Genomic DNA, 288,358 nt, shown 5'->3' with positions numbered 1-288,358 from the left:
AGGGTACGATGATGATGACTCAGTGTATTAGAGGGTAAGATGATGACTCAGTGTATTAGAGGGTACGATGATGACTACGTGTATTAGAGGGTACGATGATGACTACGTGTATTAGAGGTTACGATGATGACTAACTGTATTAGAGGGTAATATTATGACTCAGTGTATTAGAGGGTACGATGATGACTCGGTGTATTAGAGGGTACGATGATGATGACTCAGTGTATTAGAGGGTAAGATGATGACTCAGTGTATTAGAGGGTAAGATGAAGACTAAGTGTATTAGAGAGTACGATGATGACTCAGTGTATAAGAGGGTACGATGATGACTCGGTGTATTAGAGGGTAAGATGAGGACTCAGTCTATAAGGGTACGATGATGATTCAGTGTATTAGATGGTAGGATTATGACTCAGTGTATTAGAGGGTAAGATGATGACTAAATGTATTAGAGGGTACGATGATGACCCAATGTATTAGAGGGTACGATGATGACTCAGTGTATTAGTGGGTACGATGATGACTCAGTGTATTAGAGGGTACGATGATGACTCAGTGTATTAGAGGGTAAGATGATGACTCAGTGTATTAGAGGGTACGATGATGACCCAGTGTGTTGGAGGGTAAGATGATGACTCAGTCTATTAGATGGTACGATGATGACTAAGTGTATTAGAGGGTAAGATGATGACTCAGTGTATTAGAGGGTAAGATGATGACTAAGTGTATTAGAGGGTACGATGATGACTCGGTGTATTAGAGGGCAAGATGATGACTCAGTGTATTAGAGGGTACGATGATGACTCAGTGTATTAGAGGGTAAGATGATGACTCAGTGTATTAGAGGGTACGATGATGACTCAGTGTATTAGAGGGTACGATGATGACTCAGTGTATTAGAGGTTATGATGATGACTAAGTGTATTAGAGGGTACGATGATGACTCAGTGTATTAGAGGTTACGATGATGACTAAGTGTATTAGAGGGTACGATGATGACTAAGTGTATTAGAGGGTACGATGATGACTAAGTGTATTAGAGGGTACGATGATGACTCAGTGTATAAGAGGTTACGATGATGACTAAGTGTATTAGAGGGTACGATGATGACCCAGTGTATTAGAGGGTACGATGATGACCCAGTGTATTAGAGGGTACGATGATGACTTAGTGTATTGGAGGGTATGATGATGACTCAGTGTATTGAAGGATACGATGATGATGCAATGTATTGGTGTGTACGATGATGACTAAGTGTATTAGAGGGTATGATGATGACTCAGTGTAGTCGAGAGTACGATGATGACTACGTGTATTAGAGGATAAGATGATGACTCAGTGTATTAGAGAGTACGATGATGACTAAGTGTATTAGAGGGTACGATGATGATTCAGTGTATTGGTGGGTACGATGATGACTCAGTGTATTAGAGGGTACGATGATGATTCAGTGTATTGGTGGGTACGATGATGACTCAGTGTATTAGTGGGTACGATGATGACTAAGTGTATTAGAGGGTACGATGATGACTAAGTGTATTAGAAGTTACGATGGTGACTTAGTGTATTAGTGGGTACGATGATGACTACGTGTATTTGAGGGTACGATGATGAGTCAGTGTATTGGAGGGTAAGATTAGGAATCAGTGTATTAGAAGTTACGATGATGATGACTCAGTGTGTTAGAGAGGAGGATGATGACTCAGTGTATTAGAGGGTAAGATGATGAATCAGTGTATTAGAGGGTACGATGATGATTCAGTGTATTAGAGGGTACGATGATGACTCAGTATATTAGAGGGTACGATGATGACAGTGTATTCGAAGGTATGGTGATGAATCAGTGTATTAGAGGGTACGATGATGACACAGTGTATTAGAGGGTACCATGATGACTCAGTGTATTAGTGGGTACGATGGTGACTCAGTGTATTAGTTGGGACGATGATGATTCAGTGTATTAGAGGGTACGATGATGACTCAGTGTATTAGAGGGTACGATGATGACAGTGTATTCGAAGGTATGGTGATGAATCAGTGTATTAGAGGGTACGATGGTGACTCAGTGTATTAGAGGGTACGATGATGACTAAGTTTATTAGAGGGTACGATGATGACTCAGTGTATTAGAGGGTACCATGATGACTCAGTGTATCAGATGGTTAGATGAGGAATCAGTGTATTAGAGGTTACAATGATGACTCAGTGTATTAGAGGGTACGATGATGATGACTCAGTGTGTTAGAGGGTACGATGATGACTCAGTGTGTTAGAGGGGAGGATGATTACTCAGTGTATTAGAGGGTAAGATGATGAATCAGTGTTTTAGAGGATACGATGATGATTCAGTGTATTAGAGGGTACGATGATGACTCAGTATATTAGAGGGTACGATGATGACAGTGTATTCGAAGGTATGGTGATGAATCAGTGTATTAGAGGGTACGATGATGACACAGTGTATTAGAGGGTACGATGATGACACACTGTATTAGAGGGTACGATGATGAAGTGTATTAGAGGGTACGATGATGACTAAGTGTATTAGAGGTTACGATGATGACTAAGTGTATTAGAGGGTACGATGATGACACAGTGTATTAGAGGTTACAATGATGACTCAGTGTATTAGAGGTTACGATGATGACTAAGTGTATTAGAGGGTACGATGATGACACAGTGTATTAGAGGGTACGATGATGACACAGTGTATTAGAGGTTACGATGATGACACAGTGTATTAGAGGGTAAGATGATGACTCAGTGTATTAGAGGGTACGATGATGACTAAGTGTATTAGAGGTTACGAGGATGACTAAGTGTTTTAGAGGGTACGATGATGAGTAAGTGTATTGGAGGGTACGGTGATGACTCAGTGTATTAGAGGGTAAGATGATGACTCAGTGTATTAGAGGGTAAGATGATGATTCAGTGTATTAGTGGGTACGATGATGACTACGTGTATTAGAGGGTATGATGATGACTCAGTGTATTAGAGAGTACGATGATGACTACGTGTATTAGAGGATAAGATGATGACTTAGTGTATTGCAGGGTACGATGATGACTCAGTGTATTGAAGGATACGATGATGATTCAGTGTATTGGTGGGTACGATGATGACTCAGTGCATTAGAGGGCATGATGATGACTCAGTGTATTAGAGAGTACGATAATGACTCGGTGTATTAGAGGGTACGATGATGACTCAGTGTTTTAGAGGGTACGATGATGACTCAGTGTATTAGAGGGTACGATGATGACTAAGTGTATTAGAGGGTACGATGATGACTCAGTGTATTAGTGGGTACGATGATGCCTAAGTGTATTAGAGGGTACGATTATGACTCAGTGTATTAGTGGGTACGATGATGACTCAGTGTATTAGTGGGTACGATGATGACTAAGTGTATTAGAGGGTACGATGATGACTAAGTGTATTAGAGGGTACGATGGTGACTCAGTGTATTAGTGGGTACGATGATGACTAAATGTATTAGAGGGTACCATGATGACTCAGTGTATTGGAGGGTAAGATGAGGAATCAGTGTATTAGAGGTTACAATTATGACTCAGTGTATTAGAGGGTACGATGATGATGACTCAGTGTGTTAGAGGGTAAGATGATGACTCATTGTATTAGAGGGTACGATGATGACTAAGTGTATTAGAGGGTACGATGATGACTCAGTCTATTAGAGGGTACGATGATGACTCAGTGTATTAGAGGTTACGATGATGACTAAGTGTATTAGAGGGTACGATGATGACCCAGTGTATTAGAGGGTACGATGATTACTAAGTGTATTAGAGGGTAAGATGATGACTCAGTGTGTTGGAGGGTAAGATGATGACTCAGTGTATTAGATGGTACGATGATTACTCAATGTATTAGAGGGTAAGATGATGACTAAGTGTATTAGAGGGTACGATGATGACTCAGTGTATTAGAGGGTAAGATGATGACTCAGTGTATTAGAGGGTACGATGATGACTCATTGTATTAGAGCGTACGATGATGACTAAGTTTATTAGAGCGTACGATGATGACTAAGTGTATTAGAGGGTATGATGATGACTCAGTGTATTAGAGGGTACGATGATGACTCAGTGTATTAGAGGGTACGATGATGACTCAGTGTATTAGAGGGTACGATGATGACTCAGTGTATTAGAGGTTACGATGATGACTAAGTGTATTAGAGGGTACGATGATGACTCAGTGTATTAGAGGTTACGATGATGACTAGTGTATTAGAGGGTACGATGATGACTCAGTGTATTAGAGGGTACGATGATGACTAAGTGTATTAGAGGGTACGATGATGACTCAGTGTATTAGAGGTTACGATGATGACTAAGTGTATTAGAGGGTACGATGATGACTCAGTGTATTAGAGGGTACGATGATGACTCAGTGTATTAGAGGGTACGATGATGACTCAGTGTATTAGAGGGTATGATGATGACTCAGTGTATTAGAGGGTACGATGATGACTCAGTGTATTAGAGGGTACGATGATGACTAAGTGTATTAGAGGGTAAGATGATGACTCAGTGTATTAGAGGGTACGATGATGACTACGTGTATTAGAGGTAAGATGATGACTCAGTGTATTAGAGGTACGATGATGACTCAGTGTATTAGAGGGTACGATGATGATTCAGTGTATTAGAGGGTACGATGATGACTCAGTGTATTAGAGGGTACGATGATGACTTAGTGTATTGGAGGGTACGATGATGACTCAGTGTATTAGAGGGTACGATGATGACTCAGTGTATTAGAGGGTACGATGATGACTAAGTGTATTAGAGGTTACGATGATGACTTAGTGTATTAGAGGGTACGATGATGACTACGTGTATTAGAGGGTACGATGATGAGTCAGTGTATTGGAGGGTACGATGATGAATCAGTGTATTAGAGGGTACGATGATGACTCAGTGTATTAGAGGGTACGATGATGACTCAGTGTATTAGAGGGTAAGATGATGACTCAGTGTATTAGAGGGTACGATGATGATTCAGTGTATTAGAGGGTACGATGATGACTCAGTGTATTAGAGGGTACGATGATGACAGTGTATTCGAAGGTATGGTGATGAATCAGTGTATTAGAGGGTACGATGATGACACAGTGTATTAGAGGGTACCATGATGACTCAGTGTATTAGTGGGTACGATGATGACTCAGTGTATTAGAGGGTACGATGATGACTCAGTGTATTAGAGGGTACGATGATGACTACGTGTATTAGAGGGTACGATGATGACTCAGTGTATTAGAGGGTACGATGATGATTCAGTGTATTAGAGGGTACGATGATGACTCAGTGTATTGGAGGGTACGATGATGACTAAGTGTATTAGAGGGTACGATTATGACTCAGTGTATTAGAGGGTACGATGATGACTCAGTGTATTAGAGGGTACGATGATGACTAAGTGTATTAGAGGGTACGGTGATGACTCAGTGTATTAGAGGGTACGATGATGACTAACTGTATTAGAGGGTAATATTATGACTCAGTGTATTAGAGGGTACGATGATGACTCAGTGTATTAGAGGGTAAGATGATGACTAAGTGTATTAGAGGGTACGATGATGACTCGGTGTATTAGAGGGTACGATGATGACTCAGTGTATTAGAGGGTAAGATGATGACTCAGTGTATTAGAGGGTACGATGATGACTACGTGTATTAGAGGGTACGATGATGACTACGTGTATTAGAGGGTACGATGATGACTAAGTGTATTAGAGGGTACGATGATGACTCAGTGTATTAGAGGGTACGATGATGACTCAGTGTATTAGAGGGTACGATGATGACTCAGTGTATTAGAGGGTAAGATGATGACTCAGTGTATTAGAGGGTAAGATGAAGACTAAGTGTATTAGAGAGTACGATGATGACTCAGTGTATAAGAGGGTACGATGATGACTCGGTGTATTAGAGGGTAAGATGAGGACTCAGTCTATAAGGGTACGATGATGATTCAGTGTATTAGATGGTAGGATTATGACTCAGTGTATTAGAGGGTAAGATGATGACTAAATGTATTAGAGGGTACGATGATGACCCAGTGTATTAGAGGGTACGATGATGACTCAGTGTATTAGTGGGTACGATGATGACTCAGTGTATTAGAGGGTACGATGATGACTCAGTGTATTAGAGGGTAAGATGATGACTCAGTGTATTAGAGGGTACGATGATGACCCAGTGTGTTGGAGGGTAAGATGATGACTCAGTCTATTAGATGGTACGATGATGACTAAGTGTATTAGAGGGTAAGATGATGACTCAGTGTATTAGAGGGTAAGATGATGACTAAGTGTATTAGAGGGTACGATGATGACTCGGTGTATTAGAGGGCAAGATGATGACTCAGTGTATTAGAGGGTACGGTGATGACTCAGTGTATTAGAGGGTAAGATGATGACTCAGTGTATTAGAGGGTACGATGATGACTCAGTGTATTAGAGGGTACGATGATGACTCAGTGTATTAGAGGTTATGATGATGACTAAGTGTATTAGAGGGTACGATGATGACTCAGTGTATTAGAGGTTACGATGATGACTAAGTGTATTAGAGGATACGATGATGACTAAGTGTATTAGAGGGTACGATGATGACTCAGTGTATAAGAGGTTACGATGATGACTAAGTGTATTAGAGGGTACGATGATGACCCAGTGTATTAGAGGGTACGATGATGACCCAGTGTATTAGAGGGTACGATGATGACTTAGTGTATTGGAGGGTATGATGATGACTCAGTGTATTGAAGGATACGATGATGATGCAATGTATTGGTGGGTACGATGATGACTAAGTGTATTAGAGGGTATGATGATGACTCAGTGTAGTCGAGAGTACGATGATGACTACGTGTATTAGAGGATAAGATGATGACTCAGTGTATTAGAGAGTACGATGATGACTAAGTGTATTAGAGGGTACGATGATGATTCAGTGTATTGGTGGGTACGATGATGACTCAGTGTATTAGAGGGTACGATGATGATTCAGTGTATTGGTGGGTACGATGATGACTCAGTGTATTAGTGGGTACGATGATGACTAAGTGTATTAGAGGGTACGATGATGACTAAGTGTATTAGAAGTTACGATGGTGACTTAGTGTATTAGTGGGTACGATGATGACTACGTGTATTTGAGGGTACGATGATGAGTCAGTGTATTGGAGGGTAAGATTAGGAATCAGTGTATTAGAAGTTACGATGATGATGACTCAGTGTGTTAGAGAGGAGGATGATGACTCAGTGTATTAGAGGGTAAGATGATGAATCAGTGTATTAGAGGGTACGATGATGATTCAGTGTATTAGAGGGTACGATGATGACTCAGTATATTAGAGGGTACGATGATGACAGTGTATTCGAAGGTATGGTGATGAATCAGTGTATTAGAGGGTACGATGATGACACAGTGTATTAGAGGGTACCATGATGACTCAGTGTATTAGTGGGTACGATGGTGACTCAGTGTATTAGTTGGGACGATGATGATTCAGTGTATTAGAGGGTACGATGATGACTCAGTGTATTAGAGGGTACGATGATGACAGTGTATTCGAAGGTATGGTGATGAATCAGTGTATTAGAGGGTACGATGGTGACTCAGTGTATTAGAGGGTACGATGATGACTAAGTTTATTAGAGGGTACGATGATGACTCAGTGTATTAGAGGGTACCATGATGACTCAGTGTATCAGATGGTTAGATGAGGAATCAGTGTATTAGAGGTTACAATGATGACTCAGTGTATTAGAGGGTACGATGATGATGACTCAGTGTGTTAGAGGGTACGATGATGACTCAGTGTGATAGAGGGGAGGATGATTACTCAGTGTATTAGAGGGTAAGATGATGAATCAGTGTATTAGAGGGTACGATGATGACTCAGTGTATTAGAGGTTACGATGATGACTCAGTGTATTAGAGGGTTACGATGGATGACTCAGTGTATTAGAGGGTACGATGATGACTAGTGTATTGAGGGTACGATGATGACTCAGTGTATTAGGGGGTACGATGATGACTCAGTGTATTAGAGGGTACGATGATGACTAGTGTATTAGAGGGTACGATGATGATTCAGTGTATTAGAGGGTACGATGATGACTCAGTGTATTAGAGGGTACGATGATGACTAAGTGTATTAGAGGGTACGATGATGACTCAGTGTATTAGAGGGTACGATGATGACTCAGTGTATTAGAGGGTACGATGATGACTCAGTGTATTAGAGGGTACGATGATGACTTCGTGTATTAGAGGGTACGATGATGACTCAGTGTATTAGAGGTACGATGATGACTCAGTGTTATTAGAGGTTACGATGATGACTAAGTGTCTAGAGGGTCGATGATGAGCTAAGTGTCATTATTTGAGGGTAAGATATGATTTAGGGTATTGGGTAAAGATGATACGTGTATTAAGGGGTAGATGAATCAGGGTTTTAAGGGGCATTGACACGTGTTTAAAGGAAAATGATGACCTTGTGTATTGAGGGTACGATGATGATCGTGTATTGAGGAAAGATTGATTATGTATTGGGGTCCCCATGTGACCAGTGCTTAGGAGATGAGATCAGTGTATTAGAGGTAATAAAGATGGGGTATTAGAGGGAGATGATACTCAGGTTTTAAAAGGGGGAGTGATATAGGATTAGAGGGTAGAGATGATAAATGATTGGGGTTCGATGATGACCGTGTATTTGGGGGGCGTGATCAAATGTATTTGAGGGTACGATTATGATCATGTATTGGGGTACGATGATTTCCCGTGTTTAGGGGTACGATGATGACTAAGTGTATTAGAGGGTACTTTTAAAAAAGGGGCTGTGTATTAGAGGGAAGGGGATCGGTATTAGGGGTTACGATGATGACTAAGTGTATTAGATGGTACGATGATGAGTAAGTGTATTAGAGGGTACGATGATGACTAAGTGTATTAGAGGGTACGATGATGACTCAGTGTATAAGAGGTTACGATGATGACTAAGTGTTTTAGAGGGTACGATGATGAGTAAGTGTATTAGAGGGTACGGTGATGACTCAGTGTATTAGAGGGTAAGATGATGAATCAGTGTATTAGAGGGTACGATGATGACTAAGTGTATTAGAGGTTACGATGATGACTCAGTGTTTTAGAGGGTACGATGATGACTTAGTGTATTGGAGGGTACGATGATGACTCAGTGTATTGAAGGATACGATGATGATTCAGTGTATTGGTGGGTACGATGATGACTACGTGTATTAGAGGGTATGATGATGACTCAGTGTATTAGAGAGTACGATGATGACTACGTGTATTAGAGGGTACGATGATGACTCAGTGTTTTAGAGGGTACGATGATGACTCAGTGTATTAGAGGGTACGATGATGACTAAGTGTATTAGAGGTAGATTATGACTCAGTGTTGATAAAAAGGGGGTGTGATAAGTGTATTAGGGGTAGATGATTCTCTGATTAGAGGGTCGGGTGATCTTTATTAAGGTACATATGACTAATTTTTTTGAGGACGATGATGCTCAGTTATAAAAGGGTTTTGATGATAATTTTAAGGGGTATTCGGGGTAAGGGGGAGATGATGATGGGATTAGAGGGTAGATGATGACTATGTATTAGGGGGTACATGAGATCAGTGTATTGAGGGTACGGATGATAGTGTTTGAGGGTAGTAGACTAAAGGGGATAGAGGGTAGATGTGGGCCCCTGTTTAGAGGGTACGATGATGAGTAAAATTTTTGTTTAAGGGAGAATGACTCAGGATTAGAGGGGTTTTTTAATGAGATCGGGATATTAAAGGGGGGATGTGATAAGGTATAGAGGGTCAGATGACTTATTTTGGGGGTTTCGATGATACCGTTATTAGATAGAGATGACTGTGATTGGTGGGTACGATGATGATTCATTGTATTGGTGGGTACGATGATGAATAAGTGTATTAGAGGGTACGATGTTGATTCGGTGTATTGGTGGGTACGATGATTACTACGTGTATTAGTGGGTACGATGATGACACAGTGTATTAGAGGGTACGATGATGACTCAGTATATTAGAGGGTACGATGATGACTCAGTGTATTAGAGGGTACGATGATGACTACGTGTATTAGGAGGGTACGATGATGACTCAGTGTATTAGAGGGTACGATGATGACTCAGTATATTAGAGGGTACGATGATGACTCAGTGTATTAGAGGGTACGATGATGACTACGTGTATTGGAGGGTACGATGATGACTCAGTGTATTGGAGGGTACGATGATGACTCAGTGTATTAGAGGGTACGATGATGACTAAGTGTATTAGAGGGTACGATGATGACTCAGTGTATTGGAGGGTACGATGATGACTCAGTGTATTAGAGGGTACGATGATGACTCAGTGTATTAGAGGGTACGATGATGACTCAGTGTATTAGAGGGTACGATGATGACTCAGTGTATTAGAGGGTACGATGATGACTCAGTGTATTAGAGGGTACGATGATGACTCAGTGTATTGGAGGGTACGATGATGACTCAGTGTATTGGAGGGTACGATGATGACTCAGTGTATTAGAGGGTACGATGATGACTCAGTGTATTAGAGGGTACGATGATGACTAAGTGTATTGGAGGGTACGATGATGACTCAGTGTATTAGTGGGTACGATGATGACTCAGTGTATTAGAGGGTACGATGATGACTAAGTGTATTGGAGGGTACGATGATGACTTAGTGTATTAGAGGGTACGATGATGACTCAGTGTATTAGAGGGTACGATGATGACTAAGTGTATTGGAGGGTACGATGATGACTAAGTGTGTTAGAGGGTACGATGATGACTCAGTGTATTAGAGGGTACGATGATGACTCAGTGTATTGGAGGGTAAGATGATGACTCAGTGTATTAGAGGGTACGATGATGACTCAGTGTATTAGTGGGTACGATGATGACTAAGTGTATTGGAGGGTACGATGATGACTCAGTGTATTGGAGGGTAAGATGATGACTTAGTGTATTAGAGGGTACGATGATGACTCAGTGTATTAGTGGGTACGATGATGACTAAGTGTATTAGAGGGTACGATGATGACTAAGTGTATTAGAGGTTACGATGATGACTAAGTGTATTGGAGGGTACGATGATGACTAAGTGTATTAGAGGGTACGATGATGACTACGTGTATTAGTGGGTACGATGATGACTACGTGTATTGGAGGGTACGATGATGACTTAGTGTATTGGAGGGTACGATGATGACTAAGTGTATTAGAGGGTACGATGATGACTCAGTGTATTAGAGGGTACGATGATGACTCAGTGTATTGGAGGGTACGATGATGACTAAGTGTTCCGAAGAGTACGATGATGACATGAACTCCAGTGTTGCAAAATTCTTAACTGCTTTGTTGGCGTACATGGCGACAATGTAAAAAAAGTGAAGGTATCTTTTTAAAAGTAACAGTGTATGATAAAAGCACAGACAACATGAAGATTGACACGACCTACATGGAATACACAGCTGGAAATCCCGCTTGGTAGAGGTACTGTGGAGTAGTAGTGGCGTCACTGGAATTAATGCTCCCAGTACAAACAGGCCCGGACACCATTCCTTGCAAAGCAAATGATATATTGGAAACATCAGAATAATATACCTACACTACTTGATAGAAAATGATAAAACAACAACGGTAAATATTAGTAAACTTTTAACATGAAAGCATTTGTCCGTAAAACGCTACACAACAGGCAAACACTTGTCCGTAAAACGTCACACAACAGGTAAACACTTGTCCGTAAAACGTCACACAACAGGTAAACACTTGTCCGTAAAACGTCACACAACAGGTAAACACTCCTCAGTAAAACGTCACACAACAGGTAAACACTCGTCAGTAGACCGTCACACAACAGGTAAACACTTGTCCGTAAAACGTCACACAACAGGTAAACACTTGTCCGTACAAGACTACATAAAGGTACAAACTTGTCCGTGAAACGTACCAGTGTAAACACTGTGGTCCGTAAACACGTATCAACGGGTAACATTGTCGAACGTACGAGACGTATCACTTGTCCGTGAGGTACCATCATGAACCTTGTCGTATAAACGGGTACCACTGTACTCAGTTGTCCGTAAACGGCTACAAGCAGACACACTTGTCTTGAGACGTCACGAAACTAAACTCGTCAGTAAGACGTACAAAACAGGTAACCTTGTCTGTAAAACTCTACACACAGTAGCTTGTCCGTAACGCTAAACAACGGCAAACACATTGTCTAAAACGTCAAAACAGTAAAACTCTCAGTTAAAACGTACACAACAGTGTAAACTGTCATAGACCGTCACACAACAGTAAACTGTCGTAACCGTCACCACAATACATCGTCGTAGACCGTCACACAACGGTAAACCTCGCGTAGAGTCACAAGGTAACCTCGTAGTAGTAAGTGCAGCAACATGGTAAACACTCGTCAGTAGAACGTCACACAACAGGTAAACACTCGTCAGTAGAACGTCACACAACAGGTTAACACTCGTCAGTAGACCGTCACACAACAGGTAAACACTCGTCAGTAAAACGTCACACAACAGGTAAACACTCGTCAGTAGAACGTCACACAACAGGTAAACACTCGTCAGTAGAACGTCACACAACAGGTAAACACTCCTCAGTAAAACGTCACACAACAGGTAAACACTTGTCCGTAAAACGTCACACAACAGGTAAACACTTGTCCGTAAAACGTCACACAACAGGTAAACACTTGTCCGTAAAACGTCACACAACAGGTAATCACTTGTCCGTAAAACGCTACACAACAGGCAAACACTTGTCCGTAAAACGTCACACAACAAGTAAACACTCGTCAGTAGACCGTCACACAACAGGTAAACACTCGTCAGTAGAACGTCACACAACAGGTAAACACTCGTCAGTAGAACGTCACACAACAGGTAAACACTCGTCAGTAGAACGTCACACAACAGGTAAACACTCGTCAGTAGAACGTCACACAACAGGTTAACACTCGTCAGTAGACCGTCACACAACAGGTAAACACTCGTCAGTAAAACGTCACACAACAGGTAAACACTTGTCCGTAAAACGTCACACAACAGGTAAACACTTGTCCGTAAAACGTCACACAACAGGTAAACACTTGTCCGTAAAACGTCACACAACAGGTAAACACTTGTCCGTAAAACGCTACACAACAGGTAAACACTTGTCCGTAAAACGTCACACAACAGGTAAACACTTGTCCGTAAAACGCTAAACAACAGGCAAACACTTGTCCGTAAAACGTCACACAACAGGTAAACACTCCTCAGTAAAACGTCACACAACAGGTAAACACTCGTCAGTAGACCGTCACACAACAGGTAAACACTTGTCCGTAGACCGTCACACAACAAGTAAACACTCGTCAGTAGACCGTCACACAACAGGTAAACACTCGTCAGTAGAACGTCACACAACAGGTAAACACTCGTCAGTAGAACGTCACACAACAGGTAAACACTCGTCAGTAGAACGTCACACAACAGGTTAACACTCGTCAGTAGACCGTCACACAACAGGTAAACACTCGTCAGTAAAACGTCACACAACAGGTAAACACTCGTCAGTAGAACGTCACACAACAGGTAAACACTCGTCAGTAGAACGTCACACAACAGGTAAACACTCCTCAGTAAAACGTCACACAACAGGTAAACACTCGTCAGTAGACCGTCACACAACAGGTAAACACTTGTCCGTAGACCGTCACACAACAAGTAAACACTCGTCAGTAGAACGTCACACAACAGGTAAACACTCGTCAGTAGAACGTCACACAACAGGTAAACACTCGTCAGTAGAACGTCACACAACAGGTAAACACTCGTCAGTAGAACGTCACACAACAGGTTAACACTCGTCAGTAGACCGTCACACAACAGGTAAACACTCGTCAGTAAAACGTCACACAACAGGTAAACACTCGTCAGTAGAACGTCACACAACAGGTAAACACTCGTCAGTAGAACGTCACACAACAGGTAAACACTCCTCAGTAAAACGTCACACAACAGGTAAACACTCGTCAGTAGAACGTCACACAACAGGTAAACACTCGTCAGTAGAACGTCACACAACAGGCAAACACAGCCTCAGTATAATGTCACACAGCAGGTATATAAACACTCGTCAGTAGAACGTCACACAACAGGTAAACACTCCTCAGTATAATGTCACACAATAGGTAAACACTCGTCAGTAGACCGTCACACAACAGGTAAACACTCGTCAGTAGACCGTCACACAACAGGTAAACACTCGTCAGTAGACCGTCACACAACAGGTAAACACTCGTCAGTAGACCGTCACACAACAGGTAAACACTCGTCAGTAGAACGTCACACAACAGGTAAACACTCGTCAGTAGAACGTCACATTACAGGTAAACACTCGTCAGTAGAACGTCACACAGCAGGTAAACACTCGTCAGTAGAACGTCACACAACAGGTAAACACTCGTCAGTAGAACGTCACACAACAGGCAAACACAGCCTCAGTATAATGTCACACAGCAGGTATATAAACACTCGTCAGTAGAACGTCACACAACAGGTAAACACTCCTCAGTATAATGTCACACAACAGGTAAACACTCGTCAGTAGACCGTCACACAACAGGTAAACACTCGTCAGTAGACCGTCACACAACAGGTAAACACTCGTCAGTAGACCGTCACACAACAGGTAAACACTCGTCAGTAGACCGTCACACAACAGGTAAACACTCGTCAGTAGAACGTCACACAACAGGTAAACACTCGTCAGTAGAACGTCACATTACAGGTAAACACTCGTCAGTAGAACGTCACACAGCAGGTAAACACTCGTCAGTAGAACGTCACACAACAGGTAAACACTCGTCAGTAGAACGTCACACAACAGGTAAACACTCGTCAGTAGAACGTCACATTACAGGTAAACACTTGTCGGTAGAACGTCACACAACAGGTAAACACTCGTTAGTAGAACGTCAGACAACAGGTAAACACTCGTCAGTGGAACGTCACACAACAGGTAAACACTCGTCAGTAGAACGTCACACAACAGGTAAACACTCGTCAGTAGAACGTCACACAACAGGTTAACACTCCTCAGTAAAACGTCACACAACAGGTAAACACTCGTCAGTAAAACGTCACACAACAGGTAAACACTCGTCAGTAGAACGTCACACAACAGGTAAACACTCGTCAGTAGAACGTCACATTACAGGTAAACACTCGTCAGTAGAACGTCACACAGCAGGTAAACACTCGTCAGTAGAACGTCACATTACAGGTAAACACTCGTCAGTAGAACGTCACACAACAGGTAAACACTCGTCAGTAGAACGTCACACAACAGGTAAACACTCCTCAGTAAAACGTCACACATGTAAACACATGGTATTTTTCATTAATCCTTCCTAATACAAATTTATACAAACAGAAACATGACTTACGTGGATATGCGATGATAAGTTCCTGGAATCCGGAATTACTAACCCCAGATGTTACAGTAAATCGAACACACGTCGGACTTGTGTAATTGCTTTCAAATAATTTGTCTGATGTTGTTGAGTCATGAATCACCGTATTTGAGGACGCATAATCGCAGTCTGTCAACAGATAAGACGCCAAAACAAAATTGTAATAAAAAGTCGTATATATTGTATGGTATCATATACAAGATATGAAGCATTTGTTCTAACCCACCTTTACGGTGTACATCATGTGTGTCATATTGTCTAGATAATAATCAGCAGTGCGACACAAAACTCCATCAACCCCTCATATATATCAAATTTTAATTAGAGTATATTAATTTTCAATTGATCAAATTAATCATTTATGAATTGTTATTGTTCTTTAAGACAACAGCAAGAATTAGTTTTGTTGATTGCAAATGTATGTGAGAACTATCTTGCAAAATGAAAGATTAATATGTAAGAGTGGGTGCATCTGTCCTTGTATATACTATGTTATCCAATAAGTTGTAAAATTTACGAATAAATAGTTAAATTGAATTGACATAGATATTCACACTAATAAATCATTTAACACATTACCTGGGAAAATTTCCACTTTGTCACCTGGGCTGAGCTTCTTCACGTTGTGGACCATCAATATACCTGTATAGTTGACCTCTGTTGTCAGTCGCCATTCACACACCCTATTGTCACTGTGAAAATCCATGATACATTGGTTATGGCACTAACACTACAACTTATGTCATCAACACTACGACTTATGTCATCAACACTATAACTTATGTCATCAACACTACAACTTATGACATCAACACTACAACTTATGTCATCAACACTACGACTTATGTCATCAACACTACGACTTATGTCATCAACACTATAACTTATGTCATCAACACTACAACTTATGACATCAACACTACAACTTATGTCATCAACACTACGACTTATGTCATCAACACTATAACTTATGTCATCAACACTACAACTTATGACATCAACACTACAACTTATGATATCATCACTATAACTTATGACATCAACACTATAACTTATGACATCAACACTACAACTTATGATATCATCACTATAACTTATGACATCAACACTATAACTTATGATATCAACACTACCAGTTATGACATCAGCACTACAACTTATGACACCAACACTACAAATTATGACATCAAAACTAAAACTGATGACACCCACTGTTACTGATGACATCAACACCACAACACAAAAAAAGTGTTTACGGTATAAAATCAATTATTTACAGTGTGACCACAGTGTGCACGGTAACAAGACTAATAATTACACCTTTACTGTAAATCACAAGACGTATAACGTGTATTTATAATTACACATTTACGGTAAATCACAAGACGTATAACGTGTATTTATAATTACACATTTACGGTAAATCACAAGACGTATAACGTGTATTTATAATTACACATTTACGGTAAATCACAAGACGTATAACGTGTATTTATAATTACACCTTTACCGTAAACCACAAGACGTATAACGTGTACTTACTTAGGATATAGATTGGGGAAATTTCTAGATGAAATGTATTGCTTTGTTTCACCGACGGTAACGTTGTTCACATTACCATCGCACTGACAATCCACAGGCCGGTAAACTAAAACAAACAATTATTTTTGTTAGTCTCCAGTGAAACTGACAAGACAATAAAGGAGCATTTGACAACAGAGTCAACAAGTTTAAATTTTACATACATTTGTGTACTTTGTTCGTTTGCTTGCTGGATTTATCGCCCCGTGAACAGCACGGGTCATTTCGAGGCGCGGCCTCCTTGTATAGTTGGTGACTACTTCACTGAACAACATACGCGAGGCACGTCGCATCCATCCAGAATAAGGGCAAAGCGTCTTGCCCCAGACATAAAGCAATAACAAACCGACACAGGCAGTGAACGTCGAACTAGGCACCTCGGATCTTCACCTGAGGTTACGTGGCCGGCGCTCTAACCGACGGATCTATCGCGGCCTATTTACAATAATGTACATACATTATCAAATATGGTACATCAAACTGTTAGCTTAATGTCATTTCAAACACATGCATTTTGTTTTGTAGAGAAAGGTCCATAACCATTACATACGTATGTGAACTAAACTCAGCGTGGTCAGTAAGATAAGAACTCGTCCGGAAACCATCATGTAGAACTGTCGATTCCAACCACGGATGTCACTTCATAGTTACCTGCATAAAACAATAAGCCAGAGTTACTGCCTGTTTACAGTATGGTTTGTGTACTACATGTATATGGCTGCATGACCGATCTTGTTAGGTGTTATATCAATTTATTTATTCCAAATGCAACACAGCATATAGGATAACACAATATTCATATAATATGTATACATATTGCAACTTGAATGACAAGATGGCGGAGGGCCCAACACAGGCAATATACTTACGACACATAATAATGAATAACATATTGCTTTTGAAAACTTGTAACTGATGCATAACAATTACAGCGTCTACGTATTGCATGCCTATGACGTCATGACAGTATGACGACATAATTTAAACATGTACTATTCAATATAAATAACATACTTTCTACATACATATATAATGTATATACAAGAATACTACATATGAAAACTGTGATCATAATTTCCAAAACGCATTTAATTTAGTTACTTACAAGGAGAGTTTTTCTTTCTGCAGTGGCATGTAACAAAAATTTACCCAATCTATTCAAGGTTTTAACACTTTTACTGGAAAATAATTCTATCAATTTATAAACACTTGGACGAGAATAATAATACTTTTTGATGTATGTTTTTCTTAGTTCAGAATATGCAGGACAAAGAAGCACAAAATGTACTTCGTCCTCGACGTCATTTTTGTCACAAACTGTGCAAACTCTTTGACTTCTAGGTATTTTATTGTAGCGCCCAGATTCAATATTTAGACTGTGTCCTTGCATACGGAATTGACTCAATAACTTTTTAAATTTATAATTAATTGGCTTAATAAGATAAAATTGAGTATTGAAGGTATCCACAATATGTTTGTATAAATAACATTTCGACGATATATCAAACGCACTGCGTAATTCTTGAATAAATACATCATGAACACGCTGGACATATACTTGCATAAAATGACTTTCATTTAAAACGTATTGGCTGTTCCAAATATAACCAAAACCTAAACTACAAAGCTCATTTTTAATATGATAAACCCAATTACTTTTACAATTAGGTTTTTTATTATTCAATTCGACAAGTGCGTCATAACATGATTTTAAAACACAATTATTGGTTTTTAGTAATTTCAGCCAATATTTCATTACTGCTATTTTACGTTGCACATACAATGAATATCTACCAGTTTCGAAGAAGACCATAGAAGAATTTACCGATTTCTTAACATTAAGTAAATCTTTGAGAAAAAGAAGATGAACTTTTTCAATTTGTGGTGAAACAGATACACAGATACAACGATCTTGTTAGGTGTTATATAGAGGTTCCCCAAAATTGACGGTTGTTTATCATGTTTATCTAACTCGAGTAAGTTAACTTTCAAGTTTTCAAAAAAAATTAAATTGAAAATTAACTAGCCAGAGTTAGATAAACATGATAAGCAACTTCACTTGTTAGGGAACATCTTTATCACATAACTTCTTTAATTACAAATGTAAGACTGTCGAATTCAAAGTCTTCCGACGTAACAACTAATAGCTGTGAACCGAATCATTACGCGACAAAACATAGTTCGTAATGAAGGAAATTTATAATTTATTTTAGGTGCACAACTAATAATATTTGTACTAAATTTGTAAATGATCTAGTTTTTTTACAAAATGAAGTAGTTTAACAATCATTGTGTCCGCGTGATTTATAAATAGAACACCTGTTTGCGTTCAAAGACGACATCGCGAAGTCGGACGTCACAGCGAATAATTTAACAGTACTTATACCGCCAGATGTAATTATCGGTTCTTTACTGGATTTCGTAGTTATGCTATGATTGCTTATGGTGGCGTTAACTGTCATCCTGAGATTTATTCATTCATGACACCATGTCTTTCAACTATTTTTTTGGAAACCGAGGTAGAGTGCTGTCCAGCAATGTATGCATTTCACGTTTGTCAGTGCTTACACGAAATTTCAAATCAGTCTACGGACACGAAACAAGTATCCCAAAACTGCATTTTACATTTAACGTAAGAAATTTTGCCGGATATTTGTTATTTGTTTTGATGTTTTATTCGTGGCTATCGGGGTCCAACGCATATCGAGAATAACGGGTGAGGTAGCGGGTCGCCATGATCAATACAATACCTCGCTTCCGAGGTGCGTCTATTTTACAGTCTTCAAATTCTAGCAATTTTTGTACGTTCTATCAAGACACCTCTCTCATTCAGTGGTGACAATATTGACCCGGTAAATCTTTTGAAGACAGACCACATAAAGAGTAAGTGAGATTAGTAAAAGTAGTCCGTGATTAAAGGCCAGAGGTAAGCCAATCAGAATTTTTGGAGATCACAGATGACCAATCAGAGTCTTTGAAAGAGGTTACGCATTGTGGCTTATACAGACTGTTACGGATTTTGCACGTTACCATCAAATTGTATAAAAAAAATGCTCCCATATATCTCAAACCAACAAGAAAAAAACAACAACGAATATCGACAAAATCTAAAATAGAACAAACGAGGGCAAACAAACCAACAAAAGACATTTGTTTGTATGTAACCCATTAAAAAGGAAACAAGACCATGTGTTCCTGTGAAGTAAGCGCTTTCTGCTTCATCGACAACACCCGCCATTTAAATCTAGGTCATGACAACACCCGCCATTTAAATCTAGGTCAAGGACGTGTTAAGTCACAACCTAAAAATTAGAAGTATAGTTGACAACGAAGCACTAAGCGCATCGTATCACACAATGAAATAAACATTTCTAAATGAGACAATGATGTGGATCATAAAACTTCTACATCTGTCATTAATATCGTCCTTGAATATGGTCGATAGTAAATTTAGAAATAGAAAACAAATGGGATTTCCCTCCTGAGTACGTTTTAAGTTATGGTCAAGTTAAGCCGCTGATGTTGAAGAGTCTGTAGGGCCTCCAATTAGCCCGCCAATGACATTACAGCTAGAGCTCATGCATATCAACCGTGCCACCATGGGTCGGATTTTCCCAAATAACGGAAATGGCGTGATTTTTGGACGGAACGGAGGTGCATGCGTCGAAACGAGAATACATTTTACGTGTATATGGGATGTTATTCAAAGAAAAATTATCCACCTTTTCAACGATCATAAGCATATTTCTCTACACTCAGCAGAACCATGGGTTTTTTTCATCGAGAAACGTAGGCAGTGTCGATTTTTAACTCACAGAGAGCTTTCCTCCCTTTCCGTATACATGTATATGATCACCGGGGGGGTCTTTGTTACCGAATTTTAATCTAGCCCCCAATAACGTCTCAAAATGTGCTATACACTAGGGGAGATCCAAATACATGTAGATTGTAACTAATTCTCAAGTCCCTGTGGTACACACTAGGGGACGTCCAAATACATGTAGACTGTAACAAATTCTCAAGTCCCTGTGGTACACACTAAGGGACGTCCAAATACATGTAGATTGTAACTAATCCTCAAGTCCCTGTAGTACACACTAGGGGACGTCCAAATACATGTAGATTGTAACAAATTCTCAAGTCCCTGTGACTATAACCACAAACCGAACAACTCAAACGTATATCAGGCCCGATAAACACATGTAACTTATATCTGTACCTGGAGCCTCATAGGGTTATACGATTAGACAGAACTCAATGAGTAATTACGTCTGACCAACACGTCAATGTTTTATCGAGATACTAATACACTTGGTCATTCCGTTCCTGTATTCAATCATTAATAACATACACAATCAGAGAGGCGCTATAAAATTATATCTAAATACCTCCACAGGTGTCGTGTCCGATATATGGTAAGTGTTAGACAGTCGGGGGTAAAAACACAATTACCGAATGTTAATAGAGAGGTGATAACCATCTCAAACTGGTTAAATGGGACGGAGAGTCACCCGTCACGCCTACCTGGAATGTAGAGAAATGTTAAAAATGAATAGAGGGAGAGGTTACGGACAAACATTGCCACAGCCCTAAAAGTGAAGAACGGAAAAAATACATTCCTGCCGCGCCCTGGCAGATCATCGATAATCCCCGACAACACCAACTGAGCCAAAGAAACTATAAATAATATATTGTGTACAAGTCACATCGACCCGTACCATTTTACTATTCTACATAAAAATGAGATACACCACAACATCAACAGGCAAGAGAGAGGATTGAAATTTATAACGCACAAGGATGACGTTTAAAACACGGTACCATACAGCATCAGATATCTTACATCAAGAGGATGCCGGGTCAAAATTACAGATAAACACCAAAATAATGTAACACCTTTATTATTATTACCTCTGTGGTGGTTTTACAGGCATGATCACAGGTAGATTGGATATTAAACTAGACATTACACTCTTCTATTGGACGTTTTACATGGATACTTACACATGTCGATGATAGCAGGTATACCTAATGCCCTAATGGTATATGAAAAGTTAATTAAGTACGATTTTTTTTGTAAATAATACGTGATGTATTGGTTTGAACATAAAAATATGACGAGTTGAGGGATCGTCTCAAACAATTTATACACATAGATGACTATTACATTTAAATGTATACATGAATATATGGAATTTTCTGATAGTATTTAATTACCTAATGCATAGTCTGTGACATACACATTTCATCATTCCTAGCACCTTACGCCATTGAATTTTAGATTTGATAGTGTTTTCATATTTGACCACACGCTTTCATGCTCCGACCACAGGGACCTCAATTCCACACGACCGCGGGTCACCACACAATTCGGGTTGGTGTCCCTGTCCCTGTGCTAAAGACGTCACAGCGACCCTGATTGCATAAAAATGGCTGCTTCCAAGTATAGTAGTTTGATGAAATCATTGATGTCCGGAGTCAAAATGTGCTTTACTAAGTAAAATGTGTGATTTCAGAAAACATGATCACTCTCGTGTACCCGTGAATCACCATGAGTTTTTGATCATACTGAATGTTCGAGAACACCATTATGTTAAAAAAAAACGACCCAATGACACCTGCTCCAACTTTTAAGACATCTTATCATAGTAAGAAGGACCTTTTTAAGACATATTGTTAAAATATGGAGTTTGTGGCCTTCTTCAGAAATAGGCATATTTTATCCCAAACTCAAAGGTTGAACAGGTGCTTTAGACACTTGTGAGCAAAACGACATGGATGTTTTGTGCAATATATGCGATACAAATGACCTAATTATGTCCTCGTGAACGTGCATTTTTCGTATGTTTTGTTAAGATTTACAAACAGCTTATCAAATTACATGTCAACAGCAAGTCTCGCGGATTGTCATGGTACATACTTAAAGTTCATCAAGTCATTTCTGTTAAAATGCATCCTATTAGGAATGTATAGGCTTGTAAAGTAGCACTGTCTTGACTTAATAAGCTGTTTAGATGTCCGTTAAGGGCGGGATGATCTTGATACCGAGGTTCACCACATTAACCTTTGACCATCAATAACCTTAACTCTGTATGGTACCAGTAGCGTAAACGTGCACCACTTGTGACATCCTGAAATCAACATTATTTACATATATGACTGAACTTCAATAAGAAATCCACACTACGTCATCTCTATCGTGTGACTTGATCACGACTCAAACAATCAACTACATGCACTTCAATTATAAAAAATAAGCTTGTTTACCAAGATAATATTCTACGTAGGTGGCTTTACCTGAAATATGCAATGTGAACCCGGATTACATACTAAACTACACACACACATATATATATATATATATATATATATACGTAGTAGGGCATTGTGGGCGACACTAACATAAACAGCTCGCCCCTATCGGATTAGGGCTCACACAACTAAATATGTTATTATATGTTATTACTAATGACTCCATCCCTTCATTAGCTCAATTGAAGTTCAAATGATGATCAATTTATATCGAATTAAAGTATGAAGTTTTCGCTACCTAATAAATGATGTTATTGTATAGATTTATTGGCATATAAGAGCACACGGGTACTCGAAAGACAGTAACCCTGACATTTACAGTGCACTAAGGAAAATTCCCCTGTAATCCTACGTCATTCTATTTTCAGTGTATATTTTTGACTTTTCCAATTTATAAGCCCCTATACTCTTTATTCTCGTATATAGAAAGTACTCATTTCATATGTTATTTACTCAGGAAAATAGCTACAAACCGAAGAAACATATTTTCTTCGGGGACTTGGTTCAGGTAAAACACCAGCTGATTGGCTGATTTAGTTGTACGAGTCCTTAAAAGCACAGGGACCTGTGAATTAGTTACAGTCTTTATGTATTCAATAATTTCTCAAATACATATTTAGTGTTTAACAATGCCATCAAATACACAGGAACCTATACCACACATTAAATCAATACGTTTTAGCATCTTGAAAATAAGACAGGTTTAAAGTCGAAGGGTGGAGGGCAAACTTTCACAAATGTCGCCGTTTTGTAGCGACATTTTCAATTCATAACTTAACATCACTGTCCATATAATGACACTATAAGTGGTTTCTGACTGGCACAGCCAATACAAACACGCACCAGGGAATACTATACTAAAATAGACCACAACCACATTCCGTGAGGCGTACACTCCACCGGGGTTATATAGAGTTCCGTGAGGCGAACACTCCACCGGGCTTATCATATAGAGCTCCGTGAGGCGTACACTCCACCGAGGTTATCATATAGAACTCAGTGAGGCGTACAATCCACCGGGGTTATCATATAGAGCTCCGTGAGGCGAACACTCCACCGGGGTTATATAGAGCTCCGTGAGGCGAACACTCCACCGGGGTTATCATATAGAGCTCCGTGAGGCGAACACTCCACCGAGGTTATCATATAGAACTCAGTGAGGCGTACAATCCACCGGGCTTATCATATAGAGCTCCGTGAGGCGAAGACTCCACCGGGGTTATATAGAGCTCCGTGAGGCGTACACTCCGCCGGGGTTATCATATAGAGCTCCGTGAGGCGAACACTCCACCGGGGTTATATAGAGCTACGTGAGGCGTACACACCACCGGGGTTATCATATAGAGCTCCGTGAGGCGTACACTCCACCGAGGTTATCATATAGAACTCAGTGAGGCGTACAATCCACCGGGGCTATCATATAGAGCTCCGTGAGGCGTACACTCCACCGAGGTATCATATAGAGCTCCGTGAGGCGTGCACTCCACCGGGGTTATTATATAGAGTTCCGTGAGGCGTACACTCCACCGAGGTATCATATAGAGCTCCGTGAGGCGTACACTCCACCGGGGTATCATATAGAGCTCCGTGAGGCGTACACTCCACCGGGGTATCATATAGAGCTCCGTGAGGCGTACACTCCACCTGGGTATCATATAGAGCTCCGTGAGGCGTACACTCCATCCCCTATCATATAGAGCTCCGTGAGGCGTACACTCCACCGGGGTTATCATATAGAGCTCCGTGAGGCGTACACTCCACCGGGGTATCATATAGAGCTCCGTGAGGCGTACACTCCACCGGGGTATCATATCGAGCTCCGTGACGCGTACACTCCACCGGGGTATCATATAGAGCTCCGTGAGGCGTACACTCCACCGGGGTATCATATAGAGCTCCGTGAGGCGTACACTCAACCGGGGTATCATATAGAGCTCCGTGAGGCGTACACTCCACCGGGGTTATCATATAGAGCTCCGTGAGGCGTACACTCCACCGGGATTATCATATAGAGCTCCGTGAGGCGTACATTCCACCGGGGTATCATATCGAGCTCCGTGACGCGTACACTCCGCCGGGGGTATCATATCGAGCTCCGTGAGGCGTACACTCCACCGGGGTATCATATAGAGCTCCGTGAGGCGTACACTCCACCGGGGTATCATATAGAGCTCCGTGAAGCGTACACTCCACCGGGGTATCATATAGAGCTCCGTGAGGCGTACACTCCACCGGGGTATCATATAGAGCTCCGTGAGGCGTACACTCCACCGGGGTATCATATAGAGCTCCGTGAAGCGTACACTCCACCAGGGTATCATATAGAGCTCCGCGAGGCGTACACTCCACCGGGGGTATCATATAGAGCTATCTGACACCTTCTACTTGCAGGTGCTCGTCACCGATAAAATATTCACTATAACAAGAGATCCCAGAGGGATCTTGGCGCCCACCATTGAATGATCTACATAGGTTCCATGTCAGATTGATCTTTTCTCTACTTTTCCCTTCATTTTACTCTAATCTGTGCAAATTGAGACATAATCCCTCCAGTACTTTTCAAACAAGGGAATCCTAGCTATATAAGAAATTTGAGATTCAACGATAATGGCTGTTTGTTTGTCAGGTTGTTTTCAGGACAGACTGGTCCAAAAATGCAATACAAGGGATCAAGGGGAACCTACTTATGAAATTTGAGAAAGATCCCTTCAGCACTTTCTCAGAAATAGCGATAACAAACTTCAACTGTCAAAATCCAAGATGGCTGCCTGTCGGCCATGTTGTTTTCAGATTGGTCTCAAAACGCAATATGCATAACTAAGCACCAAGGAAAACTTACATATGCAATTTGAGAAAGATCCCTTAAATGCTTTCTCAGAAATAGTGATAACAAACTTCAATTGTCAAAATCCAAGATGGCTGCCTGTCGGCCATGTTGTTTTCAGATCTGTCTCAAAACGCAATATGCATAACTAGGCACCAAAGGAAACCTACATATGAAATTTGAGAAAGATCCATTCAGTACTTTCTCAGAAATAGTGATAACAAACTTCAATTGTCAAAATCCAAGATGGCTGCCTGTCGGCCATGTTGTTTTCAGATTGGTCTCAAATCGCAATATGCATATCTAGGCACCAAGGGGAGTCTACATATGAAATTTGAGAAAGATCCCTTCAGTACTTTCTCAGAAATAACGATAACAAACTTCAATTGTCAAAATCCAAGATGGCTGCCTGTCGGCCATGTTGTTTTCCGATTGGTCTCAAAACACAATATGCATAACTAGGCACCAAAGGAAACCTACATATGAAATTTGAGAAAGATCCATTCAGTACTTTCTCAGAAATAGTGATAACAAACTTCAATTGTCAAAATCCAAGATGGCTGCCTGTCGGCCATGTTGTTTTCAGATTGGTCTCAAATCGCAATATGCATATCTAGGCACCAAGGGGAGTCTACATATGAAATTTGAGAAAGATCCCTTCAGTACTTTCTCATAAATAACGATAACAAACTTCAATTGTCAAAATCCAAGATGGCTGCCTGTCGGCCATGTTGTTTTCCGATTGGTCTCAAAACACAATATGCATAACTAGGGACCAAGGGGAACCTACATATGAAATTTGAGAAAGATCCCTTCAGTTCTTATTCAGAAATAGCGATAACAAACTTCAACTGTCAAAATCCAAGATGGCTGCCTGTCGGCCATGTTGTTTTCAGATTGGTCTCAAATCGCAATATGCATAACTAGGCACCAAGGGGAGCCTACATATGAAATTTGAGAAAGATCCCTTCAGTACTTTCTCAGAAATAGCGATAACAAACTTCAATTGTCAAAATCCAAGATGGCTGCCTGTCGGCCATATTGTTTTCCGATTAGTCTCAAATCGCAATATGCATAACTAGGCACCAAGGGGAGCCTACATATGAAATTTGAGAAAGATCCCTTCAGTACTTTCTCAGAAATAACGATAACAAACTTCAATTGTCAAAATCCAAGATGGCTGCCTGTCGGCCATGTTGTTATCCGATTGGTCTCAAAATGCAATATGCATAACTAGGCATCAAGGGGAACCTTCATATGAAATTTGAGAAAGATCCCTTCAGTACTTTCTCAGAAATAGCGATAACAAATTCAACTGTCGAAATCCAAGATGGCTGCCTGTCGGCCATATTGTTTTCAGATTAGTCTCAAATCGCAATATGCATAACTAGGCACCAAGTGAAACCTACATATGAAATTTGAGAAAGATCCCTCCAGTACTTTCTCAGAAATAGCGATAACAAACTTCAATTGTCAAAATCCAAGATGGCTGCCTGTCGGCCATGTTGTTATCCGATTGGTCTCAAAATGCAATATGCATAACTAGGCACCAAGGGGAACCTTCATATGAAATTTGAGAAAGATCCCTCCAGTACTTTCTCAGAAATAGCGATAACAAACTTCAACAGTCAAAATCCAAGATGGCTGCCTGTCGGCCATGTTGTTTTTCGATTGGTCTCAAAACGCAATATGCATAACTAGGGACCAAGGGGAACCTACATATGAAATTTGAGAAAGATCCCTTCAGTACTTTCTGAGAAATAGTGATAACAAGAATTGTTTACGGACGGAGGGACGGACGGACGGACGGACGGAGGGACGGACGGACGGACGGACCACGGACCACGGACGCAGGGCGATTTGAATAGCCCACCATCTGATGATGGTGGGCTAAAAAAGCTTTCCCTGACATACGCAGCAAGGGAAACGCAAGGGAGAAATTGTCACGAACAAGTTCTAGTGAATTATTTATCCAGAAATCGTGGAAGTCTTAGTCAGCCTATATTCTAAAGCTTAAAAAACAAACGACTTGTACACGTCTACGGAAATAAACCCATTACGAAATCGCATGTGTTCGCATGTTTTCTGAGGGATTGTGTCCATCATCATGTGATCATGTCGGGACGTTGTACTGGTAACACTGACATACAGTACATAACTATCACGTCGGGATATTGTACTGGTAACACTGACATACATTCTATAACTATGTCGGGACGTAGTACTGGTAACACGGACATACAGTCTATAACTATGTCGGGACGTAATACTGGTAACACTGACATACAGTCTATAACTATGTCGGGACGTAGTACTGGTAACACTGACATACAGTATATAACTATGTCGGGACGTAGTACTGGTAACACTGACATACAGTCTATAACTATCATGTCGGGACGTAGTACTGGTAACACTGACATACAGTCTATAACTATGTCGGGACGTAGTACTGGTAACACTGACATACAGTCTATAACTATGTCGGGACGTAGTACTGGTAACACTGACATACAGTCTATAACTATGTCGGGACGTAGTACTGGTAACACTGACATACAGTCTATAACTATGTCGGGACGTTGTACTGGTAACACTGACATACAGTCTATAACTATGTCGGGACGTAGTACTGGTAGCACTGACATACAGTCTATAACTATGTCGGGACGTTGTACTGGTAACAATGACATACAGTCTATAACTATGTCGGGACGTAGTACTGGTAGCACTGACATACAGTCTATAACTATGTCGGGACGTTGTACTGGTAACACTGACACACAGTCTATAACTATGTCGGGACGTAGTACTGGTAACACTGACATACAGTCTATAACTATGTCGGGACGTTGTACTGGTAACACTGACATATAGTCTATAACTATGTCGGGACGTAGTACTGGTAACACTGACATACAGTCTATAACTATGTCGGGACGTTGTACTGGTAACACTGACATACAGTCTATAACTATGTCGGGACGTAGTACTGGTAACAATGACATACAGTCTATAACTATGTCGGGACGTAGTACTGGTAACACTGACATACAGTCTATAACTATGTCGGGACGTAGTACTGGTAACACTGACATACAGTCTATAACTATGTCGGGACGTTGTACTGGTAACAATGACATACAGTCTATAACTATGTCGGGACGTAGTACTGGTAGCACTGACATACAGTCTATAACTATGTCGGGACGTAGTACTGGTAACACTGACACACAGTCTATAACTATGTCGGGACGTAGTACTGGTAACACTGACATACAGTCTATAACTATGTCGGGACGTAGTACTGGTAACACTGACATAGAGTCTATAACTATGTCGGGACGTAGTACTGGTAACACTGACATACAGTCTATAACTATGTCGGGACGTTGTACTGGTAACACTGACATACAGTCTATAACTATGTCGGGACGTAGTACTGGTAACACTGACATACAGTCTATAACTATGTCGGGACGTAGTACTGGTAACACTGACATACAGTCTATAACTATGTCGGGACGTTGTACTGGTAACACTGACATACAGTCTATAACTATGTCGGGACGTAGTACTGGTAACACTGACATACAGTATGCGGACGTAGTACGGTAACCTACTACAGTCTAACTATGTCGGGACGTAGTACTGGTAACACTGACATACAGTCTATAACTATGTCGGGACGTAGTACTGGTAACACTGACATACAGTCTATAACTATGTCGGGACGTAGTACTGGTAACACTGACATACAGTCTATAACTATCATGTCGGGACGTAGTACTGGTAACACTGACATACAGTCTATAACTATGTCGGGACGTAGTACTGGTAACACTGACATACAGTCTATAACTATGTCGGGACGTAGTACTGGTAACACTGACATACAGTCTATAACTATCATGTCGGGACGTAATACTGGTAACACTGACATACAGTCTATAACTATGTCGGGACGTAGTACTGGTAACACTGACATACAGTATATAACTATGTCGGGACGTTGTACTGGTAACACTGACATACAGTCTATAACTATGTCGGGACGTTGTACTGGTAACACTGACATACAGTCTATAACTATGTCGGGACGTAATACTGGTAACACTGACATACAGTCTATAACTATGTCGGGACGTAATACTGGTAACACTGACATACAGTCTATAACTATGTCGGGACGTTGTACTGGTAACACTGACATACAGTCTATAACTATGTCGGGACGTAATACTGGTAACACTGACATACAGTCTATAACTATGTCGGGACGTAGTACTGGTAACACTGACATACAGTCTATAACTATGTCGGGACGTAGTACTGGTAATACTGACATACAGTCTATAACTATGTCGGGACGTAGTACTGGTAACACTGACATACAGTCTATAACTATGTCGGGACGTAGTACTGGTAACACTGACATACAGTCTATAACTATGTCGGGACGTAATACTGGTAACACTGACATACAGTCTATAACTATGTCGGGACGTTGTACTGGTAACACGGACATACAGTCTATAACTATGTCGGGACGTAGTACTGGTAACACTGACATACAGTCTATAACTATCATGTCGGGAGGTAGTACTGGTAACACTGACATACAGTCTATAACTATCATGTCGGGACGTAGTACTGGTAACACTGACATACAGTCTATAACTATGTCGGGACGTAATACTGGTAACACTGACATACAGTCTATAACTATGTCGGGACGTAGTACTGGTAACACTGACATACAGTCTATAACTATGTCGGGACGTTGTACTGGTACCACTGACATACAGTCTATAACTATGTCGGGACGTAGTACTGGTAACACTGACATACAGTCTATAACTATGTCGGGACCTAATACTGGTAATACTGACATACAGTCTATAACTATCATGTCGGGACGTAGTACTGGTAACACTGACATACAGTCTATAACTATGTCGGGACCTAATACTGGTAATACTGACATACAGTCTATAACTATGTCGGGACGTTGTACTGGTAACACTGACACACAGTCTATAACTATCATGTCGGAACGTAGTACTGGTAACACTGACATACAATATATAACTATGTCGGGACGTAGTACTGGTAACACTGACATACAGTCTATAACTATGTCGGGACGTAGTACTGGTAACACTGACATACAGTCTATAACTATGTCGGGACGTAGTACTGGTAACACTGACATACAGTATATAACTATGTCGGGACGTAGTGCTGGTAACACGGACATACAGTCTATAACTATGTCGGGACGTAGTACTGGTAACACTGACATACAGTCTATAACTATCATGTACGGACGTAATACTGGTAACACTGACATACAGTCTATAACTATGTCGGGACGTAGTACTGGTAACACTGGCATACAGTCTATAACTATCATGTCGGGACGTAATACTGGTAACACTGACATACAGTCTATAACTATGTCGGGACGTAGTACTGGTAACACTGACATACAGTCTATAACTATCATGTCGGGACGTAGTACTGGTAACACTGACATACAGTATATAACTATGTCGGGACGTAGTACTGGTAATACTGACATGCAGTCTATAACTATGTCGGGACGTAGTACTGGTAACACTGATATACAGTCTATAACTATGTCGGGACGTTGTACTGGTAACACTGACATACAGTATATAACTATGTCGGGACGTAGTACTGGTAACACTGACATACAGTCTATAACTATGTCGGGACGTAGTACTGGTAACACTGACATACAATCCATAACTATGTCGGGACGTAGTACTGGTAACACTGACATACAGTCTATAACTATGTCGGGACGTAGTACTGGTAACACTGACATACAGTCTATAACTATGTCGGGACGTTGTACTGGTAACACTGACATACAGTCTATAACTATGTCGGGACGTAGTACTGGTAACACTGATATACAGTATATAACTATGTCGGGACGTAGTACTGGTAACACTGACATACAGTCTATAACTATGTCGGGACGTAGTACTGGTAACACGGACATACAGTCTATAACTATGTCGGGACGTTCTACTGGTAACACTGACATACAGTTTATAACTATCATGTCGGGACGTAATACTGGTAACACTGACATACAGTCTATAACTATGTCGGGACGTAGTACTGGTAACACTGACATACAGTCTATAACTATGTCGGGACGTAGTACTGGTAACACTGACATACAGTCTATAACTATGTCGGGACGTTGTACTGGTAACACTGACATACAGTCTATAACTATGTCGGGACGTAGTACTGGTAACACTGACATACAGTCTATAACTATGTCGGGACGTAGCACTGGTAACACTGACATACAGTCTATAACTATGTCGGGACGTAGTACTGGTAACACTGACATACAGTCTATAACTATGTCGGGACGTAGTTCTGGTAACACTGACATACAGTCTATAACTATCATGTCGGGAGGTAGTACTGGTAACACTGACATACAGTCCATAACTATGTCGGGACGTAGTACTGGTAACACTGACATACAGTCTATAACTATGTCGGGACGTAGTACTGGTAACACTGACAAACAGTCTATAACTATGTCGGGACGTAGTACTGGTAACACTGACATACAGTCTATAACTATGTCGGGACGTAATACTGGTAACACTGACATACAGTCTTTACCTATCATGTCGGGACGTTGTACTGGTAACACTGACATACAGTCTATAACTATGTCGGGACGTAGTACTGGTACCACTGACATACAATATATAACTATGTCGGGACGTAGTACTGGTATCACTGACATACAGTCTATAACTATCATGACGGGACGTAGTACTGGTAACACTGACATACAGTCTATAACTATGTCGGGACGTAGTACTGGTAACACTGACATACAGTCTATAACTATCATGTCGGGACGTAGTACTGGTAACACTGACATACAGTCTATAACTATGTCGGGACGTAGTACTGGTACCACTGACATACAGTCTATAACTATGTCGGGACGTAGTACTGGTAACACTGACATACAGTATATAACTATGTCGGGACGTAGTACTGGTAACACTGACATAAAGTCTATAACTATGTCGGGACGTAGTACTGGTAACACGGACATACAGTCTATAACTATGTCGGGACGTTGTACTGGTAACACTGACATACAGTATATAACTATGTCGGGACGTAGTACTGGTAACACTGACATACAGTCTATAACTATGTCGGGACGTAGTACTGGTAACACTGACATACAGTCTATAACAACTATGTCGGGACGTAGTACTGGTAACACTGACATACAGTATATAACTATGTCGGGACGTAATACTGGTAACACTGACATACAGTCTATAACTATGTCGGGACGTTTTACTGGTAACACTGACATACAGTCTATAACTATGTCGTGACGTTGTACTGGTAACACTGACATACAGTCTATAACTATGTCGGGACGTAGTACTGGTAACACTGACATACAGTCTATAACTATGTCGGGACGTTGTACTGGTAACACTGACATACAGTCTATAACTATGTCGGGACGTAGTACTGGTAACACTGACATACAGTCTATAACTATCATGTCGGGACGTAGTACTGGTAACACTGATATACCGTATAATTACTATGTCGGGACGTAGTACTGGTAACACTGACATACAGTCTATAACTATGTCGGGACGTAATACTGGTAACACCGACATACAGTCTATAACTATCATGTCGGGACGTAGTACTGGTAACACTGACATACAGTCTATAACTATCATGTCGGGAGGTAGTACTGGTAACACTGACATACAGTCTATAACTATGTCGGGACGTAGTACTGGTAACACTGACATACAGTCTATAACTATGTCGGGACGTAGTACTGGTAACACTGACATACAGTCTATAACTATGTCGGGACGTAGTACTGGTAACACTGACATACAGTCTATAACTATGTCGGGACGTAATACTGGTAACACTGACATACAGTCTTTACCTATCATGTCGGGACGTTGTACTGGTAACACTGACATACAGTCTATAACTATGTCGGGACGTAGTACTGGTACCACTGACATACAATATATAACTATGTCGGGACGTAGTACTGGTAACACTGACATACAGTCTATAACTATCATGACGGGACGTAGTACTGGTAACACTGACATACAGTCTATAACTATGTCGGGACGAATACTGGTAACACTGACATACAGTCTATAACTATCATGTCGGGACGTAGTACTGGTAACACTGACATACAGTCTATAACTATGTCGGGACGTAGTACTGGTACCACTGACATACAGTCTATAACTATGTCGGGACGTAGTACTGGTAACACTGACATACAGTATATAACTATGTCGGGACGTAGTACTGGTAACACTGACATAAAGTCTATAACTATGTCGGGACGTAGTACTGGTAACACGGACATACAGTCTATAACTATGTCGGGACGTTGTACTGGTAACACTGACATACAGTATATAACTATGTCGGGACGTAGTACTGGTAACACTGACATACAGTCTATAACTATGTCGGGACGTAGTACTGGTAACACTGACATACAGTCTATAACAACTATGTCGGGACGTAGTACTGGTAACACTGACATACAGTCTATAACTATGTCGGGACGTTTAACTGGTAACACTGACATACAGTATATAACTATGTCGGGACGTAGCACTGGTAACACTGACATACAGTCTATAACTATGTCGGGACGTAGTTACTGGTAACACTGACATACAGTCTATAACTATCATGTCGGGACGTAATACTGGTAACACTGACATACAGTCTATAACTATGTCGGGACGTAGTACTGGTAACACTGACATACAGTCTATAAATATGTCGGGACGTAATACTGGTAACACTGACATACAGTCAATAACTATGTCGGGACGTAGTACTGGTAACACTGACATAAAGTCTACAACTATGTCGGGACGTAGTACTGGTAACACTGACATAAAGTCTACAACTATGTCGGGACGTAGTACTGGTACCACTGACATACAGTCTATAACTATGTCGGGACGTTGTACTGGTAACACTAACATACAGTCTATACCTATCATGTCGGGACGTAGTACTGGTAACACTGACATACAGTATATAACTATGTCGGGACGTAGTTACTGGTAACACTGACATACAGTCTTTAACTATCATGTCGGGACGTAGTACTGGTAACACTGATGTATACAGTCTATACATCTGTACCTATCATGTCTTGAGTTGGTATATAATACAGAGAGACATGTGTTGGTATATGATACAGAGATACAGGTGTTGGTATATGATACAGAGACAGGTGTTGGTGTATGATACAGAGAGACAGTTGTTGGTGTATGATACAGAGAGACAGTTGTTGGTGTATGATACAGAGAGACAGTTGTTGGTGTATGATACAGAGAGAAAGATGGTGGTGTATGATACAGAGAGATAGGTGTTGGTATATGATACAGAGACAGGTGTTGGTATATGATACAGAAACAGGTGTTGGTGTGTGATACAGAGAGACAGATGTTGGTATATGATACAGAGAGACAGATGGTGGTGTATGATACAGAGAGACAGGTGTTGGTGTGTGATACAGAGAGACAGGTGTTGGTATATGATACAGAGAGACAGGTGTTTGTATATAATACAGAGACAGTTGTCGGTATATGATACAGAGAGACAGATGGTGGTATATGATACAGAGAGACAGGTGTTAATATATAATACAGATAGACAGATGGTTGTATATGATACAGAGAGACAGGTGTTGGTATATGATACAGAGAGACAGGTGTTGGTATATAATACAGAGAGACAGATGGTTGTATATGATACAGAGAGACAGGTGTTGGTATATGATACAGAGAGACAGGTGTTGGTATATAATACAGAGAGACAGATGTTGGTATATGATACAGAGAGACAGGTGTTAATATATAATACAGATAGACAGATGGTGGTATATGATACAGAGAGACAGGTGTTGGTATATGATACAGAGACACGGGTGTTGGTATATGATACAGAGAGACAGATGTTGGTATATGATACAGAGACACGGGTGTTGGTATATGATACAGAGACAGGTGTTGGTATATAATACAGAGAGACAGGTGTTGGTATATAATACAGAGAGACAGGTGTTAATATATAATACAGATAGACAGATGGTGGTTTATGATACAGGGAGACAGGTGTTGGTATATGATACAGAGACACGGGTGTTGGTATATGATACAGAGAGACAGACGTTGGTATATGATACAGAGAGACAGATGTTGGTATATGATACAGAGACACGGGTGCTGGTATATGATACAGAGACAGGTGTTGGTATATAATACAGAGAGACAGATGTTGGTATATAATACAGAGAGACAGATGTTGGTATATGATACAGAGACACGGGTGTTGGTATATGATACAGAGACAGGTGTTGGTATATAATACAGAGAGACAGGTGTTGGTATATAATACAGAGAGACAGGTGTTAATATATGATACAGATAGACAGATGGTGGTATATGATACAGGGAGACAGATGGTGGTGTATGATACAGAGACAGGTGTTGGTATATGTGATACAGAGAGACATGTGTTGGTATATAATACAGAGACAGGTGTTGGTATATGATACAGAGACAGGTGTTGGTATATAATACAGGGAGACAGGTGTTGGTATATGATACAGAGAGACAGGTGTTGGTATATGATACAGAGAGACAGTTGTTGGTGTAGGATACAGAGAGACAGTTGTTGGTGTAGGATACAGAGAGACAGATGGTGGTGTAGGATACAGAGAGACAGTTGTTGGTGTAGGATACAGAGAGACAGGTGTTGGTATATGATACAGAGAGACAGGTGTTGGTGTATGATACAGAGAGAGAGTTTTTGGTATATGATACAGAGAGACAGGTGTTAATATATAATACAGAGAGACAGTTGTTGGTATATGATACAGAGACAGGTGTTGGTATATGTGATACAGAGAGACATGTGTTGGTATATAATACAGAGACAGGTGTTGGTATATGATACAGAGACAGGTGTTGGTATATAATACAGGGAGACAGGTGTTGGTATATGATACAGAGAGACAGGTGTTGGTATATGATACAGAGAGACAGTTGTTGGTGTAGGATACAGAGAGACAGTTGTTGGTGTAGGATACAGAGAGACAGATGGTGGTGTAGGATACAGAGAGACAGTTGTTGGTGTATGATACAGAGAGAGAGTTGTTGGTATATGATACAGAGACAGGTGTTGGTATATGATACAGAGACAGGTGTTGGTATACGATACAGAGAGACAGGTGTTGGTATATAATACAGAGAGACAGATTATGGTTTATGTTACAGAGAGACAGGTGTTGGTTTATGATACAGAGAGTTGTTGGTTTATGATGCAGAGAGACAGGTGTTGGTTTACGAGATGGTCAAGGTAAACCCCAACCCCACCCAACCCCCACTCCCACCCCACCCCACCCTTTTCCGTACTCTTATCCCTCGTCGCCTTTTGAAGAGCCATTTACAACTTGTAAAGTTCAGGTTGAGATGCAATTCGATCAAAATTCAATTATTGTTTCGCATTTGGTGAAATGATAGATAATAAATGCATGGAATGGCCTATTGTCTAGGGGATTTTACATACACTTAATATATGTTTGCATTAATTAATTTTGATCAAACATGTCATCAACTGGAAGAGAAGGTTAGTGTTAAGCTGTAACTTTTTACAGATTATTCATGTTGCATTTTAAATGACACGAAATATGTACGAGAAAATCTATATCGGTCTATCCGAAAGGCGCGACGTGATTATATAATGAAATATCAAAGATTTGCAGCTATGTACCTGTAGGTCTCAATGTCTCACTAAGTTGACCAACCTTATCGACACTAATAAAGCTAAACGTAAATAATACGTACATCAAAAATGAGTCAATGTAAGAAATACAGACAATGCATATAGACAGGTAAGACCAACCGGCCTGGCGTGTTTACAGTTTAAATAACTTTGAAGAAGTGACTTTTTAATAATTAGTTCATGCCGTTGCATGTGTATTACACATTGTGTAGTTACAAGCGTTACCACAATATATAAATAACACGGGTAGTGGAAGTTAATGGTGGATAGACCACACACCTGAGAGAGGTACATACACTCGACTGACAGTGAGGCGAAATATACGAATATGGCTTTTATTAAAAAACAGTTGTATTGGGCGGTGAGATCTGAGGGTAAACATTCGACAAGTGATGGAATTTGAATGTTAGCATTCGAATGGTTTGGTTTGGAGTATAGATTTGACGTATCTAGGGGAAATTAAGGTTAAACATTCGACGACTAGTGGTGCTAAGGGTAAATAGATGAGATATCCGGGATATGTGATCACATTCGATGGGCTGTGGAATGTTATTGGAGGTACTAATACTCCAAGTGAACTAAATAAATAATTTAAAACAGTCTACCGTCCTAAAGGACGTAGTCTGAACAGAATAGTTTTCGCCTTTTGACAAAATGTTTTGTTAGATGTACAATAGTCCCTTATCAGTCGTGTGGCTGCACGGGACCAGACACATCGAAGGTTAAGTGTTAATTAATCTGTGCACCATACACTGTAGCACACGACGAACAGCAAGCGAAAGAAGATCACCGCTTTATGGTTTTTTGAATAGTTACGGTCACAAAATGTCAGTCAAAATATAGGCACATTTATAGGTAAAACGTAGTAATGATGTTAATGGTTTCATACTTACAACAACAGAATGAGTCCTAATGCTGTAATATCCAGAGAAATTGTCCAACTCAACCATACACTGTACACCACCAGACAGGTGTATGAACTACGTGTGGTTATTTATGTCTACCCTGGGTGGAGTACACACGAGCACGCCATGCTTCATTGACAACATAAAAGGGAAGAAAATACATAAATACTCTTCATGTTGTCAGGTATACAAAACATTCATCAACCATATTAAGTCGGTCTCGAGCTCACAGGTACACGCAACGAATACATACACGTTAGACAGGCTGTACAGTGTAAACGCGTGTTCGTTTGAATTTGTATCAAAATTATCTACGGGGCGTAGTACAATCCTTCCTTGTACACACCCTTGGTTTGACGTTATACTTAAAGTTGGTTTCCTTTGACGTCATACTTATGGTTGGTTTGGTTTGACGAATTATTTAATGTTTGGTTTAGTTTGACGAGTTATTTAAGGTTTGGTTTGACGTCATACTTAAGGTTTGGTTTGGTTTGACGTCATACCTATTGAGTTTGGTTTGATTCGACGTCATACTTAAGGTTTGGTTTGATGTCATACTTAAGGTTTGGTTTGGTTTGATGTCATACTTAAGGTTTGGTTTGGTTTGATTCGACGTCATACTTAAGGTTTGGTTTGGTTTGATGTCATACTTAAGGTTTGGTTTGGTTTGATTCGACGTCATACTTAAGGTTTGGTTTGATTTCATACTTATGGTTTGGTTTGGTTTGACGTCATATTTAAGGTTTGGTTTCATGGGTTGACGTCATACTTAGGTTTGGTTTGGTTTGGTTTGACGTCATACTTAGGTTTGGTTTGGTTTGGTTTGACGTCATACTTAAGGTTTGGTTTGGTTTGGTTTGACGTCATACTTAAGGTTTGGTTTGGTTTGGTTTGACGTCATACTTAAGGTTTGGTTTGACGTCATACTTAAGGTTTGGTTTGATGTCATACTTATGGTTTGGTTTGACGTCATACTTAAGGTTTGGTTTGACGTCATACTTAAGGTTTGGTTTGGTTTGGTTTGACGTCATACTTAAGGTTTGGTTTGACGTCATACTTAAGGTTTGGTTTGGTTTGGTTTGACGTCATACTTAAGGTTTGGTTTGGTTTGACGTCATACTTAAGGTTTGGTTTGGTTTGACGTCATACTTAAGGTTTGGTTTGATTCGACGTCATATTTAAGGTTTGGTTTGGTCTGGTTTGGTTTGACGTCATATGGTGTCGCCTTGCATATTCGATAGTTACATGTTTTCGATAGGCTTCGTAAACCCGGAAGTACTAATCACGCGAGCACGCGCTGCGCTGATCTGCATATGTCAATAAACCGAGAGGTTCTTGTTGCTCCATCTCCGGTTCCAAAACTCTGCAATCATACGTCAGAAGCAGGCAAGATATGCAATTTATGTTTTTCGTGTAGAAAAATCATTTTTCTGATAAGCCTTTTTATAGAAAATGTTAAAAATTATGATTTTCATAAAAAAAAACATCATCAAAATCAAGACTTGCTGCATCGTCTGCAAGCTCTGCATTCCCAGCATCCCCCGAGGTTATTTTTGGGTTGACAAGGTGAAGGTCAAATTAAAAATAGTGAGGCTAAATATGGGTGGTCTCTTAGCTTGTGTATTGAAAAAACATGTACTTTTAAAATTCACTTCATAAAAAAAATTAGGACTTCTCATAGAATCGTGGGTATTTAGCATATAAATATATGGAGGAATAATACAATATTTATGAAAACATGTAATTATTTCTAAAAAAAGAAATCTTAAGAGGTTTTTTTATGCTTTTTTAAAATTTGATTTCCAAATAAGAATTTGTGAGAAGTGATTTGCCTTTTTTTTAACTAAAACGTGTAGAAATAACTAAAAAAATATTTTAGTTTAATTAATTTTAAAATGCTTCTGCCCAGCGATCAGAAATATTCCAAATTATTTTTAACACACCCATGTGGAGCCCCAGCTGGCCAGCATTCGGAAAACTTCGTACCCTAGTATTGCCTATCGGAAACACAAAACCCTCATTACACTGGGACGATTATGACATCAGTTTTGAAAGCTAACCGGTTACACAAACACGTAAGCTGAAATTGTGGAATTGAATGTTCTATTATCTAAACTATCAATTCTAAAATATGCAGTCGTCAAATGAATGAAAATACCACAATTAAAAAAGTAATCCACAGTTCAGTCACTAGCCTATCGAAAACATGCAACACCAGGCTACCTATTAAGGTTTGGTTTGATTCGACGTCATATTTAAGGTTTGGTTTTGGTTTGGTTTTGGGTTTTGGTTTGGTTTTGGTTTGGTTTTGGTTTGGTTTGACGTCATACGTATGGTTTGGTTTGGTTTGGTTTGACGTCATACTTATGGTTTGGTTTGGTTTGACGTCATACTTATGGTTTGGTTTGGTTTGACGTCATACTTATGGTTTGGTTTGGTTTGACGCCGTACTTATGGTTTGGTTTGGTTTGACGTCATACTTATGGTTTGGTTTGGTTTGACGTCATACTTATGGTTTGGTTTGGTTTGGTTTGACGTCATACTTATGGTTTGGTTTGGTTTGGTTTGACGTCATACTTATGGTTTGGTTTGGTTTGACGTCATACTTATGGTTTGGTTTGGTTTGACGTCATATTTATGGTTTGGTTTGGTTTGGTTTTACGTCATACTTATGGTTTGGTTTGGTTTGGTTTTACGTCATACTTATGGTTTGGTTTGACGTCATACTTATGGTTTGGTTTGGTTTGGTTTGGTTTGACGTCATACTTATGGTTTGGTTTGGTTTGGTTTGGTTTGGTTTTACGTCATACTTATGGTTTGGTTTGACGTCATACTTATGGTTTGGTTTGGTTTGGTTTGGTTTGACGTCATACTTATGGTTTGGTTTGGTTTGACGTCATACTTATGGTTTGGTTTGGTTTGGTTTGGTTTGACGTCATACTTATGGTTTGGTTTGGTTTGGTTTGGTTTGACGTCATACTTATGGTTTGGTTTTGGTTTGACGCCATACGTCTGGTTTGGTTTGGTTTGACGCCGTACGTCTGGTTTGGTTTGGTTTGACGCCATACGTCTGGTTTGGTTTCATGGGTTGATGTCATACTTCGGTTTGGTTTGGTTTGGTTTTACGTCATACTTACGGTTTGAAAAATTTCACTCTTTCTTTTTTTCTAATTTGACCAATCATAACACTGCTTACAAACGACAATGGGGAAAATTAAAAGTAGACCCGGTATACTTTGCTATAAAAATGTAATAAAAAGAATCAGCACTCGTGAAAAATATCAAAATTTTAACCGACTCGTGAAATATATTTGGTATTACAGAAGACACTATTAGATATCCTCTCTATATTTTCATACATATGTATATATATATACACACAGAGAATCGTGACCTTATGTATTCTATCTTGCATTATGACGTCATACTACATGACGGAGAGCTATATGTAAATCTTAATTTTTCCCATTGTCGTTTGTAAGTAGTGTTCTGATTGGTCAAATCAGAAAAAAAGAGATATTTTTCACTAGAAAGTGATATAGTGAAAAATAACACTTTTATAGATTGAATCAGTTTCGATCTTTCACTCGTAAAAATTTATGATAAACCTATTCCTCAATTTGTTTCGATCTAAGCATTGCACAGCTTTGTGGCCAAAAGGACATAAATATCAAAATGTTATGTTTAAGATGTTCATTTACTTGTAGGCTATACCTATAAAATACACTTACAAAAGCATAAGGTTATGCTTCAGTGTAAGTTTAGGTAAGCCAGAGGAACTGTTTATCAGACGTCCTTTATTACCCAGTAGATACACTGTACGGCCGTTACGATACACCTCCCCCACCCGACCTACCTCGTGTAATTGAATGTAAATACAGGTGTCATACACCAAGATTTTAAAATGCCACTCTCATCAAGCTCATTGGTGTCTTAGAGTGTTTGATTATATATTGTGCTCTTTTCAACACGAGGTTGACTACCTATTCATTCCGCGGGGCTGTGATAGCTCAGTCGGTTGTAACGAGCGTTGAGCCCTTTTTAGCGGCATGTTGTTTCTCGGGAGGCTAAGAAGCGGAACGGTCTCAGCGGTAGGAATGTACGTCATCAGGTAGTTCACACATACACTTTGGGGGATTTTTTCCCCTGTTACAATGGAATAACCGTATTTTGGAGTGCGGGCGTGAACAATTAATGTAAATGCCACAAAACAATTGTAAAACGCCAGATTATTGGGCAATATTTATTTATACAAACCTGTTTCATGACAGCCATTTAATATAATATGAATGAAGCTTCATCTGCATTTCAATTTAACGAATGTGTTCGAAACAGACTGAAAATAGGAACGACTGGACGTAAGTTTGAGTGTGAACCACCGTTTATATCAAGTTTGTCCGGAGTGTTTGAAAAAAAAAACTAAAGCTGGAGAAAACTGGACCTATTTGGTCAAAGAGCAATGCAGATACAACGTGTTGTTTTGTTAAAGACACAATCCAATATTTGTCTAATCTTTGCAGATCGCCCCAGAATATGCCATCATACGAAAGCCTTCAACAGTCGTCACGGCAACTACTTTAGTAAAAAGAAGTTGTGCATGTTTGTTGGGTAATTGACATGGCATCTGTTTTAGTAAACAACACTTGCCAAGATAAAATGTCATTTTGCTTCTCTGGCAACCGTTTTAGTAAAGCAGTTGCTTTGTCATGTACCTGTAAGTCCCAAATCAGCCATTACGAATCATGGACTAGGATTATGCCGCACACAACAAAACGCCAGTTCATTATTTGGAAGAAAAAAAACTTACTTGAAAACTTAATTACAATTTTTTTTTTTAAGCCATAATGCATGTCATAGAATATGATAAAATTGTATCATGGTTGATGGAAATGTTTCACACAGAAAGTCATAGCTTATGAGTTTACAATTTTGAAATAAAATCTTTAATTTTTGAAAGCTTAGTTATTGTATCTACTGTTTTCGACAAGACCCTTTGTTGACAAAAAGGTGAAATTACTTTTTGATGGCACACTATAAAACATGGTTTGGTCTGGTTTGGTCTGGTTTGGTCTGGACTTGTCTGCTCTCTTTGGTCTGGTCTTAAATTTCGGTCAGCTCTGGTCTCAGTCAGAGACCAAATTTCTTTATGTTCGTTGATACAATATCGATAAAAATAACATCTTGTTCAAGTAATAAATAGATAAGTCAATGTCTTTTGTAGCAGTTGTCCGTTGTCGGATTCAGATTACTAAATACCTCATGGGAAGGTTGGGGCAGGGGCAGGTACGGGGGGGGGGGGGGGGGGGGGGGGGGGGGGGGGGGGGTGGGGTAGTAACTGTCTACATTATTGTGTCACAAATACCAGATGAGCTCACAGTTTGTAAGGAGACGTGATTATATTTTATCATTTTACATACAAATATGAACGATAGTTATTGTTATGAAGTGTTGTTGCGATATTTCATTAAGCCCCTTAAGCTGACCATGATGTAGCAATATTATGTAGCTAGCCTTTTTGTGCCATAAGTCTCTTCTAACCAGACATGTAAAAAAAAACAATTAAATTGAACCGATCACGATTCAGTTATGTTTGCAAACAAAGAAAAAATGGTACCTGATATTATTACTCCTCTAAATGAGCATTATGAACAACATGATACAGTTTTACTATGATATCAACAATGGATGAATATAACTGCTGATTTATGTTCACCCCTTATATATAAATATATCATGATTGGAAAAATAAAACTCTCTTATGGAACGCCAAATTAGCATATATTCAATTAATTGAACCTATCTTCAATCATTTGAAGATAGGTTCAATTTAATTGAAGATAGGTCCAATTATTTGTACCTATCTTTAATTATTCAAAGATAGGTACAATTGAATTGAACCTATCTTTAATTAAATTGAACCTATCTTTAATTAAATTGAACCTATCTCTAATTTAATTGAACCTGTCTCTAATTGAATTAAACCTATCTTCAAATACAACATATCCTTAATTAAATTAAACTTTATCTTCAATTGAATTGAACCTATCTTTGATTGAATTTTACCTATCTCTTATCGAATTGAACCTATCTCTAATTCAATTGAACATATCTCTAATTGAATTAAGCCTATCTTTAATTGAATTGGACCTATCTTCAATTATTTGAAGATAGGTTCAATTAATTGAATATATGTTAATTTGGCGTTCCATACTCTCTTCCCCAATACTCGACTGTCACATTGGAAATGTGATGGAGCGGTTGAGCTCACCCAGTTTTGTAACATAATATGCATCCCATTATTAACATCTAAAAAATGGGAGTAATCTAAATTCCAACCTTTCCATGAGGCATAAACAGTTTATATAAAAATATTGAACAACATATTGACTTAAACTAGCCGACACAGACCAGACCCAGACCAGACCAGACCAGACCAGACCAGATCAGACCTTTTAATCGCCGCTGATGTCGGAGTTCATCGACAGGGTCATTTAAGGCCCAGAAACGCCCTCCTCCATATTCCCGTCTCCCCCATCTCAAGCGACAATGGGGTAATTGCAAATGTTATACTTTATATCTGAAACATGATACATGGAATGGGAGCCAGTCTGATCGAACGTACCTTGTAAGACGCGTTATCGGTTATGGAATATAAACTGTCTCAAAAGCCAGACGTCCGTCGTAATAGCTGATATGGGCCATACAGGTACATGACAAGACAACTGCTTAAATAAAGCAGTTGCCGGAGAAGCAAAATGACATTTTATCTTTGCAAGTGCTTTTTACTAAATTAGTTGCTATGGCAATTACCTACAAAATACTGACAACTTCTTTTAACTAAAGCAGTTGCCTCTTAAATGACGGCTGCTGTGGGCCATCGTACCATCATGAGGTTACCTTCCCTGTATAATTACTGACTGGCATAATTGTATTGATAAAGCTATCAGTGGCTACATTTTTTGAGTGTAAAAAGGCAGATCATTTTTTGATGTTTAAAAAAATGACCAGATAAAGATTGAGTCGGGTACCTTTTTCTGCCGCTTATGTCTTTGATAGAATTGATGAGATATAATTGTCACAAGAGTGAGAGAAACGGAAAAAAAACTTCTATGTCAACAGTACGTCAGATAATCGATTTATAAGAAAAAAACGCCCTTACAAATCATAAATGGAAATTAGGCATACAGGTTGCAAAGAAACTTGGTTGTCAGGATTAAACGATAATTTATACGAAACTGTTCTCTTGAAAGAGATACGGGTGCCAAATTCTTAAGACTTTTGCCGATTGTAAAGCGCTTCCTTTCCATTACGTGAAAAGATGATCAGAGCACAGAGGGAAATGACGTCGTTACTGTAACCAAGAAAAATATGGCTGTGTGAAGTTAGCTCAACATACGACATACGACATTCAAAACTTCATATCTTGTGTTTTTACCAGCCAACGAGGTAACTTTTGAATGTTCAGCGGCTGAACATACGACATACGACATTCAGATCTTGAATGTTCAGCCGCTCAACATACGACATACGACATTCAAAACTTCATATCTTGTGTTTTTACCAGCCAACGAGGTAACTTTTGAATGTTCAGCGGCTGAACATACGACATACGACATTCAGATTTTGAATGTTCAGCCGCTCAACATACGACATACGACATTCAAAACTTCATATCTTGTGTTTTTACCAGCCAACGAGGTAACTTTTGAATGTTCAGCGGCTGAACATACGACATACGACATTCAGATTTTGAATGTTCAGCCGCTCAACATACGACATACGACATTCAAAACTTCATATCTTGTGTTTTTACTAGCCAACGAGGTAACTTTTGAATGTTCAGCGGCTGAACATACGACAAACGACATTCAGATTTTGAATGTTCAGCCGCTCAACATACGACATACGACATTCAAAACTTCATATCTTGTGTTTTTACCAGCCAACGAGGTAACTTTTGAATGTTCAGCGGCTGAACATACGACATACGACATTCAGATTTTGAATGTTCAGCCGCTCAACATACGACATACGACATTCAAAACTTCATATCTTGTGTTTTTACCAGCCAACGAGGTAACTTTTGAATGTTCAGCGACTGAACATACGACATACGACATTCAGATTTTGAATGTTCAGCCGCTCAACATACGACATACGACATTCAAAACTTCATATCTTGTGTTTTTACCAGCCAACGAGGTAACTTTTGAATGTTCAGCGGCTGAACATACGACATTCAGATATTGAATGTTCAGCCGCTCAACATACGACATACGACATTCAAAACTTCATATCTTGTGTTTTTACCAGCCAACGAGGTAACTTTTGAATGTTCAGCGGCTGAACATACGACATACGACATTCAGATTTTGAATGTTGAGCCGCTCAACATACGACATACGACATTCAAAACTTCGTATCTTGTGTTTTTACCAGCCAACGAGGTAACTTTTGAATGTTCAGCGGCTGAACATACGACATTCAGATATTGAATGTTCAGCTGCTCAACATACGACATACGACATTCAAAACTTCATATCTTGTGTTTTTACCAGCCAACGAGGTAACTTTTGAATGTTCAGCGGCTGAACATACGACATACGACATTCAGATTTTGAATGTTCAGCCGCTCAACATACGACATACGACATTCAAAACTTCATATCTTGTGTTTTTACCAGCCAACGAGGTAACTTTTGAATGTTCAGCGGCTGAACATACGACATACGACATTCAGATTTTGAATGTTCAGCCGCTCAACATACGACATACGACATTCAAAACTTCATATCTTGTGTTTTTACCAGCCAACGAGGTAACTTTTGAATGTTCAGCGGCTGAACATACGACATTCAGATTTTGAATGTTCAGCCGCTCAACATACGACATACGACATTCAAAACTTCATATCTTGTGTTTTTACCAGCCAACGAGGTAACTTTTGAATGTTCAGCGGCTGAACATACGACATACGACATTCAGATTTTGAATGTTGAGCCGCTCAACATACGACATACGACATTCAAAACTTCGTATCTTGTGTTTTTACCAGCCAACGAGGTAACTTTTGAATGTTCAGCGGCTGAACATACGACATTCAGATATTGAATGTTCAGCCGCTCAACATACGACATACGACATTCAAAACTTCATATCTTGTGTTTTTACCAGCCAACGAGGTAACTTTTGAATGTTCAGCGGCTGAACATACGACATACGACATTCAGATTTTGAATGTTCAGCCGCTCAACATACGACATACGACATTCAAAACTTCATATCTTGTGTTTTACCAGCCAACGAGGTAACTTTTGAATGTTCAGCCGCTGAACATTCAAAATTTGAATGTCGTATGTCGTATGTCGAGCCGCTGAACATTCAAAATCAAAATCTGAATGTCGTATGTCGTATGTTGAGCGGCTGAACATTCAAAATCTGAATGTCGTATGTCGTATGTTCAGCCGCTGAACATTCAAAAGTTACCTCGTTGGCTGGTAAAAACACAAGATATGAAGTTTTGAATGTCGTATGTCGTATGTCGTATGTTGAGCTAACTTCACACAGCCGAAAAATATTTGTATATGTTTCGTGATTATTTTTGTAATGTTCTGAGCGACATAGGTTAACTGGATGGTGTTAGTGACCATTCTTCTCATCCAAGTATCCAGGCAATCCCTAGTTAATATTATAATATAATGTATTATGTATATTAATATATTACATTACAAAATAGTTAGTACTGTTTACAGGGCTGTCGACCAATCATATTACCCGTTGGAAAACAACTTTAAAATAGGGATTTTTAGTTGAACACTTCTTAATATTTTTTTCAAATGATATCTTTACTTCATAGTCCGTAGTTCGTAACGTCGTTGTTAACATATTTAAAAGATTTGGGTTTTGAACACTTGCATGTTGTGCATAATTCCAGGTAGTTCAATTGGTAGAGCATCCGGCTAGTGTTCGGAGGTCCCGGGTTCGAACCCTGGTCTGGCCGTGCATTTTTCCTCTCCTATTACACATACACGGGTATTATCGATTAATGTGACACAAAGGATAGAACTTGTGGTTGACTCCTTACCAATGTATGTCGATCCTACGTTTAAGGGTGTTGATTGTAGCGGGTTTACTACATCTATTTGATTTGGAAGGCCAATGCATGACCTCTTAATCTGGACTTGAATCTCCTCTCTAAAATATTTTGAACTGTGTCAATATTGTTCAGTTTATACTTTAGGGTGAAACTAGCTTGGTTGCTCTTCTCATGGCGTTTTCTATTGCTATTTGGTTATATTTTTTAACACTGGGGCTCATATTCAACCATGTTTCAAACTTATGTAGAAAGGCTTCAAAACAGCTATGTATCTTAAAAAGATTAAGGAAAAACATTAAAAAGAGGCGAAGTTACTGTATTTTAATCTTATGCATTATTTATTTAAATTGCTGTCCTCTAGCTTGGCACTCTTGTAATTCAGCAAATGTAACACTAAAGCGGGGGGTGGGACCCTAGCTGTGCTTTGTTGAAATGATTTTATTTCCTGTGTCGGAGATATTTGCAAGTCGGCAGACCAAACTCAATTCAACGGCATAATTTGTCTTCTTCTTTTTTTTTTTTTTGGAAACAGATAACGTCCCAATACCTAGGATAAAATAAAACAGGTATGGCAAAAATAACAACTTTGATTTGAAACTGTCCAAGTGAAGAAAATCCTACCTAATGAAATACGTCAAGCTGAACATTACAGTTTTTTCTTTATGCTACTGCGCAGCCAGGATGTTAAACTCTGTAACTTCAATTTACAAACAAAATTTTGCTTCTGCTGAGCTTTAACTGTCATGCCTATTCTCATTTTTGAATTTTTCACTTCTCTGCCATGCTTTTAAATTTTGTATCATATGTCTTAGTTCTGTTCCAACCATATATAATACACCAATCTATAAAAGGATCATTTGCTATGCGTGATTGTAGCCACGGTTGTAGTTAAAGAGAGTGGACGTATAGAGGTGTGGGTTGATGTACAGATGAGGGGGTAGATGGATATAGGAGAGAGTGGATGAATAGAGGAGAGGGTAAATAGATAGAAGAGAATGTGGGTGGATAGAGGAGAGGGTGGGTGGATAGAGGAGAGGGTGGGTGTATAGAGGAGAGGGTGGGTGGATAGAGGAGATGTCGGGTGGATAGAGGAGAGGGTGGGTGTACAGAGGAGCGGGTGGGTGTATAGAGTAGAGGGTGGGTGTATAGAGGAGAGGGTGGATGGATAGAGGAGAGGGTGGGTGGATTGAGGAGAGGGGTGGGTGTACAGAGGAGCGGGTGGGTGTATAGAGTAGAGGGTGGGTGTATAGAGGAGAGGGTGGATGGATAGAGGAGAGGGTGGGTGGATTGAGGAGAGGGTGGGTGGATAGAGGAGAGGGTGGGTGTACAGAGGAGAGTGTGGGTGGATAGAGGAGATGGTGGGTGGATAGAGGAGAGGGTGGGTGTACAGAGGAGAGGGTGGGGTGGATAGAGGAGAGGGTGGATGGATAGAGGAGAGGGTGGGTGGATTGAGGAGAGGGTGGGTGGATAGAGGAGAGGGTGGGTGTACAGAGGAGAGTGTGGGTGGATAGAGGAGATGGTGGGTGGATAGAGGAGAGGGTGGGTGTACAGAGGAGAGTGTGGGTGGATAGAGGAGAGGGTGGGTGTACAGAGGAGGGTGGGTGTACAGAGGAGAGGGTGGGTGGATAGAGGAGAGGGTGGGTGGATAGAGGAGAGGGTGGGTGTACAGAGGAGCGGGTGGGTGTATAGAGTAGAGGGTGGGTGTATAGAGGAGAGGGTGGATGGATAGAGGAGAGGGTGGGTGGATTGAGGAGAGGGTGGGTGTACAGAGGAGCGGGTGGGTGTATAGAGTAGAGGGTGGGTGTATAGAGGAGAGGGTGGGTGGATAGAGGAGAGGGTGGGTGGATTGAGGAGAGGGTGGGTGGATAGAGGAGAGGGTGGGTGTACAGAGGAGAGGGTGGATGGATAGAGGAGATGGTGGGTGGATAGAGGAGAGTGTGGGTGTATAGAGGAGAGGGTGGATGGATAGAGGAGAGGATGGGTGGATAGAGGAGATGGTGGGTGTACAGAGGAGCGGGTGGGTGTATAGAGTAGAGGGTGGGTGTATAGAGGAGAGGGTGGGTGGATTGAGGAGAGGGTGGGTGTACAGAGGAGAGGGTGGGTGGATAGAGGAGAGGGTGGATGGATAGAGGAGAGTGTGGGTGGATAGAGGAGAGGGTGGGTGGATAGAGGAGAGGGTGGATGGATAGAGGAGAGGGTGGGTGGATAGAGGAGAGGGTGGGTGGATAGAGGAGAGGGTGGATGGATAGAGGAGAGGGTGGGTGGATAGAGGAGAGGGTGGATGGATAGAGGAGAGGGTGGGTGGATAGAGGAGAGTGTGGGTGGATAGAGGAGAGGGTGGGTGCATGTACGGAGGAAAGGGTAGGTACATGTATAGAATAGAGGTACGTGGGTCTATAGGGGAAATGATGGGTGTATAGAGGAGAGGGTGGATGTATAAAGGAGAGGGTGGATATATAGAGGAGAGGATGGGTGCATAGAAAAGGAATAATGTGGATGAGGTGGAATGTTGTCCTGTGTCGTTGGAGTATTACATGAAATGTTGTCCTGTATCTGAGGAGTATCTCGTGGAATGTTGTCCTGTGTCTGGGGAGTATCACATGGAATGTTGTCCTGTGTCTGAGGAGTATCACATGGAATGTTGTCCTGTGTCTGAAGAGTATCTCGTTGAATGTTGTCCTGTATCTGAGGAATATCACATGGAATGTTGTCCTGTGTCTGGGGAGTATCACATGGAATGTTGTCCTGTGTCTGAGGAGTATCACATGGAATGTTGTCCTGTGTCTGAAGAGTATCTCGTTGAATGTTGTCCTGTATCTGAGGAATATCACATGGAATGTTGTCCTGTGTCTGGGGAGTATCACATGGAATGTTGTCCTGTGTCTGAGGAGTATCACATGGAATGTTGTCCTGTATCTGAGGAATATCACATGGAATGTTGTCCTGTATCTGAAGAGTATCTCGTTGAATGTTGTCCTGTATCTGAGGAGTATCACATGGAATGTTGTCCTGTGTCTGGGGAGTATCACATGGAATGTTGTCCTGTATCTGAGGAATATCACATGGAATGTTGTCCTGTATCTGAGGAGCATCACATGGAATGTTGTCCTGTATCTGAGGAGTATCACATGGAATGTTGTCCTGTGTCTGGGGAGTATCACATGGAATGTTGTCCTGTGTCTGAGGAGTATCACATGGAATGTTGTCCTGTGTCTGAGGAGTATCACATGGAATGTTGTCCTGTGTCGTTAGAGTATCACATGGAATGTTGCCCTGTATCTGAGGAGTATCACATGGAATGTTGTCCTGTATCTGAGGAGTATCACATGGAATGTTGTCCTGTATCTGAGGAGTATCACATGGAATGTTGTCCTGTGTCTGAGGAGTATCACATGGAATGTTGTCCTGTATCTGAGGAGCATCACATGGAATGTTGTCCTGTATCTGAGGAGTATCACATGGAATGTTGTCCTGTGTCTGGGGAGTATCACATGGAATGTTGTCCTGTATCTGAGGAGTATCACATGGAATGTTGTCCTGTATCTGAGGAGTATCACATGGAATGTTGTCCTGTGTCGTTAGAGTATCACATGGAATGTTGTCCTGTGTCTGAGGAGTATCACATGGAATGTTGTCCTGTGTCTGGGGAGTATCACATGGAATGTTGTCCTGTATCTGAGGAATATCACATGGAATGTTGTCCTGTATCTGAGGAGCATCACATGGAATGTTGTCCTGTATCTGAGGAGTATCACATGGAATGTTGTCCTGTGTCTGGGGAGTATCACATGGAATGTTGTCCTGTGTCTGAGGAGTATCACATGGAATGTTGTCCTGTGTCTGAGGAGTATCACATGGAATGTTGTCCTGTGTCGTTAGAGTATCACATGGAATGTTGCCCTGTATCTGAGGAGTATCACATGGAATGTTGTCCTGTATCTGAGGAGTATCACATGGAATGTTGTCCTGTATCTGAGGAGCATCACATGGAATGTTGTCCTGTGTCTGAGGAGTATCACATGGAATGTTGTCCTGTATCTGAGGAGCATCACATGGAATGTTGTCCTGTATCTGAGGAGTATCACATGGAATGTTGTCCTGTGTCTGGGGAGTATCACATGGAATGTTGTCCTGTATCTGAGGAGTATCACATGGAATGTTGTCCTGTATCTGAGGAGTATCACATGGAATGTTGTCCTGTGTCGTTAGAGTATCACATGGAATGTTGTCCTGTGTCTGAGGAGTATCACATGGAATGTTGTCCTGTGTCTGGGGAGTATCACATGGAATGTTGTCCTGTGTCTGAGGAGTATTCGTTGAATGGTGTTCTGTGTGTACTCTGGATTAGATTTCCTTCATGATAATACAGGAACATGCTTTATTTGATCATAGGTGGCCGTAGATCTTGTGAAATTGGTACACTTTAATTGTTTCCTAAAGCATATATTCTGTTACTAGAAAAAGAAATTAAGTGAAAGATTACAATTATATTCTGATACTTGTGGGGAACAACATAGAAACCAGTTCATGGCTACTGGCTTATTGTCACTGAAGAACAAATCTAGAAAGATAAACCAAAAGGTGTTTGACTCTGGAATCAGATCCATTCAGTATCATATAGATAACGCAAAAAAAACTCTCTTGACCAGTTCATGTTCCAAATCAGTTGACAAATTTCAATGTCATGCCAATTAGAAACAAAGCCTTAGTTCCAATACATTGCCTAAAAGATCTAAGGGAAACTAAAATCTCAAATATGGAAATGAGTGTTGTTGGAGTCAGAGATTCCAATTTAAGTAGCAAAACAGAATGGTTTGCTGTCCTTTAATGCTGATCAGGAAAAATAACACAAGTACACCATAATCATTATGCACCGCTAATCCCCCCACATAGGCGGTACAGACAGCATTTCTGATGAGACAGAACCGAGGATGGAGGGTGCTAAATGATAATAATGACCTGAACAGATATACATTTTATATCAGGTGACGTGCTTGTGACAGAAGTTCCCAATACATGATTGTGTAAGCTTTACTCATATCCAATGTTTGGCATATAGCGAGAGTACTGTGGGATGGAAGAACACAAGTACATCCCATGCTAAAGGGAGACAAAATAAAGTATCAAAACTAATAAAATATGAAAAAGAAACATGTCAAATCAGAATGCCCTTTAAAAAGTACGATTTCATGTTTGAAAGAAAATGGCTGTAAGCATAGGAAAATGATCTTAAGGGAATACATTGTATCAACAAGAATCAAATACTGCAATTAAAAATGCCAATAACTTTTGCAACAATTGTTAAATGAAAATGTTGTCGAAAAAAGGCAACTTTATATCATAATGATAAAGCCTACTAAGATTTAAAGAGATCGGTTGAAAACTGTTGAAGCAGATATCAAGATTCAAATACTGAAATAATCAAAGGGCAATAACTTTTCTAAATATAGTCAAATCAAAACGCAATTTAAGGAAATACAACTACGTATCATAATTATAAAGGCTCTTAGGTTTGAAGGAAATCGTCTGAAAGATTCAAATACTGAAACATAAAGGGCAATAACTGTTAATGAAATAAACAAATATAAATTCAGTTCAGTGAAACACAACTACATTCCATAATGGTAAATCCTACAAAAATGGTCATAAAATGTAGAACACCTCTGGAAAAACAAAAGTAAATGTCGGACTGATAGACGGGTAATGCTATACCACGATACCCTCGTCAAATACTGACATACCCATAACTATATAAGTGTACATTCGGTTTTACCTAGCAGATAAAAGTAATGTATATGTTCAATCTAAATCCAACTCCTGAATCAAAGGTAAGTTTAGTCATACTATCAGTGAATACCTGTGACTTTGACAATGCTGCAAGGTTCTATCTCACAAGAACACACCTTGTTGCTTTAAACTTAAGTTATTCAACATGGTTCTATCTCACAAATGACCTTGATTGACAGATTTTATTGTGACTTATGTTCTAAATTCTTATCATAATATTGACCTAGCACATGGATTTATAGAATAATTATAAGTAAATAATTGAACAATAAAGATCTTTTCATTTTTTTTGCCATAATGATTTAAAACTTTCAATTGCTATTTTCTCATAACTATCAAAAATCTAGATAGCACCTTGTTGCTCTATAAACCTTGTGATAAATCGGCCTCACAGATATCCCGATACTTTCATATCGAGTAACATTGCTTATTCAGGGTAGCTAATACAGATACGCAGGCTTAATATCTCAGTCGGTTCAGTTATATAAATAAAAACAGCTAGTATTAAAGTAATCAAATGGTTTTCGACAATGAATATATTACAAATTTTATCGTAATATATTTAACAATATAACATGAACATTAGTAACACAATATCCCGAGTAGCGTCGTATCTCATGAATGATATCAGCAGGACGAGGAAAATAATGGACACCAGTCAGTGTACATGTTAGAAGATATAGGTCCCGATAGTGTGACTAACAATATCCATAGGTTTCGGATGGCCGGTCAGTAAACACCAGTCTACTGAGCTCGCGGGCGTCATGCTCGCTTCTTCCGAGCACCTTGCAAAAGTTAAACAGCCCTTGTCGGTAATTGTGGGTACGCACCTGTGTACCGTTTAATTATGTGTCGTGGATGTTTATATGAATAAAAGACAACTTCGGACGGATTGTGTATCGCTGGACACCTACCCGTCTATAACATTATTGGATCACCATCCGTCTCAACCAGGCCAGGTTACAACATCCCTTTAACCGACATCAAGTCCCTGGCTACAGCCCTATAACCCTAAACACCACCTCTCAAACCGACCTCGTTACACCATCCCTTTAACCGACATCACGTTAATGTCTACAGCCTTATAACCTTAAGACACCACTCTTACTCCGGCCACGTTACACCATCCCTTTAACCGACATCACGTTCCTGTCTACAGCCTTATAACCTTAAGACACCACTCTTACTCAGGCCACGTTACACCATCCCTTTAACCGACAACACGTTCCTGTCTACAGCCTTATAACTTTAAGACACCTCTCTTACTCCGGCCACGTTACACCATCCCTTAACCGACATCACGTTCCTGTCTACAGCCTTATAACCTTAAGACACAACTCTTACTCCGGCCACGTTACACCATCCCTTTAACCGACATCACGTTCCTGTCTACAGCCTTATAACCTTAAGACACCACTCTTACTCAGGCCACGTTACACCATCCCTTAACCGACATCACGTTCCTGTCAACAGCCTTATAACCTTAGACACATCTCTTACTCCAGCCACGTTACACCATCCCTGTAACCGACAACACGTTCCTGTCTACAGCCTTATAACCTTAAGACACCACTCTTACTCCGGCCACGTTACACTATCCCTGTAACCGACATCACGTTCCTGTCTACAGCCTTATAACCCGGCCACGTTACACCATCCCTTTAACCGACATCACGTTCCTGTCTACAGCCTTATAACCTTAGACACCACTCTTACTCCGGCCACGTTACACCGTCCCTTTAACCGACATCACGTTCCTGTCTACAGCCTTATAACCTTAAGACATAACCCTTACTCCGGCCACGTTACACCATCCCTTTAACCGACATCACGTTCCTGTCTACAGCCTTGTAACCTTAAGACACCACTCTTACTCCGGCCTCGTTACACCATCCCTTTAACCGACATCACGTTCCTGTCTACAGCCTTATAACCTTAGACACCACTCTTACTCCTGCCACGTTTCACCATCCCTTTAACCGACATCACGTTCCTGTCTACAGCCTTATAACCTTAAGACACCACTCTTACTCAGGCCACGTTACACCATCCCTTTAACCGACAACACGTTCCTGTCTACAGCCTTATAACTTTAAGACACCTCTCTTACTCCGGCCACGTTACACCATCCCTTAACCGACATCACGTTCCTGTCTACAGCCTTATAACCTTAAGACACAACTCTTACTCCGGCCACGTTACACCATCCCTTTAACCGACATCACGTTCCTGTCTACAGCCTTATAACCTTAAGACACCACTCTTACTCAGGCCACGTTACACCATCCCTTAACCGACATCACGTTCCTGTCAACAGCCTTATAACCTTAGACACATCTCTTACTCCAGCCACGTTACACCATCCCTGTAACCGACAACACGTTCCTGTCTACAGCCTTATAACCTTAAGACACCACTCTTACTCCGGCCACGTTACACCATCCCTGTAACCGACATCACGTTCCTGTCTACAGCCTTATAACCCGGCCACGTTACACCATCCCTTTAACCGACATCACGTTCCTGTCTACAGCCTTATAACCTTAGACACCACTCTTACTCCGGCCACGTTACACCGTCCCTTTAACCGACATCACGTTCCTGTCTACAGCCTTATAACCTTAAGACATAACCCTTACTCCGGCCACGTTACACCATCCCTTTAACCGACATCACGTTCCTGTCTACAGCCTTATAACCTTAAGACACCACTCTTACTCCGGCCTCGTTACACCATCCCTTTAACCGACATCACGTTCCTGTCTACAGCCTTATAACCTTAGACACCACTCTTACTCCTGCCACGTTTCACCATCCCTTTAACCGACATCACGTTCCTGTCTACAGCCTTATAACCTTAAGACATCACTCTTACTCCGGCCACGTTACACCATCCCTTTAACCGACATCACATTCCTGTTTACAGCCTTATAACCCTGAAACTTTCCGTATACACCAGCGCGATTCCATTCCCATTTACCTCACGATTTTACTTTAATTAAATCTTACAGAATCACTGTAGAGGGCGTTTACCTTATATAAATCACACCCGTCTCGAGTTCACATTCAGTCAAAGTTTATTCGAGGACAACAGTCACACACTACAACAGGATCCGTCATGATTGTGGCCTTCCACTCGTGGTTAACTGTCAATGGCGACCCGAGATCTGGTCCAAATCATCTGATTACATCAGTTGAATGGTGTTTTTTCATGTCGAACATTATATTTTTTTACAGATCGCCCAAGCAATCCCCTTGAGCTGTATGCCACAAAATAAGAGTGATTGTGACACGAAGCGCAGGATTGGTTTGCTGTACTATAAATAATCGCTGTCGGTATTTGGTTATATCGTACACAGATCGTTCACTGCATGGCCAAGGGAAGAGGACAAAATATATATCCGCCTCAGTTAGTTCCTACTTTCATTTTGGTTTTATTTGGCACATATCCAGCGGCAGTCTAAGTTTTACAAAAATGTCTCTCTCAGAGTGTTTCGGAAGACTGAAAAGAGCGAAAAAAAAGTAAATGGCTGAATGTTACCTACGAATTAAGTTGGACCAATAGTTTAAATGAGGAACTGCTACAGTCAACCTTCTAGGATATGGGCGAGGGGTGAGGGTCAACCTTCTAGGATATGGGTGAGGGGTGAGGGTCAACCTTCTAGGATATGGGTGAGGGGTAAGGGTCAACCTTCTAGGATATGGGTGAGGGGTAAAGGTCAACTTTCTAGGATATGGGTGAGGGGTAAAGGTCAACCTTCTAGGATATGGGTGAGGGGTAATGGTCAACCTTCTAGGATATGGGTGAGGGGTAATGGTCAACCTTCTAGGATATGGGTGAGGGGTAATGGTCAACCTTCTAGGATATGGGCGAGGGTAAGGATCAACCTTCTAGGATATGGGCGAGGGGTGAGGGTCAACCTTCTAGGATATTGGTGAGGGGTAATGGTCAACCTTCCAAGATATGGGTGAGGGGTAAAGGTCAACCTTCTAGGATATGGGCGAGGGTAAGGGTCAACCTTCTAGGATATGGGCGAGGGGTGAGGGTCAACCTTCTAGGATATGGGTGAGGGGTAATGGTCAACCTTCTAGGATATGGGCGAGGGTAAGGGTCAACCTTCTAGGATATGGGCGAGGGGTGAGGGTCAACCTTCAAGGATATGGGTGAGGGGTAATGGTCAACCTTCTAGGATATGGGTGAGGGGTAATGGTCAACCTTCTAGGATATGGGTGAGGGGTAATGGTCAACCTTCTAAGATATGGGTGAGGGGAAATGGTCAACATTCCAAGATATGGGTGAGGGGTAAAGGTCAACCTTCTAGGATATGGGCGAGGGTAAGGGTCAACCTTCTAGGATATGGGCGAGGGGTGAGGGTCAACCTTCTAGGATATGGGTGAGGGGTAATGGTCAACCTTCCAAGATATGGGTGAGGGGTAAAGGTCAACCTTCTAGGATATGGGCGAGGGTAAGGGTCAACCTTCTAGGATGTGGGCGAGGGTGAGGGTCAACCTTCTAGGATATGGGTGAGGGGTAATGGTCAACCTTCTAGGATATGGGCGAGGGTAAGGGTCAACCTTCTAGGATATGGGTGAGGGTCAACCTTCTAGGATATGGGTGAGGGGTGAGGGTCAACCTTCTAGGATATGGGTGAGGGTCAACCTTCTAGGATATGGGTGAGGGGTAAGGGTCAACCTTCTAGGATATGGGTGAGGGGTAAAGGGTCAACCTTCTAGGATATGGGTGAGGGGTAAGGGTCAACCTTCTAGGATATGGGTGAGGGGTAATGGTCAACCTTCTAGGATATGGGTGAGGGGTAATGGTCAACCTTCTAGGATATGGGTGAGGGGTAATGGTCAACCTTCCAAGATATGGGTGAGGGGTGAGGGTCAACCTTCTAGGATATGGGCGAGGGTAAGGGTCAACCTTCTAGGATATGGGCGAGGGGTGAGGGTCAACCTTCTAGGATATTGGTGAGGGGTAATGGTCAACCTTCCAAGATATGGGTGAGGGGTAAAGGTCAACCTTCTAGGATATGGGCGAGATTAAGGGTCAACCTTCTAGGATATGGGCGAGGGGTGAGGGTCAACCTTCTAGGATATGGGTGAGGGGTAATGGTCAACCTTCTAGGATATGGGCGAGGGTAAGGGTCAACCTTCTAGGATATGGGTGAGGGGTGAGGGTCAACCTTCTAGGATATGGGTGAGGGGTAATGGTCAACCTTCTAGGATATGGGTGAGGGGCAATGGTCAACCTTCTAGGATATGGGTGAGGGGTAATGGTCAACCTTCCAAGATATGGGTGAGGGGTAATGGTCAACCTTCCAAGATATGGGTGAGGGGTAAAGGTCAACCTTCTAGGATATGGGCGAGGGGTAAGGGTCAACCTTCTAGGATATGGGCGAGGGGTGAGGGTCAACCTTCTAGGATATGGGTGAGGGGTAATGGTCAACCTTCCAAGATATGGGTGAGGGGTAAAGGTCAACCTTCTAGGATATGGGCGAGGGTAAGGGTCAACCTTCTAGGATATGGGCGAGGGGTGAGGGTCAACCTTCTAGGATATGGGTGAGGGGTAATGGTCAACCTTCTAGGATATGGGTGAGGGTAAGGGTCAACCTTCTAGGATATGGGTGAGGGTCAACCTTCTAGGATATGGGTGAGGGGTGAGGGTCAACCTTCTAGGATATGGGTGAGGGTCAACCTTCTAGGATATGGGTGAGGGGTAATGGTCAACCTTCTAGGATATGGGTGAGGGGTGAGGGTCAACCTTCCAAGATATGGGTGAGGGGTGAGGGTCAACCTTCTAGGATATGGGTGAGGGGTGAGGGTCAACCTTCCAAGATATGGGTGAGGGGTGAGGGTCAACCTTCTAGGATATGGGTGAGGGGTGAGGGTCAACCTTCCAAGATATGGGTGAGGGGTGAGGGTCAACCTTCCAAGATATGGGTGAGGGGTAAGGGTCAACCTTCTAGGACATGGGTGAGGGGTAATGGTCAACCTTCCAAGATATGGGTGAGGGGTAATGGTCAACCTTCCAAGATATGGGTGAGGGGTAAAGGTCAACCTTCTAGGATATGGGCGAGGGTAAGGGTCAACCTTCTAGGATATGGGCGAGGGGTGAGGGTCAACCTTCTAGGATATGGGTGAGGGGTAATGGTCAACCTTCCAAGATATGGGTGAGGGGTAAAGGTCAACCTTCTAGGATATGGGCGAGGGTAAGGGTCAACCTTCTAGGATATGGGCGAGGGGTGAGGGTCAACCTTCTAGGATATGGGTGAGGGGTAATGGTCAACCTTCTAGGATATGGGCGAGGGTAAGGGTCAACCTTCTAGGATATGGGTGAGGGTCAACCTTCTAGGATATGGGTGAGGGGTGAGGGTCAACCTTCTAGGATATGGGTGAGGGTCAACCTTCTAGGATATGGGTGAGGGGTGAGGGTCAACCTTCTAGGATATGGGTGAGGGGTAAGGGTCAACCTTCTAGGATATGGGTGAGGGGTAAAGGTCAACTTTCTAGGATATGGGTGAGGGGTAAAGGTCAACCTTCTAGGATATGGGTGAGGGGTAATGGTCAACCTTCTAGGATATGGGTGAGGGGTAATGGTCAACCTTCTAGGATATGGGTGAGGGGTAATGGTCAACCTTCTAGGATATGGGCGAGGGTAAGGATCAACCTTCTAGGATATGGGCGAGGGGTGAGGGTCAACCTTCTAGGATATTGGTGAGGGGTAAAGGTCAACCTTCCAAGATATGGGTGAGGGGTAAAGGTCAACCTTCTAGGATATGGGCGAGGGTAAGGGTCAACCTTCTAGGATATGGGCGAGGGGTGAGGGTCAACCTTCTAGGATATGGGTGAGGGGTAATGGTCAACCTTCTAGGATATGGGCGAGGGTAAGGGTCAACCTTCTAGGATATGGGCGAGGGGTGAGGGTCAACCTTCTAGGATATGGGTGAGGGGTAATGGTCAACCTTCTAGGATATGGGTGAGGGGTAATGGTCAACCTTCTAGGATATGGGTGAGGGGTAATGGTCAACCTTCTAAGATATGGGTGAGGGGAAATGGTCAACATTCCAAGATATGGGTGAGGGGTAAAGGTCAACCTTCTAGGATATGGGCGAGGGTAAGGGTCAACCTTCTAGGATATGGGCGAGGGGTGAGGGTCAACCTTCTAGGATATGGGTGAGGGGTAATGGTCAACCTTCCAAGATATGGGTGAGGGGTAAAGGTCAACCTTCTAGGATATGGGCGAGGGTAAGGGTCAACCTTCTAGGATGTGGGCGAGGGGTGAGGGTCAACCTTCTAGGATATGGGTGAGGGGTAATGGTCAACCTTCTAGGATATGGGCGAGGGTAAGGGTCAACCTTCTAGGATATGGGTGAGGGTCAACCTTCTAGGATATGGGTGAGGGGTGAGGGTCAACCTTCTAGGATATGGGTGAGGGGTAAGGGTCAACCTTCTAGGATATGGGTGAGGGGTAAGGGTCAACCTTCTAGGATATGGGTGAGGGGTAAGGGTCAACCTTCTAGGATATGGGTGAGGGGTAAAGGTCAACCTTCTAGGATATGGGTGAGGGGTAAAGGTCAACCTTCTAGGATATGGGTGAGGGGTAATGGTCAACCTTCCAAGATATGGGTGAGGGGTGAGGGTCAACCTTCTAGGATATGGGCGAGGGTAAGGGTCAACCTTCTAGGATATGGGCGAGGGGTGAGGGTCAACCTTCTAGGATATTGGTGAGGGGTAATGGTCAACCTTCCAAGATATGGGTGAGGGGTAAAGGTCAACCTTCTAGGATATGGGCGAGATTAAGGGTCAACCTTCTAGGATATGGGCGAGGGGTGAGGGTCAACCTTCTAGGATATGGGTGAGGGGTAATGGTCAACCTTCTAGGATATGGGCGAGGGTAAGGGTCAACCTTCTAGGATATGGGTGAGGGGTGAGGGTCAACCTTCTAGGATATGGGTGAGGGGTAAGGATCAACCTTCTAGGATATGGGTGAGGGGCAATGGTCAACCTTCTAGGATATGGGTGAGGGGTAATGGTCAACCTTCCAAGATATGGGTGAGGGGTAATGGTCAACCTTCCAAGATATGGGTGAGGGGTAAAGGTCAACCTTCTAGGATATGGGCGAGGGTAAGGGTCAACCTTCTAGGATATGGGCGAGGGGTGAGGGTCAACCTTCTAGGATATGGGTGAGGGGTAATGGTCAACCTTCCAAGATATGGGTGAGGGGTAAAGGTCAACCTTCTAGGATATGGGTGAGGGGTAAGGGTCAACCTTCTAGGATATGGGTGAGGGGTAAAGGTCAACCTTCTAGGATATGGGTGAGGGGTAAAGGTCAACCTTCTAGGATATGGGTGAGGGGTAATGGTCAACCTTCTAGGATATGGGTGAGGGGTAATGGTCAACCTTCCAAGATATGGGTGAGGGGTGAGGGTCAACCTTCTAGGATATGGGCGAGGGTAATGGTCAACCTTCTAGGATATGGGAGGGTTATGGGATCAATTCTAGGATTTGATGAGGGTTTAAGGTCAACCTTACAGTATGTGAGGTTAAAAGGTACTTTCTGGTATGGGTCAGTTAGAGGTAATTTTAGTGTATGGGTAGTAGAGTAACATTCTAGGAATGGGAGGTAAAATGGTTAACTCTAGGATATGGCAGGAAGTAACCTTCTAGGAATGGGCGAGGGTGAGGTAAATTCTAGGTATGTAGGTTAAATGGTAACCTAGTTCTAGGGTTAACAATGTAACTAGGTATGGTAGGTTAAATGTAATCCAAGTTGTAGGGTTAAATGTACCTTCAGTTCTGAGGGTAAAGGTAACTATTCTAGGTTAAATGTATCAGGTCAAGGTTCAAATGTAGACTAGGTCAGGTTAATGGTAACAAGTTCTAGGTTGTAGAATGTAAACTAGATTTAGGTAAAAGTAACCTTTCTAGGATAGGCAGGTGGGGACCTCTAGGTTGGCGAGGTAGGGTAACATTCTAGGATATGGGCGAGGGTAAGGGTCAACCTTCTAGGATATGGGTGAGGGTCAACCTTCTAGGATATGGGTGAGGGGTGAGGGTCAACCTTCTAGGATATGGGTGAGGGGTAATGGTCAACCTTCTAGGATATGGGTGAGGGGTGAGGGTCAACCTTCCAAGATATGGGTGAGGGTCAACCTTCCAAGATATGGGTGAGGGTCAACCTTCTAGGATATGGGTGAGGGGTGAGGGTCAACCTTCCAAGATATGGGTGAGGGGTGAGGGTCAACCTTCCAAGATATGGGTGAGGGGTGAGGGTCAACCTTCCAAGATATGGGTGAGGGGTGAGTGTAACGAGTAATTGTTAAACGGGTAAGCCATGTTCACAGGAAGTATCACAAGGAGCAGGTTGTAATCGTACACAAACAGACACCCTGGAAGCTTGTTATATATAGCATCGCGTTTTTATACAACATCCCTATTCTGATTGGTCTGTATTGAGCATCATTTGCATATGTAAATAATATTATACTGATACATGACATTTATCTGTCGCCGAAATTGTTATTTATATCGACTGTATACTAGGATCTTGTAACAGTTCAATGCTATATCTACATCATTGACATGTTTCTGTGAGAGGATTTGGGATAGTTAGTTTATATTTGAGGAAACCTATTACATGTATTTGTAATTATTAAAAAAGGACTTGTCGTCTGGTCGTTATGATGGTGATATTTTTGTGTGGTAGTAGAGAAAATAAAAAACAACAATCGAATTAACTCAATCTGCACAGAATATAAATGGAAATTAAATATACCTAGTTCTAGGTTAAAATGTACCTAGTTCTAGGTTAAAATGTAACTAGTTCTAGGTTAAAATGTATCTAGTTCTAGGTTAAAATGTACCTAGTTCTAGGTTAAAATGTATCTAGTTCTAGGTTAAAATGTACCTAGGTCTAGGTTAAAATGTAACAAGTTCTAGGTTAAAATGTATCTAGTTCTAGGTTAAAATGTACCTAGTTCTAGGTTAAAATGTATCTAGTTCTAGGTTAAAATGTAACTAGTTCTAGGTTAAAATGTATCTAGTTCTAGGTTAAAATATACCTAGTTCTAGGTTAAAATGTATCTAGTTCTAGGTTAAAATATACCTAGTTCTAGGTTAAAATGTATCTAGTTCTAGGTTAAAATGTAACTAGTTCTAGGTTAAAATGTATCTAGTTCTAGGTTAAAATATACCTAGTTCTAGGTTAAAATGTATCTAGTTCGTTCTAGGTTAAAATGTATCTAGTTCTAGGTTAAAATGTACCTAGTTCTAGGTTAAAATATACCTAGTTCTAGGTTAAAATGTATCTAGTTCTAGGTTAAAATGTACCTAGTTCTAGGTTAAAATGTAACTAAAGGTTTGTTTAGATGTTTGGATGTCATAGATACCCGACCCAGTTCCCCCCTGTGGAGTGTACACGATATCGTTGTATCCTCGTGTATCAGGGGATACTCCGTCCGATAAGACTTAAAAAGTTCACATCCACAAAAACCTAAACTGTCAATATTGCATCCCGTAAGTGGAATGCCCGCAGAGAAATGAATTAAAACTATGTTTTTGTACGTAAATTGTTAATTCAACATTTCCATACTCTCCTGTCAACTGGTTCTGAAGAGGCTCTGACACGTATGTGCATATTGTAACAAAAACAGGGATGTTGCCTATGGGGACTTACTCGTTCAGGATATCCAGTTTTGTTTACGTTTTGTTATTTGACGATTTAGGAATAAATAGCGCTCCTGTACTAGAGTGGCTACGTTATGGACATCGAAATATAAACGCTGTGACGAATGAGACTTAGCAGAAACACGAGTTATTGTATCGGTATGTATTGTCGGGTACGGTTAGTAAGGCCTGGAGAGCCAGTTGCTATTTTTACCGCGAGACTAACATGCTCATCCTGAAATTCTGGATTAACATTAAGTATATTTGATCCAGAGAACGACATAACTCAGTTCCGATTTCTTTGCTCCAGATACATCTGCAAAACATCGACATTGCTTGTAGCACTCTTTGACACACGTGACCAAGTTGAATGAAATATCTCCGGAAACCTGCCGGAAATTACCTGAATGGGGTCTTGTTGAATATATTGGGATTTGTTTTGCATGTTTCGGTATGTTAAGGTAAAATACTCACCACGGTCACCTCGGCACCAATACCATGTATCATCAACATCGAAAATTTAACTTGCATAACTTCTGAAAAGACGTTTCATTGTTTAAAACTATCAATTAAAAACGATAAAACGAATGTTTCATTTCAAATTTACATAGCTGTATCATGCAACCTGCAATGATGTGGTGGAAAATAAGTGTTGTGTCAATAGTAAATCTCTCTAAAATGAGTGTTGTACCAAAGGCGAATCTGTCGAAAATGAGCGCTGTGTCAATAGTGAATCTGTCGAAAATGAGTGGTGTCAATAGTGAATCTTTCGAAAACATTTTTAATCTCTCATTTGCAGTAAATATCAGAACTGGAGTACTAGATATGTGTTGCTTTAAAATTTGAGGGCATTTCACCTGTGTTAAAGTTATATCACGTGTGGAAATAATTTTAAAAAACCATCCAAGCATGCTTTTCGCCATTTTTACCTTAAGGTCCAATGCATTTACCAATAAAAGGATAACAAAAAACACAGGATAGGAATAAGGATAAGTTTGTTTTCCGTTTAATATCAATGAAAGTATTGAAAGTACTAATAAATAATTAAAAATAATTGAAATAAATACACATCTGATTCCTGTGACCTTGAAATGGGGGTAAAGTTCAACCATTTTCACAAACTTGGTAGCCAATCACCTAACCACAAATAACACGACTCTAGGCCTTGTAGATTTGGTAGGATTTTTGACCCCTAACGAAAACTGGAAGTTAAATTTAGACACATTTTATTACAATCGATAGCAATTGATGCAGCATATTACTGACCAACTACTGTTTCACTGGGCCTCTTCGTTATTGTCGCAGAAGTCGTTTAAAGGTGTTGACATATATGACCCCTATGACATTGAATGTAGGTCAAGGACAACCATTACACAAACTGGATAGCCAATCACCTGATCACCTAATATAGTATATATCAAGATTATACATTGTAGACCTTAGAGAGGTCATTCAAGGTCAACTTATTTGACAAAATTGATAGCCAATTACCTGAACACCTTATATCTAAAATTTCAGAAATGAAGACCAGGTAAAAATTAAGATATTTAAAGTTGTTACCCAAATTAGCATTTTTTAACCTTAACCTCTACCAAAAACTTGACCTTTAACAAGAAAATATCAAATACACAAATATATCACAAGATGAATCAATTTGACATTAGATAATTATTATGATTAAGGACTCACGCAACTTAATGTTTTACTACATGTAATTACTAGTGACTCCATCCCCTCATTCCCTCATTTGAAGTTCAAATGATGTGTGAAATTTACACCAAATTAAAATTTGTGCTACCTGAAAAGTGATGTTATTGTAAAGGTTTAATGGCAAGTAGGATCACAAAGGTACTCGAAAGACAGTAACCCTGACATTTACAGTGCACGGGGGAGTGTATATTTTTGTTTTCAAGTCTTAAGACATTACTCCTTATTCTCGTATATAGAAAGTGCCTATTCCATATTTTAGTTAGTCAAGAACATAGCTAAAACCCTTAGAAATACATTTTCTTTAGGGACTTGGTTCAGGCGAAACAGCAGCTGATTGGCTGATTTAGTCATGCGAGTCCTTAAAGTTAAAAATGGGTGTGCCTTAACTGCGACAAAATTATCACTAAATTCGGAAGGACATCTGAGCCAAATTGTGTACCATTTTTAGATGAAAAAAACATGACATATAGGAGAAAATAACTTATGACGTATTGGCGATATTTCAAAAGTCAAAGAAAATATTACAAATGGCGTACAGTACAAATGGGGAAAGTTATAGAAAAAGTAAAGACATCAAATTCATCAAGTATACAAAGTTTTTTTTTAAATGTTGATAAAAAAAATGAAAAATCGATGATCTTCACCCATCAGCGGAGATTTTTATCTGACCTTTTTGAAAAAGGGAGATTATCTTCAAATGACACAATTTTAAGAATACTGTGCATTTGAAGACTTTGAGACATGTTGTCATGGCGGCCATACATGCGAAAGATTTTTGACCTACTTAAAAAAACATGATCTAGATTACACTGCAGGCGTCTGCTTCTGATAAGTTTTTATAGAAAAACATTAGCCCCTACTCGTACTATATCAACAAGGTGTAACAATTGAAAAACCGGAAGTGGCGGCGAGCTTCGATTCACTTTGAATTCAAGTTCGATCCGACTGATATATCTAATATAGACAAACTTCAGTAACTTACCTTGGTTAAGAATCATTAAATATCAATGCATGTATTTTTTTCTTTTGGATCAAAAGCGGTCATGATAGCCGACTATGCCTCGACTGTGGAACGGAAGTAGTCTGTATATTTTAGAGCAAGGGGCAATGTGATTGGTCGACAGGTCTGTAATCAATACTAACTGTAGTTGTCGACCAATCAATAACCTACTTCCGTTCCACAGTCGCTGCATCTTCTGATCTTCGAGTGTTACACCTTGTTGATATACATTGTAGTAGGAGTAGGGGCTTATAGTTTTTTTTCAATTAATACTAACCAGAAACAGACGCCTGTGATCACACTTTGAAGAATATTGACATTTATTACATTCAGTTGACTCTAAAGCTTAGGAAGCCAAAAAACTACCCCAGAATGATAAGTTAAAAAAAAAACATGAAAATTCCAACAGACTCTTTTACCTGATGTTAAAATCACCCAAAACAAATATTAAGATACATGTTATTATGACGGGTTTCTGTATTTCCAGTATGGCACACGACAAACACGATAACTGACAGTATAGGAAGGGGGATAACTCTCACATTTTTGGGTTAAGGCACCTCTCTCCCAGATAATGTTACATATCGTTAACGTAACCAGCTACATTAAAAACCTTTATTCTTCCCCGGTCCCCTACCCAGATGGTTCTGTCTGAGCCACAACCAATCAAAAATGGATGCCCGAATCCTCCTTCCGCACCAGTCACTAGAATACCAATGAAACCCGCACTGTTGTCCAACATCAATACAGACGCACTGGCTTGGTCCACAACCAGGATGTTACCGTCAGGGTCAAAACAAATGCCTGCTGGACTAAAACCCCTGGATTCACCCTGCTGAAACATGGGAAGGAATCGGAACAAATCCATGACTCTTCCGTCTAAGTTAAACTCTCCAATGACATCACCGCTCTGTAAGAACACCGACACCAGTTTCCGCTCAGTATCGCTCATACAGATGGTGTCGTTGATCTGGTTTACTGCAACAACACTAGGACTACAGTTGTCTCTACTCAGGTCAGCTAGGATGGTTTTACCGTCCCTCGACAGAATCACAATTTTGCCTTTTGTTGACAGTTCTGGCTGTTCTTTCTCTAGGTCCAAACTACTAGCGTCTTTCGTTTTAAACCTCTTCTCCACAGAAAGAGCAGTACCAACGGTGACAACGCGCTCATCTGAAAACATTGCCATAGCCACGCCTTCAAAATTATTTAGGATACGAAAGAGTTTCACCCCAGCTTCATTCACAACATATATTTCATTTTTGGTTTGAAACAATACACTATTATCTTTACGATAAACCATATCTATTATCTGAGTATCAGGAGTTATGGTTGTCTCTCCGATACACTTGCCAGAGGAATCGTGTTTCTGATATGTCGACATGCAGTTAACGACGGTGTAGCACTTGTTTTCTGGAGTAATATGTAAACACGTGATTAACGCGTCATCGCAGTCCCCCGTGACTACTGGGTACGCGGAGTGTAAGTCCACTTTGTACTTTGTTCTCATTTTAAGCAATGGAAAATGAAGAATAAACCCCAGAGAAGTATCATTATAATCATAATCACTGTCATCACTTTCGTCCGATGATAATTCAGAGGACATCTTACAGCGATGATCCCGCACATCATCAGATAACAACGTCACTTTGCAGAAATTACACTTTGGATAGTGTTTGTAGGTGAGATTGGAGCGGTCACTGGTCAGACTGTCGGGGACAAAGTAGTTATTGATAAAGCCTCCTACTCCACAAGATGGCAGTACGCAATGAGTCCGGCAAAGGGGGCAAACCAGGAACTCGTATAGGTCTTGAGGACAAGTGTTTTCCCCATAGTCCCTCAGACATGGTTCACAGAAGGTGTGGCGGCAGGGTAGCAACTTAGGGCACCTGTAGCTCTCAAAGCAAATGTCGCAACCATCCTCTTCGTCATCCGCCATCTTCTCTCCAACCCTTAGATAAACAGGCAATGAAAAGGTTATTGGTGTCAATGATTTAACCATTATCGGTGGAAGCGGGATTCAATTGATTTACCAAAGTATGTTATAGAGAGAGAAAAACACATGTTTTAATAATACAAATAAACTGTATGTTGCATATCTCAATGTTAAAAATTAAAAACACTTGTTACTAAATGTTGAAGGGATAAACCTTCATTTCCCAGTGCGTCAGGATACGAGTTTCATGTAGTACTGTACAATAAGTAGGATATTTGTGTATGACGTTTGGGTGTAAATATAACCAGTATTGTCAATATTTCAGATTTTCAGTTTGTTACATGTATCGGTCTCCTAACAATGTCCTTGATTTTATCAATTCGAACGCGTATTATATCCGTAAATTAGAGCATTCATACATTTTCTTCCGCTTAAAATGTCCTCTATTTAGTATATAGTCTTAAAACTGTTTGTTAGCCTTAATATGACCTACATTTTTAAGACTGATCTCAAGAGAATATTGCAGTTGAAGTTTACTAGCAAGAGTCTTTCCTTCCTCTCACAGATTTGTAATAGAAATACTAAACGTTACTGGTAGAATTATATCATTATGGTCTTACCAGAATAAGATCTGCCAGAAGCAATTAGTACAACAGAAACTGACCAGTTTATACAAGAATGGTATGCTGACATTTAAACTGTATTCGTGGTGTGTTCAATTTCAGCTCACCTGGTCGGAAGCACAGGTATTTATTATACCATTTTTAAATTAAGCTTGTAATGCATGTGCCTCTGATATAAATGACTGGCGACCTACTGCAGTTCAAGTTTTCCTCAAATCGCTACTTGTCATGAACAACTAAATGGATGTTGACGAAATTTGGTCAGAAGCATTTTGGGGGGATTGGAAACATTTAAGAAGAAAAAGTAGCTCTGATACACCTTGAGGGGGCTACTATTCATAAAGGACATCATGGATTCTCGTCTTGTGGGAAAGGGAATAGACCATATTTTGCATAAATGGTGATTCTGTAAACCCACCGGCACCTCACCTCAATCCCATGCCGGAGAGGCGGGGCCAATGGAGCAAACTAGAGATGCATGTATGTTCTAAAGAAAAATATATCTAAGTGTGTATACGAGTAACCAAATGTTATTAAATTTTCAGAAATAATGAACACAAAAAATGTCAAAAAGCTAAGAAAATGTAAATTTATAAAAATTATGTTTCAAAAAGTCTCAATATCTGTCTTCCACATGCATCAAATTTGCTGTGTTTGTACATTGTTGTAAATATGTTTTTCTCTGTACATCTTATTTTGTGATGAGAAATGAAATAAAGTTAGAAAGTTAGAGGACGGAAAAGATTTGGTCAGAAGCATCATTTGGGGCAGTGAAAATGTTGGGGCTTTATATGGGGTAAATACTTTAAATCCCTACTAGTCATAAAGGACTGAATTAATTTTGGCCAAATTTCCTCGGGGTAAGTGGAACAAATCGTGACCGAAGTTGGTTAGAAGCATCCTTAGGTGACTGGGAACTTAACTAAACCGTAAATACAGAAACATTATGTGTACATCCAATCTTCATATACGAGTTTCGAAACCGGTAAATGGTCAGGAATTCAAGAGGACGGAATTATTTATCTAGTAAACAGGAGATGAGATCCATTTTCTGTTCAAATGAAGGTGCATGTCAATACAACATACAATTATTCTGGAAACTTCTACATTAATACAGTATACAGAACATAAAATGGTGCATATATGTATATGTTTACCCTGTGCAACGTTCGATTCCTAAATAATGTTATTTTCTGTCTTTATTTAATTAGTTAAATCACAGAAAGTATCTAAAAATCAACACATATCACTTACTTTTTACCTTTTATTTCTGAGCAAATGACCTGTACTTCAACCACGTTACTACTAATCTGTGTCAATACACGCTGTGCTTGACAACCATTGTTAATCCGAGACGGAAACTGTGGTTGTGAATACTGTATATCAGTTAATTAAAAACGCAAAAGGTATTAAACAAAAATGATGAGTTGTTTCTTTTAACTTTGTTACCAATACTGGTGTATTATCTTAGCAACCACAGCTGCCGTAGTTACCAACGTCGCAACACATCCCAACATTAAGCTTCTTCCTACGGTAATTCAACGATTTGTTTGATAAAAATATATGCATTAAATGGCGTTTTTATTGCGTTTACGGTGGTGTGAACGCACACGGAAACATACATATTTAATATATAGCGCTATACACGATATGCCTGTATGGCATTGCGTTCATACAACCGTAAACGCAATAAAAACACCGTTTAATCACTGTACAATAAAATTCTTAATCTACCATTCTCGAGCAGACGATACCTTTCAAGCATCAAATATGGCTGTATTTAGCTCATTGGCGAGTTTGGTCAAAACTAACAATGGATCTTTGATCCAGATTTGGAACAAATATTATTAAACTGTTCTTAAAACTAAAATATTCAATGTAGAAATTTCTAATATCTACTATGAACGTTCCAGATTTGGAACTTTGAAATCATTGCACTATAATGAGAAATTGTTAAGTTGTACTGGTATAAAATAATTCTGAGTGTGTTTGTAAACTTTTATTTGGTCCAAATTAAATATTGAACTTTTATTCAAATCTTTGTTCTTTATTCTTTTCGTAAGATTGGTCCAACGGCGAGCTCAAAAATGTAACACACTCCCACATAACTGTGGAGGTCGAAACATTACAGAGTCAACCAAAGAAACTCTTTATTATCTAACGACGACACCATATTTTGTAGTAGCTCAAAACCATACCCGATCTTGTGGTATCTTACGGCCCCACCTGATTTTGTGGTGTCTTACAACTAAACCTCATTTTCGGGTCCCACTACCACACCTGATTTTGTGGTGTCTTACAACTAAACCTCATTTTCGGGTCCCACTACCACACCTGGTGCGTTGTTTCTCACATACTTCACAGGGTTACCCCGCGGTTACCTAGTAAAAGATTAATAGAATCTAACAGCCCCATGTTAGATTCTATTGACTCACTACGACACCTGATTTTGTGGTATCTCACTATCATATCTGCCTTTGTCGTATCTCACTACCACACCTGACTGTGGTACATCACTACCACATCTGACTGTGGTATCTCACTACCACACCTCACTGTGGTGTCTCACTACCACACCTGACTGTGGTATATCACTACCACACCTGACTGTGGTGTCTCACTACCACACCTGACTGTGGTATCTCACTACCACACCTGACTGTGGTACATCACTACCACACCTGACTGTGGTATATCACTACCACACCTGACTGTGGTATCTCACTATCACGCCTGACTGTGGTATATCACTACCACACCTGACTGTGGTATCTCACTACCACACCTGACTGTGATATCTCACTACCACATCTGACTGTGGTATATCACTACCACACCTGACTGTGGTATATCACTACCACACCTGACTGTGATATCTCACTACCACACCTGACTGTGGTATATCACTACCACACCTGATTTTGTGGTATCTCACTATCATATCTGCCTTTGTCGTATCTCACTACCACACCTGACTGTGGTACATCACTACCACATCTGACTGTGATATCTCACTACCACATCTGACTGTGGTATATCACTACCACACCTGACTGTGGTATCTCACTACCACACCTGACTGTGGTATATCACTACCACACCTGACTGTGGTATCTCACTACCACACCTGACTGTGATATCTCACTACCACATCTGACTGTGGTATATCACTACCACACCTGACTGTGGTATATCACTACCACACCTGACTGTGATATCTCACTACCACACCTGACTGTGGTATATCACTACCACACCTGATTTTGTGGTATCTCACTATCATATCTGCCTTTGTCGTATCTCACTACCACACCTGACTGTGGTATCTCACTACCACACCTGACTGTGGTATCTCACTACCACACCTGACTGTCGTATCTCACTACCACACCTGACTGTGGTACATCACTACCACATCTGACTGTGGTATCTCACTACCACACCTGACTGTGGTACATCACTACCACATCTGACTGTGGTATCTCACTACCACACCTCACTGTGGTGTCTCACTACCACACCTGACTGTGGTATATCACTACCACACCTGACTGGTATCTCACTACCACACCTGACTGTGGTATATCACTACCACACCTGACTGTGATATCTCACTACCACATCTGACTGTGGTATCTCACTACCACACCTGACTGTGATATCTCACTACCACACCTGACTGTGATATCTCACTACCACATCTGACTGTGGTATATCACTACCACACCTGACTGTGATATCTCACTACCACATCTGACTGTGGTATCTCACTACCACACCTGACTGTGGTATATCACTACCACACCTGACTGTGGTATCTCACTACCACACCTGACTGTGGTATCTCACTACCACACCTGACTGTGGTACATCACTACCACACCTGACTTTGGTATATCACTACCACACCTGACTGTGGTATCTCACTACCACACCTCACTGTGGTATCTCACTACCACACCTGACTGTGGTGTCTCACTACCACACCTGACTGTGGTGTCTCACTACCACACCTGACTGTGGTATATCACTACCACACCTGACTGTGGTATATCACTACCACACCTGACTGTGGTATCTCACTACCACATCTGACTGTGGTATCTCACTACCACACCTGACTGTGGTACATCACTACCACACCTGACTGTGGTACATCACTACCACACCTGACTGTGGCACATCACTACCACACCTGACTGTGGTATCTCACTACCACACCTGACTGTGGTGTCTCACTACCACACCTGACTGTGGTGTCTCACTACCACACCTGACTGTGGTATATCACTACCACACCTGACTGTGGTATATCACTATCACACCTGACTGTGATATCTCACTACCACACCTGACTGTGGTATATCACTACCACACCTGACTGTGGTATATCACTATCACACCTGACTGTGATATCTCACTACCACACCTGACTGTGGTGTCTCACTACCACACCTGACTGTGGTATATCACTACCACACCTGACTGTGGTATCTCACTACCACACCTGACTGTGGTACATCACTACCACACCTGACTGTGGTATCTCACTACCACACCTGACTGTGGTATCTCACTACCACACCTGACTGTGATATCTCACTACCACACCTGACTGTGGTATATCACTACCACACCTGACTGTGGTATCTCACTACCACACCTGACTGTGGTATCTCACTACCACACCTGACTGTGATATCTCACTACCACACCTGACTGTGGTATCTCACTACCACACCTGACTGTGGTATATCACTACCACACCTGACTGTGGTGTCTCACGACCACACCTGACTGTGGTATATCACTACCACACCTGACTGTGGTATATCACTATCACACCTGACTGTGATATCTCACTACCACACCTGACTGTGGTGTCTCACTACCACACCTGACTGTGGTATATCACTACCACACCTGACTGTGGTATCTCACTACCACACCTGACTGTGGTGTCTCACTACCACACCTGACTGTGGTATATCACTACCACACCTGACTGTGGTATCTCACTACCACACCTGACTGTGGTATCTCACTACCACACCTGACTGTGGTATATCACTACCACACCTGACTGTGGTGTCTCACTACCACACCTGACTGTGGTATATCACTACCACACCTGACTGTGGTACATCACTACCACACCTGACTGTGGTATCTCACTACCACACCTGACTGTGGTATCTCACTACCACACCTGACTGTGGTATCTCACTACCACACCCGATTGTGCGGTACCTCTATGTTAACTTCATATTAAAAAAAATATGTTTTCGACTTCTCCATTTTCGTACATATCGTGCTACAGACAATGATCTTACTTACCTTCACCTCTGCTTTAATAACACACAGGCTTTATTCTGACAGGGAAGTAAATATCCGCCATGATCCGGCCTCTACTTTCGGTTTACGCTTGTGACACATTGATCGGCAGGGTCACTGAGCGAGACGGATACGTATGCGTGTACATATGTACAGACTTGTACCATTGAATCGATGTGACGTGTGTATCTATCTCTATATATAGAACCGGGTGGTGTAGTTATACACCCACCCCACACTCTCCATTTACGCCATACCTTAATACCCCTTCTACTCATTTTCCTCTCTTTTGTCGTCAGCTGACGGACCGTGAAATAAATAAATAAATAAAGCAATTGTACTGTGTAGCAATCGATAAACTAATATACATGTCACGATAAGTTCATAGCATTGCTACTGCAATATGATTGTTTATCCCTCTAGTCTACTATATCGTCGTTAGTTATTAAAGTCTACATGACTTCGTTCGTCTCGTGTTATGTTGGCGTTCCAATTGCAAGCCAAAAAATGTGAAAAATGTTGACGGATATTTGCAAGTGTTATAGAACATTGGAAAGGTCACCAACTGTGGGGTCATAGGCACCTTCAGCGCCACCAGACGTATTGTTCCTAAACCTGGCATTTTTTTAACACTTTCACGCAATCTCGAATTTTATGTGCCCGTTAAATTCGACGGAAATATTATGGCATGGCATAGAAATAATGGCCCGAATTATGAAGCTTTGTCTCCGTAAAAAGAATTGCGATTCAATTGTTTTTGCAAAAGTTATTGCCCTTTGTTTATTTCGATATTTTATTTTTGTCCGGCAATCTCCTTCTACATTTTACTACCGATCTCTTTGGAATTTGGAAGTCATTATGATGATGATATGAAGGTGTGTCTCCCTGAAAAGAATTCTGATTCAACCGGGTTTTAAAGTTATTACCCTTTATTTATTTGAGAATTCATTTTTTTTTTAAATTTTGTCCGAAGATCTACATTTCCCGACCGATTTCGTTAAGGATTGGTGGGCTTTATAATATGTTGGTGTGTTTCCCCGAAAAGAATTTTGATTCCTGCAACGATTTTTGCAAAAGTTAATGCCCTTTGTTTATTTCAGTATTTGATTTTTGAAATTTCTGTGGTTCAAATTTTCCAAAAGTTATCGGTGTCAATATCTGATGTTGAAGACTTGAGAATTTCTTTTCCTCAAACTGTCAGAAAACCAAATATTGACTTCTTTACTTTCTTCAGTATCCAGACAATGTTCTTTCCTCTGTTCTTCCCTCTGTACCCAGACCCTGTACATGTACTTACCTCTGTACCCAGACACTGTACATGTACTTACCTCTGTACCCAGACCCTGTACATGTTACTCTGTACCCAGATCCTGTACATGTTACTCTGTACCCAGACCCTGTACATGTACTTTCCTCTGTACCCAGACCCTGTACATGTACTTACCTCTGTACCCAGACCCTGTACATGTTACTCTGTACCCAGACCCTGTACATGTACTTCCCTCTGTACCCAGACCCTGTACATGTTACTCTGTACCCAGACCCTGTACATGTTACTCTGTACCCAGACCCTGTACATGTACTTTCCTCTGTACCCAGATCCTGTACATGTACTTTCCTCTGTACCCAGACCCTGTACATGTACTTTCCTTTGTACCCAGACCCTGTACATGTTACTCTGTACCCAGACCCTGTACATGTACTTTCCTCAGTACCCAGACACTGTACATGTACTTTCCTCAGTACCCAGACCCTGTACATGTTACTATGTACCCAGACCCTGTACATGTACTTCCCTCTGTACCCAGACAGTGTATATATACTCTCCTCTGTACCCAGACCCTGTACATGTACTTTCCTCTGTACCCAGATCCTGTACATGTACTTTCCTCTGTACCCAGACACTGTACATGTACTTTCCTCTGTATCCAGACACTGTACATGTACCTCCCTCAGTATGTATTTTCCCCTGTACCCAGACCCTGTACATGTACTTTCCTCAGTACCCAGACCCTGTACATGTACTTTCCTCTGTACCCTGACACTGTACATGTACTTTCCTCAGTACCCGGATCCTGTACATGTTACTCTGTACACAGACCCTTTACATGTACTTCCCTCTGTACCCAGACCCTGTACATGTACTTTCCTCTGTACCCAGATCCTGTACATGTTACTCTGTACCCAGACCCTGTACATGTACTTTCCTCAGTACTCAGACCCTTTACATGTACGTTCCCCTGTACCCAGATCCTGTACATGTACTTTCCTCAGTATCCAGACACTGTACACGTATTTTCCCCTGTACCCAGACCCTGTACATGTACTTTCCTCAGTACTCAGACCCTGTACATATACTTTCCTCTGTACCCAGACACTGTACATGTACTTTCCTCAGTACCCAGATCCTTTACATGTTACTCTGTACACAGACCCTGTACATGTACTTTCCTCAGTACCCAGACCCTGTACATGTACTTTCCTCAGTACACAGACCCTGTACATGTACTTTCCTCAGTACCCAGACCCTGTACATGTACTTTCCTCAGTACCCAGACCCTGTACATGTTACTTTTTACCCAGATCCTGTACATGTACTTTCCTCAGTACCCAGACCCTGTACATGTTACTCTGTACCCAGACCCTGTACATATACTTTCCTCTGTACACAGACCCTGTACATGTTACCCTGTATCCAGACCCTGTACATGTACTTTCCTCAGTACCCAGACCCTGTACATATACTTTCCTCTGTACCCAGACCCTGTACATGTACTCTCCTCTGTACCCAGATCGTGTACATGTAATTCCCTCTGTACCCAGACACTGTACATGTACTTTCCTCTGTACCCAGATCCTGTACATTTTACTCTGTACCCAGACCCTGTACATATACTTTCCTCTGTACCCAGATCCTGTACATGTTATTCTGTACCCAGACCCTGTACATGTACTTTCCTCAGTACTCAGACCCTTTACATGTACTTTCCTCTGTACCCAGATCCTGTACATGTACTTTCCTCAGTATCCAGACACTGTACATGTACTTTCCTCAGTACCCACACCCTGTACATGTACTTTCCTCTGTACCCAGACACTGTACATGTACTTTCCTCAGTACCCAGACCCTGTACATGTTACTCTGTACACAGATCCTGTACATGTTACTCTGTACCCAGACCCTGTACATGTACTCTCCTCTGTACCCAGACCCTGTACATGTACTCTCCTCTGTACCCAGACCCTGTACATGTTACTCTGTACCCAGACCCTGTACATGTACTTTCCTCTGTACCCAGATCCTGTACATGTTACTCTGTACACAGACCATGTACATGTTACTCTGTACCCAGACCCTGTACATGTACTTTCCTCTGTACCCAGATCCTGTACATGTTACTCTGTACCCAGACCCTGTACATGTTACTCTGTACCCAGACCCTGTACATGTACTTACCTCTGTACCCAGACCCTGTACATGTACTTCCACTCTGTACCCAGACCCTGTACATGTACTTTCCTCTGTACCCAGACCCTGTACATGTACTTACCTCTGTACCCAGACCCTGTACATGTACTTACCTCTGTACCCAGACCCTGTACATGTACTTTCCTCTGTACCCAGACCCTGTACATGTACTTTCCTCGGTACCCAGACCCTGTACATGTACTTTCCTCTGTACCCAGACACTGTACATGTACTCTCCTCAGTACCCAGATCCTGTACATGTTACTTTGTACACAGATCCTGTACATGTTACTCTGTACCCAGATCCTGTACATGTACTTTCCTCTGTACCCAGACCCTGTACATGTACTTTCCTCAGTACCCAGACCCTGTACATGTACTCTCCTCTGTACCCAGACCCTGTACATGTACTCTCCTCTGTACCCAGACCCTGTACATGTTACTCTGTACCCAGACACTGTACATGTACTTTCCCCTGTACCCAGATCCTGTACATGTTACTCTCCTCTGTACCCAGACACTGTACATGTACTTTCCTCAGTACCCAGACCCTGTACATGTACTTTCCTCAGTACCCAGACCCTGTACAGGTTACTCTGTACCCAGACACTGTACATGTACTTTCCTCAGTACCCAGACCCTGTACATGTACGTTCCCCTGTACCCAGACCCTGTACATGTACTTCCCTCTGTACCCAGACACTGTACATGTACTTTCCCCTGTACCCAGATCCTGTACATGTTACTCTGTACCCAGACACTGTACATGTACTTTTCTCAGTATCCAGACCCTGTACATGTACTCTCCTCTGTACCCAGACACTGTGCATGTACTCTCCTCTGTACCCAGACACTGTACATGTACTTTCCCCTGTACCCAGACCCTGTACATGTACTTCCCTCTGTACCCAGACCCTGTACATGTACTTTCCTCAGTACCCAGACACTGTACATGTACTCTCCTCTGTACCCAGATCTTGTATATGTATATGTACTTTTCTCTTACCCAGACCATGTTTAGACCCCTAGCTGCTATATCATACAGAGGATAGGTCAAGGGAAAAGAGAGAAAAAGTGACATTCCTGGGGAAATTAAAGTCACAATAAATTCGTATGTTGACACAAAAGTGTGTGTCCAATAAAGGAAATGATATCTAGGTGTCCAAGATGGCTGCCGTCTCTACAAAATACGCACTTCAAACAAAAAATCTACTTTATTTTAACTATCGAAAAACTTTGAAACGCATTTATAATTAATGTCAGAAAAAAAATCCATAATACTTTCATAGTATTTGTACAATTCCATTATACATTTATATTATTTGTACCTTATACTTTTATATTATATGTACAAGTCCATTATACATTTATATTATGTGTACATTATACATAATTACTCTCTTTAATCTAACCCGACCTATTTACGCCTATTCATCCAGAAACCGTGCAACTGAGTTCGACCACTGTGATTAGGAGCAGAGAAAATTCATACAAACGAAATCAATACGGAAACACGTGGTACTTCTGCGTGTATTGTGACGTCATACCTATAATGACGTAAACACGTCAGATGAAGTCTCATTTCAAATTCTACTATTTGCATCTAGACAATAGTGAGAATGGGTTGCAAAATGTCTTGTCATATGACACCAACTTGTGAATTATTCCAAATGGACGCCTCAGAACGATCCTTAGGCGGCCTGCCCGTTGGAGAAAGATTACATGCCGCCATCCTCTCCAATGACTTAGAGCTTTGCCGACATATATTGAAAAAACATTCAGATGGGAGATTTCCTAAATTACAAGAATTTCCTTGTGGCCATGTTTCGCGGTCGCCGCCTTTGCATGTTGCATGTATGTATCGAAGACCTGAAATTGTGAGATTGTTTGTAGAAAACGGAGCCGACGTCAGCGCACTCGACATATACGGAAGAACGCCGTGTAATATTTGTTTGCAGTACTGGCCACGTATTTGGCCAAATGAAGATACTCTGTTTTTTGACAATCTGGATATTGAAGACGATTTTTGGAATTCCATGAAAGATCAGATCTGCAAAGCGTCACTTATATTGGAAATACTTTTAAAGCATGGAGCGAATGAAGAGGAAAAACTTTGTTCTCAGAACCAGTCCCTTCTCCATTTTGCAGCTAAAAAGGAACTGCATGGTGCTATGAAGATTTTGATTGAAGCTGGTGCTAATATGAATATTGGTGATGTTCAGTTTTGTACGCCTCTGGCCGTGGCAGCTAAGCATGGCAGGTTGAGAAGCATCAGGTACCTTATCAATCAAGGTGCTGACGTCACACTAGCAGACATAAATGGCTGTACATATTTGCATCATTTATGCTCTTGTGAAAGACTGACTTTATCTGAACTGCACCATGCTTTGAGTCACGCCCTTCCTCTAGACTTCAATCAAACCAATTATGAAGGGCAAACAATCTTACACATCATTTCCTCTCGGGGAAATGGTGACAAGATTTCCTGTCTGTTACAGGGAGGCTGCGATGCTAACGTGAGGGACAGCATGGGCCGTACGCCCTTATTTTGCCTCTTAGATTCGTGTGAGCCCGGTCGTTGTCTCCATGGGATTGAGTGTCTACTTATGGAAACGACTCAAGTAAACATTCGAGACACGCAAGGTAATCACCCGATGTGTTTCCATAGATACCGTAAAGAATTACCCGGTATCCTGAAAGACTTGCTGGCAATGTCAGCGTCTCCGTCTCGTCTGTTTTATCTGTGCGTCCAGAGTGCCCGACATGCGCTGGGAAGAGACAGACAGGATATCCGCAATTTGTCACAACTCCAACTTCCGGGTGTTATAACATCTGAAATTATTCTCGTTAGCAATTTCACGAATATGCCTCTTTTACTTAATGGAGTTCAGAGAGACAGCCAAGATAGCCAAGATATTTAATGATTCAGGCATAGTATCAAAAGACACAAAAACAACAACGGGGACAATAAAAAAGGAAACAACACCAAATGACATCAAAGCAAATAACAAAACAACAAAGGATTCAGTAACAATGGATAAAACGTCAACGAAATTAGTAACAAATGGCAGTAAAAAAGGCCAAAGTAACCAATGGGGTAACAGCAAGTACAAAGAACGGATGAACACCCTTAAGGGCACAGTAAAAACGGACACATTGGCAAAGGATATAGTAACGAACGATGCATTGACAAATGACAGAGTAACCAATGACGCATAGACAAACGACACAGTAACCAATGCCACATTGACAAATGACACAGTAACCAATGCCACATTGACAAATGACACAGTAATGAATGACGCATTGACAAACGACACAGTAATGAATGACGCATTGACAAACGACACAGTAATGAATGACGCATTGACAAACGACACAGTAATGAATGACGCATTGACAAACGACACAATAATGAATGCCACATTGACAAACGACACAATAATAACGCATTGACAAACGACACAATAATGAATGACGCATTGACAAACGACACAATAATAAATGACGCATTGACAAACGACACATTAAAGTATGACGCATTGACAAACGACACAGTAACCAATGACGCATTAACAAATGACACATTAAAGTATGACGCATAGACAAACGACACATTAAAGTATGACGCATTGACAAACGACACAGTAACCAATGACGCATTGACAAATGACACATTAAAGTATGACGCAGAGACAAACGACACAGTAACCAATGCCGCATAGACAAACGACACAGTAACCAATGACGCATTGACAAACTACACAGTAACCAATGACGCATTGACAAAGGCACAGTAACCAATGACGCATTCACAAACGACACAATAACCAATGACGCATAGACATGCGACACAGTAACCAATGACGCATTCACAAATGACACAATAACCAATGGCGCATTGACAAACGACACAGTAACGAACGACGCATAGACAAACGACACAGTGACAAATAACACACTAACAAAGGACGCATTGACAAAGGTTATGGTAACAATGGGCACAACAAAAGACGAATTGTCGAAGGAAATAGTACCACAGAACACTGTTACAAAGGACTTCATTTGTAGCGGATATAGATGTCAGACAAAAGACAACACCGTAGGGTTCGTTGTTGAATTCTCACATTTATTGAAGATGATTTCAATAAATAAAGCATTAATAGGTATCGTGTATTAATTAATGTTGACTAGTGCAACGGCACACATTCTATATGGCGTCACATATAAACGATGATGAACTAATATAGCGGGCAAACCAAGACAAACCAGTAAACCACCGTCTACCAGGGCAAATTCAAAACATAACAAGGAGCAGTATCAAACATGACAAATCACGTTATAACTCATACACACGGTATTACCCCTACATACGTTATTATCCCTACATACGTTATTACCCGTACATACGTTATTACCCCTACATACGTTATTATCCCTACATACGTTATTACCCCTACATACGTTATTACCCCTAAACACGTTATTACCCCTACACACGTTATTACCCTACATACGTTATTACCCTACACATGTTATTACCCTACATACGTTATTACCCCTACCTACGTTATTATCCCTACACACGTTATTACCCCTACATACGTTATTACCCCTACACACGTTATTACCCTACATACGTTATTACCCCTACACTCGTTATTACCCTACATACGTTATTATCCCTACACACGTTATTACCCCTACATACGTTATTACCCCTACACACGTTATTACCCCTACCTACGTTATTATCCCTACACACGTTATTACCCCTACATACGTTATTACCCCTACACACGTTATTACCCCTACACACGTTATTACCCCTACATACGTTATTACCCCTACACACGTTATTACCCTACATACGTTATTACCCCTACCTACGTTATTATCCCTACACACGTTATTACCCCTACATACGTTATTACACTATATACGTTATTACCCCTACATACGTTATTACCCCTACATACGTTATTACCCTACACACGTTATTACCCCTACATACGTTATTACCCCTACATACGTTATTACCCCTACATACGTTATTACCCTACACACGTTATTACCCCTACACACGTTATTACCCCTACATACGTTATTACCCCTACATACGTTATTACCCTACACACGTTATTACCCTACACACGTTATTACCCCTACACACGTTATTACCCCTACATACGTTATTACCCCTACATACGTTATTACCCTACACACGTTATTACCCCTACACACGTTATTACCCCTACATACGTTATTACCCCTACATACGTTATTACCCTACACACGTTATTACCCTACACACGTTATTACCCCTACACACGTTATTACCCTACACACGTTATTACCCCTACACACGTTATTACCCTACACACGTTATTACCCCTACATACGTTATTACCCTACACACGTTATTACCCCTACACACGTTATTACCCCTACACTCGTTATTACCCCTACACACGTTATTACCCCTACACACGTTATTATCCCTACACACGTTATTACCCCTACACACGTTATTACCCCTACACACGTTATTACCCCTACACACGTTATTACCCCTACACACGTTATTACCCCTACACACGTTATTACCCTACACACGTTATTACCCCTACATACGTTATTACCCTACACACGTTATTACCCCTACACACGTTATTACCCCTACACTCGTTATTACCCCTACACACGTTATTACCCCTACACACGTTATTATCCCTACACACGTTATTACCCCTACACACGTTATTACCCCTACACACGTTATTACCCCTACACACGTTATTACCCCTACACACGTTATTACCCCTACATACGTTATTACCCTACATAGTTATTACCCCTACACGCGTTATTACCCTACACACGTTATTACCCTACACACGTTATTACCCCTACACACGTTATTACCCCTACACACGTTATTACCCCTACACACGTTATTACCCTACACACGTTATTACCCTACATACGTTATTACCCTACACACGTTATTACCCTACACACGTTATTACCCTACACACGTTATTACCACTCACACGTTATTACCCCTACACACGTTATTACCCTACACACGTTATTACCTCTACATACGTTATTACCCCTACACACGTTATTACCCTACATACGTTATTACCCTACACACGTTATTACCCCTACATACGTTATTACCCTACACACGTTATTACCCTACACACGTTATTACCCTACATACGTTATTACCCCTACACACGTTATTACCCCTACACACGTTATTACCCTACACACGTTATTACCCCTACACACGTTATTACCCCTACACACGTTATTACACTACATACGTTATTACCCCTACATACGTTATTACCCCTACATACGTTATTACCCCTACACACGTTATTACCCCTACACACGTTATTATCCCTACACACGTTATTACCCCTACACACGTTATTACCCCTACACACGTTATTATCCCTACACACGTTATTACCCCTACATACGTTATTACCCCTACACACGTTATTACCCCTACACACGTTATTACCCCTACACACGTTATTACCATACACACGTTATGACCCCTACATACGTTATAACCCCTACACACGTTATTACCCTACATACGTTATTACCCCTACATACGTTATTACCCTACATACGTTATTACACTACATACGTTATCACCCCTACACACGTTATTACCCCTACACACGTTATTACCCTACACACGTTATTACCCCTACATACGTTATTACCCTACACACGTTATTGCCTTACATACGTTATTACTCCTACATACGTTATTACCCCTACATACGTTATTACCCCTACATACTTTATTACCCCTACATAAGTTATTACCCTACATATGTTATTACCCTACACACGTTATTACCCCTACACACGTTATTACCCTACACACGTTATTACCCTACACACGTTATTACCCTATACACGTTATTACCCCTACACACGTTATTACCCTACATACGTTATTACCCTACATACGTTATTACCCCTACATACGTTATGACCCCTACATACTTTATTACCCCTACATACTTTATTACCCCTACATAAGTTATTACCCTACATATGTTATTACCCTACACACGTTATTACCCCTACACACGTTATTACCCTACACACGTTATTACCCCTACATACGTTATTACCCTACACACGTTATTACCCTACACACGTTATTACCCCTACATACGTTATTACCCCTACACACGTTATTACCCCTACATACGTTATTACCCCTACACACGTTATTACCCTACATACGTTATTACCCTACACACGTTATTACCCCTACACACGTTATTACCCTACACACGTTATTACCCTACACACGTTATTACCCCTACATATGTTATTACCCCTACACACGTTATTACCCCTACACACGTTATTACCCTACACACATTATTACCCCTACATACGTTATTACCCCTACACACGTTATTACCCCTACACACGTTATTACCCCTACACACGTTATTACCCTACATACGTTATTACCCCTACCTACGTTATTATCCCTACACACGTTATTACCCCTACATACGTTATTACACTATATACGTTATTACCCCTACATACGTTATTACCCCTACATACGTTATTACCCTACACACGTTATTACCCTACACACGTTATTACCCTACACACGTTATTACCCTACACACGTTATTACCCTACACACGTTATTACCACTCACACGTTATTACCCCTACACACGTTATTACCCTACACACGTTATTACCTCTACATACGTTATTACCCCTACACACGTTATTACCCTACATACGTTATTACCCTACACACGTTATTACCCCTACATACGTTATTACCCCTACACACGTTATTACCCTACACACGTTATTACCCTACATACGTTATTACCCCTACACACGTTATTACCCCTACACACGTTATTACCCTACACACGTTATTACCCCTACACACGTTATTACCCCTACACACGTTATTACACTACATACGTTATTACCCCTACATACGTTATTACCCCTACATACGTTATTACCCCTACACACGTTATTACCCCTACACACGTTATTATCCCTACACACGTTATTACCCCTACACACGTTAATACCCCTACACACGTTATTATCCCTACACACGTTATTACCCCTACATACGTTATTACCCCTACACACGTTATTACCCCTACACACGTTATTACCCCTACACACGTTATTACCATACACACGTTATGACCCCTACATACGTTATAACCCCTACACACGTTATTACCCTACATACGTTATTACCCCTACATACGTTATTACCCTACATACGTTATTACACTACATACGTTATCACCCCTACATACGTTATTACCCCTACATACGTTATTACCCTACATACGTTATTACACTACATACGTTATCACCCCTACACACGTTATTACCCTACACACGTTATTACCCCTACATACGTTATTACCCTACACACGTTATTGCCTTACATACGTTATTACCCCTACATACGTTATTACCCCTACATACGTTATTACCCCTACATACGTTATTACCCCTACATACTTTATTACCCCTACATAAGTTATTACCCTACATATGTTATTACCCTACACACGTTATTACCCCTACACACGTTATTATCCTACACACGTTATTACCCTACACACGTTATTACCCTACACACGTTATTACCCTACACACGTTATTACCCTACACACGTTATTACCCTACATACGTTATTACCCCTACATACGTTATGACCCCTACATACTTTATTACCCCTACATAAGTTATTACCCTACATATGTTATTACCCTACACACGTTATTACCCCTACACACGTTATTACCCTACACACGTTATTACCCCTACACACGTTATTACCCTACACACGTTATTACCCTACATACGTTATTACCTCTACATACGTTATTACCCCTACACACGTTATTACCCTACACACGTTATTACTCCTACACACGTTATTACCCCTACATAAGTTATTACCTTACATATGTAATTACCCTACACACGTTATTACCCTACACACGTTATTACCCTACACACGTTATTACCCCTACACACGTTATTACCCTACACACGTTATTACCCCTACACACGTTATTACCCTACACACGTTATTACCCCTACACACGTTATTACCCCTACACACGTTATTACCCTACACACGTTATTACCCCTACACACGTTATTACCCTACACACGTTATTACCCCTACACACGTTATTACCCTACACACGTTATTACCCCTACATACACGTTATTTCCCTATACATAGAGGATATTGAATGGTTTCCCGTTTAATATAACATATATTTCACGAGTATGACAGAATATCAAGGGCATATTCTGTCATACGGGTGAAATATATGTTATATTTAACGGGAAATCATTCAATTTTCTTTGTATTGTATTAAGATGTGTGGGGTATTATGTGTCAATGTAGGGTAGTAGATGTGTGGGTTATTTAAGGATTGAATCTTGATTTGGTCGATTTCATGGGGTCATGAATTGAGTTGCTCTTGAGACAAATTTAATGAACTGCGAATAGAAAAGGCGGTCTAGATATTAATGTCTCAAAGCTTGTGCAAGTCCAAATGCGGAAAAGCCCGAGGAGTTCCGGATTGTGCATGTCTAGTCGGTCGAGTAAAATAGTCCGCAATTTTAGGATTAAAAACAACATTATTTTGTCAAAATAGAAGTATCTAGCATATCTGGTCTTTCATGAAATACATGAATACATTATAAATTTGATAATTTTAATAATTAATCCATGTTTATAACAACAATGTAGAAAAAGTGAAATCGTTCCGCGGAAGGATTTTAACCATGTATTCATACGCACTGATCAGTGTTAATCTGGTCAAGTTCATGAGCAAATGAAACAGATTAAGTTTGGTAGTTTCATCGAGTCCAACTTGAGTAGAAATTGAAATATTATGTGTCAAAATAGGGTAGTAGATGTGTGGGGTATTATGTGTCAATGTAGGGCAGTAGATGTGTGGGGTATTATGTGTGAATGTAGGGTAGTAGATGTGTGGGCTATTATGTGTGAATGTAGGGTAGTAGATGTGTGGGTTATTATGTGTCAATGTAGGGTAGTAGATGTGTGGGGTATTATGTGTGAATGTAGGGTAGTAGATGTGTGGGGTATTATGTGTGAATGTAGGGTAGTAGATGTGTGGGTTATTATGTGTGAATGTAGGGTAGTAGATGTGTGGGTTATTATGTGTCAATGTAGGGTAGTATATGTGTGGGGTATTATGTGTCAATGTAGGGAAGTAGATGTGTGGGTTATTATGTGTCAATGTAGGGCAGTAGATGTGTGGGTTATTATGTTTCAATGTAGGGCAGTAGATGTGTGGGTTATTATGTGTCAATGTAGGGTAGTAGATGTGTGGGTTATTATGTGTCAATGTAGGGTAGTAGATGTGTGGGTTATTATGTGTCAATGTAGGGTAGTAGATGTGTGGGGTATTATGTGTCAATGTAGGGTAGTAGATGTGTGGGGTATTATGTGTCAATGTAGGGTAGTAGATGTGTGGTATTATGTGTCAATGTAGGGTAGTAGTTGTGGGTTATTATGTGTCAATGTAGGGAAGTAGATGTGTGGGTTATTATGTGTCAATGTAGGGTAGTAGATGTGTGGGTTATTATGTGTCAATGTAGGGAAGTAGATGTGTGGGTTATTATGTGTCAATGTAGGGTAGTAGATGTGTGGGTTATTATGTGTCAATGTAGGGTAGTAGATGTGTGGGTTATTATGTGTCAATGTACGGTAGTAGATGCATCATTAATGGCTTCATGTGTATCAACAGTGAAATGTCTATGTTTGCACAGGTATTTTTATTATTGTTTTTATATTATTTCTATGATTTAATCCTTCCTTAAATTAAAATAATTACAACACAGAGCAACATGTTTGGTTAGGCACTCATTATATTATAATTTAAGACACAGATACTGAAAAAGGAGATGATCTAGGAACCTGCTGGCACCATGTAATCGACGTTTATTGATAAAATACTACTTGTATTATAACATAACTATTTACTATTAAAAAATACAGATTTATATAAAGTATAGCAACTAAATTTATATAGAAGGGGTTTTTGACCAGGGGGGTTAATGTCTGGAGGGGGCGGGGGTTCGTCCGGAGGGGGGATTTTGTCCTAGGGGCTAATGTCCGAGGAGGCTAATTAATGTCCTACACTCTATAGAGATATGTAGGTGTATACTTGATTGTATACATGAGTGTAAGTTTTTTTGTGATTGTGTCTTCTGGTTTGTAATGTATCTGTATTTCTGAGTAAAGCATAATATGGTGAGATTTTCTTAGTCCTGTTATCCGCATCGCTTCTAATCGGCAGTAATAGTTATCCCAAGCTATATATAAATACTTTAATATTTGTCGAATGTATATTAAAGAGTATTTCTGTCAACTATGTTTTAGAATTCTAAGTTAAATTTAGTCTTGATAAACCTTTTCATCCACTAAGGAAAGTGGTTTAAGCATATATACAAAATCTACTGCGAAAACATATAATACCCATTCATGTCCTTAAACGATCCGCAATTTGTAATACCCCCCCCCCCCCCCCCCTTCCCCCCTTCCCCTAATTATGAGCAGGGACATAATTGTTTTATATTTTTTTATGTCCTCGTTTCAGTAATACACTGATTCCGGTAAAGATGTAAGGGAGATAAACCCAGCCTCAGCAGATGTTACAGAGAATGTTCAAGAGGACGGATTGACGTTTTAAGGAAATGAAAGATATAGAGGATATTTAATGGTTTCTCGTTGGATATAACATATATTTCACCCGTATGACAAGAATGTTGATATTTTCACGAGTGTGAAAAATGACTTCAATTTTAAAATCAATATAAAGCAGTATTCACATTAACAGTTTAACTATACAATTTGTATGACTTATATTATGTAAATTTGACTTACATGATTCTGTATTATAAAGAAACCATACCGAGAATCAATAGATATACCGCGGACTTAATACTGACATGTTAATGTAGATCAAAGTCCTACATAGCTTCGTTATTTGAATTGTTACGGGCGTGACGATTACCACTAGTCGATGATACTCTGGGCACGCTGTCACTCAAGTATGCCAGTCCAACTCACAACGCTGACAGTTTAATTAGTGTCAGTTGAAATCACACAGGTAAAACGTATAAAGGATATTACTCGTCAGCTTAAAGGCCGCAAGGCCGTAATACCGGACGTTTTATGATTGTGTCAATTTTAATTCGACCCCCTCAAGGGAGATTGGTGCCTGGGTAATATAACAATTAACTCGACAAAGCTTTCTGTTAGGGGAAACACTACCCAGTAATTAAAGACATTATGATTGATATCAACTTTTTAGAGCAGCATCGGAATTTGAACTAGGTTTTATGAATTTTAACTCTAATATGAAAATGAACTTTTTAATGAATTGTTAAAACCTTCAGTGTTTACTTGGTTCCACAATATGTAAAATGTTTAGCCGTAGGCAATCCATAAGGGTATTATAGATCAATACGAGTTATCTTATTTTTACAATGTATCATAATGTATTATACAATTATTTGTTTGATTTTACACCAGCAGTGTCTCATAAGCCAATATTGGCTTGGTATCAGTTTGTAACTTGTACCTATTTTACTGTACTCTTTTATAAATATTATTTCCATGATGTAAACTAGTACAGTTTTATATAATATGCCATGAACTGTGACACGTGACACTATAATAAAATAAATTGTATTGTATTGTTGTTCGATACTGTACTTCATATCTTATTTTTTTTATACATCACGAAGGATTTAATTTAGATTTATCACATTGCATGTAAATGATAAACTCAAAACATCGCCTATATAAAAATATATCGCAGACTGACAGCCTAGCTGCGTGTTGTTGATTTGAGATTAAATTATTATTTTTGTGTGTAAAGTGTGCACCAATTTGCATTAAAAGCCTCTCCATTTCTAGTTTTGTCGGAGAATGTTTGTTGTAGAAGAATATCTCGGTCTTTTCGGTTGAATATAGTAGAGATTAAGGTCTTTGCGATGCAAGACAGCTAGGTCAGTAGGCCTACACGTGTCGGTACCTCCCAAACTATAGTCAAAGCTTATTATAACAGAGACATGTATAGATCTCTGTTATATATAATTGTAAATTTAGAACAGGTAATACAAAAATACCAATCGAAAGTGGTAGATGGTATGATATTTATATACCACGTGGAAATAGAATATGCACTCAGCTATCTAATTTAATTTTCATTAATTATTTAACCGTGATCAACAACTTATACTCAGTAGCAGACGGACATATATATATATGTCTAGATATTATTACGATAGACCAAATAAATTTCATTCGTTATTCAATTACGTAACTCAAAATGAAATTTATGCATTGGCTAAATGCATTATTGATATAAATGAGATCATTAATCCACAATACTGATGTCCATCCTTTTTCACCATATATCATTGTTATCAATTTGTTAATCCAATGTATATATTCTGCACTGTGTCATTGTCATTGTCGGAAATGGTTTTGGTGTAAAAATGATGTTCAGTGTTAAACTAAATAAGCCAGACCTATGCTTGACCATGCACATTATCAAAGCCATAAAAACGCTATCGTCTAACTGATTTTAAAAACGAATTTTAACCAACCGGTATTAGATCTAGTCTATCAAGTTCTGAGCGAGTCGAGACAATGACAATCCCATTAGGCCTGGATTATATTATTGTTATCATCATAATGCATAGCCCCCCCCCCCCCCCCCCCCCCCCCCAATATTTTAAAGAAATAAAAAGTATACTTCCGAGATTGAACAACTTTGTCTAATGTTATGTATCGCGTCATAGATTATATTAAAATAGTCCGTGGGCGTTAGCGTCTCGTGTGCCGCATTCCAGCGTGCGTCATCGAACCGCTGTATTCCATAATCCTTCCGCTATTTGTGGACTATCAAATAAATAAATGTCATTTTACCTTCTGAAAATACATGTAAACAAACGTAACGGTATCACGGTAATTACATAAGTAGTGAGTGACTGTAAATACTCCAAAAAGACCGATTTTGAAACACTGATTTCAAAGAACTATTTGATCGCGGATGAATATATCATGTTTGATATATATAGCAACGAACCAAACCTTGCGTGCATTCCAGGCAGACTACTCAGAAGGTGGAGGATGTATGAAGATCGAAACATGAAATGACGGCTTGAAATGAACATTTTAGTGTGAAATAATGTGAATTTGTTCATAGTTGACTGTATAAATGTACCAAGCGTGTTATAGGAAGTGAAAATTTATTTTGGGGAGAAGTCTTATAGAAGAAAATTTGGAAAATGGGAGCAGTTTTGAAAATCCAATATGGCGTCGGGTTGGATCGATGACGATGGACGTGGCGTCTGTTGTAGAATGGGGACCTTACCGAAGTTATCGCTGTATTTTCAAAGAAATTATGAATGGTTTGGAAAATAATGCTGTTATTTTGGAAAGTCTTTTGTCGTTGTGGTAAAGTATCGAGAACAAAGTATGAAATAGATTTATACTTTGGTGTTTGGGGCCAATTTTTCTCGAAAGATCGGGGGTTCGTTCTTGAAATGTTGAATACTTTTATTTCACAAATTTACATAGCGAGTAAATCGGAGACGTTTTGCATTCGTAATTGTCTGTGTGAAAACTTGAAAGCGAGAAGGTCGATTTAGCTGTAAGATTTTTGTTCAAATAAAAAAAATAGGTTTAAGCAATTTTATATATTTGTGTGGTTATTGTTGATTACAAATTAAGACAATGTTTAAATGTTTGTCTTGCTTTCTATTCCATATTAGCTATCCTTGTGACCGAAACAAGTCGCCTGCATTTTACGATCTCCCAGGTGTCTATGATCATAGGACTACACAAGTCTGTTATGAGTCGTTCTTTCAAGTGGCCGACGAGCATATTATCGTTTCCCGACCAAGAGTAGCGTCACCCCTTTGCTGATCTGGCGAATCGATAGATTGGTTTGTCCCGCCGGACAGAATTTGTGCATATCCGAAGTCCATCAGTAATCCTGTTGCCATGTCCCGATGAACTGCAATGTTGCCAGTTTCTGCTACAAGTTATTTGCATCAAGATTTACAGTCCGACCTCTCCACAGTCGATGTCCCCACGATTCCGCAGTTCCAGTATTAGTCGATACTTCTATGAAAATTGTGGTTTGGTTTTTTCAAAATATCGAGAAATTTGATATTAATTGACCATGCCTAAAGGAAAAATAATTTAAATGTGCTAAAAGCATCTACATTTATCTAATATTTTTTTTAAAAAAGTAACAATGATCACTGATCTGAATTTTTTCACTTTGTTACATGTACAGTAGTATATCTTGCATGTTCAGTATGCAACGTTTTCTCGTTTCTAGATGTTGAAAATGAGCAGGCTAAGTGGATAATTGGCACAATACCCGAGTTGGGAGGTCTTGAGTAACAAAATGAAACATCCACATTTTAGTAGACCTTGATCGTGGAGCACACATCTCTTCCCATTTGCCGAAATGCAGAAACCCTAAACTGGTCCTGAAAAAAGCATGTCCTACCTAAAGCTCCACTGCTGTATTGCCATACGTCATTTTACCAGCCTGACTAATCCATGCAACCACAGTAAAATTTACGTCGACATAGTTTCCTGCAGATTCTGCACTGGTGAAAATTTCCTGTTCGTCCTGTCCCAACAAAATTTGGTGGTTTGGTGTTTTTGTTTTGTATTTTATGAAATGTGCTGGATAATTTTGTCGAGTAGATTTATTAAACAATTTGGTTCAGAATAAGGTAAAAACTTGTTGGTTAAACCAAAATCATTGGCCTTATACATATATAATTGTCTAGACTGAAGTTAGCATTGTACATGTATTTTCTTGTTTATAGCAAGTGCATTTGAAAGGAACATTAAAAGTTTACATAGGTTGCAGTTGAGAGATGACTGTCAATATTTTGGAGGTCTTCAGAAACTTCAACTGACCATATTTCAAACCAGTCTCCATTGACACAAGTTTGTTGAAAACGAGGCCATTCTCCGCTATTCCGCGGTTGTTGCAGGATTGTCCAGGAACCATACTTGTGGTATTTGTTGAATGTTGTATACATAGTTTATAACAAGTTGAGCATGCAATGTTGATTTTGAGCGAAATTAACCCAAAAAAAATTTCTAAAATGCATTGTGCATTCATTTTACTTCATAAAATAATGCCTGTTATACTGTGACATTTTGGTATATTTTGTAAATTTTACTCTGCAGTAAAATTCCTGTGACGAGGGGAAAAATTGAGATATTGGCAAGTAAATGTCTCCCCTTTGCTGCCATTTATCGGGCATGTTATCGGGCACAGAAAATGGACAAACATAACGTACCACTTGACTTCCTTCCTTGGCTTCTGATCGACTACATTAGCTATGCTGTTGTTGGGAGATCTATCTATACACCATTGATTTCGATTAAAACACCAACCGACTGGTAAAAAAAGGATGAAGTTTCAGAAGGTAGTTGCTTGTTACAGGTATAACCAAAGTTATCCAGAGAAGGCGATTTGAGGTAATACTTACCTTTTAAATAAGTATCTTTGGAAAGTTTGTGTTTTAAGTGCAATAGATTATTTTTACAACAATATATATGTATGAGAAATAACTTGTGTGCGAGAACGAAGTTGTTGGATGTCCTAATATGTAGCTATACATATATATACAGGTAATCGGTTCTCAGATTTGTACAGGCAGTCTTGTTGGTGAATGTTTTTGGTTTTGGACAGAGCTGTTAAAATTCTATTCCAATTTCTCCTGTAAAAACACTTGACAAATTGGAATTTGATAATTTTGGCATCAAAATCTTTGACGATACAATACTAGTGTTCTAGTGAACCTGTACAAACCTTGATAATTAAATATTTGGGAGTATTGCGGAATATTATAAAGACATTGATGCATATTTTTTTTTATCTTTTGTAAAGTGCAGTGAATGGTTACACAATGGTGGATGATCATGCAACAAATCTTTTTGACTATTTTTGCCCCCTCTTCCATCCATTTTATAGCAAATTTTGACTGATCGAATCCAGATGGCTGTGCATACGGTGACTGAAATGCTTTCCTTGGCTAGACACCATCTGCACTAATAAAACTAGATAAAAGGCTGTTGGGAAGACAATTCTGGCCAGTGATGGACCTTTCTTGGAAAACTGTTTGAATCATATATCTTTATCAAAATTCAAATGGCGACTACAACTCTTACATGTCCGATGCCAGTCAAGTGACTTCAGAATTTCAGACTAGCTCCTAATGGTGGGTACATATTTGTAATTGTGTGGTTGTCAAAAGGTAGTGTATAGTTTGAAGAAACCAAAATTTCCGATTAGAATGAGCTGAATAGCATGATGAAGCGAATTTCCAACCTTGCCATTTGTAAATGTCGGTAGCACTGCTGTTCTCGGTGCTTAACAGTACTATCCATTTAAAAAATTCCAGCTTAAATGGTGCGTGAAAGTATGTTGTAATTTGTCACCAGAATTGCAAATTGCGTAATTTGTGAAATTACATACGAAGAGTGTTTTAAGAAGTTCACACATTTTTTTATTGACCATGATGCCCCAGTAAAATTCTAGCATTACAAGGGCACATTCCATTGTATACCACACTGGCGACAACTAATGATTCAATACCCCTGAAAAAAGGCGGTGTTTCCTCCAATTTTGACATAGAAACGAATTGAAATAAGATAAGTGAAGTATGTTAATGAGAAAAGATTTTTATAATGAAATGCACAATTACCTTGACCCCAGTTTGAATGCTTAAATATAAAATTACATTTTTTTCGTGGATGCATGGTTTCCATTTTTGTGAAGCTTCTAGTTTTAGATCATCTGGGAACCTGTATGAAGCTGCAGATCTTGCACAAACATGCAAATATTGAATTAGGAAAAAAAAACTGAAAACCAATCGCCTGCCATGAAATCTGGTGAGCAAAAACCTGGTGCAATGAATGACGAGAGGTAACGGGGAAAAACTCCCAGTCCAGTTTCACAAAAGATCTAAGCCATTTTGATGATAACCATAATTTTCACAAAAGCGCTACAAACCAAACATGATATAGGAATAAGGTGGGGGTTCTGAAAATGTCTAACCAGTGAAAACATGCACAATTCTATTCGGTGAGTTTTATGAAGTCGATTTTAGATTTTTTGTGAAACTGACTGGAAACTTTTTGGAATGAATTGCTTTTTCAATATCCAAAATTTCTGAAAGATATTTGTATACTAATTAATTGATTTTCTGTTGAAATTGTTTTACCTGAATTGTTGAGAAATTTACGTAAACCTATATAAAAAGCTAAAAAATGAAGACTGTATACTTACCTTATTCACGTTGCCTTGGGGAAAATGTACAATCAATTCATAACAGGTCCAACTTGAAGGATGAATTACAAACCTTCACAATTGATATGAACCTTCCAATCCACAAGCCAGAGTTTGAGGTTTGAACCTTGTCAAGCAAGAGTTTTGAAGTTTGAAAGTCATCTCGAGTTTGAAGTTTGAAAACTCCCAACCCATCCAGCAAGAGTTTGAGGTTTGAACCTAGTCAAGCAAGAGTTTGAGGTTTGAACACTCCTAACCAATCGAGGAAGAGTTTCTGGTATGAACAACATTTGCTATCAAGTAAGAGTTTGAGGTAAGACCAAAGAGCTATTAAAAAAAAGATCTGTTGATTTAATCTAAAAATACCCAGATTTGAACTTGTATAGCAATACATTGTACTTAATGTGTAAGTTTGAAAGCCATCTAGAGTTTGAAGTTTGAAAACTCCCAACCCATCCAGCAAGAGTTTGAGGTTTAAACCTAGTCAAGCAAGAGTTTTGAGGTTTGAACACTCCTAACCAATCGAGCAAGAGTTTCTGGTATGAACAACCTTTACTATCAAGTAAGAGTTTGAGGTAAGACCAAAGAGCTATTAAAAAGATCTTGATTTAATGTAAAAATACCCAGATTTAATCTTGTATAGCAATACATTGTACTTAATGAAGTGCTATTTAATTTCATACATCCAGTTGCATGTATGTCATCAAAAAGTGTAAAATCTAACAATGATACAAAATTACAACCAAACAAGAGACAAGTGTTAATTAGTGAATCAGATTTTCAGTAAGTTGATAATCTGACTGTAACCAACACGGCTAAATACATTTGAACGGAGAGTAATGGTACATCAGTAAAGACGATACTTATCTATGAAATACAACACCAGCGTGTGCCAGTGTAAACAACACTACTGTGAATCGATTTAACAATGCTGTTGAAGGTATTTGCACGACAGTACCAATGGTGCTGAAGGTAATAATAGTAAAACAAATTAACATTGCCAAAGTAACTGGGAAAACTCGCAACACGATGGATGCTCATTATTACGATAATGGTGAAACTGGGCCGACTAATTATAATTGTTCAACTGGACAATATTAAAACTGAGAGCAGACACTACATTGGGAAATTGTACAAGAGGGTAGACAACCAAGGGCAATGGTACAAGAGGTCGGGCATCGCTGAGCACAATGGTACAACTGGTCGGGCATCACTGAGCGCAATGGTACAACAGGAGAGACGACTTGGGGCAATGGTACAACAGCATAGATGCAACTGAGTTATGGTACAACAGCACGGACACTACCGAGCTATCGGTAAGACATGGAGACACAACCGTCGGTAATCTTTCCACCTGACTGATGAAACTGAGGTTTATGGTACTACAGGACAGACACTACTGAGGTTTACGACATAACACGACCGGCACTACTGAGGGTAATGGTACAACATGACAAACCCTATTGAGGGTAATGGTACAACAGGACACACTACTGGGTGTTTGGTCCAACAAGACCGACACTACTGAGGTTTTTGGTACAACAGGACGGACACTACTGAGGTCTTGGTACAACAGCACGAACACTACTGAGGGTATTGGTACAACAGGACAGACACTACTGAGGGTAATGGTACAACAGGACAGACACTACTGAGGGTATTGGTACAACAGGACAGACACTACGGAGGGAAATTGGTACAACAGGACACTACTGAAAGTAATTGTACAACTAGGCATGCACTATTCAAGTTATTGGTAAGTCATCGGATACACCACCAAAGGTAATCTTTCCAAGTGACAGATGAGGCCAGAGGGGGAGATGATACAACAGGAAAGACAACTGAGAGTAACTACATCTGGGGAGACACCACTAAGGTAATGGTCTTTCCACAGGACAGATGAAACTGAGGTTTATAGTAATACAGACCCTACTGAGGGAAATGGTACAACAGGACAGACACTACTGAGGTATTCGTCGGACAGGGGAGAAACTACCGAAGGTAATCTTTTCGCAGGACAGATGAAACTGAGATTTATGACACAACAGGACAGACACTACTGAGGGTAATGGTACAACAGGACAGACACTACTGAGGGAAATGGTACAACAGAACAGACACTACTGAGGGTAATGGTACAACAGGACAGACACTTCTGAGGGTAATGGTACAACAGAACAGGCTACTGAAGGTAATGGTACAACTGGACAGATACTTCTGAGGGTAATGGTACAACCAGACCGGCACTACTGAGGGAAATGGTACAACAGGACGGACACTACTGTGGGTTATGGTACAACAGAACAGACACTACTGAGGTTTATGGTACAACTGGACAGACACTACTGAGGGTTATGGTACAACAGGACAGACACTTCTGAGGCTGATGCTACAACAGAACAGACATTACTGAGGTTTATGGTACAACTGGACAGACACTAGCGAGGACAATGGTACAACAGGACAGACACTTCTGAGGGTAATGGTACAACTGGACAGATACTTCTGAGGGTTATGGTACTACAGGACAGGCTACTGAAGGAAATGGTACAGCTGGGCAGAAACTACTGAGGTATTCATCAGACAGGGAAGACACCACCGAAGGTAATCTTTTCACAGGACAGATGAAACTGAGGTCTATGACACAATAGGACAGACACTACTGAGGGAAATGATACAACCTGAAAGGCAACTGAGGGTAATGGTACAACAGGACAGACATTACTGAGGAAATGGTACATGACCGGCACTACTGAGGTTATGGTACAACAGGACAGGCACTACTGAAGGGAATGGTACAACAGGATAGACACTACTGAGGTATTCGTCGGACAGGGGAGACACCACCGAAGGTAATCTTTTCACAGGACAGATGAAACTGAGATTTATGACACAACAGGACAGACACTACTGAGGGTAATGGTACAACAGGACAGACACTACTGAAGGAAATGGTACAACAGGACAGACACTACTGAGGGTAATTGTACAACAGGACAGACACTACTGAGGGAAATGGTACAACTGGACAGGCACTACTGAGGGTAATGGTACAACAGGACAGGCACTACTGAGGGTAATGGTACAACAGGACAGACACTACTGAGGGTAATGGTACACACGGTTTGAAGGATAGACAAAAATACCTCTGAGGGTAATGTACAACAGGACAGGCATTTAAAGGAAATTGTTTCAACAGGACACACTCTGGGGAATGGGTTACAACAGGCAGAAACGGAAAAATGGTACAACAGGACAGACACTACTTGTGGAGATGGTATGACAGGACACAACTGAGGGTAATGGTACAACCGGAGAGACACTACTGAAGGAAATGGTACAACATGAAAGGCACTACTGAGGGAATGGTAAAGGAAACAAGGGACCAGAAGCACTACTGAGGGAATTGGTACAAAAGGACAGGAACTACTGATATTATGGAAAGAGGGAAAACACACGAAGGTAATTTACAACAGGACAGACACTATGAGGAAACGATATGTACAAACAGGATAAACACTACTGAGGGTAATGGTACAAGAGGAAAGGCATTTGTAAAGGAAATTGTACAACATGACACACTCCTTGGGGAAATGTAACAACAGGTCAGAATCTACTGCGAAAATGGTACAACAGGACAGACACTACTGAAGGAAATTGTACAACTGGACAGACACTACTGATGGTAATGGTACAACAGGACAGACACTACTGACGGTAATGGTACAACAGGACAGACACTACTGAGGGAATTTGTACAACAAGAAAGGCACTACTGAGGGAATTGGTACAACTGGGCAGAAACTACCGAGTTATTTGAAAGAAAGGGGAGACACCACCGAAGGTAATCTTTTCACAGGACAGATGAAACCGAGGTCTATGACACAATAGGACAGACACTACTGAGGGAAATGGTACAACAGGACAAACACTACTGAGGTTATGGTACAACAGGACAGGCACTACTGAAGGAAATGGTACAACAGGATAGACACTACTGAGGGTTATTGTACAACAGGACAGACACTTCTGAGGGAAATGGTACAACAGCCTGAACAGGAAAGGCACTATTTAAGGTAATGGTACAACAGAACAGACACTACTGAGGGTTATGGTACAACTGGACATACACTACTGAAGGAAATGGTACAACAGGACAAACACTTCTGAGGGAAATGGTACAACTGGACAGACACTTCTGAGGCTGATGCTACAACAGAACAGACACTACTGAGGGTAATGTTACAACAGAACAGACACTTCTGAGGGTAATGGTACAACTGGACAGACACTTCTGAGGGTAATGGTACAACAGAACAGACACTACTGAGGGTAATGGTACTACAGGACAGGCACTTCTGTGGGTTATGGTACAACAGGACAGGCACAACTGATGGTAATTGTACAACAGGACAGGCACTACTGAAGGAAATGGTACAGCTGGGCAGAAACTACTGAGGTATTCATCAGACATGGAAGACACCACCGAAGGTAATCTTTTCACAGGACAGATGAAACCGAGGTCTATGACACAATAGGACAGACACTACTGAGGGAAATGGTACAACAGGACAAACACTACTGAGGTTATGGTACAACAGGACAGGCACTACTGAAGGAAATGGTACAACAGGATAGACACTACTGAGGGTTATGGTACAACAGGACAAACACTTCTGAGGGCAATGGTACAACAGCCTGAACAGGAAAGGCACTTCTAAGGGTAATGGTACAACTGGACAGGCACTTGGAGGGTAATGGTACAACAGAACAGACACTACTGAGGGTTATGGTACAACTGGACAGACACTACTGAGGGTTATCGTACAACTGGACAGACACTACTGATGGTTATGGTACAACTGGACAGACACTACTGAGGGTTATGGTACAACTGGACAGACACTTCTGAGGCTGATGCTACAACAGAACAGACACTAGCGAGGACAATGGTACAACTAGACAGACACTTCTGAGGGTAATGGTACAATAGAACAGACACTTCTGAGGGTAATGGTACAACAGAACAGACACTACTGAAGGTAATGGTACAACTGGACAGACACTTCTGATGGTAATGGTACCACAGGACAGACATTTCTGAGGGAAATGGTACAACTGGACAGATACTTCTGAGGGTAATGGTACAAGAGGACAGACACTACTGAGGGAAATTGTACAACAAGAAAGGCACTACTGAGGGAATTGGTACAACTGGGCAGAAACTACCGAAGTATTTGAAAGAAAGGGGAGACACCACCAAAGGTAATCTTTTCACAGGACAGATGAAACCGAGGTCTGACACAACAGGACAGACACTTCTGAGGGAAATGGTACAACAGAACAGACACTACTGAGGGTTATGGTACAACAGGACAGACACTACTGAGGGTTATGGTACAACAGGACAGACACTTCTGAGGCTGATGCTACAACAGAACAGACTACTGAAGGTAATGGTACAACAGAACAGACACTACTGAGGGTAATGTTACAACAGGACAGACACTTCTGAAGGTAATGGTACAACAGGACAGACACTTCTGAGGGTAATGGTACAACAGAACAGGCTACTGAAGGTAATGGTACAACTGGACAGATACTTCTGAGGGTAATGGTACTACAGGACAGGCACTTCTGTGGGTTATGGTACAACAGGACAGGCACAACTGATGGTAATGGTACAACAGGACAGGCACTACTGAAGGAAATGGTACAACAGGACAAACACTTCTGAGGGAAATGGTACAACTGGACAGACACTTCTGAGGCTGATGCTACAACAGAACAGACACTACTGAGGGTAATGGTACAACAGAACAGACTACTGAATGTAATGGTACAACTGGACAGACACTTCTGAGGGTAATGGTACAACTGGACAGACACTTCTGAGGGTAATGGTACAACAGAACAGACACTACTGAGGGTAATGTTACAACAGGACAGACACTTCTGAGGGAAATGGTACAACAGAACAGACACTACTGAGGGTTATGGTACAACAGGACAGACACTACTGAGGGTTATGGTACAACAGGACAGACACTTCTGAGGCTGATGCTACAACAGAACAGACACTAGCGAGGACAATGGTACAACAGGACAGACACTTCTGAGGCTGATGCTACAACAGAACAGACACTAGCGAGGACAATGGTACAACAGGACAGACACTTCTGAGGGTAATGGTACAACAGAACAGACTACTGAAGGTAATGGTACAACTGGACAGATACTTCTGAGGGTAATGGTACTACAGGACAGACACTACTGAGGGTAATGTTACAACAGGACAGACACTTCTGAGGGAAATGGTACAACAGAACAGACACTACTGAGGGTTATGGTACAACAGGACAGACACTTCTGAGGCTGATGCTACAACAGAACAGACACTAGCGAGGACAATGGTACAACTAGACAGACACTTCTGAGGGTAATGGTACAATAGAACAGACACTTCTGAGGGTAATGGTACAACAGAACAGACACTACTGAAGGTAATGGTACAACTGGACAGACACTTCTGATGGTAATGGTACCACAGGACAGACATTTCTGAGGGAAATTGTACAACTGGACAGATACTTCTGAGGGTAATAGTACAAGAGGACAGACACTACTGAGGGAAATTGTACAACAAGAAAGGCACTACTGAGGGAATTGGTACAACTGGGCAGAAACTACCGAAGTATTTGAAAGAAAGGGGAGACACCACCAAAGGTAATCTTTTCACAGGACAGACACTTCTGAGGGAAATGGTACAACAGGACAGACACTTCTGAGGGAAATGGTACAACAGAACAGACACTACTGAGGGTTATGGTACAACAGGACAGACACTACTGAGGGTTACGGTACTACAGGACAGGCACTTCTGTGGGTTATGGTACAACAGGACAGGCACAACTGATGGTAATGGTACAACAGGACAGGCACTACTGAAGGAAATGGTACAACAGGACAAACACTTCTGAGGGAAATGGTACAACTGGACAGACACTTCTGAGGCTGATGCTACAACAGAACAGACACTACTGAGGGTAATGGTACAACAGAACAGACTACTGAATGTAATGGTACAACTGGACAGACACTTCTGAGGGTAATGGTACAACTGGACAGACACTTCTGAGGGTAATGGTACAACAGAACAGACACTACTGAGGGTAATGTTACAACAGGACAGACACTTCTGAGGGTAATGGTACAACAGAACAGGCTACTGAAGGTAATGGTACAACTGGACAGATACTTCTGAGGGTAATGGTACTACAGGACAGGCACTACTGAGGGTAATGTTACAACAGGACAGACACTTCTGAGGGTAATGGTACAACTGGACAGACACTTCTGAGGGTAATGGTACAACAGAACAGACACTACTGAGGGTAATGGTACAACAGGACAGACACTTCTGAGGGTAATGGTACAACGGAACAGGCTACTGAAGGTAATGGTACAACTGGACAGATACTTCTGAGGGTAATGGTACTACAGGACAGGCACTTCTGTGGGTTATGGTACAACAGGACAGGCACAACTGATGGTAATGGTACAACAGGACAGGCACTACTGAAGGAAATGGTACAGCTGGGCAGAAACTACTGAGGTATTCATCAGACATGGAAGACACCACCGAAGGTAATCTTTTCACAGGACAGATGAAACCGAGGTCTATGACACAATAGGACAGACACTACTGAGGGAAATGGTACAACAGGACAAACACTACTGAGGTTATGGTACAACAGGACAAACACTACTGAGGGCAATGGTACAACAGGATAGACACTACTGAGGGTTATGGTACAACAGGACAAACACTTCTGAGGGCAATGGTACAACAGCCTGAACAGGAAAGGCACTTCTGAGGGTAATGGTACAACTGGACAGGCACTTGGAGGGTAATGGTACAACAGAACAGACACTACTGAGGGTTATGGTACAACTGGACAGACACTACTGAGGGTTATGGTACAACTGGACAGACACTACTGAGGGTTATGGTACAACTGGACAGACACTACTGAGGGTTATGGTACAACTGGACAGACACTTCTGAGGCTGATGCTACAACAGAACAGACACTAGCGAGGACAATGGTACAACTAGACAGACACTTCTGAGGGTAATGGTACAATAGAACAGACACTTCTGAGGGTAATGGTACAACAGAACAGACACTACTGAAGGTAATGGTACAACTGGACAGACACTTCTGATGGTAATGGTACCACAGGACAGACATTTCTGAGGGAAATGGTACAACTGGACAGATACTTCTGAGGGTAATGGTACAAGAGGACAGACACTACTGAGGGAAATTGTACAACAAGAAAGGCACTACTGAGGGAATGGTACAACAGGACAGACACTACTGAGGGTAATGGTACAACAGGACAGACACTACTGAGGGAAATGGTACAACTGGACAGACACTACTGAGGGAAATGGTACAACAGGACAGACACTACTGAGGGAAATGGTACAACTGGACAGACACTACTGAGGGAAATGGTACAACAGGACAGACACTACTGAGGGAAATGGTACAACAGGACAAACACTTCTGAGGGAAATGGTACAACAGGACAGACACTTCTGAGGCTGATGCTACAACAGAACAGACACTACTGAGGTTTATGGTACAACTGGACAGACACTAGCGAGGACAATGGTACAACAGGACAGATACTTCTGAGGGTAATGGTACTACAGGACAGGCACTTCTGTGGGTTATGGTACAACAGAACAGGCTACTGAGGGTAATGGTACAACAGGACAGACACTTCTGAGGGTAATGGTACAACAGAACAGGCTACTGAAGGTAATGGTACAACTGGACAGATACTTCTGAGGGTAATGGTACTACAGGACAGGCACTTCTGTGGGTTATGGTACAACAGGACAGGCACAACTGATGGTAATGGTACAACAGGACAGGCACTACTGAAGGAAATGGTACAACAGGACAAACACTTCTGAGGGAAATGGTACAACTGGACAGACACTTCTGAGGCTGATGCTACAACAGAACAGACACTACTGAGGGTAATGGTACAACAGAACAGACTACTGAATGTAATGGTACAACTGGACAGACACTTCTGAGGGTAATGGTACAACTGGACAGACACTTCTGAGGGTAATGGTACAACAAAACAGACACTACTGAGGGTAATGTTACAACAGGACAGACACTTCTGAGGGAAATGGTACAACAGAACAGACACTACTGAGGGTTATGGTACAACAGGACAGACACTACTGAGGGTTATGGTACAACAGGACAGACACTTCTGAGGCTGATGCTACAACAGAACAGACACTAGCGAGGACAATGGTACAACAGGACAGACACTTCTGAGGCTGATGCTACAACAGAACAGACACTAGCGAGGACAATGGTACAACAGGACAGACACTTCTGAGGGTAATGGTACAACAGAACAGACTACTGAAGGTAATGGTACAACTGGACAGATACTTCTGAGGGTAATGGTACTACAGGACAGACACTACTGAGGGTAATGTTACAACAGGACAGACACTTCTGAGGGTAATGGTACAACAGAACAGACTACTGAAGGTAATGGTACAACAGAACAGACACTACTGAGGGTAATGTTACAACAGGACAGACACTTCTGAAGGTAATGGTACAACAGGACAGACACTTCTGAGGGTAATGGTACAACAGAACAGGCTACTGAAGGTAATGGTACAACTGGACAGATACTTCTGAGGGTAATGGTACTACAGGACAGGCACTTCTGTGGGTTATGGTACAACAGGACAGGCACAACTGATGGTAATGGTACAACAGACAGGCACTACTGAAGGAAATGGTACAACAGGACAAACACTTCTGAGGGAAATGGTACAACTGGACAGACACTTCTGAGGCTGATGCTACAACAGAACAGACACTACTGAGGGTAATGGTACAACAGAACAGACTACTGAATGTAATGGTACAACTGGACAGACACTTCTGAGGTAATGGTACCAACTGGACAGACACTTCTGAGGGTAATGGTACAACAGAACAGACACTACTGAGGGTAAGTTACAACAGGACAGACACTTCTGAGGGTAATGGTACAACAGAACAGGCTACTGAAGGTAATGGTACAACTGGACAGATACTTCTGAGGGTAATGGTACTACAGGACAGGCACTACTGAGGGTAATGTTACAACAGGACAGGACACTTCTGAGGGTAATGGTACAACTGGACAGACACTTTACTGAGGGTAATGGTACAACAGAACAGACACTACTGAGGGTGAATGGTACAACAGGACAGACACTTCTGAGGGTAATGGTACAACAGACAGGCATTGCTGAGGTTAATGGTACAACAGGACAGACACTACTTAGGGTAATGTTGCAACAGGATAGACACTACTGAGGGTAATGGTACAACAGGACAGATACTTCGGAGGGTAATGGTACAAGAGGACAGAACTTCTGAGGTAATGGTACAACAGGAGCAGACACTACTGAGGAATGTACAACAGGACAGACACTCAGGGAATGGTACAAAGACAGCATCTTGGGAATGGTACACAGGACAACCTAGTGAGCGTAATGGTACAACAGGACAGACACTCCTTGGGGAAATGGTAACAACAGGACAGATACTACTGAGGGTAATGGTACAACAGGACAGGCACTACTGAAGGAAATGGTACAACAGGACAGACACTACTGAGGGTAATGGTACAACAGGACAGACACTTCTGAAGGTAATGGTACAACAGGACAGACACACTTGGGTGTGTACAACAGGAAAGGCACTATGGGGTATGGTACAACAGGAAAGGCACTAATGAGGGAAATGGTACAACTGGGCAAAACTACTGAGGTATTCGTCAGACAGGGGAGACACCACTGAAGGTAATCTGTTGACAGGACAAATGAAACTGAGGTTGATGACAGAACAGGACAGACGCTCCTTGGGGTAATTATACAACAGGACAGACAGTTCTGAGGGAAATGGTACAACAGAAAAGGCACTACTGACATAGTACTGTGGGTAATGGTTCAACAGGACAGACACTACTGAGGGTAATGGTACAACAGGACAGACACTCCTGAGGGTAATGGTACAACCAGACAGGCATTGCTGAGGTCAATGGTACAACAGGACAGACACTACTTAGGGTAATGTTGCAACAGGATACACACTACTGAGGGTATTGGTACAACAGGAAAGGCACTCCTTGGGGAAATGGTACAACAGGACAGACACTACTGAAGAAATGGTACTACAGGACAGACACTACTGAGAGAAATGGTACAACTACAACAGGATAGACACTACTGAGGGTATTGGTACAACAGGACAGACACTCCTTGGGGAAATGGTACAACAGGACAGACTCTGCTGAGGGAAATGGTACAACAGGACAGGCACTACTGTTGGCAATGTTACAACAGGACAGACACTACTGAGGGTAATGGTACAACAGGTCTAACACTACTGAGGGTGATGTTACAACAGGAAAGACACTATTGAGGTGAGGGTATTGGAACTACAGGAAAAGCACTAATGAGGGAAATGGTACAACTGGGCAGACACTACTGAGGTATTCGTAAGACAGGGGAGACACCACCAAAGGTAATGATCTTCCCACAGGAAAGGCACTACTGAGAGTAATGGTACTTCAGGACAGACACTACTGAGGGTAATGGTACTACAGGAAAGGCACTACTGAGGGTAATGGTACTACAGGAAAGGTACTACTGAGGGTAATGGTACAACAGGACAGGCACTACTGAAGGAAATGGTCAACAGGACAGGCACTACTGAGGGTACAACAGGACAGGCACTTCTGAGGGAAATGGTACAACAGGACAGGCACTACTGAGGGTAATTGTAAAACAGGACAGACACTACTGAAGGAAATGGTACAACAGGACAGTCACTACTGAAGGAAATGGTACAACAGGACTGACACTACTGAAGGAAATGGTACAACAGGACAGACACTACTGAGGGTAATGGTACAACAGGACAAACACTACTGACGGTAATATGGTACAACTGGACAGATACTTCGAAGGGTAATGTTACAAGAGGACAGATACTTCTGAGGGTAATGGTACAACAGGACAGACACTACGGACGGAAATGGTACAACTGGGCAGAAACTACTGAGGTTTATGACGCAACGGGACAGACACAACTGTGGGTAATTGTACAACAGGACAGACACCACTGAAGGAAATGGTACAACAGGACAGACACTACTGAAGGAAATGGTACAACAGGACAGGCACTACTGAGGGTACAACAGGACAGGCACTACTGAGGGAAATGGTACAACAGGACAGGCACTACTGAGGGAAATGGTACAACCAGACAAACACTACTGTTGGTGCTGGTACTACAGGAAAAGCACTACTGTGGGTTATGGTACAAAAGGACAGGCACTAATGAGGGAAATGGTACAACTGGGCAAAACTACTGAGGTATTCGTCAGACAGGGGAGACACCACTGAAGGTAATCTGTTGACAGGACAAATGAAACTGAGGTTGATGACAGAACAGGACAGACGCTCCTTGGGGTAATTATACAACAGGACAGACAGTTCTGAGGGAAATGGTTCAACAGGACAGACACTACTGAGGGTAATGGTTCAACAGGACAGACACTACTGAGGGTAATGGTACAACAGATCAGACACTACTGAGGGTAATGGTACAACAGGACAGACACTCCTGAGGGTAATGGTACAACCAGACAGGCATTGCTGAGGTTAATGGTACAACAGGACAGACACTACTTAGGGTAATGTTACAACAGGATAGACACTACTGAAGGTAATGGTACAACTGGACAGATACTTCGGAGGGTAATGTTACAAGAGGACAGATACTTCTGAGGGTAATGGTACAACAGGACAGACACTACTGATGGAAATGGTACAACAGGACAGACACTCCTTGGGGGAAATGGTACAACAGGACAGACAGTCCTTGGGGAAATTGTACAACAGGACAGACTCTGCTGAGCGAAATGGTCCAACAGGACAGACAGTCCTTGGGGAAATTGTACAACAGGACAGGCACTGCTGAGGGAAATGCGTACAAACAGGACAGCACTACTGAAGGAAATGGTACAACAGACCGGCACTACTGAGGAATGCGTACAACAGGACAGACACTACTGAGGGTAATGGTAACAACAGGACAAACACTACTGACGGGTAATATTGGTTACAACTGACAGATACTTCGAAGGGATGTTACAAGAGGACAGATACTTCTGAGGGTAATGGTACAACAGGAAAGACACTACGGACGGAAATGGTTACAACTGGGCAGAAACTACTGAGGTTATGACGCAACGGGACAGACACAACTGTGGGTAATTGTACAACATGACCAGACACCACTGAAGGAAATGGTACAACAGGACAGACACTTACTGAAATGGTAACAGGCAGGCACTACTGAGGTACAACAGGACAGGCACTACTGAGGGAAATGGTACAACAGGACAGGCACTACTGAGGGAAATGGTACAACCAGACAAACACTACTGTTGGTGCTGGTACTACAGGAAAAGCACTACTGTGGGTTATGGTACAAAAGGACAGGCACTAATGAGGGAAATGGTACAACTGGGCAAAACTACTGAGGTATTCGTCAGACAGGGGAGACACCACTGAAGGTAATCTGTTGACAGGACAAATGAAACTGAGGTTGATGACAGAACAGGACAGACGCTCCTTGGGGTAATTATACAACAGGACAGACAGTTCTGAGGGAAATGGTTCAACAGGACAGACACTACTGAGGGTAATAGTTCAACAGGACAGACACTACTGAGGGTAATGGTACAACAGATCAGACACTACTGAGGGTAATGGTACAACAGGACAGACACTCCTGAGGGTAATGGTACAACCAGACAGGCATTGCTGAGGTTAATGGTACAACAGGACAGACACTACTTAGGGTAATGTTACAACAGGATAGACACTACTGAAGGTAATGGTACAACTGGACAGATACTTCGGAGGGTAATGTTACAAGAGGACAGATACTTCTGAGGGTAATGGTACAACAGGACAGACACTACTGATGGAAATGGTACAACAGGACAGACACTCCTTGGGGAAATGGTACAACAGGACAGACAGTCCTTGGGGAAATTGTACAACAGGACAGACTCTGCTGAGCGAAATGGTACAACAGGACAGACAGTCCTTGGGGAAATTGTACAACAGGACAGGCACTGCTGAGGGAAATGGTACAACAGGACAGGCACTACTGAAGGAAATGGTACAACAGGACAGGCACTACTGAGGGAAATGGTACAACAGGACAGACACTACTGAGGGTAATGGTACAACAGGACAAACACTACTGACGGTAATATGGTACAACTGGACAGATACTTCGAAGGGTAATGTTACAAGAGGACAGATACTTCTGAGGGTAATGGTACAACAGGACAGACACTACGGACGGAAATGGTACAACTGGGCAGAAACTACTGAGGTTTATGACGCAACGGGACAGACACAACTGTGGGTAATTGTACAACAGGACAGACACCACTGAAGGAAATGGTACAACAGGACAGACACTACTGAAGGAAATGGTACAACAGGACAGGCACTACTGAGGGTACAACAGGACAGGCACTACTGAGGGAAATGGTACAACAGGACAGGCACTACTGAGGGAAATGGTACAACCAGACAAACACTACTGTTGGTGCTGGTACTACAGGAAAAGCACTACTGTGGGTTATGGTACAAAAGGACAGGCACTAATGAGGGAAATGGTACAACTGGGCAAAACTACTGAGGTATTCGTCAGACAGGGGAGACACCACTGAAGGTAATCTGTTGACAGGACAAATGAAACTGAGGTTGATGACAGAACAGGACAGACGCTCCTTGGGGTAATTATACAACAGGACAGACAGTTCTGAGGGAAATGGTTCAACAGGACAGACACTACTGAGGGTAATGGTTCAACAGGACAGACACTACTGAGGGTAATGGTACAACAGATCAGACACTACTGAGGGTAATGGTACAACAGGACAGACACTCCTGAGGGTAATGGTACAACCAGACAGGCATTGCTGAGGTTAATGGTACAACAGGACAGACACTACTTAGGGTAATGTTACAACAGGATAGACACTACTGAAGGTAATGGTACAACTGGACAGATACTTCGGAGGGTAATGTTACAAGAGGACAGATACTTCTGAGGGTAATGGTACAACAGGACAGACACTACTGATGGAAATGGTACAACAGGACAGACACTCCTTGGGGAAATGGTACAACAGGACAGACAGTCCTTGGGGAAATTGTACAACAGGACAGACTCTGCTGAGCGAAATGGTACAACAGGACAGACAGTCCTTGGGGAAATTGTACAACAGGACAGGCACTGCTGAGGGAAATGGTACAACAGGACAGGCACTACTGAAGGAAATGGTACAACAGGACAGGCACTACTGAGGGAAATGGTACAACAGGACAGGCACTACTGAGGGAAATGGTACAACCAGACAAACACTACTGTTGGTGCTGGTACTACAGGAAAGGCACTACTGTGGGTTATGGTACAACAGGAAAGGCACTAATGAGGGAAATGGTACAACTGGGCAAAACTACTGAGGTATTCGTCAGACAGGGGAGACACCACTGAAGGTAATCTGTTGACAGGACAAATGAAACTGAGGTTGATGACAGAACAGGACAGACGCTCCTTGGGGTAATTATACAACAGGACAGACAGTTCTGAGGGAAATGGTACAACAGAAAAGGCACTACTGACATAGTACTGTGGGTAATGGTTCAACAGGACAGACACTACTGAGGGTAATGGTACAACAGGACAGACACTACTGAGGGTAATGGTACAACAGGACAGACACTACTGAGGGTAATGGTACAACCAGACAGGCATTGCTGAGGTCAATGGTACAACAGGACAGACACTACTTAGGGTAATGTTGCAACAGGATACACACTACTGAGGGTATTGGTACAACAGGAAAGGCACTCCTTGGGGAAATGGTACAACAGGACAGACACTACTGAAGAAATGGTACTACAGGACAGACACTACTGAGAGAAATGGTACAACTACAACAGGATAGACACTACTGAGGGTATTGGTACAACAGGACAGACACTCCTTGGGGAAATGGTACAACAGGACAGACTCTGCTGAGGGAAATGGTACAACAGGACAGGCACTACTGTTGGCAATGTTACAACAGGACAGACACTACTGAGGGTAATGGTACAACAGGTCTAACACTACTGAGGGTGATGTTACAACAGGAAAGACACTATTGAGGTGAGGGTATTGGAACTACAGGAAAAGCACTAATGAGGGAAATGGTACAACTGGGCAGACACTACTGAGGTATTCGTAAGACAGGGGAGACACCACCAAAGGTAATGATCTTCCCACAGGAAAGGCACTACTGAGAGTAATGGTACTTCAGGACAGACACTACTGAGGGTAATGGTACTACAGGAAAGGCACTACTGAGGGTAATGGTACTACAGGAAAGGTACTACTGAGGGTAATGGTACAACAGGACAGACACTACTGAGAGTAATGGTACAACAGGACAGATACTTCTGAGGGTAATGGTACAACAGGACAGACACTACTGAGGGTAATGGTACAACAGGACAGATACTTCTGAGGGTAATGGTACAACAGGACAGATACTTCTGAGGGTAATGGTACAACAAGACAGGCACTACTGAGGGAAATGGTACAACAGGACGGACACTACTGTGGGTTATGGTACAACAGGAAAGGCACTAATGAGGGAAATGGTACAACTGGGCAGAAACTACTGAGGTATTCATCAGACAGGGAAGACACCACCGAAGGTAATCTTTTCACAGGACAAATGAAACTGAGGTCTACGACACACCAGGACAGACACTTCTGAGGGTAATGGTACAACAGGACAGATACTACTGAGGGTAATGGTACAACAGGACAAAACACTACTGAAGGTAATGGTACAACTGGACAGATACTTCGGAGGGTAATTTTACAAGAGGACAGATACTTCTGAGGGTAATGGTACAACAGGACAGACACTACTGACGGAAATGGTACAACAGGACAGACACTCCTTGGGGAAATGGTACAACAGGACAGACAGTCCTTGGGGAAATTGTACAACAGGACAGACTCTGCTGAGCGAAATGGTACAACAGGACAGACAGTCCTTGGGGAAATTGTACAACAGGACAGACTCTGCTGAGGGAAATGGTACAACAGGACAGGCACTACTGTTGGCAATGTTACAACAGGACAGACACTACTGAAGGTAATGGTACAACAGGTCTAACACTACTGAGGGTGATGTTACAACAGGAAAGACACTATTGAGGTGAGGGTATTGGAACTACAGGAAAAGCACTAATGAGGAAAATGGTACAACAGGATAGACACTATTGAGGGTAATGGTACAACAGGAAAGGCATTTCTAAAGGAATTTGTACAACATGACAGACACTCTTTGGGCAACCGTTACAACAGGTCAGAATCTACTGCAAAAATGGTACAACATGACTGACACTACTTGTGGAGAAACTACTGAAGTATTTGTAAGACAGGGGAGACACCACCAAAGGTAATCTTTTCACAGGACAGATGAAACTGAGGTTTTTGACACAACAGGACAGACACTACTGAGGGTAATGGTACAACAGGACAAACACTACTGAGGGTAATGGTACAACAGGACAGATACTTCTGAGGGTAATGGTAGAACAGGACAGAGACACTACTGAGGGTAATGATACAACAGGACAGGCACTACTGAGGGTAATGGCACAACAGGACAGGCACTACTGAGGGAAATGGTACAACAGGACAAACACTACTGAGGGAAATGGTACAACAGGACAAACACTACTGAGGGTAATGGTACAACAGGACAGATACTTCTGAGGGTTATGGTACAACAGGACAGACACTACTGAGGGTAATGATACAACAGGACAGGCACTACTGAGGGTAATGGCACAACAGGACAGGCACTACTGAGGGTAATGGCACAACAGGATCATATATACTGAGCATAATGGTGCAACAGGAGAGACATTACATTGGGAAATGGTACAACAGGTCAGAATCTACTGAGGATAATGCTATAACATGACTTGTACACGAAGCAAAGGACCCAAAAACCACCAATACCAATACAACGAAAGAGAACCAGTGACTGCCAATCAAGGATGACAGATAATGGTACAACTAGCTAACAACAACCCAGGATCAAGGAACAGCATTTGAGGATGATGGGTAATTGTACAATGACCGAGGACCACAAATAAGGATGGTACAACGCTAGATAGTACCACGACGTTGGACCAGTGACCACCAGTTGAGGATGACGGGGAGTGGTACAACATTGGATGACCAATGACCACTAGTATATAATGAAGGGTAATTTTACGATGACAGTGGACCAAGGATCACCAAGATGAAAGGTAAGACAGGCTTTGGACTGGTGACACCAGTTGAGGCTGATAGAAATGGTAAACAACAGAGAACAAGGGACCACCAAGGTAAATGGTACGACGGAGGTCCAAGGACCACCAAGATGAATGATACAACAACTTTCAATCAGCGACCACAAGCTGAGGCTGACAGGAAATTGTACAAAGACGGAGGACCAGCGACCACCAACATGACTTGTAGAAAGACGGAGGACCAATGACCACAAATATGAATGGTACAACGATGGAGGACCAACGACCACAAAGATGAATGGTACAACAAGGTAGGATGAAGAACAACCAGTTGAGGATGACGGGTCATGGTACAACGACGGAAGACCAAGGACCACCAAGATGAATGGTACAACGACAGAGGACCAAGGACCACCTAGATGAATGGTACAACAACAGAGGATCAACGACCACAAAGATTAATGGTACAACGACGGAGGACCAACGACCACAAAGATGAATGGTACAACGACGGAGGACCAACGACAACAAAAATGACTGGTACAACAACGGAGGATCAACGACAACAAAAATTACTGGTACAACAACGGAGGACCAAGGACCACGAAGATGAATGGTACAACGACCGAGGACCAACGACCACAAAGATAACTGATACAACGACGCAGGACCAAGGACCACTAAAGATGAATGGAACAACGACAGAGGACCAAGGACCACAAAGATGAATGGTACAACGACGGAGGACCAACGACCACAAAGATGAATGGTACAACGACGGAGGACCAACGACAACAAAAATGACTGGTACAACAACGGAGGATCAACGACAACAAAAATTACTGGTGCAACAATGGAGGACCAACGACCACAATGATGAATGGTACAAGGACGGAGGATCAACGACAACAAAGATGAATGGTACGACGGTGGACCAAGGACCACTAAAGATGAATGGAACAACGACAGAGGACCAAGGACCACAAAGATGAATGGTACAACGACGGAGAACCAAGGACCACCAAGATGAATGGTACAACAACAGAGGACCAAGGCCACCCAGATGAATGGTACAACAATGGAGGACCAATGCCCAGCAGTTGAGGCCGAGATGAATGGTACAACGACGGAGGACCAACGACCAAAAAGATGAATGGTACAACGATGGAGGACCAACGACCACCAAGATGAATGGTACAACGACGGAGGACCAAGAACCAAGATGAATGGTACAACGACCGAGGACCAACGACCAGAAGATGAACGGTGCAATGACGGAGGACCAACGACCACCAAGATGAATGGTGCAACAACGGAGGACCAACGACCACAAAGATGAATTCATGGTACAACGAGGGGTGACCAAGGACCACCAAGATGAATGGTACAACGACTGAGGACCAACGACCACCAACATGAATGGAACAAAGACGAAGAACCAAGGACACCCAAGGACCACCAAGATGAATGGTACAACGACCGAGGACCAACGACCAAAAAGATGAATGGTGCAACGACGGAGGACCAAGGACCACCAAGATCAATGATACGATGGAGAACCAAAGACCACCAAGATGAATGGTGCAATGACGGAGGACCAACGACCACCAAGATGAATGGTACGACGACGGAGGACCAAAGACCACAAAGATGAATGGTACGACGACGGAGAACCAAGGACTACCAAGATGAATGGAACAACGACGGAGGACCAAGGCCCACTAAGATGAATGGTACAACGATCGAGGACCAACGACCACCAAGATGAATGGAACAACGATGGAGAACCAAGGACCAGTAAGATGAATGGTACAACGACGGAGGACCAACGACCACAAAGATGAATGGTACAACGACGGAGGACCAACGACAACAAAAATGACTGGTACAACAACGGAGGATCAACGACAACAAAAATTACTGGTACAACAACGGAGGACCAAGGACCACGAAGATGAATGGTACAACGACCGAGGACCAACGACCACAAAGATAACTGATACAACGACGCAGGACCAAGGACCACCAAGATGTATGGAACGACTATGACGGAGGACATAGGACCACCAGTTGAGGCTGACAGGAAATGGTACAACGACAGAGGACCAAGGACCACTAAGATGAATGGTACAACGACGGAGGACCAACGACCACAAAGGTTAATGGTACAACGACGGAGGACCAATGACAACAAAAATGACTGGTACAACAACGGAGGACCAAGGACCACGAAGATGAATGGGACAACGACCGAGGACCAACGACCACGAAGATGAATGGAACAACGACGGAGAACCAAGGACCACCAAGATGAATGGTACAACGACCGAGGACCAACGACCAAAAACTTGAATGGTGCAACGACGGAGGACCAGCGACCACCAAGATGAATGGTACAACGACGGAGGACCAAGGACCACCAAGATGAATGGTACAACGAGCGAGGACCAACGACCACCAAGATGAATGGTACAACGACAGAGGACCAAGGCCAGCAGTTGAGGATGACGGGTAATGGTACTACGACAGAGGACCGAGGACCTCCAAGATGAATGGTGCAACGACGGAGGACCAACGACCAAAAAGATGAATGGTACAACGATGGAGGACCAACGACCACCAAGATGAATGGTACAACGACGGAGGACCAACGACCACCAACATGAATGGAACAAAGACGGAGAACCAAGGACACCCAAGGACCACCAAGATGAATGGTACAACGACCGAGGACCAACTACCAAAAAGATGAATGGTGCAACGACGGAGGACCAAGGACCACCAAGATCAATGATACGATGGAGAACCAACGACCACCAAGATGAATGGTGCAATGACGGAGGACCAACGACCACCAAGATGAATGGTACGACGACGGAGGACCAAAGACCACAAAGATGAATGGTACGACGACGGAGAACCAAGGACTACCAAGATGAATGGAACAACGACGGAGGACCAAGGCCCACTAAGATGAATGGTACAACGATCGAGGACCAACGACCACCAAGATGAATGGAACAACGACGGAGAACCAAGGACCAGTAAGATGAATGGTACAACGACGGAGGACCAACGACCACAAAGATGAATGGTACAACGACGGAGGACCAACGACAACAAAAATGACTGGTACAACAACGGAGGATCAACGACAACAAATATTACTGGTACAACAACGGAGGACCAAGGACCACGAAGATGAATGGTACAACGACCGAGGACCAATGACCACAAAGATAACTGATACAACGACGCAGGACCAAGGACCACCAAGATGTATGGAACGACTATGACGGAGGACATAGGACCACCAGTTGAGGCTGACAGGAAATGGTACAACGACAGAGGACCAAGGACCACTAAGATGAATGGTACAACGACGGAGGACCAACGACCACAAAGATTAATGGTACAACGAAGGAGGACCAACGACAACAAAAATGACTGGTACAACAACGGAGGACCAAGGACCACGAAGATGAATGGGACAACGACCGAGGACCAACGACCACGAAGATGAATGGAACAACGACGGAGAACCAAGGACCACCAAGATGAATGGTACAACGACAGAGGACCAAGGCCAGCAGTTGAGGATGACGGGTAATGGTACTACGACAGAGGACCGAGGACCTCCAAGATGAATGGTGCAACGACAGAGGACCAAGGACCACTAAGATGAATGGTACAACGACGGAGGACCAACGACCACAAAGATTAATGGTACAACGACGGAGGACCAAGAACCACCAAGATGAATGGTACAACGACCGAGGACCAACGACCAAAAGATGCAACGACGGAGGACCAAGAACCACCAAGATGAATGGTGCAACAACGGAGGACCAACGACCACAAATATGAATGGTACAACGACGGGTGACCAAGGACACCAAGATGAATGGTACAACGACGGAGGGCCAAGGACCACCAAGATGTATGGAACGACTATGACGGAGGAAATCGGACCACCAGTTGAGGCTGACAGGAAATGGTACAACGACGGAGGACCAAGGACCACCAAGATGAATGGTACAACGACGGAGGACCACGAAGATGAATGGTACAACGACAGAGGACCAAGGACCACCAAGATGAATGGGACAACGATGACGGAGGACCAAGGACCACCAAGATGAATGGTACGACGACGACGGAGGACCAGTGACCTCCCAAGATGAATGGTACAACGACGAAGATGAAGGACCAAGGACCACCAAGATGAATGGAACGACGAAGACGAAGGACCAAGGACCACCAAGATGAATGGAACGACGAAGACGAAGGACCACCAAGATGAATGGAACGACGAAGATGAAGGACCAAGGACCACCAAGATGAATGGAACGACGAAGACGAAGGACCAAGGACCACCAAGATGAATGGAACGACGAAGACGAAGGACCAAGGACCACCAAGATGAATGGTACAACGACAGAGGTCCAACGACCACCAGTTTAGGATGATCGGGAATGGAACAACTACTTTGTTTTTTGTTTTTTTAATCGTGAAGATGGACAACAAATCTTGGCGAATGATCTGCAAGCAATGTGATTCTTTTCCAAACGTTGGGAGTGTTTAATGACATGTGCAATTACAAGAAACAATTTAAATGACAGAACATTGTTCCTAAATAATTTATGTTCCGATATATCCTGATACGTAATGTATTATTACTGTTCAATAACAGTGTTTTGGGTGTTTCCCCCCCTCCCAGATGGTTGAGAATAAAAAAATCATTGTACATGAATTTGCTGTTCTGGAATATTTTGTCTATTGTTAAGCTCGCATGAGTAAAGGGCAAATGATCTTGGGTAATGGTGTGCCATCCGTTTTCAATCCGTCTGATGTCATTTAAACTTTTCAAACAAATTCTTTGATAAACCAGAGTCGCTGTATCTATTGTATGAGTACATGTATTGGGGCTTAGTTTGTATACATACGGCTGGTTTCTATCAGTTTCTTTGAAACTTGGTAGGCTTTAATCATAATATGTAGTTGTGTTTGATGAGATGAAGATTGACTCCGCTTATTAAGCATGATCACGATACAGCTATTGGCGTATTAGTCATGATAGAGAGCCTACACCAGAATTGGCATATATATGTCCGTGGCACTTTGGCAGTAATGCAATTGCAGTCTACATTGTAAACACTCCCATGAGGAAATACTGTTATGAATCTGCACATGGGCTGATCCAAGTTCGATACACACTTACCTGAACAACTGCTCCTAATGCATAATGTAGTAGGAGAATTTAACGTGAACTTAAATTCTGTTTCTTTGAATATCCACACTAAGACCACACAGAGACAGCCAAGTAGCATTCTACTTCAACTTCCAATCACAATTCAATCTGGAAACGATCCGAATACTACTAGTTACACCAACTCTTTGATGGTTGCATCCAGTCATATCTTATAATAATTCAAATTAAATTTAGTCGTCTTGTCCTGACTTGTATGATGAGCAGGAGATATTGACAACAGTACCTTGTTCGCCTCACTTCAGGGTAGTACTTATGTTGCCATGATCCTATTGGAAATTCATTCAATAATTATAAACCAGTTGCATGTTACACAAGAAAAAAAAAAGTTTTTCAGGACACTTGTCCTCTGCATCAATCAGTTTTGAAGATCGTGTTTATATATAGCAGTGATTGAAAAACTGTTAGGAATAACATGTCTGATGGTTCTACACTTGCACTTACTGGTAATGCTAGTCTGTGCACCTGTTTAATTCTAGTTTATCAATATTATTTTTTCAACCAATGTCTACTTTCCTGTCGAGAGAAAGATTTGGATCTTGCAAGATCTCAATTGGATATTCTTGTAACAAAATGTAGAAAATTTGGAAATGCAGCAACTGAATTCCGAGAAGAATTGTTAAAGTCTACTTAAAGAAAAAGAAAAGAAAGATTTACAATCCGTAGTAACTCCTTTAATCAATGACTTAGTACACTGTATGTCTAGTTGTAATTTTATTAAACGATAAAGATAATTAAAACCTTTGATTTTAGTTTTCAAAGAAATCGGAAAAAAGACTAAAAGTAGATACTGTATATCCTTCAAACAAAATTAAAATACCAAAATAAAAGAACAGCAACTAACTAAAAATATGTTAATCAGAATGGCACATAATCATAGTTATGAAACGTACCACATTTCAAATACATTTATAGATTGGATTAAAACTGAACTACCTGGACAAACACCAAGATAGATGAGTTTTACCATGTAAGTTGACAAAAGGAAGAACAAATCTGAAGTGTTGACTCCTTTACTAAATTACTTGCTACATAGTACAGGTAAAATGAAACTTTACCAATATGGACTATCACTTAAAATTACCAATCACTAGCAACACATGTTGCTACATGTATTATATATCAATGGAGTGTGACAATTTGTTCACTCCTACCTGGTTTTGGAACCAGAACTGACATTTTTATAACATGTTCGCATCAGTCTTTTGCCTGGAATACATTTCAAAACATTCCTGCAAGAAGAAACGAGTCCATAAATTTGCCTTGTAAACCATCCAAGTCCAATTTCTTCCATGTACATTACTGTAAATGCAGTTTTTTTTTCTTTCTTTTTCTTTCTTTCTTTCTTTCTTAAATTTGTGCATATTTGCTGCATAAACTTAAAAATAATGTTTCCATATTCTGCACATTGATGCAACGTACAAGTATTCAATATTTTCTTCGCTACTCTGGAATATATAAAACTAGTAAGACCACCAATTAAAACATTTCTCTTTCCAGCCTTTACCTACGCCTTTTAAATCTATCCACAATCTATAACACATAACACAAAATAACAGGACATGCTCATTTAATTTTGATAAGGTTGGTTGGTTTGTTCTTTATTTCTAAAATTAATGATATTTTTTAAAGGTTGATTAAACCATTTATCAACAGAAATCAAAAGGCTGTAAGTTTTATTAGAAAAAATAGCTACATTTTGTATTTTGATTTTAAGAAATCAATGAATGCATGTAAAACTTAATGAAACTATAGAGAATACAATAGAGACTACTTTATGAAACATAGGCCTACTTTGAGTGTCAACTATTTGCTATAGTGAGGCTGTTTCATTTAATGTGATTACACATGCATATAATCAACAACCAATCCCTGCTGTGCTTCCACATGGAGACCATGTGCAAACGAAGTCCAGTTGCTGTAGACCGACCAAAGGAAATCGGCTGTTGATCCGTAGTCTACTGGACATGCACATCAAAACTTGTTTCTCTATACATGCGCATTACATGTAATTCATAGTAGTTCATATTATAATCAGTATAGTTGATGCTCGAAGTAGGCCATAATTAAATCTTTAAACCCCATACAATATAAACAGTAAACTTGTGCAATAGAATAGTTTCAATAATTCATAAATATCATACAAAAAATGAACATGTAATAAGTGTTAAAAAAATTATTTTTCCTTTGGACAATATCAAAAGGAAGTAATTCACAATCTATTTCTTTTTAGAGACATAACGTATGTTTAGGCTGGATTGCAAAGGCTATAAGTTGGTTGAAGCTATCTTAGTTCGAGGCTATTGGAAGGACAGATTTTGGGCCCTGCAAACAGAAATTGACTCAGCTGAAGCAATCCTGGTCTCCGACACTTCAGAAAAGGAACTTGTCAACCAACTCATAGCCTCTGCTGTATCTGCTGTTTAAACAACCTAAAAAAAACCCCAGAAATAACTCCACTATAACTGGAATGAAAAAAAACAGACATTTCTTCCAAAGAAGATAATTATACAACTCTCCAACTCTAACCTTTCCGAATTCACTCTTAACACACATAAACTCGCCATAATATTCTCTCAAGGTCGAGGTAGTTCACATCGCCTTTATGGATACAATGGAACCATCCCACCTAAGCATTAATTAGCTATTATAGACATATTAGTCTAGAATAAATTGGCTATTATAGACATAATAGCCTGGAATAAATTAGCTATTATGGACATATTAGTCTGGAACTTTTTGCTATTTTTTTCCCTATAATGGATAACTAACTATATCTGTATATAACTCAAAAGATTAATCAAGCACCTGTCAACTTCATCTACACATAATTTATTTCTCCGCCAAATTGCTCTTTGGCAGTGTTTTTTTTGTGTATACTCACTCATGGCGTCATCAATTTCTGATGCTTACATACGTATGAGACATCACAATAAATGATTGTTGTTGTGATGATGGCCGAAACATGTAAACAATGCTTTCCAATAAATTGGACAATTGAATGAATCTCTGTGTTTGGCTCACCGTTTTTACGCACACCATTTCTTAATCAGTTACTACCAATATATATATATCCAACATCCTTATAACACAGGGTTACACTGTACAATGGTGGTGATATAACAAATTTTACAGACGAATGATGACAATATATTAAGGTTTTGTATTGTGGTAGTATAAAAATCTTTTTACAAATGCGTGGTGACAGTATAATCTGATTTAAATGACAAATTATTGCAGTATAACCAGGTTTTACAGACATGGTGACAGTATATTAAAGGTTTTACAAATAATGGCAGTATAACCAGGTTTTAACGACAAATGATGGCAGTATACCCAGACAAAAGGATGACAGTATGAACACACACATTTAAATACTTCCGAACCTGATGGAATATGTATGAATAAGAGTTACAGTAAAATTGTTATTGTGATTATAGTACCTATAGAAACAAAAAGTTTCATGGAATTTATAAATACCATTGAAATAATTTGAAGAATGCTTAGAAAATATAAGAATATGGTACCTATATTAGCCCAAGTTTATCTGGCCCGACAACATGTCTACACCATACATCTATCTGTCAGAATGTATAGGTCATGTGTCAGGGCCAGAGGAAACTTAGGCTAGGTACTTTATATACCACATAGTTAGTGTAATAACGGCTAAGTTACATCAGTTATAAGATAAAGGAATATTTTGGGAATGGACTGACTAAGTAGTAAGTGTAGGGACTATACTATGGTTGGATTGAAGTGACTGGTTTGGGTACAGCTTCACTCCCAATGGCTGGCTGTGGGTGATTGGACAAAATGTTGCTTCTAGACCTGACCGATTTCGTCTGTTACAGATAAGACTCATCAGAGGTGCTTGGTTGAGTCAGTTTATCACTGCATATATCAAATCAACTCGGACCCTGACTCCCCCTCCTCTAACAAGTTAGGAGGAACTGGAAATATCACTGGATCTCCCAACTCCACATACTAAACCCTGTCAGGATTAATGTATTTGGATAACCTGGACTCCCCAGTCACTTCAATTCATATGATATGGATGGACATTGCACAAGAAAAATTCACCACCTGTTGATAACTTCACATTATCTAAATCAAATATAGAGTAAAGGACAAATACTGTGATACATGGCATTTGTCTACTCTATAATATTGTACAGAAATATGTCAACATGATCCGCATGATATAGAACACTAGTCAGTCTTGAATACTGGCTTTGAGCCAAAGGTTCAGACCAGCACTAATACACTGACACAGCTATGGCCAGCCCTCAGGTCTGTTCATTTATGTTGACAAACTGGTTCATCTATTTCCACGTTGATGCAGACCTAGAAGGTTCAACAGACTTGTCCCAAAGCAACATAAAATCACTTGGACTGTCATTGTTTCGTAACGAACAACTATGGTCAACCGTTTTGACCTCGATAAACAAAAAGGCCCTTGTCTGCCACAAAGCTGATGTCTAGAATATGTCTGATGACCTAACAATGGGTAAAGAGACTTTGTCAGATCTACCCTTCTCTCTTGGACCAGGAGTCCAGAATAATAAGGCATATATAGGAAAGAAATCTGTTGAGATAGGTCAGCCCTCAAATTTTCAGCCTTGAGTAATTTCCAGAAAGATGACAATGCATTATCCTTAGGAAACTGGGCGATCTTTTAAATCTCCAGTCCTAAGTCAGATGTCCAGAAAGATGACAAATACTCTCAGATTGGCATAGGAAATTGGTCAGCATAGACAAGCCTCTCTCCTTTTTCCTCTTCACATGTCTCCTTACTGCCAAATAAAAAAAAGTATATCCTTGTAAATTGAAATTTTCCTTATGACTACAAACAGAACAAAAAATCACAAATTTGAGAAATGTGCTAGTTGGCCATCTTTAACTTAATATATAGTAGACAGTATGAAAGAGAACCAGATTCTAATTCTAGAATTTACTACAGTCCAGGCATTCTTTCAGGAAGTATACAGTTATTAAGTTGTTTTTTCCCTTCTTTCTTCATATGTACAATGTACTTTTAGTTTTCTACTGAAAATTAATGATCAGCTCAGGGGTTTTGCCTCCTGCCATTAGAAATTGTTATAAATAGTTAAATAATTATGTATGATGAAAACATATTCTAATTTCAATTACAGTGAAATGCATATTGTTTTATGAAATGTTGGAATTCAAAACAAATCTTTTCAGAACCACTCATCTGACAATCATGAAAACTTCTCAAGAGTTAGCACAGGACGTGTGTATAAAAATAACACTGATTGTCAGAAGTTTGATTAATAGTTAACAAAGAATAAAACAAAGGGCTTGAACATTCTCTCAGTTTCAGATGGCAATGTGAACACTAATGGTCTAATGAGGCTTCACTATTTGGTAATTTGATATTTTTACTTGATTGATAACAGTATTCTCAGTCCAGTTTGGAGTGTAATACCTGCAGTGCTGGATTGTCTCCCCTGTAACATTCTCCAGCTGTATGGTATCGGTGAGGAGCTCTACATTACGCACACTGCCAAAAAAGTCGGTGAGAAGAACTTTGTCAGGGTCCCTTGGAAATAGGTCTTTACGTGTACTCACAGTTGATGAACACTGGGAAGGTTGACATACCTTTAGCTGTACACACAAAACATATCATTACACACTAAATAGTTCAAACCGGAATTATGCATTAGTCTGACCATAACTGAGCGTTCTGAAAGTTTCTATGTTGTGCAGTAACAAAACATTCCAGAATGTTTTACTACATTTACAAAATTTGTAAGTCGTTAACTTGCACTTAATGTAACTTGCATTTAATTAGATCAGGTGATATTCATACAGCTATGGGGATGACCTACAGGTATTGGAGATTATCTACCACATTTTACCAAAAATAAGACCCCCCCCCACCCCCACCCCCCACCCCACCCACTAGTTAGTCTGGTGCACAAGTTAGAGAAGGGTCTTAGTTGTGAGCACCTCCAGTATTTGCAGCAGAATATTTCAAGATCAATCAATATGATACATTGTTGATATTGTCTTTAATTTATAACGCAATACACATGATGTGCATCACTATGATTCTATGTGTATGAATTGGGTTAGACTTACAAACTGTCCCATTGTCTTCTTGCTATCAGGTTTGGCAGACTCAAGAAACTCTAGTGCATAGTAAGTATATCTATCAATCACAAACACACCAATGGTCGGGTCTACATGGTGCTGTAAACAAAAGTTAACACTCATATCATACAAGCATCAGTAGAAGACTGTATCAATTCTTATTGCACTAAAACAGTTCAAACTCATGATACAACATTTATCCAATTGATATATTACTGAAGACTCTAGCATTACCTCAAAATAACCAATCATCACATGTATTTAATGTATAAGTACAGTTGACTCCATTAACAAATTTGTGCAAATTACATTTTTACAATTTTTTTCCACTGTGTGTATGTTCGGTTGATTCCATATTATGATTACAAGTTTTAAACCACCCTGAATATATCTGAAATTGTCAGGCTCCAAGAACACTGATAACTTACTGACAGTGAGTCCTCGCCAATCTTACTGCTGGCCACAGCCAAGATGTTAGGTGAGTAAAACTTTTGAAACATAGACTCCGCCTGGCAGGTGTCAATCATGTAGAAGAGCTCATGGTACCTATGTCACACAAACACAGTCAGCATTATCTATCAACTAGATTACTGTACACATACATACTTCTGTAGTCATCTTATTTTAGTGCTTTTGCCATTGAAAGTCTTCCTCCAATTGTTGTGTATATCAAAATGTAAGCTTTATTTATTTTACAGTAATTGCAAATAAGTTTCATTAAATTCTATTAATCATACTTGTTGGCCCAGATGGAGGCTCTCAAGATGTTTTACTGTGAGAGGAAACTAGAGTACCCAGAGAAAACACCGGTGGTTGGGCAGGTTACCCAATTCCTTATTACATCAAATAAGGGAAATTGAACCATGCCACCCGACCACCCACTACTGTGAGCGTTACCCGACCACCACTACTGTGAGCATGCCACCCAACCACCACTACTGTGAGCATGCCACCTGACCACCCACTACTGTGAGAATGCCACCCAACCACCACTACTGTGAGCATGCCACCCAACTATCTGACCACCACTACTGTGAGAATGCCACCCAACCACCACTACTGTGAGCATTACTCGACCACCCACTACTGTGAGCATGCCACCCGACCACCACTACTGTGAGCATGCCACCCGACCACCACTACTGTGAGCATTACTCGACCACCCACTACTGTGAGCATGCCACCCGACCACCACTACTGTGAGCATGCCACCCAATCATCCACTACTGTGAGCGTTACCCGACCACCACTACTGTGAGCATGCCACCCAATCATCCACTACTGTGAGCATGCCACCCGACCACCCACTACTGTTAGCGTTACCCGACCACCACTACTGTGAGCATGCCACCCAACCACCCACTACTGTGAGCATGCCACCCAACCACCACTACTGTGAGCATGCCACCCAATCATCCACTACTGTGAGCGTTACCCGACCACCACTACTGTGAGCATGCCACCCGACCACCACTACTGTGAGCATGCCACCCAATCATCCACTACTGTGAGCATTACTCGACCACCACTACTGTGAGCATGCCACCCAATCATCCACTACTGTGAGCATTACTCGACCACCACTACTGTGAGCATGCCACCCAATCATCCACTACTGTGAGCATGCCACCCAATCATCCACTACTGTGAGCATGCCACCCAACCACCCACTACTGTGAGCGTTACCCGACCACCACTACTGTGAGCATGCCACCCAACCACCACTACTGTGAGCATGCCACCCAATCATCCACTACTGTGAGCGTTACCCGACCACCACTACTGTGAGCATGCCACCCAACCACCCACTACTGTGAACATGCCACCCAGCTATCTGACCACCACTACTGTGAGCATTACCCGACCACCACTACTGTGAGCATTACTCGACCACCACTACTGTGAGCATACCACCCAATCATCCACTACTGTGCGTGTGCCACCCAGCCACCCAACAACCCATCCACTCACTAATATGAGCATGCCACCTGACCACCACTACTGTAAGCGTGCCACCCGACCACCACAGCTGTGAGGGTGCCACCCAGCCACCCAACAACCCGTCCACCAACTAATGTGAAGATACCACCCAGCCACCCACTACTGTGAGCGTTACCCGACCACCACTACTGTGAGCATGCCACCCGACCACCACTACTGAGAGCATGCCACCCGACCATCCCCTACTGTGAGCATGCCACCCGACCACCACTACTGTGAGCATGCCACCCGACCATCCCCTACTGTGAGCATGCCACCCGACCATCCCCTACTGTGAGCGTTACCCCACCACCACTACCGTGAGCATACCTCCTAGCCACCTTATCACCAACTTCTGGTGGTCGGATGGCACAGTGTTAACACACTTGCCTTTCACCTAGGCGGCTGGGGTTTGATTCCCCAATTTGACGTGAAAAGGTATGGGGTCACCTGCCCGACCACATGGGTTTTCCCCAGGTACTCCGGTTTCCTCCCACAGCAAGACCCCTCACGCGTTCCCATCTGGGCCAACAAGCGTGATTAATATAAGTTGATATAACTTGTTTCGCAATTGTTGTAAAATAAATAATGTTAACATTTACATGTATCCACTACTGTGAGCGTGCTAATTCTTCATTGCACTAACCTACTTACGTTCAGTTATGCGCTAAAATTTGAGAGTTTAAAAATTAATATGTTTAAGTATTAATATTTATATCATCTGATAATTACACTTCAAACTGCTCATGATTTTTACAACGGTGTTAAGACTTGGTTTTGCCTCAAATATTTCTTAAGAGATGAAATAAATGGGCAGCATTATCAAACATGGACAGCAAAATTAGATTCAATATTGCTGACAAGAAATAACCTTTTGTTCAGTTCTTGTTTTACCATGACCATACTTCACAAATTTTTTCTAATGTCATTTTCCTTTACAAATGTCATCAAATGAAATTCTACTTTTAACTTCTTACAGTATACACTGAACATATCCATGTATCAATATATAATTATGTATCTGTAACTATGTGTAGAATGCTGATATCAGGTTTAAACATCTGTTTCATGCCTAACCTCCTTTTCTGCCACATCTGCTCAAAAGCGTCAGCCAACTCTACATTGGAAATTTCCTCAGCATCCTGAAACTTCAGGAACCCATCTCCGCCATGACCTACAAGTAAACATAAGACTTTAGGCAGAGTTAACAGACACAGGTCAAATCTAGGATAGATATGTAGTCTCTCTTACCAGTCATATAAACAAGAACGTTACTCCTCTCGTCTGTTAACAGTCGTTTGGACCGCGGTGTACTTGGTGGCAGCCGACCTGTCAGGACTCGGATGAAGTTCTCAACTGTTACCTGGTAAGTGCAACAGAAGCATAAAATCATTCTCACTAACCAACTTCTATGGTACTATAAAATGTACATGACATTGTTTTGTTGCATCTGACTAATGTCTATATATCTGTTGTAAGACACACATCAGACACCTACCTCGTACCCCCTATAGTCCACCTCTACATCATCCCCGTACACATTGATCTGTTGGTTTGCATTATTGAAGACAGTTGCTACAAAACAAGAGAAATAGCTTATGAGATAGTGAAAATCTCAAACATTAACAAAGTATCAATCTAAGAGATTAGAATACAAATTTTAATCAAGAGTCATTTTCCAACTAATTCACCTGTACTCTGTTAGCCCTCTGTTAGTTCAACGAGCACTGGGGTTACCCATAATTGGAAGCATTATTCAAGAAATAGTGGGGAAGGGGAATTAATAGAATCTAACATTGGTCTGTTCTGTGGACAGGGATATCTCAACGAGAGTGTAAGATTTTGACCAGTTAAACTCTTACACAAGGGTTGAGATATCATTGTTTGTGGAACAGATCTATTATTTTTCTCGCCTACTTGCAAGGAAAGTTTTTAGGAAAGTTTTTCATTGTGCCATCTACAATGCTCCTAGCAATGTGCATCAAAATTGATGACGTCATCATTAACGACGGTTACTCAACGTAAAATGATGATGTTACATTATTGTGAGCAGCATCATATAGCGCATAATACCTGTCTTTACCCCCGTGTGAGATCAATTTTTCTCTTACCCTGGACAGGGATATCCGCAGTTTTACCAGGGTGAGATTTTCTTATCTCACCCTAGGGAAAAGACAAGCTACATGTGCTCTTTGAACGTGCTCTTGTTCTGGATAGGGTGACGTCACTATAACCTGACCCGAACTACTTTTAAGGGGCTACACATGTATGTGTTCGTCTGCTTGTTTACCTATTTGCCTACTACCGTATTTGACCTAATAAGGGCGCCCCAACCTTTTTTCAAGGAAATAAATCTTTGACCGAGTGTCAAAATGGGGTTCAAAAGTAATAATTCCTGTGAAAAGTTTTGCTACTTTATGTGTTCAATTTTCTTCAGCAAATTAGGTAACTCGAACACAAGTTTTCGCCACATTTTGTCTATTCTACAGATGACATGTCAGTGCAAAGAGCACCCGAAACTAAACACACATACAAATAATAACTTACCATCTTTATTTAAAGATAAAGTAAAAGACTTCATTCTTGTTGATAAATAACTTTTGTTCAGAACAGAAAGCTAGTAAAAGACATTGTAAATCAATTATTAGGTCAAAGAAAACGATGTCTGATATGATCTGGGAAATCACCTGTGTCTATAAATAGAACACAAAAGCATTCCATTTGAACATAAATGGTGGAACACACGTTCTCTGGTCTAAAGATCAGCTGGCATGGTTTAAAAGTTTACAGGAATATTCAAGTGACGTTTAAGCTTGATATATGATAATGAATAGATATCTTCATCTGGAATATTTTTATGACTGAATATTTTACCGTTTCCACAGCCTTGGGTATTCTGCTATAAGGTATAGTCTGTTTCAGAATAACTAATCTTAATAAGGGCGCCCCCACTGCCAATTACCCGCGCCCTTATTAGGTCAAATACGGTATTTGAGGAAGATTTAAAACGAAGTGAAAATGTTCAATTTAAAATAAGTATTAATCATCAGAGTTAACTGAGTGTTTGGTGTTCATTTTGACAAGCTTATCCGTACTATATTTTGTATGAAATCAACATTGTAAGATGTAAAACGTCTGCTGCAGCCTTATCACAACAGTTATCTGCCATCCACGTGTTGTTGTTTACATACGTTTCGATTTGATTCACACTACGATTGGAAAACAGGGTAAGAGAAAAATAATCATTCACCCCTTATTGGGATGAGATAGGGGGATCTCAACCCTCGGGGAGAGATTGTTAAGTTCCCAAATACTCGGAAGCCTCGTGTTTAGGAATTTTACAATTTCCACCCTCGGGTTGAGATCCCCCTATCTCATCCCAAAAGGGGTGAAAGATTCTATTAACCTTTTCCTACCAACCACAGGATAACCCTGTGAATTATGTGAGAAAATGCTAATAACAGCAGCATGAGCATCAATTTGGTTTGGTTTTGTATTGTTTAACATCCTATCAACAACTAAGGTCATTTAAGGATGGCCTCCCCTGAATGTGAGATGCCTGCGTGCATTGTATATGGCCTCCCTTGCGTGTGGGATGCCTGCGTGTATTGTATAGGCCTCCGTTGTGTGTGGAATGCCTGCGTGTATTGTATATGGCCTCCGTTGTGTGTGGGATGCCTGCGTGTATTGTATAGGCCTCCTTTGTGTGTGGGATGCCTGCGTGTATTGTATACGGCCTCCCTTGTGAGCGAGATGCCTGCATGTATTGTATACGGCCTCCCTTGTGAGTGAGATGCATGCGTGTATTGTATACGGTCTTCCTTGTGTGTGGGATGCCTGCGTGTAGTGTATACGGTCTCCCTTGTGTGTGGGATGCCTGCGTGTATTGTATAGGCCTCCCTTGTGTGTGGGATGCCTGCGTGTAGTGTATATGGCCTCCCTTGTATGTGGGATGTCTGCATGTATTGTATACCGCCTCCCTTGTGAGTGAGATGCCTGCGTGTATTGTATATGGCCTCCCTTGTGAGTGAGATGCCTGTGTGTAGTGTATACGGCCTCCGTTGTGTGTGGGATGCCTGCGTGTATTGTATACGGCCTCCCTTGTGAGTGAGATGCCTGTGTGTAGTGTATACAGCCTCCGTTGTGTGTGGGATGCCTGCGTGTATTGTATACGGCCTCCCTTGTGAGTGAGATGCCTGTGTGTAGTGTATACAGCCTCCCTTGTGAGTGAGATGCCTGTGTGTATTGTATACGGCCTCCCTTGTGAGTGAGATGCATGCGTGTAGTGTATACAGCCTCCCTTGTAAGTGAGATGCATGCATGTAGTGTATGTGTGTGTTTTTTGAGGCTGCGGTATGTTCGTGTTTGTCCCCTTTTGATCGCATGAATCTGATGTCAACTTTATAGTGCTACCTGACTGAAACATACTGCCAAAGACATCCAGCTTGACACCTCGTCCAGCCACATTATTCTGACAATGGACACTCTGTCATCACACTCCCTAAAACGCTGAGCATTAAGCAGGAGTAGCAACTACCATGTTTATAAGACTCTTGTATGTCTCGGCCCAGGGGACAGAGCCTAAAGTCTTCCTCACAGGGGCAAATGCTCAACCAAAGGTCAAAAGTGTGGAAGTGCAGAATGCCTGTTAGATTGTGCTGGAAGGAGTACCACTGGGTGGAACAATAGCAATATATTTTATGTGTTATACACCTGTTAGATGCAAAGTCATATCAATTTTTGTATCAAAATCCACAAAATATGGATATGTACGAAGGAAAGATGTTCAATCAAAATAATGCTTAAAGACGCTACAGCACTAACAGTCAATACAATGCATTAATTTGCATCCACATTTAAACCCTTGGGAATACCTACCTGGGCGAGGACTGTGAGGATTAAACCCCTTGGAGTATCTACCTAGTCGAGGATTGTGAGGATTAAACCCCTGGTAGTACCTATCTGGACAAGGATTGTGAGGATTAAACCCCTGGTAGTACCTATCTGGACATGGATTGCAAGAATTAAACCCCTGGTAGTACCTATCTGGACAAGGATTGTGAGGATTAAACCCCTGGTAGTACCTATCTGGACATGGATTGCAAGAATTAAACCCCTGGGAGTACCTATCTGGACAAGGATTGCAAGGATTAAACCTCTTTGAGTATCTTCCTGGTTGAGGACTGTGAGGATTAAACTCCTAGAAGTACCTACCTGGTCGAGGATTGCGAGGATTACAAGCCATGTCATCAGCCACCATCAGGATAATTTGGCTACAGAAAAAGAATGGATTTCATATCTAGTGTTAAGTTTTTTCTACTGCTTTTATGGTTGTCAGATTACAAGTTTTATAGATAAAAAGTCACCCAGACTAAGAAAAGCCACTAGTACAAGAGAGAAATGTAATAAGATCATTTATAGATATCAAATACAGTATGGTAGAATGTGTAATGCAACAATATAATGCTACAGGTGCTAATTAATTTCTGAAAGCTTCATAAATAGTGATGTCATTTTTTTTCTCACTTTTTTCACTTCCAACAGTCCAACACCATATGATAGTCTTATACCCGATTGAGCAATTTCTGCTTTAGAACCCATTAATAGCAGTATTTATGAATACAGATAGTTAGGTACCTGTCTGGGATGCCCAGGCGTTTGACACTCCTGTATATAGACAACACATTAGCCACATGGCGGTAGTTGAACCAGAACCTAGACGTGTCCACAAGTACCGCCCAATTGTTAGTATGACCACTTGTAAAAAATTCTTCTGGATTTACCTGAAATACAGAATATAGTAACAGAGAAGCAAATATTATTAGAACAAGCAATTTGCAATGTGTTTAAAAACAGTAAAACATAGTCTGAAATTAACACAAACCAGTTCATTACCTGTGTGACATGGTACATGTATATTGAAGCCTGGTGAAATGAACCAAGGTCAAAATACCATTATGGTGAAATGCCCCCCCCCCCCCCCCCCCCCCCCCTTCCCTCCCTCATGGTAAAGTGAAGCCACCTTATAATTTGTTTTCAAGCGACTTTTCTTCACTTAATTTTTTATTGGTAAGCTTTATTATCTCTCTACCTAATAAAACAAAAATTTAGGGTGTTGCGGGGCACTTCACTTTACCATGGCATTGTAAAGTGAAGCATTTCACTATTTTCTTACTACCAGTAACCTAATTAACTTTTTTTCACCAAATCTTTTTATATTTTCTTCATTCATTCCTCTAAACACAATAACATACCCATGGACATGGTAAAGTGAAGCATTTTACTATTTTCTTACTAATTTTTTTTTTTTTCACCAAATTTGTTTTAGATTACCTTCATTCATTCAAATCCCTATAAAAGGACCTAACCCAATTGTATATGATATGAACATGTGGAACTGTTAGCATCAGAAGATATAAGTTAATAATGAATACAGGCAAAAACAATGCCTCTATAATCATATCTAAAATTACATTGTCAGGAGATTGTTCAACATTATATTTCATATTATTATCATTATTATGTATCACAGTTCAGATGCTAATTTGTAGACCTTCCTATACTACCTAAGATTAAGAAATGACATCTGTTTCTTCTCCTTTTATATACAGTGTTTCTTGTTTTCAGAAGGTGCACAATTTTTCTACTGCAAGGAGGTCCACAGATGTGATATATATAGGGCTCCCTTTTGTTGTGTTCTTTCTGCCTTGCTTCCTCCTGTAATGACTTCTCTGTTTCTCTTTCACATCTTGTTAACTTGTTTCTGATTTATATTAAGAAAATTCATGATGACTTTTACTTCTTCTAATATTTCAAAATATTCCTTTCTTTGCTTGTCATTTCAAAGCAAACTAGAATAAGCCAGTTCCTTTTGGCTGTGTCCCTTTGAGATGTCCCTGGATATAAGAACATGGACTAGATGATGGGATTTATTAAAGCTTGTAAATCACATATGACTGTACATATGACCTGTGGACAATAGATCTAGCAGGTTGGAGACTTCCTTTGATTTGATAGGATGTGCTTGAACTCCAATATGTCATCTCACTACCAAACTCGGATACATTCAGTGATACCATGCTATTGAAAATAACAGACTACGAAATTTATATGATTATACACATGTTTGTAAACAAACAAACATTTTAAAAGTATGTTGCCCATTTTGTTTACATTTTAATTTTAGCCATGCACTGCACAATGTAATTCAATGGACTAGCTACTGTTGTAGAGGAAAGACATTTGACACTTTTCTAAAAGTAGACAAGCGTCAATTGCTTTTGCTTTAAAACAGTAGCATAACTATCCATTTGGACAAGCAACAGTAAAAGAATGTCTTCAACTGTGTTCAATGGCAATATTGAATAGTATAGTTTATAAATTATGTAAAAGTAGACGAGTTTTTGAATTTTTTGTTTGCAAATGTGATTTATCTGTTCTCATATATGGATATTTTAGCATGTGAGAAAGTTACCACACGGAACCAAGTACAGATACAGATAGAGCTTCGATCTGGTCTAGAAATGAAAAGAAACTCGAAGGCGAACGATTGATATAACAGCATATACATAACAAGTATTTTGACTTATGTTGAACAAATAAGTGTGCCGAATCACAGGGCCACGTCACTATCGCATCGTTTGGTAAACACTTAATATATATCTACCCTTCGAGTCACAGGTTATGAGTCGTAGGGTAGACATTATTAAGTGTTTACAAAACGATGCGATAGTGACGTGGCCGAATCCGGGAAATAGTCGATCCGTCAAAATTGGTTACTAATATACCCTATGTTGCAGTGATATCGTGAAAGAGTATAAAAGAAAAAAAAGAAGAAACATAATACATGTCTATAGATTTGAAAAAAAAATCTTACCGATTCAGAATATGAACAGAAAACCAGCAGCGTCAAAATGACAGTTAATTGTAAATGCCGACAGCACCCCGGAACACGTATGGGGGCTGCCATTTTGAATTATATTTATATATATTCCTCCGCGTATTAACTTCTAGTCGTCGTGTATATTTTTAAAATTCTTATTCATAAGAAAGTTATTTTCGCTTTGATTACAACCTATGATAGAAATAACATATCTTGACATGAGAGATTAGTCTTGTAAATATATTAAATATTTCAAATAATCTATATAATCCTTGCACTTTATTTCGATATCTGCGGTTAACCGGAAGAAGATAAGTCCGCCTATTTTTGTTGTCCTTGGATACAGGCTGTTCTGTGCAGGTGCCCCATGAGAGTCTACGTTGGAAAGTGATTTCCGACTACTAATTTTATAAAATCGAAGAAACCAACTGACAAGATACCACGAAAAAAGGACTCGTACATTCGTGTCCGTAGTGGCAAGATGACTACGGATGATGCGAAGTCATATCTGTCGGCAAGGAATATCCCTCGACTTTTTGAGGTGAGTTTTCAAAACCTCGTTTTTTGTTGACAAATTGTTGTTTTCTTTTGACTCCATGGAGCGAGATGTCCATGCTTGACATGGCGATCATTTAGTGACAGTTGTCTTCAGATTAACATTTAACTTTGATTCTAGTATTCCGCTTTCCATGAAAATAATACATATTCTGCAAAATTGTACAAATAGCTGTTGGTTTATCAAAATGATACTGCTTTACACTTGTGAGCAGATTACGATTTAATCTCATTTATAAAAGCTCTAATGTGACCTTTGGGTGTTGTATAACAATGATGATAAACACCTTCGGCATGACTTATCCTAAGATATCAAAAGACTTATAAATTGACAATATAAGGAGCACAGCATTAACAACCGGCGTTTTTGACTGCATACATTCTCTGTACTGTATATTCTCAACATCATTATATATTCAGTAAAATTGTTCTGTCACTCGACCCATCAGTATGATATTTTTCTATGAATAAGTATATATTTATACTGAAGGCATGGCCCATTTTGTATGACTTCTATTTGTCAGACTAGTTCATTAAATCATGCTTTTTACTTTTTGATTTGTAGTCTTTGATGACTGGTTTGATGTACCATAGACCGACAAACCACATTAAATACCTGATAGATTGTCTACAGAAGGTAGAGGATAAGGGGTCCGACAACATCACTTGGAGTGCCTTTGTGGACATACGGCGAACTAAGACACCACTGCCCCCTATCACCCCTCCACAAGGCAAGACAAGGCGATCCAGGCCATCATCTAGACAAAAGGATCCATCAAAAATAGGTATTTTTCATTCAAGTTCATCTATTGTATGCTTTTTAAAAACAAGTACTATTTCTCATTACCATACTGAAGTTGTTTCAAATTGTAAATTATGTTTTATATATAAATGATTACAGTAATTTAAAGATTTCATGTAATCATATAAACAGGTCGAGAGTACTTTTGGTTGGATGATGGAACAGGTATAGTTGGATGAGGAAATCTACCTGTGTGGTGTTACATCTTTGTAACTGTCTCACTGACCTGTGTGTCGTATACACAAAACGTCTGTTCCAATGTACTTATTTAACAAGTCACTCGTGTATAATATTTTGTGGTGTCACAACTGCAGATGTACTAGATTTATAATATCTAGGACACTGTTTGACCAAAATTCAATTAATCAATGTCAGATTATTGTTGATTTGAGTACATTGTATTCTTAAGTCATTAAAATTGTTTCTTTATTAAAGAGTATTTAAATAGATAAGATTGTAAATGACATTGCTGCATATTTATGGATATATTAGCATAAAGATCGAACCACATAAGTAAATTAAGCTTCTATCAGATGAAAATGTGAAAAACTCAGTGTGATTGATGGATTATTAATGTTTCAATGTCATTTATTCAGAAAGACAATTAGTCAGTATGAAAGTTGTTATATATATCTTCTAAGAAAAACAAGGCACAGAGTACGTTAAGTGTGATATTGAGCTTAAAGATCATGATCTACGTTTAATTTTCAAATAATGTGTCAGATGTACTAATTTTTAAATTTCAAAAGATTATGTTGTTTTATATTGAACATAATATTGTACTGGAAATAACAAAATTGATTAAGTATACTACTGTTTGTTTTAGCTAGATCAGGTAGTATACGTGACATTTAACCCTCCTCCTCCCCCCCCCCCCCCCCCCCCCCACACACCACACACACCACACCCCTCCTCCCCCCCCCCCCCCCCCCCCCCCCCCCCCCACACACACACACACACACACACACACACACACACACACACACACATCACATACACAAATAAAAAAAAAAAAAACAGAAATCAGTCAGAAATTTTCATATTAACCAAAAATTGGATATTGATTTCCTTTCTTGCACAGAGTGCAACATATATATATTTATAACATTTTTACCAGTGAAATATCAAAAATTATTCATTCTATAAAAGTGATATTTTTCACTAGTGAAAAATATCACTTTTGTTGATTTGACCAATCAAATTAATGATTAGAAAATACCAAAATAATTGACCAATCAGAAAGCCCGACATATATGTCAGCACCTGGACAGGGGAAACTACTTTTTTTGTTTACAAATTATCACTGTAGGCCTAGTTAGCATACGGGGTAGGGTTTTCGCTGATAAAAAATGTAATAAACAGAATATCTAACAGTGTCTTCAGTAATACCAAATATATTTCACTCGTGTGGCTAATATTTTGATATTTTTCACTCGTGCTGCGCACTCGTGAAAAATATCCAAATATAAATTAGCCCCACTCGTGAAATATATTTGGTATTACTGAGGACACTGTTAGATATCCTCTATATATATATATATAATGTGCGCTTATAAATGACATCATGTATATTCAGTTGATCATAATGGTTAATTTTGGGTTAAATAACTCTTTTTGAAACACAAAATTCTCTGGAGGGCTTAGATCAGTCTGTCTTGAGTAGCTATTAGTAATGATATCTACCAGAATGAACTTTCAAAGTCACTTCATAATTTTGCTGAAGTTGTTTATTGAAATATATTAAAGTGATAATTATTAATGCTTTTATCAAAGAAATTGGTCTAATGAAACAAAAGAAAGAAATTTGCTGAATATCCTTTATGTTTTTTGCACAATCTCATAAATTTCTGGTCAATTGAATATTAAAAATTGTTTGATTTTCATAATATTAATGCATTATAGTAAAAATTAAAAGAAAGTACTCTTACATTTCAAAGTTACAAGTCATGTAGAAAACATGACATTGTCCTTAAATTTCTCTACCGAACATGATGTCTCCATTAAAATTTTAACCAAATTTATTTTCTGGATTTCAGACCACATCACAATAACATTGTAAGAAGTCTGATATTAAACAATTAAGAGTATTGTCACATACTTTTTAGATTTCACTAAAGAAGCTTATTGCTATACCAATTACAGATGGTATATACATTGTGATAGAACAGTACATCTCAACATCCCACTATTCAGGCTTTGGTTGAATGCTTTTGAATATGTTCAGCAGTAGACACATGTTTCTGTACTATATCATTAAACCTTGATAGATATTGATGTATGTATAATTATGTATATAAATATTTATTGCATCATTAATGATGTATGACAAACATTCAAAGTCACTCATATACTTGTATACCTATAAACATTTATATCAAATTTGGTATATTAAAATGCCTTCTAGTTTATTACACCTAATTGATTTTGTCAGAACATATGTTGAATGGTAATACTTGTCACATCAATCACAGTAGAATTATGACATTTATACATATGAGTGTAATATTGACTCTGGATAAACTCTCAGATACCTGTATTTATCAACTCACGACCAGATAAAGGATGATAATTATTAGCCAATACCGGGAGCTTTAAATTATTGATGAACTTTGAAATCAATAGGAGAAAAAACCACGGTGTTTGTTTGGATGTTGCTTTGAGATTTACCTGAGGTAGCTATATATAGGTTGTTATGGTTGGTTAAAGCTTTAAGTTGTGTATAGTAATACACAATATAGGTAGCGTGTCTGGCCAGGTAACACTTAACCTGTAAACACAATACTCTAATCATTACCTCCATTTCACCATGCTCTCTCACAAAGACCACTTATGTATCAACAAAGCAGTTAAATTATGATAGATAAGAAGAATTTATAGTTATACAGATGTAAACTGATTAGTTTATATAATGGTAGTATTCAGCATTAGATTACTCAACTCCTGCATTATCCAGCGTTTCAATAACATTATTGATTTTTTTACCTGAGATCCTTTGTTATACAGTTACATGCAGTAAGGCAGGCGACCTGTCTTATACACAGGAATAATACATCACTTATTGGTACAATTCTACAAATTGAAATCTGGTGAACAAATTACTCACTTTGTAATTATGAGAATGTATTTCAGTAACAAATTAAGATACCAATATTTTATATTTATATATTGAGTCTTTTTATACACACACAAATAACTGATGATTACAACTGGAATATTTCTGTGATTATTGTGTTGTACCTTTTTGGAATAGATATTTTGCTATGAATAGATATAATCATGCTACTGAATAACACACATAACAATTAGCATGATCAAAATGATATTTGATAAAGGGGTAACTAAGTCATAAAATCTAGGTGCCAATTGGAAAAGTTAGTCGCCCGACCAAATTGTCTTACATTTAAAAACAAAATCTTTTAATTCATTTGTTCAGTATAAAATCTCTGTAACTTTTTCAATTGTGAACGTCATTTTAGAATTGACAGCGACCTTTGAAAGATTACCAAATCGCATATTTTCACAATTTTTTAGTGGTCATGCACCTTATAGGTCAATAACTGGTCATCAATAGTGAATTTAAAGTGCCATGGTATGGCCACTAAAATAGGCGCCACTTTGAGCCCTGATGTGTCCTTACAGTTATCATTATAATTGTTCAATAGTGTAAAAGACAGTAAATAATAGGGTATATGATGTACAGTGTAAATGACAGTATAAATGACAGTGTAAATGACAGTGTATATATATGACAGTGTAAATGACAGTGTAAATGATCGGTTGAGTGTTAGGCGTTTTCAATCTGACATAATGCTACTATTTTTCTATCAGTGGTTTTGAAGATAACAAATTAAGTACAATCATTTTTTCTGTCAACAGTGAATGACCAAAAGGACCTTACTGATAGGAAAGCGTCACCCTTACCCCCGATCACCAAGAGTGTTGATGCAGACGTGCCTGATGTACCAATCACGCTCATTGTGGGTAGGTAATCCATAAACTGTTAGTCCAGACATGATGGTTCAGAAAAAAACACGCTATGTGTAGAACAACAAATTTTATCATTGTTGAAGTGAAATAAATTCCATATAATAATAAATTCATAACTGGTAATTTATTTATAGTAGGACAGTATTACATAGATACTTTTATATCCTTTATGATACAATGATTGGAACTTGTAGAGAAATCTCTGACTCTGAGTGCTGTGAAAAATTTCCATTCTCAACAGGGATGGGTATGAAAACAGTGAATTCATTGTCCCAGGTTTCTGCCATTAGGTGTTACACTTGGTTTGGTGTCCCATCTGTTACCCTTGGTATGATGTCCCATCTGTTGCCTTTGGTTTGATGTCCCATCTGTTGCCATTGGTTTGTCGCCCCTTCTGTTGCCCTTGGTTTGATGTCCCATCGGTTACCCTTGGTTTGATGTCTAATCTATCACCCCTGGTTTGATGTCCTATCTGTTACCCTTGGTATGATGTCCCATCTGTTACCCATGGTTACCAGCCCTATCTATTACCCTTGGTTTGATGTTCCATCAGTTGACCTTGGTTTGATGTCCCATCGGTTACCCTTGGTTTGATTTCCCATCGGTTACGCTTGGTTTGATGTTCCATCAGTAACCCTTGGTTTGATGTTCCATCAGTTGCCCTTGGTATGATGTGCCCTCTGTTACCCTTGGTTTGATGTTCCATCAGTTACCCTTGGTTTGATGTTCCATCAGTTGACCTTGGTTTGATGTCCTATCTGTTGCCCTTGGTATGTTATCCAATCTGTTACCCTGGTATGATGTCCCATCTGTTACCCTTGGTATGATATCCCATCTGTTACCCTTGGTTTGATGTCCCATCTGTTACCCTTGGTATGATGTCCCATCTGTTACCCTTGGTTTAAGGCCCTATATGTTACCCTTGGTTTGACGTCCCATCTGTTGCTCTTGGTTTGATGTCCCATCGGTTACCCTTGGTTTGATGTCCCATCTATCACCTCTGGTTTGATGTCCCATCTGTTAACCTTGGTTTGATGTTCCATCAGTTGCCTTTGGTTTGACCCCCCATCTATCACCCCTGGTATGATGTCCCTCTGTTACCTTGGTTTAATGTCCTACCTGTTACATTTGGTTTGATGTCCCCTCTGTTACCCTTGGTATGATGTCCCATCTGTTACCCTTGGTTTGATGTCCCATCTGTTACCCTTGGTTTAATGTCCCATCTGTTACCCCTGGTTTGATGTCCCATCTGTTTGCCCTTGGTTTGATGTCCCATCTGTTTGCTTGGTTTGATGTCCCATCTGTTGCCTTTGGTTTCAAGCCCTATCTGTTACCCCTGGTTTCCAGCCCTCTCTGTTACCATCGGTTTCAAACCCTATCTGTTACCCTTAGTTTCAAACCCTGTCTGTTACCCTTGGTTTCAAGCCCTATCTGTTACCCTTGGTTTCAAGCCCTATATGTTACCCTTGGTTTGACGTCCCATCTGTTGCTCTTGGTTTGATGTCCCATCGGTTACCCTTGGTTTGATGTCCCATCTATCACCTCTGGTTTGATGTCCCATCTGTTAACCTTGGTTTGATGTTCCATCAGTTGCCTTTGGTTTGACCCCCCATCTATCACCCTTGGTATGATGTCCCTCTGTTACCTTGGTTTAATGTCCTACCTGTTACATTTGGTTTGATGTCCCCTCTGTTACCCTTGGTATGATGTCCCATCTGTTACCCTTGGTATGATGTCCCATCTGTTACCCTTGGTATGATGTCCCATCTGTTACCCTTGGTTTAATGTCCCATCTGTTACCCCTGGTTTGATGTCCCATCTGTTTGCCCTTGGTTTGATGTCCCATCTGTTTGCTTGGTTTGATGTCCCATCTGTTGCCTTTGGTTTCAAGCCCTATCTGTTACCCCTGGTTTCCAGCCCTCTCTGTTACCATCGGTTTCAAACCCTATCTGTTACCCTTAGTTTCAAACCCTGTCTGTTACCCTTGGTTTCAAGCCCTATCTGTTACCCTTGGTTTCAAGCCCTATCTGTTACCATCGGTTTCAAGCCCTTTCTGTTACCCTTGGTTTCAAGCCCTATCTGTTACCCTTAGTTTCAAACCCTATCTGTTACCTTTGGTTTCAAGCCCTGTCTGTTACCCTTGGTTCAAACCCTATCTGTTACCATCGGTTTCAAACCCTGTCTGTTACCCTTGGTTCAAACCCTATCTGTTACCATCAGTTTCAAGCCCTATCTGTTACCCTTAGTTTCAAACCCTGTATGTTACCCTTGGTTTAAGGCCCTATCTGTTACCCCTGGTTTCCAGCCCTATCTGTAACCCCTGGTTTCCACCCCTGGTTTCCAGCCCTATCTGTTACCCCTGGTTTCCAGCCCTGGTTTCCAGCCCTATCTGTTACCCCTGGTTTCCAGCCCTGGTTTCCAGCCCTATCTGTTACCCTTAGTTTCAAATCCTGTCTGTTACCCTTGGTTCAAACCCTATCTGTTACCCTTGGTTTAAGGCCCTATCTGTTACCCCTGCTTTCCAGCCCTATCTGTAACCCCTGGTTTCCACCCCTGGTTTCCAGCCCTATCTGTTACCCCTGGTTTCCAGCCCTATCTGTAACCCTTAGTTTCAAATTCTTCCTGTTACCCCTGGTTTCCAGCCCTATCTGTTACCCTTAGTTTCAAATCCTATCTGTTACCCTTGGTTCAAACCCTATCTGTTACCCTTGGTTTAAGGCCCTATCTGTTACCCCTGGTTTCCAGCCCTATCTGTAACCCCTGGTTTCCAGCCCTGGTTTCCAGCCCTATCTGTTACCCTTGTATTCAGACCCTATCTGTTAATTCCCCTTGGCTTGATGATTTTAGCTTCATGCTTGCCTCCTTGTTGGGATGCTCTAAATAGAATAATTGTATAACTGTTTGACATTCAGCCATTTGTAATAACAGGTGGTCCTGGTAGTGGAAAGCTGACTCAGGTGAAGTTGTTACAGAAGTCCTACCCAGGATGGGTACATCTGTCCATGGGTGACTTACTGAGGTCACAGATTGCTGACAAGGGATCAGCCGAGGACAAGTGGGAGATGATCGGTGATCTTGTCAACAGGGGAGAGATGGCGCCAGAGGTAATAATGGGGGAGGGTTAGAACTGTTTAGGGCTAACGATACATAAGCATTTCTTTGTTATGTAATACTAAGAGAGCTAGGTTTCGTCCATCTTGTATGTATATATACTGTAACACCAAAGTTCATCAATGCTCCAGCGGTTTCATTCCTTGAGGAACTTTGATCAAAGTCACACAATTATAAAGGATCATAATATCTTGGACAAGTTTCAGTTTCAGGATTGGTGGTCAAAGTCACTATTACTGTTTTTAGAATATTCAATGTCAGCATTCTACCAGCTTCATATTCACTGTAAGATTTTTATTAACTTCACACAATAACTACAGATTTTGAGGAATACTTTATCAAGGTCATCATTACTGTTTTCAGAAAATCATAGAGCAACATTTCACATTGATTTATTGTCCATATTAGATACACAAGAGAGTAAACAGCTGGGCAAGAGAAAAATAATCATTAACCCTAATGGATTTCAATCCATGGTGAAAGATACTTATGCTGCCAAACACTTGGCAAGCTTCGTGTATGGCAACTTTTTAGAATCTTCCCCTTGCGGTTGAAATTCCCTGTCTCAACCGCATAATGAAAGATTCTGTAAAACTTGAATGAGTTGAAGTTTAAGGGTCGTCAAGTCAAGGTCACAGTTACTTTTATTTTTGTAAATCCCAGTTTTATTTTATATAATTCCTATGTCAAAATACTTTTAGACATTACAGTTCCTTGTATTGTTATATCAATTATAAGCTAATTATATATACTTTTCCCAAATTAACACTAAAAGTGTATCATCATTACAAATCACTAGAGTGTAAAAGCTTGTGAGGACCAGTAGGGGACATGTATTGCTTTAGCAATACTCAGTTTGTTTTTTAGAATATAAAATGATAGAAGTGTTTAGGAATGATTAAAATGTAGGTGAATATATTAATATGTTGTGATACTTCCTCTTACAGGACATCACAGGAGATCTTATCCTCAGCAGTCTGAAGTGTCACCCCAAAGCCGAAGGATTCATACTGGAGGGCTACCCCCGCACAGTAAACCAGATCAAGCAGTTTGAAAAAATTGTAAATCTCCATTTCTTATATCTAGTTTCAACACACATTTATCTTCTTGTGTTGGGAGTTGTATGATGTAGTTCATCACAAAATATGTCAAAGTGTTTGGAACAATAGGCTAATCAGAACAATACTGACATCCATCAAGTTTAGATTTATCAGGGCTGAAAACAGACGATTCAAAGTTCATTATTTATATTTGGTAACCATCAATTTTTAGATTAGAATGACTGATAATGTGTTATTTTATATCATAGGTAATGATTTCTCTTATTCCTGTCTAAAGTTTTTATATAAATTAATTATAAATTAATTCAAATGTTAAGGTTGGTCGGATGGACATGGCCTTTATGTTAGACTGCGATGAACACTGCTGCACCCAGAGATTGTTAAAGCGCGGCCAGAAGGAGGGGAGAGTGCATGACAACATCAACGCCATACAGCGTCGTATCGCAGCCTTCAAATCTAACACACTACCAGCAGCCAAAGTGCTGGATGACAGAGGCAAACTATTCGTGGTAATTAAACAAATACTATGAAGATCAAACAGATTTTAAGCATATCTTAGAGTATTGACTATTTTCACAGAAGTAAACAATATTGAACCTGTAAGGTATATATTTGTTTCGGTTAACTCATTGTTCCACACAACCTATGTGACTGTTATCAATCTCTGATGAATTGTAAATATTTTCTTTTGCATTTAAATCATAAAAGTCTAGCATATATGAAGTTTTGAGTATGATAACATTAGTGGTTACATTGAGTGGGAAATAATTTTAAAAAAACTAGATTGATTATATACCTGTCAAAATTTGACAATATAAAAATATTGAATTGTTTGTCACTAGTGTATATCATATGATAAATATGGAAAAGTATAGAAACAAGATTATCAGAATGGTATATTTATAAGGCATCTTTAGATACCATAAGTCCATAATGTCCATGAGGTAATATTTTGACTGAAAAGATGATGAAACTTATTTCTTGTGGTGGCCTGCATTGTCAGAGCAACAATAAAATTGGGGAAAACTTGATACTTGATACTCAATTTAAAACTTTAATACCATTTTGAATACATAGTTTTTTTCATCAGTTATAGGACTTATTTTAGAGAATATAAATTATTTCAAGCTGTTATCATTTTTACAAGATGAAGAAATATAACATTCTTTATATATTGGTGACAGTGAGAAATGTGGAAACAATATTGTGTGTCTGATTATATTACTCACTGGAAATATATTGGGGTAGTTTTGTTACTACATGTAATTACAAAGCAGGGAATCTGCTGTAGAATGTATCAGATTAATGATGCCCAACATATTTTACAGATAAACGCTGACAGGGACATCAAGGAAATTGCATTTGAGCTAGGACAGTGCTTCAAAAATTCTATTTTTGGAGACAAAAATGGCAGGAAATTGGGTAAGTCCTGTGCAGATATTGTCAAGTAGACAATTGTAATGTGAGCAAAAGCTGGACATCATTTTGATATTTTTTTTTGAAGCTTTACATAACTTCTTTGTACACATTTTCTCAAGTTTCAGCAGCTCAATTCTCACCTCAGCTGACCTGTACACCATAGGTCTGACTGAGCAATCCTTACCACCACCTGCTCATCGAGAGATACCTATATAATTATGTGCACCAATTAAGTCTTGTAAAACAGAGTGTACATATTGTATCTTCCATAAGGAAAGAGAAAGTTAGGTGATTGTCATGAGCAGACAGTTATCTACATGAGGAAAAAAACATTTGTCCTTGACATATTTTCTGTCTTTATCTGCCATATACAATGTATTGTCAGAAAAAAACATGTTAATGGTATAATAATTTTCAAACTGAAGTTCATGTTAGCCTAAAAACATGTTACATGAGTGGATGTTAGCAAATTATTTACTCTTATAATATGATGTAATATATTTAAGAAAAAAACTCTTGTTAGAAAATGAAAATTCACATGCTACATGTACTTTATAGGAGAATAATTCATTAATTTACACACAGACTCATATAATTTGCATCTGTGCTGGTTGAAAATTGCATACAGTGGTATGTAGAATCGTCTGTACAAGATATTATTTTGTCAATATGCCATGGCTTTTATTGTTAAAACATTTTTATGTTCCCACCATAAATGGCTAGGAACCTGATTTTTATCTATTAGATATTGTGTTCAGGTCTGAAATCCTCTGTCAATACTTAAATGTCTCAGGATTTTTATGGAAGTTTTTTTCGGTTCTGATATAAAAATAAATATGAAAACATGTACAATGTTGTATTGCAATTTTCTGACAATTGTTTTGAACTTTATTTTTCCCAAAAGTAAGGTGGAAATTTTGTGAACTTCCTTTTAGTTCCAACTATATTTCCATCACAAGCAGAGGCACTGACGTCTTGTTGACAGATCTAGAGTTGTGTGTTTTGTAGAAATTGTTCTCTTTCAAATTGATGGTTCACATTTCACAGTTTTGCCAGAAATTAAAAGCAAATAGGATGTAATGTTTGTGTATATTTTGAAACCGACTGCAATTTTATAGTTTTTACTTTTAAGGTATCAATTTTTTTGTAATATTATTTTGGTCCTTAGGCAAAACAGTGAAAATAGAGCCCTTTGAAAATAGCAACTTTTACAGTATCAGACTGAAGACTTACTGCCTTGTCATTAACATCACATCATCGGCCATCACATGATTACTAACAGTAGTCCCTCGTATTCTCTATCAGACATATCCACTTTATATTCCCCTGTAAAAATATCATAAACTAATAAAACCAAACAGATTCACATTTTCACATTTTGTTGGTATTGCTTTTATTTCTACTCTGTGATGTTTGTCTATGTAAGTCCTCGGCCTACTCGCTAGAAGCTTTAAATTTAAAAGAAGCGTTCAAATTGGACAGAAGCTATCTGAAGCCTGTGGAAGATATCAAGTTTAAATGGACACAAATTAGAGGTGTGTAGAAAAGTGTGAAGTTTTATTTGAGAGATTGATCCATTAAATTTGAGTAGGTATATGTAGGGGCTATAGATTGATCATACTTTCCACTTCTTGCAGAGTTTATATGTTATTTTAAAAGTTGTGTCTATATTACTCACCTTTATTGTAATACTTGCCCATCTACCCGGTATATAGCCTTAATTTCTCTAGCAGTATGTCAGTAATATCTTGGTCACAGTTTATAGTATGTGGACATTTTCATTTAGAATATCTTAGTATGTAGCTATTATGTAGTACATTTAGGATTCCAAGGCAACAGGCAAAGTCTATAGGACCTCAAAATGACAAACAGGCTTACATCAAATTGAAAGTAGAGATTATACAGTATAAATGTGTTACAGGATTATGAATTCTCCCAGTATCACTGAATTGTAATACCTTTTAGTAGTGGTTGTCGCATAGGAAAAAGCCTTATATGGAGAAAATATGATATTTTTATACCGCACCTAAATAGTGTTAACAGTTTAAATTTGTATTTCTGTACTTCATCAGTGAGAGTGTATATTAATTTAGGATTTATTAGGTCACCTGAGACGAAGTCGTCTATCGTGCATCGTCCATTGTAAGCAATTTACATTTTCGACTTCTTCTCCAAAGCCGCTCAACCAAATTTAATGAAATTTGGCAGGAAGCTTCCATGGTAAAATGTCAACCAAAATTGTGAATGATATGATCCCCAACCCCAAGAGGCCTGAGGGTGGGGCCAAAAATGTTCATATTGACTGAAACTTCAAAAATCTTCTTTTTAACTTCTAGATATGGTAGAATCAAATACTCTTCACAGATAGAAAGGTCTTAAGGTGCCTTACCAAAATTGTGAATTTCATGAACCTGGCGTCTCATGTTTGCCCCTGGGGAGGAGGTAAACTAACTTGGTTAACATTATCAGCATGGGATGACAGTTTGATGGTATGTACATGTTGGCCCTGACTGACCCCCAGGGGCAGATGGGTGGGGCCAAAAATGGTCAGATTAGCTGAAAATTCAGAAATCTTCTTCTCAAGACCCTTTCATAGGTTGAAGGATCTTAAGGTGCTTTACCAAAAATTGTGAATTTTCTTGGCCCTGGGGTCTCTTAATTGTTTGCTCCTTTGGAGGAGGTACTCTTTACTGTTGCTTACATAAGGAAATCACATCATTTGTGTCATTTCTATTGGAATTAGCAGTTTTGGAAGGCAGTTTGCTGGTATGCAATTATTGGCCCCCAGGGGCTGGTGGGCAGGGTCAAGTTTAGAGAAATATTTCAAATTCAGGTGACCGTTTAGGCCCATGGGCCTCTTGTTTATACAGTTACAATACTGCAGACTGCTTATATGTACCATAACTTTATATTTATCTTACAGTAGGTAGACAGTAGCTATGATTTATGGTAATAATAAAATCGGGTACTTTATAAAAAACAATTCTCATTTCACTCTGATTTTGTTTCACTACTTTTTACATGCACCGGCTGTTTCTTACCACTGTCATTAACAAAATCATCATTCCTTAGTCTCCATTGCCTGAGGATGTATAAGATGGTTCATTATTTACGTTTACTTTCTTTACAGAGCCACCAAGGTCTAATATTCCAAATCCCCCAGAAGACGTTATTCCAGAAGCAGCTTCATATGAGCGTCCAGCTGAAGCTATTAAGCGAACTAAGTCGGAGCTCCAGAATAGCATGGTACTTGTCCAAGATGCTCCAGTAGTCGTGAATAAAGATGAAGGACGGAAGCCCGATCTACCAACATGTCCAATCATAGTCATTGCCGGTAAGGATGTTGTAATGATCAATGTGTTCATTTGTGTTGCTGTTATATAAGATGTATAGAGAGTGTTAATTAAACTATTAACTATGGTGTTGTATAGATAGTGTTTAGATATGGTGTCCAACAATAGTATTTAGATATGGTGTTGTATAGAGAGTGTTTAGATATGATGTTGTATAGATCGAGAGTGTTTAGATATGGTGTCCAACAATAGTATTTAGATATGATGTTGTATAGAGAGTGTTTAGATATGATGTTGTATAGAGAATATTTAGATATGGTGTTGTATAGAGAATGTTTAGATATGGTGTCGTATAGAGAATGTTTAGATATGATGTTGTATAGAGAGTGTTTAGATATGGTGTTGTATAGAGAATGTTTAGATATGTGTTGTATAGAGAATGTTTAGATATGGTGTTGTATAGAGCGTGTTTAGATATGATGTTGTATAGAGAGTGTTTAGATATGATGTATAGAGAATGTTTAGATATGATGTTGTATAGAGAGTGTTTAGATATGATGTTGTATAGAGAGTGTTTAGATATGGTGTTGTATAGAGAGTGTTTAGATATGGTGTTGTATAGAGAGTGTTTAGATATGATGTATAGAGAGTGTTTAGATATGGTGTTGTATAGAGAGTGTTTAGATATGATGTTGTATAGAGAATGTTTAGATATGATGTTGTATAGAGAGTGTTTAGATATGATGTTGTATAGAGAGTGTTTAGATATGGTGTTGTATAGAGAGTGTTTAGATATGATGTTGTATAGAGAGTGTTTAGATATGGTGTTGTATAGAGAGTGTTTAGATATGATGTATAGAGATGTTTGTTGGTTTGTATAGAGGTGTTTGCTCTGGTGTTGTCTCGACGCTGTTTGCTATGTGTTGTCTCGCAGTGTTTCGCTTGTGTTGCTGCGTTTTGCTCTGGTGTTGTCTCGCGTGTTTCGCTCTGTTGTTGTCTCGCGCGTGTTTTCGCTCTGTGTTGTCTCGCGCGTGTTTCGCTTGGTGTTGTCTGCGCTTTTGCTCTGGTGTTGTCTCGCGCGTGTTTCGCTCTGGTGTTGTCTCGCGCGTGTTTCGCTCTGGTGTTGTCTCGCGCGTGTTTCCGTCTGCTGTTTGTTCTCGCGTCGGTGGTTTCGCTCTGGTGTTGTCTCGCGCGTGTTTCGCTCTGTGTTCGTCTGGCCTGTTTCGCTCTGTGTTGTCTCGCGCGTGTTTCGCTCTGGTGTTGTCTCGCGCGTGTTTCGCTCTGGTGTTGTCTCGCGCGTGTTTCGCTCTGGTGTTCTCGCGCGTGTTTCGCTTCTGTTGTTTCTGCGTGTTGTTTTCGCTCTGTGTGTCTCGGCTGTTTCGCTCTGGTGTTGTCTCGCGCGTGTTTCGCTCTGGTGTTTGTCTCGGCGTGTTTGCTCTGGTGTTGTCTCGCGCGTGTTTCGCTCTGGTGTTGTTCGCGTGTTTCGCTCTGTGTGTTCGGCTGTTTCGCTCTGGTGTTGTCTCGCGCTGTTTCGCTCTGCTGTTGTCTCGCGGTGTTTGCATCTGTTGTCTGCGGTGTTTCGATCTGGTGTTGTTGCGCGTGTTTCGCTCTGTGTTGTCTGCGCGTGTTTCGCTCTGGTGTTGTCTGCGGTGTTTTCGCTCTGTGTGTCTCGACGCTGTTTCGCTGATCTGTGTTGCGTCGTGTTTCGCTCTGCTGTTGTCTGCGCGTGTTTGTCGTTGGTGTTGTCTGGCTGTGTTTCGCTCTGGTGTTGTCTCGCGCGTGTTTGTCGCTATGGTTTTGCTTTGTTCGCGCGTGTTTCGCTTGGTGTTGTCTCGCCGTGTTTGCTTGGTGTTCAGGGTTTGATTGTGTTGGGTTTCGTTGCTGTTGTATAGCGTAGTGTTTGATTGTGTTGTGTTTCTACGGAGTGTTTCGCTTGTGTTGTTGAGATGTTTAATTGCTCGTGTATGCGCGTGTTTCGTTGGTGTTGTTCGGCTTGTGTTTCGCTCTGTCTGTTTTCTCTGCGCCGTTGTTTCGCGCTTTCGATTGTTGTCTCGCGCGTGTTTCGCTCTGTGTTGTCTCGCGCTGTTTGTCCGCTCTGTGTTTGTTTGTCTCGCGCGTGTTTCGCTCTGGTGTTGTCTCGCTGCGCTGTTTTTCGCGTGTTTGCTTGGTTGTCTCGCGCTGTTTCGCTCTGTGTTGTCTGCGCAGTGTTTCGCTCTGGTGTTGTCTCGCGCGTGTTTCGCTCTTCGTGTGTTGTCTCTGTTGCGCTGTTTCGTCTGTGTTCTCGCGCTGTTTCGCTCTGTTGTCTCAGCGCCTGTTTCGCTTGGTGTTGTCTCGCGTGTTTCGCTCTGGTGTTGTCTGCGCGTGTTTCGCTCTGCTGTTTGTCTCCGCGCGTGTTTCGCTCTGGTGTGTTCTCGCGCTGTTTTCGTCTCTGCTTGTTCTTCGCGCTGTTTCGCTCTGCTGTTGTTCGCGCGTGTTTCGCTTTTGCTGTTTGTTCGCTGCGTGTTTTCGTCTTGTGTCTGCGCTGTTTCGCTCTGCTGTTCGAGCTGTTTCGTCTGTGTTGTCTCGCGTGTTTCGCTCTGTGTTCGCGCCTGTTTCGCTTGCTTGTCTCGCGCTGTTTCGCTCTGGTTGTTGCGCTGTTTCGCTCTGGTGTTGTCTGCGCTGTTTCGCTCTGCTGTTGTACTCGCGCGTGTTTCGCTCTGTGTCTCGCGCGTGTTTCGCTCTGCTGTCTCGCGCGTGTTTCGCTCGTGGTGTTTCGTCTGGCTGTTTGCTTGCTGTTGTCTGCGCTGTTTCGCTCTGCTGTTGGTGCGCCTGTTTCGCTGTGTTTGTCTCGGCCTGTTTCGCTCTGCTGTTGTCTCGGCTGTTTCGCTCTGCTGTCTCGCGCTGTTTCGCTCTGTGTCTCGCGCTGTTTCGCTTGTGTCTCGCGCTGTTTCGTCTGCTGTTGCGCTGTTTCGTCTGCTGTTATCGCGGTGTTTCGACTTGCTGTTATCGCGTGTTTGCTATGGTGTGTCTCGGCCTGTTTCGCTCATGTGTTCCGCCTGTTTCTTGTGTTCGCGCGTGTTCGTCTGCTGTCTCGCGTGTTTCTTGTTCTGCTTTTCGTTGCTGTCTGCGTTTGTCTCTGTATGTGTTTCGTACTCTTATTCGCGCTGTTTGTCTGGTTTGTCTGCGTTGCTCGTTGTCTCGTTTCTCAGTGATTGTCCGGAGTGTTTGATTGTTCTCGTGTTTCGTTATTGTTGGATGTTTTCTGCTGTTTTTTTTCTATTGTTGAACTTTTGTTGTGTTGCATGTTATTGCTTGTCTCCGTGTTTTGTTCGTTTGACCAATTGTTATTATAACAGGTGGACCAGGCAGTGGGAAAGGTACCCAGGCTAAGATGATCACTGATCGCTACCCAGGCACAGTTCATATATCTATGGGTGACATCATTAGGTCAGAGATCAGTCAAAAAGGATCAGCCGATCAGAAGTGGGGAATGATAAGCTCGTTAGTACAGCAAGGAGAGATGGCACCTGAGGTAAGGGAGACAACTCACTAACAATATGATTAGTGTATTTAGAAATGTTATTCAAACATTGAAGTCCTAAATGAAAGTGATCATTCAGTTTGAAATATTTTATTCTAAAACATCTTTTATTTGCAGGAGGTGACAGTAGATCTACTTAAAAGTCATTTAGCAAAACACAAGGACGCATCAGCCATCTTCCTGGAGGGTTTCCCAAGGGAAAAGGAACAGGTGGAGGAGTTTAACAAATATGTAAGTGTTTGTGTTCTCGACATTACTATTGTGACCAGATTTTTACAACTTACCTTCATATCAATCTTGTTTCAATATACTTTCATAGTTTTTTGTTTGTTGGTTTTTAAAAATCCAACACATTGGTACTATTCCCCTCATGTCCAGAAGTTTGCTTAAATTTAATATGTTAAAAACCGATTACATTTATGTCCCCATTTTGTTACAAAAGTTTTATTTTCCTCTGTTATAGATTGGAGGGATGAATTTTGTGCTGTTGATAGACTGTGAGGAATATTACATGCAAAAACGACTTGTAGATCGAGGGAAGGAGAAGGAAAGGATTGATGACAATCTCAACGCAATCTCCAGTAGAATTAGCTTCTTCCGTAATAATACACTACCCGTTTTAAAACACTATGATGACGATGGCAAGCTTGTTGTAGTAAGTCCATGTGAACACTTTATAATATCATCCTATCAATACCATGTATTATAAAAAAATCAAAATATTGTTATGGCATAATGTTGCAGCCTAATACAATTCCTTATTTGTCATAAAAATGATGCTACATTAATATTGTATCTACATATTCTATATATATCATACAAGTGGCCCTAAATATGTTTATTATTACGGCTTTCTGTATTTTGTTCATTATTGTACAAATAGTTATTTTTTCCTTTGGTTTCTAATTTGTTCTTGATATAGGCACATTTTCATTTATTTGTATCTGAATTAGTAACTTTTTGATGATGAAGAACTGATCATGCACAGAAGTATACATTTCATATACATTTCAGCTATATGGTGACAGAGATGTTCAGGAAGTGTTCTTTGACATAACCCTTGTGTTAGATAAAGCGTTCTTTGGTGATAAAGCTCAGCAGCCTGTAAGTATATAGTGTATTCAAGTATATAGTGTATTCAAGTATATCGTGTATTCACACAAAAACAAAAATATGAACATTCAACAATTAAAGGCTTGTTAGATTGTACTCATTGTCACTGTTAGGGCTCCATGAATATTCATCTGTCACCCAGATTGCATCAAACATTGATAATAAATACAATCCTGCAAGTGTTTGATTGTTATATTTACATTAAACTCTGTCTTTCTTTAATAATTACATTCCTTGTTTCGACCATACTAAATACACACATGCACCATTTCTACTCATTTCCAGTATGTTCATTTGAAAGATGGTATCTTTAAATCAAACCATTTCTGTGATTGATTTGCAACCTATCTGACACTTGGTACAAAGCCTTGCTGTGACAAAGATCAACATAGTACTACAAAGATCAACATAGTACTACAAAGATCAACATAGTACTACAAAGATCAACATAGTACTACAAAGATCAACATAGTACTAAAATGAAGTCTCAATAATGCAATTGTTCTCACTCAGAATCCTCAATAATGCAATTGTTCTCACTCAGAATCCTCGCTGCTTTTGATTTATCCATACTGGCATAGACTGCAGCACTGAATGTAAATATTTAACAATGTAAATATTTAACAATGTGAATATTAAGAGAAATTGTCACATATTTCAATGAGATCTTGGTATATTTTTGTTCACTTTTTCACTGTTGGCTCCTGTAGTTACTGAACATATTTAATTATTGATAAGCCTAACTATATACTGTTGTTAGAATCCAGAAAACAATCATTAACACCTTTTATTTGGAAAAACATAATTAGGAAGAAATAAGAATCCTGTTCCAAACAGTGGGGCATCCCTTATACAGAACAGAACATGCTAAAATAAGTGTACATGTTACAATCCCACACAGTGATACATTTCCTTTGTATAAAGGTATAGACCTTATGATATATATATGTATATGTTTGTGAGGCTCCCACAAAGTGGAGCATCCCTCCACAGATATTACCATGACCTAGCCGATTCCACACCAAGTCTCATGTGATACAGCCATCAGTATATGTATAACAATGTCTTAGAACAGTTAGCACATTGTTTCATGTCTGTGGGGAATTCTTGTTCCACTTCTATCACTCCTCCCCACGACTTACTTAGGATACCTGACATATATACCTTATTGGTGTCAGAAGGAACCTAGCTCTGTATTGTGGTTCACTGTTAGATATATTGTCCTAATTAAATGACTAGTGATGATTTCTAGTTTGAGTTAAGGTAGTCAGTGTTCCAGTACTCTACTGTATCTATATTAACAAAAAAAGAGTTCTAAGTTGTTTTTTTATTATTATTTTTTTCGGTCATTTACAATGACAAATAGTGAATTGAAAGAAATATATATACATTAGGTTTCCTTTACATAAAAACAAGAGGGTGCCAATCAGATTGGATCCCAGAGCTCTCTAGCTTTCATTATGAATCAGACTGGACATGTCCTGTTGATCTATGTTAAGACTCCCATCCTTAGAATTATCATGTTTATATGAACATATATTCCGTGACAACTGCAGCCTTGTGAGATGTACATGTGGTGGTTGTTATTATGTTGGTGATACCTGATGATCCTGGTAAAAGTGGGCTTAATTGCTAATGACTAAAAGGTACCATATCTATGTTAATAAAAACACACATCGCAGACAATATATTGTTAAAGATTCTAGATATCTGTTGATACTGTGTTACTGGGTCATTCCATTACTTTTTAATGACTCATTGCATTAATAATGGGTCAGTCCATTATTTTTAATGAGTCAATGTGTGGATAATGAATCATTCCATTATTTTTTAATGACTCAATGTGTTGATAGTGGATAATTCCATTACTGATCAATTATACATGATTTAATGAATAGAAGTTGTGTCTTGTTAGGTATATTTACAGTACATTGGAGGGTGGTGTACTTGTTAGGTATATTACGGTACATTTGAGGGAAGTGTACCTGTTAGGTATATTACGGTACATTGGAGGGAGGTGTACCTGGTAGGTATATTACGGTACATTGGAGGGTGGTGTACCTGTTAGGTATATTACGGTACATTGGATGGTGGTGTACCTGTTAGGTATATTACGGTACATTGGAGGGTTGTGTACCTGTTAGGTATTTACGGTACATTGGAGGGAGGTGTACCTGTTTGGTATATTACGGTACATTGGAGGGAGGTGTACCTGTTAGGTATATTACAGTACATTGGAGGGTGGTGTACCTGTTAGGTATATTACGGTACACTGGAGGGAGGTGTACCTGTTGTGTATATTACGGTACATTGGATGGTGGTGTACCTGTTAGGTATATTACGGTACATTGGAGGGTTGTGTACCTGTTAGGTGGTATATTGCAGTACATTGGAGGGTTGTGTACCTGTTAGGTATATTACAGTACATTGGAGGGTTGTGTACCTGTTAGGTGGTATATTACAGTACATTGGAGGGTTGTGTACCTGTTAGGTATATTACAGTACATTGGAGGGTTGTGTACCTGTTAGGTGGTATATTACAGTACATTGGAGGGTTTTGTACCTGTTAGGTGGTATATTACAGTACATTGGAGGGTTGTGTACCTGTTAGGTGGTATATTACGGTACATTGGAGGGTTGTGTACCTGTTAGGTGGTATATTACGGTACATTGGAGGACGGTGTACCTGTTTGGTATATTACAGTACATTGGAGGGTTGTGTACCTGTTAGGTATATTACAGTACATTGGAGGGTTGTGTACCTGTTAGGTATATTACAGTACATTGGAGGGTTGTGTACCTGTTAGGTATATTACGGTACATTGGAGGGTGGTGTACCCGTTAGGTATATTACGGTACACTGATTGCACTCTGATTCAGTAATGTTAGGTCTGGGTGATTAGGTTAAGCTGTTTCTGTGTGTCACCTTCATAGGGAGTGATTTGGGATTGCTTTTGCTGAGATCTGAGGAAAGTTTTGTGGGTTTTTTTGTTGTTGTAAATTTCACTAATTCACCTGTGAAACATGGCAGTAAGTATCTGGCCATTATTTATTAAGATTTATTGTGATATTTGTGATATTTGTTTTACTAGGTTAGGAGTTTTAAAGTAAGAATTGTTTGAATGGCTGCTAGGATTTCTGGACATCCAGATGTTAATTAGGATCTTGTATAAAACATTTGAACTTCAAAGCTAAGATTTGACAGTGTTTTTACAAATTTATGTGTAAATCTTTCAAATTTGACACAGATTTTCTAACAAACACTGAAAACAATTTTATTGAGTTTTGTGAAATGTGATAATGCTTGATTATCAAGAAAAACTTGTACAGGAATGAGTGTAAAACTATACTGAGTGAAGAGTTCTCCTGACTAAGGCACAGGATTATAATTATTTGGTTATCAGCCATCATAACTTTATTTTGTTTTTTAAAAACTCTGCAGCTTTAAAAATTGAGTATTTCAGTTTATTTGGAAACTGATATGAATTTGACCTGGTGATGACAGGCTGATTTCCTTCCGTAGCTTACTATTTCCTGTCTGGTCATCCATGTAGTATATCAATCATTACGACCACGTTAAAGTATTTGTATCAATACATTGTACATCATTAACCTATCAATAAAACTTACACAATGTATACATAAAATCATACATATGTGGATTGCTGTTCACAATTTTTTCTTAAACAATTATTTTGACAAAATTTAAGGTCCAAACTACAGAAATAATTAAACACTGAGCTTAAAAGAGTTGATGATGTACTTGAGTGAGAGAATAATCAGTAATTGTTTACATGAGTACTTACAAGGTTTTAAAGAGGAAGGAGACATTAACACTTTATTTGTTTTGCAGGCTCCATCATCTGAAGGTGCCGGTAAGTGACTTTTTAAAATATTTTTTATAAACTTTACTATCACTGGGTGAAGTTACATTTTGACTTCATTATACCGACAAATTAGATACATGCCAGACATTTGAAATATGCACAGAAGACATGTTCTTTGAGATCTAACAATTAACTGTATTTCGATCCTTTGTAGACATGAAAATGCAAGGAAATTAAATAAATTTTCGTAAGTTATGGTATTTATTGCAATGAAAGACAGTTATAATTGTAAAGAAGCTTCAGTGAATACCCTTACAAGGCCGTCATTGAGATGTGCTCTCTTTATTTGTAGATGCTTAAACTTCCGAAGTATGTTACAATCAAAGATAGCTTTTATAACTTACTAAACCACAAATGTCTGCATATATTGATTTGGTTTATTGACATATAAGTGTATTATTTCTAGCTTTTTGTGTATTGGTTGTACTGGAGTGTACTTTGTGTAACTAAACTACTGATCAGCAGTTTTAATCTATACAAAGTGGCTGGGCAAGGCAGCTTTTAAGTAATAATCTACCTTACAAGTCTCTTTGACTTCATGTGCTAAAGTATACTAAACCCTCACTCTTTACTGTTTTCCTTGTCAGGAACGGAACACTCCCTCAGGGTCTGTCTCCCCACCCACTACAGAGTGTCTCCCTAGTCAGGAACAGAACACACCCTCATGGTCTGTCTCCCCCACCCACTACAGAGTGTCTCCCTAGTCAGGAACAGAACACACCCTCAGGGTCTGTCTCCCCACCCACTACAGAGTGTCTCCCTAGTCAGGAACAGAACACACCCTCATGGTCTGTCTCCCCCACCCACTACAGAGTGTCTCCCTAGTCAGGAACAAAACACACCCTCATGGTCTGTCTCCCCCACCCACTACAGAGTGTCTCCCTAGTCAGGAACGGAACACTCCCTCAGGGTCTGTCTCCCCCACCCACTACAGAGTGCCTCCCTAGTCAGGAACAGAACACTCCCTCAGGGTCTGTCTCCCCACCCACTACAGAGTGTCTCCCTAGTCAGGAACAGAACACACCCTCATGGTCTGTCTCCCCCACCCACTACAGAGTGTCTCCCTAGTCAGGAACAGAACACACCCTCATGGTCTGTCTCCCCCACCCACTACAGAGTGTCTCCCTAGTCAGGAACGGAACACTCCCTCAGGGTCTGTCTCCCCCACCCACTACAGAGTGTCTCCCTAGTCAGGAACAGAACACACCCTCATGGTCTGTCTCCCCCACCTACTACAGAGTGTCTCCCTAGTCAGGAACAGAACACTCCCTCAGGGTCTGTCTCCCCCACCCACTACAGAGTGTCTCCCTAGTCAGGAACAGAACACTCCCTCAGGGTCTGTCTCCCCCACCCACTACAGAGTGTCTCCCTAGTCAGGAACAGAACACTCCCTCATGGTCTGTCTCCACCACCCACTACAGAGTGTCTCCCTAGTCAGGAACAGAACACTCCCTCAGGGTCTGTCTCCCCCACCCACTACAGAGTGTCTCCCTAGTCAGGAACAGAACACTCCCTCATGATCTGTCTCCACCACCCACTACAGAGTGTCTCCCTAGTCAGGAACAGAACACTCCCTCAGGGTCTGTCTCCCCCACCCACTACAGAGTGTCTCCCTAATCAGGAACAGAACACTCCCTCAGGATCTGTCTCCACCACCCACTACAGAGTGTCTCCCTAGTCAGGAACAGAACACTCCCTCAGGGTCTGTCTCCCCCACCCACTACAGAGTGTCTCCCTAGTCAGGAACAGAACACTCCCTCAGGATCTGTCTCCACCACCCACTACAGAGTGTCTCCCTAGTCAGGAAGGAAACACTCCCTCAGGATCTGTCTCCACCACCCACTACAGTGTGTCTCCCTAGTCAGGAACAGAACACTCCCTCAGGGTCTGTCTCCACCACCCTCTACAGAGTGTCTCCCTAGTCAGGAACGGAACACTCCCTCAGGGTCTGTCTCCCCCACCCACTACAGAGTGCCTCCCTAGTCAGGAACAGAACACTCCCTCAGGGTCTGTCTCCCCACCCACTACAGAGTGTCTCCCTAGTCAGGAACAGAACACACCCTCATGGTCTGTCTCCCCCACCCACTACAGAGTGTCTCCCTAGTCAGGAACAGAACACACCCTCATGGTCTGTCTCCCCCACCCACTACAGAGTGTCTCCCTAGTCAGGAACGGAACACTCCCTCAGGGTCTGTCTCCCCCACCCACTACAGAGTGTCTCCCTAGTCAGGAACAGAACACACCCTCATGGTCTGTCTCCCCCACCCACTACAGAGTGTCTCCCTAGTCAGGAACAGAACACTCCCTCAGGGTCTGTCTCCCCCACCCACTACAGAGTGTCTCCCTAGTCAGGAACAGAACACTCCCTCAGGGTCTGTCTCCCCCACCCACTACAGAGTGTCTCCCTAGTCAGGAACAGAACACTCCCTCATGGTCTGTCTCCCCCACCCACTACAGAGTGTCTCCCTAGTCAGGAACAGAACACTCCCTCATGGTCTGTCTCCCCCACCCACTACAGAGTGTCTCCCTAGTCAAGAACAGAACACTCCCTCATGGTCTGTCTCCACCACCCACTACAGAGTGTCTCCCTAGTCAGGAACAGAACACTCCCTCAGGGTCTGTCTCCCCCACCCACTACAGAGTGTCTCCCTAGTCAGGAACAGAACACTCCCTCATGATCTGTCTCCACCACCCACTACAGAGTGTCTCCCTAGTCAGGAACAGAACACTCCCTCAGGGTCTGTCTCCCCCACCCACTACAGAGTGTCTCCCTAATCAGGAACAGAACACTCCCTCAGGATCTGTCTCCACCACCCACTACAGAGTGTCTCCCTAGTCAGGAACAGAACACTCCCTAATGATCTGTCTCCCCCACCCACTACAGAGTGTCTCCCTAGTCAGGAACAGAACACTCACTCAGGGCCTCTTCCCCCTCCCACTACAGAGTGTCTCCCTAGTCAGGAACAGAACACTCCCTAATGATCTGTCTCCCCCACCCACTACAGAGTGTCTCCCTAGTCAGGAACAGAACACTCACTCAGGGCCTCTTCTCCCTCCCACTAATATCTCCTTAGTCAGGTAGGGAACACTCATTCAGGGACTGTGTCTCCCACTCTGTACAGAGTGTCTGTCTAGTTATGAAAGGAACACTCACTCAGGGGCCCCCTCCCTCCTGCTACTAATCTCTCAAGTCAGGAAGGGAACACTCACTCAGGTTGTCATATTTTTCATAATATCAATGACATCAATTATTTAAGTGAAAATACACAAGATATTGATGTTTTTTTCTGTAAGTAGTAAAACTTGGTTGACCTGTAAGACAGTCCTTTGTTTGTTAGATGTCTGTGTTTGTAACTTTGAATGGTTTGACTTGACCTGTGATCTAGTGTGATGATATAGCAAGTTTGGTTTTTAGTCATGATGGTAAACTTAGTGCATGCGTGTTTGATCAAATGCTGATATATAACTAAATCATTAAGTATTCTTTAAAAACAATACATGATTTTAATTTAAGTAAAATGAATTTATTGTAATCACAAATATAATGAATTGATTTTACTTTTTATTAATGGAGATGTAAATTCTGTATCTTCCTGTGTCCTCTGTTTTCCTATATTCAACAGAAACAAAAATTAGATCATGCATACATTCATTAACATCAACAGAAAAGTCAGAATAAAGATGTTCAGTTTCTGAATCATGAAGAAGACTGTAAAGAGACACTTGTAGCCAGGGTTTATATGTTAAAGAGACACTTGTAGCCAGGGTTTATATGTTAAAGGGACACCTGTAGCCAGGGTTTATATGTTAAAAGGACACTTGTAGCCAGGATTCATATGTAAAAGGGACACTTGTAACATGGGTTTATATGCTAAAGGGACACTTGTAGCCAGGGTTTATATGTTAAAGGGACACCTGTAGCCAGGGTTTATATGTTAAAGAGACACTTGTAACATGGGTTTATATGTTAAAAGGACACTTGTAGCCAGGGTTTATATGTTAAAGGGACACTTGTAGCCAGGGTTCATATGTTAAAGGGACACTTGTAGCCAAGGTTCATATGTTAAAGGGACACTTGTAGCCAGGGTTCATATGTTAAAGGTACATTTGTAACATGGCTTTATGTGTTAAAAGTACACTTGTAGCCAGGGTTTATATGTTAAAGAGACACTTGTAGCCAGGGTTTTTAACTTTATATGTTAAAGGGACACATGTAACCCAATGGTTCAGATGTTAAAGAGACAATTGTAGCCCAATGGCTCATATGTTAAAGGGACACTTGTAGCCAGGGTTCAGACAATGAAGCCTTGGTTCATATGTATGTTAAAGAAACATGTGTAGCCCAATGGTTCATATGTTAAAGAGACATGTGTAGCCCAATTGTTCATATGTTAATGAGACACATGTAGCCGAATGGTTCATATGTTAATGAGACACATGTAGCCCAATTGTTCATATGTTAAAGAGACACATGTAGCCCAATGGTTCATATGTTAATGAGACACATGTAGCCCAATGGTTCATATGTCAGTGAGACACATGTAGCCCAATGGTTGATATGTTAATGAGACACATGTAGCCCAATGGTTGATATGTTAATGAGACACATGTAGCCCAATGGTTGATATGTTAATGAGACACATGAAGCCGAATGGTTCATATGTTAATGAGACACATGTAGCCAAATGGTTGATATGTTAATGAGACACATGTAGCCCAATGGTTGATATGTCAATGAGACACATGTAGCCCAATGGTTCATATGTTAATGAGACACATGTAGCCAAATGGTTCATATGTTAAAGAGACACATGTAGCCCAATGGTTGATATGTTAATGAGACACATGAAGCCGAATGGTTCATATGTTAATGAGACACATGTAGCCCAATGGTTCATATGTTAATGAGACACATGTAGCCCAATGGTTCATATGTTAATGAGACACATGTAGCCCAATGGTTCATATGTTAATGAGACACATGTAGCCCAATGGTTTATATGTTAATGAGACACATGTAGCCCAATGGTTGATATGTTAATGAGACACATGAAGCCGAATGGTTCATATGTTAATGAGACACATGTAGCCCAATGGTTCATATGTTAATGAGACACATGTAGCCCAATGGTTCATATGTCAGTGAGACACATGTAGCCCAATGGTTCATATGTTAATGAGACACATGTAGCCGAATGGTTCATATGTCAGTGAGACACATGTAGCCGAATGGTTCATATGTTAATGAGACACATGTAGCCCAATGGTTCATATGTCAATGAGACACATGTAGCCCAATGGTTCATATGTCAATGAGACACATGTAGCCCAATGGTTCATATGTCAATGAGACACATGTAGCCCAATGGTTCATATGTTACAGAGACATTTGTTGCCACAGTATTATAGTTATAACTTGTATGTTTAGTAGGTATACTTTCAATTTCAAGTGAAAAATAAATCCTTTTTCTTACTAACTCTCAGTATCATGCAGTAACAAATCTGGTCACACATATTCTCATCCTCAAATGTGTAGAAGTAATATCAGTTTTACTTACTGTAGAAGTATAATTTTCCTAGTTTAACTTCTTTTTTTACTTCACCCCATATATTTATAAATATATGCAACCATTTCTTTGCAATATATCTATTTTGGTTTTAATTCAAAGTTAACTTTAGCTTTTTCAGGACAATTTTTTCAGGTATCTCTCATTTTTTCGTAAATTAATATACGGAACGAGCACGCGAACTTTTGGAGAAATACGCTGTTGTTCATTTCAAGGAAAGAAAAAAGGTATAATTCACTATAGTTATGTACTCTTATAAAACCTATAAAATCTGTGGGGGCAAATAAAAACTAGAATCATCATTAACATGGAACTGGATTGTTTATTTTAGATCAATGATAAAATGCAAAATGTTCCTAACAACATGGTTTAGAGATATGATTTTTGCATGACATGAGAGTAATCTGGACTAAGATATCATATATGTAAATAGAATTAGGTGGAAATAGATTTAGGTAGAAATAGAATTAGGTGGAAATGCCACGTGTACATGTCAGCTGAATTTATCAAATATCTACCAGAAGATTGTCATCATTAAACCACAGTTGCTTCCTCGTCCTGTACAATAGGTTACTTGGCTCTTACAAGGTGACACAGATTCCCCCTTATATTGTATTAAATTTGGTTCTGTGGGCACAGTTAATAGGCTAACTTCAATTCTATACAGAGACTGCACAACGACTCATAAGGAAATGCAAGATTTATATCAAAATGTCTGTTTTTACTGGTGTACACAACTGACATGCGTCATGATGTCATAATAATGAATTGTTGATATGACATCATTTTATTGTAGTTGTGACGTCATAGAATTGCGGAAAATGGGGAATCCCCGTCTCAACCCTAGGATTTCAGGATTTTGGTTGATTAATTACGTTTATGTTTATTTCGACTGGAATTTTGTTTATTGATGAGTATGTGAGAAAAGAAGTCAAACATGGGTGACTGTTTCATGCATGGACTGGGATATTTGACAGCACTCAGTAAGCCTGGTGCTGACAACCAAACTCTTAATATATCACTTTCACCACCGTTAACAGAAGCTTATAGACCATAATTAAAATCTGATAATAATAATGAGACAGACGTACCTCGGACCATGGAGTATCAAACTAATACAAGTGTGGGTGAAGATCTGAGGTGTGTCGTTTGATACCTACATTGGAAATTTTTTATCACAAACCTGAGATTAGACTGTCCTGTAGTGTTATTGTAGTGTAGGTATAGGCAGTTATTGTTGTGTAGGTATAGACAAGACGCCGTCTTACCCTTGTATAGAATTTGTGACAGACCTTTCATTTATTGTTGACTGAGGTAGCCATCAGCTACTACGTATTCCATCAGAAAATAACCCTGGCTGTGGATGGGTGATTTTGATAAACCCTACAAATTCACAAACTGACTGGACATTAAATACAATAGACTACTGAAAGTAACAATCACCTGTTGTTCTCCTAGAATATCTCCAGGAACTTGTACCTGTTAAGTTGTACTGATGTTGTACAAATATTAGCCTAACTCGTCAGTGTGATTTCTGCTTAATCGTGTTTGCTGTGAATCTTGCATTAATTTATTTTCTATCCCGGTCGCCACAAAGTTATAAAGATATATATGTTACACTTTGTCTGTCCATCAGTCCACAAATTAGTAACATGATACTGATACTTTACATGAATTTTCTTTTGGAATGAAATGTCATTGCTGTGCAGCCAAGTTAGAAAATTCAATGTTTTTCAATTTTTGCTTTCAGAATCAAAATTTTCTTTTGAATGGGGGCAGGGCATACATTGATGTTTCCTCATAAAATATCTTACCAAAGAAAGTGACAAGTGTTTTGATATTATGACTGTACTTTGTTAAGGCCTTTAGTTTCTGTCTGTTTTGTGTTACACCTGTGTTATCTGATTTTACTATCCAGCATGTGATCCTCTCATCTGCATGATAATGCATGGCATTGTATTTGTTGGATTACAGGTGTGACAGAGGTTGTTGAGGAGACCGTTTCCAAAGCTGAGGCCACGACAACAGGTGGTGACCATGGCAACAAAGAGTATTCCAAGGAACTGGACGCAGCAGCAAAGGAGGCAGCTGAGAAAGGCAGTTAGATCAAGGATGTTATAGTTAAATGGACATTCAGACAATGCTCATCACACAATATTTACTCGCCATTACATAGATGATGAAGTGCCACCATTGTTGGAAATGTTACCATTAACCATCAGAGAAACAGTTCAGGTTATAATGGTGGACACTGAGAGAGGACTACATGTATAAACAGAATAGTGTACAAAAGTTTGACCGGATTCTGTAAGGTCAAGTGCTGCAATTACTTACTGGTCTATATAGTAGCTATACATTAAATGATTTCATTTCAGTTTTCAAATGCCAGAAAGGGAAATGTTTTTCAGAAAATTTATTAAAAAATAAAAAATATCTTGATAGGCAAAATCGAACTGATCAAAATGTGTAGATGCTTTTAAAAACTATAGTATATTTTCAATTGGAAAGCAAGTCCTGCATTGTGTCAGTAGAATGTTAACAATCAATATTTATTATCTTATAACAATTTGGTGTAAATAAGACTAATTTTGATAGGTTCTCATGTTTTAAGGATTTCAATTTTAATTTTTTGATATAAATTTTGAATGCTGAATTCACTCTGTAATATTACTATATGTTACCAGAATGTCAACTACGTGTACAACTTGTAATGATGGTCAAACAAATTAATTTGTAGTTGCAAAACAAAATGTGTACCACATAAAAACAAAATGTGTACCATTTAAAAAACAAATTTGCAAAAATTCTAATTGTTCAAGTTGTCCTTACTCAATAATTGAATATTTGCAAAAAAATTGTTTTTAGATTCCTTTTTGTAATTTTCCTATATTTTATGATTATATTTACAGATATATAATGTTAATGTCCGTATCGTGCTGTTTTGAACAATGACTGCCCTCAATAGTGCTCCTACAACTGTAACCCTAGAACTGTAAATGTTTCACCAACAATCCATGTTTTTCATGTTATATAGTTCCGTAACAGTCTTAAGATATTATTTTTTTATAGGATTTTAAAATATCATGCACGGGTATATTGTAGATCATGTGTGCACCGCTTACATGTCAGTCATCTACTCTCCGAGGCATCAGCTTGTTGATTATAAGTTACAGTTACAATTGACTTTCATACATTATAATTGTATCTAATACATTGTAATTTGTGTATTACCATGGCACAATCAGATCACTCCATTAACACTGAATTCTAATTACAAACACATTTGTTATATATGTGTGATTGGCTATAAATTGTAATAAGACATGCAGAATGTTTCAAAAAGAATGTCCTAATTTGTATTTTGAAAATCTTAACCCCATAAAATGACATTATGTTACATTGTCGTTATTTGATAAAACTTTTTAATATATGTTCATTTAAGCAATTAACCTGTTTCCCTGACCCTAGTGATCAGTTCTCACCAGTTTCATCAATATTTTTTGCTGTTGAAAAATTACAAGAATTCTTACTACTTCTTTAAGTGTCAAAGAAATTGTGATCATGCATCTCATAAATATTAATGGTGATATAGAATTCTAAATATTGAATATAAGTAAAAACAAATAATAAAATCAAATTCTACTTAACATTAGCTTGGTGGGGATTTAGGCCTCAATTATGCAGAGTTAACCCACAGCTGGGCAAAAAGTTAGTCCATGTTTGAGCTGAAATTTAGTTAGCCCACAGTTAGGCAGAGTTAGCCCAGAGTTGAACCGAAAGTTAACCTGCAGTTAGGCAGAAAGTTAGTATAAAGTTAGGCAGAAAGATAGCCCACAGATGGGAAGAGAGAGCCACTAAATAGTGTTGACTGAGTGGTGCATGTTTTTGCCTGGTCACTGCTGCAAAAATCACTCTTTCTCAAGATTATCAAACCAGCTTTGTACAGATATAATTATACAGCTAATTAGAATTATAACAAAAGTAGAAAAGCAAAATATACTGCATTTACATAATTACGTATTCTAATATATATACTACCCTAGCTCAGGTACGTACCCTAGCTTGCTTAACACATTACTGTTTATTAGAGATGGGCAAGTTCAGCAATTTAATCATAAACTCTGAGGATCCCTAGTATTAACATACAGGAAACTTATCAGGCGATTATTAATTTGTTCCATCAAATCTGGTTTTTAAATTTCTGAAAATGAAACAAGTACTGTAAGTAGTGTTATTGTTAAATGAAGATTTCTATGCTGGAATATATTTATATACTCACTCAAATAGATCTGTTTCTTCTTTTTTAAAAATTAGATAAATAATATTATGTTGTTGTAATTACACTATATCAATGTGATGTTGTATAAGATGATTAAGGTCCCATAGGGATTTTTTTTTTATATTCTTTTAAAAGTATGTGATAATCATGTGTAAGATCTCTTAAATGCGGATTTATTATATGTTTTGTCAGCTGAATATATGGCATTTCTGTTCTCTACAAACCTAGGGTACATCAAAAATATATCTTGTTAATCTATCTACTTCATACAGACTATTACTGCATTCAAATTTTAAGAAGCTTTTAAATTGAACATGAAATGTTACTTTTTGAAATTATATAAGATTATATATATTGTTATTTTTTTTTTACTTTTGTTTAATATTAGCGGCCTTATAGATTACTACATCTGTTTTTGTATGAAGAATCGCTATGTGTAGTTTGTAACGTACTCCTTTATTTCCCATCTGTGATATGTATGTGATCTCTTGTATCATCAGTAGGTCAATGTGTGTCTTAGTTTGTCATCTGTAAATGATGATAAAATATTATTATTAAACTTTGTTATACAAGTAAATGCAAAATTTGGATAATAAAAGGATGATTACTTACATGTGTTTGGTTTGTTTTATGTATGACTATGATTATTAATATCGCCTAGATAATGAATTGTTGAGTAGCCAGTAATTTTCCATTTAATTAATCGTCAAAAATGTCCTTGTGTTAAACAATGTTCCCCTTTTTTTGTGAAGAAATGATACTGTTAACCTGACAGGTATGGAAAAGGTTAGAATGAAAAATTAAATGTCATTACCAGGTACACGTAGTTTAACCTTCAGCTAACTAGGTGTTTTCACTCACCATATTTCAGAGCAAATATAATATTTTCAATTATTTTACAATATATGGCTAAATTTATGGTCGAATGTTAAGCTAAAGGAGACTGTCCCTACATGATATAGAGGTCCTGGGTTAAATGTCCCTACATGATATAGAGGTCCTGGGTTAGAATCTCCCTACATGATATAGAGGTCCTGGGTTAGAATCTCCCTACATGATATAGAGGTCCTGGGTTAAATGTCCCTACATGATATAGAGGTCCTGGGTTAGAATCTCCCTACATGATATAGAGGTCCTGGGTTAGAATCTCCCTACATGATATAGAGGTCCTGGGTTAGAATCTCCCTACATGATATAGAGGTCCTGGGTTAGAATCTCCCTACATGATATAGAGGTCCTGGGTTAGAATCTCCCTACATGATATTGAGGTCCTGGGTTAGAATCTCCCTACATGATATAGAGGTCCTGGGTTAGTATCTCCCTACATGATATAGAGGTCCTGGGTTAGAATCTCCCTACATGATATTGAGGTCCTGGGTTAAATGTCCCTACATGATATAGAGGTCCTGGGTTAGAATCTCCCTACATGATATAGAGGTCCTGGGTTAAATGTCCCTACATGATATAGAGGTCCTGGGTTAGAATCTCCCTACATGATATAGAGGTCCTGGGTTAAATGTCCCTACATGATATAGAGGTCCTGGGCTAGAATCTCCCTACATGATATAGAGGTCCTGGGTTAGAATCTCCCTACATGATATAGAGGTCCTGGGTTAGAATCTCCCTACATGATATAGAGGTCCTGGGTTAGAATCTCCCTACATGATATTGAGGTCCTGGGTTAAATGCCCCTACATGATATAGAGGTCCTGGGTTAGAATCTCCCTACATGATATAGAGGTCCTGGGTTAGAATCTCCCTACATGATATAGAGGTCCTGGGTTAGAATCTCCCTACATGATATAGAGGTCCTGGGTTAGAATCTCCCTACATGATATAGAGGTCCTGGGTTAGAATCTCCCTACATGATATAGAGGTCCTGGGTTAGAATCTCCCTACATGATATAGAGGTCCTGGGTTAGAATCTCCCTACATGATATAGAGGTCCTGGGTTAGAATCTCCCTACATGATATAGAGGTCCTGGGTTAGAATCTCCCTACATGATATAGAGGTCCTGGGTTAGAATCTCCCTACATGATATAGAGGTCCTGGGTTAGAATCCAGTGATATGCTCCAGTTCTGTGTATATATCTGTGGGATAATGCCAAGGAAATGGTGTCACACACTGACTTCCCATACACCTCACCTGATCATTGTGTGTGTATCAATGATGGGATTCAGTACAAAGGATGCTAGTGCGACTTGGGTCTGTACCGTCCATCAGTCTGTGGACCATACTTACTGCCATTTCTTTGGTGAGAGTTCCCTACATCAAAGACTTAATGAACAGAGAACTGTGTCACAGTAACATTTCAGGTAGGGTTTTATGACACATGCAGTGTTATGTACGTCACTCTTAAGGTAGGGTAGGTCATGCAGTCACTGTTACTTCAGGTGGGGTGTGGGCAGTCACTGTTAATTCGGGTTGGGTGTGGGCACAGTGTCATGGTAATTGTTCAAAGGTTAGGTGTGGGCAGTGTCATGGTAATGGTTGAGTTAAGGTAGGGTGTGGGCACAGAATCATGGTAATTGTTGAGTTAATTTAAGGTAGGGTGTGGGCACATTGCCGTGGTAATGGTTGAGTTAAGGAAGGGTGTGGGCACAGTGTCATGGTAATTGTTCAGAGGCTGCGTGTGGGCACAGTGTCATAGTAACACTTCAGAGGTAGGGTGTGGGCACAGTGTCATGTAACACTTCAGAGGTAGGGTGTGGGCACAGTGTCATAGAACACTTCAGAGGTAGGACGTGGGCACAGTGTCATGGTAATTTTTCAGAGGTAGGGTGTTGGCACAGTGTCATGGTAATTTTTCAGATGTAGGGTGTGGGCACAGTGTCATGGTTATGGTTGAGTTGAGGATTGATGTGGGCACAGTGTCATGGTAATTGTTCAGAGGTTTGGTGTGGGCACAGTGTCATAGTAACACTTCAGAGGTAGGGTGTGGGCACAGTGTCATAGTAATTGTTCAGAGGTTCGGTGTGGGCACAGTGTCATAGTAACACTTCTAAGGTAGGGTTTTGGCACATAATGACATATATTGTCATAGTAACACTTCAAGGGTAGGGTGTGGGCACAGTGTCATGGTAATTTTTCAGATGTAGTGTGTGTTCAAATTGTCATGGTAATGTTTCAAAGGTAGGGTGTGGGCACAGTGTCATGGTAATTTTTTAGATGTAGGGTGTAGGCACAGTGTCATGATAATTGTTCAAAGGTTAGGTGTGGGCAGAGTCATGGTAATGGTTGAGTTAAGGTAGAGTGTGGGCACAGAATCATGGTAATGCTTCTGAGGTTGGGTGTGGGCACAGTGTCATGGTAATTGTTGAGTTAATTTAAGGTAGGGTGTGGGCACATTGTCGTGGTAATGGTTGAGTTAAGGAAGGGTGTGGGCACAGTGTCATGGTAATCGTTCAGAGGCTGCGTGTGGGCACAGTGTCATAGAAGCACTTCAGAGGTAGGGTGTGGGTACAGTGTCATAGAAACACTTCAGAGGTAGGATGTGGGCACATTGTCGTGGTAATGGTTGAGTTAAGGAAGGGTGTGGGCACAGTGTCATGGTAATCGTTCAGAGGCTGCGTGTGGGCACAGTGTCATAGAAGCACTTCAGAGGTAGGGTGTGGGTACAGTGTCAAAGAAACACTTCAGAGGTAGGGTGTGGGCACAGTGTCATAGTAACACTTCAGAGGTAGGGTGTGGGCACAGTGTCATGGTAATTGTTGAGTTAATTTAAGGTAGGGTGTGGGCACATTGTCGTGGTAATGGTTGAGTTAAGGAAGGGTGTGGGCACAGTGTTATGGTAATTGTTCAGAGGCTGCGTGTGGGTACAGTGTCATTGTAACACTTCAGAGGTAGGGTGTGGGCACAGTGTCATAGAAACACTTCAGAGGTAGGATGTGGGCACAGTGTCATGGTAATTTTTCAGAGGTAGGGTGTGGGCACAGTGTCATGGTAATTGTTCAGAGGTTTGGTGTGGGCACAGTGTCATAGTAACACTTCAGAGGTAGGGTGAGGGCACAGTGTCATGGTAATTGTTCAGAGGTTTGGTGTGGACACAGTGTCATAGTAACACTTCAGAGGTAGGGTGTGGGCACAGTGTCATAGTAATTGTTCAGAGGTTCGGTGTGGGCACAGTGTCATAGTAACACTTCTAAGGTAGGGTTTGGGCACAGTGTCATGGTAATTTTTCAGATGTAGTGTGTGTCCACATTGTCATGGTAATGTTTCAAAGGTAGGGTGTGAGCACAGTGTCATGGTAATTTTTTAGATGTAGGGTGTAGGCACAGTGTCATGGTAATGCTTCAGAGGTAGGGTGTGGGCACAGTGTCATGGTAATGCTTCAGAGGTAGGGTGTGGGCACAGTGTCATGGTAATGCTTCAGAGGTAGGGTGTGGGCACAGTGTCATGGTAATGCTTCAGAGGTAGGGTGTGGGCACAGTGTCATGGTAATGCTTCAGAGGTAGGGTGTGGGCACAGTGTCATGGTAATGCTTCTGAGGTTGGGTGTGGGCACATCGTCATAGTAATGCTTCAGTTTAGGTAGAGTGTGGGCACAGCTTCATGCTAACACAACAGGAAGTATGTAGGCAGTGTCATAGTAAGGTAGGGTCAGGTAGGATGTGGGTACAGTGTCACAGTAAGGTAGGGGGGTCAGGTAGGATGTGGGCACAGTGTCACAGTAAGGTAGGGGGTCAGGTAGGATGTGGGCACAGTGTCACAGTAAGGTAGGGGGTCAGGTAGGATGTGGGTACAGTGTCACTAAGGTAGGGTCAGGTAGGATGTGGGTACAGTGTCACTAAGGTAGGGTCAGGTAGGATGTGGGCACAGTGTCACAGTAAGGTAGGGGGTCAGGTAGGATGTGGGTACAGTGTCACAGTAAGGTAGGGGGTCAGGTAGGATGTGAGCACAGTGTCACTAAGGTAGGGTCAGGTAGGATGTGGGCACAGTGTCACTGTAAGGTAGGGGTCAGGTAGGATGTGTACACAGTGTCAAGGTAAGGTAGGGGGTCAGGTAGGATGTGGGCACAGTGTCACAGTAAGGTAGGGGATCAGGTAGGATGTGAGCACAGTGTAACAGTAAGGTAGGGGGTCAGGTAGGATGTGGGCACAGTGTCGTGGTCAGGTAGGATGTGGGCACAGTGTCACAGTAAGGTAGGGGGTCAGGTAGGATGTGGGTACAGTGTCACTAAGGTAGGGTCAGGTAGGATGTGGGTACAGTGTCACTAAGGTAGGGTCAGGTAGGATGTGGGCACAGTGTCACAGTAAGGTAGGGGGTCAGGTAGGATGTGGGTACAGTGTCACTAAGGTAGGGTCAGGTAGGATGTGGGCACAGTGTCACTGTAAGGTAGGGGGTCAGGTAGGATGTGTACACAGTGTCAAGGTAAGGTAGGGGGTCAGGTAGGATGTGGGAACAGTGTCACGGCCAGGTAGGATGTGGGCACAGTGTCACAGTAAGGTAGGGGGTCAGGTAGGATGTGGGCACAGTGTCACAGTAAGGTAGGGGGTCAGGTAGGATGTGGGCACAGTGTCAAGGTAAGGTAGGGGGTCAGGTAGGATGTGAGCACAGTGTCACAGTAAGATAGGGGGTCAGGTAGGATGTGGGCACAGTGTCACAGTAAGGTAGGGGGTCAGGTAGGATGTGAGCACAGTGTAACAGTAAGGTAGGGGGTTAGGTAGGATGTGGGCACAGTGTCACAGTAAGGTAGGGGGTCAGGTAGGATGTGAGCACAGTGTCACGGTCAGGTAAGATGTTGGTACAGTGTCACAGTAAGGTAGGGGGTCAGGTAGGATGTGGGCACAGTGTCACAGTAAGGTAGGGGGTCAGGTAGGATGTGAGCACAGTGTAACAGTAAGGTAGGGGGTTAGGTAGGATGTGGGCACAGTGTCACAGTAAGGTAGGGGGTCAGGTAGGATGTGGGCACAGTGTCACAGTAAGGTAGGGGGTCAGGTAGGATGTGGGCACAGTGTCACAGTAAGGTAGGATCAGGTAGGATGTGGGCACAGTGTCACAGTAAGGTAGGGGGTTAGGTAGGATGTGAGCACAGTGTCACAGTAAGGTAGGGGGTCAGGTAGGATGTGGGCACAGTGTCACAGTAAGGTAGGGGGTCAGGTAGGATGTGAGCACAGTGTCACAGTAAGGTAGGGGGTCAGGTAGGATGTGGGCACAGTGTCACAGTAAGGTAGGGGGTCAGGTAGGATGTGGGCACAGTGTCACAGTAAGGTAGGGGGTCAGGTAGGATGTGGGCACAGTGTCACAGTAAGGTAGGGGGTCAGGTAGGATGTGGGCACAGTGTCACGGTAAGATAGGGGGTCAGGTAGGATGTGGGCACAGTGTCACAGTAAGGTAGGGGGTCAGGTAGGATGTGGGCACAGTGTCACAGTAAGGTAGGGGGTCAGGATGGATGTGGGCACAGTGTCACAGTAAGGTAGGGGGTCAGGTAGGATGTGGGCACAGTGTCACAGTAAGGTAGGGGGTCAGGTAGGATGTGGGCACAGTGTCACAGTAAGGTAGGGGGTCAGGTAGGATGTGGGCACAGTGTCACAGTAAGGTAGGATCAGGTAGGATGTGGGCACAGTGTCACAGTAAGGTAGGGGATGACTAGGTAGGATGTGGGCACAGTGTCACAGTAAGGTAGGGGGTCAGGTAGGATGTGGGAACAATAACATGTTGATGCTATTTACATAACTTTGTTCAAATGGCTCAGAGAATTTTCTTCAAGCTATAAACCAAGATTTAGCTGATCAATTGTACCAATAGTTACCTGTTAAACTATACAACAATATTGAGGTGATCAGTTGTACCAATAGTTTACCTGTAAAACTATACACCAAGGTTAGCTGATCAATTGTACCAATAGTTACCTGTAAAACTATACACCAAGATTTAGGTGATTTATCATACTAATAACAGAATGTAGTGTTATTAATTTGATCGGAATGGCTTATAAACCTTTGACTTGATCTCAAATGAGTTATAAACCTTTGACTTGTCTGGAATGGCTTATAAACCTTTGACTTGATCAGGAATGAGTTATAAACCTTTGACTTGATCAGGAATGAGTTATAAACCTTTGACTTGTCTGGAATAGATCATAAACCTTTGCCTTGTCTGGAATAAATCATAAACCTTTGACTTGATCAGGAATGGATCATAAACCTTTGACTTGATCAGGAATGGATTATAAACCTTTGACTTGATCAGGAGCGGATTATATACCTTTGACTTGTCTGGAGTGGATCATAAACCTTTGACTTGATCAGGAATGAGTTATAAACCTTTGACTTGATCATGATTGGGTTATAAACCTTTGACTTAATATGGAATGGGTTATAAACCTTTGACTTAATATGGAATGGGTTATAAACCTTTGACTTGATTTGGAATGGATTATAAACCTTTGACTTGATTTGGAATGAATAATAAACCTTTGACTTGATCAGAAATGGTTTTAAACCTTTGACTTGATCAGAAATCGTTTATAAAACCTTAGCCTTGAATTAGGAATGTTTTAAATCTTTAGGCATGCATGGTGGCTAGAGTTACTAGTACAACAAAATGATATATGCAATGGTAAGAATGGTTTTGTGTTGTCTGTTTCAGCTTTTGTGATAGGGACAAATTACCTCTTTGCTTTTAGAAATAATGTTTTTTGGGTAATGTGCCAAATGTTTCACAAAGTGGGATTTTAGCTAATTGATTTTAGATGTGTGAAATAATAATTTCATTGTGTCTTTGTTTCAGCTACAGACACATCAGTGCTGAAGGACACCAAGATTGTATTTGTTGTGGGTAAGATTTCGCCTGATCTATGTTGGTTTTGAGTAATGAGATTATTGTTGAAGGCCAGAATTCTCATGTAAATTTTTAAAAGTGATCTTTTGCATGTGACAAGTTTCTTCTATCAGCAGAAACAAAATCAGTCAAACAATCGCAACAAACATTAATCATCAAACCTGTTTCTATTATAGATCACATTTTTTCTGTATTTTCATTTTTATTAAACAAAAGATTACATATCCTCAGGTAGTTTTCTTTTTCGACTTCATTAAGAATACCTTTTCATCATTTAGTTGATCATTTGACCAATGAAATATTCTCAAAAAATAATTCTGACTTCAAAACAGGTGGTCCTGGCAGTGGCAAGGGCACACAATGTGAGAGGATTGTACAACAGTATGGTTTCACCCATCTCTCCACCGGTGACCTGCTGAGGGCAGAGGTCGCGTCAGGGTCAGCCAGGGGCAAAGAACTCACGGCTATCATGGAGAGTGGACAACTTGTACCTCTGGTGAGTGTATTGGTGATTCACATTTAAAGGGGAAATAACTCATCATTACAGTAGAACACAGCTTGTAACCTTGGTAAGTGAAAAGGGAAGCATGTTTAAGGTACAAGAGGTAATAGACTGTTGATACAATTTTCATTTCCTAGAAACGTATTTGAAAAAAAAGCAGTTGCTGACATCTTGTATCTCCCTCTCACCTGCAGGATGTAGTGCTGGAGCTGCTGAAGGAGAAAATGGTGGCTGCTGCATCAACCAGCTCTGGCTTCCTCATTGATGGCTACCCCCGTGAGATGGAACAGGGAACCAGGTTTGAAAATGAGGTACTGTATTTTTGGGCCAACTTTGATGCAATGATTTAACCCCACACAGTCATATTATTTTGTTTCTGTAATTGAAATTTTAAGATTAAAGGGAGTGACATTTGTATATTAATTTTTCAGTGTGATTAAGGCTTGAAGTCACAATTTCATTCTTATGAAAAATTGTCAAACATAAAAATGATTTTCATTGTTGTCTTACAGGAATATTCTATGAGTTTCAAATAACAACTAAAAATAACACCTGTTTAATTAACATATGTCATTTTAACTACATGTAGGTGGCACCCTGTACATGTGTCCTGTACTTTGAGGCATCAGATGATACAATGACACAGCGTCTTCTGGGGCGCGCCCTCACGAGCGGTCGTGTGGACGACAATGAAGAGACCATCAAAAAGAGGCTGACGACATTCCATAATATCACAACACCTGTCATTGACTACTTTACCCAGCAGGACAAGGTCAAAAAGGTCAGTTCACCTTTACAATATAACAGGGTTTGCTTCATATCCAGGAGTTATAAACATCATAACAGTAAATCATTGATAATTTTAAAATATTTTTTCAGGTGTCATCAGAGAGACATGTAGATGAGGTTTATGCTGATGTCCAATCTATATTCAATGGACTTATTCCAGAAAAAGCAGGTTAGTGTGAGGAAACATTGGTCTTTATTGTTCAATCATTCCTAATTTATCAATTAGTATACTAATAATTAATTACATGTAGATTAGTTAAAGATCTATGCATGTTTTTGGAATAAAAATTGTCTTAAACAACTTGTATAATACTGTATGCATTTTAGAAATGAAATAGAAATTTACAAATAATTAAATTCCTTGACAGTGGTTATAGTGATCTCATTTATATGTTAAAACCACAGCTCCTAAAGAAAGTGCTCCCCAAACCACGCCACCAGAGGTCTCCACTCAGGAGGCAACACCCATCGATACATCGGTTCTCAAGGACATCAAGGTCGTGTTTGTTGTAGGTAAGTATAGTAGATCAGAAATATACATATACATTATTTTGAAAAACTGATCCCAGTGATTGAAATATTTTGTTTTCCAGATTTTCACCTTTTGTTCTTGCTAAACAAAATTCCCTGTAGTAGAATGTGAATAGATCTAGACCTGGACACAGCCGCTATTGGATTTTAAGTGTGACATTTAACTATTCGCACCTTCATCAGAAAAGTGACCAATAAAGTGTATACAGTATGTATACTCTTAGATGTCAGGTGGACATTAGGTTGTAATCAAATTGACAGACCTTTCTGTCTACACTATTTAATGTGGTGTACACTAAGGAGGTAAATCTGGCTACTCCATGGAGAAGTCCTATAGTTGAGTTGCCATCATGTTGTAGAACCAGCTGGTTAATAATCTGTAAATGATTTGTGAAATTTGATTTTTTGTACTGCCATTGAATCCTTATACAGAAAAACAAACCTATGCTGAAAAAGTTTCCATACGGTACCATTTAGATTATCTGTCAAAAACTTCAGTACATCACATGACAGAATACTGACTTCCCATTGGCCACTCACATGGTGCTGCTCCTACGGGCACTTGCAAGATTGTACGTGAATCTATTGTGACGTCATTGTTACCAGTTATGTTGTGCAGGATGCAGTAGACAAAAATGGCAGACACTGGCAGGACATATGGTGGTATAATATTCAGTGTAATACCGAAGTTAGTAAAGTAAAATTTAGTGTTATGTACTAGAATAAATATTGCCTTCATAACAGGACACCATTGTCTCAACTTAGATGGAATAGTACCCTCTGTTCCAGCTCAGGTTCTACTTACATGTAGAAGGCAATAACATATAAGCAAGCACTTATTGCAAGGCTTTAATTGAATAACTTTGTGAAAGAAGGTGTCGCCATAACTTTTAATATTTTGTACACCCATTAAATAGTAGATACTTATACATTCCTTTCCCTTGACTTCCAAACAGGTGGTCCTGGCAGTGGCAAGGGCACACAATGTGAGAGGATTGTACAACAGTATGGCTTCACCCATCTCTCCACTGGTGACCTGCTGAGGGCAGAGGTCGCGTCAGGGTCAGCCAGGGGTAAAGAACTCACAGCTATCATGGAGAGTGGACAACTTGTACCTCTGGTGAGTGTATTAATTTGTGATTTACATGTAAAGAAGGACAACTCATATATTTCCTGGTGATTTCACAGACTATTGACTTTTCAAAACATAAAAAGAGTAATCACTAGTTCTACAGTATTTTACTTTCTGTCTCTCCCAGGATGTGGTTCTTCAGCTGCTCAAGGAGAAAATGGTGGATGCTGCATCAACAAGTTCAGGCTTTCTTATTGATGGCTACCCCCGTGAGATGGAACAGGGAACCAGGTTTGAAAATGAGGTAATTAAGTTTATTTGAGGAAATCCCAGATTATGTATTGGGAAAGACTTCAGTTGAAATATCAAGGTCATTGCCAGAGATTGCATAGAATTTCAGCATATTCTTTAGAAATGACTTTTGTAACTTTCAAAGTTTTGTTAAAGTTGGTAAAATGCCTATCAAAAAGTTTGTTATTTAAATATAATGATAACATTTAATTGTTAACAAAGAATATTATTAGTCTCCTACCAATAAAAATGGGGGACTATTGGTGTCTTCTCCATCTGTCTTGTTTATATGTACTAACGTCAAAGTTTGTTAGAGCTCTAGGGGCTTCATTCCTTGAGGGGTTTTGAAAAAAAACTTCACACAATAATAATTAAAGGACCATAATATCTTGGACAAGTTTTAGTTTCAGGGTTTTTGGGTTCAGGTCACTGGTACTATTTTTAGCAGGGACTCGTACTGGGCATATAATGCTTCAGCAATACCCAGTATGCTTTTAAGCATATATAATCCAGGTTCATACACATGTAACTCAGAAGGACATGGAACCTTCAGTGTACTGTAATGTGTTTTACAAGATGGAATCATTCTATTTTGTAGGTAACTCCCTGTACATGTGTCCTGTACTTTGAGGCATCAGATGATACAATGACACAGCGTCTTCTGGGGCGCGCCCTCACGAGTGGTCGTGTGGACGACAATGAAGAGACCATCAAAAAGAGGCTGACGACATTCCATAACATCACAACACCTGTCATTGACTACTTTACGCAGCAGGACAAGGTCAAAAAGGTTTGTTGAAAGGAAATCATTTGATGCTTAATCTTATGAGTTTGATGAACAAATTGTATTCCATTGATCTAGTGGATTTAAGAATTATATAATTAGCTAGAAATATTCATCTTATTATATAATGTCTTATTATATTAAACTCTAATTTACAATTTTTATATAGGTGTCAGCAGAGAGAGAAGTGACTGATGTGTTCAAAGATGTACAAGGGATATTTGATGACATCACTGGTGAGTATGTTTTGTAATCTTATCTACATATTCCCTACTCTCCTAAATATCCCCTAAACACCTACATATCTCCCACACTCATACATATCCCCTAAACACCTACATATCTCCCACACTCGTACATATCCCCTAAACACCTACATATCTCCCACACTCGTACATATCCCCTAAACACCTACATATCTCCCACACTCGTACATATCCCCTAAACACCTACATATCCACCACATTCCTACATATCCCCTTCACTCCTACATATCCCCTACACTCCTACATATCCCCTTCACTACTACATATCCCCTACTCTCCTACATATCCCCTACTCTCCTACATATCCCCTACACTCCTACATATCCCCTTCACTCCTACATATCCCCTACTCTCCTACATATCCCCTACACTCCTACATATCCCCTTCACTCCTACATACCCCCTACACTCCTACATATCCCCTACACTCCTACATATCCCCTACACTCCTACATACCCCCTACACTCTACATACCCCCTACACTCAACATATCCCGTACACCCCTACATATCCCCTACATATCCCCTTCACTCCTACATATCCCCTACACTCCTACATATCCCCTACTCTCCTACATATCCCCTACTCTACTACATATCCCCTACTCTCCTACATACCCCCTACACTCCTACATATCCCCTACACTCCTACATACCCCCTACACTCCTACATATCCCCTACACTCCTACATATCCCCTACTCTCCTACATAGCCCCTACACTCCTACATACCCCCTACACTCCTACATATCCCCTACACTCCTACATATCACCTACACTCCTACATATCACCTACACTCCTACATATCACCCACACTCCTACATATCCCCTACACTCCTACATACCCCCTACACTCCTACATAGCCCCTACACTCCTACATACCCCTACTCTCCTACATATCCCCTACACTCCTACATACCCCCTACACTCCTACATATCAACTACACTCCTACATATCCCCTACTCTCCTACATATCCCCTACTCTACTACATATCCCCTACTCTCCTACATACCCCCTACACTCCTACATATCCCCTACACTCCTACATACCCCCTACACTCCTACATATCCCCTACACTCCTACATACCCCCTACACTCCTACATATCCCCTACACTCCTACATATCCCCTACATATCCCCTTCACTCCTACATATCCCCTACACTCCTACATATCCCCTACTCTCCTACATATCCCCTACTCTACTACATATCCCCTACTCTCCTACATACCCCCTACACTCCTACATACCCCCTACACTCTACATATCCCCTACACTCCTACATATCAACTACATGTACATGTACCCTACACTTCTATAAATTCCCCACAATCCTACATACTGGTTAGGTATTACAATGGTTTATATAGGGTTACTTTTCTTAGGTATCACAATGGTTTATTACTAGTTACTCTGGTTAGGTATACAATGGTTGATATAGGGTTAATCAGGTTAGGTATTATAATGATTTATATAGGGTTACTGTGGTTAGGTTTTACAATGGTTTATATAGGGTTACTGTGGTCAGGTATTACAATGGTTTATATTCGGTTACTCTGGTTAGGTATTACAATGGTTTATATAGGGTTACTCTGGTTAGGTATTACAATGGTTTATTATGGGTTACTCTGGTTAGGTAATACAATGGTTTATGTTAGCTTACTGTGGTTAGGTTTTACAATGGTTTATTACGGGTTACTGTGGTTAGGTTTTACAATGGTTTATTTCTGTTTAGGTTGGATAGGTTTTACAATGGTTTATATAGGGTTACTCTACTGGGGTATTATAATGGTTTATATAGGGTTAATCAGGTTAGGTATTATAATTATCTATATAGGGTTACTGTGGTTAGGTTTTACAATGGTTTATATATGGTTACTGTGGTTAGGTATTACAATGGTTTATTTCGGGTTACGCTGGTTAGGTATTGCAATGGTTTATTACGGGTTACTCTGGTTAGGTATTTCAATGGTTTATATATAGTTACTCTGGTTAGGTATTACAATGGTTTTTATAGGGTTACTCTGGTTAGGTATTACAATGGTTTATTACGGGTTACTCTGGTTAGGTATTTCAATGGTTTATATATAGTTACTCTGGTTAGGTATTACAATGGTTTATATTTGGTTACTCTGGTTAGGTATTACAATGGGTTATGTTAGGTTACTGTGGTTAGGTTTTACAATGGTTTATTACGGGTTACTCTGGTTAGGTTTTACAATGGTTTATGTTAAGTTACTGTGGTTAGGTTTTACAATGGTTTATTACGGGTTACTCTGGTTAGGTTTTACAATGGGTTATGTTAGGTTACTGTGGTTAGGTTTTACAATGGGTTATGTTAGGTTACTGTGGTTAGGTTTTACAATGGTTTATTACGGGTTACTCTGCTTAGGTTTTACAATGGTTTATTTCGGGTTAGGCTGGTTAGGTATTGCAATGGTTTATATAGGGTTACTCTGGTTAGGTATTGCAATGGTTTTTATATAGTTACTCTGGTTAGGTATTACAATGGTTTTTATAGGGTTACTCTGGTTAGGTATTACAATGGTTTATTACGGGTTATTGTGGTTAGGTATTACAATGGTTTATATAGGGTTACTATGGTTAGATATTACAATGGTTTATATAGGATAACTCTGGTTAGGTATTACAATGGTTTATATATAGTTACTCTGGTTAGGTATTACAATGATTTATATAGGGTTACTCTGGTTAGGTATTACAATGGTTTATATTCGGTTACTGTAGTTAGGTATTACAATGGTTTATATAGGGTTACTCTGGTTAGGTATTACAATGGCTTATATAGGGTAACTCTGGTTAGGTATTACAATGGTTTATTACGGGTTATTGTGGTTAGGTATTACAATGGTTTATATAGGGTTACTGTGGTTAGGTATTACAATGGTTTATATAGGGTTACTGTAGTTAGGTATTACAATGGCTTATATAGGGTTACTCTGGTTAGGTATTACAATGGTTTATATAGGGTTACTCTGGTTAGGTATTACAATGGCTTATATAGGGTTAATCTGGTTAGGTATTACAATGGCTTATATAGGGTTAATCTGGTTATGTATTACAATGGTTTATATAGGGTTACTGTAGTTAGGTATTACAATGGCTTATATAGGGTTACTCTGGTTAGGTATTACAATAGTTTATTTCGGGTTAGGCTGGTAAGGTATTACAATGATTTATATAGGGTTACTCTGGTTATGTATTACAATGGTTTATGTTGGATACTAAATTTGGTTTTATTTAGGTCTACCGGGATTATAATTGGTATTGTAATCGTTTATATGTAAGGGTTACGGTTGTCTGGTATTGATAATGTGTATTACTCTGATCAGGTACGTCATATGGGGTCTTTATGGGGATAAATATTTCACTGCATAATTACCACGTGTGAAAGTGTTTGCATGCTGACTAGGTATTGATTATTGCTTCCTGGGATTTATCTCCGAAATGGTTGGTTTTATGTGTATGTAGGAGTATTGATTGCTAGACCAGCACCAGTGATAGTATGTACCGTGTTAGACTGGGACTACACTAACATGTACCTCTGTAATTAAGCTCATGTGCTGTACTGCTGATTATCCAGACCCCAGTATACACTGTATACGTACGGTGACTATATGACTTCAGTGTATTAAGCCTGGATCGATTGATTTTCATATTGGTGGGGAGTATTTATCGCTAGGATGATTGTTTTGTGTTGGAATGTGTGTTACCTGATATTTGACAAGCTGTGTAATGCTGGTAAGTCACTGTGTGTGTCACTAATCACACCACGTGTGTACATACACAATATCACACTTTTTGTTCATCTTACACTCGTGCGTCATTTGTTCATTCAAAGGTCGTCCTAAGGACATTCGCTATAAATAGGATAAATCCAATCGATACTCCGTCAATGTCTGTTACCACGGTGATCGAAATAGTTTTCATTTTAGATTTAATATGCTGGTTCGCATGGCTCAGACTTATATCATTACACCATATGTATATATATGCACATACATACAAATACGCATCCCCCACACATCCTCACACACGCTTACACACATCTCGCACACGCGAGTATTCGGGATATTTAATCTGTGCAGGCCACGCTCGGGATAGCATAACCTTTGAAATGACGTCCCAGACAGGCCACGCTGGAGGTAGCATAATCTTTTAAATGACGTCATAGACAGGCCACGCTGGGGGTAGCATAATCTTTTAAATGACGTCCCAGACAGGCCACGCTGGGGGTAGCATAATCTTTTAAATGACGTCCCAGACAGGCCACGCTGGGGGTAGCATATAATCTTTTAAATGACGTCCTAGACAGGCCACGCTGGGGTTAGCATAATCTTTTAAATGACGTCCCAGACAGGCCACGCTGGGGGTAGCATAATCTTTTAAATGACGTCCCAGACAGGCCACGCTGGGGGTAGCATAATCTTTTAAATGACGTCCTAGACAGGCCACGCTGGGGGTAGCATAATATTTTAAATGACGTCCAAGAGACGCCACGCTGGAGGTAGCATAACCTTTCAAATGACGTCCTAGACAGGCCACGCTGGAGGTAGCATAATCTTTTAAATGACGTCCCAGACAGGCCACGCTGGAGGTAGCATAATCTTTTAAATGACGTCATAGACAGGCCACGCTGGGGTTAGCATAATCTTTTAAATGACGTCCTAGACAGGCCACGCTGGGGGTAGCATAATCTTTTAAATGACGTCCTAGACGGGCCACGCTGGGGGTAGCATAATCTTTTAAATGACGTCCTAGACAGGCTACGCTGGAGGTAGCATAATCTTTTAAATGACGTCCTAGACAGGCCACGCTGGGGGTAGCATAATATTTTAAATGACGTCCAAGAGACGCCACGCTGGAGGTAGCATAACCTTTCAAATGACGTCCTAGACAGGCCACGCTGGGGGTAGCATAATCTTTTAAATGACGTCCCAGAGACGCCACGCTGGAGGTAGCATAATCTTTTAAATGACGTCCCAGACAGGCCATGCTGGGGTTAGCATAATCTTTTAAATGACGTCCTAGACAGGCCACGCTGGGGGTAGCATAATCTTTTAAATGACGTCCCAGACAGGCCACGCTGGGGGTAGCATAATCTTTTAAATGACGTCCTAGACGGGCCACGCTGGGGGTAGCATAATCTTTTAAATGACGTCCTAAACAGGCCACGCTGGAGGTAGCATAATATTTTAAATGACGTCCTAGACAGGCCACGCTGGAGGTAGCATAATCTTTTAAATGACGTCCTAGACAGGCTACGCTGGGGGTAGCATAATCTTTTAAATAACGTCCTAGACAGGCCACGGTGGGGGTAGCATACCCTTTTAAATGACGTCCCAGAGACGCCACGCTGGGGGTAGCATAATCTTTTAAATGACGTCCTAGACAGGCCACGCTGGGGTTAGCATAATCTTTTAAATGACGTCCCAGACAGGCCACGCTGGGGGTAGCATAATCTTTTAAATGACGTCCCAGAGACGCCACGCTGGAGGTAGCATAATCTTTTAAATGACGTCCCAGACAGGCCACGCTGGGGGTAGCATAATCTTTTAAATGACGTCATAGACAGGCCACGCTGGGGTTAGCATAATCTTTTAAATGACGTCCTAAACAGGCCACGCTGGAGGTAGCATAATCTTTTAAATGACGTCATAGGCAGGCCACGCTGGGGTTAGCATAATCTTTTAAATGACGTCCTAGACAGGCCACGCTGGGGTTAGCATAATCTTTTAAATGACGTCCTAGACAGGCCACGCTGGGGGTAGCATAATCTTTTAAATGACGTCCTAGACAGGCCACGCTGGGGTTAGCATCATCTTTTAAATGACGTCCTAAACAGGCCATGCTGGAGGTAGCATAATCTTTTAAATGACGTCCTAGACAGGTCACGCTGGGGGTAGCATAATCTTTTAAATGGCGTCCTAGACAGGCCACGGTGGGGGTAGCATAATCTTTTAAATGACGTCCTAGACAGGCCACGGTGGGGGTAGCATACTCTTTTAAATGGCGTCATAGACAGGCCACGCTGGGAGTAGCATAATCTTTTAAATGACGTCCTAAACAGGCCATGCTGGAGGTAGCATAATCTTTTAAATGACGTCCTAGACAGGCCACGCTGGGGGTAGCATAATCTTTTAAATGACGTCATAGACAGGCCACGCTGGGGTTAGCATAATCTTTTTAAATGACGTCCTAGACAGGCCACGGTGGGGATAGCATACTCTTTTAAATGACGTCCCAGAGACGCCACGCTGGAGGTAGATTATGTTTTAAATGACGTGTCAGACAGGCCAAGTCAAAATTTACATATTGTTCAATTTCAATGAAATTAGTTTATAGGGGTATACATTAAGGGATTGCAAATTCAACTGAATGGGTTTCACTGCCATAGTAACCACATGGAAGCTTCCGATTGGTCGAAATTTAGCTAAAAGGCCGTAAAGCCGTAATGGTGAATGTGAAGTGGTGTCAGCTAAAAGGCCGTAATGGCGGACGTGAAATGAATAAATAAAGCGATGTAGATCGTATATGAAGAAGCGTTGTAAACCTTACAATTGTAGATAAGATGATATGATATCTTGTCAACCAATTCTAGACTGTATATTTGTACAACCAATTTTAGAATATATGATATTCGTACAACAATTCTAGAGTGTATGATATCAATACAGCCAATTCTAGAGTTATGTTTGTATAACCGATTCTAGAGTATATGCTATTTGTACATCCAATTCTAGAGTGTATGATATTTGTAAAACCAATTCTACCTTTCTATACTAAAATGAAATCACTTTATTTTTGTTCAGAAATAAAATAAAACCTGTTCTAAAATATTTACAAATATATTGTAATGAGCAAACACAAACCCGTTTTCTTTTCCTTCTTCTTCATGCCCACAGATGGCTTCTGAGGAGTAACTACTTCAAGATCCAAATGGAAATTAAATCAATTCTACAAATCTAGCATAAGTAATAAGCATGTCTTTGTCTTTCTGCATTCATCATACATATCCCTGACCGTCAAACTTATTCCCCTGTCAACATTACTGCCACCATTACAATATGGGACTTGGAATAGTAATTAATACTGATGATATGAATAGGTTTCTTACTGGGGAGAGGATTAGTAATACATAGCATATTTACGTGTTTGTCACTAAAAACCTTTAGCAATCTAAAACATGTTTGCGTAAATCTTGTTGATGATCGTCGTGCCGAATCATTTTGCTCCAAAGTGACCAAATACTAATAAGTACACCGTACATCTAAACAGAAATAATTTATGAACCGACGGCATTTAATATACACGTGAGTAATTATAGAGTAATGTCGGCTCCGGAATAATAACATACTGTCCTTAAAAAGATATATATAGAGATATTAATATTGCAGGGCTACCTTAATGTAATAATAAATAAGACATCTGTAACTACGTGTAGTTGACAATCTCTTTGCCAATGTCATCCCAGACAAAAATTAAATCCGTCCTATAAAACACAGAATTAACATGCCACTACATTATCACATCCCTTTCTTTATGCTTCATTTTCAGGAAACTCTCGATACATCTTACGAAATGAAAACAAATACAGCCCACCTTCTACTTTACCCATGGACGAATAGAATATGTTAGACGTTTATAGAGTTTCACTTATTAATGCTATTGGTAGGCAATTTAATTTCGTATTGGTAAAAGAAGATTAGGGAAGATGCCTTTACAGCGGCACGGTTAACTATATACAGAGTCATTTCACAGCTGTGTTGTCTTTTGCTGTGGGATTCTACCGCGTTTCAACAATTCAGCGAACCTTTAAGTTCATGATATTGTTGCAAACAAGAGGTTTTTCGGGATTAGTACAAAACTTATAAACTGCGCCGCAGATATTGGCATGTATTTCTTGATGAAATCACGAAAATAACACTGCCCGAATTTGATGAGAGTACCGATGATCAGCGTCCAAATTATTTTGCTAAGCCACCATAAAATATCATTCAAGATAGAAGCTTAAAAGGGTATATTTCGTGAACTGAAATACCTTCTAACCCAATGCGTTAAATGAGATGGTCGTTTATAAATCATTTTAATAGTATTGCTCTGAGCTCTGGTATGGCGTAAGTTTGTTTGTACAATGACCAACAATAACAACTCAATGTCACACGTTTTTATTACATTACCTTGGATTGATACCAAATTATATCCTATTATATTAAGTTATTGAAAACCAAAAACTACCGCCAATCTTATATATATAAGAAAATGCGTAGTACACACATCCGTTCTTCATCTTTCTTCGTTACTCTCCGGCTCCCGTCAGAGAACTCGGCAGCATATAAACCACAAACAATTCAACTCGCCCAATAATATATTTGACGTCTCAAGCATCTGGGGTGCTCTCCAAACATTTTTCATTTTAGTGTCAAACTCTGTGCTTTATAGACTTTAACATGACAAATAGAAATATATGTTTTAACTGGACAAATTGATGGCAAATATTTTGTTGTGCTTAATGTAGCTTCGCAAGTGAAGAACCTGTTCACCAATTGCAAGTACAGTATTGTTAAAATTCATTGGTCCAATATTTCGCGGCTGTCCCAGTCCTCGGGGCTTATTTGCGGATAGCAACCATGCCTTGTAAAAATTATCCAGTAAAACTTTTATATATTGATATAGTTTATATACAAATATTCTTGGATAAGATAGATGATTACTTAAAAATTAATCTCAAACGTTCGATTGCGGCATTTATTTATCACCTTTCTGCTAATATGTCAGCAATAGTCGAAGTCCCAACTTTCCTTCTGAATATTCCTAGGACAAAATGGATTCACTATATTTTATATCCACTATTAGAAATCATACTTCACAGTTAGAGTGATATTAATACGTGTGCCCTTTATAACGTATGTGCAATCCATGACATCAAAAAGCATGTACATTACGCGTGTTTTGTAGTGGTAAGAGAGACAACCCTTGTATCTGGTAAATGATTCACGCACAAGAAAGCTATCTTTCTGGATTATAATATGATCACTGGAAACAGCCATCTCTATAGATATAGTTTATTTTATCACTGGATACAGCCATCTCTACAGATAAGTTTTATATAATCACTGGATACAGCCATCTCTATAGATAAGTTTTATATAATCACTTGATATAGCCATCTATATAGATATACTTTATATAATCACTGGATAAAGCCATCTCTATACATATTTTATCTAATCACTGGATAAAGCCATTTCTATAGATAAGTTTTATATAATCACTGGATACAGCCATCTCTATAGATAGGTTTTATATAATCACTGGACACAGCCATCTCTATAGATAAGTTTTATATAATCACTGGATACAGTCATCTCTATAGATAGGTTTTATATATTCACTGGACACAGCCATTTCTACAGATATATTTTATATAATCACTGGATACAGCCATCTCTATAGATATGTTATATAATCACGGGATACAGCCATTTCTATAGATAAGTTTTATATAATCTCTGGGCACAGCCATCTCTATAGATAAGTTTTGTATAATCACTGGATACAGCCATCTCTACAGATAAGTTTTATATAATCACTGGATACAGTCATCTCTATAGATATATTTTATATAATCACTGGATACAACCATCTCCATAGATACGTTTTATATAATCACTGGATACAGCCATTTCTATAGATAGGTTTTTTTTATAATCACTGGACACAGCCATCTCTATAGATATTTTATATAATCACTGGATACAGCCATCTCTATAGATAGTTTATATAATCACTGGATACAGCCATCTCTATAGATATTTTATATAATCACTGGACACAACGATCTCTCGATGACTTCCGTCCGCCGCCCGTACACTTTTCACATTTTAAAAATAAAGTTTAACCAGTGGGATTCAGCTGAAATGATCCTGAGATGGTCTTGACCATGGGTCGTTATTTTTTGGGTCGATCGGAATCCAAGATGGCCGGCATGGTCACCATCATGGTCACGGCGGCCATTTGGTAACATTATTGCGTAATCATAGTTTTCCTGAACAACACCTATTTCAAAATTCTTCTCAAGTTCCACCACTGTCATTCAGCTCAAATTTGGATGGTCCAGCTGTTTTTATTATCCTATCCGATGGCCGCCATGGCCAACATATTGAATAATGCCAATTGCTGTCAATACTACAATACTACACTACAATAGTAAATAAAAATAGGCAAGTGTCAAACATATTTTACAACAGTTATTCATAGAATAAAACAAACACATTTGCAAAATATGCCAAGCCATATTTGACTTACGAGAGACTGAAATTCTATAATTATACATGTAAAACACTTAAGATGATGTACACAATAAGTGCTGATCATATACAGTGTACGAGGATGGGAGAAGTACAAGAGTGGTTTGGCCAATCCCTAACCACAGGGGCTTGGCACGATTTTCCAAATGATAGTCTATATACATATGTATATGGACTATCATTTGGAAAATCGTGCCAAGCCCCTGTGTCCCTAACGACAGGTTGCACAACCCCCATCCTCGCGACAAAATTGCGAAAAATCATTAAGTTTATTAAAAAATCAACATAATCGGAAGATATTTGTCAAGGCAAATGGGCCTCAATTTCTGTAGTTAAGTTTTATATAACCACTGCATACGGAGATCTCTGTAGATAGGTTTTATATAAAGACTGGATACATCATACAAGGATCTCTGTAGATAGATTTTAATAAAATCACTGGATACAGCGCTAGCGATCTCTGTAGATAGATTTGATAAAATCACTGGATACAGCGATCTCTGTAGACAGATTTTATATAAAGACTGGATACAACGTTCTCTATAGATAGATTTTATAAAAGACAGCGATCTCAGTAAAAAGATTTTATATAAAGACTGTATACGGAGATCTCTGTAGATAGGTTTTATATAAAGACTGGATACATCATACAGGGATCTCTGTAGATAGATTTTAATAAAATCACTGGATACAGCGCTAGCGATCTCAGTAGAAAGATTTTATAAAAGACAGCGATCTCAGTAGAAAGATTTTATAAAAGACAGCGATCTCAGTAGAAAGATTTTATAAAAAGACTGGATACAGCGATCTCTGTACATAGATTTTATATAAAGACTGGATACAGGGATCTCTGTAGATAGATTTTATAAAATCACTGGATACAGGGATCTCTGCAGATAGATTTTATATAAAGACTGTATACAGCGATCTCTGTAGAAAGATTTTATATAAAGACTGGATACAGCGATCTCTGTAGAAAGATTTTATATGAATATTGAATACAGCGATGATTTTAGATTGTATAGTATAGATACTAAATACAGCGATATACTATTAGCATTAGAACTAGATGGTAGCGATATATGTATGAACAGGGGATACAGCGATCTCTAAAGATAGACTTTATATAAAGAAAAACAAGATACAGCTGACTTGGTGAGCGAGTAATGAGTTAAAAAATATAGGACAGCTGTCGAGTTTAAAATTAGGTTAAGGAATATAGGTAGAGGATTTTTATATAAAATAGAGATAAGTATATCTTTAGATTATTTTTTTAAAGATAAACATACAGTTATCTCCGTAGATCACATTTGGAAAAAAAAACAATTGTTTTGAAACTGAATCCCGTTCAATGCCATTTATTCAAAAGACAGTCATTTAGAAAATGGAATTTCCGCTTCCAGGATTTCAACCATACATTTGTCGTCTTCTTAATAGCATTAATTGAGTGCAGTAACCGCTGGCCAGTAATTAGTTAAAACAATTGTGAACACATTCCTATATCTGGAAGAAATAATTTGAATATATCTCGTGAACCAGGGACACAATATATAATTCTCCATTTTGTACTCCATATGAGCTAATGAGCTAAACCTATAGCATGTATATAATACGTGGTCAGACAATCTTAATCTTTAGGTTGCATGGTCGGAACAAAGGTGACTGACACTCAAAATACGATAGGTATGAATTAAGCGTTTCCCGTTACCTACAGCGGATGGGGGTTACAGAGGAGATTAATAAGTAACTACAGCCTCGCCTTACAGGGTGTGGTGCTGTGTGATAACTCTCAGCAAGCTGATTTATATTCAGAAATTGGAGAATTCCGTCAGAGCAACGTCTATCAGTATTGAAATGTGAATACCAGACTGAGCTATATTTCTAACATAGAGAGGGGTGTAGGATGAGTCAGGGGGATATCTTTCTTGCATAGAGTCTGACCTCAATGCTAGAACAGTCCATTTTTATCAAGAGGGATGGTTCCCACGTTGCACATTCCTTCCCGGCGAATACATATATCATAAGTATTACTTTTCTATTTTAATGAATTGTGAACGTGATAGTTAGATACCCTACACAGCTAACACCTGGCAACAAGTCCAGGAACTGAATGTGATCGTTAAATATTCATAGCCTGACCATCCCCGCGTCACAATCAGCACTGACCGTTAACGGCGATAGTAGTTAGGCAATTTTGCATTGACGAGGAACCAGATTTAGGAGATATGGGTTGTATAGGTAAACTTTATTATTTAACACCTATACAATATTCTTTATGCCCATTGAATTGATGACATTGCGGAAGTGTTTGTAAACAATGATTTGATTTGACTGTACGTTCATTTCAGGAGCTAAAGCCAAGAAGGAAAGTACCGAAGCCGCGCCCAGTCTCAAGGAGGCCAAAGTGATATTTGTTGTCGGTAAGTAAACAAATCTGTCTGCTGCAGTGGCTGAGGTTATGCTTCATTGAATTAACAAACATGTGTACTTAGTTGTCTTAATACACTACGTTATATTTCAGGTTGACGATACTTCACGCCTCTTTTTCTATTGGACATAAGAATTATGATTAACTCTATCGGTCTCTGGTTAGAAATGAAATTTTGCATTGTCATTGATTCATATTCTATAACTTTCATAACTTGTTTGATATTGAAAACTGACAGATTGTTTTAATAAGAAAGACACTATGCCTGACAATTCAGATGTAGTCCTATCATTACAGAAGACCCAGTCGTACATATTGAATCATGACTATTAGAGAATTTACTATCGTTAACTGATTTATTGGCTTTAACGATTTCGTCGACTAGGAATGCATACTAAATCATACAGCTGTTATAATCTGAGTGATGCATATGTCCAGTAGTTATAATCCTAGAAAGAAGCTGTGGAATATTAAATAATTTTTTAGAAATACGAACATGTTGGAAAGGCGAATAATGGCGACAGTTATATGCGATATTTTCTACTCATTATCAAATATACATACATTGTCTAATTTCCAATACAGAGGTAGCTGAATGCTGACAGTTATATTTGTAATGACTTTGTGTATTATGGATCGAATGTGGATTGCCAGCTGTGATACCATAGCTAGGGCATTTTTTAATTAGATAGTCCTAAATACATTGATACCACACATAATAGTTGTCGTGGTGTTGATATGTAAACCCTAGTAAGTCATTAGCTATAATTACTGTTAGGGTCGTGTAGCAGGTTTCTAGACAATAAAATAAACGTAAGTTTTGCATTAATCAAGTTTTGATAGTTTTTAGCCATAAGGTATTAGCCTGATGTTTACCGGCAATACTTTAAGGGGAAGGCTAGTAACAGCTGTTTATACAGTGACAGACGTTCACATCTGTCTCCTTTCCGTGTATTGCTGCACATCTCGTCTCATAATTCCACTCACGGTGATTGGCAGTCAGGCTGTAGACAGTCAAGTATGCTGGAATTTACTCTTTACCGGCTATACTTGACAAATATTACGTATTAAGGAAAACAAAAAAAAATGTTCTAGTATAAACTATACAACGAAGGGGTATAATTGCAGTTAAACGTGATTCTGTTCATTCCATCACGGCTACACAAAGCCCATACAACCGACCAAGATATTTTGGTATCCTCGCTGTCCCTATCCGTCCACTCCGACACAGATACTTTGGTTTCCACGCTGTCACGTTTGTTATATTTAACTGTTGCAGATATATTTTCTCAAGAGGGCACACTAATCAGGATAATGTGATAGTCATTTAAACAATAAGATACCCATTTTCATGCGATAGATTAACTCGAATATAATTATGAAATTATTTTGTTCATTTGTTTTTGTTGGTGTCATAATTAGTCATTGAGAACAATATCGCAAAGAGCGTAACGTCACAAAGATTGTGTTGTGTAATATGTAGCTACCCTTTTCCATCTATCAATTGATGTGTGATGCTAATTTCAGATATTATTTCTTAATATATCATTGCCTTTCAGGTATTATTCACCCTGACAGGGTGGCACCCGAAATCATTGCTGTGGTTTTGTTAGATATATGGTGTCCATGAGCCAAACTTAGGGACGTTAACCATGTTATACTGTGTCTTTATGTATGTGTTGTACATTTTAGTTCTCTTCCAGTAGCCAGTCCCATAAATAGTGTACCTCCATTCTATGTTATCGTAGGTTATAATTATTCTATAATGCAATGATGTCAACTGATATGACAGAACAATATACTGCTGAACCAACGTATTTACATGCTTCTATTGACGTGTACCCATATATAACGTACGCTTTCTAACTTGTGATCTACTTAGGCCTATGACTTACCTATCTCTACCAATTAACATTCTTTGATGTGACAACACTACTTCTGATGTCTAGTGTAAACAGCTTTGGTACTTTTGAAGTGTTGGTTTGTTAACAATGTAAAAAACGGTATTTGTTGTTAATATCAATTTTATTTCCGGAATAGGTGGGCCAGGTAGTGGTAAAGGAACGCAGTGTGCGAAGATTGTGGAGAAGTATGGCTTCTGTCATCTTTCTTCTGGGGACCTCCTTAGGGCTGAGGTTTCATCTGGCTCTGACCGCGGCAAGCGACTCAACGAAATTATGGAGAAGGGAGAGTTGGTGACTTTAGTGAGTATCAATACTACCATTGTATACGTCGAGAGAAGAGATTTGGTGAATTTTGTATCAAAACTGTCATTGGCTGTACACGTAGAGAAGATGCTTGGTGAATTTGTATCAATACTGTCATTGGCTGTACACGTAGAGAGAAGATATTTGGTGACTTTTGTATCAAAACTGTCATTGTCTGTATACGTAGAGAGAAGACATTTGGTGAATTTTGTATCAAAACTGTCATTGCATACCATCATGGTGTGTAAAGGGAGAAGGGAGTTGGTGACTGTTGTTTAAATGCTGTCATTGTGTGTAAAAGGAGAAGATGGTTAATGACGTTTGTATCAATGCTGCCATTGTGTGTAAAAGGAGAAGAGGGCTGGTGACGTTTGTATCAATGCTGTCATGGTGTATAAAGGGAGAAGGGGGTTTATGACGTTTGTATCAATGATGTCATGGTGTGTAAAGGGAGAAGGGGGTTGATGACGTTTGTATCAGTGCTGTCATGGTGTGTAAAGGGAGAAGAGAGTAGGTGACGTTTGTATCAATACTGTCATGGTATGTAAAGGGAGAAGGGGATTGACGTCGTTTGTATCAATGCTGTCATTGTGTGTAAAGGGAGAAGAGGGTTGATGACGTTTGTATCAATGCTGTCATGGCGTGTTAAGGGAGAAGGGGGTTGGTGACGTTTGTATCAATGCTGTCATGGTGTATAAAGGGAGAAGAGGGTTGCTGACGTTTTTATCAATGATGTCATGGTGTGTAAAGGGAGTAGGGTGTTGATGACGTTTGTATCAATGCTGTCATTGTGTGTAAAGGGAGAAGAGGGTTGATGACGTTTGTATCAATGCTGTCATGGCGTGTTAAGGGAGAAGGGGGTTGGTGACGTTTGTATCAATGCTGTCATGGCGTGTAAAGGGAGAAGGGGGTTGATGACGTTTGTATCAATGCTGTCATTGTGTGTAAAAGGAGAAGAGAGTATAGGTGACTGATGGTTTCTTGCCGTTACGCCAAGAAAAAGTCTACCAAAAAAGGGAGAGGCCATGCAAGAGATCAAAAAATAGAAAAAGACCAACTCAAACACAGCACAAATTGCCTTTTTTTCCCATTGCGGTACCAGTATTGAGAAATATCGAACTATCAGTATATCTTGTTTTTATAAGTTTTATTAGTAGGAATTGTCATTGACGAATATTAAAGCAAAACGAGTTGCTGTTTAACTTTTAAATGTATGTCATTTAATTTATTTTCATACTTTGTATGACGGATTGTGTATTCACACATAGAAAATCAAATCAAATTCCGCCTATTCTGCTGATTTTGGAAAAATGTTTGTCCGTATTGAATGGTAAACCTGTTTCTGCAACCTGTAATTTGAAAAGGCGCAAGCAAATGCCCAAAAAAAAATTTTCATTTCCATTTATGTATGTACATCGAAATGATGATTTCGGTAACAGCAATTACAAATGTGTCGAATGTGTAACAATGAAAACATCATTTTTCCATGAACATTAATTTCTATTTCTAGAATAAGTTTTATCCGATAACCGATTATCCGATAATTCATCATGAAATAGATGTTTTCATTAAATAAATATCAACTTTCATACTAATTCATAATTTCACTGAAAATTATCTATTCCCACACTCTGTACAAATGGGTATAATCGAGGGGAAGAAAATATATGTTTGCTTAAAAACTAAGATAATTTATTTAAACTCTAAATCCAATTATTCCTATGGACCATATTATTGGGATAATTCACGCCAAAATATTTAGAAATCGGATTAAACGCAAGGTGTATTTAGGCATTTTTGTTGTTCAGAATGATGGACTTAAGCAAAATGGCATTTCTGCTTTGGAGAACATGGACAGAAAATGGTTTTATGAGCTTTTCGGCATTTGCCTTTCATATCATTATAATACAAGTTACATAAATTGAGGAAATCATTCGATATAGACATTGAAACAGTCCCAAATCAGTCCAACAAATCGAGTAGAAAGGTTAATGAAAGCAAAACCTCATATTTGAGAAAATCAAATACATATTCCATTTTATATTTCAATGCATCTATCTTAAGCTTGTACTGATATTAATGATAATAATTGTTCCGTTCCCTGCGATAAAAAGCCAATATGTTTACCAATATGAATGCTTTAGCAATATTCATGGGGTATTATTATCTTTATGCAATTGTTCTTATTGATGTTACGTCTAATCTGTATTATGCATGAACTGCTGCTCTTGCGATGTTTTTATCACTCAATATTATTTCTCTATATTATGTACGTGTTTAGTTGAGGGTGGTAGTCACACATGCTTTACACTGTAGCCAAGGTTACACGTACATGTGTAGTTAAGGGTGGTAGTCAGACAGACTTTAAGCTGTAGCCAAGGTTACACGTACATGTGTAGTTGAGGGTGGTAGTCAGACAGATTTTGCACTGTAGCCTAGGTTACACGTACATGTGTAGTTGAGGATGGTAGTCAGACTTTACACTGTAGCCTAGGTTACATGTACATGACACATTGTGTAGTTGAGGGTAGTAGTCAGACAGACTTTACACTGTAGCCTAGGTTACACGTACGTGTGTAGTTGAGGGTGGTAGTCAGATAGACTTTACACTGTAGTCAAGGTTACACGTACGTGTGTAGTTGAGGGTGGTAGTCAGATAGACTTTACACTGTAGTCAATGTTACACGTACGTGTGTAGTTGAGGGTGGTAGTCACACATGCTTTACACTGTAGCCAAGGTTACACGTGCGTGTGTAGTTGAGAATGGTAGCTAGACTTCACGAAGTAAGAGGTTACACATACGATTGTGAGATCATGAATATACACAGTAGTTCGGAAACCATTAGTTAAGATACTTCAGATGTAATTGGGCGATAATTCATACACTTCAGCTCAGTGGTACTGGGCAATATTTCAAATGCTTACTGAATGATTACCTCCCGTTAGGACAGTCCTGATGTCAGAGTTTGGAACAATACGCGGGTCTTCAAATTTTAGTGCGTGCATGCATTACGGACAGTGTTGCCGACTATTGGCATTAATGGAGGGTTTTGATGGCGATATTGGTGCCAGCTTCCAATACATTACACTTGTAACACCAACAGTATACGTATAATACAGGGTGACATTAATATGTAGAAGGATATAACGTATTTTTTGCAATAGTCTATCTCCTTGAGAGACAGACATGTTTACCTCTGGTGTAAGGAGAACCACGAATCATGTGTAATTGTTATGTAACAACAGTAGTAGATAAAAAGTACATCGACACAAGTATCGTACACGTATTCGCCTATTTGTACTGTGAGGCATACCGCAGGTATATGATACTGCTGTCATGGTAACAACAAAGTCTATCAGTTATTTGTAGTCATCATCTTTGTAACATATGTAGTTATACATGTCTGTCGGATTAGCTTTGTGCCTATAGATACATATCTAAACACTGCTCTAAGGTATCAAATGCACGATTTCTACCGGCACTTTTCACCAAGTTTACCGACAATGGCGTGTCTGTCTGTCTCAGTCGGCAGAGGAAGCTGCCGATTTCACTGGAAGAGAAATGGGATTAGCAGGTGCAAGCAAAACCAGAATCAAATCTAAAATGTGATCTTTTTTTTGTTCTTCAAATAATTTCAAAATTTTCATCACACATTCCTTTTGGCTAAAGTGTGTATGCGATCATCCTTTAAAAGGGTTATTACGTGTTTCATTGTTTTTGTTAGCTACTAGAGCCCCAAAGGAAGAGTCCATTAAGGCTTCTTCAGTAGTATGTCGAACACCATATGATCATTGTCTACTTCTTTCGACATTAAGGCTGTTATTACGTCAATAGGTGTGTCCTTTAATCTGGTCAGCAAATAGCATGGTCTTCCTTGACGTCCCCTTTGAAGCAGGCATACCAAAGGTGTCTGCTTCTGGTTAGTATTTAAAGAAAACATATTAGCCGCTACTCGTACTATAGAGTAGGGGCTTTTATTTTTTTCTGTAAATACTAACCAGAAACATACGCCTGTGCAGATATTGACCCTTTCGGAAATCCCTAATGCAGTGTCCTAGTACTTGTCTCCACGTTAATCTTTCTTTGTTATCTTTCTTATTAGTATCACCAAGTTTGAATTGTATTTCCGTTTTGTTTACACTTTGGACTCGTCTTGCTTTTCTTAGTCGATAATCTTTAGTTTATTATAGGTGAGCCCCATCAATACAACAGCGATTTATCGAAAGTATCAAAGATATACGAAGAGGTTTACATCATTTATCAGTTTCTCTAGCATTTTAGATATATCCACACTATCTACCCAGTGTATAGCTGTACGTGAACATATCAGCTCATCGCCGCAGTGCATTGTCTCCATCCATATGGTGTTTTTGACGTTGAGCGTTTTCTGTTGCAGGATGAAGTACTTGCCTTATTAAGGAATGCTATGGAGGCTAAAATAAGCACTTCAAAATGTTTCCTTATTGACGGATACCCGAGGGAACTAGAGCAGGGCACAAGATTTGAAAACGAGGTAACATATTGTACACTTAGGGCACACGATCAGAAAACGAGTTTGCATTTTTATTGCACAAACAAAGCTCGGTCGTAATAGAGGTATATCTCACACATACTGGGTTAAATCGTTCCAGCTGTATAATGAAGCTGTAAAAAATGACTGACAGTAACACTGAAGATAAGATGCAGTTCAATAGATATGGTGGTCACTTTCTAGATGCCTTTAGTTGAACTGTGTCTTACTAACATACCTTTAGATGAGCACAGCATTACGATTTTTTTTTAATTTGATGTGACTTTAAATAATTGTCACATAACAATAACATATAAGTTTGTATTGTCGTGAAATATTTCTTTTTCATATTTGGTTATCATTTTAAGCAACATCTGTATGTTGCAGTTTATGTCGTTTTGTATTTTCCTTTCTACATGTAGCTCTCAATTTGTTTTGGAATGTGTTGATATCTTAAGTGTCTTTTGTACATTCCTTAAACAACATTTTCTATCCCAGATCGTGGACTGCACCAATGTGGTGTACTTTGAGGTGCCAGACGAGACTATGACCGAGAGACTTTTGGAGCGTGGGAAGACAAGTGGACGTGTCGATGATAATGAAGAGACGATAAAGAAGAGGTTAGAAACCTTCCACAATCAGACGAAACCGGTCGTGGACCACTACGCATCAAAGGACAAAGTTGTGAAGGTAAGTGTTATTTGTTTAAGCACAAACTATGCTAATTGACAAACATTATTTGTGTATAAGAGCGTTTATTTCGTGTCAGTAGTGGTCAATTCAACCCTGACGATATTCAAATGTAGACAGTCTGGTGAACTACAATGACCCTGACGATATCTCAATATAGACAGAATCTGGTGAACTATCGGAACTCTGATAATATCACAATGTAGACAGAGTCTCGTGAACTACCGGTACCCTGACGATATCCCAATGTAGACAGTCTCGTGAACTACCGATACCCTGACGATATCCCAATGTAGACAGTTTCGTGAACTACAGGAACCCTGACGATATCCCAATGTAGACAGTCTGGTGAACTACCGGAACCCCGACGATATCCCAATGTAGACAGAGTCTGGTGAACTACCGGAACCCCGACGATATCCCAATGTAGACAGTCTGGTGAACTACCGGAACCCCGACGATATCCCAATGTAGACAGAGTCTGGTGAACTACCGGAACCCCGACGATATCCCAATGTAGACAGTCTGGTGAACTACCGGTACCCTGACGATATCCCAATGTAGACAGTCTGGTGAACTACCGGAACCCCGACGATATCCCAATGTAGACGGTCTGGTGAACCACCGGAACCCTGACGATATCCCCATGTATACAGTCTCGTGAACTACCGGAACCCTGACGATATCCCCATGTATACAGTCTCGTGAACTACCGGAACCCTGACGATATCCCAATGTAGACAGTCTGGTGAACCACCGGAACCCTGACGATATCCCAATGTAGACAGTCTGGTGAACCACCGGAACCCTGACGATATCCCAATGTAGACAGTCTCGTGAACTACTGGAACCCTGACGATATCCCAATGTAGACAGTCTCGTGAACTACCGATACCCTGACGATATCCCAATGTAGACAGTCTGGTGAAATACCGGTACCCTGACGATATCCCAATGTAGACAGTCTGGTGAACTACCGTATCCCTGACGATATCCCAATGTAGACAGTCTCGTGAACTACCGGAAACCTGACGATATCCCAATGTAGACAGTCTGGTGAACTACCGATACCCTGACGATATCCCAATGTAGACAGTCTCGTGAACTACCGGTACCCTGACGATATCCCAATGTAGACAGTCTCGTGAACTACCGGAACCCTGACCAATGTAGACAGTCTCGTGAACTACCGATACCCTGACGATATCCCAATGTAGACAGAGTCTCGTGAACTACTAGAACCCTGACGATATCCCAATGTAGACAGTCTGGTGAACTACCGGAACCCTGACCAATGTAGACAGTCTCGTGAACTACCGATACCCTGACGATATCCCAATGTAGACAGAGTCTCGTGAACTACTAGAACCCTGACGATATCCCAATGTAGACAGTCTCGTGAACTACCGGAACCCTGACCAATGTAGACAGAGTCTGGTCAACCACCGGAACCCTGACCAATGTAGACAGTCTCGTGAACTACCGTATCCCTGACGATATCCCAATGTAGAAAGAGTCTCGTGAACTACTGGAACCCTGACGATATCTCAATGTAGACAGAGTCTGGTGAACTACCGAACCCTGACGATATCCCAATGTAGACAGTCTCGTGAACTACAGGAACCCTGACGATATCCCAATGTAGACAGTCTGGTCAACCACCGAACCCTGACGATATCCCAATGTAGACAGTCTCGTGAACTACAGGAACCCTGACGATATCCCAATGTAGACAGAGTCTGGTGAACTACCGTATCCCTGACGATATCCCAATGCAGACAGTCTGGTGAACTACCGGAACCCTGACGATATCCCAATGTAGACAGAGTCTGGTGAACTACCGTATCCCTGACGATATCCCAATGTAGACAGTCTGGTGAACTACAGGAACCCTGACGATATCCCAATGTAGACAGTCTCGTGAACTACCGGGACCCTGACGATATCCCAATGTAGACAGTCTCGTGAACTACAGGAACCCTGACGATATCCCAATGTAGACAGTCTCGTGAACTACCGGAACCCTGACGATATCCCAATGTAGACAGTCTCGTGAACCACCGTATCACTGACGATATCCCAATGTAGAGAGTGTCTGGTGAACTACCGTATCCCTGACGATATCCCAATGTAGACAGAGTCTCGTGAACTACCGGTACCCTGACGATATCCCAATGTAGACAGTCTCGTGAACCACCGTATCACTGACGATATCCCAATGTAGAGAGTGTCTGGTGAACTACCGTATCCCTGACGATATCCCAATGTAGACAGAGTCTCGTGAACTACTGGAACCCTGACGATATCTCAATGTAGACAGAGTCTGGTCAACCACCGGAACCCTGACGATATCCCAATGTAGACAGAGCCTGGTGAAATACTTATACTGAAAGCTGACGATCTCTTTATTTTATTGTTACGTTTCTGTATGTTACATACAGTATGTATTTTGCCGCTTATCACCATTGTTATGTTTTTATAAATCTCAAATATATCAAACAGCTGCCACCAGTTCAAAATCAATTGAACAACAAATGATGCGAGATGATATTTACACTTTATTTACAACATTACAAATCATGTAACTTCTTCAAGTAATACCCACGCACTCAAACCAGTTTTCAATATACCTCCTACACTCTTCCCTCAACTTATTTGTTCACAGACACTATTTAAAACTAGACACTCTATACACTAACTACCATAAACATCCCATAGACTAGTATTCTATCCAATCTCTGGACTATATTCCTTACTACTCTCCTCGGAGTCTCCTCACTTCTATCCCTCTACTTTAAAATTCTAAATACTCGCAACTCCAGACGTCTTTACTGTCTGACTGCCCGACATCCACCCCAAACTAAGTGTATTATCCAAATTCCCTAGACCTATCCCCTTTGAAAGAATCCTGTTGCATTAAAACGAGGCTGCTGATAAGGATAACTTTAGCAGACCTTTATGCATAAGGCCTGTTAAATTTAACCCATAGGTCATTTCATCTTACCTCGCTGACAAATTATGTCACAGACTAGACTCCCTGAACAAAATTCACACTGTCACCGCAATATATAGCTTCCGACCAATTCAATTATCTATAACTACTCTGCCCTGAACCAAGGCTCATAAGATGCATAACACATTATATAAACATTGAATAGCTAAATGGGCAGTAAAATGTTTAACACGTTATCTACACAATTAACAGTTTAATTGACAGTAAATGCTTAACTTGTTATTGAATTTTGAACAAAAGAGAGATGATATTGAAGGAGAACGTTCTATTCACGAACGTAAATATCAGAGAAGGCTATGGGTCATGTTGATCATTTGATAGGCGTATATGATAACCTCGATCCCATCAATATGAACCTTATGTTGATGATATACATGTATATATATATGAAGATGGTTGTTGGATTGCGTCTTTTAATTTTTTTTGGAGATCATGAACGGACATTTTAATTTAGTTTAGTAAATCCCTTCAGATTTAAGTAATGATTTAATTTCAGTATTGTACTAGAATGCTCCTATTCGGGAAGTGTGATACTAAACCAAAATATATCATATTGACTTTCTAACATCTGATCTTTTGTCGTTGTTAATTATATCACTGCATTACCTCATCAACTCACTTAATAATGTATAGTATCTGTTCAGTAATATGTGTTTATCTTTATATTGCAGATTGTAGCAACTGGAACAGTTGATGAAATATTTGCAGAAGTACAGAAATTCATGGACAGCAAAACCTGGTAGTGTTTTAATTATTTGATTACCGCAGCAACTGTTGCAACATGGATACACATATAAAATCTATGGTGTTTACTTAATGAAGTAATGCTGTTGTTCATATTAATATTCATATATGTTACTGCAACTTTGTAACAACCGGAAATGATAAATCAATGTTTGTGACTTGTTAAAATGAAAGACTTTGTAACTTGACAATATCTACAGAATCTCCATGGATCAGATTTAACCTGTCAGTATAATTTTACAAGTTGTTATAGCATTCGTAAGTTATTGATCTTCTCAGTTTTCTCGCAGATGATTATATTCGTTCTAATCGGTGAAAATTCTATGTCGGGGTATTTCATTAGTGAATGACCATGCATTATGACTAAAACCGTCTCCGTATTGCAAATATTAACAAGTTAGACTTGTACTGGAAAAAAGTAAATTTGACAAAAACGATAAGAACGAGCATGAACTAAATATAAAACGTTTGTACATAGTTAAACGGGCATACCAGCATAACTTCTACACACCTGTTGTGAAAAAAATGATTAATCTAAAAAACAAGTTGATAACAGCTACGTTGTTCTCTAGCCAATGAAGTCAACACTTAAGGGTAATTTAATTACGTGTTTATGTGGTAAAATACATATAACCTGCTGTGTACATTATAACTGGAAGTTCGTAAATGCTGGAACATGTTTCGCTCAGGACGAACTATTATACACTCTCGTTATATACAGTGTGTGTCCATTTTACTCTTAAATAGAACAATGTCAGCTATTTGTTTATAAAGTTATCGCTGATGAGATCAATAAGAGATATATAACGCGATAAACAGTGTTTGTACAGTGGTAGAATCTACGATCTACAGCAGAGATGGCTACACCAAATTGATACGTATCCAATGTCATATGGATGTTAATTACACGATATGGAATCAATTGTTCCTCTAATCAATAGCTACACATTTTATGAAGCCATGATATGATCATTGAGAGGATGTTTTATCTGGTAAATATTCCTTTAATTTACATGTTCAATTGCTCAATTAATTTTTGTACTTTTTTAAAAGAAGTGACTATAGTTTATATTAGAAAAAACCCCATTGAGGAATGTTCTTTGAACAAGAGGTATCCAAAGCCAAAATAATTGAGGTACGCCTGAACTAACATACTTTGTTGAAATGTGTTTTTGTAAAACTTTTATTTGTCGATATTATTCATTTGTGCAATTTGTAAGTTTGATAAAACCATGAAATATGTCCAGCTTCATAGAATTGACTAACTCTGTAGGAGAATGATAAATACAACCTGACCTATTTATCCTAATTCTGATGGCGTTATGATGTAAAAACGGCTTGGAGCATGAAAATAGTCTGTAACCAGTTTTCCTTAAGTGATTTTATATGAAAGCGCAGGATTTAAAAGCAAACTTTTCACAGTGAAGCATGCATAACAGGCCAAAATGAGTCGAAAATGTCACCACAACATTACTATGTGCTTCATATAAAAACAAATTATATTTGTTACCTTACAAATGTATAACACTTATCTCCACAATGTCAGTTCCCCGTTGTTTCCAATGGTATCTCGTAGGATATATACTGTATATATACTTCCCAAAGGTATTTTTGTTTTCCTTTTACTATTTGTTTTGTTGTACTGTTCATACCAACGCATGCATTCATTTGTTTAATGTACTGTGTATCCTGTAACTGGATCCGTCATTTGTTCCATACCAAACACTGCGGCCACATGGGCTTGACACGTTCCATATATAGTGAACTTTTCATTCTGGATCACAGGAACATGTCAAGCCCCATGTGCATATGTCCACCAAATCATTGGTGTGGTTTTGCTCCGTAATCGAACTTGAGCAAATCTGTCTGTGTTGGTGTGAATGGTGATGTATGTTGTTTTATGGTAACCCTAAGCTGTTGTGAACAGTGCCTTATGCTGTGATAGAGTTTTATTAAATGCTATGTTTATTTTTCGTTATTTGACAGTAGGAATGTTGTTAAGAAGCCGTATTTATTGTAGAATTTCCGCATATTCCCTGTCAATCTGTTTCTGTGTATAACATTTTATTAAATAAACTTATGTAAACACCTTTTACACATTGATGTTATTTGTCTGTCTCGTTACTATATCTTAACCCGTTAACAGACATGTAAATATTCACTTGAACATGATTTGTTATCATGATTTCCGCGACAGATGTGGGCTAAAAATGTGGGCTACTGACGGTAGATGTGGACTACTGACGGTAGATGTGGGCTACTGACGGTAGATATAGGTTGATGAAGACCACGGGGAAGTTTCATGGTCGACATCGTGATATCGTTGGTAAATATATGTCCTTGTGGGATATGAGAATATGTTCAATGCTTGTCGATATGCCTATTGGTTCCGTTGTCACCAATTTAGTTCCTAGTTTTAGAATGTGACTTAACACAGAATTTACTTTGAAACAGAGGATGCTTACCATCCTGGAACGTTTGGTCATATTCGTTCTAGATAGCGAAGAATTTCAACAATGGTAATAATTTACCATCACAAACCAAATCAAAACACTATCAGAATATATGTTCCTTTTATGAATATGATCAATTTTGAGTTCCGCCACGATGCAGATTAGAAACTGTCTCAATCGATAGCAGGTCACTGTGACCTTTTTATACTGAAGGTAATAAAAAAATATGATTTAACAGGGGGCATTCTTTCGACAGACGCATACTTAAGTAGTCATCAACAGAAGTAGAATGACTGGCACTGCAGTTAGACACGATTGATATAGTAACCATTTGTATATGAGAAAAGAAGATATTCACGTAAGTAGGAATCTGTCACAGATAACCAGAAAACCGTGCAATTATGTTCCCTGTTGTAATCTAGAACTGGTCACTATATTCTGTTATCTACATTTTACAGTTTGTTCGTTTCTACGAGTAAACACAAATGAGCATCTCCATTCTCCCCGTTTGGTTTGTAATGAAGCAATCCCTTGCCGTTTAAAAGTAACATGTTCAGTTTCTACAAACCAACGGAGCACTATCAAATTGTGGTTACCGGCACAACTAACCTAGTATTGAACCATAGCCACCCGGACGCAAGCCATTTGTGGTTACATCAACGCATCTCGCAAGAATTGTTATTTAATAATTCGGAGGAAAATGGATCTTAATATTGGTTCACAAATCGTTGATAACTGTTAACTTAATTGTTATAACAGATTTACTGATTGATAACTATATTTACCTTTTAAGATTCGATATGCGAGTCATAAGACTCAAGTAAGATTCAAATTAATTTTGCATATGTAAGTAACCGTTACTTGACTTCCTCTTTTGATCCAAATAAACTTTACTTCATACCAACACGATAAACTATTTTACAGAATAATTACCTTGAACCGTTACCCAGTAACAGTGACCTTATTTCAGACAAATTCCACCTGCTCTTCCGAGCAATTCTGCTTCATATCAGTAAAGAAATGTTATTTTGCAATATAAAGGTTCCAATGTTCCAAACATCTGAAATCCAAGAAAGTTAATATATTGCAGCAGACAGCACGTCGCCGACTGGACGTTCATAGTTAAGAGTGGGGTACAGTTTGTTTGTATTCTACGTCCTATTAACAGCCAGGGTCATTTAAGGACGTGCCTGGTTTTGGTGGGGTACAGTATTAAATGGTTATTCTAAATATAATATATTTGTGCCGCATTTTGTTGACTTTCTTCACAACTGATAAAACGATGAAGGTATGCCTTTTATTTTGCTCAAAGTGACAAATCATGTCAATCTAAAACAGGCGGTTATAAAACAGTTGCAATAACACGTTCAGTGAAACATTTCCGGCAGATGTCAATTACTGAACAACGCATATCATTATGATTGAAGTTACATACACAACAGACACCATTTATATACAAATGTTTTCCGATACAACATGGGTAAAGGAACAAAAGAACATGACTACAAAAGACAGCGGGCGCGGGCAGCAGCCTGTTGACATACGATACAGTATGGAGTCTATCAAAAGGCATTTGTAACGTCCAAGTATATTGGAAATAGAAAGTTATTCTTCCGTAAAATAAACCTTCCTCTTCACCAAATGTCACCTTTCAAATTAAAATTGAATACACGCCTTATAAATCGTGAAAGTTGTTTTTAAAAAATGAGATAATTTACAATTACCATAAAGGTTAACACTCATTTCCAACATTAGTTAACAGTGTGGCATTTTTAAATCCTCTTCATTAATTTTAATCGGCCGACCACATATTTTTCCAAATATTTGGCCTTAATTGCTTGTATCTATGTGTTGACATTTTCTCAATCTGACGCGTCCAAGACCAGATGTTACAGTTGATGACCGACCTCTCGACATTTACCCGGGATATGATAGGTAGGTGAGGGAATGATCTCCTAACACTTCACACCACGACCGACGGAAGTCCAATATGAAAGGGCTCTGGAAGACCTTAGCACTTGTGGTAAGTTAATGCTTGTGCATATTATATATCAATTAAAACATCCATCAAATTCAACACGAGTAGCTAAAAAAAAAAAAAAAAAATCAACAGCGGCAATATGTTGAAAAAAGAGTAACCAGGTTGTATTTTATAATTTCTGGACTCCTTTGCATCACTGGTGAGCTCTAGAATGACGAATCAGCTTTGTGAAGCAATTTTATTTTAATATTCGGTAAAACTGTATAAACTATTCTTTATATCAATTATTTTGTAAAACTGTATAATCTATTCTTAATATCAGTTATTTGGTATAAATGTATAAACTATTCTTTATATTAGTTATTTGGTATAAATGTATAAATTATTCTTTATATCAATTATTTGGTAAAACTGTATAATCTATTCTTTATATCAGTTATTTGGTATAAATGTATAAACTATTCTTTATATCAGTTATTTGGTATAAAAATATAAACTATTCTTTATATCAATTATTTGGTAAAACTGTATAATCTATTATTAATATCAGTTATTTGGTATAAATGTATAAACTATTCTTTACATCAGTTATTTGGTATAAATGTATAAACTATTCTTTATATTAGTTTTTTGGTAAAACTGTATAAACTATTCTTTATATCAATTATTTGGTATAAATGTATAAACTATTCTTTACGTCAGTTATTTGGTATAAATTCATAAACTATTCTTTATATCAGTTATTTGGTATACCTGTATAATTATGTATAAACTATTCCTTACAACAGTAACCAGGTTGTATTTTATAATTTCTGGACTCCTTTGCATCACTGGTGAGCTCTAGAATGACGAATCAGCTTTGTGAAGCAATTTTATTTTAATATTCGGTAAAACTGTATAAACTATTCTTTATATCAATTATTTGGTAAAACTGTATAATCTATTCTTAATATCAGTTATTTGGTATAAATGTATAAACTATTCTTTACGTCAGTTATTTGGTATAAATTCATAAACTATTCTTTATATTAGTTATTTGGTATACCTGTATAATTATGTATAATCTATTCTTTATATTAGTTATTTGGTATAAATGTATAAACTATTCTTTATATCAGTTATTTGGTATAAATGTATAAACTATTCTTTATATCAGTTATTTGGTATACACAATGTAAATATATAAACTTTTCTTTATATCAGTTATTTGGTATACACAATGTAAATATATAAACTTTTCTTTATATCAGTTATTTGGTCATCTTCGCTAGCCAAGGCTTCTGATTACGTTACACTTCACGAACCCTTGGCAGATATAGGCGTCAGTTCTGGCCCTCTAGCGGCGATTCGAAATGACCACCCTTCACGCATAAAATTTTCGACCAATCAAAACAAGCGTTACCGATTTACTTCATCGGTGATGTTTACAAACACACATCGAGGTTTGGTGTCATTTCGATGAGATATGTGATCAATGACTTATATGAATTGATCAAACACTGCGAATGTTCCCCCAAAGATTGTGATTTTTGTATTTAGGTAAAATGCCATGACATAGTCGGCAATGTAGCTCTGTACTGGGTGCCGAATTTTTTGTTTACTGCGAAACCAAGCCAGAATGTAAAACGCGATTTGATTGGATGCCCTGGGATTCCAGGGCGCGACGGTTTGAACACGACTATATCCGCCAAGGGTTCGTGGAGAGTAACGTAATCAGAAGCCTTGGCTAGCGAAGATGTTATTTGGTATACACAATGTAAATATATAAACTTTTCAATCATTTGGTACAAATTTTTCTTACTTAACTTCGGTTACTTTAATTATTTGGTATACATCTATACACCATTTCTATATAAATTATCTGGTATAAATGTAATATTCAATTATCATTTTCTTCCAGGCAATTATATTAGGAATCCACGTGAGTAACCTTGAAATTACCACTGTTTAGTGTCTACAGCTTTTAGATAATATATCTTACAGTAAATGAAAAGTGACCAGAGACTGGGAGATGTGACGTCACTAGTAAGAATCATGGATATTGACTTGGTTATATGTTTGTATAGTGGGAGAGACGTAAGAATGGGCAGGAGTTTTCAGTCGGAATCAATGTATATGACGTTAGTAAAATCATTGTGTGAAATGTTAATTTAAGGATGTGCCGTTATAGTAAGAATTGGCAGGTATGGCGTTATAGTAAGAAATAGTGGGCGTGGCGTTATAGTAAGAATGAGTGGATAAGACGTTATAGTATGAATAAGTGGGCGTGTTCAGTAAGGGTTCAATGGGTGTGATGTTAAAGTAAGAATGAGTGTGTGACATTATAGTAAGAAATAGAGGGTAAGACGTTTTATTGCATTTTTGCCAGTGAAATATAGAGATTTATCAAACTAATAAAACTTATATTTTCACTGCAGCGATGAGCAGTGAAAATATAAGATTTTGCAGTGAAAATATTAGTTTTTCAGTGAAATTGTAAGTTTTTCGTTTTTCACCAATCTCAGCGGACCTTTGTATTCACCTCGTTGAAACTTGCCGATTTTTCCAATCGAAGCGGAGATAGATAAATTGGTTATTTTGCTGTATTTCTGAAATTTTCAGACTAGTTTTTGACAAAAAAATCACTTGACGTTAGCTATTCATGTACAGATTATATGCCTTTCAAAATGGCGCCGTCAAGTTGACGCAGAGTAACGTCACAAAGAGATGACGTCATTACTGATTCCCGCACTTTTTGACACTATTAATTTTCGATGTTTTTAATTTTGATTTTAGGTTTATGAAATGTAATAAAAAGAAAATTGAATGGTTTCCCGTTAAATATAACATATATTTCACTCGTATGACAGAGTATTTCGATATTTGTCACTCGTGCTTCGCACTCGTGAAAATATCGATATTCTGTCATACTCGTAAAATATAATTATGTTATATTAAACGGGAAACCATTCAATATCCTCTATATAGTAAGAATGAGTGGGTAAGATGTTATAGTATGAAATAGTGGGTAAGACGTTATATAGTAAGAATTAGTGGGTAAGACGTTATAGTAAGAATTAGTGGGTAAGACGTTATAGTAAGATTTAGTGGGTAAGACGTTATAGTAAGATTTAGTGGGTAAGACGTTATATAGTAAGAATTAGTGGGTAAGACGTTATAGTAAGATTTAGTGGGTAAGACGTTATAGTAAGATTTAGTGGGTAAGACGTTATATAGTAAGAATTAGTGGGTAAGACGTTATATAGTAAGAATTAGTGGGTAAGACGTTATAGTAAGAATTAGTGGGTAAGACGTTATAGTAAGATTTAGTGGGTAAGACGTTATAGTAAGATTTAGTGGGTAAGACGTTATAGTAAGATTTAGTGGGTAAGACGTTATAGTAAGCATAAGTGTGCGTGTTCAGTAAGGTTCAGTGGTTGGAGTGTTAAGTAAGAATGAGTGGGTGTGACATTAGAGTAAGCATCAGTGGGTGTCACGTTATAGTAAGAATAAGCTGGTGTTTTCAGTAAGGTTGAGTGGGTGTCACGTCATAGTAAGAATAAGCTGGTGTTTTCAGTAAAGTTCAGTGGGTGTGATGTCATAGTAAGAATAAGCTCATGTTTTCAGTAAGGTTCAGTGGGCGTGATATTATAATTATTATTATTGCTCGAGACATTCTAAGAACCCAGATAAGTTTAATATATCATTCAATTACACGTGACAAAAAATGTAAATAACGTAAAAATTGCGAATTTTAAATTAATGTCAACAAGTTGTGTATCTAAAAACCAATGCAAACTGTGAGTTTAATAACGTAAACAAATTGTAAATTTTGAAATAAAGTCAACAGGTTGTGAATTAATAACGTATACAAATTGTGAATTCAATAACATATAAAATTATAAATTTGATAAAGAAAACGAATTGTGAATTCAATAACGTATACAAATTATGAATTTGATATAGCAAACGAATTGTGAATCATGTTTGTTGATTGTATATGCTGACACAAGATTTTGTCGCGGGTGAACCAGTAAGTTTTACACAATGAGTAAATTTAATTTTCGGCTTTGTAGACTGTGGTTTCTACAGATACCTGGGCGGCAAATGAATTCGAGGTAAGTTTTAGATTGTCATATTTCAAAATTACGAAGTTGATAAAATTACAGTATCAATGCCTCTCTTTATTTAAATATTAAAAACAAATTCTGATTTTCGTAAGTACCCTTCTGGATTTCCACACTTTTTGGACTTAAGCATTACTGGCCAGTCCTAGCAGGACGAAACAGCTATATGATGTCCCTAACTTCTCTGGCGAGTCCTAGGTGGATGAAATAGCTGTGTGGTGTCCCTAGAATCACTGAAGAGTCCTAAAAGGACGAAACAGCTGTATGATGCAATTTGATATTGATTATTTGACATAACATTAATCACTTCCAAGTCGTTTGTCAATAAACCCCACGTCAAACTTTTTTGTCAATACTTACATATCTAGAGATCGGGCCAATCTATCCCAGCGTCTGTAATGGGAAGTGTGAGTTTTCGTAAATGGCTATATTCAACGAAATTTGAAATCATTATAAACAATTACAAGATATTTGTTTCACTTTCCTTGCACTAGGTCTACATAAGTTGGTATGATGCACTGTTAAAGAGATAATAAAGTACCTTCCTTTATGACAGGATTTGGCCGCGGAGTGTGATATGATCATCAGCTCCTTCAACCCCATCAAAATGAAGTGTCAAAACAAGAAATGTAAAGAGGTTACAGATGACGATGGAAATATCATAAAACGCAAGTGTTTAAAGAAAAACAGGTGTTGTTACGTACAGGAATGTCAGGAATGGCTGTGTTTGCCGAGACTTAAGGAGACCGGAAATAAGCTGGAGCTTACACAGGGAAATGAATGATGTTATCGTGCACGTCATTTGACATTTCATATCGATATTATGTTTGAAAGCAAATCTACAATCTTTTATATTGTGTAATGAAAAAAATAAGATTTGTAAAAGAATTTACGTGGCAAAAAAAAAAAAAATAAAAAACAGTCTCAGATACACATCAAATTAATGCAATGCAAAAGCAAAAATCTCCCAAAATTCTCCAATTCAATAAATGCATATAACTAATTCTGAATTCTGTGGTATTTCTTCCATTTTTGTTTAAAAAAATCTAAAACATAACTTTGTCATTTATATGTCTCAGAGAAAATTTCCTTAAAGTCGCAGGTGATAAAAAGTGTACATGTAATCAAATATTGCAAAGCTGCTGGCAGCGCCCATCACAAATTGACCCCCTGGTTTATTGAGTCTTTGTTGTCCTCGATTTCAAGTTCTATTGGGTATATCTGATCCACATGGTCAATAAAGTTTGTTGTTATCTAAAGATAACAAATCATTTATAGGTGAAAATGAAAGGCTTTTCAAGGTCTCTTTTATCAGTTCTGATAAGAGTGGGAAACAGTTTGTCAAATCTTTCCGTCAAAATCAGTGTTGAATATATACACTACATGTATAATACTTTTTTTCACAAATTTATCAGCTTACATCTTAGAATAAGTAGTGATGCAACAAATGATTAATTCTAAAGAATACTAATAATTTCAACACTGTATCGCCCAAACATCACTTCTGGGTCTCTGATGATTGTATACCAAATTGGAGGAGTATGACATATAATAAATACCTAAGGACTTGAAGCCTTTCAAAAACTTACCCCAAAAACCTTTTTGAGCTGGGACACAGAGTCAGGGAGAACAGTATAAACTAGCTCATTTTACAGAATTGTTCAGTTTTTATCTTTAGGATATGAAATCTCAATGCATTTAATAGACAGTATATTACTGAAGTTGAAATGGATTACAAAGTAACCAGAACTTGAGGTTTATAATGCCCATAGATTATATCCAAGGACTTACAGCACTCAATTGACATTTCCCCATACTTATAGACTTAAAAAGAAAAATTCAAATTGAGTTTTGATGCAAAAATGTTAAGTTCAAAACATTGTAAAATTTGAAAAAAAATTCCCACAATATTTCAACATTAATTTGCGGAAACCTCACTCCCAGACCTCTGATGATTACAATGTATATGTACAATACACAATTTAAAAGAGTAAGGGGTGTGGAATATCTACTTATGGAGTTGGAAGCCATCCTTAAACAGGAGTGGTTGCCAATGCAACTTGTACCTGTTAAAATGACTTACTATAGATCAGTCTGATGCTGAAGAACAAACATCAAAACTTAGAAATTATAGAACAAAACAACTGTTGTTTTTATGATGTCTTTATTACAGTTTGTGACATCATTGGCACATCCGTGGTCACTGGCATGTTAACATCATCTTTCACCTCATATTCAAGTCTAACTTCTTATCATTTTCAAATAGAATATTCAAATTCACAAAAGTGATCCATTTGATAACCATGCTGGTCTGAATGTGACAATCTACAACAGGAGATGGGACTTCCAGTATTCTGACACAAAGGTTTTGTCACCTGAACCCAAGACCCAAATCTACTGTGGCCCCTCTTTGTCATTTTCCCCTAAACAATACTGACTGATTCAAAAGGAATTTATGACATTTTCTGGAATGTCCAGTACCCAGTCACAACCAAATATTATTTTTCTGGTTGCTTCTGTCATGTACATATGTACCATGATAGGTGTCACTACAGCAATCTTGAGAAGAATCTAATTAAGACTACAGTCTCTGCTGAATTGATTTCCTGATCACACATTTCAGGGTTACACACATTAGGTTTTAACATACTTGGAATTAGCTGTACATTGTTTCCATAGAAACCCTGACGATATCCTTCAATAACATCTCTACTTGTCTGTTTGTCTTAATTCAGATCTCCATCTCCAACTGTCAGTGTAGAAAATGTCAGTCAATCTTTAAGTAAGATGTTGATACCACTGGCAGATTTAGGGAAATATCAGTAATAGATATAAGATGTCTGTACCAAAACTGGTGTGGGCAAATATCAGACATTCTCTAAGACACTGATAGCAATAAGTTATTGATACTCCTGGCAGTTTTCGGGAAACAACAGTCTTAGCCTAAGACGTCGGTACCACAACTGGTGTGGGGAAAAAGCGGTTGGATTGTCTATGCTCCTTCAAATATTCTCCTCCCTTCTCCTCATAATCCTGTCGAGATATGCTGTGGGCAGTGAAGTGGGGAGACAAGGCCCATTTCCTGGCCCCATACCAAGTATCCAAAATTGGGTTAGCTAGAAAAATTAAATAAAAAGTATTAGTAGGTTTGTAATTATATACACAGTTAACTGTAATATTGTAAAATTGACGTATAAATGCATACATGTAAAAAGGGATTATTATAGACCTCCAATGCCCCCACCCCCACTAATTTACAAAGAGTGTGTGTTGGGTTAAACCACTGGCCACACTATTACAGTACTATTCCTGAAAGAACATATATTGAAGTATATCTAATTTCTAAAGATTCAAAATAAAACAAATATTAAAAAATGTTTTGACATGAAAATGTTTGGGTAATTTTTATAGACTAAAAGCAGGCATGAATATGTTTCAGTACTGTTATGTATATACGTAATTTACGTACAATATTTAAACCTAACTTCAAACAACAGAGTATATCATTATCTCCACAAGTTTTGTTTTATTGATCATGAAAGGTACCTTGAAGGACACAGATAGTGAATGATTTTTATTTGGATGAAATTTTTATCATATATACTTTTCTCACACAAATCACTGAATGTTCTCCCATTGCATGTACATTGTATTTACAGTTGCAATTGCATGCATTAGTTGGGAACATGAAGAGATAGATAGGAGAAAATGAATTCTTAAGGGTGTAGCATGAAAATGTCAACCCTTAGGATGAGAATCTTTAATGTCTATCCCTTGACACAGCCTCAGATTACAAAACAAGTGCAATCAATGATTGCGAAAGCTCACCGGCGGCAGCAATCACACTATGCATTCATTTTTTATGTATGTATAAGCATGTCATTTTGAAATTGTATGTCACATAATATCGCTCCTAGACCTCTAATAGATGTACATGTATACACCAAATAAGAAGGGTGTGGACTTACAAGCTTTCCAAAACTAACCCCCAAAATCTTTAAAGTGGGTTTTTGTCAAAAAAGTTAATCCACTAAATGGTAAAATGCCAAACAAAATCACAATTTTTTTTCTGCATGATTTTGCCACAGCATCACTCCTGGATCTTTAATGAATGTATAGACCAAATTAGAAGGGTGATAGGTGTATACTTTTGGACTTACCCCCAAAACTATAAAGTGAGTTTTGGTGCCAAAAAAGTTAAGTCCACAAAAATGGTAAAATGCGAAGAAATCACAATTTTTTTCGGCATGATTTTGCCAAATTAGAAGGGCATGAGGTGTATACTTTTGGACTTACAAGCTTTCCAAAAACTGACCCCAAAAACTTTAAAGCGGACGCAGATGCCGGGGTGACAGCATTAGCTCTCGGTTACTCATAACCGGTGAGCTAATAAAGAATATTTCTCCATGTTAAAGGTTCTACAAGTTCGAATTGTGCACAAAATACCAACCTATTCATCCTGCTGAGCTTTTACCCAACATAAAGGCAAACATGATTCATAGGTTATAAAACTTCAAGTCTTGCATCAAAAACATTTACCTGGATAAAACGGCTACAAATACATGAGTTTTTTTTGTAAACTTTCCAAGGTTTTGCCAGTAGAAACATTAAGACTGTTCCTGAATGTAACATACCTGCACATGAGACATTGAAGAGGGACTGGAATGGCCTCATTTCTAACAATTCTGTCTCCAGTCTCTGTTGAAAGTTCCGGAAATTTGCATTTCCCCCAGTCAAAAACACATTCTGAAATTCAAGTTATATGATGGATGTGAAATGTACATTGTACCAATTTTTTTTTCTGGCCTACTGAAGTATATCAAAGTGACTGAATTTTTATCTAATGAAACAAGCAGTCTGAGAGTATTGCTAAAGTAATACATATCCCTTATCAGCCCACGCTAAAAATAATAACAGTGATCTTGACCTTGAACCCAAAACCCTGAAACTCGAACTTGATCTGTAGCTATTATACTGAAGTTACATATCAACTTTCACCAAATAAACTTTGAAGCATGGTTGAGAAAAGTGCTGATATTGGAGTGGACGGACAGATTGCTGGACAGACAGACAGACGGGGAGGAAAGCCTAAAGTCCAGGACTGGGACATGGTAAGTGAAGGTAAATACAGATACATACCCACCATGATTCAATGAAAGGAACAAGTAAACAGCTGTAATACAGATGTACTTACCTGAGCCAGTCTATTCTGTCGATCAGCATCATGCTTTTTGAGGACATAGTTCATGGTTTCTGCTATACCAGCTTGTTCCAGGCCCAGCATGGACGGCTGGAATAGGAGTTCTGGTACCCTGATATGTAATGGTATAAGATAGAATCATTACCTCCATATACAACACAACATCTCTGTATAAATGAACCATTACCTAAATTATACATTCTGACAGAATAGCCATCCCGCAAAAAAATCATGTATATACTAAACAATACTCTGTAGCCAGGCTGGCGGATACATAATAATGACCATAGAATGAGAGAATTACAATTTCACACTTGCAAAGATTAATTTTTCAGATACCATTTATAACAAATATACAGTTACATACAAATGCATATTCATTAAAAGTGTAATATGTTTTGTTTTAATGTTATTTTTATTGGGGCTGTCCCCTCTATACTTATGGTAGACTGATTACCTGATTCTCTCTATAGCCAAGTGTAGCCTATAGTACTCTGCTATATCAAACACGCCCTGGTTATCCATGCCCTTATCAAGCTCCCTGTGGAAAATTAAACATTGACAGATTTAATTGCATTTTAATACTACATTAATATTTGAAATCAATGTAATAGATTTAAAGGCCTACATAACTGAAGCACCATTTCATTTGCTTTTTTAATCGAACTACACAATTTTTCAACCAGAATATTATGGTAAAAAATTACAAAACAATTGGCAACAAAAATTATATCATACTAATAATGGAATCTGACTGATACAACACTGGTTACTGCAAATTCAAGATTTCTAACCAAATCTAAAACTATGACAATAAAAACTTTGAAAATATGATAGAAAGTGTGAGGCAATTCAATACTGTCTGATTTCATCTGTACTTAGACATTGAAGAGCTGTTTCCCTGCTAAGGTTTGTACTTAAGACATTGAAGAGCTGCTTCAATGCTTAGCTTTGAACTTAAACATTGAAGAGCTCTTTCCTTGCTAAGAGCTCTTCAAGATATTGACCTGTTTCATCCAATAACATGAACTGAATACTTTCATAGAAACAACTCACAGCAAGCAACTTACTTTTGAAACTCTGGGTCATGTTCCCGTAACTGTGTTTCAAGTTCCTCCAGTGTTTCCTCCTCAGCTTCTGAATCACTATCAGCATTCTCAGGGTGCTGCCAATGCAATATGACAAATAATTTAGAGTATAATTCACAATTTTGGCTAGATTTTGGCCAAGGAAACTTTCTGCTTAAAAAATTATTGAAATTGGTTCACATGTTTTGAATAGTTAAAACAGTAAATGTATTTTGTGGCAATATTTCATCAAAATTTCATTCTGTTAATACAGGATTTGTCTTTCTGATTGAAGGCAAGTTATCATTTGCTTTATTGGCACATGCAGTTCGATGTAAAGCAATGAAAAGGAGGTTGCAGTCATATTCTTCTGAATATGCTCAAAAATAAACATATAATAGCATTTTCTGAGATAAAGTATTGTTATACATTGATGGTCTACTGTCTATCGGGTGCAGAAAAGTTTTTGAAACTAGCAATGCCACAAATTGTTTCTTGTGCCAGACTTGATTTCTATATTCTCCTTTGAACTGGAGACAAATGTCACTTTTTTTTAAGAGACAACTATTATATTGCCTTCCACATATAGTTGTCATGGTTACACTTACTATTTCCTTATAAACCTCCCAGTCAGCGTCATTCTGGCCAAAGGTGTCTTCTTTCTTCTTCTTCTTAGATCCACCTGTGTTGTAGGACAGCAGACAGGGACACTCATATTAACACACTTATCAACGCCCAGTTGTTCAAAAGGGGATTATGCCAATCACAGTTTAACAACAATTCTAATATTCTGATAAAATCCTTTCTAGTAAAACTTTCAATGATACTCTATAGCACTCTTCAGTGTCTTCCTACTTGCCTATTTCAGGAATACATTTTATAGATTTTGAGGTTATGAGGAAAAGAAGAGATAAGATTGTCACTAAGTAAGTGATGAAGCTAATTGCTACCAATGGATGGGCCCTGGACAACTATTCTGTTTGATGTTTTGAACTCTTCAATAGACAGAGTACTGATTAATACTGATCCTTATTCCACTTAACCATAATAAATTAATCATGTCTGAGAAAAATGTCATCTCAGTATAGTTTATGCTAATCTTTTTACACAGCACTGGTTAAAGTGTTGATCAAGTGTTGGTAAGTGACACTGTAATAAACGTACTAATCAGCTGTGCTTACCTCCGGCCAGCTGTGTGATGATTTTCATTCTTTGTTGAGATGCCAATGTTCGACGCTTAGCCATGTCTGATTTTCTCTGCTTTCTCTTTGCACGAGCATCTATCAATTTCTAAATAAGTACACACAAGTTACAATTGATTGCTCTTAGTCTTTCTTCATGTAATCATATAAATTTTAGACAATATGCCACTTCCTGTTAAAATTACAAGCTTCTTTGACTTCACTTACTGTTAACATACCTGTCTCTTTGACCTCACTTCCTGTAACCAGCCGTCAAAGTTCATCAGCCTTTTAATCTCCAATTTCTTGTCTTCCTCGATTTCCTATGAATAAATGAAGACATCAATAAATGTATAATGTCATTATTATGGGGGAACTGTCAAAAATATAAAATCAAATAAGAATATTTCATTTCAAGATGATTGATAGAATCAATAATCTAATATGTTGGCATGGCGATCTGTTGGTTTGAGGGTTTACAACCTCAAAACAGCTAAGGTCACATGAGGAGAGTGTGAAGGATGATGGGTGGATGTAATAAGAGTTGATTTTAAAGATAACATAAATTTACAAATTCATGAAGTACATATCTGGAAGGTGAAACAAAATTCATGGTGCTATTATAATTATAAACTTTGTAAGTAAGTGAAAACAGATTACAAAAGCTTCACAGGAAGATAAGTTCAGAGTTGTATAACTATTTCCAATACACCTTGCAGGCCTTATTGTTTGCTGGCACAAAAAATATTCTTGTGCTAACAAATATGTTAATTCAAAGATTTTTCATATCAAACTGTAAATAATTTGAGTTTGAGAGCATGAGCAACAATATAAGTGATCATTTTGAACCCAATATTCTACAGATGGCCTGTTATCATTATCCATTTAAAATTAGATGAACTTTGATGCTGTAATACCAGACCAGTTACTAACTTTTTGACGCTTGGCTCTTTGGAGAGCTTGTGCTTTCATTCTGCCTTCTCGAGCATTCTTCAGCATCCTCTGGCGTTTCTTGATGGACAACTGATCAGGGGTCAACTGGTCATCAGGGATGTCCAATAGATCATAAACAGGGACCTTGGCCTGTTGCTGTAATGATAGAGGTCAATGTTACTGTCAGGCCTTCATACAGTGACATGTTAAACAGCTACTGAAACCATGAAGGTCATGGATACAGCCAAGCTTTCATATGGAAGCAAACATGTTGAACAACTACTGTAACTAAGGATTTTAAAGTTAAAGTCACACTTTCATACAAAGACATGTTAAACAGCTACTGTAACCACGAAGATCAAGTTTGGATACAGAAGCAGGTTGTGTTGCAGATACTGTAACTGCTGACATAAAGTTTATGGCTAAGTTTTGATACAGAGACAAGTTGAACTGCTAGCTGTAACCACCAAGGTCATGTTTATATGATTTCTGACAATATGCAATGCACAAAATATTTTACTAAAAGTACCAGAAGTTGATAATGGACATTTGTGTTTCTACCTCATGCAATTGAACACATGGTCAACTCTCAGCACAGGTGTAATTGTCATTACTACATCATAGAAATGCTTGAAAAATCTATTTCATTTCTAATTGTTTAAAATCTAAGAACTTCAATTTCCTCAACATACACAATGTGAAAATCCTCAATGAAAATTTCCATTGTTTTTTGAATTGCTATTCCCCCTTAACAATTATTATCCTTTATCATAATAGTATGAAATATCGACATACAATGTAACAGTCAGTCACACATTAGGACAATAATGCAGACTATGACAAGTCAACATTTGAAATCAAAGTTTTTCAGAAACTTGGTGTAACAATGGCCTGTCAACACGTGACTATGCAATAAAACAATATGGTATACAGTTATATAACAATGTACTCTCATACATTATTATATTTAATTTGTCATTTACAATAGCAGAAAATAGTGAATTTTGATTACTGAACAAAAACAGCACACTATGTAATAAATGTGATATCTCTTACTTCTTCCTCTGGAGGTGGGTCGATACCAAGGATCTTGGCCTTTGCTCTCTGGATATTCCCTGTCAACTTATTGATTGCTGTCTGCAATTCTTCTGCTGAATCAAACTCTGACCCCTGTAAGGCTCGCTAGGGAACGATATAAACATACAGATAAGGGATCGCTAGGGAACGTTATAGACATACAGATAAGGGATCGCTAGGGAACGTTATAGACATACAGATAAGGGATCGCTAGGGAACGTTATAGACATACAGATAAGGGATCGCTAGGGAACATTATAGACATACAGATAAGTGATCGCTAGGGAACGTTATAGACATACAGATAAGGGATCGCTAGGGAACGTTATAGACATACAGATAAGTGATCGCTAAGGAACGTTATAGACATACAGATAAGTGATCGCTAAGGAACGTTATAAACATACAGATAAGTGATCGCTAGGGAACGTTATAGACATACAGATAAGTGATCGCTAGGGAACGTTATAGACATACAGATAAGGGATCTCTAGGGAACGTTATAGACATATAGATAAGGGATCGCTAGGGAACGTTATAAACATACAGATAAGGGATCGCTAGGGACCGTTATAGACATACAGATAAGGGATCGCCAGGGAATGTTATAAACATACAGATAGGGGATCGCTAGGGAACATTATAAACATACAGATAAGGGATCGCTAGGGGACGTTATAGACATACAGATAAGGGATCGCTAGGGGACGTTATAGACATACAGATAAGGGATCGCTCGCTAGGGAACGTTATAAACATACAGATAAGGGATCGCTAGGGTACGTTATAGACATACAGATAAGGGATCGCCAGGGAACGTTATAGACATCCAGATAAGGGATCGCCAGGGAATGTTATAGACATACAGATAAGGGATCGCTAGGGGACTTTATAGACATACAGATAAGGGATCGCTAGGGAACGTTATAGACATACAGGTAAGGGATCGCTAGGGAACGTTATAGACATACAGATAAGGGATCGCTAGGGAACGTTATAGACATACAGATAAGAGATCACTAGGGAACACTATAGACATACAGATAAGGGATCGCTCGCTAGGGAACGTTATAGACATACAGATAAGGGATCGCTCGCTACGGAACGTTATAGACATACAGATAAGGGATCGCTAGGGAACGTTATAGACATACAGATAAGGGATCGCTAGGGGACGTTATAGACATACAGATAAGGGATCGCTCGCTAGGGAACGTTATAGACATACAGATAAGGGATCGTCAGGGAATGTTATAGACATACAGATAAGGGATCGCTAGGGAACGTTATAGACATACAGATAAGGGATCGCCAGGGAACGTTATAGACATCCAGATAAGGGATCGCTAGGGAACGTTATAGACATACAGATAAGTGATCGCCAGGGAATGTTATAGACATACAGATAAGGGATCGCTAGGGGACTTTATAGACATACAGATAAGGGATCGCTAGGGAACGTTATAGACATACAGATAAGGGATCGCTAGGGGACGTTATAGACATACAGATAAGGGATCGCTAGGGAACGTTATAGACATACAGATAAGGGATCGCTAGGGAACGTTATAGACATACAGATAAGAGATCGCTAGGGAACGCTATAGACATACAGATAAGGGATCGCTCGCTAGGGAACGTTATAGACATACAGATAAGGGATCGCTCGCTACGGAACGTTATAGACATACAGATAAGGGATCGCTAGGGAACGTTATAGACATACAGATAAGGGATCGCTAGGGGACGTTATAGACATACAGATAAGGGATCGCTCGCTAGGGAACGTTATAGACATACAGATAAGGGATCGCCAGGGAATGTTATAGACATACAGATAAGGGATCGCTAGGGAACGTTATAGACATACAGATAAGGGATCGCCAGGGAACGTTATAGACATCCAGATTAGTGATCGCCAGGGAATGTTATAGACATACAGATAAGGGATCGCTAGGGAACGTTATAAACATACAGATAAGGGATCGCTAGGGAATGTTATAGACATACAGATAAGGGATCGCTAGGGAACGTTATAGACATACAGATAAGGTGAAGATCATGACCACATAGTTATTGTCACATGAGCTTACTACTAGCAGACTTGCTAAAGACCATTTGATATAGAAAATTTACAAAATCATACATCTACATTTATGTGTATATGACAAATAACAGTATTTTCAATTGAAGACTTTAATTAACACTAAATCAATCTGTAATTGTTTACAGGATAAAGTGAGATTCTAGCTTGTGTTACAGAAGAAGATTGTAGTAGCATTGTTGAGTGGATCGTAAGTAAACTAAGTAGTAATCACCCAATTGTGACAGTAACAGGTCAGCCATGTTGGTTAAAAGGTTTCATCTAGCTAAGACAGGCATCATCAGGACAAAAAGTTGTTATTATAGTATTTAGGAGTAAGGTACAGAGATGAGGTTAAGTGGGGTACATGTTGTCATGAACTGTCATTTTGTCAAGCTATACGCCATCATTGTAGTCAGGTTATACACCATCATTGTAGCAAAGTTGCCATGTATATGTGATCATTGCAATGTAACATTATAATTGTGATTAAGTTAATACAATGTTATTACAGTAACTCCTTTTGGCCCTACATACATTAAATTCTTCATCATCTTCGTCCTCCAATAATTCCTGCAGACTCATCAGCTCCTGTAGTCGTTCCTCATCATTCCTCAGCTATCAAGACAAGAAAATGAAAAACTATCTACATGTCAGGACTTTTTAAGATGTACATGTGAACAATTCGAGGAAACATTTTTCAACTCTTAATAAGTATACATTTAGATAATGCCATTCAAGAAATGATGTCTTTACAAAATTTAATGTTTATACATAGTGGCAATTTACAAACAGCCTTTGTTTTCTGACCTACCTTTTCCACACGTTTCTTGGCATTGACTTCCTTTAGTCTGCGGATCTGCTGGTCACGACGTTCCTTTGCTTGTTTAGCAGAAACTGTCTGCTGATTTCCTGGAGCCTGATAATAAGGTATATTGCAAACTTCATTAATTCCTTGTGAGCATTACCTACTACATAATTTCCTCGTGAACATTACCTACTACATTAATTCCTCGTGTAATAGCAACCAGTTATCCCGGTTCCTCTTCCTCATATCCAGCATTGCATACATATTCAGGTAATAATATTTATCAGTATCAAATGCTTGTACATGTACATTAAAATATATTCAACATTTTCATTTATTTATTAGTCATTTAAACAATTTTCCCTTGTATGAGACAGCAGGTAGTGCTGGCTATTTTTAGGAATTGAACACATCGTAAAAACAATACAAGAATAACTCTGTCTGATTTGATTTTTGCATTGTTATGTGAAAATCAGATTGATTTATAAGGGAAACAAGCAAGCTATGATTTATAAGGGAAACAAGCAAGCTATGATTTATAAGGGAAACAAGCAAGCTATGATTTATAAGGGAAACAAGCAAGCTAACTCAATACAGGCAGGGTAGAGACATAACTTCTAACTTTGTCTTTACGATAACTTAGTTACAGAAATTAAGAAGAAATGAAAAAATGCATATACCATACATTGAACCACTCCAAAATACAGCCGAGATATTATTAGTAAAATAGTCTCGGACTGTCATTATCAGCAGCTTTAAAAGTTGATAAAAGTCCCAATAGTTTATGATTGGGCAGCATATAAATATAAGTTGCCCTGCTATTCCTGTAGAGGGTGTGACAGAAAGCCCTGATGATCGACATACTTACACTAAAACACAGAACCATACCGAACTTAACACGGACGTTTGATCTCCCACATTCTGTATATACTTACACTAACGTAAGGCAGCTGTATTTTGTGAACATTGCCATCATAGTAGTCATTTCCAACCCAGTTATCCAAATCTGTCGCATAGTCTGCAGCTAAATAGCAATGGTCTCTCACCAACTCCTATTCAAATAACAATACATGCGTACTCAAACATTTTAATATGGATTCACTAGCAACACTTTCAGTAATCTCCAACACTTAGGGCTATTCCATTAAAATATCTACCGGACACCAGAACTCCACATTAAATCACTTCTATCCATGGTTGGATTGCCTTCCTTTTACTTATATGTAATTTATTAAATAAATTCTATGGGTGGTACACCTTAACCAAACCTGGAGTCCTGGGGTGGGATAGATGTTTTACTGGAAAACCCCTTACAATAACAATGGGAAATTTCATCTTTTTTATCTATAGTATTGTGTTAAATAATGTGCATTGGCAGAACATCAATTATAACATATTAGGATAAATTAAGGATGGATTATAAATAAATGGAAAATACTTGTAATACAAATTAATCCTGAGAACAGTACCTCAGCCCTACTTAATGTAATGGAAGCGAAGTGGCCAGGGTATTTAAGCTGTAAAAGACGCTGCATGAAGCTATCCAGGTGAGCTCCACCCAAATTGGTGCGGCGACAGGTGGTGCTGTCCATGCGTCCCCCTAACACAGGTAGGATGTGTGTCGCCTGGTAACCACAGTCCACCACTAACGCATCACCTTTGTCTGTTATAAATGTACAAGTATTAGTAGTGTCACCTGTATAACAACTAGTATCACTACATCACTGCACACTTATCAAATCAAAGTCAATGGCTTAATAAGAAGTGAACATTTACCCGCTCCACAAGTCCTTAAATATGTAGGAATATACATTGTTAACAGCATAAAGTAAAGATCATTAGGTTGGTCAAGTCTACACTTAACCCTTGAGAATATATGTTTCTGACTCCACATAACAAGTTTTAATTGTTGTTTGCTTTGCCTGTCTGACATATGTTTTGATCCCCAGATATGTAAGGGTTTAGATATGTAAGGGGTTAACTGAAAGCCCTGATTAAACCACACAATAAAAAAGGACATATTACCTAGTTTTGGTTGATTCTGATAAAGACTGAACAATGCGTCTACACCATAGGCCACCCGTGGTACATGGTAACACTCAAACAGCAGTTCGGACATCTCTGAAAATATATTAGTCTTTAGTACATACATGTCATACAGAATCTTAGATATCAAATATTGTTTAATATTTACCTGTGTTAAAGAATACGAGTCTAACTATACATGTCTGCAGGATGCTGAAGCGACATATATATTCTTGCATTAAAGGCATAAAATATGAAAATCTAACAAGAAGAATTGTTCAAATACTTCTTCATAAGAAACCATAGCTATCAAGTTGAAACATTACCCAAAACTTTAAAACAGTGTCAGAAGATCTCTGGACAATATCAAAATATTGTAATGAACAGAATTATATATCTTTCAACATGTGTATCATTCAATGGTTGCAAAGCTCATTGGCTTCAGTCAATGCAAAATGAATAAGTTTCTAAATATTACATTTCATTGCCAAATTCATTCATTTTATACACAAATAATACAGAGTTGAAAACATTTCAAAAGTAATCTCTAACAAAATTGTTAAATGTATGTTTATATATTAGATTAGAATTATGATGCCAAAAAGGTTTCAACATGTGCAAGCGTTAGATCTATATGCAAGAGGCTGATGGGCTTTAATAGTTTGCCCAAGTTTGAATTATTTAAAATGCCAATTAAACAAATGATGCTCAAAAATGTGATTTACTAATTTTAGTAAATTTTACCCCAGGGGGGAACATGACACCATGTTATGGTAATGAAATTCATAATTTTGTTATAGCAATTTAAGAACCTTTCATCTACATGTATTTATCTATTCTACAATATCTGGATCTTGACAAGCAGATTTTTTAAATGTCTGTTAAGTTGACCCTTTTTGCTCCAAGCCTCATGCCCCTGGGGAGTGGAGACCATATAATTCACAAACATTTGATAGACCTTTGGCCATGGAATGTTTTTTTATGAAAAATTTCATTGAAATTTGTTCTGACACGAGATTTCTGAGAAAATGCAAATTGGTTGCAAATGGAAGATGCACAATAATGGACAAAATGTGAATGAAATACAATGTAGGTCATTTGAGAGTTTATCTCAGGTGACCTAAAATCAAATTTTATTTTACGGTAATAGTAGAGCCTACTTTGGACCTATAGTGGTTGTATATACCGGATAGGAGAGATATGGATATACATGTATATATGGATTTAAAGACTTTCAAAGATTAATTAACCACAACACTTAATTGTTTTAGAGTGAGATGCCAAATTCTCACATCAATCGGTCAAAATCTGAGAGAAAAAATCTGCAGACAAGATTGAAATTATCAAATGGCAATAAATCCTCCAATACTTATAGTTGAATCAAATGTCACTCAGGAAAAACAACTACATATATGATTTAAAGTTTCAAAAAGTGAGAAGAGATTCCCGATAAACCTACTTGATTGACAACAATTAGGTACATATGTAGCCATACCATAATACTATTGGCAAATTTTATATTGGCACTTAAAACATATAATGATCATACTTATCACAAGTTGATGTATGTACCCCGGTATGTTAGACCTAGGTTACAGGTATATATTAATCATGATAATAGTTTGTGACTTATGTTGGCGACAATAGTTTGTGACTTAAGTTGGAGACAGTAGTTTGTGACTTATGTTGGGGACAGTAGTTTGTGACTTATGTTGGCGACAATAGTTTGTGACTAAAGTTGGAGACAGTAGTTTGTGACTTACGACGGCGACAATAGTTTGTGACTTACGACGACGACAATAGTTTGTGACTTACGTTGGCGACAGTAGTTTGTGACTTAATTTGGAGACAGTAGTTTGTGACTTATGTTGGCGACAGTAGTTTGTGACTTACGTTGGCGACAATAGTTTGTGACTTACGTTGGAGACAGTAGTTTGTGACTTACGTTGGAGACAGTAGTTTGTGACTTATGTTGGAGACAGTAGTTTGTGACTTAAGTTGGAGACAGTAGTTTGTGACTTATGTTGGCGACAGTAGTTTGTGACTTACGTTGGCGACAGTAGTTTGTGACTTATGATGGCGACAATAGTTTGTGACTTTTGATGGCGACAATAGTTTGTGACTTACGTTGGCAACAGTAGTTTGTGACTTATGTTGGCGACAATAGTTTGTGACTTATGTTGGAGACAGTAGTTTGTGACTTAAGTTGGAGACAGTAGTTTGTGACTTATGTTGGCGACAGTAGTTTGTGACTTACGTTGGCGACAGTAGTTTGTGACTTATGATGGCGACAATAGTTTGTGACTTTTGATGGCGACAATAGTTTGTGACTTACGTTGGCGACAATAGTTTGTGACTTACGTTGGCGACAATAGTTTGTGACTTATGATGGCGACAATAGTTTGTGACTTACATTGGCGACAATAGTTTGTGACTTATGCTGGCGACAGTAGTTTGTGACTTAAGTTGGAGACAGTAGTTTGTGACTTAAGTTGGAGACAGTAGTTTGTGACTTACGTTGGCGACAATAGTTTGTGACTTATGATGGCGACAATAGTTTGTGACTTACGTTGGCGACAATAGTTTGTGACTTAAGTTGGCAACAGTGGTTTGTGACTTACGTTGGAGACAGTAGTTTGTGACTTATGTTGGCGACAGTAGTTTGTGACTTACGTTGGTGACAGTAGTTTGTGACTTATGATGGCGACAATAGTTTGTGACTTTTGATGGCGACAATAGTTTGTGACTTACGTTGGCGACAATAGTTTGTGACTTACGTTGGCGACAATAGTTTGTGACTTATGATGGCGACAATAGTTTGTGACTTACGTTGGCGACAGTAGTTTGTGACTTACGTTGGCGACAATAGTTTGTGACTTATGTTGGCGACAATAGTTTGTGACTTACGTTGGCGACAGTAGTTTGGGTTACACACAGGCTCTGTTATCAGGATAGGATGTTCCACAGCACTCTCTGTGTTAATTCCCATGTGAGTAAATATGTAGTCGAAGATCTGTTCCTGTTCCAACCAACAAACATATTTTACAACAGGAGTCAACAAATCCTTAACTTTTAATCTGTCGCACTGGACAAATAGATTTGTTTATGTCCCTGTCCTCCAGCAAAATTTACTTTTTGTAAGTTTAAGGTACACAATTGAGTTCAAATAAGTTATTTGTTTGTCAAATGATTTTTGATTGAACCAATATCAATATATAAATATGAATGATGCAACTTCTATTTCATTGAGTGATATTTACTTTTAAACCTATCCTTCACTATTTTCATTAGAACTGTTTTTATCATCTGTGTCATGCAAGAAACAACACTGACAGACTCTCATGTCAGCCTATAATTATTCCAAGTTTTTAGATCTTTAGAATTTTTTGTTTTTTTTTGTTTTTTTGTAAAATTTACCTAAATACTGAAATATTTAAAATTAACATCAAACTTCAACTTGACAATTCACAAGTCCTGTGTACTAAGTGAGATCACTCTTTCTACATAATGTTAATACCTGGACATCATACAGAGTCACCAGGTTCCTGTCAAACTGCGTCCGGAGAATCCATCGAACCACTTCAATGTTGTTAATCTCATTCCCAACTTGCAGTTCAGACTCCTGTGAAGATAATGTGAAATTAAACTGATATTTTCAGTAAAAAGTAAAAGACAGATATATATGTAATCACATGTTATGTTTCACCTGAAGAAATTTCTGAGAAATAATAAATAAAATCAAAAAGTTTCAGAAACATATATGCAGTAGCTGGCAAGAAATAGCAATAACAAACGTCTTGATTCAATTGTCTAAAATCCAATTTGATTGTCTGTTAGCCATTTTGTTTTCCTGATTACACTTAAAATTGAATGGGCACAACTTGGGTCCAAGTGGAAACTACACATGAAGTTTGAAAAATATCCTTCCGGTACTATACTTCTCAAGAAATTGTCATAACAATGACTGATAAATGGTGATAAATAGACTAGTCCACTATGTGATGATAGTGGTCTAAAGATGCAGACAGGTCTAATCAATATTTCAAATATATATATTTCTACAAATACGAAGACGCATGAAGAAAAGTATATCCCCAAGATAAAATTACATACAAATCTGAGATACATCACCTTTAAAAAATGAATTATGATTATTCTCTATATATTAACATGTATGTTTTCACATACTCAATGACATGATTTGAGAATACCTTTTTGCCTCGTTGTTTGGCAGTGATGTTTTTGAAGATCAACTGTGGTTGGTGTTTCTTAACTGTTGCCCAGCCTGCCCGACACTGGTAGGAACCTGTAACATAAACAGACGTAGATAATTTATCCTGATTCACAGAGTCAAGCCTGTAGTGGGAGGTCTGAGATTAATGGTACATTTAATATTTGCATCAACTAAACATGAATGTTATTGAGTATGGCATTATCTGACATTATGAAATTATACTGACTGGTAATTAGAAGTGAAATAAAAATAAAGTAAGTCCTTACCATTGTCTATTACCAGTGGTACACTACTGTCATACAGTGTAGTTGAATAGTCAAACACAGGATCAGGGCTGCATCTTTCATCTTTGAAGGAAAAAATATTTACTGATCCCTTTCCCTGTGCCATATTCTGAAAAACACAAAGACATTGTGAATGAGTAACAGAAATTTATGCTTATAGTAGAAATGTTGTATATTGTCAACAATGTCATCAGCTTTCAAAATGAAAAGACAACCAAGAAGTTTTAACACAATCTTTACTAACTTCATTATTTATATCAATGGGGAAAATAATATGTTTTTACTATTGTATATGAAAGAGAGACAGCAGTGCAAGGTATTACTGTATTTCATTTTGGTAGATAATTTCACAGACAAAATGGTGACATCATCTCATTTGAGATGGTGCACTATTACGCAGGGATCATCTTAATTCAAGATAAAACAAGGTTTATGTGAAGGAAAGTAATCTCAAAAATATACCATGCCATCCCTTCACAGAAATTCATGTTATTTGACAATTTGTACCAAGTGCCCAACTTTCCCCAAGGAGTGAGGACCACATAAGTGAGTGTACGAGATTGTAAAGAAACTACCAAGTTCTAATCATCTACACTATAATTCAATTACCCTGACGTTACAAACTATGAAATGAATGCTAATTTGAATTCTTACTTTGAACTGTCCAGAGTTGACAAAAAAGAACAGATCCCTCGTTCACATGCACATTGTTTTTCCCTCGAGTCGGAGACTTTACTACCTCTTCTACGGAGAGTTCAGATATCTAATTGTAAAGACGGATAATTCCGGAGGAAAATAAATCCGGATAGAGAAAAAAATCCGTCAGTTATATATGCGTGTGTGTTTTTGATAATTCAGTTTTAATATTTTCATCCAAATGAATGATACGATAAACCAAACAATGTAGATAATAGACGCATATATATATACATGTAAACAAACTACCAAGTCTTAATCATCTACACTATAATTCAATTACGGTGATGTTACAAACTATGAAATGAATGCTCATTTGAATCCTTACATTGAACCGTCCAGAGTTGACAAAAAAAACAAAAAAAAAAAAAAAAAACAAGTCCCTCGTTCACATGTATATACATGTGTATATATCAAAGTAAAATTGATAATGTGATGGCATAAAACTCCAACTCGTAGATTTTCAGTAGTCACGGGATGACATGTTTAAATCACTATACCAGCTTCAATTTATTAAAATAAATGCCGACTCTAGATTGAAACATGGTGACCTTAATTTTTTAATAAGCCTGAAATGAATGACAATTAAGTAAGTTTTGGCAAATTAATCCAATCAAAAACATGCATTTCTTGTCTGCAAGTCATTCATAGATGTGATACAGCTTTTAAAAACATCACATGATCTCTAATAAGCAATGTTTAAAAGAGTTCAGGAAATCGACATGTATTATGTGTTTTAAACACCACAAAGATAGTATTAAGACAGCAGTTTAGACTTTCATTTTCTTATTGAAGTCAATAATGTATATGTATCCATTTTATATGCTGAGTGGTGATACAATTTTCTTTTTTAAACACAGATTCAAAACTGATTTGTGTCAAATTTGTGGGAAAACTATATTGTTCAGATTGGCTTTTGACAAGCGTTCATCATACAGATATCCAGTCTGGACGCTTCCTGTGTAAATCTAGAGGAACCGGACTGGGCTGAGCGCCGTTGGTCAGGTAGGTCCCAGTTTCGAGTCCCTGTTTGGTCTTTGCATTTCCCCCTCTCCTGTTACATTTGGCGCCCAACTAATTACATAGGTTATGTTATGGGGTCTCACGTGTTCCTTCAGGGTCAAAAACTTTATCGAAGGAGGGAGGGATGTAAAACAACAGATATTTTGTGTGGGCTTTATATGTAAAACACCGGACACTTTGTATTAGCTTTATATGTAAAACAACAGATTGTTTATGTGTGCTTTATATGTAAAACAACAGATTGTTTATGTGTGCTTTATATGTAAAACAACAGATTGTTTGTATGGGTTATATATGTAAAACAACAGTTTGTTTATGTGTGCTTTATATGTAAAACAACAGATTGTTTGTATGGGTTATATATGTAAAACAACAGATTGTTTATGTGTGCTTTATATGTAAAACAACAGATTGTTTGTATGGGTTATATATGTAAAACAACAGATTGTTTATGTGTGCTTTATATGTAAAACAACAGATTGTTTGTATTAGCTATATACATGTATGCAAAACAACATATACTTTGTGTCGGCTATATATGTAAAACAATAGATACTTTGTATGGGCTATATATGTAAAACAACAGATTGTTTGTATGGGTTATATATGTAAAACAATAGATACTTTGTATGGGCTATATATGTAAAACAACAGATTGTTTGTATGGGTTATATATGTAAAACAACATATTGTTTGTATGGGCTATATATGTATATGTAAAACAACAGATTGTTTGTATGGGTTATATATGTAAAACAACAGATTGTTTGTATGGGTTATAATGTAAAACAACATATTGTTTGTATGGGTTATATATGTAAAACAACAGATTGTTTGTATGGGTTATATATGTAAAACAACATATTGTTTGTATGGGCTATATATGTAAAACAATAATTTGTTTGTATGGGCTATATATGTATATGTAAAACAACAGATTGTTTGTATGGGTTATATATGTAAAACAACAGATTGTTTGTATGGGCTATATATGTAAAACAATAGATTGTTTGTATGGGTTATATATGTAAAACAATAGATTGTTTGTATGGGTTATATATGTAAAACAATAGATTGTTTGTATGGGTTATATATGTAAAACAATAGATTGTTTGTATGGGCTATATATATAAAACAACAGATACTCTGTGTGCGCTATATATATAAAACAACAGATACTTTGTGTGCGCTATATATATAAAACAACAGATACTTTGTGTGCGCTACATATGTAAAACAACAGATACTCTGTGTGCGCTATATATATAAAACAACAGATACTCTGTGTGCGCTATATATATAAAACAACAGATACTTTGTGTGCGCTACATATGTAAAACAACAGATACACTGTGTGCGCTATATATGTAAAACAACAGATACTCTGTGCGCGCTATATATATAAAACAACAGATACTTTGTGTGCGCTACATATGTAAAACAACAGATACTCTGTGTGCGCTATATATATAAAACAACAGATACTCTGTGTGCGCTATATATATAAAACAACAGATACTCTGTGTGCGCTATACATGTAAAACAACAGATACTCTGTGTGGGCTTTATATGTAATTTTAAATACCTAGGGTTGCGAGACAAGATCACAGTAAAAGACCGAGACAGTCTAGTGACAAACCTTGGTTTGACGGTAATTGTAAGTTTTTATTTAGGCGTTATATGCAGGCGTTGACAAATTTAACGCCGATCCATCGTGTGTAAATCATGAGCAGTTAATATCAAGCAATTGTCAAAATACGTTTGTCTTCACATAACCTGTTAATTGAAACTGGACGGCATAGAAATATTCCTCACAATTTAAGATTTTGTCCTTTCTGTAGAAATGACATAGAAGATGAATACCATTTCATTTTAAAATGTCCCTCCTTTAACGGTCTCAGAATAAAATATATAAAGCCTCATTATCGGGTTAATCCCTCTGTCTATAAGTTAATAAATTTACCATCAACGGGTAATGTTAAAGAATTAAGTAATCTGGGCAAGTTCTTATACCAATCATCGTTCTACTCTATTGGCTTCTTGTAACTAGCAGTTTGATCCATACTATTCATTTCCTTATTGAGTCACACACACACACACACACACACACACACACACACACATATATATATATATACAAATATGTGCATGCTATAATGTCACATGTGCATTGCTCTACCCGAGCTTACTTGTATCATTTTTGTATTCTTGTAATTGTATTATGTCGATGAGATGTAATTCTCAAGAATAATAAAGAATTGACTACACGAAATAAATAAAAACTCCGACAAACGTTGTTGACTGTGTAGCTGCTTGGAGGATAAGTTTACCACTACATCACCAAGTTGATACTTAAGGAAGGAGGCAGGGGAGCCAAGCTCGTGTGGTATCAGGACTTTTAATTAATTGTGAGTTATTGACAGTTTAATGTAATAAGTGGCTCTAGGTGGGTACCTTGTAATTACTAGTTATAGGAACACACAGGAATCTCGTGTATATAGTATAACTCATATGTACATAATGTAATATACCGAATCGTTTTGTCATATATGTTATCTATAAAAAACAATGCTTAATTAATCTTATTTTTTGCTGAAAATCATCATCTTTTACTTTTGCCTGATATGATTTTATGTGATGTTTCTACATACATGTTTTGATTACTTTGAATTTTATACACCTACAGATACTCTTTGCTTGAAAAAGAAAGAGACAGGAACTATTGCGAAATAAGAATTCTTTCCGAAAACGATAAATAAATAATCTGTAAATGGTTGGTGCATCGACTTTAGGGATGTTTGTAGGCGTATTGATTTTTGGCATTATTACAGATTTTTAACTTGATGATTACATATGTAGTAAGTAACTTAGGTCACACGGAGCTCAATCTTGGTGTGTTTTATCGACTACGGGATGCACATAACCTCATTGACTATGGCATGAGGTCAAATGCAATGCTACTTTAAAAGATAAAAAGTCGTTGTAGTAAAACCATCAGTCTTCTTGCGTAATTGCATCCTCAATTGTATTTCCCATTAGGTATTGGTAATGGAATGGCTGTCTGTTTCCGGACATATTGACAGTTTTCATCACGTTAGACGACTGTAGGAGGGACAACAGCTTTCTCCAGGTATGATATTTCACATTTAAATGTACACTAGTAACACAAAATACAGGACATTTAAATCTAGATAAGCAATACATGTTAAATACAGATTTTAAATCACAGAGATATCGTTATATAACGTAATAACGTAAAATTCTCACATGAATACAATATAAACATGTTTAATTTAGACTCTAAGAGGCTCACCCAGGTGTGGCCGTGTAAACCATAGAACTATGGGAGAACATAATGGCTGTAATGCGGAGATGATCGAGGAGACAAAGAGAGTTGGTCCTCATGAGTTTATGGAAATTGATGTTGGTAGGTAGAATCCTTCTCCCCGTGATAACTAAAACCTTAGTTTCTACATTGTCCAACCGATCAGAAATTAAACGATGCAGTCAGTTTCTGTGATTTCAGGAGATGCCATATTTTTCAACTGTAACATCACACACTGCAGCAGTCAAAACGATAGCAAAATAAGAAAATGTGATATTTGTCACTAGTAGAAAATATAAGAAAAAAGATCAATTCGATGTTATATCATTATGGTTTGAATATGAACAAAGCTTTAATCTTGCAGACTTCAGGGGAACAAAATCTGACGAGGAAATGGTTACCGTTAATGATTTACTATAATGACACATCTTGTGCACACGTTTTCCTCCTATTGACCGATGCATGGATGCATGTATACCCTTCTACTGTATCGTCCTTCTTCATAGGTTTATTTCATATCGAGCTTTTTTGTTTTTGTTTTGTTTTGCTGTACTATAATGCGGTTAACATTTGGTAACTTATTCATGCAACCACACATACACATCAATCAATATAAGCTACCCTGTTCATCGACATACTGCTTCAGGTATATATGATAGTGCCTTCACCATCTCTCAGCGTACTCGTGATAATTCCTCACCCCAAACCCAGCGTGTTATCTATGATATCTATGACATTGTCCATTGACATTAATATTAAAGTACAGTAGGTTTCTGTGACATTACCCTAAGCATGTATTCATAATGAGCTGCGATAAAGACATTTGTAATTATCATGTTGACAATGCTGACAATGCCTATGTATAATGTTGTGTTGTTGTTATTGACGGAGATGAAATGTATACTGTATTTATAATGATGTCCTTTTCCAGTTCCTACTACCTGTGTACATGTGTGTCCATCTATTACGGCGATATCTCTATGTAAACTTACGTTATCACCTAATTGACACATCTGTATATTATTATCAACAGGCGATTAAGATACAGGTAGGTGAGTATTAGTATTGATGTACAGATATATTCAATAAATTCGATTTGTTATATAAATTTTGTAATAACGTTATAGCTTAAAATACATGTTAAGGTAATGTTTTGACCTATCATATGATAACAATAAGTTTGATTAGTTCTGACCGCGTGATTTCAGGTAACATCAAGTCTGCAAGAAATTCCCAACAAACATTCCAGAGAAAAATGGCGGATGTTTCTGGTAAGTTTCTCAACAGTAGTTGGTTCTAAATGTTAATGTGTAAATATAAGAATGTACTTATATTTTTTGATACTTCTAACTGAATAATAAATGAAGGAATGAAGGGATCAAACTTGGAGATGATCGCTTTCCTTGATACAGATATATCTATGGCATGTCAGTAGAAACAAAAGTTGTACCCTACTCCAAGCTGGCTCTGTTTCTAGTGGTTTGTATCTGTTCCAAGGTACGAAGGTTTGCATCTGTTTCAAAGAAAGATTGTATCTGTTTCAAAGAAGGTTTACATCTGTTTCAAAGAATGTTTGCATCTGTTTCAAAGAAGGTTTGCATCTGTTCCACGGTAGGCTTACCTCTGCTCCAAGGTAGTTTTACACCGTAGCACTGTTTCAAGGTAGGTTTACACTGTTATAAGGTAGGCTTACACTGTTTCAATGTAGGTTTACACTGTTTCAAGGTAGGCTTACACTGTTTCAAGGTAGGTTTACTCTGTTTCAAGGTAGGCTTACACTGTTTCAAGGCAGGTTTACACTGTTTCAAGGCAGGTTTACACTGTTTCAAGGCAGGTTTACACTGTTTCAAGGTAGGTTTACACTGTTTCAAGGTAGGCTTTCGCTGTTTCAAGGTAGATTAACATCTTTTTCAAGGTGCGATTCTTCCATCGCCGTATACATATATGTATAATTGTATAGTATATATTTTTGTTAATGTTTACGGGGCTGACATTTCGCGGTCTTCCTTGTCGACCTTGTTCGCGGATATCAAATGTTTATCTCCTGCGAATGTTACGTGATGTAATCGTCTCTAACCATTGGTCCATTGTCTCACCATTGCATGTATAATTAATATAAGCTTTCCAATATGTATATCATACACACAAACATGAAGTAAATATGATGAAATTGACACAGTATGTATTTATATCTGGTGTTTCAGTATACAGCTTCAGTGAAGATTTCAAAGTGACAGAAGACGTCAAAAGGAACTTTGAAGAGCATGGTTATATTATTCTCAAGTATATATTAAGTTCTGATATATTTAAAAGTTAACCACTTAAAGCATATCCTAACACTAAAATTAAAAAGAACTTTGTCCCATTTTCATGTCTCTATGTTGTAGTTCCGACCCTTTTCAGACTTTTAGTTGATCGCTTTGAATTTCTATTTGTTAGAATATTTTCACGGGGACGATCTTCGGACATCCTGTTTATAAAGCAGAGACTTTTAAACTGATCATGTTATTTACAGTAACTTGCAGAGAGCAATAACTGCTACCTTCTGAAATGTCACAAACCATATAACCATGTTTTGGCAAAAATTGAGGGGTAATATTATAACAGTGACATGTTACAGGGAGGTGTTTGAACGCCATAGTTTGAAGTTACAGGTCAGGAAACTAACACTAGTCATCATTTTACATTACTTAGTGAGAACTTGAGAACGGAACTATTACACGATTCTCTGCTTGGCACAAGCTTTGCGTACATTTCATGTATTTCAAAAATAATGAACCATTTTAGTTATGATACTCTAACAATGTATAAAACAATAGTAACATGTGAATTTTCGGTTTTAGAGGATTACTTGACAAAGATGAGGTATCTCTGATAGAGACCGCCATAAAAGGACCCGGCTTCACTGAGAATATTTACGGGGTGAGTTACATTTGTATATATGATATACGGGGTGAGGTACAGAGGTACATTTGTATATATGATATACGGGGTGAGGTACAGAGGTATATATGATATACGGGGTGAGGTACAGAGGTACATTTGTATATATGATATACGGGGTGAGGTACAGAGGTACATTTGTATATATGATATACGGGGTGAGGTACAGAGGTATACAAAAAATGTATATGATATACGGGGTGAGTTACATTTGTATATGATATACGGGGTGAGTTACAGAGGTACATTTGTATATATGATATACGGGGTAAGGTACATTTGTATATATGATATACGGGGTGAGTTACAGAAGTACATTTGTATATATGATATACGGGGTGAGTTACAGAGGTACATTTGTATATATGATATACGGGGTGAGTTACATTTGTATATATGATATACGGGGTGAGGTACAGAGGTATATATGATATACGGGGTGAGGTACAGAGGTATATATGATATACGGGGTGAGGTACAGAGGTATATTTGATATACGGGGTGAGTTACAGAGGTATATATGATATACGGGGTGAGGTACAGAGGTACATTTGATATACGGGGTGAGGTACATTTGTATATATGATATACGGGGTGAGGTACAGAGGTATATATGATATACGGGGTGAGGTACATTTGTATATATGATATACGGGGTGAGTTACAGAGGTATATATGATATACGGGGTGAGGTACAGAGGTATATTTGATATACGGGGTGAGGTACATTTGTATATATGATATACGGGGTGAGTTACAGAGGTATATATGATATACAGGGTGAGGTACATTTGTATATATGATATACAGGGTGAGGTACATTTGTATATATGATATACGGGGTGAGTTACACAGGTATATTTGTATATATGATATACGGGGTGAGTTACAGAGGTATATATGATATACGGGGTGAGTTACAGAGGTACATTTGTATATATGATATACGGGGTGAGTTACATTTGTATATATGATATACGGGGTGAGTTACATTTGTATATATGATATACGGGGTGAGTTACATTTGTATATATGATATACGGGGTGAGTTACAGAGGTATATATGATATACGGGGTGAGTTACAGAGGTATATATGATATACGGGGTGAGGTACAGAGGTACATTTGATATACGGGGTGAGGTACATTTGTATATATGATATACGGGGTGAGGTACAGAGGTATATATGATATACGGGGTGAGGTACATTTGTATATATGATATACGGGGTGAGTTACAGAGGTATATATGATATACGGGGTGAGGTACAGAGGTATATTTGATATACGGGGTGAGGTACATTTGTATATATGATATACGGGGTGAGTTACAGAGGTATATATGATATACAGGGTGAGGTACATTTGTATATATGATATACAGGGTGAGGTACATTTGTATATATGATATACGGGGTGAGTTACAGAGGTATATTTGTATATATGATATACGGGGTGAGTTACATTTGTATATATGATATACGGGGTGAGTTACAGAGGTACATTTGTATATATGATATACGGGGTGAGTTACATTTGTATATATGATATACGGGGTGAGTTACATTTGTATATATGATATACGGGGTGAGTTACATTTGTATATATGATATACGGGGTGAGTTACAGAGGTACACGGGGTGAGTTACAGAGGTACATTTGTATATATGATATACGGGGTGAGTTACAGAGGTACATTTGTATATATGATATATGGGGTGAGTTACAGAGGTATATATGATATACGGGGTGAGTTACAGAGGTACATTTGTATATATGATATACGGGGTGAGTTACAGAGGTACATTTGTATATATGATATACGGGGTGAGTTACAGAGGTATATATGATATACGGGGTGAGTTACAGAGGTACATTTGTATATATGATATACGGGGTGAGGTACAGAGGTACATTTGTATATATGATATACGGGGTGAGTTACAGAGGTACATTTGTATATATGATATACGGGGTGAGGTACAGAGGTATATTTGTATATATGATATACGGGGTGAGTTACAGAGGTATATTTGTATATATGATATACGGGGTGAGGTACAGAGGTATATTTGTATATATGATATACGGGGTGAGTTACATTTGTATATATGATATACGGGGTGAGGTACAGAGGTACATTTGTATATATGATATACGGGGTGACTTACAGAGGTATATTTGTATATATGATATACGGGGTGAGTTACATTTGTATATATGATATACGGGGTGAGTTTCATTTGTATATATGATATACGGGGTGAGGTACATTTGTATATATGATATACGGGGTGATTTACAGAGGTACATTTGTATATATGATATACGGGGTGAGTTACATAGGTATATTTGTATATATGATATACGGGGTGAGTTACAGAGGTACATTTGTATATATGATATACGGGGTGAGTTACATTTGTATATATGATATACGGGGTGAGTTACATTTGTATATATGATATACGGGGTGAGTTACAGAGGTACATTTGTATATATGATATACGGGGTGAGTTACATTTGTATATATGATATACGGGTTGAGGTACAGAGGTACATTTGTATATATGATATACGGGGTGAGTTACAGAGGTACATTTGTATATATGATATACGGGGTGAGTTACATTTGTATATATGATATACGGGTTGAGGTACAGAGGTACATTTGTATATATGATATACGGGGTGAGTTACAGAGGTACATTTGTATATATGATATACGGGGTGAGTTACATAGGTATATTTGTTTCTACCACAATACCCTGTGATATTCAACTCTCAGACCATCAGTTAATCATTACAGCTGTTGATTAACAATCTGTTTATACCACACGTGGTATAAACTCTGTACGCATTTCGATTGGCTAACACGGTGAACTTTGACCCAAGCTGCAATTGTTATTGACGTCATAATAATCTAATGACGTCACATCACCGGGTCCCGGACGTCACCGGTACACTAAATTTGCATACGCGAAATTATACTTGGCCACGTTTCCCTTTGATTCAAACCGATATTATTGTGGTAGAAACAGGTCACACGACTCGAAATTGTTGGATATGGAATTTATTTCACACTCGTAAGTTATTTTTTAAAAGTTGCAAAAAACACTCGCTAAAGCTCGTGTCTTTTGTAACTTTTAAAAAATAACTTACTCGTGTGAAATAAATTCCATATCCAACAACCACTCGTTGTGTAACCTCTATATATATGATATACGGGGTGAGTTACAGAAGTACATTTGTATATATGATATACGGGGTGAGGTACAGAGGTACATTTGTATATATGATATACGGGGTGAGTTACAGAGGTATATTTGTATATATGATATATGTGTAATCCTGGTAAATACTAGCCGCAATATACGTCTCGGATAGAGAGATCTTCTCTTTAGCTCAATCGGTTGAGCGTAAGACTAGTAGGCCAGAGGTCCCGGGTTCGATCCCTAGCGGAGGCAGTGATTTAAAATTTAATAATCATGCGCTCTGTTACATATGGGATGGGTTATAGGGGTACAGTATGATATAATGTGACTGTCGAAAACAGTCTATCATCGACCTACAAAAATAAGAAGACACCGCGAAAAAATACGTTTACAGTAAGCTCGATATAGATTATCCTATCTAATTAACTTCGTATTGATGGGTATCATTATCATCTAAGAATGACACATGTATTTAGATGATAAAAATAATAAGTCATATCAAAACTTCCCTCAATAAAATATTAAAACATCAACAGTGCTTACTCGCCTAATGACAAATGATACTAATATTAATTAAAATACTAATACCGTACAAGCTACTCTCAGTACAATATACAGTATACTACTCTATAACATAACTATTGTCCTTATATATCCTCAGGATAAGGAGTATGGTAAGAAAACAGACAAGGTGCTATGGAAACACCCCGGAAATGACATCACTGGAATGTTGGCTCGGAGTGAGAAAGTTGCCGGTATATCGGAACAGGTAGGAACACGAAACGGTAAAGAGTAAATACTGGTGATCTGAATAAGGATAACGCGAAAATGTCGGATATCCTAATGTGAAATGTTCTCTGACAGAACATGTATAGTTGATATACGTATCACCATAAACAATTGTGATCTAACATATAACGCATAGTCCACTATTATGATGAAATCGTATTAATTTGCTGCTGATTATTAGCTTCTGGGTGGAGAAGTTTACCATTACCACACAAAGCTGATGATGAAGGAAGGCGGACGGGGAGCTAGACACGTGTGGCACCAGGACTACGGGTAGGATTTCTTATGATGTATATCCTAGTAACTATGGTACCAGGATTACCGGTAGAATGTCTTATAATGTATATCTTAGTAACTATGGTACCAGGACTACGGGTAGGATATTGTATAATGTATATCTTAGTAACGGTGGCACCAGGACTACGGGTAAGACAATTAAATGTATATCTTAGTAACTGTAGCACTAGGATTACGGGTAGGATGTCTTATAATGTATATCTTAGTATCGTTGATCATTCCAAACAAACCTGTAGTGAAGCGTTGATTAACCATATCATTTACCTTAGAAATAATATGACGACTGAATTAATATCGATATTAAGAAAACTTCATTGACGTCTCGAATATAATGTTGTATTTCAAATTAGGTATTGGTACTGGAACGGCTGCCTGTTCCCCGACTTGCTCACCGTATTCATTCCACTGGATTACTGTAGAAAGGAGAACAGCTGTCTCCAGGTCAGGACACCTCACGCATTGTTTTTCCAAAGAACTTTTCTTTTATCTACGCAATTCCATATCACATCATATACGATAACTGCATTGACTCTGAAAAGCTATAGCCTCGTCACTATTGCGTTCAACATAATTCTAAATTATCGGGATATTTTGTGTGTGTAACCAAATATTATTTTATATTCAAACATAGTTACTACGGGGTTCTCACAGATGTGGCAGGATCGAACATAAAGCTATAGGAGAGCAGAATGGATGTGATATGGACAGAGTAAATGAGATCATGACAGTGTGTCCTCATCAGTTCATGGAAATGGACCCTGGTAAGCAAACTTAATCTCTTTTAAACTATCAAACATAAAGCCGTCACTTGCATAACTGCGTGAAATTTCTTAATATATTCCTCGTTAAATGTCCTGCGTGATCCCATCCGAGTCAACAACAATTTCAATTTGCATCCTAAAAAACTAAACAGTTGAAAAATCAAACGGGTTCCGCAATATAGCAACATCAATAACATCTGTTTTATCAGTCTCTATATCAGAAAGCCTATGTTGTTGCCTAAGGTGGTTGAATTACAATGCACAAACAGTCCGAATGATGCTCCCTTTTCCCTCCCATCTAGGCGATGCCATATTCTTCCACTGTAACGTCATACACTCCAGTAGTGATAATGATAGTGACAAGAGAAGATGGGCGTTTTTAACGGCATTCAACAAAGCCACCAACAATCCCACTAAGGAACACCACCATCCGCAGTACACCCCACTTGAAAAGGTAGGTACAGGTATACTTATATATGGAACTTTGGGCAAAAGTAGCTTAGCCAAGATACCGTAATATATAGTGCGTTCGAAAATTTCAGCACAACGTCCCGTAAATAAACCATAAAAACAGTTAATCCATGTTTAGATGATAGGTCAAAATCAACACTGACAGGTACAGATAGGTCAAAATCAACCCTGACAGGTTCAGATATGTCAAAATCAACCCTGACAGGTACAGATAGATCAAAATCAACCCTAATAGGTTCAGATAGGTCAAAATCAACCCTGGCAGGTACAGGTAGGTCAAAATCAACCCCGACAGGTACAGATAGATCAAAATCAACCCTGACAGGTACAGATAGGTCAAAATCAACCCTAACAGGTTCAGATAGGTCAAAACAACCCCGAGAGGCACCGATAGGTCAAAACCAACCCCAAACAGGATTCGATAGGTCAAAACAACCCTGACAGGTACCGATAGGTCAAACCAACCCCGACAGGAACCGATAGGTAAAAAAAAAACTCTGATAGGTACCGATAGGTCAAACTAACCCCGACTGGTACCGATAGGTCAAACTAACCCTGACTGGTACCGATAGGTCAAACTAACCCTGACTGGTACCGATAGGTCAAACTAACCCTGAATGGTACCGATAGACCAAACTAACCCTGACAGGTACCGACAGGTCAAACTAATCCTGACTGGTACCGATAGGTCAAACTAATCCTGACAGGTACCGATAGGTCAAACTAAGCCTGACTGGTACCGATAGGCCAAACTAATCCTGACAGGTACCGATAGGTCAAACTAAGCCTGACAGGTACTGATAGGTCAAACCAACCCCGACAGGTACCGACAGGTCAAATACACTCCTTCCGAAAATAGTAGACCAATCTGAATGAATTACACTACCACACCGCTTGTCAATTAGGTAAGGAGGAACCCCCCCCCCCCCCCCCCCCCCCCCCCCCCCCCCCTCCTCACACACAGCAAATCTCGGATAGCAAACCACAGTTTAGAATTGTATTGACCAACCATATGCTTATATTTATAATTATAAGTGTGTACAGAACAGAAAACTGGGACTGTTAAAGAAAGATTAAGGTTTTTCATTTCCTCATACTGGAAATACATTTTATTGTTTTTATTTGTTAGGTCCCTAATTCTGCCATCAAATCGTGTAAGAATTTCACGGACATGTCGGGGAAGATCTTTGTAGATCCAGCCAGGGACACGACGTACAAAGGAAATTATATTAATGTGAACAAATCATAGGTTGTTGGTAGCAATATGGACAAGCTGTATATGGACAAAAGGAACACTACAGTACAAGTGTATCTGCCGTTTTGGAATTGTCAAAGCATTCAACATGTTAGGTCTTAGAGAAAGAAAACAATACGGTTAACTGTACATTGATACAGACGCTAGATAACTAGAATAACTCGCAATATTTGTCGTTTGTGTGTCTAGTGACTTATATAATTGCTTTTATCAAATAAATTGTATCTACGTGATCGTTGTACATGTTTTTGATAAAAACAAAACAAAACAAAAAAAACACAAATGAATTTTTTTTTTTTGTATGTTGTCCTATTTTTTTACCGATATCGAGTATAGTGAGGCATCCCGTTGTTGTTTTTCTTCCGCCGGGTGTTTCTTCAATAAAACAAGTTGATCTCCGAAGGCATTTGTGTAATATATCCGTGAATGGATAAGAGCGACATGAACTGATCGTTCCTTGGCTGTGTCGTAAGATCTATGATATACACTCGATCGTTTATTGCCTGCGTGTTTAAGATCTATGATATCAAACCGATCGTTCCTTGACTTCGTGGTAAGATCTATGATATCAAAACGATCGTTCCTTGACTTCGTGGTAAGATCTATGATATCAAAACGATCGCTCTTTGACTGCATGTTTTAAGATATATGAACGAATATTTACTTATTGTATGTATTGCAACTTATAAAATGGTCTTAATATATATATAAACTCTACGATAAACGTGACGAATTCATTTCATGATATCTCTCTTTGAAAGTTCTCATATAAAATAAATACATCATAATTTTACAAAATATCGCTTACATCATGAAAAATCGCCTAGACATTAAAGATTTCCATATTATTTATACCTATTGTTTTTATTGAAGTTATGGATAATACCTATCGCAGTTAGGAAAATATAATTACTGCATCATATTCCATTACACCATGAAAGGCAATATGAACATTATTTTCTCGTTATCAATACATCTCATTACCGCCATGGTTTGATGGCAGATACTGAAGAATACGGAAATGTTAAATGTCACTCTTTGCAGTATTTATAAGAACCGTGTAGAAAGCGTTTTTATCAATTTTGGTAACGATAGTTAAATTAGGATTTTTCTTGAGTACATTGTTCCAGTCGACCACCATTTGTCCATAGGTAAATTTTCCGTCAAGTTCTACAGTTGCATACACGTGTTTGGTCTCCATGACAACCTCTGGCGGACTCGACATACATGCTGCCAAAACCGCATCAGGTGGAGAAAAGTTCCAGCCTTCCTCAATAGAAAATGCGACAGGGTTTCGTTCAATTGCCTCCAAAAATTGGTTTCGTTTACCAGGGAATCTTCTTAGTTCACGGTACTGATCCTGAAACGACACCAATATGTACTGCAATGACCCCGTGGTCAAGGATGGTAACCAAAACATCACACGCATAATATATATGCTTACGTGACATAAGATACCGAATTGGCCTGCTGATATTTTGAATATGAGCTGTGGGTACGGTAATACATGACTGCCTGACACACAAGGAAAGCGTGTAATATTACATCCACGACATTGTTAGGTGGCAGACACTATCTCATATATATAATGTATTCATCAATCTACCTTTAAACAATGCAACTAAAACAATCAGAACAAATCTTACCTATCATATGAACGGCTATAAAAATGGCATATCATGTTGTTTCTTACTGTTTTCCGAACATATCCATTGATTGAGTGGCCTTTTATATGAATGCATGGTATTGTTATGTTATATAACTCAGTTGGTGGAACCACAACAAGGCGTAGATACATTCTGATCTACCAGAGTTACTTTCCTTCGTTTAACGGTGTAGCGATAACCTTAACAGCCGACACGGGTCGAAAAGCATTTATACGTATTGTCTTAAGGAAACCTATTGTTTCCACGATCATTGACGACAGTCAGACACTTGTACTATCTATCACAAAAGCTAAACTCGTTTTAATTCATGTAAACACCACAATATTCAGATCACATAAACATATGTCAAATGTAAACTCCGTAGTAATACGTAAGCTATAGTACTTTACACATACAATACATTACCAAAAACAAATCAATGCCATACCCAGGTTAGTCCGTTTTTTAGACAAACTTCCAACCCCACCAGGGTCGTGGGACATCCCAGCTGCTCTAGTACTATCGAAGCTGCTTCCGGGTCAGAGTGGAAGTTGAACTCGGCACTCACTGTAATGTTTCCCTTACCTGTATATCAAACCATCTTCCCATTAACGGAATTTACAAGTTTTAAAGGTTTCTGTCTCTCATTAAATAAATCGACCGACATACAGAGCACTAATGGAATACCGAGGAAATGATGCGGAATTTTATTATAAAACTGACCAAACGAGTTTAAACATTAACGAAATATAGATGAACGAGTACACTCTTCAAATATAAGGATAACACGAATACAGTTTAGTTGTTCTTTGTGATTAACGTATTCTGCTTCATCGTATACAACATGCAAATCAAGTTAATGCCACCCTACAATAGCTTGTGGAAAATCAAACAAATATCTTCACACACGATGTCAGATTTCACGTGACATCATATTCGGTTTGAACTACTGACTTATTAACTAACAAGAAGAGCAAGGCTTGACAGCACAATGATAAAGATTAAAGGTTATATTACCATTGACAACACAATGATATATATTAAATGTTATATTATCATTGACAACCCAATGACATAGATTAAATGTTATATTACCATTGACAACACAATGACATAGATTAAATGTCATATTACCATTGACAACACAATGACATAGATTAAATGTTATATTACCATTGACAACACAATGACATAGATTAAATGTTATATTACCATTGACAACACAATGACATAGATTAAAAGTCATATTACCATTGACAACACAATGATATAGATTAAATGTTATATTACCATTGACAACACAATGGCATAGATTAAAGGTTATATTTACCATTGACAACACAATGACATAGGTTAAAAGTTATATTTACCATTGACAACACAATGATATAGATTAAATGTTATATTACCATTGACAACACAATGATATATATTAAAGGTTATATTTACCGTTGACAACAGAATGATATAGATTAAATGTTATATTACCGTAGTAGTTGCCTCCCATTATAAAGCAGTCTCTAAGTCGGCTACCGAAGTCTGGGTCCATCTTCAGGGCCGTCGCGAGATTGGTGAGTGGGCCTATACACATCAGAGTTATCTCCCCTGAAAGGTGAGAAGTAATGTGTTGAATATACTACGAAAGACATGATAAACAAGCAAAACTCTGGCATTCAAATATATCATAAATACCATACAAAAACAGTTCAATGCTTATTTGAATCACAACCAACATATGCTTTTAATTAGTTGGGATTTTAAACTTTCTTTTCATCAAATAGATCATAAATACTATTGTGTCTGAGCAATAAAATAATAAATATCCTGAAAATTGAAAGGAATTTTTTTTTGTTTCCTCTACATACCATTTATCAATTTTATGCTATACACACATACAAATGAAAAATGTTCACGGACATAGCACCAAACAACATTGCTTACCTGGGAGTTCCTTTGTTAACCGGATTATTGCGTCAGTTGCTGTCTCTGACTGTAGAACACTTACATCCGGTTCCTCTACTGATGGACAATCTCCTAAGCCATCTTCTCCATGGTAAGATTTTGGTGTCGTGTTTTGGCCACGAATAGAAAAGGCACAACCGGAATAAACTGGAATCTATATAACGATGAGAATGGATAGTGGCTTCATTAATTCATTAAAACAAAATAGTAATCATAGTAAATTATCAATTTATTGCTTCTATTTCTTAAAGTGAATTATGAAAGTACAATTAGCTATTTCACAACATTATCACCTATTAACTAACGCAGTTTACTAACTAATTTCTGTTTCTATCAAAATTTACAAGTGAACTAATAAATCAACAGAAACGGGATATTCTAAATCATTTCACCCATTTTAACAACCAAACGTTATGCCCAAACCAACAAACTAGAACAAACGCCTCATCCGCAAAGACGTTGCCAGGTATGTAAAGTCTAATAAAAACGTAAATTTCAATAAGAAATCTAAAAATCATCGAACTCGTCGAAAACGTATCATTATATGTAATTGATGGTATGATTATTTTCAAAATATATCGATATTAACAGCTGGATATACTTATCAACGTATACCACATTAATTAACATATCGACATGGATGCTATTCTCACGAATGTTCCGTATGTTGCTTTACGTACATTCAATTTGTTGGCGGCTCCGAGTATTTTCAGAACGTTGCACACAACCTGTTCCACGCCACTGTTACCCCTGACGCACGTGAGGGCAATGACGTCATACACTGTGGAGTCCAACATCATGAAGATCGCATGAGCATCGTCTATACCACCGTCTGTATCTATTATTAGCATCTTCCTTTGTGTGGACATTTTATCGGGATGACTGTCGATAACAGTAAAAGATATTCATCAAACAGAAGCACTAGGTGTGGAGGGTAGTATAATACGATAATGTTAGAAGTTAGCCAGCACAGCGGGTTAACCAGCAGGTCCGGTTTGGATACACGCCTACTGCGGTGATAGGCCCCGCCTACTTCTACGCCTGCTTCCTGTCTAGAACTTTACACGCATGCTATATCGTACTCAAGGCACTTGTGGACATGATTATGACGTTTTTAATTTATGGACATAGGAAATTAATGCTTTGATTCAATGAAATTATAATGTTTGTGTTTGTTTCTGCAAGATGTTTAATTCATCAGGTGTAGATATTCTCGTTAGTAGGATTCCAAGTCAGGCACGCCATGGCATGAGGGTACATCATACTATAACAAGAGGCACATAGGGCCAGTATTACACTCTTCCAGCTTTGGATTAACCAAACATGGAGCAAATATTGTCATTCTTCAAGAAGAAGGAATTTAGAGCTTTTGTTTGCAACATGTCCCCTATTAGGCCCCCTCTCTCCGGCCAAAACGTACCCACGACCTCCGTTTATACAATACTGCTACAGATAAAATTTCATCAAAATCAATTCAGTCGTTCAGGACCAGGAGAGATTTAAAGGATTTACCTCAATTTCCCCTATTAGACCCCCTCTCTTTTCGGTCCCAAGGGACCCACACCCTCCGTTTAAGCAACATAAGATATCCTTTGCCTAATAATGCTCTAGACAAGATTTCATCAAAATTCATTCAGTTGTTCAGGACTATTTGGATATTTAAAGGATTTACCGCAATTTCACCTATTTGCTCACTTTTCTGGCCGCAAGAGAGCCACTCTCCGTTTATACAACATTAGATCTCATTTGCTCTAAAATGCTACAGATTAAATTTCATCAAAATTCATACATTCGTTCAGGATAAGTAGGGATTAAAAGGATTTACCTTAATTTCCCCTATATGGCGCCGCCCCTCCCGCCCCAAGGGAGCAACACCCTCAAATTATACAACATTAGGTTTCCTTTGCCTAATAATGCCCCAGACAATTTTTTCAAAATCTATTCAGGCGTTCAGGACTTGTAGCGATTTAAAGGAAATGTTGACAGATGACGGACGCTGTGTCGCCATGGTACCCTTATATAAATCATACAAGCATAGTGACGATCTGCCTTCTTGAAACTAATTAACTTGTAAATTACAACATATAATTACCCGCATAGTTACCTCACATTAAACCTGTATGATTATTTTATAATCCATATTGCTCTTGTTAGTGGGTGTCATATGCACCAAAACTATTATTATGCATCCATAGTGCTGGTGATGTTTTAATTGTCACCGTGAATGCAAAGTGTCCACCTCTACAGGAAGTCCTGACAACCTAACATCCGTATCGTTCACCTCAGCATACATCCAGGACAGGCATACATGCCATTGTGACTGTCATTCATGATTGTCAAAACAATTAAAAAAAAAACAAAAAAAACAACACATCTTATAGTTTTAAGCAATATCAAAATGGAGCGCTAAATTCCGGCAGTGCAGAGAAGTCATGCATGAAAGTTCTGCTGAACTTTAATAATCAGATTTATAATTATTAATCCGATTTATATCCACCCAACAGTCAATGTATTCTGTAACTAGTACAGAGAAATGGGAAGTCGTTATCATATCTGCTATGGATTTCACACGCTTATTGTCCTCTGTAGACTCTCCCACAGGATCGGAAAAAATAGAGGTTTGAGCACTCGCACAACCACTGAGTGCTTAGCCTTTGTAGAAGACGCTATGACCAATGTGATAGGGGTCAATGTGGCCAAATATGACCGGTGTTATGGGGTCAATGTGGCCTAATATGACCGGTGTTAGGGGGTCAATGTGGCCTAATATGACCGGTGTTATGGGGTCAATATGGCATAATATGACCGGTATTATGAGGTCAATTTATTAACTGAATTTTATTTCTAACAGAACGCGTTCACTGCGCGTTATATTTTGTAATGTTTGAATAGTTACATCAAAACGCTACGAACTTTTTTCTGAAGCAGCAATCAAGTTCGATGTCTTTCTGGACGAAACTTGTTTGTCCAATCTACCGACGGAAGAGCATAGTGTAATGCCTCTGTGCATCAGTTTTACCAATTTCACGACAGACACAACTTCACCGATCGTTGGTAACAGTTTATTGGCATATATTAAAAAAAAAAAAAATAAAAAAAAAAAGTGGGACACTGGGTACATGGTGAATGCGTGGCATAATTAATGAAGTGTGTGTGTTCGTACGTTCGAGCAGTAAAATACTGTAAGGAAACAAAGATTATCTCTATAAGGTTGCCTTAGATGATTCTGCTAACATAATCATGTTCTGCGATGTAAATGATGTAAATAGACGTTTTGCATATTACGCTGCCATTACAACGTGTGCATTAATGTAACTTCATTTGTATGACTATGGCCAGAACAACATCCAGACTTGGGTGGCCAGGTGGCATAGTGTTAATACACTTGCATTTCACCAAAGTGGTCAGGGTGTTTAATTCCCGATTGGATGTGAAAATGTATGGGATCGCCTGCCCTACCAAATTGGGTTTTCTCCGGATGCTGCATTCTCCCACAGTAGAATCCCTTGCACGCTTCCAACCGGACCAACAAGAGCAAATAATATAAGTTGGTATATCTTGTTTTGCAATTGTTATAATACGAATAAAGTTCAGGTTTTTCAATTCCAGACTTCAAGCATAGGGATGTATCATCAAAGTTACCATATATAGTCATGGTTGGTATATGGATATGTTCTCCATGATAACAACAAATTAAAATGAAGAAAAGCTATATTTATCAATATCTTACATAATTATATGACAAAGCAAAACAATATAGAGTAGACAGGGAAAATATATTCTAGTGTTGCAAAGGAGGCAGCAGATATTCGACAATGACACACGTGTAGCATCGTAAAGTAAAGCTCATAGTTAAGTGAACTGCGGGTCACTACCATTATGGTGAAGTGAAATTGCCTTGTATTTTGTTTTCAACTGATTTTTTTCTTTCCTTATTTTTATTCACTTTGTTATTTTCTTCCACAAATGATATATGGGTCAGGATTAATGGTGGACCACAGGGATTCACTTTACCATTGTAGTAACGTAAAACACTTTTACTTTTTCTTACTTCCTGGGCCTCTTGTTTCATCTTATTAACTTTTTCAACAATCCATAACCTAAAGATTGGTGAAAAAAGTTATAAGTAAGAAAATAGAAAAATGCTTCATTTTACCAATAAAGCCTCACCTTAAAATGCCTGACTCTGGACATATTTTTTGCTGTTGTGTGATCTAGTAAATAGTTGGTGAAAAAAGTTGATTTGTAAGGAAATACAGTAGTCCGGGAAGAAAGAAAAACTATGTCACAGAATCAATGCAAGTTGATGATAACCAGATTAAACCTTGACAAATTATAGATTTTAATCCTTGTTTGGCTTCTGGTAAGGGATTTGTTTTCTTGCTGCATTTATTGCCCTGTGAACAGCCAGGGTCATTTTAAGGTGGAGTCTCCTTGTTGTAGTTGGTGACTACCTCCTTGTTGTAGTTGGCGACTACCGTATATATAATTACTGAACAACATACAGGAGACATGTCGCATGCCATCAGGAGCAGTTAGGGCAAAGTGTCTTTCCCAAGGACACAACCATGACAGTCCAGACCAGACTTTTGATCATCTAATGATTATAACAACATTATGTTGCACTTGATACAGTGATTACCCACATACAAGGTTTTCAGTTACCGGGTATATATCTTTCTCTTCAATGCCACATTATTTTACATGTTGATGAACCAAATTACAATAAAACTGTTGTAGAACACATGTCAGTCTCATCATTAATTAATCAAATGCATATCATTGATGGTTACAAAACATGTTGAATAATTATGAAGTTGTAGTTCAATAGCAATTTGACATGAGGATATGAATTGATTTCTTTCATAAACTAGATTTTACATGTTCTAATTTTAATTACAATGAATTATATCCCAAAAATAGGCAATGGCTTGGTCAATATTACATTCCATCTTTATTTTCCATCATTTGCATAAAATTATCTCTGTCACTGAGCAGAAACAAATTATCCATATACATGGGGAAGGTAGTTCGATTGTCAAAAACAACCCCAGATATTTGAGAAATAAAGTGATATAATCTACAAATGTATACCGGTACATTATATTATGGTTTTGGGGAACAAAGGACTTTGATTTTAATGAGCACTCCTCTCAAACAAGCACAACAGTAAAGGAAAAATAAAACTAGACACGGACTTGAACTCATTATCAGACCTCTGAACTCGAGCTACATGATGCCAGCATTGAAGATTTCAAGATCATATTGGTCATTGACGTGTGTAACAAAAGGTCAAATAAACTGGTATTCATCACCAGTCTGGAACACAATAACAGCAATATATAATTTCACATGAAGGTATCAAATCTGATTTATAATTTGTTTTCTTCAAACCTAGAAAATGAACATTACACAAAGAAATAAGACATTTCTGTACAACAATGATAATGTAGAGGATAATTTGGCATATTGATTCAAGCTTACAAATAAATAATGATATTCGTTTCATATTAATACCTAGGAATACATTGAAGGGATAAATCATTTCATGACATGATATACCAGCCCTTTGTCTTTTTAACTTGATATACAAGATTTTAAAATATTTTTGCTATCTCTTTAATTTAATTTGAGAGTGTTCTTCAAGTTAAAATTAAATTTAAAGAATTGAGTATGGTATGATAATGACATGCTTTAAAAGGACAAAATATGTATCAATATAAATGACTCTGTTTTCAAATTCAACTTTATTAGCACTATTATAATTACAAGTGTAATTTGATGGTGAATCATGAACAACATAAATAACAAATATAATATATAGATAGGTTAACATTATATATTTAACCATGAAATGCTAAATCAGTACAGTAATGTAAACCATGTGTTGATAATCAGGTGGTCAATAGATAAAAGTTTATGGAACAACGGTATCAATTGATTTGTATTAATTGAATGATGAAGGCCATTTGAAGATTCTGTACATGCTGCATATCAACCAATTACCTAGGTCTGTCGGGTTACGTTCGTTTTTGTATTCTTAAAAATGACACACATTTTAAAAATAACATATTGGTTTAAGTTTCTTGCTTGAAATCGATTATATAGTTTTCCCTACAAAGCTGCCAACTACATATTCTATATCGGATCTGGACAGCTGAAACCCACCAAACGGCTGATGTAGGACCCACATCCGATACATCCATTGCTGAAATAAACGGTGACATTGTAAACAGATGTTAGTACATGTATGAGTATCTCTGATGACAAAGACCAAGATTTAGACATGTAAAACTAAGAGCCATATTTTCTAAACGGAGAAAACACTGTTAAAACTATCACCTCCGCAGTGTTGTTGGAAAAGTTTAACCGCTTGACCTTTGACCTGCGGCAAATGACCCGGATCAAAGATGGCGGAGGGGGAATTATGCAAAACGTCTATTGTAATACCCACACTAGAGTTATAGTTGCCTTTGTAAACATTACCCTGTGATAGACAATATCAATAAGTAAAATCATCTGTGCATTTAAGATAGAAGAAGATTGAAACAAATCAGGAAAACTTAAACTTAAAATGACGGACGAATTGACATGCTGACTATCAAACACGTGTGAATCAAACCATTCTGGACGAATCGTCCTAATAATAATCATAGGATGTAATCAAGAAATTTCGAAGGTACAACAACATTTCAAAGAAGTTAAACATCAAAAAGGGTTGTAAGATACATGTATTATCAAATATACACAGGTATTGACTTACTTCAGGTGCAGGGAGGTACTATTTTTGGATCTAAATAAACTTCCTTCCGGAATGAGGGAACTTCAATCAGCGTAGTTTGAAAACGAAACTACAAACTAACCAAGGCGGCAAGAAGCCGGAGGCGGTAGCTCCGTTCCGGAACACGATACAAACTAAAACAAGAGGCCCGTGGGCCTTAACGGTCATCTGACTAAATTATTGGTGATAGTGTACTTCATTGAATATCAAATAAAAACAGGCTATATGGGCCTAAATCGCTGATTGGCATGAAGGTTTTGGCTGAGACGGCTGAGAAGACTTGAGTCATGTAATCTTAAAAGAAGGTCAAGGTTATTCACTTGAACAAACTTGGTAGCCCTTTACCTCAGAATGCTTCATATCCAATATCAACTCCCTGGCAATCTTGGTTATTGAGAAGAAGTTTTTTTTTTTTAAACATTTCAGCGTATTCAACCTTTGTGACCTTGAATGTAGGTCAAGGTAATTCATTTTAACAAATTTAATAGCCCTTTGCCCCAGCAGGCTACAGGGCAAATATCAAGTCACTGGGCTTTTTGGTTATTGAGAAGAGGCCAATTAAACATTTCAGCCTATTTGACCCCCTTGATCTTTAATGGAGGTCAATGTCATTCATTTGAACAAACTTGGTAGCCCTGTACCCATGCATGCTACAGACCTAATATCAAGTCCTTGGTACTATTGGTTATTGAAAAGAAGTCAATTAAACATCTAAGCCTATTTGATGCCTTTGACCCTGAATGAAGACCAAGGCCATTCATTTGAACAAACCTGACCCGGTAGCCCTTCACCCAAGCATGCTACAGGACCAATATCAAGTTCCTTGGCCTCTTGGTTATTAAGAAGAATTTGTTTAAACATTTCAGCCTATTTGACCCATGTGACCTTGAAAAAGGGTCAAGGCCATCCAGGTCAGCGGGGGCCTGTCTATCGACATGGCATATGTAGATCCGAGCTGCAACCGATAAGTTGTAACCCTTTGTTTGACAGAACAAAAATGTTACCTGTGCATTCATTTCACACAAGCTACACTGAATATAACACAAAACAATAGTACCAGGTACACCTCTGTCGTTTTAAATCATACCATACAAATATTTGAAAATATAAAAACCATCTGTGCAGATGCACCTATGTCGAATGGTAACAGGTTGTGTTGATATCTACCAATGATTATACGAAACAGAGAGGCTGTCAAATACGTATACATACATATATCACAGGCGCCTGCATCTGGTAAATACATGTATTTATAGAAACAAATATCTCCTACTCCTACTTTATAAACAATAAGTGACACTCGGAATATGCATCGACTGCGGAACGGAAGGAGGCAATGACGTCATACTCGGTGGAGTCCAACATCATGAAGATCGCCTGAGCATCGTCTATACCACCGTCTGTATCTATTATTAGAATCTTCCTTTGTGTGGACATTTTATTGGGATGCCTGTCGATAACAGTAAAAGATATTCATCAAACAGGAGCACTAGGTGTAAAGGGTAGTATGATAACAGGGGTAATAGATATGGATAGAAAAAACCCATTTATGTATAGATGAATGGGAGTTAACGTCAGTACAATAGAAATGCTACGATATATTTGTTCAGGACATTGATTCGTCTGTTTGAATACATGTTATTTTAAACACGTAAAAAATAACACATAAGTCGTGACTTGTATTTCCTTGAGTGCGTTTGCCGAGTATATTGTATGTCAGTTAAGGACATCGGAAGTTAATGCTTTGATTCACTGAAAATAAAATATGTTTGTATTTGCAAGATGTTTAATTCATCAGGTATAGATATTCTCGTTAGTAGGATTTCAAATCTGACACGCCATGGCATGAGGATTACAACACATCATGCTATAAAAAGAGGCACAGAGGGCCAGCTTTGCATTAAACGAAACATGGAGCAAATATTGTCATTTTTCAAGAAGAAGGAATTTAGAGTTTTTGGTTTTGTTTGCAACATCCCCCCTCTTCGGGCCAAAAAGTACCCACGACCTCCGTTTATACAATACTACTACAGAGAAAATTTCATTAAAATCAATTCAGTCGTCCATTACCAGTAGAGATTTACATGATTTACCTCAATCCCCCCCCCTCTCTCTCTTTCAGGTCAAAAGGGACCACCATCATCTGTTTATTCAACATAAAATAGCCTTTGCCTAATAATGCTCTAGACAAGATTTCATCAAAATTCATTCAGTCGTTCGACTATTTGGACATTTAAAGAATTTACCGCAATTTCACAAATTTGGCCCCACTTTTCCACGCGCAAACCAGCCACACCCTCCGTTTATACAAAATTAGATCTCGTTTGCCCAACAAAGCTACAGATTAAATTTTATTAAAATTCATTCATTCGTTCAGGACAAGTATTTGCCTCAATTTCCCCCTATTTGGCGTCGTCCCAAGGGAGCAACATCCTCAATTTCAATCTTCTAAGCGACTTTTAGTGATATTTGGTGTCACAGATGAATCGATGTCGAATAGTTGTGTCGATATAGATCTACCAATGATTATACGAAACAGAGAGGCCGTGAATTACGTATACATAAATATATCACAGGCGTCTGCATCTGGTAAGTACATGTATTTATAGAAACAAATATCTCCTACTCCTACTATATAAACAATGTGTGACACTCGAAGATCGGAATATGCATCGACTGTGGAACGGAAGGAGGCTGTCTATCTTAGAGCTGTTTTAAAAGGGATAGTTTGATTGGTCGACCATCATATAACTAGTAATGTTAACAAAGCTGTTGTCTAATCAGATTGCCCGTTGCGAAACAACTTTTAAAGTATATGTATATAGCCAGTTTCCGTTCGACAGTCTATGCATCGTAGGCTATTACGACCGCCTTTGGTCCATGTCCTTATCTTTAAACCATTGTTACACGATAAAACAATAACATGTGTTGATATTTAAGGAATCTAAACCAAGGTAGGTTACTGAAGTCTATGTACATTTTATGTTTAATTGAAGCTCAACCCCAATTCCGACGTTTCAAGTGTTATTCCTTGTTGATTTAGTAAAAGTAGGGGCTAAATTATTGTCTTTTCTAGAATAAATATAAACCAGATGCAGACGCCTGTGAAAATATATATAGTGTATCTTATATTACATCCACCAGACAGCTGCAACGACTAAAAGCTACCCCCACCCCCAACAAAGCTTTACATCTATAATGCGGGTTGTATAGATAATGTTAAATTGTGCCCGTGTGTTCAGGGACATGTGCATCATTGAAATACAAAGTTGTCTGGTCACGTTGTAGTTCATGGAAGCTCTCGCCTTGTTGTCTGGTCCTGTTGTAGGTCACGGAGGCTCTCGCCTAGTTCTCTGGTCACGTTGTAGTTCATGGAAGCTCTCGCCTAGTTGTCTGGTCCTGTTGTAGGTCACGGAGGCTGTCGCCTAGTTCTCTGGTCACGTTGTAGTTCATGGAAGCTCTCGCCTAGTTGTCTGGTCCTGTTGTAGGTCACGGAGGCTGTCGCCTAGTTCTCTGGTCACGTTGTAGCTCATGGAGGCTCTCGCCTAGTTGTCTGGTCCTGTTGTAGGTCACGGAGGCTCTCGCCTAGTTCTCTGGTCACGTTGTAGTTCAAGGAGGATCTCGCCTAATGGCCGTAATGAAAACTCAAAGTGATGTTGGAGCGATCAGCTTTTTTTTTATTCCCGAGTGATGATACATAAACAATTCAATGTATAATATGTGTACAGTGAATCGAATCTTACAATGTACAAAATAATAATGACCCCAGTGATGGAGTTTCATTTTCATAGACACATCAATCCATATGTTTATGAAGGAGTGTCTTACGGTGCTATACTATAGATAATGCTTTTCGTGGACCATGACTCTACTTCCAGTACATAATGTTGATACAGGGTTTACTATTCGTCTATCATGGCAACTATTCAAGGGGGATAGGTCTTACGCAACTAATCTACAGCGCAGCAAAATGGTATATCCCATTAACAGAGACAAATAATCACTCTATAGCTGCTGTATGTAAAGATCATTTGATAAAATGCAAACATAAATACATTAGCTTTTACTCGCTATACGACTCCTCAGCTGAAAGGTCGGCTTCGCTTACCAAGAGTTACAATTCAGAGAAAAGGAATGCATTGTATTGAACACTCTTGGCAAGCGAAAATGCTGCGAGACCGCAGTAGCGGAAGTAAAACGAGTTAAATAAATGGTTTACGTCTTAATGATAAAAACACGACTTTATATATCATATGACTTTATATGTTATATGTCATCCTGACCCTTCGTCAGGATGACCTAACAGAGCACCATTTCAAAATGCACAGACGAATGGGTGCACGCGCATACCAATGAATATTAGAATTGTGACTTACCCAAAGAAAAATCAAATTGATACTGAAGCTTCGACGGTTTATTACTTTGTGATAAACCTCGCCGTTAGTCAACATCTTAGACTCGTGAAACAAAAAGTGTGAACGAAAAATATTATGTAATCCCTATCGCTGTACCGCTTAACCGTTCATGTGTATCAGAAAGGTGTACAGTAACTTTGCTAGGCCAATCACATGAGGTGCGTTTGAAACCGTGAGCCGGGATTGGTCGGAATTGCAAGTTATGTGTGCAGGAGTGCATCGATATAATGTTGTCACAGGTAGGCCTACATGTCAATAAAGTTACAAGCGTATTCGATAGCGGGCGGTCACTAACCTAAATGAAGGTACGGGTGCATGATGTGTTTGTAAACATTGTATGAATCTTTCGTTAAATACACTGAGATGCAGGATTTTGCATTTACCTGCTAACATTCTCAGTTTTTTTTTAAGTTTTTGAGTATCATGGACTGTGGTGTCGACATCTTTTTCTACTGACCTTTTCATTTTTTGTTTTGTTTCTGGCGTCTGCAGATTAACAATGCGATCCATCAGTAGCCGTTTAAACACCAGGTGTAAATTCATATTAGATACTTCTTGTGGTCTGAGAAAACGGAGGGTGTCTTCACATGTAATAGCGATCTTTTTAAATTCATCACGAAACTGAGACAATCCAGGGTCGATTCCTTTCAAACATTGATCAAGCTTATCATGATCGTCCTTCATTTTGCACGTGCTTGGCGGTGTCAACTGGTTCTGCACATATGCGTACACTCGCGATCGACCAATGCAAGGCTACTTGTGCCTACACCTTTTTTGATACACATGAACAGGTTGAGCGGTACAGCGATAGGGATTACATAATATTTTTCGTTCACACTTCCGGTTTCACGAGTCTAAATGTGGACAATTGCCACAGGCGTCTGTTTCTGGTAAGAATTAATAGAAAAAAACCTTTAGCCCCTACTCGTACTATAGCAGACGCCTGTGATGTTTGCCTAAAGAAAAGACGATTTAAAATAATTTATGATTACTGTTGGTCAGTTGTTTATGGATGTACGTGTCAATGGTTTCCACACTATCGGTCAGTATCCTAATTGATGAATTTAGGGTAAGAGTACCTACTTCTCGGATCACCTGATTACATCTCTGGGTAAATGGTGTGAAGTTCAAAAAGGTTTCGGTGATTCTTTAAATTGGTCAATTCTGGTAAAAAAACTCTGTTTACTGTATACTATATAAAATGTCGTTGGTTAATCTCGATACGTTTAAGTTATTTTCCATTTCGATGGTTTGGAATTCGTGCCAAATCCCTATGGTTATATCATAACTAAGTACTCGTTCAACAGAAAACTTTTACTGTTACTGTACTCGTAAATTTACTACAACATATACACGTTAAAGGCCGTTCTTTGCAGTATTCAGAAGCACCGTGTAGAAAGCCTTTTTATCGATTTTGGTAACGATAGTTAAATTAGGATTTTTCTTGAGTACTTTGTTCCAGTCGACCACCATTTGTCCATAGGTAAATTTCCCACCAAGTTCGACAGTTGCGTACACGTGTTTGGTTTCCAAGACAACCTCTGACGGACACAACATACATGCTGCCAAGAACTCATCAGCTGGAGAATAGTTCCAGCCTTGCTCGATTGAATAGGCAACAGGTTTCTGTTCAATTGCCTTTAAGAATTTGTTCCGTTTGCCAGGGAATCTTCTCAGTTCGTGATACTGATCCTGAAACAAGACAAATACATATATTTAACTTTAATACAATTTAAACTCATAAAATGAGAGTATGTAATAATACTTTCACGTGGTATAATAAATAATAAAATCACAATAAACAAGGATAGCTGTTTGATTTGCGGAGACACCAAAGTAAAGGCATACCGCAAAATGTTTTGTTCCCGAAGAAAACGTGACCCGAGATCAAACATGGCACACCATGATGTATCATACCAAATATAGAATGAACAGATGTAAATAAACGTTCTTTAGCTTGACAAATGAACGTGACGTACACAATGCCAAACACATCTATAACAAATAAATGGCATACCCAAGTAGGTCCGTTTTCCTCACAGACTTCCCAACCAACCAGTGTCGTGGGACATCGAACCTGCTCCAGGGCTATGTAAGCTGCTTCCGGGTCAGAGTGGAAGTTGAACTCTGCGCTCACTGTTATGTTACCTTTACCTGCCAATCAAATAATTTTATCATAAGCACCCACACAATGATACCGTACGTATTAGAAGAAGAAGAAGAAGAAGAAGGAAGTGCAACTTTTCCGGACAACGTAAGGGGAATCTTCAGGAATAATTTAAGAAAGACTAATAAAGAACCTACAGAGAGACTTCAACTTTTAAAATTCATGTGGTGGGACGAGTAAAAATAAGCTAGGGTTCAAAGATCGGTATATCAAAAATTCCGTCAGTTATTCACGATGTCAGAAGACATTCGGAAAAATGCAAACCACGACATAGATGTCACTTCCAATATCTTACCGTAGTAGTTTCCGCCCATTATAAAGCAGTCTCTAAGTCGACTACCGAAGTCTGGGTCCATTTTCAGGGCCGTCGCAAGATTGGTGAGTGGGCCTATACACATCAGAGTTATCTCCCCTGAAAGGTGAGAAGTAATGTGTTTAACATACCACAGAAAACGTGATGAATTTGTCTACATACCGTCTTTTATATACTGTAGGACATGTTACTTATTGTCTCCATCCAAAATGGAAACTTGGTGATTTGGCCTCTTTGACTAAAGGCGGGGTTGACATTTTGGACATGGTAACTACATGTCCCGAGGAACCAACGTTGGTGAAAGATAGATGTAAGTTGTAATGCATTTTCATCATTGTGATACTAAAAGTATAACACATTCTGTTGTCTTCTACATCCAACTTACACACTCCATATTGGCATATATAGTATCTCCGTTACTGCCATGGATTGGTTATGACAAATCGAAAGATATGGCTTGAACTGCGGTCTGGGTTAGTTCCTCTGTTATCGCCAATTGACACCTCAACTATCGGTTAGTTGCTACATCCGATCAATCGGAACACCTCGCTTCCGTCTGCGAACGTTTTTCTAGTATCGAAGTAAATGACGAGGGGTTCCGATTGTACACCCGACATGCCAGACCAGCATATGAGATCCGGTTCTATATGACCATATTTTAGGAGAGAACATTTACAGGCAAAACAACGAAATCGCACATTAAATCTTCCGCTGGAAATTATATATGGTAATAGTGAAATAGATACATTGATAGACGTTTACCTGGTTAGCAAATTTAATTTCAGACAGTTTCAAAGCATATACACCAAGTAAGGAGTCCAATGTTATAAAATCCTCAATCCTTGTAATGTTTTTCGAAACTTTAAATCTAACCTGGGTGTTCCTTCGTTAACCGGATTATTGCGTCCGTCGCTGCCTCTTTCTGTACAATACTGACATCCGGTTCTTCTATTGACGGACAATCGCCTAACCCGTCATCTCCTTGGTAGGAATTTTTTATCTCTTTTTGGCCAAGAATGGAAAATGCGGTACCGGGAAAAACTGGAATCTGGGAACAAAATTATATTAATTTTAGACCGGTTGTGTTAACACTTGCAATTGCATTATACTAGAACGAATATTCATACCCTGCCTACACTGCTCTACGACGACCATCTGTCAGAAATTGTCCGTCCGTCCGTCGTCCAGAGTTACGTTATCGAAGTTAGCATTATACCTGAAGAAGATCATGGGATGAAACTGCCGCCAATAATGAGTTTTCGATGTTATATTTGATTACACGTTTGCCCCTGCCTCTGTGGCTTAGGATTTATAGACCCCCCCCCCCCCCCCCCCCCCCCCCGCAAGAATTAGCCCCTACTCCTGCTATATCAACAATCTAAAAACAGCTCTAAGAAGAGATAACCTTCCTCCAGGTTACACAGCCGGTTTTCAAGTGTTACACCTTGTTGAGGTGTTGATATAGGAGCGATATTTGTTCTATAATACTAACCAGATGCTGACGCCTGTGATTTGACCTAGACCCAGGGAACTTTCCTTAATATAGTCTTAGTAAACTTGAGAAATACATGATCTGAGACCGACCTTTAACAGGAAAGGATATCGTCTTTGTAAACTACCAGTCCCTACAATGTATATTATAGTACCAAACAACTGATTGTTATACTGCTTAGTGCTATTTGTTATAAACAATTCAAGCCACGAACATGTTAAGACGCATTGACATGTATTCTATACTCGTGTGTATTTCAAACATTGATTTACGTACATTCAATTTGTCCGCAGCTCGGAGTATTTTCAGAACGTTGCACACAACCTGTTCCACGCCACTGTTACCCCTGACGCACGTGAGGGCAATGACGTCATACTCGGTGGAGTCCAACATCATGAAGATCGCCTGAGCATCGTCTATACCACCGTCTGTATCTATTATTAGCATCTTCCTTTGTGTCGACATTTTATCGGGATATCTATAAACAATGGGAAAATAATGGATATACAGTTGCTTTCAATATAGGCTAGTATGTAGCGGTATATAACAACATCTTCTGCCTCTTAAGGACGATTAAAAAACATTTCTCGAGACCCTAACTCAAATTCTTCCAACTAATTCAGATATGGTAAAATCATTATTAACATTATTACATATAAAATGAAAATATAACAATAGTTCCCTTAATTACGATTTATTATCGAAACCCTTACTCAAATTACCCCAGCTATTCTGATATGATGAAATAATTATAAACATTATTCGTACGGAATAAAAATATAATCACGATTTATTCAGGGTTAACATTGCAGATAACCCCACATGTAAATGTAGATCCCCAAGAGAAAATTAATTGGCATTTCTAGTGACGAAATCATACAGATATTTTGAATGCACTATTTTATTTAAATAAGAGGTATAAGTCTTTTTTTTTTCAAAATCTTGATTCCTAAAACATCATTCAAATTAATTATTGATGCTTACAATAGCTTCAAATTCATTTGAAAGAGTTCTAAAAGGTACAGAACAGTCAGAAAATTTGCGATTTGTGCAGAGTATCCCTTTAATGTCCCATTGTAGTAACATGGTGTACATGTCCAGGTATGTATATATATAGTCACTAACATGGTGTACATGTCCAGGTATGTATATATAGTTACTAACATGGTGTACATGTCCAGGTATGTATATATAGTTACTAACATGGTGTACATGTCCAGGTATGTATATATAGTTACTAACATGGTGTACATGTCCAGGTATGTATATATAGTTACTAACATGGTGTACATGTCCAGGTATGTATATATAGTTACTAACATGGTGTACATGTCCAGGTATGTATATATAGTCACTAACATGGTGTACATGTCCAGGTATGTATATATATAGTCACTTCAAATTGTATGGATCACTATGAATTTATACAGTACTAACGGCATGCTATGTGTTATGTAGTGTTATCGACCGGTACAACCCTGTCGTCAGCTGACTTACCTGGAGCCTGTGAATGTGATAGGATATACATGTACATGTACATAAATCTGAAATCGGGTTTCTAGATTACCAGGTCAAGTCCTCACTCACACGACATATAGGGCATTCTGACGGTCCAATATGTTATTTTACATCGCATTTTCAAATCTGGTTACATATAAAATTATAGCCTTAGTTCACGTGCTGTACTCACGTTGCTCCTGTTGTATGCGGGCGGCCATGTGTACCTGACACTGTGGGTATTTTCTAAGTGTGTCACGCTCTGGTCCTGAAGTTATATTTAGGACTCACACAACTAAATATTTTACATTATCTTATTACAAGTGACTCCATCCCCTCAATCACTCATTTGATGTTCAAATGATATGGGATTTATATCAAATTAAAATTTGAAGTTTTCGCTTCCTGAAAAAAGATAATATTGTGTATGTTTCATGGCAAACAAGCGCACACGGGTACTCGAAAGACAGTAACCCTGATATTGACAGTGGACGAGGGAACCCCACGCCTGGAGAATTCAACGCCTGTATCGCCTGTAGTCCTACATGTACGTCATTATCTTTTCAGTAGGAGCGTATATTACTCAGTGTGTAGAACCCACGTGAGTCTGACTTAATAGTATCGTCCATGCCGAAATTCAACGCAAACTGCGCCTCCTCATATTCTCGTATATATAGGAAGTACCTATTCTATGTGTTAAATACAGAAGAAAGTAGCTACACACATCAGGATCTGTGTGCAGAAATTAACCGATAACGTGAACTGTCCTGTGTCCCGTGTTCTGTGTATAATACAGGGCTTTGATTCTGGTGGTTAACATCCAGGGTTAATCTACAATATATCGGGGTTATTGAATTTTACTCTTGAGTGCTAATTTCAAGGTACGGACGTCTGTGAGTGTAATAAGTATAACAAATTGTAACTTACACCGGTGGTCTAGCTAGGGTTCCCTGACACCCAGAACACCTATGGCCTAGCTAGGGTACCCTGACACCCAGAACACCTATGGCCTAGCTAGGGTACCCTGACACCCAGAACACCTATGGCCTAGCTAGGGTACCCTGACACCCAGAACACCTATGGCCTAGCTAGGGTACCCTGACACCCAGAACACCTATGGTCTAGCTAGGGTATCCTGACACCCAGAACACCTGTAACCTAGCTAGGGTACCCTGACACCCAGAACACCTGTGGCCTAGCTAGGGTACCCTGACACCCAGAACACGTGTAGCCTAGCTAGGGTACCCTGACACCCAGAACACGTGTGGCTTAGCTAGAATTCCCTGACACCCAGAATACCTGTGGCCTAGCTAGGGTACCCTGACACCCAGAATACCTGTGGCCTAGCTAGGGTATCCTGGCATCCAGAACACCTATGGTCTAGCTGGGGTACCCTGACAACCAGAACACCTGTGACCTAGCTAGGGTACCCTGACACCCAGAACACCTGTGGCCTAGCTAGGTACCCTGACATCCAGAACACGTGTGGCTTAGCTAGAATTCCCTGACACCCAGAACACATATGGTCTAGCTAGGGTACCCTGACACCCAGAACACGTGTGGCTTAGCTAGGGTACCCTGACACCCAGAACACCTGTGGCCTAGCTAGGGTACCCCGACACCCAGAACACGTGTGGCTTAGCTAGGGTACCCTGACACCCAGAACACCTGTGGCCTAGCTAGGGTACCCTGGCATCCAGAACACCTATGGTCTAGCTGGGGTACCCTGACACCCAGAACACCTGTAACCTAGCTAGGGTACCCTGACATCCAGAACACCTATGGTCTAGCTAGGGTACCCTGACACCCAGAACACCTGTGGCCTAGCTAGGGTATCCTGACAACCAGAACACCTGTGGCCTAGCTAGGTACCCTGACATCCAGAACACCTGTGGCCTAGCTAGGGTACCCTGACATCCAGAACACCTATGGTCTAGCTAGGGTATCCTGACAACCAGAACACCTGTGGCCTAGCTAGGTACCCTGACATCCAGAACACCTGTGGCCTAGCTGGGGTACCCTGACACCCAGAACACCTGTAACCTAGCTAGGGTACCCCGACACACAGAACACTTGTGGCCTAGCTAGGGTACCCCGACACACAGAACACCTGTGGCCTAGCTAGGGTACCCTGACATCCAGAACACCTGTAACCTAGCTAGGGTACCCCGACACACAGAACACTTGTGGCCTAGCTAGGGTACCCCGACACACAGAACACCTGTGGCCTAGCTAGGGTACCCTGATACCCAGAACACCTATGGTCTAGCTGGGGTACCCTGACACCCAGAACACATGAAATAAAGAACACAAAGTAGGCAGGTTGTAACTTAATACAACGTCAACTTAACAAAGATTTGTGCCTGAACAGTATTTTTTTGAAAAGTTGCAATGTTACAAAACCATTAAGGTTTTTTTTTTCAGGTTATATCTGTTAGTGATAATATACTATCCATACTATTTAAACAAATATAAAAAACATAACTTTTGTAAAAGTTTTCCTGTATAGTTGCAGTTGTAAAGTGGTTAGAAGATATAACTTATTTATCGACAAAATATGTATTCAATCATTTTTTTTAAATTGATATTACAAAATGATAAGCGGAGATAAATTGATGATTTCATTTAAAAATCACTACACATCTCATAGACTGATAAATACTGTTCATATCGTCCCTCTTAGAGGACATACGATACACAATAAACTGAGTGTATATAACGAGTATATCACTCGTAATGATAGAGCTAACATTATAGAATTATAGAATAGAGATCGAGACGTTTATATAGAAGACATTAAATGTATTTAGCATAAATTAGTGTCCATCCATTGAAGAGCTGTGTTCAATGCCATTGCGTTAATTCCTATATCTCGCTACCTCTTCAGTTAGTCGAAATGTTTTATACGAATAAGGAGTTTTTGCATCGATATGTTGGCATTAATTTATGGAACTATACTTTTATGAAGAATTTTTAACAGAAAACTCCCTTCGCTTGATATTGCTTTTAAAATTTGGACGAACTTAGCTACGTGCGAACCTCTAACTATACTAAAATTCTGAAATTTTAAGAATAAAACATCGTGGAGTGTAACGCCTTGGCCTGGCATTTGTTTGTTTTTGTTCGAGTTATCTCCCGTTGGCCGGACTTGACTTCCGACTATCGCCATGCGACAAATAAACTACTCTTTATCAAGCGATTTCTATCCTTTATGTTTAGATAGAGGAGCCATAAGAAATAAAAAGTTAGAAAAATAATCCCGAAAGGTTTGATTTGATAAAACACATGCCTTTGCGGCACACTACCGTCATGAGAACAGCTGATGGTTTAAAAAGCATTGATTACCTTGTTTATCAAGCGTAACTTTACAGTTTGAAAAAATCTTTATCGTTTGTCTAAAACTATCCACTAGCTGCCTTATACTACATCATTTACCTTTTAAGGATATTTTAAAAGAAATCTTTAAATTGTTTTATTGTCCGATAGATACTTTGGGGTTATAGTTGACATAACATCCAGAAGGGTCAACGTAGGGAGGCCATTGAAAACAATTAAAGAAAAGGACCCATACATTTTGATAAATATGTTCAGACTCAAACCCTGTACTTAATCTTATAAAAGTGTGCTTGTCTATGTAATATATCACACTGTTTGCTGGAGAGATTTCAGGTACTTTACTCCAGATACACGGAGCGTCGATTAGACTTGCATATTAATTAGCCACCAATGCAATTAGGTCATTGTTTTCTGTCACATTTAATGGCTGGACATGAAACTCATTGCTAAATGAGTTCCCTGGGATGAACATCGTTAAACACACAAATGTACTAGCACGTTAACATGTGCTGTTGAGATGAGTCCGTCAACGACACGAGTATTCAAGGTTGATAAAACAGTTTTTGATTTCCTAATATTCTATCTCTCATACCTATAACCTACATGTACCTGATGCTGCACATTTCAACCATTTTTAGTTCGAATTACGGGTTTGTATAATGTCGGTATTGTCTTTTTCCTCGACTGTCAATCTTCCTAATGTCTCCCTTGACAATGCCTCACTTTTGGCCTTTAGTTGAGCGTTCGCCCCTGTGAGGAAGGCTTTGGGTTCTGTCCCCTAGCCGAGACATACCAGAGTCTTTAAAAATGGTAGTTGCTACTCCCGCTTAGCGCTCAGCATATTTGGAGTGGGACGACTGGTTTGCCCGTTGTCAGTATAATGTGACCGGGTGGGGTGTCCTGCTGGGTGTCTTCGGCAGTATGCTTCAGTGAGTTGCACTATAAATCGGCAAAAGTTCCGGCCTATCACAAGGAGACTTAACACGAACATACCGCAGCCTCCCAAAACACACATACGCACTCACCACACGAATGCATGTCGCACGCACGGGAGGCTGTCCTTAAATTACCTTAGCTGTTAATAGGACGTTAAACAAAATAAACCAAACCAAACCAAATCAATCCTTTTAATTCCATATTTTGATTTGCATGTTGAATTGTTTCGTGGCGTAAATAACGTGTTTTTATCAAAATGACACGAGGACGCCAATATTGGATATTTTACTATGTTGAATCAATCTGAGGACAATACCGGTAAACGGCACATCTCCGATCACTAAATAAACTTCAGTACACGTTTCTATGTGACAAAATTAGAGGCTTTCCGACTTTATTTCTTGAAAACAATTACAAAATATGTATTTAAAAGACGTTTTAAAACTCAACCTGAGAGGGAAATGTATGGAATATAACGGCAAATCTTCTTTGTAAATCGCCGCTGCCTTTGAAGATATCACTGTGCGGCACTGTGCACGTGCTTGTTTCCTTGATGTGTCAATCAAATTAGACTCCACTTTATAGCGGGGACTTATTGCGGGTTGCGATTAAATAAATAATATTTAAAAAATGAGGTTTTAATATCACTTTTCAGCGTTTTATAAGGAAAATAAAATGAAAAACTCAACAATTCCAACAATCTGCAATGTGTAAAAAATCTTTTTCTATTAGCCAATTTTTCTGATCTCTCTGCGGGCAAGCCTCTTTAATATAATGCTCCAGACCAAATTTCATCAAAATTCATTCAGGCGTTCAGGACTTGTAGCTATTTAAAGGAAATGTTGACGGACGGCGGACGCTGTTCCATTGCACCATTCGTGGCAGGTGAGCTAAAATTGTGACTCATATTGCATTATGTATAATTATTACATAATACGTTTGATTTTCCTTAAGTATACACATAAGCTATATTATACAGTTATTGTATGGGTGTGAGGGAAATAGCACTTTTATTGTCCCCCGAGACATTAACTATTTCCCGAGGCGAAGCCGAGGGAAATAGTTAGTGTCAACGGGGACAATAAAAGTGCTATTTCCAGAAATACCCATACAATAACTGTTTATTATACCCACATCTAAACTATTCCATTATGTTCAAGACTAGTTATAAAAGCAAAGTCTGTTTCAATGATCAAATTTTAATGTAAATTCGTCGTCCCCAACAGTCCTCTCAAACGCTTCTTCATCCATAATTTATAATCGTGTAGATGATGTTCCTGTAGCATTCACTCGAACGATTTTAGTAAACGCTTACGTTTTCGAAAGAGTTTTCCTTATATAAGAGATGGCGGTAGAGACGATCCGAAGAGATATGACAAATGCATTGTCCAATCAGAATGGACAATGCAAAAAAATCCGCGAAAATACGAATGCGCTCATTCCGGGTAAATAGCACTTTCGACTATTAACCTGGTAAAAAGTATTTTTGAAGGTTGTGGTTCAAATACCATTTCTATTGTCTACCTTTTATGTAGTGTAAAATAAGGAAAGGTATAATAATTTAAACTATTGCATGGCTAAAATGACTATTGCACGGTCACGTGCGAACTATTGAACACATATGACGCTTTGAAATTTGGTCACGTGCGAACTATTGAACACCTCTGACGTTTTGGAATTTAGTCCTACCCTTTCAAGCGTCGACGACGACAGTAATGGCGACTTCTAGGCCTACAGGAAAGTCGAGATTTCGGCGATTCTAAGCGACTTTTAGTGATTTTTGGTGTCACAGATGAATCGATGTCGAATAGTTGTGTTGATATAGATCTACCAATGATTATACGAAACAGAGAGGCCGTGAATTACGTATACATAAATATATCACAGGCGTCTGCATCTGGTAAGTACATGTATTTAGAGCTGTTTAAAAGGGGTAGTTTGATTGGTCGACCATCATATAACTAGTAATGTTAACAAAGCTGTTGTCCAATCAGATTGCCCGTTGCAAAACCACTTTTAAAGTATATAGCCTATTTCCGTTTGATAGTCTATGCATCGTCGGCTATTACGACCGCTTTTGGTCAATGTCCTTATCTTTAAACAATTGTTACACGATTAAATAATAACATGTGTTGATATTTAAGGAATCTAAACCAAGGTAGGTTACTGAAGTCTATGTACATATCATGTTTAATTGAAGCTCAACCCGAATTCCGACGTTTCAAGTGTTATTCCTTGTTGATTTAGTAAAAGTAGGGGCTAAATTATTGTCTTTTCTAGAATAAATATAAACCAGATGCAGACGCCTGTGAAAATATATATAGTGTTTTGTATCTTATATTACATCCACTAGACAACTGCAACGACTAAAAGCTACCCCACCCCAAACAAAGCTTTACATCTATAATGCAGGTTGTATAGATAATGTTAACTTGTGCCCGTGTGTTTAGGGACATGTACATCACTGAAACACAAAGTTGTCTGGTCACGTTGTAGTTCACGGAGGCTGTCGCCTAGTTGTCTGGTCCTGTTTTAGGTCAAGGAGGCTCTCGTCAAGTTGTCTGGTCCTGTATAGTTCATGGAGGCTGTCGCCTAGTTGTCTGGTCATGTTGTAACTCACGGAGGCTGTCGCCTAGTTGTCTGGTCATGTTGTAACTCACGGAGGCTGTCGCCTAGTTGTCTGGTCCTGTTGTAGTTCATGGAGGCTGTCGCCTAGTTGTCTGGTCATGTTGTAGTTCATGGAGGCTGTCGCCTAGTTGTCTGGCCATGTTGTAACTCACGGAGGCTGTCGCCTATCTGTCTGGTCCTGTTGTAATTCACGGAGGCTGTCGCCTAGTTGTCTGGTCATGTTGTAGTTCATGGAGGCTGTCGCCTAGTTGTCTGGTCCTGTTGTTGGTCATGGAGGCTCTCGCCTAGTTGTCTGGTCCTGTTGTAGTTCATGGAGGCTGTCGCCTAGTTGTCTGGTCATGTTGTAGTTCATGGAGGCTGTCGCCTAGTTGTCTGGCCATGTTGTAACTCACGGAGGCTGTCGCCTAGTTGTCTGGTCATGTTGTAGTTCATGGAGGCTGTCGCCTAGTTGTCTGGTCCTGTTGTAGTTCATGGAGACTCTCGCCTAGTTGTCTGGTCATGTTGTAGGTCATGGAGGCTCTCGCCTAGTTGTCTGGTCCTGTTGTAGGTCAAGGAGGCTGTCGCCTAGTTGTCTGGTCATGTTGTAGTTCATGGAGGCTGTCGCCTAGTTGTCTGGTCCTGTTGTAGTTCACGGAGACTCTCGCCTAGTTGTCTGGTCCTGTTTTAGGACACGGAGGCTCTCGTCAAGTTGTCTGATCCTGTATAGTTGATGGAGACTGTCGCCTATCTGTCTGGTCCTGTTGTAATTCACGGAGGCTGTCGCCTAGTTGTCTGGTCATGTTGTAGTTCATGGAGGCTGTCGCCTAGTTGTCTGGTCCTGTTGTAGGTCATGGAGGCTCTCGCCTAGTTGTCTGGTCCTGTTGAAGTTCACGGAGGCTCTGCCCTAGGTGTCTGGTCCTGTTGTAGGTCACGGAGGCTCTCGCCTAGTTGTCTGGTCCTGTTGTAGGTCATGGAGGCTATCGCCTAGTTGTCTGGTCCTGTTGTAGGTCATGGAGGCCTTCGCCTAGTTGTCTGGTCCTGTTGTAGTTCACGGAGGCTCTACCCTATTTGTCTGGTCCTGTTGTAGGTCACAGATACTCTCGCCTAGTTGTCTGGTCCTGTTGTAGGTCACGGATGATCTCGCCTTGTTGTCTGGTCACGTTTTAGTTCACGGAGGCTCTCGCCTAATTGTCTGGTCATGTTGTAGCTAATGGAGGCTCTCGCCTAGTTGTCTGGTCTTGTTGTAGGTCACGGAGGCTCTCGCCTAGTTCTCTGGTCACGTTGCAGTTCACGGAGGATCTCGCCTAATGGCCGTAATGAAAACTCAAAGTGATGTTGGAGCGATCATCTTTTTTTTTTTTTTTTTATTACCGAGTGATAATACATACACAATTCAATGTATAATATGTGTACAATGAATCTTACAATTTGCAAAATGATAATGACCCCAGTGTTGAAGTTTCCTTGTCATAGACACATCAATCCATATGTTTAGGAAGGGTGTTTTACGATGCTATGTTGAATGTATTATTGTGATACTATGTTATTAATTGTGAGAGGAAGCACTCTTACGTGGTCTGCTACACACCTGTTTCTTCTCCGGTTATGTGCATACAAACTTTCACTTCCGGTATCGGAAATCTTTATATTTTTACACGCAAGGAAATCTTATCCTCTGGTTTGGTAACCTATTATAATTTAATTTTGCTATAATCGTGATTTTGTAAGCTTCTAACATCGTTTTTATTAGAAAATAAGTAACATTTTCTATGTCTCGTAGTCCCGCGATTTACGATCCCTTCGAGCCTCTCGGACTTTTTCATACTGCGTAGCGATGTAAACAAATGGTGGCCCAGTTGTGTTTTCCCCTGGGACACAACAAAATTTTCGATAGGGTAAGGAACATCCAATCATTTTGAATCAAGCCAAAATTCTAATATGTATATTGGAATCCCAGATAAACGTTCACTTTCAAAAATTCTGTGTTACTGTACAGACCACGTAGGTTGCTGCTTTGAAAGTTGGCAGCTTCAAAACTCTATCTTTAAAAGGTTACAGTAACGATATGTTTTAGACCCGAAAAATCTTTTATAATATTATCATGGCAGAAATTAATATGAGGAATTTTCTAAATATACCAAATGATGTTGTTCTCAGCGAGGAAACAGTTTCAAGACTTCGGGACATTGTTAAAAGTTCTGCATCTTTAGGCCAGGCATTGTTCTGTATTCGCCTGTACTGTGCCGCATTTTGTGTAGGACAGGCAAAATTAATAATTAAGGCGGTGAAGCAGACCTTCATCCCGGAGCAAGCCCAACAACCCGGCAAACAAGCGTCTGACAAGGAAGAGGACAATGACCAAGATCCTAACAGTGATCATGATGACCTTTCCCAGGATCAGGACATTCTCGTGAGTCCTATCCAACCTTCGCAGAACACGAGGACAGCAGGGAGGTGGACCAGTACTACAGAGACACCAGCACAGATATTGCAAGGTGGGTACTCATGGCAAGATCCCCAGGTCCACCTAAACTCTCTCAATCAGACTCGTGAGGGTGGGTGTTTGGACATCACTGATTTTGTAAATGGGGGGTTGCAGACTGAGAAGGTTGTGACTGAAAATGATGATTTTCAATTTGTATATAAAACTGGACCACTTAAACCCAAACTTGAAAATATATCTCTGACTCAGTGGTCCAATGCAAATTTGGCAATTTTGTACAAATTAGTCCAGGATAGTATTTTACCCAAAGATAATGTGTTTGACTATCTGTCACACACATCCAGAATCTATCGTTTGATATCATCGCATGAGATGGTGTCCGTCTTTCTGTACGATAGAGAGTATAGGCGCCTTCAACATGCACACAAATTCCGTTGGGGCACTGTGGTGTCCCACCTATCAGATGAGTTTTTACGACTCAGACATTCTCAGCCTTCTCAGTCAGCAACACAGAAGAAAAAAATTTCTTCTAATTCAAGCTCAGCAAAATTTGCTAATTTTACTCCCCAGGGAAAGGAGATCTGCAAAAACATTTAATTCAAAAGGGGGTTGTCTGAGCCAATCATGCAAATATGAACATGTATGTTCTATACTACAGGCGCTTGCATAGAAAACATCACTTTCGATTTTGTTTTGATATGACAGCGGTATGTGTAATGTGTAAGAGGGAAGGTTGGCAACTACGCCACGAGCGAAACGGCACCCCATCTCACTTCAATCGACTAAAAAACACATTTATTCAAACTGACACGTCGCACACTACATACGACCGTCATCAGAAAATATTCATCTTTAACCTACCGTGCCACTCAATACGAATTGTTACATCCAAAACTCCCTGAGCCTGTCCAGATTCTTCATTTACATACGGGGTTCAAAGGTCATGCGATTATATGATCGTCAGTCGTCAGGTGTACTTTTGGGGTTCATCTCCGCATGCATTTTGTCCGGAAAATGCTTCGGCTCGCTGAAGAGTTTAATCTAATTTACGATTATTTGAAGAGTTTCGTCGATGAACGATGATTTATAATCATAAATTATTCATTATTTTGAACGTTAGATTACCATGCACCGTATATATCAGTACTCAGCAGGGGCGCGGATCCAGGAATTGGAATTTTACAAATATCATATCGTCGTCAAATACGAAAATCATACTTCGGACCTGCCAAACGATTTGTACGTTGTGATCTATGATCCATCATCAATTTATTTTCATTTCCCACGATGTTAGGTTTAATGTTTGCTAGAAGTTCTTCGAGTTCAATCCAAATTTTATGAGTACATCTATCACTGTATGATAATCGAAATATTGAGTTCCTTCAGTCATTTTGTTTTAAACCCCTTTTTATTCAAATTTTCTAAACAGTATTACTTTCTTTCGGTTTTAATACCCTCGATATCATGCAGTTGGCCCCTTAGTGTCTACAATCAGGGGCAGACACAGGATTTTCAAATTAAAGGGGGGGTGGGGGGTGGGGGTGGTTGGGGGTGGTTGGGGGGGGGGGGGGGGGGGGGTGTCCGCGCGTATTCCCCCTGAAAAAATAGCAGGTAAATGCAAATCCTGCATTCTAGTGTATTTCACGATAGATTCATACCGGGGGGGGGGGGGGGGGGGGGGGGGGGGGGGGGGGCGTTAATCCGCCAGTGACAATGTCAAAGAGTTTAACGCATTGTAAAATGTATTCTTTGTAATACTCATTATCCGTTTATTCCACTTTACATCGCTCGCATATATGAAATTTAAGTTATTGATGAATTACCTGATTAATTGAGTGTGTAAGCATCACGCTACTCTAATAATAATCAAGCTGGCTGAAGTGCTTACAGAATTATGAAACTGAATTAAAATGAGAAAGAAAAGAGAATACTTGAGGGGGAAGTAGTGGTTATTTTGTGTCAACCCCAGACTTTTATAGTATTTTAGGGCTAACGCCAGAATACCCAGAACAACCTCTTATTCTTATCGGTATTGTGTGTGGTATATACATTTTTAACTAGTCATGTAGGGGTCCATTTTTTAAAAATTGAAGATTGGCATAGCCCTAAATAGATGGCAAATACAATAAAAAAATCAAAATATCAAACAACTATCAGCTATTACCCCATCAAAATTTTAACTTCGAAAAATTCCAACTGATACTGCTTGTTCATGGTATACGTATAATGTCCCGGCCCTGTCTTGAACAAGTTATTGAGCACCGTTATATGCAATCTTTTTGATTGAAAACGAAGTTCAACAACTACCGAAATGATGCAGTTGAAGAACAGGAAAGGGCGATCTCATCACTGCATGGCATTAAAACATGCTATCTTATTAGTCCGTGATATCGCAAAGGAAAGTCCCGTTTTGGGGCCCCCCTGTTTAAAAAAAAGTTGCCGAGTGGGCCCAAAAAAAATTTCCCCCTGGGGACAGTCGATTAATAATCGGGACCCTTTTAAAACCCCCCCCATGTAAATGAAGAATCGGGACAGGCCCCAGGGGGCAGTTTTTGGGAAAAGGCGTTTTTTTAAACGAGGGAATTCCCGCGAGTTTTCACGGGGTTTTGGGTTTTGGATTTTAACAATTGCGTATTATTGAGTGGGGCCCCGGGAGGTTTTTAAAAATGAATTTTTTTCTTTTGGGCGGGGGGGATGTTTTGTGGCGACGTGCAGTTTTAATTAAAAGTGGTTTTTTTTTTCGAAATTTTGAAAATGAGATTGGGGGGGCCCCTTTTGTCGTGGGGTAGTTTCCAACCTTCCCCCTTTCACCTTTTCACCAAAAAAACGGGAAAGTGGGTATTTTTTATGCAAGCGCCGGGTTTTTTTACCCCTGCTGCCCTTTGCGTTTCGGGGAAAAGGGGGAGCCAATTTCTTTAAAAAAAATAGGTTTAAAATTAAAAAACCCCTTTACCAAGGTTTTAAAACTTCACAGCCTGGGAAAAGGGAAATTTTTAAAATTTATTTTTAGAAAAGAATTATATCCGAAAAGGAATTAAAAAAATTTTGGGCAAATTGATCCTTAAACCAAAACCCACCCCCCCGGGGGTTTAAAAAAAAAAACCCCCCATCTTTCAAGAATTTCGGGCCCCCCCAAAATATCAGAAAAAAAACAGACCCAAAATTTTGGGGAGATTTAAAATGGGGAAAAATATGGTGGAAAATTCCCAAAAAACCCCCCAAAGGTTTAAAGCCCTTTGGGGGGCATACCCCAAAAAAGAGGGGGTGTTAGGTTTAAATGACGTAGTAGACCCCGAAGGATCCGCAGTTTGAGGGGTTTTGTTAAACCCAATTCCCAACAAAAGGTTTTGGGACTGTTTATTCCCCTGCAAAAATAGTCTAACCCGGATGTTTATGGCAAAAATAAAATCTTTAAAAAAGCTAAGGGTGTCCCAATTATCGAAAAAGTCAGAGGGGACTGGCATTTATTGGGAAAATTTTAAAAAAATTCCCCGTTTTCTTTATAGTAAAAAAAAATATCATTTGGCTTCGTTAGCACCTAGTATCTTTCATAGGAATTTTCCCCGGCTGTTTTCGTATTTATGAACCGTAAAGGGGTTTTTTTTAACATAGTAGGAAAACCCTTTGGGCCATCCCCTAAATTTTTGGGGATTTAGATAGTTCCCCCTTTAAATGCCTTTTTAAAGGGTTCCTAAAAAGAGAAGTTTTAAGGGAAATTTAATCAGATTGAAACCCTTTTCCCGTTCTCGGGCGTCGTTTCCCAAACCCAAAAAACAAAAGCAAATTTTTTAGGGGGCAAAAAAAAAACTGGGCTCATCCGTAGTTTTTAGGGGGGGGGAGTTTTCCTTCGCAGATTTAAAAAATGCTACTGCACCCCCAAAAAATGTTTCATAAACTCCGGTTTTAAAGCAAGGGGGGGGGGGGCCCCCGGGACTTAGGGTTGGGGGGCCAAAACCCCCTTAAACCTTTTAAAGGTAAAACCCCCCTTTTTTAAAAAAAAAGTCCCTGTTTTAAAAAAAATTTCCCCAAAAATTTGGTTGAAAAGAAGGGGGAGGGGGGGAATTTGGGGGAATTTGGGTTTTGGTTTTTCTCCAACTTTGGGCATCTGACATTCCCCCGGTTTTAAAAAAAAGGCCCCAAAATGAGAAGGAAGTTAAACTTTTATGCCTTTTCGCACATTATGGGCTCCGGCCGGGCTTTAATTTAAGGGGGATTATTGGGCTATTCGGACAATATGGTTAAATGTATCAAGCATAAACAAATGAAAGTCTCGAAATCCATTTTTTGCGGTTTCTTTAGAAATTTTTCTAGTACGGCCCCCATAATTTCCATTTGGGCATCCAGACATATAAAGGGGCAAGGGAAAAAAATTTTTTAGCCCGATGTGGGTCACGATTACATGAAAGAAAGAGTTTCAACATTTCTCATTTGGGGTTCCCAAAATCCAGTCCCTATTTTCTTTGGTTTACCAATGTCTAACAAGTTTTCTTCCCTTTGTTTTTCTAGGCACGGTTTTTAAATAAACCCAAAAGGGGGGGAAAAGTTCCCATTTAAGGGGGGGGGAAAAAGCCTTGGCTTTTTCTAAAAACCACCCAAAATGATTTCCTATTAGAAAATATCTCAAGTTTTGGGGGGACCTGCTAAAAAAAGTTCCATTTCTACTGCCCGATTTTGGACGGGACATGCCTTCCTATAAAACCCCCTTCAATTCTCCCCAAAAAAGGGGAATAAATTGGGCAGCGTAAGACTTTTAACCCTCCCGGAAGTGGGCTTAAAAAACCAAAACCATTGGGCAATTTTTTCCCAACAGTCTCTAAGAGGAGTCGTAGGAGTCCTGGGTGGAAAAAAAACCCCAAAAATCCCATTTTAAAAATTTTTCAAAACTGGAACCTTTATGCACCCCGTTTATAATGTTTTTTGGCGGTTTTTTGGTAGCCTTTTTTTTCCCCCCTTTAGGGGAAATCAACTTTTCTCGCTCCTTTTTTAAAGGGGAAATTTTGCCCAAAAAAAACAATTGAGTCGTTATAAGGGACTATTCAGCTTTAAAAAGGGGGGAGGCCCCCGGGTGGGAAATTGGGGCAAAAAATAACATTTCGAGGAAAAGAAAACTTTCCTTTTCCCCTTTCCCTTAATCATTTTCTTCCCTCCTTTCCCAAAAACAAGCTACCGGGTTTTTTTCCCGGCTTTTTCCCCCCCCAAAAATAAGATGTACCGGGGTTTTTTTTTAAAACCCCCGGGGGTTTTTTTGGGCCCCAAAATTAAAAATTATTTTTTTTTTTCTCCCGCCTAAAAGCCTAGGAAAAGGAATAGGCATTTTAAGGAAAACGGGGCCCTAGCTTAGACGGGGGGGGGGTGCGTCCTTTGCACTTGGGAAAGTGGGACACCCCCAGAAAATTATTCAAGCGCAAGGTGATTGGGGAAGTGTAAATATAAACCAAAAATAGATCCCTTTCCCTTGGGGACATCGTCAGCCATCCAGTAATTCCTTGGGGAGTTTTAAAAATTTTTTTAAGGGTTAAATCAAGGATCTATTTTGAAAACTTGCCCTGAATCCTACACTTGATATATTAAAATTGCATGTGCGATATATTGAACAGTGGAAAATGAAAAATGTTTTATTGGGCAGTGACTAAAAACTTTTATAATTTGGGCGGGGGGCCCCCCCTTTTGGTGGACTTTTGTGTAAATTCTATGGACATTTAATGGAAAGGTAATGTTAAATGTAAACCTGTGGATTATAACCAATTTAAGTGGAGGACCCAACCTAGGGTTGCCCCAAAGGAACCCTTTAAACCCCCTTTTAAAGTTGGGTTATGGTGGACTTTTAGGAATAAAACCCCGGGAACCCGGGGCAGTTTGGATTATGGGGGCAAAAGGGGAGGGTTTGAACAGGAAAAGGGGATCCCCGCACTTTTCACCGAAACTATTTTCTCAATATTTTATTTTCATCTGATTTTATGACACATTTTATCTAGTCACTACATAATTATAACTACACTACTCAGGTTTGGGTGTTTGGACAATTTACTACATGGTTTATTACATGTTTTTCCTCTAAATGTATATGTATTAATTACGAATATGTTACGTAATCCTTATGCCAATATTATGTAATCCTAGTCAGATTATGTAATGACAGATATTTACGCAATATTACGTACATGACAATACAGTAATAAACCTTAGCTATCACCCAAACCTGATGGTCTTCTAGTTTTAATTCATTTACAACTATTAGTGGGAAGCAGAAAGTTTGTACAAGAAACTTTTCTACTTGCATCTGCCTGACGATTGAACTATTAATATACATAATTCTGTACGTGGACCATGACTCTACTTCCAGTACAGAATGTTTATACAGGATTTACTATTTTATATCCACATCTTTATGCATATCGTCTATCATGGCAACTATTCAAAGGGTATAGCTCTCACGCAACTAATCCACAGCGCAGCAAAATGGTATATCCCATTATCAAAGACAAATAATTACTCCATAACTGCTACACATTGTAAAGATCATTTGGTAAAATGCATACATAAATACATTAGCTTTTACTCGCTATATATACGACTCCTCCGCTGAAAAGCCAGCTTCGCTTACCAAAAGTTACAATTCAGAGAAAAGGAGAGCATCGTATCGAACACTCTTGGCAAGCGAAGATGCTGCGAGACCGCAGTAGCGAAAGTAAAGCCAGTTAAATAAATGGTTTACGTCTTAATGATAAACACGACTTTATATATCATATGACTTTATATGTTATATGTCATCCTGGCCCTTCGTCAGGATGACCTAAAAGAGCACCATTTCAAAATGCACTGACAAATGGATGCACGCGCATACCTAATCATTTCAATGGATATTAGAATTGTGACTTACCCAAAGAAAAAGAAAATTGATACTGAAGCTTCGACGGTTTATTTCTTTGTGATAAACCTCGCCGTTAAACAACATCTTAAATGTGGACATTTACCACAGGCGTCTGCTTCTTGTAAGAATTGATAGAAAAAAAACATTAGCCCCTACTCTACTATACGCCTGTGATGTTTGCCTAAAGAAAACATGATTTGAAATAATTTTTGATTTGCCGTTGGTCAGTATTTGGATGAACATTTCAATAGTTTCCACACTGTCGGTCAGTATCCTAATTGATGACTTTAGGGTAAGAGTACCTACTTCTCGGATCAGCTGATTACATCTCTGGGTAAATGGTGTGAAGTTCAAAAAGGTTTTGGTGATTCTTTTATATTGGCCAATTCTGGTCAACAAACTCTGTTTACTGTATACTATATAAAAATGCCGCTGGTTAATCTCGATACGTTTAAGTTATCTTCCATTTCGATGGTTTGAAATTCCTGCCAATCCCTATAGTTAAGTCATAACTAAGTACTCGTTCAAAAGAAAACTCTTATTGTACCCGTAAATTTACTACAACATATACACGTTAATGGCCGTTCTTTGCAGTATTCAGAAGCACCGAGTAGAAAGCCTTTTTATCGATTTTGGTAACGATAGTTAAATTAGGATTTTTCTTGAGTACTTTGTGCCAGTCGACCACCATTTGTCCATAGGTAAATTTCCCACCAAGTTCGACAGTTGCGTACACCTCTTTAGTTTCCAAGACAACCTCTGACGGACTCAACATACATGCTGCCAAGAACTCATCAGCTGGAATATAGTTCCAGCCTTGCTCGATAGAATAGGCAACAGGTTTCTGTTCAACTGCCTTTAAGAATTTGTTCCGTTTGCCAGGGAATCTTCTCAGTTCGTAATACTGATCCTGAAACAAGACACATAAATATAATTAACTTGAATACAATTTAAACTCATAAAATGAGAGTATGTAATAATACTTTCACGTGGTATAATAAATAATAAAACCACAATAAACAAGGATAGCTGTTTGATTTGCGGAGACACCAAAGTAAAGGCATACCGCAAAATGTTTTGCTCCCCAGGAAAAAGGGGCCCGAGATCAAACATGGCACACCATGATGTATCATACCAAATATAGAATGAAAAGATGTAAATAAACGTTCTTTAGCTTGACAAATGAACGTGATGTACACAATGCCAAACACATCTATAACAAATAAATGGCCTACCCAAGTAGGTCCGTTTTCCTCACAGACTTCCCAACCAACCAGTGTCGTGGGACATCGAACCTGCTCCAGGGCTATGTAAGCTGCTTCCGGGTCAGAGTGGAAGTTGAACTCTGCGCTCACTGTTATGTTACCTTTACCTGCCAATAAAATCATTTTATCATAAGCACCCACATAATGATACCGTACGTATTTGAAGAAGAAGAAGAAGAAGAAGAAGAAGAAGAAGAAGAATGTGGTGGGACGAGTAAAAATAAGTTAGGGTTCAAAGATCGGTATATCGAAAATTCCGACAGTTATTCACGATGTCAGAAGACATTCGGAAATACGCAAACCACGACATAGATGTCAATTCCAATATCTTTGTCGTCATAATGTATCTCCTCTAATCTGATTGGCTGTTGATTTCCGATTTCTTTCATTTTTTAATTATACTTATACATGTCTGTTTTCGGAATGTTGTTACGTAGTTATAATGTTGTTTATGTCATCTCTGTCAAGTAAAACAGCCCTCGCTTTTATTACATGTAATGAGCACCAAAGCATATATTGTTTACTATAACTCGGGAGTTAGCGAACAACAGTCTGATATTTTACTTCCAGTGCAGTTGCTTTTCCCTTTACCAATGTGAGTGTTTAAACAAGAAGATGACATTTTGATTAGGATACATACACATCATACACTACGTTATGAAGATCGGATTGCATACAGAAGGAGCAACGCTTGGCAACACAATGATATATATTAAATGTTATATTTACCATTGACAACACAATGGCAGATCAAATGTTATATTTAGCATTGATAACACAATGATATATATCAAAGGTTATATTTACCATTGACAACACAATGACATAGATTAAAGGTTATATTTACCACTGGCAACACAATGACATAGGTTAAATGTTATATTTACCATTGACAACACAATGATATAGATTAAATGTTATATTTAACATTGACAACACAATGACATAGATTAAATGTTATATTTACCATTGACAACACAATGATATAGATTAAATGTTATATTACCATTGACAACACAATGATATATATTAAAGGTTATATTTACCATTGACAACACGATGATATAGATTAAATGTTATATTACCGTAGTAGTTGCCTCCCATTATAAAGCAGTCTCTAAGTCGGCTACCGAAGTCTGGGTCCATCTTCAGGGCCGTCGCGAGATTGGTGAGTGGGCCTATACACATCAGAGTTATCTCCCCTGGAAGGTGAGAAATAATGTGTTTAACATACCACGGAAAACGTGATGAATTTGTCTACATGCCGTCTTTTATATAGTGTAGGACATGTCACTTATTGTCTATATCCAAAATGGAAACTTGGTGATTTGGCTTCTTTGACTAAAAGCGGGGTTGACATTTTGGACATGGTAACTACATGTCCCGAGGAACCAACGTTGGTGAAAGAATGATGTAAGTTGTAATGCATTTTCTTCATTGTGATACTAAAAGTATAACACATTCTGTCGTCTGCTACATCCAACTTACACATTCCATATTGGCATATATAGTATCTTCGTTACTGCCATGGAATTGGTTATGACAAATCGAAAGATACGGCTTGAACTGCGGTCTGGGTTAGTTCCTCTGGTATCGCCAATTGACACCTCAACTATCAGTTAGTCGCTACACCCGATATATCGGAACACCTCGCCTCGATCCGTCTGCGAACGTTTTTTTTTTTTTCTAGTTTCGAAGAAAATAACGAGGGGTTCCGATTGTACACCCGACATGCCAGACCAGGATATGAGACCCGCTTCTATATGACCATATTTTAGGAGAGAACATTTACAGGCAAAACAACGAAATCGCACATTAAATCTTCCGCTGGAAATTGTAGGCCTATATGGTTATTCAGTGAAATAGATACATTTATAGACGTTTACCTGGTTAGCAAATTTATTTTCAGGCAGTGTCATAGCATATGCACCAAGTAAGGAGTCCAATGTTATAAAATCCTC

The 288,358-nt window shown here is 39.3% G+C and overlaps 9 protein-coding genes and 1 long non-coding RNA gene across 21 annotated transcripts in view; 5 read left to right on the top strand and 5 right to left on the bottom strand.

Annotated features, from left to right (window-relative positions):
* Window positions 1-66,627: 66,627 nt before the first annotated feature.
* LOC117321380 lies at window positions 66,628-76,410 on the bottom strand. Its single transcript, XM_033875824.1, has 2 exons — window positions 76,256-76,410; window positions 66,628-70,311 (listed from the first exon to the last, which is right to left on the bottom strand). Exon 2 carries the CDS (start codon window positions 70,296-70,298, stop codon window positions 68,937-68,939), a length of 1,362 nt encoding a protein of 453 aa, XP_033731715.1. The 5' UTR covers window positions 70,299-70,311; window positions 76,256-76,410; the 3' UTR covers window positions 66,628-68,936.
* Window positions 76,411-81,287: 4,877 nt separating this feature from the next.
* Window positions 81,288-82,688, top strand: LOC117321369 (serine/threonine-protein phosphatase 6 regulatory ankyrin repeat subunit B-like). Its single transcript, XM_033875816.1, has one exon. The coding sequence runs from the start codon at window positions 81,341-81,343 to the stop codon at window positions 82,640-82,642; it is 1,302 nt and encodes a 433-aa protein (XP_033731707.1). The 5' UTR covers window positions 81,288-81,340; the 3' UTR covers window positions 82,643-82,688.
* Window positions 82,689-93,915: 11,227 nt separating this feature from the next.
* LOC117321350 lies at window positions 93,916-102,581 on the top strand. Of its 3 annotated transcripts, none has more exons than XR_004531335.1 (4): window positions 93,917-95,884; window positions 96,060-100,135; window positions 100,231-100,389; window positions 102,243-102,581. It is a non-coding gene; the product is annotated as an uncharacterized LOC117321350 (long non-coding RNA). The 3 variants fall into 3 exon arrangements; XR_004531330.1 differs by having other exon boundaries at window positions 93,917-96,353; window positions 96,850-100,135; XR_004531324.1 differs by having other exon boundaries at window positions 93,916-100,135.
* A 20,010-nt stretch (window positions 102,582-122,591) lies between these two features.
* Window positions 122,592-138,022, bottom strand: LOC117321343 (GPI-anchor transamidase-like). Its single transcript, XM_033875804.1, has 10 exons — window positions 137,913-138,022; window positions 135,674-135,819; window positions 135,251-135,309; window positions 131,535-131,611; window positions 131,288-131,399; window positions 131,114-131,210; window positions 128,485-128,602; window positions 128,045-128,155; window positions 127,389-127,567; window positions 122,592-126,732 (listed from the first exon to the last, which is right to left on the bottom strand). Exons 1-10 carry the CDS (start codon window positions 138,003-138,005, stop codon window positions 126,663-126,665), a joined length of 1,062 nt encoding a protein of 353 aa, XP_033731695.1. The 5' UTR covers window positions 138,006-138,022; the 3' UTR covers window positions 122,592-126,662.
* Window positions 138,023-138,259: 237 nt separating this feature from the next.
* On the top strand, window positions 138,260-208,554 carry LOC117321300 (adenylate kinase isoenzyme 5-like). 5 transcript variants are annotated; one of them, XM_033875776.1, is made up of 29 exons: window positions 138,260-138,459; window positions 139,039-139,258; window positions 139,408-139,440; window positions 143,152-143,256; window positions 146,191-146,366; window positions 147,321-147,434; window positions 147,752-147,943; window positions 148,763-148,856; window positions 151,984-152,187; window positions 155,482-155,657; window positions 155,784-155,897; window positions 156,130-156,321; window positions 156,681-156,770; window positions 160,633-160,654; window positions 178,245-178,292; window positions 178,628-178,791; window positions 178,992-179,108; window positions 179,387-179,578; window positions 179,677-179,755; window positions 179,992-180,099; window positions 181,074-181,237; window positions 181,377-181,493; window positions 182,079-182,270; window positions 182,434-182,500; window positions 195,215-195,286; window positions 197,335-197,498; window positions 201,899-202,015; window positions 202,511-202,702; window positions 206,387-208,554. In XM_033875776.1, exons 1-29 carry the CDS (start codon window positions 138,400-138,402, stop codon window positions 206,456-206,458), a joined length of 3,657 nt encoding a protein of 1,218 aa, XP_033731667.1. In that variant the 5' UTR covers window positions 138,260-138,399; the 3' UTR covers window positions 206,459-208,554. The 5 variants fall into 5 exon arrangements, with proteins under 5 accessions (XP_033731667.1, XP_033731673.1, XP_033731674.1 ...); XM_033875782.1 differs by lacking the exon at window positions 139,408-139,440; XM_033875783.1 differs by lacking the exons at window positions 178,992-179,108; window positions 179,387-179,578; window positions 179,677-179,755; window positions 179,992-180,099; window positions 181,074-181,237.
* A 2,037-nt stretch (window positions 208,555-210,591) lies between these two features.
* On the top strand, window positions 210,592-216,149 carry LOC117321289. The gene is made up of 4 exons (XM_033875765.1): window positions 210,592-210,935; window positions 212,794-212,814; window positions 214,949-214,990; window positions 215,556-216,149. Exons 1-4 carry the CDS (start codon window positions 210,903-210,905, stop codon window positions 215,781-215,783), a joined length of 324 nt encoding a protein of 107 aa, XP_033731656.1. The 5' UTR covers window positions 210,592-210,902; the 3' UTR covers window positions 215,784-216,149.
* A 997-nt stretch (window positions 216,150-217,146) lies between these two features.
* LOC117321272 (actin-related protein 5-like) lies at window positions 217,147-234,940 on the bottom strand. 2 transcript variants are annotated; one of them, XM_033875758.1, is made up of 20 exons: window positions 234,916-234,940; window positions 233,874-234,000; window positions 233,585-233,679; window positions 232,891-232,995; window positions 232,281-232,392; window positions 229,374-229,469; window positions 228,818-229,011; window positions 228,284-228,400; window positions 227,355-227,459; window positions 227,078-227,158; window positions 224,437-224,562; window positions 223,381-223,536; window positions 222,687-222,770; window positions 222,448-222,556; window positions 221,875-221,948; window positions 221,270-221,364; window positions 220,657-220,740; window positions 220,194-220,311; window positions 219,634-219,745; window positions 217,147-218,115 (listed from the first exon to the last, which is right to left on the bottom strand). In XM_033875758.1, the coding sequence occupies exons 2-20, from the start codon at window positions 233,995-233,997 to the stop codon at window positions 217,943-217,945; spliced, it is 2,160 nt and encodes a 719-aa protein (XP_033731649.1). In that variant the 5' UTR covers window positions 233,998-234,000; window positions 234,916-234,940; the 3' UTR covers window positions 217,147-217,942. The 2 variants fall into 2 exon arrangements, with proteins under 2 accessions (XP_033731649.1, XP_033731642.1); XM_033875751.1 differs by lacking the exon at window positions 234,916-234,940 and adding an exon at window positions 234,546-234,630.
* Window positions 234,941-239,923: 4,983 nt separating this feature from the next.
* Window positions 239,924-249,064, top strand: LOC117321240 (L-proline trans-4-hydroxylase-like). 3 transcript variants are annotated; one of them, XM_033875724.1, is made up of 10 exons: window positions 239,924-239,987; window positions 240,144-240,206; window positions 241,140-241,218; window positions 241,779-241,857; window positions 245,755-245,862; window positions 246,064-246,155; window positions 246,530-246,620; window positions 246,811-246,940; window positions 247,243-247,394; window positions 248,541-249,064. In XM_033875724.1, the coding sequence occupies exons 2-10, from the start codon at window positions 240,191-240,193 to the stop codon at window positions 248,658-248,660; spliced, it is 867 nt and encodes a 288-aa protein (XP_033731615.1). In that variant the 5' UTR covers window positions 239,924-239,987; window positions 240,144-240,190; the 3' UTR covers window positions 248,661-249,064. The 3 variants fall into 3 exon arrangements, with proteins under 3 accessions (XP_033731615.1, XP_033731609.1, XP_033731601.1); XM_033875718.1 differs by having other exon boundaries at window positions 239,930-239,983; XM_033875710.1 differs by lacking the exon at window positions 239,924-239,987 and having other exon boundaries at window positions 240,093-240,206.
* Window positions 249,065-249,509: 445 nt separating this feature from the next.
* Window positions 249,510-269,240, bottom strand: LOC117321262 (pyrimidine-specific ribonucleoside hydrolase RihA-like). Of its 3 annotated transcripts, none has more exons than XM_033875742.1 (6): window positions 269,133-269,240; window positions 267,719-267,920; window positions 266,824-266,998; window positions 251,801-251,917; window positions 250,761-250,897; window positions 249,510-250,026 (listed from the first exon to the last, which is right to left on the bottom strand). In XM_033875742.1, the coding sequence occupies exons 2-6, from the start codon at window positions 267,905-267,907 to the stop codon at window positions 249,691-249,693; spliced, it is 954 nt and encodes a 317-aa protein (XP_033731633.1). In that variant the 5' UTR covers window positions 267,908-267,920; window positions 269,133-269,240; the 3' UTR covers window positions 249,510-249,690. The 3 variants fall into 3 exon arrangements, with proteins under 3 accessions (XP_033731633.1, XP_033731624.1, XP_033731626.1); XM_033875733.1 differs by lacking the exons at window positions 266,824-266,998; window positions 267,719-267,920; window positions 269,133-269,240 and adding exons at window positions 252,254-252,428; window positions 252,955-253,156; window positions 259,038-259,119; XM_033875735.1 differs by lacking the exons at window positions 249,510-250,026; window positions 250,761-250,897; window positions 251,801-251,917 and adding exons at window positions 262,715-265,162; window positions 265,488-265,624; window positions 265,933-266,049.
* A 15,924-nt stretch (window positions 269,241-285,164) lies between these two features.
* The window catches only part of LOC117321230 (pyrimidine-specific ribonucleoside hydrolase RihA-like), a 9,140-nt gene continuing 5,946 nt past the window's right edge, over window positions 285,165-288,358 (bottom strand). Inside the window, 3 exon segments of the mRNA XM_033875700.1 lie at window positions 285,165-286,042; window positions 286,368-286,504; window positions 287,483-287,599. Coding sequence (XP_033731591.1) covers window positions 285,707-286,042; window positions 286,368-286,504; window positions 287,483-287,599 — 590 coding nt within the window. The 3' untranslated portion in view covers window positions 285,165-285,706.

Source organism: Pecten maximus, chromosome 2 (genome assembly GCF_902652985.1).
Source record: "Pecten maximus chromosome 2, xPecMax1.1, whole genome shotgun sequence".
NCBI lineage: Eukaryota > Metazoa > Mollusca > Bivalvia > Pectinida > Pectinidae > Pecten > Pecten maximus.
This window is presented reverse-complemented; position numbering and strand designations above follow the sequence as displayed.

Excerpts from the sequence above, each read along its gene's own strand:
- LOC117321262 (XM_033875742.1), bottom strand. The coding sequence starts at position 267,907 with ATGTCGACACAAAGGAAGATGCTAATAATAGATACAGACGGTGGTATA. Across the intron at positions 250,898-251,800 it reads AATGGGAGGCAACTACTACG|GTAAGGGAAACATTACAGTG; the intron begins GTAATATAACAT and ends TTTGATATACAG. Across the intron at positions 250,027-250,760 it reads TAAAAAACGGACTAACCTGG|GATCAGTACCGTGAACTAAG; the intron begins GTATGGCATTGA and ends GTGTCGTTTCAG.
- LOC117321369 (XM_033875816.1), top strand. The coding sequence starts at position 81,341 with ATGGGTTGCAAAATGTCTTGTCATATGACACCAACTTGTGAATTATTC.
- LOC117321289 (XM_033875765.1), top strand. The coding sequence starts at position 210,903 with ATGAAAGGGCTCTGGAAGACCTTAGCACTTGTG. Across the intron at positions 210,936-212,793 it reads GGAAGACCTTAGCACTTGTG|GCAATTATATTAGGAATCCA; the intron begins GTAAGTTAATGC and ends ATTTTCTTCCAG. Across the intron at positions 214,991-215,555 it reads GGGCGGCAAATGAATTCGAG|GATTTGGCCGCGGAGTGTGA; the intron begins GTAAGTTTTAGA and ends CCTTTATGACAG.
- LOC117321343 (XM_033875804.1), bottom strand. The coding sequence starts at position 138,005 with ATGGCAGCCCCCATACGTGTTCCGGGGTGCTGTCGGCATTTACAATTA. Across the intron at positions 131,612-135,250 it reads TCCTCGCAATCCTCGACCAG|CAACTGTCTTCAATAATGCA; the intron begins GTAGGTACTTCT and ends CTTGTTTTGTAG. Across the intron at positions 128,156-128,484 it reads TTGGCGAGGACTCACTGTCA|CACCATGTAGACCCGACCAT; the intron begins GTAAGTTATCAG and ends TTTTGTTTACAG.
- LOC117321272 (XM_033875758.1), bottom strand. The coding sequence starts at position 233,997 with ATGGCACAGGGAAAGGGATCAGTAAATATTTTTTCCTTCAAAGATGAA. Across the intron at positions 227,460-228,283 it reads TACAGCTGCCTTACGTTAGT|GCTCCAGGAAATCAGCAGAC; the intron begins GTAAGTATATAC and ends CCTTATTATCAG. Across the intron at positions 219,746-220,193 it reads GACAGAATAGACTGGCTCAG|AATGTGTTTTTGACTGGGGG; the intron begins GTAAGTACATCT and ends CTTGAATTTCAG.
- LOC117321300 (XM_033875776.1), top strand. The coding sequence starts at position 138,400 with ATGACTACGGATGATGCGAAGTCATATCTGTCGGCAAGGAATATCCCT. Across the intron at positions 155,898-156,129 it reads TGGAGGAGTTTAACAAATAT|ATTGGAGGGATGAATTTTGT; the intron begins GTAAGTGTTTGT and ends CCTCTGTTATAG. Across the intron at positions 160,655-178,244 it reads TCCATCATCTGAAGGTGCCG|CTACAGACACATCAGTGCTG; the intron begins GTAAGTGACTTT and ends TCTTTGTTTCAG.
- LOC117321240 (XM_033875710.1), top strand. The coding sequence starts at position 240,101 with ATGATAACAATAAGTTTGATTAGTTCTGACCGCGTGATTTCAGGTAAC. Across the intron at positions 246,621-246,810 it reads AGGAGAACAGCTGTCTCCAG|TTACTACGGGGTTCTCACAG; the intron begins GTCAGGACACCT and ends ATTCAAACATAG. Across the intron at positions 246,941-247,242 it reads GTTCATGGAAATGGACCCTG|GCGATGCCATATTCTTCCAC; the intron begins GTAAGCAAACTT and ends CCTCCCATCTAG.
- LOC117321380 (XM_033875824.1), bottom strand. The coding sequence starts at position 70,298 with ATGGCGGATGACGAAGAGGATGGTTGCGACATTTGCTTTGAGAGCTAC.